Genomic DNA, 234,543 nt, shown 5'->3' with positions numbered 1-234,543 from the left:
ATACCGGATCGGGACATCTACCTCGAAGACATGTGAGTTCGTCTTCCACCCCCGGTATTATACTGGCGCCCAACGTGGGGCGAACGAAGTCAATGCGACTTCGGGAACCACGGCCCTGAGAAACCCAAGTGTGTGACGTCAAACCCATAGTTTTGTGAATTTTAAAAATAAAAATAAATTCTCTGGCGCCCTATTAAAAAAAAAACCCTAAACAAAAATATATTTCGCCCACGCTACCGTTAAAACAAAGTGAAAATTACGAGACAAACCCAGTAAGAACGAATTCGCGCGTAAACCTAACACGATAAAAATCAAAACCAGGGGTGTTCAACTTCATACGCAGTGTTTAAAAAAAAAATAAACGCAAGCCTTCAAAAGTTAAAACGATGTTAACGACCATGAAAAGAAATCGAGTGCAACGAAACCCGAAAATGCCATGAACGTGGGTTCTCACAGAACGGACGTTCCTACGATGCTGCAGCCACCCCCCGTCTACTAGCATCTGCCGGGGACCACCGACGCTGGAGGTCCTGGAAAAGTCCAGGGTACAACTTCCCAGTTTAGGCCGCCCCCCCCCCTCTGCTCTACGACCCCTAGCACGAGAACTCAGCTCTGTCTTCGCATCCCTGCGTCAATCTTGCGACGGAGTCGCCACACCCCAGCACACGTCCAAATTGCACCTCCCGCCGAACGACACCTGATCTCCGCAACCCTCCGCCTACCCCTGAATAGGCAACCCAACCCTGACTGCTGCAGCAGCCGAAAGAAGCCTATGACGTGACGACACCCTACCAGATCCGGCTACCCTCCAGAATCGTTGGCACTTGCCGAGAAAAATCTCGCAAGACGAAATGGCGTCTCCGACGGCACGAGACTCATGATCCGTTGAGCATCCCGCTCGCGGATCGAACAAACGACTTAATGAAAACCTATCAATGTATTACCAACGCAAACCCGCCTAACTCGCGCGCTGTATTAGAAAAATTTTCTTTGCCCTATAACCACATTCCATTCGCTTTACATGATCGCTGATATAAAATTTGAAACAAATTGGAGTAGGGAGGCTTGTTACCAGACAAAAAAGAAAATAACCCAGCACGACAGTTTCAAATTCCAAATCCGCAATTTAATCAAAGTCAGGAGGACCCCGACCGAAAGTTTGGTTCTTCTGCCGTGCGGGATAGTGTCCCGGCTCGACCGATAACTTCTAAGAAAAGCCTCTCCGGCCGATGCGCGCCCAAAAATTTACAGTAAGCTGTGACAAACAACCCGCCCGCACCCCTGGGATATCGAGTACCCCTCGCCGTTAATTTTTTTTCGATATTTTTTGAAAGTCAGGGTCAGTTCCAATCTGGCAGTGAAGCTGGCAAAAAACATTCCCCCGCCGTCCTCGGAGGGGCGGATACCTTTAACACGTGTTTCAGTTAGGATCCTCGCGTTAAAAATAATCGATCAAAAGTTATCATATCTTAGAAAAATCGACACCCCTTATCGTTGTCGTGTGAATAATAATCCATATAGTTGCCATCAAAGCAAACCAGTGTTCGTGTGCGGGATGACAATAATAAATCGATCCCAAATGTAACGCTAGTGTTGTGTTAATGTAAGACCCTCGTTTTAGCCTATATTGTAAAATTATCGATGTTTGCCCATGTTTTAACTTAAATAAATTGTTGTCCTGCGCAGGATTTTAAATCTAGAATCGGTGTTATAATTTATCCTGTTTGTCCCGACGTCACACTTACTCTGCAGCCCGAATTGATACCGGATCGGGACATCTACCTCGAAGACATGTGAGTTCGTCTTCCACCCCCGGTATTAATAGATATTCACTAAAGTTAAATAAGTAAAAAAATATAAACACATAAAAAGCAAACATTTTGTCCGCGTTAAAGCAGCGGGGGGCAAACTGCGGCCCGCGGGCCGCATGTGGCTCGCCGGGTATTTTTTTGCGGCCCGCCCTCATTAATTGTACTTCTGATTACGAATAACTTTTTTTATATATTTTTTAAAAAATATTGACTGAATAGATTAAAATTTGAAGAATTTCTTGTTTCGTAAATGTATTATTTCAGTACGTCTTCCTTGCGTCTCGTCTCACACTATGTAACCACTATTTTCTACGTTGAACATCCATTTTGAATAGATATTGATAGTGTGCCGACAGAGCTACAACTTGAGATTATTGATCTGCAGTGTGACACTGATTTAAGAGAATTGCATCGTCGTGAAGAAATCTCCAAATTTTACAATGCCCTTAATTCAGACAATTTCGACCAACTTAAAGATTATGAAAGAAAAATGTTCGTTATTTTTGGATCAACCTATATATGTGAACAAACATTTTCGATCATGAACCTCAATAAAAATTCTTTACGATCAAATATCTCCGATGCCCATTTAGAAGCAGCTTTGAGAATATCAACTACAAAATTAACACCTGAATTTAAAAAAATGTTAAAAAATGTACATCAGTTTCATTCTTCACATTAATTTTTTTGTAATGTTTATTTTTCGTGATAATAAATAGTGTATATCTAAAAATGGTATTTTACTTGCGGCCCGCCGCTCATTTTTATTTCTTGAATTTGGCCCTCCATCCAAAAAGTTTGCCCCCCCCTGCGTTAAAGTATGGTTGACAGCCCACACAAACGTAGCATTATCTGCTAATGTCGATGGACAAAGGTTTGTTGACTGAATCTAACGTAGTTTATGAAGTTATACTTCTTCTTTTGGCGCGTTTGGGAAAACAGATCAGAGTGTATTTTTAGCGTGTGACGAAGTTGCGCGCGCCGATGCAACACATAATTTATTATTATGATTATATTCATTTGGGTCTCAAGGGTACATGCGAATGCGCATAGTATCATTTAGTTAGTCGTTCAATATAACCAAGTAAAGAGCACGTGTTGTAAACATGGCCATTATTATGTCATAATAAATATATACTTATGTTTATAAAAAAATTCTGGAGACTAACATTCTATTCTGTTAATTTATATTCATAAAACTTTATTTATATTGGAGTGTATATTTTTTAGTAAAATCAGCTATTTAACAAATTAGTAAATATTACTTACTTATGTGTTTATGTACCAATCTACCTAAATGGTTAATACATAATTGAACAGCCATGTGCTTATAGAATATAGAACAATAAATCATACTGCGATTGCCCAAACCTGTGATAATTTATTATTGGCATAAGTAGGTACTTATAAGTTCTATGATTTCTGAATATGCCTAGGTATAGCATGCAACATTAAGTATATATATCTACCTATTATGTAATTGCGCATAATGTGACACTCTCTCAAAGTAGCACCGATCAATACCTATAAATTGTTACTTATTTATAGGTAAGTTTCTATGTAATTTATAAATTTACCAGTTTGATAGTATAATAATATGAAATTTATAATTTACTTTTCTGTTGAATACCTACAAGTCTTAATCAGTTAATATCTTGGTATGTACCTATGTAGGTATATAACCAGTAAGTACCTATGGCAATTCAAATCCTATAAAATAGTGTAAAACTATCAGTGGCCAAGTTGAGTAAATCGACATCAAAGGACCTACGTAACTTCTTGTAAACTTTGCATAACTAGGTACTTGTTTTTAACATTAGGTAGGTGTATCTATGTATAATGAGGTCTCATTTTAAAATGATACTTTATTACCAATAAAGATGAAGAACGATAACCTTACGGCTAAATCTCGGATGACTGAATGTCTGTGTTGATTTCTTCTACTGAGTGTTTTTATAGTGATTCGATACAATACAAAATGCTGCTATCAACTAGGTACTTGAATATTTTTGGTAATCATGCTTATGAATTTTATTATGCAATGCATGATTGTTTCGTAAATTACAAACAATTGGTTTTAATTTGAACAACTATGCAGTTTTTAATAATTGGGCAAGATTGATTTTCATATAAACAACTTTTGTGTATATCACATAGCATTATTTCTTAATTTGCAATATTATTGATTAATTGAATTACTACATTATTTTGCTAAATTAGCTCTCTGTTGGAATTTGATTTATTCACATAAATCGCTTGTTTTGCAATATTAACAATATTATGTTGCAAGACACATTGTAATTATAAATTAATGGTTTCCTGCACAAGTCATGCTGGATTGTAGGGTATTAACCCTACAACTATATGAAAATATTGGTAGGTAGGTAAGTAGGTTTTATTGAAGATAAGATTTTGTGATATTATTTTGTTTAATTGTGTAAAATAATTTAACTGCGTACAAATAAATTAAAATTCATTTTAATTTGATTATGCATTTAATCAAAACTTTATTAATTGTATTAAATAGCTTTCTTCAATCATTTTATCGTATTTTCTACTTCCGTAAATTATTGGCACGCGGGATATATTTTTTTTGTTTTCTTATTTTTGTTTTGTTACGCCAAAGAAGTATAACTTCTAATGCGCGTACATAAGTACACAGACCGATTTTTTTCGCTGTGATTGTTATGAATGATAAAATAAACGATTAAATTCATATTGTTTGTTTCAGGAAGCAATAATCTATGCAACGGCGACGGTGGAAATGGACTTGCCATAAGTAATATGAAAAACGGCACGACTGTATGGTATCTGAGAGGTGTAGCCACTTTGCTTCCGGTAACAGATGAAGGGTTGTGTGATATAAAGTCTTTTGCAGTGTTTACTAGACCATCGCATCATAAATATTTCATTGAGAGTGTGTTAAACGCAACTGTATCTGATTAGATATTAGATAGTTCATGATACATACTGATATACTTGGTCTCTTTTTATATAAAACTAGCTGACCCGGCAAACGTTGTTCTGCCATCTAAATTATTTCTAGTAAATATTTTGGTTGTTAAATAAAAATAACGAATGTATTGTAAGTGTGTTGGGATGAGATCTATGACAGAAAGAGGAATGGAGCATTGTAGACGATGACCGCCGATAACATATTCATTGTTTGATCTCTTAAAAGTTAAATGTAAAGTGAAAAAAAATTATAATTTTTTTATCCTAAAGTAGGAAAATGAAATAAAGAAAATCAATATTAATTTTGAAGAGCAATTGAGTGTACAATATTTTTTATCAGTCCGTCTTTAGCCAACACGAATAAGCTCGATGGTTTGCCCACGCGAGAACATGCCACGTACAATTGTCCGTGTGAAAAACATGGTGTGCCCAGATCTAAGCCGCAAACAGACATCGTTTGGCCTTGCGACTTATTGATTGTCGTTGTGAATGCCAATCTAATAGGAAATTGAACGCGTTTGAATTCAATTGGCATGTCTGTAAGAATCATTGGAATTCGTGGCAGCAAAACATTTTCGGCTCGGAATTTGCTATTCAAAATGGTGGCTTCGATAATGTTTTTCATCAATTTTTTAATGACCAATCGCGTGCCATTGCATAGCCGTGGTGGGTTCAAATTCCGAAGTAAAATAACCGGAGATCCAACTTTCAGTCGTAGAAAATCCAAAAGTCGTGGTAAATCCAGTGAGTTCAAAAACTCTGTTGGATAATTTACAGCTTCGTTGACATCGCAAACTGTATCGATCGATTTGTATGATACCAAATCGCCTGGCAACGACTGCTGTATCTTGAAGTTTAAATCGTCAACGTCCACATTTTTTGCTGCCAACATAGGTCTTTCTGCTAGCCACGCATGATTTATGTATTGTGTGCGTACATCGGGAAATATGCGGTCAATGAGAGCATTTTGCGAATCAACGATTCTGCAGAAATTAGTGGGCAATTTTATGCATCCAGTATTTTCATAGACAGCAACTTTTCCATCGCCGATATCTAACAATTGGTTCGAGAATGTGTCAGCAGATGAATCTTGTAGCATTTGCACGCGCATGTTTATTTTTAGCTGGACTTTTTCAAAATTACGCCACAGTGGCGATGATTTCAAAGCGTTGATCTCATCAGCGTACGTTGAACGTGGAATGATGGGAAGTGTTTATCTGAAATCACCTGAAAGGAGTAACAGAGTGCCGCCTAATAGTTTGTCGTTGTTTCTTATATCTTTGAGTGTTCTGTTCAACGCCTCAAGAGAATGTTTGTGTGCCATAGTGCATTCATCCCAGATGATAATTTTGCATTGTTTCAGCACTGTGGCCATAGACGATTGTTTTTTTATGTTGCACATTGCGTCTGGGTTATTATGAATATTCAGTGGCAGCTTAAATGCTGAATGAGCTGTTCTGCCTCCATCCAATAAAGTTGCTGCAATGCCAGATGATGCAACAGCCAATGCAATACCATTATTTGATCGTATTTTGGCGAGAATTAGCGAAATGAGAAATGTTTTGCCAGTTCCACCTGGTGCATCAAAAAAAAAGAATCCACCTTGTCCTGCCAAAACTGCCAGCATAATGCGGTCGTAAATGATTTTTTGTTCATGAGTCAGTAGTGGGACATTGCGAGTAACAATCGCTGCCATTTCTGCAGTATCGTACTGCAGTTCACGATTAATTTCGGTGTCCATTAAATCAGAAGTACTTCGATTTGGCGAACTCATACCGAAATGACTGAGTGGTAAATTGGCAATGACAACGCAAAGATCCTCGATAGTAATCAATGCTTCATTGTACATAGCGTCACTGAATGGAATCGTTAGATCGTTGCACCGTGTACGAATTCGATGCAATATATCGTCAGTCATTGAATCTTTGTGCTTATTCCACAACGTGTCTGCTCGTCCCGGGAAACATGTAGTCAACACTATAGCGAATAGTAGACGAATTTGTGTTGCTGTACAGCCCAATGCTGCTTCAGCAAGCATATCGTCCCAGTGATTGTCGTCTTCGAGCAAGCTGAGTGCAAGGCATGCATCTTTATATGTTGGATACTGTTGCCCATTCACTTTGCGTATATCTTGAAATGATAATGAGCCGGTGACATTAACCAACAACAGTCGCAGATAGAAACACTCAATCTGCCTTGGATTGACTGTATATACTTGGCCCAAAGTGTTTGATTTGAATAGGCCGGGGCACGCAACAATTGGTGTGCCTTGCTTGCGGGGCATCCATTTTTTGTTTGATTCCATGTGAAATAGCGAGGTACTTCGGAATAGAGTAATGTTCGTGCAAAGGCACCGAAAGTATCCGCACGATTACACAATTCGAAAAATTCGGTGAGTAGTTTTTGGTGGATTTATGGCACGCTCAAATGCTGTCTCGTTGGTGAAAAATACGCGCTGGCCGTTTTCAAGATGGACGGCTAAATGTATAACTGCTGGGTCCCGTTCATGAATTGGGAAACCAAAGATACGCCAGACAGCTTCATTGGAGCTGATGTACCGGCCAATTTGGTAGCGCATTATTTCGTCGTTGTCATTCAATCGAGGAGCATTCACATCGGTATTTTGAATTTGAAATACAGCCATATCGCTGCCTTTATTCACATACTTGCAAATGTATTTGATGCTCTTCACCGAACTGCAGAACTCAACATTGATATGAGCATTGAATGTTTTGCTCAGCAGAGGCGAATATGGTACCACCCAACGATTGTCAATGTCAATGTCTGCGTTGTTGATATTTAGCGTAAATGATTGTCCGCCATTATCAGTATTTCTTCGACGATATATTGGATATCCGTCGACATTTGTGATCGTGTCGTTGGTGAAATGTTTAGGAAAACGCTTTGTACATGAAATGTCAAAATAACGCGACGCTTCTCGTGAATTCTTCTCAAACATAGCGCCATCTGTCATTCAACAACATAAATAATTTCGTTCTGTTTGAAATACGAACGATTCACTTGTTCATACAAAAATACTAAAATCGCGATTAAAAAATGGGAGGGTGGAAGTAGGAGAGTGAAAATTTTGGGTTATAGGTATTTTTTGATGCCAAATAAAAAAAAAATACAAAAAAAAAATTGTCAAAAAAATAAAAGAAATTTTTTTCTGGATAGAGATACCCAAATCACCTAGCGGTATGAAATATACTTGTTGACCTATTTTTATACCTAACAAATATACATAAAAAAAATCATAAAAATCGGTCGAGCTTTAAAGATTTTTTTTTCTGGATAGAGATACCCGAATCACCTAGCGGTATGAAATATACTTGTTGACCTATTCTCATACCTAACAATTATACATAAAAAAAATCATAAAAATTGGTCTAGCGGTTTCGGAGGAGTTCGACCACAAACATCGTGACACGAGATTTTTATATATATAGAGATAATATTTACATCATATTAAAACAAAATACTTAACTCAAAATAAAATTTATTTATTTAGAAAAAGAGTATTACGGCATTACGGCGATTGGCCAATGCGACATATTACATAATAAATACAAATATATAAAAATATCTTAATTACAAATAACAACTAATATAACAAGAAAGTAGAAAAGACAGCATGTGTAAATATTAAAGAAACATGATAATATATACAATTATAAATTTAATACGTCCACAAATATTATATAGTTTATAAAAAACAAATCAACTTTATGGTGCCATCAAATAAGCTAATTGCACGTTACACACAAAATAATGCAATTTTATTTTATTTGCCTTATTCTTATTATTTTACTATGTTTTATCAATTGCTACCAATTTTTTTCAAATTTATTTGTTAATCCAAAATATCTGTGCATTAATTAGAAAGTAAAAAAGAAATATTTTGACATTTCACAACCCTACACCATCTCTACAGTTCTTCAAAACATCATGAATTTGAGGCAAAGAATTTGAACTCTATAAAAGGAGTCTCATACGCATTTATTGGAATATATTATGGTTTCGCTTTTTGTAGTGGACTGTAATTTAGTGTAGGAATGATTGTGATGGTGGAGTTGATGCTGGGGGGGGGGAGGGGGGTTACGCTAGGATGCCAGTCACTGACCTTTTTGCTGGTGAGGTTGACTCCGTGGTCTGGTTGCTTGGTATAGTTACCCAGCGCGGCACTTGACAGTACACTCTTGATGAATGTAGGGTATTCAGAAGTATCGCTTGGACAATGGTCACACTATGTCAAGCTGACCCAGCCGTGGTCTACGAATAACTTCTGAATCAATCTGTATAATCGAATTAATCATAATGCGACGGTTTAGCTTTAACAAACCTACACGCGCCCGTTGTCTTGAAGTAACTTGAGCTAACTCTCCTTATTTAATCACAGTCGACTGATAACCCGTAACTGCTGGTCACCCTGACTTGCGACAATAACTGGGGATTTGAGTTAGGTGGGGAAAAGCGACGATAATTGGCCCAACCATATTATATAGGTTCCTAGTCATTTTGAAGGCAGTTCAATTGTACGTGTGGTTATATACGTCGTATATTTCATTGTTGTCTTCTTCTATTGGCACTATTAGCAGCTCCGAATACAAAATGTGCGGCTCGCGTTCTTGCTTGAATTATATTGCTTTGATTACATAACCTACGTATGCAATTATCAGTATTTTACGTGATAATTCATGTTAAAAATAATGGGCAATGTATTTCTTTTAGCTGCCTACATAAATTGACATGGAAGTATCTTTCCACATGTGTTTATAGCTATTTTTATATTTAAACGATTGATACCGCAATATGATATGGGTGAATAATATTAAATTGAAGTAGAATTTAATTATTCTATAAATTCAAGCATTTAAAGCTTATCTGCACATATAATCGTGTAATTGGTTAAATCCTGGATATAATCTAGCGTCTAGCAAGTACACATTGTCACCAAATAAAACCGACATCGATTGAGTTTTCTTATACTTACCTATTTATATTTTTGAGGCTGGTCTAAAATACGTATGATTAATAAAGAATCTTGACTTATTAATTCTTGTGTGAATGTGTGTGTTGAATTGATAGTAGCATGCTCAGCGCGCTAACAAAGGAGGGGGGGGGGGATTTGGGTTGTTGTAGATGCTAAAATTATAGCCATTGCCAAGTCAAAAGATCGTTATTAACTATTTTTTTCAATTAGGTATCAAAATAAATCAACAAACTATAGAGATATCTTAACGGAAGATGAAAAATATTTATTCATGTACATAGTAGGACACGAATACTGCTACAAAAAATATACTTAATATATCTCCATTGTTTTAAGCTTACAAACCCCAGAATAATTTAACAAATAGCGTTAATTGTTAAGAATTTTTAGGTATGGTCCCAATATTTAACTTCGATTTGATACAAATAAAAAGGATTTCAAGTTATACACATTTATATTTATTATAAAAATCGATGTTTTTTTAAAATAAATATAAAAAAATATTAAAACAATGTAGAATTAGTTAAAAATCCTAATCTCTAAATTGTAATAATAAATAAAACCAAAAAAATAATGTAATAATAACGTAACCTATGCCACAAATATGTAACGAATTCACATTTTTTTTACAATTGTAAGTTTATCTTTGACTTAAAAAAAATCTTTTCAATGTTTTCAGATACATATTTATTAATTAATACAGTTGAAATTGTAAATTATCATCAAAAAAATCTCAAACTGCAAGCTTCCTATTCTCCGCTAGGTTCTATGTTGGCATAAGGATCCCCCTTAATTAGTCCCTGAATAAAAGGGCATCCGTTGAGGTACCAATTATTATAAAATTACGGTGGAGTCAGTGCCCCGCGGATTGACACACACCATTGCCCACTGAAGAAGGAAGCCGATACATTACACGACTGGTCCTACTTTTCGCCCCTCCCGTTGTCTATAGAGTGCTCATACTGACGCATCTGTCGTGTTCACTTGTCGGAGTATTCTTAGTCTCAGATTTCTTTCAGATTATTTTAACGTATCTTGGATACCTTGGAGTTCATCTGATTTAGTGGTTATGTGTTATTAATAATTGGAAGTGACGATCAAAGTAAGTAAACTTCTTCTATGTATAATAATATCATAATGCACTAGGACGTTTGTCAATGTGACAGTCGATTCTAAACGACAATAACTAATAACTTATTTATGCTCTTCAATTATTATAGAATACCAAACTCTGCTTGCAAGTACGTTATCAATAAATAGTATGGCAGTGACAACTCGTTGCTTGTGCAAAAAGTTATGTTCAGGCTTTATTAATCTAAAGATGGCGATGCACACACACATTTTTCTGTCGCTGAGGTAGAAGATCTGGCTACCACGTCATGTGTATTCTTGCGGGATTTTTACACAACATGTGCAACAGAGACGCATAGACAGAGACGCATAGACGCATAGACGCAAGAAAAATACCTGGCGATGAGACGCCTGATATTCATTTCGGTATGCAAAATTCTAAACGTAGAAACATTTTAGAGAAATTATTTACCTTTATTCATTTTTATACGTTTCTGTACTAATTATTAGAGACCGGATTATATTATGCAACATAAAAAGCTTAAAATATGCATGAAAAGTGTCGATAAGCGTCAGTCATTAATATTTAATAATATAAATAAATTAATAACAATTAGTAAGTATCGACGATAATTATTAATTAACAATTATTTAACATTTTGTTACTCTTCCAAACGTTAACAATCAGGTACTGTTCCAAATGTTCGGTAGTAAGAAGTGTCTTCGATCACTCAAAATATTGGAAAGACTGTTCCACATCCTCTGAGGTAACTGGGCAGTATTTGAATTTGGGTGCTATGTTAGCACTTATTGTTTCTGGCAAAAGTTCACCCGTCCCATTAATAAAACTATAAATTTGATACAAAGGTTCAAAGTCTGTTCAAATTTAAAACTTTCCTCTAAGCTTACGCTGAAATACCTCTGGCAATGCGGAGTTCATTTGGCGGATTTTATTCAGCAACTGAATAGATTCAGTTAACGCCAAACCTTTAGTTTCAAGCTTTTTAATACACGCAGATACGTATACTATTGTCATCATCATCATCGCCACGTGATACGCCCGATTAAGACCGGGTGTGGTGCGTGGTGGGTTTTGGTTTGGAGGGATTAACTTTAATGTCATCATCATCATCACTAGAGTTTAGGTAAAATATGCAATAACCGGTGAGAATGAGCTAAATATTTTTTTTTTTTCCGACCATATCCGATCCTAATAGGATCATATGGGCCTCCACAGAGTAGAGGTTTGTATTAACAGATTTTGTTTTTTACGAGAAATGGATGTCAGCCACTTGCTCAACCTATTAGGTAAATACCCTGACTCACACACAAATTGAAAAACAATATGTGTACTTGCCAGGCCCAGGATTCGAACCTGAGACCCACGGCGTGATAGTCCGACGTTTAAGCCGCCCGGCCACCGTGGGTGTCAGGATGTTGTATGGAAGTAGATAATTCTTACTGCGACATTTTATTTTACAGCCAACTTTCCATGAATATAATATTATCTGGGCCATAAAGCGAGATATTATAATTATATTCAATTCAAAGATTTTACTAAAACTTGTCATCATTTGTGACTTGATGTACAAAAGCACAATATGTCCAATTTGAAGTAACTCTTACAATTTATAAATATGAGAAATTTTCAAGGAATACTGAGGATTATTCACTAATGAGATACTACTGTCTTAATATACAATACAATTTAATCATTAATAAGTCCCGTATAAACCTGTCTTAAAATGCATGTTGTCCTGGCGAAACAAAATAAATCTATGTACACAATTCGTATTAGGTACGAAAAAGTAAGTGTATTTGCCAAGAGGCTGACCTAATTAATGGTGTTTGAAGTTATGGCTATTCGAGAGTCATGGTTCGAATAGCACGCTCTCATACTTATTCACACAAATGACTTGTTTGATTGAAAATATGCAACTACCGGTGACAAAGACTATCTAAGGTAAATTATTCATAGTCGAAAAAAAACAGTTTGTCAAGTTATATTCACGAAACCTAAGTATATAACTGTCTACAAATAAAATTATTTTATAATACATACGTCAAAGTGGACGTTTTATTGTTTAATTAAATCTTCGCCACTGGCAACCACATAATATCGTATTGCATCGATTATAAGACATCCATTTGGTAATGCGTATTTTGTGAAAGTACGTCACATCGACGTATTCGACATGTTGCAAACGAGACGAGTTTAGATGTGCGAGCCGACTAAGACGCATCCCAAATTTAAAGACTTATAGGCCATATGCGGTTTCGAACCGTGTGCTTATGCTGGGCTAATCTTTTCTGGTAATGGAAATATTTTTCCACAAAGTATATTATAAGCATCTGATCGTATCCGTTTATACCATATTATACTTACAAATTTAGTGAAAATATATGTTCATGAACAAAAATCATAAGTTTAGTATGGCACACGGATCTAAATCGCATACGGTTTCAGTCCATGGATGGCCTCTTATAATAGGAGCTAAATATGCAATGGCATTAATCCGGTCTCTACTAATTATATTACATATTCCAACACCTACTAGTGGTCCATAGCCCTTTTGGCTGACTTTATTTCTTCCGCCGCACACTCTGACAGATCCGTTCATGTAAGCCGCGGGACTTTGATCATTACAATTAACCAATCAAGAGATTGAAGCGCGCGGTTCGATGGCCCAGTTGACTATGAGAGGGTACATTGTTTGGTCGCCTAATGCTGTATGGTGAGCGTCAGCAGAGGTTGATACTCTGAGAGGTAACACGATATTATAATATCTAATATTACACACTTTTGGAAATAATTATTGAGCGTTCCTGTTTGTAATTTTGGTTTGGTTTGGTTAGGTTAACCTAACAAATAATCCAGTTTATCGGCTATTTTCAAAATGCGTTTTCCGCTGTATTCCGTATAACCGAACAGTACCGTGAAATTCTAAAAAATACCGTTCCGGCTCGTGAATTTATTTAAAATTGCGTTCCGTTTCGTTACATTTATGCATGAATATTTCTTAAAAAGTTTTTGTCAAAATTAAATATTAACGAAGTTACGTTGTGCTTTGCGCACATGGGTTAAAAATAAAATTGATGATATCCCTAAATTTCTTTCAATCTTCTTATTTTTTGTCGATATGTCTATACCTAAATGCATTGTCTAAATAATAAGAAACAACCAGCTGCAAGCGTAAATTACTTTCTTAAACGATAAAAAAACTTAAACTTAAAACTTAAAAGTTGGATGAAATTATCAGCAGGCGATATGAATACCTTTATATCGTCGGTGTTTTGTAAAAAGGGGCGAATTAACCAAAATGCTATTTTACGTGAGGAGGATTTTTGACTTTTGACATTTATTTATTAATTACCTGTGGATGATTATAAATGTCTAACAAGTTTATAATAAAGCTTAGCAAGAATACTGTCCTTATAATAGGCTTTATAATATAATATTATTTTAAAATTATTATGTTAAATTCGCTTTTTATTCGTAACACTAAGTGGATATTCACCCTTACAATTATCGTTAAAACAGAACACGACAAAACAGAAGAAGACAAAACAGAACACGACAAAACAGAACATGACAAAACAGAACAGTGACAAAACAGAACAACGATAAATATAACTATGACCTTTCAGGAAAAATATAAATTTAATATTGAAATTGTCCTATCTCTATTATTTTGATGGATTTTTAGTAGCAGAGATTTTCAATACGCCATAATAAATCAAATTATATACCTAATTTCTGCATTACTAATCGCTAGAAAGCTTCAAATAAACTTAACTCGGTGTTGCCGGCAAGCTTAGGATGGGTTTGGGTCGAAATCCCGAAGGCCGAAATCCCGAAAAATAATTAAAGAGAGATAAAAAATGCATTTTTTTTGTCTCCTGCAAAAAATTGCGCAATTCAAAATAAGTGTTCAAGTTGCGCAATTTTTCACAGAAGAGACAAAACCCATTTTTTCGACAAAAATGTTTTTTGTTTCCCTTGTAAAATTTGCGCAATTCAAAATAAGTGTTAGATTGCGCAATTTTTTTTGCAGGAGAGACAAAAAACCATTTTTTTCGTGATTGAAGTGCATTTTTGATACTAATTATTTAATATTGAAGGCATTTCTGGAAAATTTTAGTGTTGAATGAAATCAGTAGGTTTCCAGTACAGACAAATATTATTTGATGGTTGGCGCATTAAAATTGAAAGATTTCGGTTTGTTCCTTTTACCTGGGGCGATTGATCTTGTTGCTTCAGTCGCTTTCTTGATAGTGTCGCTCTATCTGGAAGGCACACATCCTGCGACCACATACCTTCGACGCCATCAGATATTACCCAGCTCTCCATGCTGCTCGAATCTCTTCTTACCACATAACCGAAGAATTGAAGAACGTATATCTGGCAGTTAGCCGAGAGATGTTCTTTGATGCTATACTATTCCAGTACAGATACATGAATGCGAAGTATCCTCTGCCGGCACCACATATCGAACAGGTCCATTCTCTTCCTATCGGATTATCTGAAGGTTGAAGGTCAAGGTTTCAAAATGTATAGGAAGATTGAAAATATTAGCGTTTTAAAACCCTTTGACTGCTACGATGTTTTTCAAAATCCGGGCGAGAATTGCTACCAATTATTGTCGATAAATGAAAATATTAAATTGATTTTAGACATGTTACCACTCTAATTAATTCTTTGAAATCAGAATATTATGAAAACAAGTTTCGTAATTAATTTATCGTTTTGAATATATAATGAGGCAATTAGATATCCCGCGCTGCATGCACCGTTAAAATTAATTGAACTTCTCTTTATCGCTCTATCATACTGACGATCACGTGTGCGAGCGAAACGTATTATCAAGTTTTGATTTTTAACAGCTATTGGAAACAATCGATTACTTCAAAATGTTATTTTAATTTTAATTTAATATTTTTAATTGTGAAAAAGGTCTTCATGGTGTTTGTTTATCGGAACATTTAAAATATTGCAAATGATTTTTATTTCATTATTTTTTTTATAAATGAAATTGTTTTTATATAGTACAAATTCATCTCTAAGGTCTTGCAGGGAGTCACGATCCGTGTATCTGGGAAACACTGCTCTAAAATACTTTTCCCACTGTTTCAAATATATAAAATAAAATAAAACAATGTCCTTCCACCAAAAATTTTACTGTAAATAAATCAAAAATGAAATACGTTTATATTGTAAACTGAAATTTGTATTTGGAACTTAATGTTTTTATTTAAAAGATGCAGATGCGATGAAAAAAAAATACAATAGTTGTCATTTTTAAACCTAGTCACAAAACATAATATATTATCAATCAGGGTATATTACACAACAATAAAAATAAATAGATAGAATGTTTAGTACCACTGAGACAGTAGTATGTTTCCAAATTAACTTACCATTTCAGGCATCAAAACCATGATATTTTAAGGAACTGTAGAGATAGTATATTATTATGAAATGTCAAAATATTTATTCCTTACTTTCTAAACAGGCTTGTAAACGAGCAACTTTTTACGGCAAATATGTTGCCGTTAATAGTTCCCCAAAACACGAAAATAGTAGTATACGTTGCCGGAACTTTCCATCCATTGCCCATGCTAGCAGCATGGTTGGTCGATATATCGAATATCGAACGCAATCGAAAATACGGCAATATTATTCACAGATAAATCGATTTTCTTCTCGTTCTACTCCATATGCTTTACTAAATAGCCGATTCGACATTGATAAAATTTTTGGCCGTGTCGTTATTAATATTATTATGGTGTTATTACTAACCGTCAATTCAAACTACTTACAATGAATAAATGAACAAACGACATTTTTTGAGCTTATTAAAGAGGTTTATTTACGTCCATAGCTATGGAACGTGGAAGACTAGAAAAGTTTGTAATAATTATTATAATATAGTATAAAATGTAACAAAACAGAACAAGACAAAACAGAACACGACAAAACAGAACAACGATAAATATAACTATGACATTTCAGGAAAAATATAAATTTAATATAGAAATTTTCCTATCTCTTTTATGTTGATAGATTTTTAATAGTAGAGATTTTCAATACGCCATAATAAATCAAATTATATACCTAATTTCTGCATTACTAATCGCTAGAAAGCCTCAAATAAACTTAACTCGGTGTTGCCGGCAAGCTTAGGATGGCTTTGGGTCGAAATCCCGAATGCTGAAATCCCGATTGGCAGGAATCCCGAACGCCGAAATCCCGAAAAATAATTAAGAAAGATAAAAAAATGCTTTTTTGTCTCTTCTGAAAAAAATTGCGCAATCGTAACTCTTATGTTGAATTGCGCAATTTTTACAAAATGTATGATTTTTTGACTCTCTTGTAAAATATGCGCAACTCAAAATAAGTGTTTAGGTTGCGCAATTTTTCACAGGAGAGACAAAAACCAATTTTTTCTACAAAAAAATGTTTTTTTTGTTTCCCTTGTAAAATTTGCGCAATTCAAAATAAGTGTTACGATTGCGCAATTTTTTACAGGAGAGACAAAAAACCATTTTTTTCGTGATTTTTGATTTCGTCCGGCACCCCGATTATTATTAAGTTATAAAGAAAAAGTATGAGACACTAATTAGTAATCGAGTGGCAATAGTCGTGCATGATTATCAAAATCAAATAGATAAATTGAAGTATTTACGCCAAATGGCCAACATGCAGTGATTACATTATACAATTTTATATACTCTATATATAAAAAATGCATTATTTTCAAAATAACAGTATTGTAAAAAAAATGAAAGTATATATTATACCTTTATGATTTCACTTAAAAATAGTTTTATTTTTTAAAAATTAAATATTTATATATAAGTATATGTATTTCGTTTAAAATTTAATTAATAAATAGATTCCACAAAAATTAATGTTTCATTTTTCTCCAGGCTGTTCTGTCTTGTCGTGTTCTGTTTTGCCATGTTCTGTTTTGTCCGGTCACAGCACAAAATACATCGGCCTCACTTGCCCGACATTGATGTTGGGCATAGTACATTGGGAAACTGAGCAATAGTTTCACCATTTTTTTAGCAATAAATTGTATCGGCAATTTTCAATTGTTGATGCTCGTTTACGGTCCCCTTGATGAATGCATTTTGGAATCGCCACGCATCGGTTCATAGAATAAATTGGAAAAAAATAATTCGAAAAAATCGTGGAAATGATAAGTAAAACAAGGTTCTAATAATATTAAATTATTTTGCGAGTGGTTTTAAAATTACATACTTCCTTATATATTATTTTATATAAAAAGGGACTATATCAGTAGGTATTATGAACTATCTAATCAGATACAGTTGCATTTAACACACTCTCAATGAAATATGTATAATACAATGGTCTCGTGAACACTGTATATCTTATTAAATACTGTGGATCACAACTCGGAACCAAAATGGCTACACCTCTTAGATACCACACAGTCGTGCCGTTTTCCATATTACTTATGGCAAGTCCACTTCCACTGTCGCCTATGCATAAATTAGCACTTCCTAAAACAAACAATATGGATTAAATAATTTATTTTATCATTCATCACAATCACAGTAAAAAAAAACGAGTCAAATTAAAAAAAACCTTTGTCTTGTGACCGGCCGGATATAAGGTTTGATTTTTACATGTGTTTTTATTTTTAATTTTAGTGAGTATCTACTGTACACATGGTTACATAATACTTCACTATTTTATACCCGGAACTCCTCGATGGAAGGCCAGTGCCTTAGATTAAAGCGCCTTATGTAGGCTCAAAGACGATTCGGCGTCGGGACATCAGGGCGCCACGCAATCGAATGAAATTCGAAAATAAATATTCGTGAATTATAGGTACTTTTAAAATTTATGAATATTATTATTTATATTTAAATTATTATTTAATACTTGGTTAGAATTTAAATATGTACACTTAAAAATAATGATTTAATTATTGTGCATATGTTTGAGTTTCAATGAGAAGAGAGTTATTTTATTTTTAAATAAAGCCTCAGGCATGATAATTCTCAATCCGCAATAAAAAACATTACGTTAAGAGAAAAATAAATTAAAACTACTGAGTAGTAGATATAAACTGATCCTCGTCTACTTTCTGTGTAAAATCTTGACGGACGTCTATTTATTGCATTCGACAGTTTGGTGCCCAATTGTCCTTCCGCCCAGTTGTCCCATTTCCCGTTTCGCACTGCACTACGAGAGCCGCCTACCAACGACATTTGATAGCTCGTGGTTAATGTAGTTAACGTGGTCATGAGTGGCCGTGGTAAACAACATCATGGCTGACTATTAATTTCCCGGGATAATTAACTGCCGGAATCACGTCATGTAGCACTTTTTTAATTGATTTTGGAGTAATGTTATATGTTAGAATAGTCAAACTGAAGTTATTACGACTTAGGCCCGTTTCAGACGGGACGCCGGTGTCGCACTCGATATAATATAGGAGGTCTTTGTATTCGAATAAAGGGGCCTTTGTATTATGTTTATAAACGCCCCAGAGCTAATGAGTCAACGCATAATTTTGCGTTATAAATAAGAACATAAAACTGGCTACGGTAATAAAAACAAATGTATCAGCGGCTTGAGAATGTAGCGGCCGACGGAAAAGTGTACCGGACACGCGTCGACTCATTAACTGTGATAAACATAATACAAAGGCCCCTTTATTCGAATAATAATAAAGGCCTCCTTATTGTTCCGTCTGAAACGGGCCTTAAAGTCGAAGTCCAGTTGAAGTTATTATGACACTTATACGTACTCAGAAATTCGTGAGCCGATAATAAATAAAGGTCAAAAAATATCGTGATATAAATAATCATACCATCTATCGCACCCGCACAAATCCTGTCAGTGGTCAGGTCTTTCATAAAATTTTCATTTGCAATTTTTCTACACTTTGACAGATCAATTATTGGCAACGTCAGTGCTTTCAGCCGTGGTGAAATCGGACCTTCTTCAGTTTCGTAGCCAAATCCAGCCACCTGCGGAAGAAAATCAGTATTACGATATAAGGGACAATAAAAATTTTAAAAATTTAGTGGGTGAAATGTGCTGAAAGCCACTGGACTCAGGAGTGCGATCACACTCGGGAGATGGGACCTGCCACATGCGCAAACTGCGCGGGTCCTCATCCAGCCAACTATCGGGGCTGCCCGAAATTCCCGCGTCCAGGACAGACTAATGCAAACCACACACGAACTTGGCCGTCTCCCTCATGGCAGCGACACACCCAGCCTACCCAGAATGAGACTCGCCAAGCTCCAACCTACACACGACCCCAACAAACGGACCACCGCAGCGAAAGGACAACGCACACAAATAACAGGTTAGTCGCTTTTCCTACACAATATCCGATTGCCAACAACAAGCCCTCCTCCAACTCCAATTCAGACCTCAAAAGTCTGGAAATTGCAATTATCCATTTACAAAAGACTATGGAGCAAGCTACCGCCATGGTAGCTCAAGCCACGAAACTTGTCCAGCAAAATGGCTACTAAGACCAATCCGTCCTCTCTACAGACGGCCATCTGGAACGCTCGCGGTACTTTAATTATTGATAAGGGGGAAATCATCAATTTCCTATCCAAGCACGACATCGACATACTCCTTGTTAGCGAGACCCACCTTAAACCTACCTCCCGCATCCGTTTTCCAAACTACACCACTTACAGAACAGACAGACTAACGAACAGAGGCGGCGGAACCGCTATCTTTATTAAGTCTCATATAGACCATTGTGAGGCACCTCCGACCTCACAAAGCCGGGCACTAGAATCATGTTCAATCATAGTTAATACTCGCTCCTCCGGCAGCGTTAAATTCACTTCAGTCTACATTCCTCCTTATAAAAAGGACGACTCTATTAACACGTCAGATCTAGATAGCCTACTGGACGCTAACGTTACCTCAGTAGTCATTGCGGGCGATTTTAATGCCAAGCACTTAGCCTGGGGTAATCGCTCTAGGGATTTCAGAGGTAAAAAGATTTACGAATTCATTGAAGATAATAACATAACCTTAGCAGCTCCATCAGAGCCCACGCGCTATCCTTTAAATCACATAGGTCAACCATAGATTTTGCTTTACTCGCGGAAACTGATTTCATTCACAAAATCAGCGTAGTTAACGAACTATCCTCAGACCACAAGCCGGTACTTTTACACTTAGGAGACCCATCAAATGTGGCCCTAGCAATTAACAGACGCATCAGAACCCAAACTTCTTGGGAAGACTTCAAATCAGCATTAGAGGAAAAGCTCACGCAACCAACCCTTCTTTACACTGAGGAGAGCATAGACTCCGCAGTCGCGACATTCACGGGTGAAATACTAGATGCCGTAAACTCAGCCACCGTAGTTAGACCATCAAATCATACACTCCGCCCAGACATACCACAGCGCCTTAAAGATAAAATCAGAGAGAAAAATAAAGCACGTATGGAATGGCAGGAGCAAAAACTCCGCGCATCCAAAACCCTATACAACAGGTTGATACCAGAGATCAGGAAAGAACTAGCAGAACTTGATGACGCCAGTTGGTGCCAAAAAGTCAATAACTTAGTCAAGGGTAGCCCACCATACTGGTTCCTTACAAAACTCTTAAGACAGACCAATTACAGACCTAATGGCCCGGTATATTCTTCTATAGATAAAGTTGAAGCATTTGCAATCAGCATAGCAAAACAATTCTCTCCAAACACAATAGACAGGAACAATTCGGAAATAGTTAATCATGTCAGACAAATCACCAGGAAAGCCAGGGATATTTACAATAAGAGGTCAGATCCTCCACCAAATCCTCTAACGCCGGCCACGGTCACGGAAATTGGTTGCCTCATTAAGTGGCTTAATAACCGAAAATCCCCTGGTAATGACGGTCTAACAAACAGAGCCGTCAAAAACCTCCCAGACAGAGGTATAGAAATACTTACGCAGATAATTAACGCCAGCTTAGAGCTCCAATATTTTCCAGCAGCCTGGAAAGTAGCGGACATAGTCCTTATTCCAAAACCCGGCAAGGACCTGACTTGTCCAGAAAATCATAGACCTATTAGCCTCTTACCGACCTTAAGTAAAATCTTTGAACGAGTCATAAAACGCAGACTTCAAATCATGATCGATGAAGCAGACCTCATCCCAGAAATCCAACACGGATTTAGAGCAGGACATTCGACCAACCATCAACTACTTAGGGTTATCGAATACATATCCAAAGCATTTAACTATAAAGTCAATACAACAGGACTTTTTCTAGACATAGCAAAAGCCTTTGATAAGGTCTGGATCAAAGGTCTTATAGTCAAGCTTTCAGAATCAGGACTCGACATAGCCATGATCAATATCATAAGCTCCTTTCTCCGAAATAGGAGCTTCAATGTAAAACTTAATGGAATTAGATCCACAACAAAAATACCCACAGCCGGAGTCCCACAAGGATCCGTGTTAGGTCCCACCCTGTACAACTTGTACACAAAGGACATACCGATTCCCACCGACAGTTACGGTAGCTCGACCATCGTTGCCCAATACGCAAATGACACAGCTATCCTAAGCAAATAGCTCAATCTCAACATAGCAATCAAGCAAATCTAGACAGCGGCAAACCAAATTTCCAATTGGTGCGATAAATGGAGTATTCAGATTAATCCAGCTAAGAGCGCTGCCATTCACTTTGCCAGGCATACGAATAGGCACCGCCTTAAAACGATAAATCTCAAAATGCACAACCACATAATCCCCTGGGATAAGTCGGTTAAATACTTAGGTCTTACGATAGACAACAAACTCACATTCAATAAACACATTCAAGAGAAAAAACGCCAAGCCGAAATAGTTAATTCAAGACTTCGACCCATGATGGGTCCCAGGAGTAAACTGTCTACTCGAGCAAAACTTTTGCTCTATACAGCAATCACCAGACCAACAATCACCTACGCAAGCCCCATATGGGCATACTCAAACCCTAGACACATTAAACTCTTTCAGACCATTCAAAATAAGACATTGAGACGAATCACGGGAGCACCGTGGTTTGTACGCAATACTACACTTTACAGGGACCTTAAAATTGAAACCATCCACGAACATATCATGAAGTTGTCGAAGAAATTCTACTAATCCATGATAAACCATCCCAACGCGACTATTAAAAATTTACTAATCGAAAATGGAAGCGACACAGACTACGTCTATAGGAGGCCGAAGGCAATCTTGCTGGACAAGCAACCACCATAGTTCCTTCACATCCTCACCACAGACTCCCTATCACCCAAGTGACTAACCTGTTATTTTCAGCGCAACAAGAAAAGACATTGATACCCGACCTCCCCCCGAGGATAATAAAATATGAAGGACACCCCGCCGCCTGACGTAAGTGCAGGCGGTGGGAACCTTCCTCCCCAGTATTAAAAAAATTAAATACATAACATACATTCATCATGACCACAGGGATCTAAGTATAAAAGATTAAATACTGCTCGGCGGGGTGGGACGATCGGACTATCAATGTCAATGCAGAGATCTTCACCGGAACCCACCTGACCAGTGATATGACCTGAAGCTGGGTCATATCACTGTTTTATTATTTACTAGCTGAAGTACCCGGCTTCGCACAGGGTCGCTTCGTGGTTATATTTATCTTAGATATTTGAAAAATAATAAGAGGTAATTATTTTTTTAATATTAAAATATCTGTGTAATACAATATGGCAATATAAAAATAATTCTAATAGGAGTAAAGGTCAAACATAAGAACACTAAATTAAAATCGAATCCAAAATATGAAAACGTTATTAATGTTATTAATATGTAGTAAAAAAAAAAACAAAATTGGATGGAAAAAACAAACAACAAACTTTGTATTTTATATAATAATAATTTAGAAACCTTCGCAGGTGTGCGCACAACAACTGACAAAAGTTTCATCGCAATCGGATGAATGGTATAGGAGCGCATACGAATAGTAGAAGAAGATGATTTTCTAAATCAGAAATCTTTGTGGGCATGCGCATGACAACTCACCAAAGTTTCATTGCAATCGGATTAATGGTATAGGAACGCATACAAATAGAAGAAGAAGAAGATGGTTGTACTAATTCAAAAACCTTCGCGGGCGTGCGCACAACAACTGGTCAAAATTTCATCACAATCGGATGAATGGCATAAGAACGCATACAAATAGAAGAAGAAAAAGATGATTGTACTAATTGAGAAACCTTTGCGGGCAAGGGCACAACACTTGATCAAAATGTCATTGCAATCGGATGAATGGTATAGGAACGCATAAGAATAGAAGTAGAAGATGATTTTCTAATTCAGAAATCTTTGTGGGCATGCGCACGGCAACTCACCAAAGTTTCATTGCAATCGGATGAATGGTGTAGGTACGAATTCGAATAGAAGAAGAAGATGATGGTTTTACTAATTCAGGAACCTTTGCAGGCGTGCGCACGACAACTCACCAAAGTTTCATTGCAAACGGATGAATGGTATAGGAACGCATTGGAATAGAAGAAGATGGTTGTACTAATTCAGAAACCTTCGCGGGCTTGCGCACAACAACTGGTCAAATTTTCATCACAATTGGATGAATGGTATAAGAACGCATACGAATAGAAGAAGATAGAATGAAGAAGAAGAAGAAGATGATGGTTTTACTAATTCAGAAACCTTTGCAGGCGTGCGCACGACAACTCACTAAAGTTTCATTGCAATCGGATGAATGGTATAGGAACGCATACGAATAGAAGAAGATGGTTGTACTAATTCAGAAACCTTCGCGGGCTTGCGCACAACAACTGGTCAAATTTTCATCGCAATTGGATGAATGGTATAAGAACGCATACGAATAGAAGAAGATAGAATGAAGAAGAAGAAGAAGATGATGATTTTTCTAATTTAGAAACCTTCATGGATGTGCATACAACCATTTACCAAATTTTCATTGCAATCGGATGAATGGTATAGGAACCAAAGAAGAAGAAGAAGATACTTGTACTAATTCAAAAACCATTGCGGGTGTTACCACAATAACTGACGAAGGTTTCATCGCAATCGGATGAATGGTATAGGGACCATACGAATAAAAGAAAATAGAATGAAGAAGAAGAAGAAGAAGATGGTTGTACTAATTCAGAAACCTTCGCGGGTGTTGGCACAATTATTGACAAAAATTTTATTGCAATCGGATGAATGGAATAGGAACGCATACGAATAGAATAATATAGAATAGATGAAAAAGAAGAAGAAGAAGATGGTTGTACTAATTCAAAAACCATTGCGGGTGTTACCACAACAACTGACTAAGGTTTTATTGCAATCGGATGAATGGTATAGGGACCATACGAATAAAAGAAGATAAAATGAAGAAGAAGAAGATGGTTGTACTATTTTAGAAACCTTTGCGGGTGTTAACACAATAACTGACGAAGGTTTCATCGCAATCGGATGAACGGTATAGGAACCATACGAATAAAAGAAGATAGAATGAAGAAAAAGAAGAAAATGATGATTTTTCTAATTCAGAAACCTTCATGAATGTGCATACAACCACTTACCAAAATTTCATTGCAATCGGATGAATGGTATAGGAACCATACAAATAAAAGAAAATATAATGAAGAAGAAGAAGAAGATGATGATTTTTCTAATTCAGAAACCTTCATGGGTGTGCATACAACCACTTTCCAAAATTTCATTGCAATCGGATGAATGGTATAGGAACGCATACGGGACAGACATACAGACAGACAGACATTCATTTTTATATATTAGTATAGCCTATACTCTTCCCGCAAGTGCAAGCAATAAGTTTACAAAGTTTTATCGCAATCGGATGAACGGTATGGCTGCGCATTAAATACGAACAAACAAACACACAAATATTAATTTTTATATATTAGATTATCACTGTCATAATAATAAAATGTTTGTATGTGAGTATGTAAACCTGTGCGTGCCCTTGTATGTCATTACAAGGGCACGCATCCTGCCAAAGCCTATCAAAAAGCCAACATATACAGATGAAGGAGATAGGGGGCCTAGCCCCGGGACTCCATATATAGGTATAAAGGCAATACACTAATAAAATCAATTAAAAAATTAATAGATTTATGTTTTGTACTATTCCATTTATGTCGTTTTTGCGACCCGGGTTTCGCCTTTCGGCATCTTCAGGCGCCGTGTACACTCACCAAAGGTAAACACACACTGACAACGAACACTCTCAACTATAGCTGATATAATTATATAATTAAGTATGAGAATGTATGGATGAGGATTTAGGTAGGTATAGGTGTGTATATACCTACATATTATATTATATCAGGTGAGTATAGTTTTAATAATAATGTTATAAAAAACTACGTACCACGTAAGAGTATTATTAAAGACTAATTTTCTCATTAGTTAACTCCATTAATTATTTTCCAATATATGACCATTTTTACACCTCTTGAGTGTTGTATTTTTATTGTTTATAAAGAATAATGATCTATCATTAGGCTTTTACGATTTATTATAATAAGCTATCTTGTGTATGTTTATTAATAAGATAGGGTTTTTACTAATTAGATTTTTACTGACACTTCAACTATTCATAATTTGTTTGTTCTATATTTTGTGACCTTTGACTTGATATGTAAGTAATGGAGTTTTTACCTACTTTATTGTATTGTTTTATTATATAAGCTAGATTTAAGAGTGTTCGTTGTCAGTGTGTGTTTACCTTTGCTGAGTGTACACGGCGCATGAAGATGCCGAAAGGCGAAACCTGAGTCGTAAAAAATGACTTGAATGGAATAGTACAAAACTTAAATCCATTAGAATTTAAATTCAAATTCCATCAAGTACCTTCAGTCGATAGTATTAATATAATAACAATATTATTTAAAATTCTAGATTTTTTTCCGCAATGTTTTTGTTGTCTTTATGATTTCTGCATTATTCAATGATTAAACTCATTCAATTAGCATATTTTATTTTATTTTATTTTTATTTTATTTGGGAAACCTCACAGTCGACATTGAAAGTACATATTACAACTTTTTACATAATATACAAGGACCAATAATGGGTTTCCACATTTATTATTACATTTATATTAAACTAAAACAAAGTGAGATAGAAGAAACAACTTTAAAATAAGTATATAATATAAGGTATGTGTTTACGTGCGTGTGTATATATGGGTGAGAGTGCGTGGGAGTAGGCTTTGGTATTTATTGCGGTAGTGTGAAGTTAGTTTTGTATGTTTTTTCGCAAATTGTTTTTGTGAATGTGTCAAATGTTAGGTGTAAAATGTCTGTATCGCTGAAAAAATTATTGTACGTAGTCATTATTCCAGTGACGTCCCGTGGGGGTAGGCAGATTGAGCATCGCTTGGGGGCAGCAGTCACTCGAAGGGCGGCAAATCGTGGAGAATCATTTGGTTTAATATATAGAAATAGGCACCTAAACTTAGCAATAACGAAAATATCTTTCCACTAAAAAAATCAGCTCAGTGGTTGGCAACAAAATGTATTAATTTAAATAGAAGGTTTAACAGGTGTATCTTTTAAGGACCTCAGACTCTGGTGATTTGTGTAAGTGTCTAAGTTAGTAGTTATATTATATTTATGCGATTTTTATATCTACATTTAATTTTGTATGTTTTAGTGGTATTATTTTGTTAGTAATGTATACATACAACACATCTTTTAGATATTGGAGTCGTGAAATTATGGTAAAAATACTGCATAAAAAATGGGGCGGAATTTCGGCGCTGCCTAGGGGCGGCATTTTATCTAGGGACGTCACTGCATTATTCTAACGAATACAGCATTACTAGCGTAGTTAGTGTTGTGTTTAGGTATATGGAATAATTTTTGAGAGCGCGTGCGTTTCTGGGGTACATTTAAACATATGCTGGACTGCACTATTTCGATCGAGTCAATGACGTTATGTATGATTTGGTGTAGGAATTTAATGTCGTGGACAGTGCGTCGTGATTCCAGGGAGTTGATGTTGTAATTATGTGTGCTGGTGGAATTATGTTGTGTTACTTGGGTTGGAGGTGATGATTTGTGATATCTTAGGTGCTTGATGAATCGTGATTGTGTCATTATTATTTTTCTTCAATACTAAAATACATAATTTCAGTACCTACTAACGTATAGTTTGGCGGCGTAGCTTGGGAAAAGGAAACAAATAATTTACTGAATATATATAATTTGAAAACATCTTAGGTATGCATAATTACACTCGAATAAATTGTTTTTGTAGAAAAAAATACGATACCTGACGGGACTTGAAACTGTATCTGCTGGATTCGCGCCAACATGTTTTACCAATTGAACTACGGGCGCCTTTGATAATTACGACGATTTTAACTAGTAGTTATTACATGAAATGCTTATCGAATTGCGTCATAAGGTTGGCGATTTTGGTGTTTTAAATTAAGGTAGGTATGAATTAATTCCTTAATTACTAACCGACGTCGCGGACTACTCCATTATTTAATTTTTATTATATTATATTATATACCGTCTCTGTTCTGGCAGAACACACTAACTGGAGAATACTGGTTTTGAGTAATATGACTTTGAAGTTGTTAAAATGTTTGAAATGGTCTATAATGTGAGTTTATTAAGTAATGGTAAAAAGGATGACTTTAAAATAAAGACTGTTTATTTATTAAGAAAGTTTCCAGACGGTAAAGATTGAAATAAGGAACATTTTGGTATAACTAACTCAATATGTCATTTTTTCGAATTAATGTCTTCTGCCAGAACAGTGACGATACGTACTTAGGGCGTAATGCTCAATTCGTACTTACCATAAACTTACAGTAAAATTGGTAAGTAGCCGAAATCCATCTGTTAACTATAAATTATAGAAATAAGGAATCTTTAACCATAGACTACTTTTGTTATGAACTCGCCCCCTTCTGTATTACCATTTACCACTGACAGCTGCTGTCAAAATAAATTTACGTGTCTATAATACAGCTCATACACTCAAATTCATTTAAAAATTGATCTCAATATGGGTATTGAACAACTATTAAATATCAGTGACATTTAATACGACATATTTTCCTTTACTTTCGTTGATTCTGTACATGTCTTAATTTAGTAAAACCGATTATCGAATTGAAATGTCAGTGTCAATGAATTATGAATTAACTTTTCTTATTAGGATTTAGATATTTATGTAATATTAAACCAATAGATAGGTAGTTGAAATATATAAGTACTTAGTTACCTACACACCAACATGGTAATATTAGTTTTAATCACTCTATATAATTATTCACATCATGGCATATTTGTTATAATAATTGTAAGTGACAAAATCTGACATTTCAACGGCAAGTGTTACCGTATCGGGAAAAACATGGGTCAAAAAAAAAATCTTATATTATTCACTAATTGCGGAGACATTTAATCATTTTAATTAAATATTAATTGTGTATTTATAGTTATTGAATTTATTTTGTATATTTTTCATATTTTTGTCATCGTTTAAAAATTACAAAATAATTTACCTAAATTATGAAAAAGAGAATTTTTAAATATGGTATTATTTTCAATAGAAAAACAAAACGAAGCTATTGCAGATCTGGTGGACCATAGACAACTCGATCATAACTATGAAAGGCTTTCTGGATAGTGTTTTGTTGTAAATAAATTTTAGTTATGACAGACGATTGAGCATCGCGCTCTTAGACTTGATAATTATTTTAATAAACTATTTTTTTAATCAACGAATAAGACACTAGATTTCAGAATGTAACATACTATATACTGAAGTTCAAGTCCCGTCAGGTGTCGTATTTTTTTCTACAAAAACGATTTTTTCTAGTGTGTATATTTAGTGTGTAAATTATGTATATTCAGTATTATAGTATGTTACATTCTGCAATATTTTGTCTTATTCGATGAATAAAAAAAATAGTTTATTAAAATAATTTACTATACTTTCCGTCTGATTCCATTAAGTTTCAAGATATGCAATTTATGGTGCTGAATACTAAATGAATGTTAAACTAAACTTGATATATTGCAATTTGAAAGAGATATGAGAGCTATGAGAGCCGAAGATAGCTGTCTAAATATCATTTTATAGTGCAATTATTTTCTTATTTGATTTATTATTCTATTTACTTTTACGGTTTTGTTATTTTTCTCACCGGCCTTACGGATTTATTTATATTCAGATCCCTGCGTATTATGCCCAACGTATGAATGTAAATCATACAATAATACGCTAGAAAAAAATAATGACGATAGATTGAACCTATTGTTAGATAAATGACTAATATACTATTTCATTTAAGATCTTAATATTAAGTAGGTACCTATTCAAGTTTTATTTTAATAAATATTTTTGGAAAGCATTAGAACACACATATCAGAAGAATTCTAAAAAAATCCATGAATCCGACTAGGAGTCGGTTCAAAAATATCTAGAATATTTCAAATATATAGGTGTTTCGTTCTACATCGACACTAAAAAACGATTTGCAGTTGTGTTGGTGTTATTTGGTAGTATTGACACAGGGTGTGCATGAAGAATATACGGTAAATAAGCATATTTTTATGACTTATTGTTTTAATAAAATATGGAATAAAAATGCGTGCATTAGAACATAAGTACCTATATATTATTTACTTATACGGATAGTTACAATTCAATGAAAACATCGTGTATTATTATTTATTTAGTCGGGATTGGGAATATACAATGTTTTGGAATTTATGAATTAGCCTTAACGATATCATTATCGTTATTTAAGAGATTAGTTATAAATTTATAGAGAACTACACAATTAAAGACAATTATAATACCGGCAATATATAATTTCGTTGGCAATGTCATTTAATTATACATAAAATCATTAGGACTTCGGAGAACAATTACAAATGGCATACACAATATGATACGCTGTTAAAGTAATATAAATAGTAGGAAGAACATAATTACAGATTTATCAAAGTCATCACTATTAATTTTTTTATTTTTAACTACCCTTTTTATAGGACTCTAAAAAGTCCCTGTTTTTTGTTTTTTTCTTAAAACACGCCAAACCGTTCTTAAACCAACTCCTGATTTATCTGAAACTTCTATCACATTACTACTTTCACTACACATTTCGTTTTTATTTTTTACGTATGTATATATATTATATACAACTTCCTTCCTTTGGGCATTAATATTATGATTAATTAAACGGGACATTATAATTCAGTATGCAAAATCGTTTCGATAACAATCACTATATGAACACATGGTAGACGATAGCAAAGAATGAGTTTATGGCATGTTTATTACCAGTGACTCTCAATAGCAATAGAAACTCCGCCCTTTCTTCTCCTGCACTGCACGCCTAACCGATGGGTGAGAATGTAATGATTGCAGGCGGTTCCAAATAAAGTTTTATTACAGGCCTTAATGCATACACACAAATAATACCAAAACAGATGCGAAGCAATTTTAGCGTACAACAGTGACTCTGTAGAGTGTTTTACCTATACATATGTTTTAAATATGTTACTAAACCTTTTGAACAACGTACTTACCAACTACTCAACTACTAAGTTTATAATATGTTAAATAGGTTTCCATATTTAAAAACATTCTTTTAATTATTTTAAATTGTGTACATACCCTTGATAGAGTTCCATCTTTTGATTGTTGCTTATCCTTTTCTGAATCTTGGAGATCTAAACATATCGGCATTACATATTCAGAAAAGATTATTGGCGTTTCTAATACAAGAATCCCTAAATCGCTCGTATATTCGTCAGCCAAAGCTCCAAAAACATTTGGAAGTTCAAATTTTTTAACCTGAAATCACAAAATCAAATCGTGGTTTATCATCTTCTCTACTAAAATATTCAATACAACTGCGTCAGTGTACCGCATTACTCGGCCTTAATTCCTTTCCACATTATGTTTCTTATAGCACAGACTTGATTAATAATAAATTGATAGAAATATTCATTTATAAATAACGGCATTAGAATAAATTTATTTCAATTAATAATACCAACTGGAATTTGGCTTATTGATCAATTACAACCGCATAGTATTACTATAATATCTAAAGGCCACACAATTCAAAATATAAGGCGCTTGGAAATCTGTCATAATACCTATACAAACAATAATAATATACGAAACAGATAAATAGTGATACCGCTCATCCCTTGGCACTCGTAAAGAGGATGGGAGAGGGCAGATTGGCAGTAGGTCACTGTCAATGTAGTTGGTTACCATTTTGAGAATACCGGTTATTATATAAAATACGGAAGTATATGAATTATAAAGTTTTGAAAATTATAACAAATTATCATTCTAAACAGTCTACGACAGAATATTTTCTTGGGCCGCATGGTGAACTGGGTTGAACATGGATTGTCGTATAGAGAAAGTATTTTTAAATATTGCAGTGATGAACTCCGCTCCGCATAACTTGAGAGATACTGACACATCGTTCGGATTAGGGATTGCAATACCGGTATTTCAAAACTGGTATTCAATTATTTACCGATACCGAAATACCGGTTTCAAAAATCTAAAATACCGGCATTCTTGGTATTAAGAGAGCATACACTTTTATGTTTTTCGAAAATGAATTACATCTTATTTTGTTCACTACTTACTACTATAGTGCATTATAAATTTAGTGTATAAGATTAATGCTGAATAAATGCAAATATATCGATTAAAACCAACAAAGTTAAATAATAATAAAACAAAATCCTTCAAAGATACTTATAGAATTGTCGCGAGGAAATAACATATTTCGAAAAAGAAAACATCCATGGCAAATACGAGTATTTCCAATTATTCTATAACTATTGATCCATCGTTGATATAAGACCCAACAAAGAATGAATTTGAGAGAAATTTTGATGTACCTGAACTTATATTATTTGTAAAAAGTCTAGCAGTTCTAAAAAATATTATGATCTATATATATTTAAAAAGGTCAACATAATAAATGTAAGTATGTACTTTAGGTTGCTATAAACTAGTGTTTCAAATAGATTTCAACAGCTATAATTATTGATAGGTACTTCTTTTTGTATATAATATGTTTTGATGAATACCGGTATTCAATAAGAAATACCGGTATTGAAATATTCATTTGGTATTGCAATCCCTATACCAGGCCGAGCCAGAGAGACGCCCGAACTCGCGCGAGGCTCGCCCGCGCCTCGGTACCGAAATGTCGACGGACATTTCTTTTGCTTTCTCTCTTTCGTGTTTTCTATATTGTGTTGTCTCTTTCCTTTCTGGCACCAGAATCACGCTGACATGTGGTTACCAGTAAATCTTTGGCAGTCAATTAAATAGTAGGTTTTTCGAAATATATGGTGCATTTTTGATTTATCGTACTTATCTTAGACAAAATGGAATTATTGAATAATATGAAAGCGTGTTTTTTTCCCGATATCCTTGAGATGGAAAACTGAAATTTCGGAAAACAATACGTAAAACTGTTTGTAAAATTTCCTTAAAAAAATAACGATTGCAAGTAGTATCTAGATACTTGTCGATCAAATGCCCACTACATAGAAACCAAAAATATTTCGTTTGAATGTTTAAGCCGTATATATCTATATATTATGAACCACCGCTATCCATCATAATAGTTACGTGTAGCTATTTATATCTCACCTGAATTTTTTGAATGTACGCATCCTCTATTTCTTCTGTGTGGTTAAGCTCGCTGAACAGTTTCCCTACTGCTACCAGTAGTTCCCTTGGTTTAACTGGTAAGCCTAAAGGACTGACACAATGTCCAGCTAGAAATGTTCATAATAATAAATTATTATAATATAGTATAAATCGATATATATATATATAATCTATATTATATATTATAATGGGATGCTATGGAGATCGAGGCATCGAAGCACCATCTATTGGCGTAAAGCAAGAGTTGTAAGTGGCCGACAGCAAAGAAAAATAACCTGTTGAATGTCGCGGGTTGCGTTTTGTTCAACGTTGAATCGGGTAATATAATATAGCATTATAAGAAATATCTCACCGTTTTGTAAATGATTCAAGGAATAACTAGAATAGGGAACTATTTGGCGACGCCATTTGGATGCTAGGGTCAACTTCATAGAAGTCGTATATTATAATAGAGTTATCTACTTTAACAAATGATAATATAAATTATATTGAACATCATTATCAAGACTAAAATAACACTATTGACAATGATGCTGCAACCGAAATAGCTATCGACTTAAAAACATGCTGTAGAATTTAATATAATATATAATATAAAGTAAATGCCGACTCAATAAATATCTACTTTAATTATATAATATTAGGTACGTGTTATAATATGTTTTTGTGCTTTATATAATATATTATAAATATATATGTCGTTACTTAATATTATTAATTGTTAAACTTGCGTCGGCTACTTACCGTTTCAAATTGTTTCATACATGTAGTAATTTACGCATTTATTTAATATTTATCGGCTAAGAGCTCAGACATACGACACCGCATGCATGCGTCGACGTAGATCTTACTTGATTCCAAATGCATTCAGGTTTTTTTTTTATTAAATTGGAGATTCTAATCAGATGCATTTGGAATTAGGTAAAATCTGCGTCGACGCATTCCCACTGCAGTGTCGTGTGTCTGCGCACTAAAATAGGCAATTGTCGAGTTATCGTGGTATCCAATGAAACGTGAATGAATGCCACATCAAATTGGTTGTGGGTAATTTACGACTTTGTAATAATCATAATAACTTTGAAATAACTGTTGATTTTATGACTTGTGGGCCGTTTGAAAGTTTCTGACTTTTGAAAAATAGCATATCGATATTATCACGAAGCAGCGGTAAGGAAAATAATTATTTCTGCTCGCAAAACTATCGTGGGATTATTAATTTTTATCGGCATTGACGTCGGTGGATCTGGGTCACGTGCTTTTAGCCAAAATTTAAGCATGTTATACCTAGGTGACAGAATCGTAATTTTAAGTCCCTTCTCTCTCTCTCTCTTTCTTTTTAATTTTTAATATAATAAAACTATATAATATTATACTCACTGGTAATAATATGTAGTCTGCTTATGATATTCCCACCACAATGGTATCTAAGCATATCATTGGGGCGCTTATAATATATTGCTGCGTGCCAAGGAAATTCACCTTTCTTCGCATATTTATCATTATCTTCTGATATGATAAGTGAATCTGATGCCAATTTTCCGCATACTAAAACACACAATTTTATGTAAGTATTTGCATTTTTTTTTTTAAATTTATTTAGGTCAACCAACAGGATGAATCGCAGAGAATAAGTATGATGGGAATATAATATAATAAAAATAAAAGAATATGCGATGGTCCCAATAACAGGCGGACATAAAAAGCATAATAAATCAAATTAAATCAGATAAAATATTGGAGAGTTATTGAAAACGGTTAAAAAACTGAAACACATACCTACCCTTAAATGTATACCTCTACCACGTTAACTACAAATTTTGGTGTCGGATTTTTGAGTAAAACAGAAATCGATTTTACCATAAATTTTATATCCAGTGGAATCGTTATTTTAATTTTGCCGATAGATTTCATTGTAAGTTGTGGTTGTTAGATATAAATTTGTAATCAAGCGACCTGACCCGATATTATTATATGGGCCGGATATTGGCAGTTATTTTAAACGGCTATATTTAAAGTTCAGTTTTCACCGATTGATTGATTGTATGATAATGTAATTGTTAAAAATAATTTCAACATAACAAAATGTAATACAGTATTTGAGTATATATTTATTTTTGAAAAGTAGAAAATCATCAAGCAATCATAAGAAAAAATACACATTGCCCAAACCAAATTAATAAGATGGAAATACGCAAGCCAGTTGCACATAGACCAAGACAATAACGGTAGGTTTGGCTTATGACTTAATGGGAGCAAGCCATTTTACGCAAGAAATAAAGAGCGCCCTGAATGTTAGTGGCGACTAGGGATTCCAATCCCGGGATCCCGAGCTATTTTCGATTCCTATGAATCCCGGGATTGATAAACATAATCCCGGGATTTCGGGATTGATTTTTTTTTCAATTTTTATGGAAAATAAAATAAAAGCGAAAATATAACAGAAAAAATACTTTTAATAAAAAATAACTATATTAGAAATAAACTGAGTTTGAATGAAGTTTGATTTATACCCATGTGTAGGTTGCCGATTCATTTTATTTTGTTCACATAAATTATTAAAAATGGTAAGATTGGAAAAAAACAATGCTTCGCACTTTTAACAAAGTAATTCCACCATGATATCATACGTTTTACGGCAGTTTCATATTTGGCTGACTAATTAGATTTATGAAACGGAAGGGCCATAAGTACGCCGTGATTATTTGCTTTACTATTTTATGTCTCGCTAATCCATTCATTAAGTCTTTACTATCAGAAACAGAAATCTCCTATTAAATTCACATTATTATTTATATTACAATATTAATTACTCCATACTTGTGTATTTCCAAGATTGAACGTATGCAATATTAACAATAAATATCTTAAATAATATAAATTATACTAGATTTATTTTTGACCGATTTTATCAATGTTATTTGTAAATATAAATTTTTTATATTAACAATGGAAAAAATGCCAATCCCGGGACCAGTCCCGGGTACCTGGGATTGTCAAATTGTAATCCCGAAATCCCGGGATCAGAATTTTGGCTCGGGATTGGATTCCCTAGTGGCGACTGATCACATTAAAATAATATTTAAGATTGTTGCATATTTTATTAATTACATGACTGGTTTGAACTGTTGCGAAGTCCCTTGTAAAATTTCCTGACTTTTACATTGCATCATCTGCGTCAAATGAATGAAATGTTTTTAATGAATGCATTATTTTTGTGTTCGTTGGTATGCTATTTTACTATTGGGTAGGTATTTTTGTTACTATTAGCATGTCAAATACTGAAATGTACTGTATTTTGTATCTCATGTTATTTTCCACTCTCGAACATAATTGCTCACTAGATAAAAATGAGCAGTGAAACTTTTCTATTTTTATCGAGAAAAAAAAATCACATTATCAAAATACATGATACATATATTTGCAAATGTATACTGAAGACACAGAACTAAAATACAATTGAGATCAGTGTGTCTTACTTGCAGTGCACTTTGGAATACTTTGGTCCCAAGATCCATCTTTGCAAAGCAAGGTTGGTAATCGTTCTTTGGAGTAGTGTCCCACTTCGCACGTCACCGTGGCTAATGATCCAGAGGGAACGGGTACGTCGCATCCAATTACGAGATCCTTTTCTTTGGATAATGGGTTAGAACAATTAAACTTGACGGTTAGACTATCAAGAGAGTCGCACATTTCTGAAACACAAAAAATAAGAACATAAATAAAATTAATACTTACCAGCAGATATAAGCAATCTGTACCTACATTTAATAAGGTATTAAAATTTTACAGACTATTTCTGTTAGCGATGGTGCCCACAGAACGCGTCGGGCGCCGCACTCACGCAAAATTTCTACAAGTGGCGCATAAATCATTGAAAATACAACGTAATCAAATACGCCAGCGCCCACTGGATATGGCGACGCATTGTACGCGCGCGCCGCATGAATCATCGTTTTTTCGCGAATCACCGCTTCTCGGCGATACGAATGAAAGAAAATACAATAGAGTCCATTCATTGACCACAGCGAGCAAAAACACGCTGCGCGAGGCATTGTCGATCGACGGGCGGAAAGCAATTATTTAATTACAGAGAAGTCATTGTTTTATTTTATTGCGTGTTCAGTTTATCGCTGGTTGAATAATGTCGTCGTAAATTTTAATTACAAGCCCCGAAATAATATAATATTTTTATTGCTTTGTTATGAGAGGTGCTGTAATAATATTTATTTTGTGCTGCTTGGGCCGCTTACTAGATAGGTGAAGGGTAATGCGCGGCGAGAGACGTGTGATTATGGTTATGAATAAACACTGCATACGCGGACTTCGCGCGCCCGACGCGTTCTGTGGGCACCATCGCTTAGAGTTGACTTAGCGACAGGGCTACGTTGTATTTTAGAACATAATTTAATATTACCATTGTGATATGCCGATACATTATTACGATCAAACCAAATAATTTATTGACCTAAACAGACAGATATAGTTAAAAATTCCCGCCCTTTTGGGACGAAATAAAAAAATAAATCGATAAAGGCGTTGCTAGCTGCTTGCCGCAAAACTCAAAAATCAACCCATAACGTAAGAATAATATTATTTGCAACCGGATCGCGATGCCCTCTTTGTCCAATCGCCCATTGCACGTAATATGTTACTGTGTCTACGTACTTGTTTCACATAATAAAAAAATCCACTTGGTGAATGCAGTTTAAATACATCTAATCCACTAAAAAAATCGCTCGATCGTCTACTGTGTTTTAATAAATAATTGACCTAAGGTCCATAGTTTTTAATTTCTTTTTTCTTTTCTTTCGACCATTTCCGATCCTAATATGATCATGTGGGCCTCCACAGAGTAGAGGTTTGTATTGACAGATTTTGTTTTTTACGAGAAATGGATGTCAGCCACTTGCTCAACCTATTAGGTCCATACCCTGACACCCACAAATTGAATAACAATATGTGTACTTGCCAGACCCAGGATTCGAACCTGGGACCCACGGCGTGGCTCCATGACAAAACAGAACAGTGACAAAACAGAACATGACAAAACAGAATATGACAAAACAGAAAACGACAAAACAGAACAGTGACAAACAGAATAACGATAAATATAACCTTTCAGGAAAAATATAAATTTAATGTTTAAATTGTCCTGATTTGCACAGATTTTCAATACGCCATAATAAATCAAATTATATACCTAATTTTTGCATTCCGAATCGCTAGAAAGCCTCAAATAAACGGGACTTAACTCGGTGTAGCCAGTAAGCTTAGGATATCTCATCTTAATGAAAATGATATGTTCAAAATGGTTGGGTGACTAGGTACAACGAAATAATGACCTAACCTAATCTAACCTAACCTAACCTAACTTAACCTAAATAGATTCTACAAAAATTAATGTTTCCTTTTTCCCCTGGCTGTTCTGTTTTGTCATTTTCTGTTTTGTCATGTTCTGTTTTGTCCGGTTTGGTTATTCTTAATCCGCAATAAAAAAAAACATTATGTTAAGAGTAAAATGAATTAAAACTACCAAGTAGCAGATAGAAACTGATTAAAATTCATAGTCTACGTTCTGTTTACGACAGTGCGGCGTCCAATTGTCCTGGCGTCCAGCTGTTCCATTCCTGTGATTATTTGGTAGGTGCATTCATTCTAGTCAAATTGTAGTAATTATTAACGGCCCAAGTGCTCGTCGTAGGTCAAAATTGAGTTTTTATTGTATTTTCAAACCATGATCCTGGACACTCCTTAAGCGTTGTAGATAATCTATTTATATAATTTTGAAGCCTTATTATCCTTCATAGTTATTTTAAACATTTGATGACTGCATAAAGTATTTCTGTTACATAAAATAGTATTCTTTTAAACCTCTCGCTCTAATGTTTTAGAATATAATCATATTTCGGTACATAACTGTGCAGTGGTGTTAAGATTTTTTACGTTTATTAATTTTTAAACGCATTTACGAAACCATTAGTATAATATATTACGAGATAATTTTTGTAAAATATTCACGATAAAGAATTATATTGATAATCTTTGTGATCCCAAATTTGACAAGAATTAGGCATTTTATTATTCAAAAAATCGGCAAGATTAACACATTTGAAGATGATTCTAAAGATACTTATTATAAGCTATGTCTTTGACTATTCAAGTGTAGTAAACATCTTATGAATAATGATTGCTTTGTAATAATTATTGACCTAAGAATAAGGTAGTGTTTTTTCGAAATACGCCATTTCTTTTGTCAGTCCCCAGTAGTTAAGCTACAATATACAGCCGTAGCCATAAATTGACAAACTATAATTGAAGTAGGGAGTAAAATGATATTGACGCGCGTGTTTGAACATGTACCGTTTAAAAAGAAATTTAAAAAAATTCGGTTAGGTACATGTTCAAACACGCGCGTTAACATAATTTTACTCCCTATTTTAATTATAGTTTGTCAATTTATGGCTACGGCCGTATGTTGTAGCTTAACTACTAGGGAATGACAAAAGAAATGGCGTATTTCAAAAAAACACTACCTTATTCTTAGGTAAATAATTATTATAAAGCAATCATTATTCATAAGATGTTTATCACACTTGAATGGTCAAAGACATGGTTTATAATAAGTATCTTTAGAATCATCTTCAAATATGTTAATTTTGCCGATTTTTTTAATAATAAAATGCCTAATTCTTGTCAAATTTGGGATCACAGAGATTACCAATATAATTTTTTATCGTGAATATTTTACAAAAATTATCTCGTAATAAATTATACCAATGGTTTCATAAACGCGTTTAAAAATTAATAAACGTAAAAAATCTTAACACCACTGCACAGTTATGTACCGAAATATGACTATATTCTAAAACATTAGAGCGAGAGGTTTAAAAGAATACTATTTTATGTAACAAAAATACTTTATGCAGTCATCAAATGTTTAAAATAACTATAAAGGATAATAAGGCTTCAAAATTATATAAATAGATTATCTACAACGTTTAAGGAGTGTCCAGGATCATGGTTTGAAAATACAATAAAAACTCAATTTTGACCTTCGACGAGCATGTCCCCCCTTAATGAAATTGCATATTGAAATAATGTCGAGAAATGTAATATTATGTACATAATTACTATCACAATGAAAGGCCTATTATTCGATAAAATATTGTTTTGATACAAATAATTAAAATAAATAGAATAATACCCAATACTGATGAATATTTTTAATAATACTTTGGCGTGTTTACTTCTAGAGTCCTTTAATACACAAAGCATTAAAACTCATTTATAAAAAAAAGTTAGCAGATATCTGTTTTTAGCTACGTATTTTTGCCAACTAAATTCAGGCGAGGTCGTCAAGATGGAAACGGGGGTCCAAGGCTTCCCTATATTTGAGTTAATCTGTTGTTTTAGGGTTTGCAGGTGTTCATCCCATAGCACCCGAGTTTACTGGTGGGGCGGCCCGTGAACATGCCCTGGTTTTCTGTAGGGTAAATGGATCGAGGGAAGTGTGTGCGAACTTGTGCTTGCCCTATGCCCCAACGCTGGGTCGTGACAGGGTGAAAGAAGAAGAATTTTTCTACGCCTACAATGGCCGAGTGAGACAGTGTCTTAAGCGTCTGTCTATAACGTCGTGGGTTTCAGGTTCGAATGCCCATAATATGAATTTATTAGGATCGGACATGGTCAAAAATAAATACGTATGTGCTGTTAATCAAGCGTATCTTTTCTAGTGTTGATTTGCGTCTCCCTAATTATCAATACCCTTATTTTAATGTATGACAGTAATTGATAAATTGGCAATCAAAGAAAGTAAAGTGAGCTTTTCTTCATATGGGGCTGTAAATTATCAGCCAAACACAATTATGTTAATCTAGTAACTTTAATATGATAAAGTAACCTTTTCCTGCAAATTTTTGCCTACTTATACGTGCTATAAATCAAACTTATTCTCGCTAGAGTTGATTTACGTAACCCTGATAATAAACTATTCTTACTTTAATCTATAACTACTGATAAATAGGCTTTTCATCATGCGAGTTTTAAATTATTAGCCAATCATTATTATGTTAATCTAGTAACATTATGATAAATAAACTCACTCAAACAGGTTCCCAGGTCCGACTTCCAATTGTTGGTGTTATCATCACAGATATTTATTTCAGGATTAGAACTATATCCAGATGAACATTTCAAGGATATTGTTGAATGTGGTGGTACAATGTCTCCTGGTTTCTTGTCGTCCAAATTTAATGCAGTATATCTGCCATTTAGTGGATGATTCGGTATCACACAGCCATCACTGAAAATTATTTTGATTGCAAATAACAGTTTTCCAGATATAAAAAAATTGATTCTTGACAGAGAATAAACAGATTTTGGTACTGATAACTGAAACGTTAGTGATTTCAAACGTAGAAGTTAATACCTACAAGAAACTGACGTGTGTAGATTCTCTTCAGGTCCTGGTATTTTGGGTTTGGTTTTCGACCATGTCCGATCCTAATAGGATCATATGGGCCTCCACAGAGTGAAGGTTTGTATTAACAGGTTTTTTACGAGAAATGGATGTCAGCAACTTGCTCAACCTATTAGGTCCATACTCTGGCTCATACACAAATTGAAAAACAATATGTGTACTTGCCAGACCCAGGATTCGAACCTGGGACCCACGACGCCAACGCTTAAGCCGCGTGGCCATCGTGGGCAGCAATATTTAGATTAGTAATACTTATCATAGTTGTAGTTTGTTCTAGTTATGAAATTTTATGTAATATTAATCCATCTTTCCAAGCCGCGCTCGTCGCCCAGTATTGTCCAAATTTCATTTACTCATGTTCCTTGTTAAATCCAAATTGATATAATATTATATTCATTGTTACAGTTACATTAGTCTTTTATATATTTAGTGCTCATACTTGTTTACTGTAACTTTATTGCCTCCTATTTGATTAGTTGGCTGGCGCCCCTCTGAACTGGTAAGAATTATTTCGATAATGTCATTTACAGGTAGCAATGCCGGTCGCTATTCGCACGACCCGACTTTTACGTGTCACATTTATGCGTCCCTGGTGATACCGTGGACAAATAGGAAGCCTGAAATTTCTCTAATCTTGTAATTGTGTTATTTAAGAACACAACTACAGGCGGGAAGGATCGCGACCAGAAATAGCTAGGGAGCCTATGTACTGGAGTTTAAAGTTAGTGTTGCGTTGTGTTAGTTGTGTGAGGCTCTACTATTTTTATATTGGTAACTTACGTTCTGTTTGATGTTTGTGTGCCCGGAACGGTAGTCTGCGTCACAGGTGAAACTGAAAAGAGACAAGAATGAGAAGACCAACTAATGTGGAATTTTTTATTTAGGTTAAACTATTTACAAGTCTAAACGATTTTCATTTATAAAATTTCGTAGAATCAATATTGTGTTAAGTTGAGAAAAACAAAAGTAATAAAAGGGTTAAAAATGAAAAAAAAAAAACAGAACAAAATATAAACACACAAAACCAGTGAAAATACAAATATACACACACCTATATATATATATATATATATATATATAAATTCAAATAAGTACACCAAGTTTGTTACGGAGACCCTATTTTAAGAATTAATAAATTAGCGTCTACCTAAACTCACTCTCACACAAGTGGAATATATCAACACCCGAAACAACTTGTTTAAACATAGTTATCGTCCTCCCAAGGCGGCCTTCCACCCGAGAGTTCCTGGGTTCGATTCCGGTCAGGACACACAATATTTATGTGTTTTTCTCAAAGCCTGGGTGTTTGTGATTGTTCAACATTACTAACAACCACCTAGTACGAAAAAGCAAGGACATGGTTATTAATAATACAAAAAAAAATAGTTCTGCACCTTGGGAGAATAAACAACTGATGCTCTCTATTTCTAAGAACACACAGGTCATACAGGTCAACACTGCCCAGAATGGCAGAGTTCTCATTTATACCTCGTATAAGTCGAAAAAAATACGTAGCTAAATAAATATCTTTCTAAATTGCAGACTGCAGTATGTAAGCACACCTAAGAGAAAGTCAGTTCGATAAAGCCACGGATAGTATACATACAGCCTCAAGTAAAGGAGAATCAAGAATTTCTTCAAAATCCTCTCTACCATAAAGCCATACTTCAACTGATGCGGTGCCCAAACAATAGACCCACTCTCAAGCCTGCTTTGAACTAAAGAATTAAACAAAAGTTTTAATACCGTGACATCCGAAAAGACCCGAGAAGTACGCATGACGAAGCCCAACATCACCTTGTTACAAATGGTAACTACCAAAGCCTACTCCCACGCACTCTCACCCATATATACACACGCACGTAAACACATACGCAATATTATATACTTATTTTAAAGTTGTTTCTTCTATCTCACTTTGTTTTAGTTTAATATAAATGTAATAATAAATGTGGAAACCCATTATTGGTCCTTGTATATTATGTAAAAAGTTGTAATATGTACTTTCAATGTCGACTGTGAGGTTTCCTCAATAAAATAAAATAAAATAAATAAAATAAAATATGACTATTAAATATCAGTTTACTCCCAAACGTAATGCCAAGGTCTCTTGCAGATGATATTCGTGACAGAACTCTGCCATGCATCGAGTGTTGGGAAAAACAACACTTTTGAGGCTCTGGTAAACGACAAAAGATTGCATTTATCAATATTGAATTCTACGCCTGCCCTAATCTAATAATATATTATCTATATCAAGTTGGAGCTGACGACAATCGTGCAAGGTGACAACTTCCAAAAAAATTTTCAAGTCATCAGCGAACAACAAAAAAATAGCATTTTTGATTACCAATGCTATGTCATTTATGAAAATCGTGAACAGCAACGGCCCCAAGTTTGAGCCCTGAGGGACACCAGTCACCAAAAAAGTATTTATAATATAATAGCAATTCATGTATGCCGTATTCGTAAATAGGCTATGATTAATAAATTTGACCACATTGATTATAAATTTAATTTTGGCTGTGGAACAAAGGGAAAAAGTGGGGGTAGGCTGTGGAGATTTGAAAAATATTGTGTATACTTTGTCAGTCATACCTCACTTATTTGTTTTCATTGAACTAATAATACAAATTGTATATGGTATTGGTTAGTTTTTTTTAAATTCAACTAAATCCTGGCTTAGCCAAACCATAATAGATAAATACCTAAAATTATGGTTGTACCTATTTTATAGATATAAGATTATTTTTTTCCAATATTATAGTTTGCTTTACGCAGGGTTTAATTTAGTTTTTAAAATTAACCAACGCAGTCAATAAAAACGAATAAGCGTACACAACAAAATGTAGACTACATATTTTGATCGGTTCTCCAAAGTCTACCTCCACCCTTTGCCACTGCTGTATGCAACAGGGAAACTTGATTTCTGATGTCAAATGAAAACTCAAAATTGACCAGATCACATCTGAAGAAAGACCTCCGATGTTGCCAACACTGTGCCACATAGTCATAACAACGTGGAGCACTGGAACGCGACGCCGTGATTATCAACAGCGTCGCGAAAGGTAATGTATAAAAAAAATAATTATTGTATGACGTCTTGATGAGGTAGTCAATTTGGATTACCGTAAAACGGGTGAATAGGAATGACGTGGTGAATAGGAACAGTTCCCGGTAAAAAAAATCAGATTGGTGCAATTGCCAAAGTGTTATCGTTTGCATTCCAATATGTATGTTATTTGGCAGATAATTTATTTTTCTGCCTTTTGGAAACTCCGATAGGGCAGGAAACTTGACCGTTTGTTATTCATCAGACGTGAAAAAGTTTGTTGCGATTCGCATGTTTGGCATGTCTGAAAAACTTTCTTGAACATGTTTATATCCATGAATGAACTCAACACAATTAAATAGGTAAGTACCTAATTTTGTTCCAGTTAATTCGTTGATTAAATGAATTATACAGTTTCTGTTTTCCAAACGAATATTTCTCTAATTAAACATGTGTTTTAATAAAATTTGCGGTTTTTCCCTCTCCGTTCCTATTGACCCCGTTTTGCTGGTGAATATAACAGACCATAATTTTCGGAAAATATCGATGGCGAGTGAATATTGAGTGTTTCCATTCATCAAACCATACTGATGAATTGCAAACACAGCTTTTGGCAAGCAAATTTAGCATTTCAGTCATACAGCATAGGTTTTAAATTAAATATGAAATCTGAAAACGTTCCTATTCACCCCGTTTCGCGGTACTGAAAACATATGTTTGGCGACGTTGCTGATGATATCGCCGTAGCATTTCAGTAAGATAATAATATGGCCCTTTAATTATTCATGATAAGTAATCAAGCCAATGTGTCAAATGCACGTACAAACACAATCTGTCGGCATGTCGTTCACTCTTGGTTCACCTGCCTTACAGCTAGGCATACTGTATCCCCAGCGACCGTTCGTGCAGAATATGTTTTTGTTGGTGGTGAGTGAATGATGGCCACTGCGACATTTCGGAGTAGCGGTTGTTCCAGAAGGCAGATTTGTATCACAACTCCCTGTGATGAACTGTCCATTTTTAGAAGGGATCGTACATGTAAATTCAACTGTTTTTGATTTCGGGGGCTTGCACGTTTCTGGGAATGAAAGTCAATATCAAAGATATGTCAAAATGTTCAATACATTTTTCAGACTTCTATATTTTGGTTCACTCCACTTTCGGTCATTCTGATAACTTACTCTGGCATGTTGCTAACTCTTCTTCAAACCAGTCGTTCTTCGTATCATCACAAAAGTTGACTCCACTATTAGAAGGTAAATAGCCTGATGGACAAGTCAATAGGAGAATAGAGTTGTATGGCGCCAACTGCTCTTCTTTGACCACGTTTGAGCCACGTAAGCTGTATGTACCATTTGTCATGCTCTGCGGCATAACACATCCACTTCTGTAAAATATTATTAATATTATTATCGAGTTTATTATTAGAAATATTAGGTTTGTCCCCCCCCGCTCATAAATCTTAACCGAACCGAACCAGTTTGGAATTTTTTCGTGTGCATTGCCCAATTCAAATCAGCTTGGAAGAGGTAATATTAGCTTGAATATGAATGACGTTTTTCTTAGCTCGTATTATTGTTTGTCCGGTGGTTGTTTATCCAGTAAAAATCTTGCAATCGATTTTTAACTAACTTAGCGACTAGCTAGACATTTGAAACTTTTAGAATATATCAGAACACGATGCCAATGCATTCTTTTAATACTTTTAGCCATCTTTAAGTAGAATTGAATTCATTTTCAGTTAATTCTGTTTTGTATGAAAAGTTATTTCGGAAGAAATCCGTAATCCAATCCACTATTATTGGTTGCTAAGGGGGTGGTCCTAGCAACTAAATTATTAATATATAAGTACGTGTGTTACTATAGAAATCAAAATGACATTTCAGTATTCTATATTTGTTTGTTTGTTGCAAAATAGCAAACAAATGATTTGTTGACACTTGCCTTATTTGTCCTAAATTATTAATACATAGAATTGTCAAGTTTATATGATTTAACAGAAAATTTAAAAACGTGGTATGTAAAAAGTTCTTTTTATCTTGTAATTATATCAGATTTGTTTACGTTTAAGGTTAGAACTGGAATCGTCATATATTTTTTTTTATAAGATTTTTTTTACCTGTTTGTTGTATCCGGTATTAAAATTTCAGATATGTTTGCAGTGAATGACTTCGATATCAACCCTAAAAAAATAATATTATGTTTTAATGTAGAATTGAAAGGGGGGTTAATAGGTACAGCATGTACCCTAACCCAGGGGTCGGCAAACCGCGGCTCTTTGGGTATTGGCGTGCGGCTCTTTGCCAAATTCCCAATTCCCAATTTTTACAAAAACTTTTGCAAAATTCACAATTTTTATTATTGTCATTGATTTGTACACTTATTATATTATAAAATGACATTATCGCGAGCCTAATTTTTCTACGTGATGGTTGATGCAAAGAGATTGTTGTTTTAAATCCGCCCATTGCAAACGTCGACAAATTAAATTTTTCTCCACTTGATATTGACACGCGCGCTTTTGAAATACAATTTTATTGGTGGATTTAACAATCAAAGAGATATGGAGTACCAAATTTGTAGGTCTTGCCACCAAGATTGAGGATTTTGAGAGTGAAAAATGTAATTTTATTTCACAACACAAGTGGAGCGCTCTAAAAGATCTACATAAGGTAGATACTACGATTTTTAATACATGAAATAGCTTTCCGAACTCATATTTGAATCTACATAATATGTATGTGAACAATCATTTTAAAACATGAACAATAGAAATAGCAGTTAGAGAAGCCAAATAACCGATGAGAATTTGGAGTCACGCCTGAAATTAAAAACTACAAGTTACAAAAAGAAACACACAGAAACTCTCATTGTTTACATTAGTTTTAAGTGATGCGTGAACATTGTATGTTATTCAAATTCTGTAAAAATTATGTTTATAATTTCAACAATAAAAACATATATTTACATTAGTTTTATTCGGGAAATCTTCTTCACTTAATAAACAAATAATTATAAAATGTAATTAATTTATTTAAATAAATCATATTTATAAAAATAGGTATACGTATGGCTCTCGATTCTTTTTTAACCGTTGTGTCACTCATATTTAGCTTCTTTGGTCCAAGCGTTTACCGACCCCTGCCCTAGCCTATAAGTCATCTTTAAGCATGTGCGAGTGTTGATTTAAGGTATGTTCGCGACGTGGACAATAAAGTATGGTTATGAAAGTATTTTATGAACTGCGACAGAATCGATTTATTATAATAACTCAGTGATATCTCTCTGTTTCGGCAGGGTTGATCATAATCTCTACACTCTGGCGTCTGATGAGTGAATTAATTAGTTTAGATTGTTCTTTTTATAAAATGTATAAATTAATACTTTACCGATAAAAATTGTTGTTGATATCAACAGTGTCCAGCCTCGATGTGGTGACTCCATCATTGCGAAATTAAATAAATGTATTTGAAATATCATCTGAAACATAAAAAAAGGTTGTATGATACTGGAACGACTGTTTATTATTGTATACATTTGGATTTAAGGCTGTATTTGTGAATTTTTTCTCCATCTTTACTCGACGACGTTTCAGGCACGTTATTAAAAATGGTTTCTGCAACGATTCCGAAATACTCAGGTAATAAAGTGGAAAACACACGGATATAGTCCAGAAACCTGATACGATCAGTAATGATGACAATCCCTGATGATATTTTATTGCTTACATAGAAATATGATTTTAAGAAACAAAATTACAAATTGGACAGGTACTCTCGGAATTATACATTCTTCCAACATGACTTAGCATAAAACCACTACTTATTAACTATAATTTAAGTATATCACAACACCTTATTGTTTAAAATTGAAAAAGAACACTAAAGGTGAAACAAGCAATTTATGTAGGTCAATTAAATTTCAAAAGAAGCTGATTTAGAAAGTAATACTTATTAATATTTATTTGCAATTTATGAAACAAAACAAACCTGACTCAACTAAGAATCAAACATGCTTTTCATTGTCATTTCAAAATAGTAACACGACGCAGTTTTTCAATCAATAGATAAGCCATGCAAACATGCACTTTTAGACACTTTCTCAGTAGCATTTGCATCAACCGCATCGCGTCACATCTGTTACGTCACTCATCGTCATTTCATAGTAAAAATAGAATCTCCTATATATTATTATCCTAAGAGATTTTGGAAAACGCACCATTTTTTAAATTTAGAAATACCATTTTGTTGATTATTAAAGGAATTCACTTCAATTTTTGGAGTCCCGAATCTACTTCCATTTGAATCCGGCACAATGTGATAAAACTTGACACAATCACAGATAATATCATTTTTAAATCGCGTTTTATATCCGTCACCATACATTTTCGCTACTTTACTGTCTATCTACCGCAAATTAATTATAATGTCACTTAAAACTTTCTATATAATCGATATTTCACATCTCCTATATATTATTATCCTAAGAGATTTTGGAAAATGCACTAACAGCCCATTTAAGCGACATTTTATTGTTATTTTTACATCTTCACTTCAAAATGTGCGCAACCGATTCATCTACCGATTGAATTGAACACATTTCAGAAATTTTCCATGATTTTACAGGTACGTGACGTTTATATCCGATATTTTCTTACACACCGTATACAATCGCCATATTTACTGTTTACGCCTCACAGAATGACGTCTTCGTCGCTTAAGACCTTCTAATCCTTTAATTGACAAACGGATTCGATTATTTTTATTCAAATATCGTAATGTAGGCATTGGCGCACTTTTTTCCGGTGAAAAAACCATAATTTTGGTACAATTCACTACGTATAATATCTTCTGACAGCGGGGTGCGCCACTGTCCGCCATTTCATAAATAACGTGATATTCCAAATTTGATTTTTTTAAAATACTTCTTTGTGGCTGTTCACTCAATCATTTTTTATTGAATAATTACCTAGGCTACTAATTTCCATAGATCAGAATATAGTCATATTAAACTAATAAAGTTGCCATTGCAAACAATGAAAGAAATTAATACGAATTGTTATAGTCATCAAAATGTGTCATATTGTATAATATCTACCTATTTTTATTGTCCCTGTCATCATCAATCTTGACCTATCCACTGCTGGATGAAGGCCTCCTTAGCCTTATTCGACTCCTTACTAACACATGAATTGTTATATTTATCAAAATCAGTGATATTATATTATTATCTACCTATATATATATAATGCCATTATTATCACAAGCCTCAATAAATCCACTGCTGGATGAAGGCCTCTCTACGTTAATTGTATTTTTGACAGTATTGAATGTCTAATGTTATTTATCTACATATTCATATCGTCATCATAATCATCATCATCATCATCAACCAGGATAAATCCACTGCTGGATGAAGAGTTCCGCAACCTGATTCTACTACTATTGGTTTACGAATTTGTGATATTATTCATATCGTCATCATCATCATCGACCTGAACCAATCCACTGCTGGATAAAGGCCTCCCTACCCTGATTCTACTCCTTTCTGTCGTTTGAATTGCTGTATTTATCAAAATCGGTGATATTATATTTATCTACATATTCATAGCGTTATCATCATCATCATCAACTAGGATCAATCCACTGCTGGATGAAGGATTCCGCAACCTGATTCTACTACTAGCGGTTAAACGAATTTGTGATATTATACCTATTTCTATCATCCTTATCAACATCGACCTGAACCAATCCACTGCTGGATAAAGGCCTCCCTAGCCTGATTCTATTCCTTTCTGTCATTTGAATTGCTGTATTTATCAAAATCAGTGATATTATATTTTTCCACATAATCATATCGTTATCATCATCATCATCAACTAGGATCAATCCACTGCTGGATAAAGGCCTTCCTAGCCTGATTCTATTCCTTTCTGTCATTTGAATTGCTGTATTTATCAAAATCGGTGATACTTTATTTATCTACATATTCATATCGTTATCATCATCATCATTAACCAGTATCAATCCACTGCTGAATGAAGGGTTCCCTAGCCTGATTCTATTCCTTTCTGTCATTTGAATTGCTGTATTTATCAAAATCGGTGATATTATATTTATCTACATATTCATAGCGTTATCATCATCATCATCAACTAGGATCAATCCACTGCTGGATGAAGGATTCCGCAACCTGATTCTACTACTAGTGGTTAAACGAATTTGTGATATTATACCTATTTCTATCATCCTTATCAACACCGACCTGAACCAATCCACTGCTGAATAAAGGCCTCCCTAGCCTGATTCTATTCCTTTCTGTCATTTGAATTGCTATATTTATCGGTGACATTATTATCAACCTATCTATATATAATGCCATTAATATCACGAGCCTCAATAAATCCACTGCTGGATGAAGGCCTCTCTACGTTGATTGTATTCTTGACAGTGTTGAATTTCTATATTTATTAAAAATGCTAATGTTATTTATTTACATATTCATATCGTCATCATAATCATCATTATCATCAACCAGGATCAATCCACTGCTGGATGAAGGGTTCCGCAACCTGATTCTACTACTAGCGGTTAAACGATTGCTATATTTATCAAAAATATTGCAATTATATTTACCCATTCGTAATATCGTCATTATCATCATCAACCAAGATCAATCCACTGCTGGATGAAGTTTATCCCAACCTAATTCTACTCTACTTGGTCATATAAATTGCTATATTTTTTAAATTTGTGATTTTATATACCTACCCATTTACATCGTCATCAACCTGTATCAATCCACTGGTGGATGAAGGCCTCTTTAAGCTGATTCCACATCTTTAGGTCTTATAAATTCCTATTCTTATCAGAATTGTTCTATTCCTTTCAGATATTATAATGATATGTATTGCTTCATTATTTATCAACATTTGTCTCGGTATGAATGTCCCGCACCGGGAAACTTTAATGTTTAAGGTTAATTTTTAATTCAAATTTTTACAATATTATTCTATGGCTGCAAGCATTTATTTTTTATAGACGATGAAACAAAATAATGTTTAAATTTATTTTTTACACTGCTAACTTTCTTCTATTATATCAATGGGACCCGAAGGAGATTAATACCACGTTATATTGGATCGCTATTTATGATAATCACATAATATATTGCTTTATATTCGAATGATTGAGATGTATAATTATTTATCATATTTAACTGCACACATATTGTATTAAAATTAAAATGTCAGTGGTAGCAATCGGCGATTGCCAGCTGTTCTGCAGCCTAAGGTGGTTTACGACGATATTGTGAAGGCCAGACTCCTGAATTTACTACGAATATGAGCCCAAATTTATATTGGCAGTGACGATTTGCAAATCGTAAAACTGACAAATCAGCAAAATGTCAAACTGCCTGACGTGAATAAAGAACCCATCCCGAAGGAAAACCTATGGCGCCATCTATGCATACTTCACAATTATATTAAAATCCAACACCGCCAAGCCGTTTCCAAGACCTAGCGAGACAGACTGGCGACCGCCAGCTGGCTCAGCTAGTATCTAAATTAATATTCCACAAATTATTCAAATCTGTAATGGCTACATTGGCGTACTTTTGAGTTTTTACAAGAAATAAATGCATATACCCTCACTAATTGCTATGAAAATATAATCTAAAACCACATCACTGCTTTTTATCTGTCAAACTAACAGACTAATGATTGTCATTTGTTTTCTTTCGCTTATTTAGTTGATGTGTCAGAATATTTTCAAATTTAGAATTTGTGAAAATCCTAGTAAACATCGAACAGTAATGTGACATTTCAAATAGCATAGACATTTCTTGCAATATTATATGTGTTTTCATTGCCAATAATAATGGAGAATTTTAATACTACTATCAACGAATAATTTCAGATAACTTAAGGTTCAAATAGACTATATGACGATCGGGCACATATATTATAAGAGCGTTTTAGTGTCTATGATCAAATCTATGCTATTCCGACATTTATACATACATATTGTATGACAACTATGACATCGTATTTACACTCTGTGACACCCTGTGACACAGAACGCCAACATAAGAAACGGGTTTTTCGACATATATATGACCGATCGTCATAGAGTGTATTTGAAGCATAATGATAGGATATTATAATAATATGTATTACATACTACCATCATATAAAATATATGGTTATATCCTGATATATTATGTAATAGTATTATTTTTACATTTGGGTAGGTAGGTAAATAAAATTCATATGACGTGACCATCGACTGCTGGATGAAGGGTTCTGCAACGTGATTCTACTACTATCGGTTTAACGAATTTGTGATATTATAACTATTTCTATCATCCTTATCATCATCGACCTGAACCAATCCACTGCTGGATAAAGGCCTCCTTAGCCTGATTCTACTTCTTTCTGTCATTTGAATTGCTGTATTTATCAAAATCGGTGATATTATAATTGTCTACATATTCATATCGTCATCACCATTAACCAGAATCAATCCACTGATGAAGGTTTCCGCAACCTGATTCTACTACTATTGGTTTAACGAATTTGTGATATTATACCTATTTCTATCGTTCTTATCATCATCGACCTGAACCAATCCACTGCTGGATAAAGGCCTCCCTAGCCTGATTCTACTTATTTCTGTCATTTGAATTGCCGTATTTATCAAAATCGGTGATATTATAATATATATATTTATATTGCTATTATCATCATGAGCCTGAATCAATCTACTGGTGGATGAAGGCCTCTCTAAATTGTTTGTATTTCTGTCGGTAATATGAATTGCTATATTTATCCTAGCTGTTCCTCTAGCCAGCTGTTCTGCTAGGCCTATCAGCCTGAGGTGGTGTCAGACGATATTGTGAAGGCCAGACTCCAGAATAGACTACGCATATGACCCCAAATTTATATTGGCAGTGTCGACTTGAAAATCGTAAAACTGACAAATCAGCGAAATGTCAAACTGTCTGAGGTGAATGAAAATCCATCACGAAGGGAAAACTATGGCGCCGCCTATGCATACTTTACAATTATATTAATATCCAATACCGCCAAGCCGTCTGCAAGACCTAGCGAGACAGACTGGCGACCGCCAGCTGGCTCAGCTAGTCTGCTTGTTATCATAATTCTGTTATTTTTTGTAATTTTTCGACAATTTCATTTATGTAATAATATTTTTATTTATATAAACCGGGTATTTTTCTCAATCTCACGCAACGTATCTGAATATTTTCCTTTCATTGAATGAATATGTCCTTATTACTATCCCCATAGTGGTAACCCCGACGTTCGAAATAATGTTCTAACCAAAAATGTTGAAAACCACTTTTAATATAGAAATTTAAGTAAAAACAGAATCATTTGTCTACTGATTATGTTAGATATAGGTAACATTGTATTGCAGGTTCATTCGCAGAGAACTTCCCACTACTGCTATTAGTGACGTCATGTGAGCATAGACATGCTATGCGTTGCTTAGGGGCGGCAAAATAAAATGGGCGGAAAATGAAGGAAAGAATACGATCATTGCAACTTTTGAAAGCAGTGGCAGTTTCCCATTAAGCAGACGATGCGGTCGCATCGTTAGAACGTATCGACATATTTGTTTAAAAAAAACTTGAGGGCCTTCCAAGCATGCCAGTGTACAGACATTCCAGCAAAAGAAATGGCGTAGGTATTTCAAAAAAATACTACCTACCTTATTCTTAGGTCAATAATTATTATAAAACAATCATTATTCGTAGGATATTTTATCACATTTGAATGGTCAAACACTTAGCTTATAAATTTTAGAATTATCTTCAAATGTGTTAATCGTGCCCATTTTTTGAGTAGTAAAATGCCTAATAAATTTGGAATCACAGAGATTATATATATATTTTTTTATCGTAAATAGTTTACTATATAATGTTAACAACAATTTTTCTAATAGTTTTATAAATGCGTTTAAAAATTAATAAAACAAAAAAATCTTAACATCACTGCACATGGATGTACTGAAATATGACTTTATTCTAAAACATTAGATCGAGATGTTTAAAAGAATACTATTTTATATAATAAAAATACTTTATGCAGTCAACAAATGTTTCAAATAAATATTAAGGATAATAAGGCTTCAAAATTAAATATATAAATAAAATATCATAAAATCTCCATTTTGACCTACGTGGTGCATGTGGGCCCTTAAAAGTTACCTATAGTTGTAATAAAGTACTGTACTTAGTAATACTTTTTACTGAATAGTTCAATGTTCTAGATAGAATATCGTCTTAACTCTAAACGCCATATGTTTTATTTTAATATTATAATGAGAAAAAGTTCAACTCAATAACACAAAATAATAATACGTAGATAATTGCTTCTTTTATAAGTAAAACTACAACAAATAATAGTCCACAAAATGACCTAATCAGAAATATACTAATATAATTAAAAAAAAAATAAGAATGTTTTTGTAAAATTTTCGACTATTTTTTCAATTATCCTCCTTTGATCTGTATCGTCCTTCTGAGTTTCCTAATATACCAATTTAATATATTTCAAAATAAGATATAGTTAATGTAGTTTCAATAGTATTTTGCCGCTCAAGTGGCCCTCAGAACCCCCGCTTGGCGCGAGCCTGACTATAGATAGGTAGTGGATAAGGTTTGTAACAGGGTTCAGCCATCGGCGTACCTTGACCAAGAGACTGGAGTCAGCAAGGTTCTTGCGGAGAGTGGTATTTATTGAAAAAAATACCATAAACGTGTTATATAGCTTATAGTTGAAATGAAAGCTTGATTCTATATTAATAAAAAGAATTTCAAGTTAGGTATATACGTTTCAACTTTCTAAAAAGACGCATACAAATATAAATAACGAAGAAACGTCTTAAAACTTTCAAGAGCACTTATGTAATTATATCATACTGGTAAAAATAAAAAATTAAATATTTGTGATGATAAGGCATATAAGATAATACATTTGGCGAACGTACACATTGTAAATTTATGTTTGAATAAAAAATAATCTTTTTGTTGTTTTAGTTGTGTATTGATTATTTAAAATGTATTCGCCATACGCATTACTCTACCATTAAAAATAATATAAGTACAAACACTCACTCAAAGTTTCTTACACAAAACACAACACTTAAGGTCTACTGACCTTGCAATAATAAAAATCGTCTTGGTACTCGCCGGTTGACCTTACGCTGAAGATGCTACAAAAGAGGTTCTCAACAATTGGTTTACGAATACATTGACTTAGTATTTGAGACGTTAGCTTTCATTGCCTACATAGAATTCAATATTAATAGTAAGTCCTAAGTTATTTAAATGAATTTATTTACATATAGGTATTAAGCATATTTTTTGGAATATATTATAAACCATTTTAAACATAACGCAGGCAACGATATATTTTTTTAGTATTTTTGGGATCGTTTTATATATGGCAATAGGTTTCATATTCGTATATTTATTCCAATTAAAATTATCACAGATATATAACACATTAGACATTAGCTGATGCTCGTACAATGATAAAAAGTAGATTTGTACCATTGAGTTTGTAGCTTGGGCAATAAACTGATCGTTTATAATTTAAAAACACCTCACATACATAATATTATATACCTGCCAGAGAACATGTTTGAAAAAATATCGACCCTGAGTACGACACGAAGCCGTATTCAAACCGATTGAGCCACTTGCGTCCTACCTAATTACGACGAAATTAACCAGTGTAACTCCGATGAAGATTCTCTGGTGTATGAATTCTCTTCAGGTCCTGGTATTTTGTTGTGTATGCGAGATAGGCATTGTGGGGATTTGTGCTACACATTATACTATAGGTAAAATTATAAAATTAATAACACAGAACTTTTAATTTGTTACCGCCGCGGAGAGTTGGTTTTATTGTAGATGTAAGAACATAATCCTAATTATTACTTATGATTTTAAGGGGGTTTTAGATTTCGCACGGCACTGTGACATTTATGGGTTGGTTAACTTTACATTACTCGGTATTACGGGATTCATTTTTATTAAGTTTCACTATATCACTGACGGATCACTTTTAAGGATGGTTAGATAAATAATTATTATTAACACAATAATGATAAGGGATGCACTGACATATTATAATATTGAAACAAATGAGGTCTACATTGTAACGTAGGCCACGCCGAATGCCGAGCGAGGTGTTTTAGGTATCAGGGCTTGAGGGCTTGGCCTGAGCGGTCAGGCGTTCTGCGTTCCGCGTTCAGAGTTCAGCGTTCTTTGTACTGTATGGACTTCATCATGACTGTGCACACAGCAGGCAGTCAGACCACACGGTCAATGAGAACGCTTGCGTTCTAGAGTTCTATTACCGGAATTACAAAGAACTTCGTACCCCTCAACCGTTGCAATATCTGGATCAGAAAAAATAATCGATAGAGAGAAGATTGATACTCGATTTAAGTGACGAAAATTATATAAATCGTTTTTAATACAAACATATTGTTTTTAAATCAACACTTGATTGATTTACGTGCATAAATACTTGATAATTTGGCGAGATTTATAGTTTTCATAGTTCAATAATATAATAAATTTGACATGTGAGGTTATGGGTAAAATTGCAAGGTTAGAATCGAAATGTCAAATATTATAGATAGAGGTAGGTACACAAACAAATAAGTTTAAATGTCACTTCGTTTAAAATCATCGATATTAAGTTTTTAAATATCCGGTTTGATAAAATGCATTGATTACAGCAGTAATTTTAGTACCTAGATTAAATTTAGTTTACAAGTCAATGTCAAATGTAATCAAATTATATAATTCATCGAAGCTTTGTATTGACATGCGAAAGTAAATAAAAAATCGTTTTTCATCTTTAATGAATTGCTGAAAAAGAACATTAAATTCTCCTTTTTCTCGCTTCATATTTATCGGATGCATCCTCCAGTGCTTTCGTTTTGTTTGAGACATAAAAGCAATGGTTTGTCTTCGGAATTTGAGCTAATTGATCTCTACAAATCTTAGTCTGAACGTAATTGGCTAATTAATAAAATATTAATTGTTGAAAAAAACCCAAAACCAATGTTTTTTGTTTTATTGAATTTACATGTCTTATAATTATTACGTTGCGAGATGAATCTAACGCCAATTATTTTACACCTTAATAATATGATTTTTTTAATTGTAGGTATCAACATAATTATTCTGATGATATAAATAAAAAAAAACTGTCGGATTACAAAACTACCCTTACTAGATTTTTTATTTTTGATTTGAAAAGCTAATGGAAGGTATAATTAATTCGTTTTTTGACATAACGTCGCTATAAGATTGGTTTGTCGAATATCCGTTGTTGTCAAAATTTACCTTTTAATGCAGAATCATTTTTTGTATCTAAATGGACCAGAACCATCCTTTTCTTTAAATTACTTTGTAATGAATACAGCATGCATACGCTGTAAAAACAAGAATTTAAATGCCTACATGTATTTAAATATAGGATAATGAAATTTGTTTTTCATCTCCTGAACATTTGACATTTGGTCTATTCGACAAACCAATCCTACAGCGACGATAACATTTCTTCACCAACAAAAATTCATGCAGTTGAATAACTCGGTACGTTTTATGAATTTAATATTATTGTAAACGAATGTTCTCTTCCTCTATTAAAAGTGAATATCACCAAAAACCGGTAACCACAAGAGTTAAAAAACATAAACAAATGGCAAGGTATAAAATGTGCGAATGCGTATTTTAAAAACATCTCTATTATTTTATATCTATCTACCTACTATATAAATTTCTTTAAAAAATACGACGCCGGACGGGCTTCGAACGCGCATCCATTGAATTCGCACTAATGTGCTTTACCAGTTTGGCCACCAGCGTGCTACATAATTAAAATGAAATTAGCTAGTATTCATACACCTGGAGTGCTTCGAAAATTGCGCTAATTTAGGCAATCGGATTTTGTGGTTTGATCGAGGTACCGACAGTAGGTACTTACTTTGAATCCTAATCTAAAAAAATAATTTGATAAACGATAACAATAGAAAAATCAACACCGAATATTCAAATATATTCTTCACAAATTAGTTATTCATAGTAACTATTGTAATTTTTATTAATTAATGTACTACTTATTATTGTTATTAATATTTTATTTTATTTCAAGTTCTAAATCCGTAACGCATGAGAGAAAACATATGAAAATGTGTAATAGAAAGCGGGATAGGGAGAAAACATTATTAAAATTAGGTATATATACGTATAAACGTTCTTAATTTGAAAAATCGGAGGAATGGTTTATTTTAATCAAGGGTGAAAGAAAACAAACAATACTCTCATAATAGTTTGACAAATTCTTACAGTGCGGTAATAGCATATCGAGAAAATTGTATGTTATCCAAGTTTAAGAGTGATTATTATTAGGATAGGGTGCTGTAACCTACTGTAACCTTAGGCAACATTACACAATTAATAAAAAAAATAGAAACAGTGCGGATGTGGAAGAACTGGACGAAATGAACGATTTCAGCGATGGCATGCTCGATAAAGTCAAGCGACTCTACAAAGACTCGGCCAGGGTGATGCAGCAGCTCATAGACTAACAATTGAGTCTAAAACATCAGAACTAAGACAGTAAGACAGATCATACACTAAACGTATGGAAGAGAAAGAGATAGTGAAAAGACGTATAAGAAATATGAGAATGTTGATTGGTGGTACTGCCACCTAGTAATATTGAATAGTTTACGCTAACAATTATAACACTGAACCAGCACACATATCAATTTCGGTACCTATCTATATTTGAGAAAACTCACAATATGAATGAGACATGTATTGAACAAAGAATTGATAATTGATAATGATTGACAAGTGATAAATATTCATTTTAGAAATTATCTGAATAATTGTTTAAATTTAAATGCAATGTTAATTTATGTCATGTAGAAAATCATGCGTCAAGGCCGACAAGACTGCGAGTTACGATGGTAGTGCTAGTGCTTAACTCCGAATGCAATGCGGAAACCTGTTTGCAGTAAATAAAGTTTTCCGTATAGCTTTCGAAGTATATATAATATAGGCAACAATTTCAATTTGTGCCACGGCCTGACTATAGTGGGCCTTGATCATTATAATATTATTATACTCAAACAACACATACTAATAAGATTAGATTATAATATTATCCATTGTGTATGCAACGTGCGTATATGATCATATATAGTGAAAACTTTAAAATTTCATTAGAACTTCATTAATTATTTTTCCGGAAACAACTCTCCAGAAACAAGAATCATGATATTTAAAGAATTCTTGATCACAACCTCTTATCGCCTCCAGACCTTGCAGGGACCCAATGGTAAACGAACACAGTCTGCACTTAGATACTTGTCAAAAACATTTTAAATATTTTCAATTCGTTCCGATTTATTGATTTTTGAAAAGAAAAGTTTCTTACAAAAAAGTATTATATTGATTACGCAATAAACAGCACTCAAACATCTAAAAAAAACACGTCAACGCACCAACAGTTCGACACTAGGTTTATATAGGAGGAAAATGATATTATATATTAAGACGTAGGTAATACCGATAATCAAACAGTTTTTTTTTTTTTAATTATTAATAACATAATAATCATATCCTTGTTTTTTCGTACAAGGTGATTGGTGGTCAAACTGAATGGTATAAGTAGTTGTCAGAATTGAATTTGGTTATCCCCAATCGCCACTGGAACGGAAAAAACAAAATGTGAAACCATATTTATATTACGTCATGTATGTCGACTATTTGCGATCTCAATTCTAAGATACGTGTTTTTATTCACGTTTTTTATTAATATTTCTCCGCATTAAGGTGGCAGTCGTCCTGTTTCCAGGCGACCATATGGCGGCTTTAATTAATCATCTCATATCCATTTTTAAATTATGAAAATTACACGTGAAATTTTCAAATTGTTATAGAAGATTTTCTTGGATTTTTTAGCATAGGCATTTGGACGCCAAAAATTCTAGAAATTCTGCGGATCACCGGTTGAGAAACTCTGTATTTAGGGTTTCCCAAACATTTTCTGCAATGGAACACTTCGTGAATCCTGAAATTTTAACCCTCTTTTTTCAAATCATTTTTAAAATTGTAATCCTTCTTTATTTTGTAGGGTAGTGACTTTACATGCACTCGTGACTAGCTCAGGCTTTGAGGCAGGGGTCATTGTATAAGGTCTCGAAGGTATGTAGGGGGGGGCTCTATATGTTGACACAATCACAATCTCTATATATATAAAAATCTCGTGTCACGATGTTTGTGGTCGAACTCCTCCGAAATGGCTCGACCGATTTTTATGATTTTTTTATGTATATTTTTTAGGTATGAGAATAGGTCAACAAGTATATTTCATACCGCTAGGTGATTAGGGTATCTCTATCCAGAAAAAATTTCTTTTATTTTTTTGACAATTTTTTTTTGTATTTTTTTTATTATTTGGCATAAAAAAATACCTATAACCTCAAATTTTTACTTTCCTACCCCCATCCTCCCATTTTTTAATCGCGATTTTATTATTTTTGTATGAACAAATTTAACCGTCGTTCGTATTTCAAACGGAACGAAATTATTTATGTTGTTGAATGACAGATGGCACTACGTCCGAGAAGAATTCAAGAGAAGCTTCGCGTCATTTTGACATTTCATTCGGCAAATCACAACGCAGTGCTTGCAAAATTTTGTACGATTTATTTTTATTTATCTATTTTTATGTGCGTGTATTACAGTGCACAATGCCAGCAAGACGCAAGGGGGGCCATTTAGGCCGTCGAACGAATAAAGCAACAAACATGCGAAATAGTAGAGTAGAAAGAACAGACGAACAAATCCAACAAGAAAACAAAAACGTGCGTGTAAGCATGTCGCAATTGCGTGCATCTCAATCACAAGAGGCACGAGCTGAACAAAATCAACAACGACAATTGGAACGGAGCCAAGCGCGCCGGTTCGTAGTTAACACACGCAGAGCAAATGACCGACAACGCCAACAAGTACATCGAACATTTACATCCGCTTCGTTCCTTCGTCTCGCATTCGAGTACGAGCCAGATATTGAATATTCCGCTCATCCGAAAGTGCTGATTGGTGCTATGGACAAAGAATGTCCCCATTGTCATGCGCTCAAATTCAAACATGAGTCAGCCGGGATGTGTTGCGCATCAGGAAAAGTGCAACTACCAGAAATTGAGATACCACCAGAACCATTGAACAGCTTGCTCATTGGCACGGTTCCAGATTCAAACCTGTTCCTGAAGTCCATTCGCACATTCAATTCATGCTTCCAAATGACTTCGTCCGGAGCAACAGAAATAGTTCACAATACTGCGGCAAATGGTCAACAATTCCATTCTACGTTCAAAATCAAAGGTCAAGTATACCACAAAGTAGGCTCATTGCTGCTAATGCCAAACGAACCACATACATTTTTACAAATCTACTTCATGGGCGCGGCGGTGAGGACATCAATCATGTGGATGCACGTTGCGGCTACAATAGCCTCAATTCCCCTAATGCCAGGCGCATCGTCGGCGAACTGGACGCCCTGTTGAATGAGCACAATTAATTATTTATTAATTAAATCGTGATTCGAAGAAGAAACAATAATCTGGAGTTCATCGCTGACACACACCGTTCATACGACGCTCTCCAATATCCGCTAATTTTCTGGAAGGGACAAGACGGATATTGCATAAACATTAAACAACGAGATCCTGTCACAGGTAATTCATTCATTATGAACATCATTACTCATTTTGAATTGAGAAAATGAATGGTTGATGTTTTTTTGTTTTTATCGGCGGTCATCGTCTACAGTGCTCTATTCCTCTTTCTGTCATAGATCCCATCCCCACACACTTACGATACATTCGTTACTTTTTATTTAACAACCAAAATATTCACTAGAAATAATTTATATGGCAGAACAACGTTTGCCTGGTCAGCTAGTAACTTTATAATAATTGAACTCAGATGGTAGGGCTACAGATCAAACCAGAATGGCGCGCTATTTCCTTCCTGTCAACCTAAACCACTTCCGATTGTGTAAATCCGAATAATCAGATCTTTCTTCCCACTTCCCACTTCAACAAATATTTCCCAAACTTAAATGAATACCAAAAGTACAATAATTATTGTATAAGAACACCATTATTGCTAAATCCTTAAAATATGATCATTACGTGGGCAGCTCAAGACGAATTGGTTAATATTAGATCAGATAATTCCCTTGAAGTCGAATTTAATGAAATAAGTCTTGCAGAATTTTGGATAAGGCGACAGCAAGAATATCCATCAATCGCAAAAGCAGCATTATTAACCATTACTCCTTTTGCAACAACATACCTATCCGAAACAGCATTTTCATTATTACTGGTAATAAAAAATAAACACAGGTCGTGTCTTTCAACTGAGACTTTGGAGCAAATCCGGCGAATTAACATTTCAAACATTGTACCGGATATTGATTTATTATATAAAAATATGCAATCACCCCCCTATCATTAAAACGTTTTTGTAGGCTGTAGCTGTAATAAATTTGAAATTATTTTATTAGTAAACGAAATGTTCTATTATTTTTAATAAAAATGTAGGTAACTAAATAATAAATGGTCACTAAACACTAAAATTTTTGGGGAGGGAAGCCTTGGAATTTTTTTCTGATTTCGTGGACCGTGGTATAAAACAGGTTGAGAAGCACTGCCCTATATAGCCGGACGTTGTCTTATTGTGGTTTTTCATATTTTAAATTATTTTTTATCAATAATAATATTTTGTGATAAATTAAAACTGAATCATAATGATTATTTTTACTGCTATTGCGCGCATTATACAATTGTTAGTTAGTGAGTGTCTTTCGTGTTTATTATATTGAGAGCGCAGCGAAATTAAAATCAATTGGTATATTTTTATAGTACCAATGAAGAGGTGCGTAATCGATTGTCAATTTATTGTATTGATTTTAACTTCTTCTGCAATGGAACACCTCGTAAACCGGGAAATTTTAACGGAATACTTAGCTTATTTTTAGGTTGGGAAATTCCTACTAGTAAAATTAAAATAAAAAATAAAACGGTGTGTATACTTATGTACGCGCGCTAGAAGTTATACTTCTTTGGCGTAACAAAACAAAAAACTCATCTTTGCCATACAGCGGTTATAATCGATTCAGAATTTCCCATGATGAATTAATAAAAAATCTAATTTTATTGGCGTGTTATTATGATTATATTCATTTCGGTCTCAAGGGTATTATATCGACATAGGTACCGTCAGCAATAATATTTTGTATGCGAAAAAATAATATTATTTCAGAATGTACCTACTTTGTAAGAAAAAAATCTCAAAACCTGTGTTTGAAAAATTTAGCAAACCGCTATTTCGCCCATCTTTGCTTAAGGGGGTGAGGTACGCCAGCAGAGAACCTAGCGGAAAAATTCGAAGCTTGCAATTTGAGATTTTTTTTGATAATTTACAATTTCAACTGTATTAATTAATTAATATGTATCTGAAAACATTAAAAAGATTTTTTATTTATTTTTTAATTTAAAGATAAACTTACAATTGTAAAAAAATGTAATAAAATTTGAATTCGTTGCAGGGTCACATCTTATTATTACATTATATTTTATGGTCATATTTATTTTTTTAATTTAGTCTATTAAGTTTTCAATTTTTCGTCGTTTAGATTTTTGACTAATTCATTGTTTTAATATTTTTTATATTCATTTTAAAAAACATCGATTTTTATAAAAAATATAAATGTGTATAACTTGAAATCCTTTTTATTGTTGAGTCTAGATTACGTGAAATGCACATAATCTAGACTCTAGATTCTATAACATTTACACAAAATCTACGTACAAACAACGTTGTTTTAGGTAGACCACCCTCCACGCAACCTTGCAATTTGGAATAGATTTTTTTTAATTATTTGATTAAATCAGCCAACCAGGCGCCTGGAATTTTCTAATTCACTAATACGCAGTGGGTATTTCACATAAATCTTGTCATTGTGTATAATTGCAAAGTTACGTGGAGTATAAGTGGAGGTTTGAGGAGCTGACTGGTGTAGAGGCCCCCTTGTGAAAAAATTGCCCTTGTAATAAACCGTCATTGGCTGTAAAAAACAAATATAGCATAATCATAAGATTTTAACGTATTTTTAATTACTTGTATCATAACATTTTATATCTCTTATTTTTTTGATAACCTCTATAACCTACTTATTTTTTGAACCAAAATTATTCTTCATATAATCAGTGTGTTTATGTTTCAGATAATATTTCAAATAAAATTGTATAAATTCGCGACGATGACGTCAGCACTTAGATGTTGGGGACTCCTGATGTCGACGACTATTATTATTGGTAATGACTGATTATTAATACATTTAAAAAATATTATTGTTAATAATCATGGCTTATAATATTATTTTCACATGTCATGTTATCTGTACATCAGCGTATGTTAATTATACATATTCACCAAAGACAATTTGACAAAAAAAAATCATCTGTTTCAAGATATTTTGTTCCACATATTCACCTAAAGCGGTCAAGTAAGCTTGAGGAGATTGTCATGTAGACGTTTCCTGTAGGTCAGGTCCCACTACAGTTAAAGTGATGACATGTCTATAGGATATATTAATTTATAATTTGAATGTACACACACACACACACACACACATATTATAATAAATGTATTATATACACCGGTGGCGTGCTGTCATAGACGCTGTGGATGCGACGTATACCTATTATCATTAAAACTTAAATTTGTAAAAGTCATGGAATTAAGCCAATATTATTATAACATATTATAGAAATAAATATATTATGTACCTACCTGACAAATATTACCCGTATGTTATTGCGATCCCTGCATTGCTAACATAGATACATGTTACATGTACCATGTCAGTCGTAGCGATTCTAATTATGCACAAAATTCTTTTATTCGACGCTCTTGTTTAAATGACAATATTATGTATTTCTCCACCGTAGATCCTTCCAATAATTCACCTGTTTCTTTTAAACGCGCTATCTCCACAATTTTGTATAATGGACATTGATTGATTGATGGATGATTCCTTTCTTATTATTCTCTTTTTCTGTTCTATCTTAGATCACCCGTATTATGTATAAATTTCAATAATTCTTAACACACAATATAATATAGATAGGTATATATATTTACTTAAAACGTTACTTTTTGTCTATAATTATTATTAATTATTCTGTCTCATTTTTCTTATATAATTTCTTTATATTTATCTTATTTTCTATATTCTTAGGCTTAACTATATTATAATTTATATATGGAAACTTTGCTGGTTGCAATAACTTTAAATATTCTATTTTTAAATATATTTTTGTAATAAAAATGTAACTGTTTCCTAATAAATAAAAGAAAATGTAAAATGTACCTACTTATATAACTTTTTTAATATCTACTTTCCATATAAATCTCGCATTAGTTACATAATTATGTATGTACAAGTACTTATTACATTTTTGACAACTAATTTTGAAGAGCATTCCTCATAAAAGTCACCGCACGCTACCTACTGATAGATACATACATATAAAATAAATGCATATATGTTCCTTGCTCCTGTAAAACTTCCTATAGAAAATTTGAATACGATACTATTGTATTTTTACTTTTATAGTTTATAGTAATTTGGTAATAATGGTAAAATTTGCCAATAATGGTAAAATAATATGCGCAGTTGTAAGACAAAAACATTATCTTCTTCTCACGTCACGTGTTCATGTCACGTCCCAACATTGGGGCATAGGGCAAGCACAAGTTGGCGCCACTTCCCTCGGTCCATCGCCAACTCCTGTGCCTCCCACCATGTCAGACCTGCAGCACGTAGGTCGCTTTTGTAGCATCGCTGCAGGGTGAGGGAGGGCCGGCCACGGCGACGGAACCCTTGAGGCTGTGCCACAAGGGTACGAAGTGCCGCACTCTTTGACGGCATCCGGAATACATGTCCCAGCTACGTGAATCGTCTCTTCGTGATAACTTCATCACCGAAGGCTGTTGTGTCTGCTCACGAACTCGGATGTTTGTAACGCGGTCGTACCAATGTACCCCTAAGATTCTGCGGAGACATCGATTCTCAAAGCTCAAAAGCCGAGACTCTTGAAGCTTAGTAAGGTGCCATGTCTCACAGCCATACAGGAGCACAGGTAGCACGCACGCGTTAAACAAACGACATTTGGTCCTCACAGAATACAGCCTTGACCTCCATGCGACTCCAAGTTGGTTGAACACAGAGCCCGCCACACCCATGCGGATTCCAAGCTCACTAGAAATACCACCATCATCGGCAACCGTGGCACCCAAGTACTTGAATCTGGACACCAGCTCGACGGGCAGACCAGAAACCCGCAGAGGAGTGTCGGCGTCGATGCAAGCAGCACTGCACATGGATTTGGTCTTAGCGGCATTCAGATGAAAACCCACACGCATCGAGTTCGCGGCTAGCCTGTTCACGGTCACCTCCAACCTTTCGATCGTCGAGTCAAACACGACTGCGTCGTCTGCATACTCCAAGTCGCACAGTCTTTCTTCGCATAGATCGCTTGTGTCATCATGATGTAGGCGTATCCCACTGTCGGGGCAAACCGTCTTACGCATTATGAAATCCATCATGATGATAAAAAGAAAGGGCGCAAGTACACATCCTTGCTTGACTCCTGACGTGATTTCAAAGAGGTCAGAGGATGTTCCGGCTGCTCTCACGCGACACTCTGTATTGGTGTAGAGAGCACTTATCACGGCGACCAGTTTCCGTGGGACACCATATCCTAGCAGAATTTCCACAGAGATTTACGATGAGGACTGTCAAATGCCTTTTCATAGTCCACGAAGCAGCAGGCGACAGGTATATTCATCTCTTGGTACTGTTGCAGAAGGCATCGGAGAGTTGAAATATGCTCTGAGCAGGACTTCCCTGGGACAAATCCACTCTGCTGCGCACGCAAAACGTCCAGCATGGGACTTCTAATCCTGTGCAGGAGAATCTGCGCCAACACCTTCCCGGGAACGCTGAGGAGAGTGATTCCTCTGTAATTATTACAGTCTTGTGGGTTACCCTTTTTGTGCAGAGTAACAACGGTACCATCCCTCCAGGCTTTGGGGCACTGCTCCCTTTCCCACACCTCGTGCAGAAGGTCACACAAGGACGGCAATACAGCGGTCAGTCCGCAGAGCGGAAATTCTGCATGGATGCCATCATCTCCAGGAGCTTTCATGCGCTTCAGTCTTTTGACAGCCTCTTTAACTTCAGCAGTTGTCAGAGGATCTTCGCAGAATCCCGATGCAGTAGTGATTCCGAGGGTGGTGATCTCCGACGGAATATCGAAGGGATGCAATGGAGGTGGGCGATTCAGGACATCACTGAAATGTTGGCGCCATAGCTCCTGGACCTTTGCAGGTTCAGTGACTGTCACTCCGTCAGAGTTGCGTAATGCAGTGACCACTGGACGTTTCTTACCGCAAATTGCTCTGGTGATGCGGAAGAGAGCACTTAGATTATTCTTGCAGGCAGCAGATTCCGCATCCCGAATGAGGTCATCCAGGCGTCGGCGCTTATCGCGGCGGGCAGAACGCTTTACCACGCGGTCCATTGTCTGGTATTCCGCGCTGCGCTGTGGGTCGTATGTACCATTGTCTCGCAATTCTTTCAGGAGCTTCCTCTTCTCAATCATCTCCCATGTATGAGGTGACATCCAGTCCGGCCTGTGCGTATGCCGCTCTCCTAAGGCAGTAGTTGCGGAGCTCATTATAGCATCCCGAAATAATATCCATTTTCCTTCCAAGAGATCCGAGTCGATGGAAGACGTGAGAGTTCTAGCATCATATAAGCGCTTCTGCAGCTCCAGCTCATAGGTTGCACGCACACGGGTATTTTTCAGTTTTTCCACATCGAGTCTGACCGTTCTTTTGGGTTTTGGGACTCGTTTGAGGTCTATACGGGATTTCCCGACCAAGAGTTCGTGGTCACTGTGGATGTCTGCACCTCTATATGTCCACACGTCTAGCAGTTCATGCCGGTATTTCGCTTTGACCAAAATGTGGTCGATCTGGTTTCTTGTATTACCGTCTGGCGATGTCCATGTATATTTGTGGATGGTCTTATGAGGGAAAAGACTACCACCAATCACAAGACCATTCATTGAGGAAAAATCTACCAGACGGGAACCATTATCGTTCATTTGGCCAAGGCCATGTTTTCCCAGCACAAAGGGTCCACGCGAGGGGTCAGATCCTACTTTGGCATTTAGATCACCAAGGATAACTGCATGATCACAGCTGGGGATATTTCCAGCGGCTTCCGCCAAACTTTCGTAGAATGTATCCTTATCTTCATCGCTAGCAGCCTCTGTGGGAGCATAGCACTGCAGAAAAGTGATGGAGCCCGACTTGGTCTTGAAAGTAGCACGGAGTAGACGTTCGGAGATAGGTTCTCAGCTGGTGAGGCACTTGCAAGCTTCCTTGGACATCAGCAATCCGACTCCACTACGTCGCAATGTGGCGTGTCCGGAGTACAATAGACGAAACAAATGTTTCGTCTAAAACATAATACTAATGTGATTTAAATTTGTATTTTATTTCATTCAAATGATACTGCAGATTGTGTTTAATTAAGAGTATTACTTTTAAATTTTGGAAAATAATGCAACAAGCGCATCTATTCTATACACAAGACTGCTATTGGCCACTGTCGGCGGGTATCGAGGGTAGTTTTTCATATTTTTGTTTTGAAGTATTATAATTTTTACAAGAAGTTAGTTGTAATTGTTACAATAAGTGCTATTTTCAGCATCTCTGTTGGCTTCCTAACTTTTAGAGAGAAATTGAAAGTTATGACTTTTTAGACGGTTAACTCATTCCAATACTTTATAGAGATAGGATTTGAATATCCTTGAAATCTATTGGACTGACATGGTGACACTTAATGACGTCATCAAACATATTTGATGTATAATTTAGATTCGAGAAGTTTTGGGCAGTATCAAAACCAAAAAACTTAAGTACCTACAAACCACAGTCACAATATTATGACAGGACTAAAGTACAGCATTATTAGTACAGGTTATCGGAGGAGTTACAGGCGGAGGCTGCCAAGACCCACATTGGGTTTTAGTGATGATGATGTTGATGGTTTTACTAGACTATTTCAACATATTATTAAGTACCTACCCGGTAATGCCACTACTCATTCAGTGCCCTGTGCATTTGCCCAGGTTACCTACCATATTACTACGGATCTGGTAATCACTTTTTTATTAAGGGGGGACATGCTCGTCGAAGGTCAAAATTGAGTTTTTATTGTATTTTCAAACCATGATCCTGGACACTCCTTAAACGTTGTAGATAATCTATTTATATAATTTTGAAGCCTTATTATCCTATATTGTTATTTTAAACATTTGATAACTGCATAAAGTATTTTTGTTACATAAAAAAGTATTCTTTTAAACCTCTCGCTCTAATGTTTTAGAATATAGTCATATTTCGGTACATAACTGTGCAGTGGTGTTAAGATTTTTTACATTTATTAATTTTTAAACGCATTTATAAAACCATTAGCATAATTTATTACGAGATAATTTTTGTAAAATATTCACGATAAAAAATTATATTGATAATCTCTGTGATCCCAAATTTGACAAGAATTAGGCATTTTATTATTCAAAAAATCGGCAAGATTAACACATTTGAAGATGATTCTAAAGATATATAGTATAAGCTATGTCTTTGACCATTTAAGTGTGATAAACATCTTATAAATAATGATTGCTTTATAATAATTATTGACCTAAGAATAAGGTAGTGTTTTTTTGAAATACGCCATTTCTTTTGTCATTCCCCAGTGGTTAAGCTAGAACATACGGCCGTAGCCATAAATTGACAAACTATAATTGAAGTAGGGAGTAAAATGATATTAACGCGCGTGTTTGAACATGTACCGTTTAAAAAAAAATAAAAAAAAATTCGGTTAGGTACATGTTCAAACACGCGCGTTAACATAATTTTACTCCCTACTTTAATTATAGTTTGTCAATTTATGGCTACGGCCGTATGTTGTAGCTTAACCACTAGGGAATGACAAAAGAAATGGCGTATTTTAAAAAAACACTACCTTATTCTTAGGTCAATAATTATTATAAAGCAATCATTATTCATAAAATGTTTATCACACTTGAATGGTCAAAGACATAGCTTATAATGAGTATCTTTAGAATCATCTTCAAATGTATTAATATTGCCGATTTTTTGAATAATAAAATGCCTAATTCTTGTCAAATTTGGGATCACAGAGATTATCAATATAATTTTTTATCGTGAATACTTTACAAAAATTATCTCGTAATAAATTATGCTAATGGTTTTATAAATGCGTTTAAAAATTAATAAATGTAAAAAATCTTAACACCACTGCACAGTTATGTACCGAAATATGACTATATTCTAAAACATTAGAGCGAGAGGTTTAAAAGAATACTATTTTACGTAACAAAAATACTTTATGCAGTCATCAAATGTTTAAAATAACAATATAGGATAATAAGGCTTCAAAATTATATAAATAGATTATCTACAACGTTTAAGGAGTGTCCAGTATCATGGTTTGAAAATACAATAAAAACTCAATTTTGACCTTCGACGAGCATGTCCCCCCTTAAGGAAAACAATCAATCACATTGATTATAAATAAATGTATAAAAATAGTTATAACCAGCAAAGTTTTCATATTTAAATCATTATAATATAGTAAAGCCTAGCAAGATAGCGTTGATTTATAAAATATAAAGAAATTGAAAAGGAATATTGAATAATAAACGAAAGGGTAACATTCTTATAATACAACTTTGGAAACTACTCGAGTGGGCAATGTAACTGAACAAAACTCGGCGTTTTGCGCCTCGCAGGGGGAGGGGGTCTGCCCACCTGGGTCCCTTAGATGGTGGTTACTTAAACCCTGACAGCTGAAATTATTAAACATGGAACATGCTTTGCCTACTGATTCTCTGAATGCTGGTTGTCCAAATTCGAAAGAAATTTTATTTGTCACAGTAACCGAATCTTTACGTTTCTGAAAATTATGTAATTACATTAATAAAACTAAAGAAGTAATAATAACAGACGAAAAATACGTCGCACAGAAAGTAGACTACTGAGTACTGAACGTAAAATGAAAATAATCGGCGCGCATAAGTAATCGGGGCGGTGCGTGGGGAGCGGGCCGCGGACGGGCTGCGCGTCTATAATTATTCTACGTCTATTTTTCGTAACGCTTTTGCGTCGGAGATCATGAGTAAAACATGTATCGGTGATAGGTATTATTGAACTTTATACATGTAGCGTAAAAGAATACAAATGAGAGAAAAGAAGAATAATAATATAAGTACTATTACTGAATACTCATAATGACCAATTTATCTACTAATTTGGCTGACAATTTAATTATTGGAGTACCTGCTATCACTTCCCTCCATTTTGGTAAGGGAAATTCTCAACTGTCACTTTGTGTTTTGTTTTCTTTTTTTATCGTCTGTATTTGGGATGAAGGTGGATAATTAAGGCACCGGAATTGTGATGGAAGCGGCGAGTTTATTTAAGTTTATTATACTATATGGTTACATTTTTTAATAATTTAATTCTACGGAGGGCGAAATGTACGCGTTCGCGATTTTGCTGCTTGTCGCGATCTCCGCGCCATCTTGAAAAACTCATTCCCAACGGTTTTTTTTCTTGGGCGACGTTGCATATCTCCAACGGTCAAAGACAATGTTGACGGCCGACTTTTAACATTATTTATTTTCGTAATCAGCGCTTTATTATTTGTTGGCTTTGATACCGATTCGGGCGTCTCCAGATACACAAAGACATCCCCAAATGGGGACCATACGGGGGTGTCACACTGCCTACTTAGTAGGTACAGTATTGTGGTTTCTATAATTTGCGTTGTGTTTATGTTAATTATTGTATTAATAATCTAACCACAGTAAATTAAATTTTCGTAGGAACGTTACCGCATGCAATGTCTACGGAAGTATTTGAAGACTCAGTCGACAGTTCAGTATCCGCTCCAATATACAGGTAATAAATTAAAATTATAAATAATTTTGTGACCGATTACATACTGTGAAATGAAATTAACAATACCTAATAAAACGTATATGGTACCTGGTTGTCAGTCCATACAAACTTAGCATGACCACGATCCAGTGGCGAAGGGTGGAGGAAGGCTGTTAAGATTCGCAATAAATAGTGCACACTAAACTTTATCAGTCATACGTATTTATTTTTATTGAAATAAGACAACAATAATTTACAGATGATGTTGCTTAGTTTTTTTTTAGATCCAATTAATCCCTGCAAAAACCAAGCCATAATAGATAATAGAAAAAAAGTGGTCTATCTAAAAAATATTTAAAATTATGCAATTAATTTATACATAATTTTAGATATTTTATGGACTGAATAATATTATTATATATGGTAACTGTTTGGTTTAGGCAATGCTATTATGAATTAAAAATAAAGAAACCAACAATACTTATAATAATGTGTACATATTCTTAATCCAATGAAAAGTATGAATGAAGAAATGTGCAAAACTTTGTCGTATCGTCCAACATATACCAAAACTATTATGGTTGGTTTAGGTAGGGTTTAATTGATGTTTAAAAACAAACAGAAACCATCTGTCAATTGTAGTCTTAATTCAATAAAAACAAATACGTATGACTAATAAAGTTTAATAATAGCAAGAGTAGTAATAACAGCCTACCTCCACCCTTTGCTACTGCCACGATCAGGGTCAGGCCAATATTGACTGTCGCCCGGGTGTTAGATTAATATAACCCCCCCCCCCAAATGGAGTTTTTAGTTGAATAAAGATGAGAAATAATTATTTTGTCGTCATCAAAATATTCATAATTATTATTATAACATGTTTTACCTTTTAAATATTATAACATTTTAAATTAAGATTGAGTCAGCTTGAATCGATCGAAATATCTCCATATAGTACGGAGGCACAATTCATAAAATATATAAATAAGAAGAAAATCTTTAACTGCCTGGGAAAAAAATTCATAAAAAAAAATGTTTTTTTTCTTAAAACGCTGTAGCTTTTTATACCTTGGTTCATTTTCTGTCGCGCCCTTTGCTTTACAAAGAATTATATTTTTGCAGAGACGATTTATTTATTATACTATGACACCGGCCCATCCAATTATTATAGCAGGCATTTGAAACAATGCTTCGATATTTTGTATACAACTGTGATGTATGTACAAGTAATAGATAGGAAATGTAAATATCATAATTCATAAATAAGATTATACCTAATAGGTATTATCAGTGTTGCCAACTGCGGTTGATAAAAACTTGCCAGAAAACAAGCTATTATTTGGCATGAAAAAATGCTAGATTTTTTGAAAATACAATTGCAAGTAAATTTACTTATTCTACCAAGAACGAAGTTTAATACATTTGTTTTCACGCATCGAAAAAGTGCAAAAAATTAAAAAAATGTCGATACGTGTAAAAACTACATATTTCAATATGCTTCAAAATTAACAACAAACAATTAGGTACCTATATTGTGTCAATGGCATTCAAGTTTCGTTTCATGTTTGAAGACGAGAGCTTTTTTTTGTAAGACAGACATAGAGAATTAAAGAATATACCATTTAGATGAATAATTGTTAAATTATTATTTTATAGACAAGGAAATTTGAAGTAATATTCAAAAACATAAAATAATGCATGAAATTGTTTCATTGTGTTTTATTTCCCACTAAAATATGTAGCGACCTACCTGCATTAAGTATCGGATAGTGAGAAATTTGATGCGCATGAAAATAAGTAAACTAAACATCTAGCGTTTTTTAACATATTAAAAGCTATTGGAGGGATCAAAAAACGCTAGTAAAAACGCCACAAGCAAAATGCATTTTTACAAGCTAGATGCTAAATTGGCAACGGTGGGTATTATTTAGGAATGTAGGTAATAGTTTACAATTCACTCTTACTCACCGATTTTCCACTCTTCGACAGTAGGCAACGTGCGTAAGTACTTCATAAATTTCTTTGTAAAATTGAGTTTACGTAATTTTAAAACACATATTTATTAATAAAATCATTTTGAAAATTGGATTTTTTTCCGGCTCGTCAATCATGCCACAATGTTTTACACCCCTAACACCACCGCTTGGTGCATCCCTGGCGATGAAATTTCGGTAACCGGACAAAACAGAACATGACAAAATAGAACAGCCAGGGGGAAAATGAAACATTAATTTTTGTGGAATCTATTTAGGTTAGGTTAGGTTAGGTCAGGTCATTATTTCGTTGTACCTAGCCACCCAATCATTTTAAACATATTATATTGATTAAGATGAGATATCCTAAGCTTGCCGGGAATACCGAGTTAAGTCCCGTTTATTTGAGGCTTTCTAGCGATTAGGAATGCAGAAATTATGTATATAATTTGATTAATTATGGCGTATTGAAAATCTGTGCTATTAAAAATTTATCAACATAATAGAGATAGGACAATTTTAATATTAAAATTATGTTTTTTCTGAAAGGTCATAGTTATATTTATCGTTGTTCTGTTTTGTTACTGTCTTGTCATGAAACCGAAATTTCGAGAGTGAACATGTCCTCTTCCTTGAAAACAAAAATGGATCGGTTGTAAAATTGAGTAATATTATACTGGTCTTAATAACGTAGTTTTTTGTCATGTATATGATATTTGAGTAATCTGTGTTGACAGCTGTTTCGGGGTATGAACCAATCTTCAGAACGAATCTAAAATAACTAATTATCAAAACTTAAAACCAAACACTCACAGTTTTCAAAGCAGAACAGAGGTGGAGAAGTTATTTATGCTGTGAAGGGTGAGGACTTAAGAGGTAGTTTATTTTTCGTGTCTTAAATGGTTTGATCATTCGGAATGAGTCATAAAACTTAATTAGTGCGAATTATACTACTGAATATATCAATGCCATATAGCCAGTGGCATACCTGCAGTTTCCCAGCCGGCAGAATAAATCATTACCTACGTCCTACAAGATGGGTGCCAAAAAAAGTTTTTTTAGTATATTGAGATTATTTACCAAAATTATACATTTGTTAGTGATCTTTTAACGTTGAACACTCAAAACTATTTATATGAAATACATTGTGGTTTCTTTATCAATTATTTAGTATTGAAGATCCAGATCATGCAACTTCCCTGCAAAGTGATTATTCTAAGGGCGTATTGCGAGTTCGGAGACAAATTTCCGGGTGAGTTTATACAAAAATCTTGCTAGTTTTTAAGTTTTTCCCCTATTTTTTAAAAATGTATATTGTACGAGGGTGGTCGAATTTTAACCCAACAGCCTACAATGATAGGTAATTAAATATATAGTTCCACTGCAAAATGCCTAATATAATTATTCGTAATAAATACGGAATGTTAATCGTTGGTAGGGATTGGAATACAGGTATTTGAAAACCGGTATTCCAGTATTTATCAATACCGAAATGCCGGTTTTAAAAATCCAAAATACCGGAATTTTCGGTATTAAGAAATCACGCTCGTTAACGTTTTTGAAAATGAATTATGAGTTATGTGCTGCTAAAATGCAAATATAGTGAGTGAATCCAACAGAGGTGAAAAAATAATAAAACAAATTTCATCAAATATATTTATATAAGTAATTGTCGCGATGAATTATCATAATATTATATCGAAATGAAAACATCCATGACAAAAATATGCAATTATTCTATAATTATTGATGACTGTACATGCGTTGAATTTAAGAAGCTTTTCCTGTAGCCGGACTTATTGTCACTTGATGAACTTTTGTTAAAATTATCAATATATTCAAAATTATGTGTAAAAAATCACTAGATCACATCACATGATCAATACATATTTTTAAATGTCAACATAATAAATGTAGGTATATAGGTTTTTGATATAAAATAATATTTTAATAGCAATATTGTTATTGATAAGCACCTACTTCTGTTTTTTAATGTTTAAGAAAAACCGGTATTCAATAAGAAATACCGAAAACCCGGTATTGACATTTTCATTCGGTAATGCAATCCCTAGTCGTTGGGTTAAGGGTGGTCAAAATAAAATATTTTTCCCTTCATTTAACTGTAAATTATTAAAGTGTCAGTGATTGCTGCCATGCACAAAGTTATCTTCAGGGAGAATTCGCAACTAAAAAAATATGGTTTTATTTAATTATTTTTATACGCAAGATCCGATACGGCTCGTTTATATAGGACCTTTGGACATTGAGGAATGACCTCATTTTTTTACACAATATGGGTGCTTTACAATAAAATAGTCATAGGAAAACTTTATGATGTATGGCTACATTAGGATTATAACATGAACGGTGGGCCGCAGATAAAATGCTGTTTTTAGACATACATTATTTACTATCGCGAAAAAGGAATTTCATCATAAAAAAATAAATGATTCTCTAATAGCCAACAATTTAATGAGAATAATGAAACTGTTTTACATTTTTTAAATTTCATGTATTAATTTTATATTCTAATGCATTTAAGTTTTGTACAATTCCATTTAGGTCGTTTTTTGCGACCCGGCTTTCGCCTTTAGGCATCTTCAGGCGCCGTGTACACTCACCGAAGGTAAAAATATACTGATAGCAAACACCCTTTAACCCTAGCTTATATAATAAATCAATACAATAAAGTAGGTAAAAACTCCATTCCACCTACCTATCAAGTCAAAGGTCACAAAAAATACAACAAACAAATTATGAATAGTTGAAGTGTCAGTAAAATACCTAATTAGTAAAAACCATATCTTATAATAAGAAAACACTCGATAGCATATTATAATAAATCGTCAAAGCCTAATAATAAATCATTATTCTATATATGACCTTTGACTTTACCTACTTTATTGTATTGATTTATTATATAAGCTAGAGTGAAAGAGTGTTCCTTGTCAGTATGTGTTTACCATTGGTGAGTGTACACGGCGCCTGAAGATGCCGAAAGGCGAAACCTGAGTCGCAAAAATGACCTAAATGGAATAGTACAAAACTTAAATCCATTAGAATTTAAATTCAAATTCCAGCAAGTAGCTTCGGTCAATAGTAATTATATTAATTTTATAAGTGAGATTTATAAAACTGCTTGTAAATGTTCATAGATGATGCTCGATCGTAAAGAGTTTTTGTTGATATTCATAATTGAAAATGTTTATTCACGTTATTATGTAGGCTGATCCAAAAATAACCAACATTTTTCGAGTAGAATCTATAAGTTGCTTGAATTGGTCCAAACTAAGAGTTTCGTAAAATTTGCAGATTTCTTCTCGACAGTGCTATTAATGTATATTATTCAAAATTAAAATTATTAAAATGTAGAAAAAGTAAACATTTTTTATAGAAAGGGCCCCACATAAATAATTGGCGGGCTATAATTTCCCCAGACCTGCAGTAAAACAACATAGGTAATTTGCATTTGCTTAACAATATGTGTGTGTGAAAGGGGGGAGTCTTGTCACTGATCTTGCACAAGGACAAACCTAAAATAATAAAAAGAGTGATAATTTATAAATTACTATTTTTCAGGGAAGGATGTGTTATGCCACAGAGCATGGAAAATGGCACGTATAGCTTACGCGGCTCAGTGGTGGTTATAGGTGGACAGTTGGCGCCATATCACTCTATTCTCAAATTGACTTGTCCACCAGGTAATGCGCCGTCTAATAATGGAGTCAATTTTTGTGATGATACTAAGAATGACTGGTTTCAAGAGTTGGCAAGATGTCAGAGTAAGTTAAGACTAAAACATTCGGTCATGTAAAAACATGTTCCTGAGTATTATATTAATAATTGGTTGAAGTAAATTATTAAAATCTTCTTCTTTAGTATTGATTTATTGACGTATACACACTTTACTCAATTTTCATATTGCCTATTATTTTCAGAAATGTGTAAGCCCCCGAAATCATCAACAGTTGAATTTAGTTGCACAATTCCGTCTAAAAACGGGCAGTTCAGCAGGGGGAGATGTGGTACAATGCTGCCGTCTGGGACGACTGCTACTCCAAAGTGTCGCGGTGGCCATCATTCCATTACAAGCAACAGAAACATTTTTTGCATCGACGGTCGTTGGGGATACAGTATGCCAACCTGTAGGGCAGGTAATATCTAAATTGTAAAGACTAATAGTGGATCCAGAAAATAGTCATGGCAGATTTTTATTATGGAAACCGATCCAAATCTGATGTGCCATTCCATATGTGCTTATTTGATGCATAGATATGTGGGGCTGTGGTGAGAGTGGTTGGTTATATCATACCACGGAACACATCGTAGAGTTATACAGCTTGTATACCTCCCCCAGCGGAGTTTTAGCCAGACACCAAGGCGAACCCTTTCTTCTTCTTCTTTGTATAGCATTAGACATAAATTTGGAGCTCCAGGGCTCTGCCCTCTATCTCCTTCGTCTCAGTTGTAATTTTGGCTTTTGTAGGCTTTCGCTAGGTACAAGTTTATATAATTACACACATAAACAATACGGTTTTCTTCATCCTGGCCGTGATGTAACTCAGATTCAGGTCACATCACTGGTCAGGTTGTTTCCGGTGAAATCTCTGCTGTGACATTGATAGCCCGATTGTCTCCCCCGAGCAGTATTTAATCTTTTAAACTTATGTCCCTTGTTTTTGAGATGAAATGAAATACGAGTATTTATATTTTTTAATACAAGGGAGGAAGGTTCCCTCCGCCCGTACTTGCGTCAGGCGGCGGGGAGCCCATCATCTTGTGTTATCCTCGGGAGAGGGTCGGGTATCAATATCTCTCCTTGTTGCGCTGAAAAATAACAGTTTAGTCGCTCAGATGATAGGAAGTCTGTGGTATGGATGTGAAGGAACTCTATGGTGGTTGCTTGTCCAGCAGGATTGCCGTTGGGATGGTCATCATGGACTTGTAGAATTTCTTCGACAGTTTCATGATATGTTCATGGATGGTGTCTATTTTAAGGTCACGCCAAGTTTGTTGCATCCATTTAAACCTTGCCTTGTGCCTTTTTACTCGTATATGACTAGTTCTGTGATTTTGTTTATATGCTTTTGTTTTCTTATGCATCTTTTTTGTCTTGCTGTCACTATATGATTATATTATATAAGTATAGACTATGGTGTGAAAACATATTTTCCAAAAAACACACATAAAAGGTGATTTTAAATGATGTGAGTCACATAATACTTATACAGTGATATTCAAATTTTTGTTGCTAAGCAGTAACAGTATTGGTTCTGAAAAATCTGGCGCCAGCTATATAGATATTTTATAATATCAACTACTGTAGAAAGTAGAAGGGTTCAAAAAGTACATTAGAAACCTCTCTGTTAGCAATTTGGTGACTTCCGAAATGGGTACAAGAAAAAGCATAAAGAAACCTACATCAAGAATATATTTTCCTTAGAATCTTGCCAACACAAATGAAAATAAATTATACAACACTAATTTGTTTAATAATATGTAAGTCTATTTAACCTTATCTATTGTCATCTCTCGTCAAGTCGAGAGCGAAAGATGTATTCCTCTTCTCACTCAGTATGCTGGTTGCTGGTCATCGTCTGTCATTAGGACTTGGGAGTAAACAAATAACTCCTCGGAATTGTGGAAAACGGCGATTTTTTTTATTTATTTAGTTACTACTATTAGGTAAAATTTTATATAATTTTAATAACTTTTGCGGAGGACGAATTAACGTATCTGTTTAAAATGTCGATTTCTAGATGCATTTCTCGCCAAAATCATGTTTTCGCTTTCGACCGCTTTCAGTGAAAAAGCGCTATTGGATATCGCTGTAAGCGAAAAAGCACTTTAGCGCTGCAAGCGATCTCTCACCACAAAAGCGGTGTACAATTGCCGCATTGCCTTTTTTGACATCTTTGGCCTTTCTAGACCCCCAGAGGACATATACAGTAACTACAGTACTTATGTAAATATTAAAAAAAATGCAGAACTTTATTTCGTCTATTACTATAATTATTATTCTTCTTCGTCGTTCCCTCCTGTAAGAGAATTGTGACCATGTTAGGTTAAGTCATTTTCTGAACAACCATGGGTCTTTCTCTATCTTGGACCTCTATGGGGTAGAAAAAGGCTACCTCCGGTAAGCTCTTTCACTTGATGACTCCAGTGCGCCCTCTGATTTCCCAAAACCACCAGTCTCTCTAGTTTATCCTGTCCGCGCCGAAGAATATATCCAAAAAACTGCAGAATACCTCTCAGACATATTGTCAAACGCCGTCCTTTCGTCTGAAGTCTCTGGATGATTGAGTGGTTCGTCCTCTGTTCTCTCCAAGAAATACGAAGCATTTAGCGCCAATATTACATTTCGAAGGGATCAGTTGCCTTTTACTTCCTTGTCCTCAGAGTCCATGACTCAACACCGTACACAAATATGGAGAGTTAGTTTGTGCTTTGTGTTTGAGGCTAGTTTTTGCACAAGCAGAATAATTGAACGTGGCAATTGATCTTCAGCGAAATATTGTTTCTGATGTCAATTTATAAACTGTGGGTAATTTACGGACACGTCATGAGAAAGGAGGGTAATAATTGACAATTGGATGCCGCACTGTCGTAGACACGTATACAGAACGTAGACGAGGGTTTAAACCAGTTTCTATCTACTACTTAGTTTTAATTTATTTTACTCTTAACATAATGTTTTTTTTTTATTGCGAATTGAGAATAACCATGTCTAAGTCTTTATATAAAAATAAAGGTAACCGGACAACAGAACATGACAAAACAAAAAATGACAAAACAGAACAGTGACAAAACAGAACAGCCAGGGGAAAAATGAAACATTATTTTTTGTGGAATCTATTTAGGTTAAGTTAGGTTAGGTTAGGTTTGTATAGTAAGTTAGGTTAGTAAATAAAAAACTCTTTTTTCGTTGGAAATTAAACATGTGCATGATTAAATCATTATTTACGTGTGCATATTTAAATTCTCAGCAACTGTTAAATCATAATATAATAATTTAAATATAAATAATAATAGAAAATATTTTTTTTAAACGTACCTATATGTACCTAACGTCTATTTAATTTCGAATTGCGTGGTGTCCAGTTGTCCCGGCGCCAAATTGTCCTAGACCTAGACCCTAATAATCATAATTAAAATATAGCATTTTACTATACAGAATGTGGGAAAACAACGCCACACGGTACAGCGAATGTCATTAATGGAACTAACGCCGCCAAAGGGGAATTCCCATGGCACGTCGCAGTATATTCTACATATGGGCAGACCGAAGCGAATACCGTCCCAAGATACTGGTGTGGAGGAAGCGTCATCAGTAGGTCGCTCGTCATAAGCGGTAGTGTATCTAATACTTTTTAAGATCTTTTAGATAACATACTAATTTCCTATTTAGGCCCAGTTAAATAATATCACAAATCATAATAATTATAATTCTACAAACCTATTTAAATGTGAAATCGGCACACTGGTGTACGAATGAGTTTTAACAGGAAATAAATGGATATTTCCTCACGAATTAATACGAGACGACACTGGCACTCATCTGTGAAATTAATAGAAGAATGATTTGTTTTTTTTTCGCAACCTGCTTATAAACGATTACAATTCACAAACTTATCTGTAGAGTGAACAAAAACGGAATTACAATGACGCCTTATTAAATACGTCATTCGGATTCTCTTTAGTTGCGAGTAGGGATTCCAATCCCGGAATCCCGAACCATTTCTTTACATTTAAATTCCGGGATTGGTAAACATAATCCCGAAATTTTCGGGATTGATTTTTTCATCAATTTTTATGGACAATGAAATAAAAACAAAAATATTACAGAAAAAATACTTTTAATAACATATAAATGTATTAGAAATAAACTGAGTTAGAATGAAAATTGATTTAGTACCCATGTGTTGCACATTCATTTTATTTTTTCACGTAAATTAATAAAAATGAGAAAGATTGGGGAAAAAAATCGTTCGCACTCTTAACAAAGTGATTCCACCATGATCCCATACGTTTCACGATAGTTTCATATTTGGCTGGCTAATTAGTTTTATGAAGCGGAAAGGCCATAAACCTTGATTAACTTAACTATTTTACATCTCGGTAGCCCATTCATTACGTCTTTACTATCAGAAACAGTAATCTCATATAATATGTACCTAAACACTAAACACAATATAGATTTTACGAAATTTTATAAATGAAAATCGTTGAGATTTGTGAATAGTTTTACAAAAATAATTAAAAATTCCACATAATATACGTACGATCCGTGAAGTTAATTTTAGAAATAGAATAAATAAATCAAGAAACATTTAGTTATACGTTTCAGCCATTTACACCTAAGCTGTCATCTTTTTATGTACAGTAAACCATTGCGCACTACCAGAAAATGCTATTCTGGAGCCCCACTGGTCACAGGGGGATCATCGGATAATAAATAACCATTTTTCTGCCTTACGCAATCGTAACAGAAAAATAATAAATTCGTTTATTTAAATGAATTTGGAGAAAAAAGTAGAGCTAGTAAGAGAGTAGAGAGTGAAAAATAGAGGCTGGAGTAAATTAGTTATACTAGATTTATTTTTGATGTTTTTGTCAATGTTATTTATATACTTATATAAAAATAATATATTAACTATCGATAAAAATGCCAATCCCGGGATCAAAATTTTACTCGATTGGATTCCCTAATTGCGAGTCTTGATTAGGTAGTTTTCTACTGTGCCTTCTCATCAATTCTACAAATAAATTTGTGGCACTACTTTATTTGAAGTGTCGTATATTTTCAAATCTACAATTTGCAGAAATGAATTCGGAGAAAACATAAAAAAAAATCTGAAATTTATATTAGCATAATTAATTATTTATAATATCATTATTAGCAATGATAGATAATTTTTATACTACTACCAATAAAATAAGCTAGAGTTAAGAGTGTTCGTTGTCAGTGTGTGTTTACCTTTGATGAGTGTACACGGCGCCTGAAGATGCCGAAAGGCGAAACCCGGGTAACAAAAAAAGACTTAAATGGAATAGTACAAAACTTAAATCCATTAGAATTGAAATTCAAATTCCATCAAGTACCTTTGGTCGATAGTATTAATATTAAAATAGTTTCACGCTTAATATAGGAAATTTAATTTATATCATTTACCTTATATTGTATGTATGTTTTGGTAGATTATTTGTTTTAAAAACTGCGATGGGCATCCTTCATTTTTGCAATGATACAGTCATTTGGAGAACTAGATAACCAAAAATTCTTTTTTTGTTAATTTTTTCTTGATATTCATTAGAAAGTGAAAGTAAAAGAAGAATGAGATTGGAGAGACAGACAGCACTTTTACGTGTAAACAGTTATTATCGCGATAGTTTAAAATACATACAATTGGTGCAAGTAAATTCATGCACGTGTACAGTCGCTATTAGTATCGAAAAAACGATATTAAAAATATTTACGTGTTTCAGACAATTTTGAAATATTTAAGCTCTATTTGTTAGCACCTATTTTTAAATATTTTTGGATAATTACATATTTTTACATATTCTAGGTTTAAGCACAAATCAATGTTCCTGGACCAATTAAATAGTGTTTTAAATAAAAATACTGGACTTCAAACGCTGCAGAATATTAAAGCAGTGTCAGATGTTTCATTTTTTTCTACTTCAGCAATAATTTCATTTACATACGCAATAATAACATCTGTTAAAGTAGAAAGAAGTTTTTCCGTGTATAAAATCAAATAGGGATATATAATATACTCGTAGATCAAATCATGAAAGAATCACTTTCGAAAATTTGAAGCATTATTTTATTATTTATTGTTATAAAGCGTTTTCTGTTTGTGAGTAAATAATAAATTAAACTACTGTTGAAATATATATGATTTATTGTAATAGGTACTTATTTAATTTTTTAGCACCTATTTTTATTTTTAGCACATATTTATGAAATTTTAATAACATATTTTCGAATATTATATCTACATATTTTAGGTACCTATTATTCATTTTTAGCACCTAAAAATCCTAAGTCTATTCATGACCCTCGTATACTAAATTTATAGTGCTCTCGCTTTCCAACACTACTTGCAGACAGCCTTTGTGAAGATGAATTATATTTTGTTGGTAATCTGATAGAGTTTTTCAGCTGCTCACTGCTTTTATGACCCGCTGGCCAGACGACCATTTGGCAGGGATTTATTTATGTTGGCTGTTGGGAAATTGTATAGTGATTTCGTCCATCGTGAGGAAGCCATGGATCCATTCATACAAAAAACTGGGGTAATAATGTTTTTAATTATTTTATATTCTTACGATTCGCTAATGTTTAATTAATTTTTGGTTTTCTCATCATGTCACTTTTATTAGTTAGGTTAGGTTAGGTACGATTTACGATAAAATCAAGTTTCAATATTGGGACCATACCTAAAATAAAATTTGATAAAAAAGGATTTCTAGTTATACACATTTATATTTTTATAAAAATCGATGTTTTTTAAAATAAATAAAAAATAGTTACAAGATAAAAGAACTTTTTATATACTTACCACGTTTTTAAATTTTCTGTTGAATCATATAAACTTCTTGACAATTCTTTGTATTATTAATTTAGGACAAATAAGGCAATTGTGAACAAATAATTTTTTTGCCATTTTGCAACAAACAAACAAATATAGAATACTGAAATGTCATTATGATTTCCATAGTAACGCACGTATATATTAATAATTTAGTTGCTAGAACCACCCCCTTAGTAACAAATAATAGTCTTTTACTTTTTACGGATTTTTCTGAAATAACTTTCCATACAAAACAGAATTAACTGAAAATGAATTCAATTCTACTTAAAGATGGCTAGAAGTATTAAAAGAATGCATTGGCATCATGTTCTGATATATTTTAAAAGTTTCAAATGTCTAGCTAATTGGGAAGTTAGTTAAAAATCGATTGCAAGATTTGTACTGGATAAACAACTACCGGACAAACAAGAATACGAGCTAAGAAAAACGTGGTAAAAAAATATTAAATCGATTAGTCAAAAATCTAAACGTTAAAAAATTAAAAACTTAATAAACTAAATTTTAATAATAAATATGACCATAAAATATAATGTAATAATAAGATGGGACCCTGTAACAAATTCACATGTTATTACATTTTTTACTATTGTTAGTTTAACTTTGACTTAAAAAAAATCTTTTTTATGTTATCAGATACATATTTATTAATTAATACAGTTGAAATTGTAAATTATCGAAAAAATGTCTCAAATTGCAAGCTTCGTATTTTTCCGCTAGGTGTCTCTGTTGGTATAAGGATCCCCCTTAAGACTTGCCGAATCGTTTGAAATATGTCAAACCAGTACAAAATTATCTGTGCAAAAGTTTTAAAGATTAAATAATTATTTTCCTTAATTATGAATGGATAATTTAAAAATAACATGTGAGATTATAAATGTCTTTATTGTGTGCCTGACAGCCATACAATATATATATAACGGCCGGGGTGCCGAATAGCGCCTTACGATGGTAATACCGTATATTTTGCGGTACTTTTTGTAGTTTACATCGAATGAAACTCGGTATACGACAAACTGCATAATTTTCCGTTAGTAAAGATTTTCGATAATTATTATTTTCGTTTTTATTAAAGTAATCTAAAGTATTTTTTTCATAAAGAAATTCTTCTCACAGACAATTTAATTTAGTAAGTAGTGTTACCAGACAAAAAAAGAAAAGACCCCGGCGCGACAGTTTCAAATCCCAGATCAGCAATTTAACATCAATATCGAAACACCTCCCCAACTAAAAGGTTGCACAGCCTTACCTTGCGAACGTTATCTTTCAAAACGACGATGTAAATCTTGGGTATCCACGGTCACAAAGGGAAGTACCTGCCTACAACCAAGGGCATTGACGGTCGCACACTCCGCAGTGAAAAATACCGTAATTCGTTCGAGTTTTGTTAAGCAACTTCATCCCTTACCCCGCGAGGGGGAAACGTCCCTTGAAAAAATAGTTTTGCGGACAGTTCGAATCTACCCACGACCGAGGTGTCACTAAGATACCGAAGCGGCGTGTCCCCGCGTATCCCCGGTGGCGGGAAAGTGACGCGTGGACTCGCCCGCCTGCCGATTATTACGTCTCGAATCACGCGCGGTTATCGATATGTATCAAAGTGCCCGCGAAACTAAATTAAATAATGTGCAAACGCGTCCATGTGAAAAAGAATGCAAAGTGAAGTGTTGTCTATTCGAATGCCGCGTGCCCGCTGGCCGCCGACATGCTTCGCCCAGTCCCTGTCATTTAAATGTTACTTTATCTCAGTCATGCTGAATCTTTGTATTCCTAACCTGTATAATTTAGTGTAAATAAATCTAGTCTGCGCAGGCTGTTAAATCGAAAATATGTGTTATCTATAATTATAATCATATCCCGTAATGACGTCACACATCCCTCAATCGGAGTGATACTCTTGAAGAACCTGCCAGCATACATGTGAGTTCCTCTACGGGGAAGTATCAGTAGGTACCTATATAGAAGTTATACTTCTTTGGCATAACAAAAAAAAAACTTGTGATAACCTAGATTCTTGACTAGCTCTTAATTATCTTGTTAAATTACACACTCAAGAAAAAGGGCCGCTTATTAGGCGCCGTTGGTTTATTTCTATATACTTTAACTTATATTACTAAATTATATAATTATTTCTCGTTGTTTTAATTTTTAACGTAACAACTGTCACGTCACTGACGTTAATCGTTTGTTTACGTAAGGAATAACAACTGGCTGACAATAATAAATTCGTAGTAACGGAACAATTTTATTCTACTATGAAACTTGCGTTTGTATACAGCTGACTGATTCGCAGGTAACTTCATACTGTCGCGAACTTTCGTAACGGTGTGCGCACGTAGCTCCCAATTTCAATCTCTACCAAACGCCCCAAAATAAGTATAACTTCAATAAAAAAATACTTTCTTATATCAACTTTATTTATGACGAAAAATATATCGGGTTGCATTCGAAGTTAACAAAGAAAATTCGTTAGAAATATACGGCACTACCACAGAAAAGCGCGATTCAGCACCCCGGCCGGTATAAAGCATAATTGTAATGTACATTTATTGTTATTATTATTATCGTCAGTAGGGTGCACTATTTTTTGAACCCGCGTTGCCTACACCCTCCCAAAAGTTATTCATCGCCACTGGTATATATTATGTTAAATTACAATTTATTATTATAATTTTTAACAGTCGAACCACGAAATTATGTCGGTAGTACAGTCAATAATTCACAGTTTATATTTTACTATTTCAGGTCAAACGAATTGAGTTACCTGGTGATTATGATGGGGAACTTTCTAGCTATAGCCATGATTTGGCGATATTAGTTTTGGAAATTCCTCTAAGCTTTTCCAATCTCATAATGCCCGTTTGTCTGAACTTAGTTGACAAAGATTTTGATGAAGAGCAGTGTTCACCTGGATTGGAAGGAACGGTTTGTATTATTGTAATTAATGACTTACCCCAGAGCAAATACCTGGGCACCTGGCATGTTAAAGCTGCCAGATCAGTCGGACGGCTCGACGACTTCCTAGGTGGTGGGGTTTAGTATACATCTACCTACTTTCTCATATTATACATTGTGTACCAAGCTATTTATAATAATGTGATTTTATGAACGAGAAAATGAGTAATTTTTCAGAATAAATAATATGATTATCTGAGTCATTACTTAATCACACCTAAAATCGTGCTTAAAAATATTAACTTAATTAATAACAATGATTATTATAGACTTACCGTCATCAGTTTTGAAGAACGAAATATAGTGATCGTTTTTACTCACCTAGGGGTCATTTGATTCTCTCCCCAGTATGCGTTATTTATACTAACGCTAATGCATTCACATCCTTTGTAGAACGAGATTTGTACCGCGGCGATGGGATAAAACTGAGTGACTCCGATCAGCAAAAAATAGACGCCATAGCTTTCTTAATTTGTCCGTAGGTATAACCGTGAAATAGGGCGTATTTAATTTAGTTTATTATTTTAACACCGCGTAGTCATGCTATTACATAATTTACAATCATTGCTTTATTTATTTGTATAATAATAGTAAATATCTCTATAAAATACGACGGGTTTAGATGGATAAAATATATTAAATAGTTTATTGAATCATGTAATTAAGTAGGTAGGTATATTATGATAACGATACAAATATCGGACGTGTATTTTTGACACGATAATGATGTGGGGGATGGTCCCTGTGAACCCTTAAGGTAGAGCCGCCCCTGTGCCAGATTATATAAAGAAATACATTTATATATTTTCCACTCTTGGCAACAAATGCACTCTGTAGACATAAGCTAATATCATTACCAAGGCAGTATGAATAAGACTGTCAAATCTCTATAAGATGGTGCCATTGAGCCTTAATACCACCATGTTGTATGCCCATGTATCATGGCTGACTTATGATGTAATTGTGCACATCATGAATAGGGATTGCAATACCGGTATTCCATTATTTATCGAAATGAAAATACCGGTTTCACAAATCCAAAATACCGGTATTTTCGGTATTAGAAAGCATACACGTATATGTTTTAAATAATGAATTTAATGTTATTTTTCATTACTACATTTTATTGTATATTAAATTTAGTACTTGCAACAATAAAAGTTAAATATAATATTAAAAGTCCCTAAAATAGGTGATGAATTAACATATTTCGAAAATGAAAATATTCGTAGCAAACATTTCTAATTATTCTGTAACTATTGGTCGAACATTGGTAGTCAATTCTACATCCAACAAACGTTGAATTTAAGAGAGATTTTCCTGTACCTGGACTTTATAGTATTTAGCAGTTTCAAAATATTATGATCTATACATTTTATAAAGGCCAACATAATAAATGTAGGTTGGTACTTAAGGTTGCTATAAAATAGTATTTTAAATAAAATATTATACTAGTTATATTAATTATTGATAGGTACTTATTTTTTTCAATTCTCAATATGTTTTGACTAATAACGGTATTAATACCGGTATTCATTAAGAAATACCGAAATACCGTTATTGTTATATTCATTCGGTATTGCAGTCCCTAATCATGAACAATCTGAAAATACAAGCGAATGAACCAACAGTATAGAATGATAGAACATTGACTCGCAAGTTGAAAAGATTGGGTAAATTTCGTTTACAGTTATTTTATTCAGTTTATAGTCAATGGCGAGAAATGGTTGTAAGGTGAACGACGAGAAGACATTTTATTCTTTGTGATTCAAATGACACAATCAATCAAAACGATGCGATTGTAAGTAGAGTTGGGTTTCGGGAATTTCCCGACGGGAATTCTCGAGAAATTTTCGAGGTTTTCCATTCCGAATCTCGAGAATTGAAATTTTTAACATTTCGGGAAATCCCGGAGCTCGAGAATCTTTTCTCGGGATTCGGGATTTCTTTATTATCAAATAATGATTGTAAAAACGATTTTCTATATGAAAAAGGTGGACAGAAAACACAAAACGTTCAAAGACTGATCGGGTCATTTAGCACAATTTAACTCAAAGTGAGCAAAATTTTTACAACATCAGGGTATTTTGTGTCTCAAAAGCGTACGCGATTGTCAGACGCAGTGATTGACAGTCTGTGTTTTTTGAAATTCTATTTTAATAAGTAATGTTTTGAATTATTTTTGTTTTCCTACTTCCATTTTGTTTGTCTTCTTACATAAATAATAAAATCATATTTTTTGGAATTTGTCTGTTTTTACACTGATTTTAGGATTTTTACAGGCCTTTTTTTTAAATTTCCCGATATCTCGAATTCTCGAGAATTTTTTTCTGGAAATCCCGAATCTCGAGAATTCAAAATTTCATCATATCGGGAAATCCCGAATCTCAAGATTAAGATTTTCTCCCAACTCTAATTGTAAGGTTCATATTTTAAATGACCCATTTAGCATGACTACCTTACTACAAGGTTGAGAGTTTTTGAGGCTATTCAAATTGTTTGTAACAGCTCTTATAAGATCGCATGTTTACTTTAGATAGGACGAAAGATTGAATATTCTGATCTTTCATATCTTCGTTTCTAAAAAAATCATACTAACCAGTATCTGTAGCACAGCATAATTTCCCCTAAGTCTTCGTAAGGTTTCAGGAATTCTCATTTAAAATATTATGTAGGTCGTAGAGTATCCAGGAGTGGGAAGAAGGTATTATGTTGTGTGACTTTTCCAGGTTGTAGGGTTTGGGCTTGTCGAAATAAACGGAAATGTGTCAGATATCTTAAAGACAGCTACGATGCCCATCATTTCGAAAAATCAATGCAAGTCAGAGTCGCCGCAGGAGTTCTCAAAATACGTTATTTGGGATAAAATCTGCGCAGGATACAATACTGGTATAATATTAAATATATATGATAATATTTCAAACAAAATTATTCACAATTATTTTCTTGAAAAACTTTTTTTATAAATCCGAATTTACCTTAATTTAATTACACATTTCCCAAAGTGTCCAATTATGGCAAACTCAGCAGATATCTGATTGCAATGATTGTTTCTGCAGTGGGATATGATCACTGTGGGAGCCATGGATGGTGGATGATGAAGTTGTTAGAAAGAGAGATGAGAAGTCGAGATTTGGTAGTTGCTCCGATGGATGGAGGAGCGAGTTTTATTTACAGCGTAAACAGTCGGTACAAGAGTATGTTACAGTAGTTGTGTTACAATATTTATGATACGGGTCCGAGTTTCGAATCCCGATAGAATGATATGTTGTGCGGAGCGATACATAGACCGAGATTCTAACAGACCGGGAACTTATATTCGAGTGACATGTCGAATGAATTATGATCCGCTATTTATTGACGTACTCACAATCAAAATAATAACTTGAAAAGGATAATTAGGAAATCACTATATGGAGTTTGCGTCATCGGATATAGCTGACGGTGTGGAAAAATGAATATTGCGGAAACAATCATTGCAATCAGCTATATACTGAGTTTACCATAATTGGACACTACGGGAAATGGGTATTTAATATCGCCGTTCAATATGCTGAGACGGATTGAGTTGTTTACCGCCATTCTTGTTATTCAAACAAAATAATATTTGTGTTCCTGTGCGTTCTTGGAAAATCCATGCTCTATTTTTTATATATTTTGTAATACTTAACGTTTTCTTGATAGGCATTGGAGTATGCAAAGGTGACAGTGGAGGTGGACTTGTGGTTAGTAGCATTGAAAGAAACACTCCGACGTGGTATTTGAGAGGAGTTGTGAGTACATCTCCTGCCAGCGAAAATAATGACAAATGCAGTACAAATACATATTCAGCATTCACCAGACCCTTTATGCATAAAGAGTTTATAGAAGATGTGATATACAAGACGTATGTACTTAAGTGTATTTTAATTATTTAATCAAACCGCGATCCCATTATCTTAATTAACATTTTTTTTAACGTCAGCCACAATCAGGATGATATTTGCTTAATCGTCTTCTACCCGGTACAAATTGCGTAACATTTATACAAATATATATATAGAGGATTTTCCTTGCTTCAATTTATATTTAATAAGATAATTATTGAAATAGTAAATGAAATAAAAATCGGTACTTATGTACGCGCGTTAGAAGTTATTTTTCTTTGGCGTAACAAAACAAAACTTGTGAACCTAGATTCTTCGACCAGCTCTTAATTATCTTGTTAAGCTACACACTCAAGAAAAAGGGCTGCTTATTGGAGCGCCGTTGGTTTATTTCTATTCACTTTAACTTATATTACTAAATTATATAACTACTTCTCGTTGTTTTTATTTTTAAAGTAACAACTATCACTCTGACGTTTAATCGTTTGTTTACGTAAGAAATTGCAATTTGCCGAAAATAATAAATTCGTTACCTAGGCAACGGAACAATTCTACTATCAAACTTGCGTTTGTATACAGCTGACTGATTCGCAGCTAACTTCATACTGTCGCGCACTTTTGTAACGGTGTGCGCGCACAGCTCTCAATTCCACTCTCTACCAAACGCCCCAAAAGAAGTATAGCTTCAAAAATTCAATATTGAAGTGTGAGATTATTATTGTAGGGTGACCAGTGAAACACGTGTGAAAACTTTTGATATCCATTTATTTGGGATGATTATAATATAGATGATAATATTATTATATTGTACTTATGTTTGTGACTGTGTAATATAGTATGTCTTGCACAGTGGACTATCTGTAGCCGGGACGCTTCAAACGTGTTCCATAAACATAGCAATCTATGCAAGTGATTTATACGGGAACGCAAAGTCAAACTTAAGAGTGTCCTGAATGTAAATAAACAGTTCGCAGATTTGAACAATTAGGTTGCAAAGCCGGTGAAAACTGGATGTTTTTGATTAAAGATTAAATTATTAAAACAATTGTTTTATTTTTAGGGAAGGATGTACTATGCCAAATAATCCTCCGAACGGAAAATTCGTGCTAATCGGATACCGGAATGCAGCCCCCGGAGAAGGGGTGGGTCACAAATCACAAATCAATCTACAATGTGACAGAGGATTTATTTCTTCGGACTCGGAGAACAATATCTGCGACGAGTTTATCGACGATTGGGTTAGACAATTTCCGATATGCGAAGGTAATAGTCTCAAAACAATAACTACTATAGGTAATACATAAATTCAATGTAATAAAACGGTCGTATGTTTACGTTTCATTATTAGTGATGTTTTTACAATATGAGAGGACGAATTGCCAATCTTGAGAAAAACATTATCTAAGCATTCTGAGCAGTCTAAAAATGAACTATTACCAGTGACGTCCCGTGGGGGTAGGTAGATTTAGCGTCGCATGGGGTCGGCAGTTACTCGAAGGGCGGCAAATCGAGGATAATCATTTGGTATATATAGAAATAGCTACCTACTTAAACTTAGTCATAACGAAAATATCTTTCCATTAAAAATTCAGCTCACTGGTTGTAAACAAAATGTATAATTTAACAAAAAAGGTTTAACAGGACTGTATTTTTTGTCGGGTTCGCGATGTCTAATTTACTTCCGTTGCCCTTCGACGTCCTTGGTGACCAGAAACGACACGTTTGCGGATGATGAAAAATATTGTATAAAAAAATGTGTCGGCATTTTGGCGCTGTCCAGGGGCGGCATTTTGTCTAGGGACGTCACTGACTATTACCTATTAATCTAGGAGTTACCAAAGTATGTGCTGCAGCACCCTTAAATACATTGGAATGCACGATCTTTTCACTGAAAAAATGGGACGTCTTTGGATTAAGATTACAAAAATATGTTCGATGGAAAAAAACGAGTCATCGTTATAGGATGGGATAATATAGATTGGTTTTTATCGAAAATATATTTAAAAAAATACACTTTTTCGATTTTGGTTTGAAAATAAAATTTCATCTTGAATCGGGTCTTTTTACGCCTTAAATATAAAAGAAAGTGTTATTGAACGATCTGGGAACACTGCAGTTATGATTGGTGAGAAAATTAAAATCTACAAGAGGTGGAATCGTCGGAACGGAAGGGCGCGTGTCAATGTTAAACTTTTCCTTACCCTTGTTATCGTTTTCGCAGATTTAGAAAAACAATATTTAAAAATGGAGGAAGGGGAGGGTTGCTTGAAGATTACGGCTCGTTTTAGGTAGCCGCGTTCGGCGGCGCGTTGAGTGGTGCGCGCAACTCAAACGTATAACCGTATAAACGTATAACTAAAAAAAGACTTTGTCTACGAGCATTTTCACACACGGTTATAAATACATTTGAGTTGCGCGCGCCGCTCAACGCTCCGCCGACGAGTAAACCGTCTCGCATATCAGAACTCGTTTCGCCTAAAAACGTGTCGAATACGTCGATGTGACGTAATCGTTATTTAACGAAACAACAAATCACATGTTGCATCCTTCTCGGGCTCCGAGGCATGAGCCGAAAACATATTCGGGAAAGTTTCGATGTAAGCAATAATTTACTTAAAGTTTAGTCTAGATTAAACTAAATTTCTGAAGAATACAAATGTATTTAGGATTTTTGGTTGACTTTTGCTCCGAGATCTGCCTGAGCTGTCATTGAAAGATATGGAGCTGTACTGCTCCATTTTCGAGTTTTTTAATTGATTTATATTGCCTTTTCAGTGATTCCTGCGACGCAAACTCCTACTTTGTACAAGAAACCAGCCAGAATGTATGTATTAAATACTGTAAAAATATTAGCAAGTTCTATAAGTTTTTTACCTAGTTTATATACTATGTTATGTCAGATACTTTGGTCAGAATTCGATGGATGCGAGTTCGATTCTCGTCCGGCACCTGTTTTTTTTAAAGTTTTAGTAAAGGGTGTTGTCATGAGGTATTTTTGAATCATTTATGTTTTATGTACCTACAATAAGATTTAAAGTTATTTATAATATAAGTAGATAGGTACAAATTTTTGTATTGTTTATATATTTCGCATGTTTCGTTGTTGAGGGACAAGACCGCTGTATTTAGGGATGCCCAGGAGGTGTAGATGGAGAGTCGTCAGGAGGAGAGATGAAAAGTCGAGATTTGGTAGTGGTTGCTCCTATGGATGCAGGAGCGAGTTTTATTTGCAGCGTAAACAGTCGGTACAAGCGTTTGTTGCAAGAACGTTATGTTACAATACTTATGATATTATCCAGAGGTCCGAACTCAGTGGAATAGGAGCGACTTACTGATCGGGCCGAGATTATGATTGAGACTTACAGGTATTCAGACTGAGCAACTCATCAACTGCTACTGCTAATTATATGCATGAATATTCGGTAAATTGTAAGTCATTGTTGATGAAGTTTGCAATTGAGAAATCTGCTGGCCTCTACATTATTGCACTTCGATATCATGCATGTAGAATACGCTGACTGTAGATGCGACTATTGTGCGATAGTTTAAGTGATTTGCTAATTCTTACACTGTAGAAATAATGCTGAGAAGGCCTGAAGTCCTTGACCACTACATATATCATTATATATAATTTATTTAATTGTTATGTGCATGTCTGTGCTATTTTAAAAATCTTTTCTTGGGTAGCGAAGCCGAACCCTGATATGCGTCACGTTTCAAAAAGATTAAAGAACTCCATACATTGTACATAAATAAATTAAAACAATTGATTCGATATTTTTTTATAATAATATTAATATTAATATTAACATAATATTATGATCTTGTCATGATCGAATGGAATGAGAAACACCATTTTTAATTTCCAGTGAGGGCTGCGTGGTACCAAATAATCCACCAAACGGTAGATTTAGTGTGTTCGGTGTGGACAGCATTAAACCAGGAGACATTGTGCCGCCGTTTTCAAACATCGCTTTGAATTGTTTTACTGGGTACAGCACTACTTCTAAACTCAACTCTTGCGATGGTGATACCAACAATTGGAAGTATGACCTCGGGACTTGTTTGAGTGAGTAACTTTGCCATATTAATATGAATGGTTTAATTAACTATTTCTTTTATTCAACGAATAATCCACAAGACTTAAGAATGTACCATTCTAATTATTGAACATACATAATTTTGAAAAACACGTCTGAAAAAACATATTATAAACAATAGAAAAAATCTTTTTGAAAAAAGTAAGACACCCGGCAGGAATCGAACCTGCATCTCTTGGGTTTACTCGCGGGCTCACGACGGGGGCTTTACTAGCATCAATAAACTTTTTAATCAAATTTAACTACCTGCCAGAAATAGTAAATGAAATAAATACTGGATTTTTTACAAAATTCCTTAATGTAATCATCATCAGCAGCCTTAATTTATCCACTGCTGGATGAACGCCTCTTCAAGTTGCTTCCACTTCTCTCAGTCCTGTGCGTTGCGTTGCCACGTACTTCCGCAGAATCTTAATGTACCTACTTACATACAATAAAGTGAAAAAAGTACTTACATAATTTTAAATTTGACGTTTTATCTGGGAATGTTTGGGTCCAATAAAGCAATGTTAAGTTAAGTTAAGTAGATATAGATTTTGTCGCCAGAGTATCACATCTTTTAGAGCCAATTGACCATTTTATTATTATTCAAAACAGAAACCTAAAATCACTAAAAGTTCAGATTGGGATTCAAAATCTTAAGAATTTTAGTTACCCTTTTTTTAGAATTATTAATAACCACGTCATTGCTTTTTCGTACAAGATGATTGTTAGTAATTTTGAACAATCACAAACACCCAGGTTTTGACCCAGGCAAAAACATAATATTAATATTGTGTCCTGACCGGGAATTGAACCCAGAACTCCCGGGTGGAAGGCAAGCGCCTTACGCACTGCACCAGGAGAGCCGCCTAGTTACCTGTTTACTGATTATGGTAGTTAGTGATCGACCACAGTTTTATATTATTGTTTTTGTTTCAGAAATGTGTGACTCTCTTGTGAGTTTATCCGTCAAGTTTAATTGTTCCGACCCATCCTCTGCTGAAATGGATCAAGTGCTCAACTGCGACGTACCCGTTCCTTCTGGGTCATTAGCCACGCCAACTTGCGAAGTGGGACACTACTCCAATGAACGATTACCAACATTAGTTTGCAAAGATGGATCTTGGGACAGAAGGATTCCAAAGTGCACTGAAAGTACGTTAAACGTAAAAATTTTACATATTTTCATATAATATGAACAATGCTAATTAGTAATAATAATAATCAAGACGTGATTGGTGCTGAATTTAGCTTGTTTATAGTTGTTTCTTTTCTATACATTATAATCATCTTTCAAATATTTTTTTAATTTATACCTACTTAATATGTAACATGTAAGATGCAATGATCTAATCGAGGCAGCTTCACAATTAACCAATGACATTAATATGGACGAAGCATCTGGAAAAAAATGACACTCAGTTTTTTGTCGGGTCTGCCGAATGGCATAATCTGTTCTAACGCCATTACAATAAAGGTGATATTGCTATAAATTTCCGATGCCTTTTGTCGGGTTTGCCGAATGGCATAATTCATATTTTAATATCAATATCGTTCGCTCAAAAAATGAACATTTACACTAGAAACACTGTTCTAAAGACATTACAATAAAGGTGATATTGCTATAAATTCCCGATGCGTTATATCGCATAATCGAAATCGCGAAATTTTTTCACGTCGGCCTATAGCACACGTGGGTCCCAGGTTCGAATCCTGTGTCTGGCAAGTACAAAAATTGTTTTCAATTTGTGTGCGTCAGGGTATGGACCTAATAGGTTGAGCAAGTGGCTGACATCCATTTCTCGTAAAAAACAAAATCTGTCAATACAAACCTCCATTTTTTTAGTTTGAAACATTTTGTTTCAAGTAGATTTTGAAAGTCAATCAGATGGATTTAGTGCAAATGTAGTAAAAGTAGTATCATGCAGACATTGACATTTCCGTCTATGGTGTTAATTAGATTTTAAAAAAAACGGCCATTTTTGTTTCTGATGCAATTGCTTGCATGCACATTGTGATTTTTTTTTCTATTTTAGACGAGTAAGTTTTTAAACTAAATCGATTTTTCTCAGTATTTAAAGCAGCTAAAAAAATGAATGAATATTGAAAGGATGAATAGTCTGGCAACGAAATTCAAAAAAAGAACGTTATCTAGATTTTGAAAATAATGTTCTCAATAATTATTACACCCGTATTAATCAGATAGGTTTTTAAGGTACGAAATGCGACGATTTCCTCCGTTAAGTATAAGTACCGTTGATCTTTCCTTAGAATCTTAGATAATGAGTTAGGTAGGGTATGCTATCTTTTTGTTCTGTCAGAATGTGGCCGGGGTAGTTTTCCAGTAGCGAAGGGTGGAGGTAGGCTATTAAAATCTGCTATAAATAGTGCACATTAAACTTTGTTAGTCATACGTATTTGTTTTTTATTGAACTAAGACTACAATTTACAGAGTATTGGGTAGTTTTTAAAAATCAATTAAACTCTGCCTAAGCCAAACCATAATAGTTATGGTATATTTTTGCCGATAAATCAAAACTGTTCACACTTTTTCATTCATACTTATTTGTTTTCGTTGGATTAAGAATACATTTATTAGACATATTGTTGTTTCATATTTTTTAATGCATAAAGCCCTGCCTAACCAAACTTATAATAGATAAAAATATTATTCTTTCTATAAAATATCAAAGTTATGTAAGTATGATTTAATTTCATATTTTAGATATTTGATAATATGATATACGAGCATTTTTTGACTATTGTCTATTATGGCTTGATTTCGCAGGGTTTAATTGAATTTTACAAATTTTATAACACCATCTGTAAATTGTCTTATTTCAATGAAAACAAATACGTATGACTGACAAAGTTTAATGTACATTATTTATGGCAGATCTTAACAGCCTACCTCCACGCTTCGCCACTGTAATTTTCTAATTTTAATGTAACGCAGAAATTCTCAGCAATTAATTCTCCATTTTGATTGTAATAATCACCCTTAGAGTTATATAGCTACAGTGAATTTGTTCACCCCATTCGTCGGTTTTAAATTGATTTGTATACGGAAAAATGTATTAGTAGAGCCAGATTGAGATGCTATGCCATTTCGTATGTTAATGCAACATTTAAAACAACTTTGTTCCTCACCATTGGTAGTATAATATTTTAGCTTGAGAGAATAACAGCCAACTGCATCACCCGTTTCATTTGCAGTCTGAGGCTGGTGTAATTTTTTTTAATGATGTTTCTTTGATACTTTTTGCATTTATTTATAAATTGTCTGATTTAGTTTAAACGAAGAATACAGCACGGACAGTAACGGCTCGACGACTTTCTAGGTGCTGGGGTTTAGCCATCAATAATTAATTATACGTCTACCTACTTTCTCATATTATACATTATGTACCAAGCTACTTATAATAATATGATTTTATTAATGAGGAAATGAGTAATCTTTCAGAATAAATAATATGATTATCTGAGTCATTACTTAATCACACCTAAAATCGTGCTTAAAAATATTAACTTAATTAATAATAATGATTATTATAGACTTACCATCATCAGTTTTGAACAACGAAATACAGCGATCGTTTTTACTCACCTAGGGGTCATTTGATTCTCTCCCCAGTATGCGTATACTGACGCTTATGCATTCACATCCTTTGTAAAACGAGATTTGTACCGCAGCGATGGGATGAGACTTAGTGACCCCGATTAGCGAAAAATAGACGCCATAGCTTTCTTAATTTTTCTGTTGGTATAACCGTGAAATAGGGTGTATTTAATTTAATTTATTATTTTATTACCGCGTAATCATGCTATTACATAATTTACAATTAATTATTGCTTTATTTATTTGTATAATAATAGTAATTATCTCTATAAAATACGTCAGTTTTAGATGGATAAAATATATTAAATGGTTCATTCAATCATGTAATTAAGTAGGTAAGTATATTATGACAGTGATAAAAATATCGGACGTGTATTTTTGACATGATAACGATGTGGGGATAGTCCCTATAAATCCTTAAGGCAGAGCCGCTCCTGAGCACGAATTGAAAATATGCAGTGCTTTTTGGATAAATTAATAAAATTATGTGTTTATAGTATGCGGAAGAACAGTATCCCACTCTCCTATTATGTCGAAGAATAAATATGCAAAGAAAGGGGAATTCCCTTGGCATACTGCAATATTTCGACGCAGCAGAGAGAAGAGATTAGATTACAGGTGTGGTGGAAATATTATAAGCAAACGCCACATCATTAGCAGTGAGTATATTATTATTTATATTGATATAATATTATTTTTTATCGATTCATGGTGGAAAGACATTATATTAATTAAAATAAACCATTATTATTATTATTATTATGTAGGTAATAAGCATTCCACATAAATTAATAAAGAACATTAAGCGGGAACCACATTGAGGTGCATGTCGCGGACTATCACGTGAACTCACGGCGATAAAAATGTCTATGGTTTCGTCATTTTGCAGAATATTTTGAACGTGCACCATCTTGTAAATTCACTGAAGAATGACACTGGTGATGAGTGCCTACTATAATGTATTAGTAATTTGAATTATAATTATTCATGCTAATTTCAATAAATTTGAATGGTTTCTACGTGTGCGTACGTTAAAATACATGCGGCATGACATTCATAGATAATATGATAACAACCTGTAGACCATAGAAAATGGACAATATTCTCATAGAAAATACATAGTGCCAACTGCTAAAAACAAAAAAGTCAGTTTCACGGTTTGACGTGACAGACGAAAAGTGTTGGCATATAGAATAATATGATAAAAACATTCAATTGTCGTTCATTGAATCATGCAGGTGCCGATGCAGTGAAGTTCAACGTGAAGTGCCCTCATTGTTGTTTTAGTGATTACGGCAGATTTTTCTAACTGACAATGTTCGTTTAAAGGTTCAAAATGTGCTACGGGATGGGAGCATCAGTCTGATAACATTATAAACACCAAGAAAAACGATATTACATACTTTTTTCCCGTAGCGCCACCTTACTGTGACGTCACGTGACAGTACGCGACATGCACTTCAATTTGATAAGAACTTTAATATCTTCACGCGGGCTTCCTTATTGTTAATATGAAAAGGAGTTCCATGTAACCTGTCCAATGAAATTAAAATAGGAAACGATAATGCTTGCCCTCCAATATCTCAATGAAATCATATTTTTTTGTTTGACTCAATTCCTATGAAACTATGGTGTGATCGACCAAAATCCATTTCGCGATCGACCCGTTGAACGTGCCTGACATAGTATATGACTTGTACGGCGGAGCTACGCAATGCTTGCAAGATCTTAGAAGATGCGAAAAGACTGGCAAGCGTCAAGGAGTCTTGGAGGCAGTTGGTGGTGTCAGCCAGTGAGAAGCGGACTCGAATTTCGCATTTCAATTTTGATTTTTAATGAAATCGCGAATATGGACTAATATTATTTATAGTCCATACGGTATAATACAGTCATATTAAACTGTTTTTCGGTTAAATTTGGTCAATATCCAATAGTGACGCGGTCGAAATTTCTATTTTTTACAACGTTTTTATTAGCTCGGATTCTTGTGTGTCCGGTGGTTGTTTGTCCAGTACAAATCTTGCAATCGATTTTTAACTAACTAGACATTTGAAACTTTTAGAATATATCAGAACACGATGCTAATGCATTATTTTAATACTTTAAGTTATCTTTAAGCAGAATTGAATTCATTTTCAGTTAATTCTCTATTGTATGGAAAGTTATTTCAGAACAATCCGTAAAAAGTAAATGACTATTATTGGTTGCTAAGGAGGTGGTCCTAGCAACTAAATTATTAATATATACGTTCGTTACTATGGAAATCAAAATGAAATGTCAAAATGACATTTCAGTATTCTATATTTGTTTGTTTGTTTTTTATTTACTTCATATCAAGTACAAATTTGAGCATATTGAGCATAATAATTTAACAAAAAATTTAAAAACGTTGTACATAAAAAAATTTTCTATCTTGTAATTATTTTAAATCTAAAACAAAAAACGCGTCCCACAAGTTTTTCATCAATAATCAAATGTGAGGAATCTATATTATAAACATAGATTTTAACATACCTAAATTTAATGCTCGGAGTAGACAATTTTATAAACAGGAGCGCACGCTAAAGACGCAAAACAAATAGTATCTAAAATTACATAAAAAAATGTTGCAGCAAAATAACACAAAAACTCATTATTTCTTATAGAAAGAGGCTCTACGAAATGTCATAAATATTATTTTTATCATAAAAAATTACATGTGATTTTGGTAGACCTGGGACCAAACCCAAAACTCACGACTTCATAGGCGGACACTTTTCAGCACTCGTCCATACTGAAATGAATGACACTAATTTGTATACGATGGAAAATAATATTGTAATCTTGTCATTAATTAATGAATTACCACTTGGTATATTGATACGTTGTAGGTGTAGAAGACTCAAATGTAACGAATTTATATTAATTTCATATAGATATATTATGTTAATTTGTTATAATAAATGTTTCTAGCTGGACGCTGTTGCACTTCAGTATATATCGATTATCTTAAAGCGAGCGAACTACTAGTGGTTGTTGGGAAAATGTTCAGCAAATTGTCTCACAAAGAAGAATCCCAGAAGACGTACATTCAAAAAATTCAGGTAACATGTACCTACAAGTACATGAAACTCTTCATGGAAGTTGTCACCTTGGACGATTGTCGTCAACTCCAACTTGATATAGACAATATATTAGATTGGGGCAGGCGTAACAAACTGGACTTCAATATTGAAAAATGCAATATTTTATCATTTACCAGAGCCTCGCGAGTATTATTTTTCCAATATTCGATGAATGGCAGAGTTCTTTCGCGAATACCATCTGTAAGGGATCTTGGCATTACGTTTGACAGTAAGCTGTCATTTAGTGGTCATATAGCTATCATTTGTAAAAAGGCGCTACAAATGTTGGGCTTCGTCTTGCGTACTTCCCGGGTCTTTTCGGATGTTACTGTATTAAAAATTCTTTATAATTCCTTAGTGAGAAGCCGGCTTGAGAGTGGGTCGATTGTTTGGGCCCCGCATCAGTTGAAATATGACCTTATGGTGGAGCGAGTTCAAAAGAAATTTTTGAGACTCCTTTATTTGAGGTTATATGGATACTATCCGTGGCTTTATCCAACTGACTCTCTCTTAGGTATGCTAACATACTGTAGTTTAAGTGCTAGAAGATATCAATATTTGGCCACGTATTTTTTTCGACTAATACGTGGTGTGAATGAGAACTCTGCCATTCTTGGTAATATTGACTTGTGTGTCCCTGATAACTATCTTAGAAATCGGGAGCATCAGTTGTTTGTTCTCCCGAGGAGCAGAACTAACCTGCCATTGGTGATGCCAATTGGTAGAGCAATAACTCTGTTCAACAAAATTGCTTCGGATGTTGATATATTCCATCTACGTGAGAATGAGTATAGGTGAACGTTATTTTATAAATTCTTAAAATAGGGTCTGCTTAACTCATCCGGTGTACTTCCTTGTACCTATATACTTCATATTTTTTGTATTTACACATTTATACTACAGAATAACTTAATATTGCATAATTACAATATTACATAATACTTTTTTAATAATATTTATTTGTTTCTAAATGTCATGTTGTGAACGTCTTAAACTTATAATTTGTAATGTCCACAATATGTAAAATAAATTAAAATTGAAAATTGAAAAAATTGAAATTGAAATTAAAATTAAAAGTAAGCCGGCTCTCACATCTAAAGTCGCCTCGTCTGCCGCACAGCCATGAATCAAACCTTCCAATGTGTTCCTGTGTTGCATATGAAAACCGTGCAGACCTACCTAGCGACAGTCGCACGTAACTTACAAACATATAGATATTTAGATGCGGCGATCGACGAGCCGGTATATGAATGACCAATTCGTACGTGTTTGTATGCGTCCTGGCGTTTCCGACTCGTAACCCTAAAAGCGTGCAACTTGTCGATTACAACAGCTGACGTTTTTTTCTAACTAAGGAGTCGCAATCGACCAATCTGCAGAGCTCCATTTGGCAACGTGTGTTATGTGAATAACGATAACGTCACATCGACGTATTCGACACGTTGCAGGCGAGAAAGCGGCTTAATCATTTGACTATAACGCCGTGGGTCCCAGGTTCGAATCCTGGGTCTGGCTAGTACACATATTGTTTTTCAATTTGTGTGTGAGTCCAGGGTATAGACCTAATAGGTTGAGCAACTGGCTGACATCCATTTCTCGTAAAAAACAAAATCTCTTAATATAAACCTCTACTCTGTGGAAGCCCTTAATGGTCCGGTCCTATTAAGATCAGACATGGTCGAAAAAAACCCGCTCGCCGATCGCCGCATTCAAATATCTCCATACGTTTCAAAGACTACGCGCGTCTGTCGCTAGGTATATCTGCGCGGTCTTCACAAGCAACAGTGGATCGCCGTTCTCGGAAGGTTTGATTTATGGCTATGCGGCACAGGAAGTGAGTTCAGATGTAATTAAATGACAAAATAACGCGGTCCAATAACGTGGCAGTATTGACTATTATTCGATTTTACGATTTCAGGTTAAAAAAAATTGAAATTCCTGTCATATTTGGAGGGTTGATGCAAGCACTTCAGAACGATTTAGCGATCCTTGTTTTAGAAACGCCAATAATCTTTTCTGAATACGTAATGCCAATATGTTTAGATCTACATAATTCAGATATTCAGAGTAGGCACGAACAAGACGAATCACTAGCAAGGGTAAGTATACAGTGGTCAACAATACATTAAAAGTTAGTTTGAATAAAATATACTCACATAAAAACAAAGCTTTCAGTGTACTTAAATAGTCAAGGCCGACTATATACAGACCGGAGCACTTAATTGAAAATTACGATGGTAGTGCTAGTTATTGATTATTTTGTAATGCCTTGATGTAACCTGTTCGCAGTAAAAGAAGATTTTCAATTGTATGTTTCGCTCAAACCAATTAACGTATTGCCATATTGTATTCCAATATGAATCGTTCATAATTTTATAAAGCAGTAGCAGTAACTAGCGTTACGACCGAAAGTTACAGTTTTGAGTGTCGTTATTTATTATTTATCTCATATTTTTTAGAGTTTTACAGTAACAGTTTACCATAGTGCACTATAAGTATGAGTAGTAACTAGCACTATGATCGACATTTACAGTTTCATGTCACGTTCAGACTACAATTGGCCTTGTTACATACTACCTGCATCCACAAGAGAGCGTCTGGGTTCTGAGCTTTTTTCCGGTTCAGAATGAAAACTCTCCAGACCCTCCAAAGCATTTTTATGTGTGCGAGGCTGGACCTTTCTAAAAAATCGAGTTTACATGCTATTATTAAATAGCACTTAATTTTATTATCGCGTGATCAGTTGACTTGGCAATGACTGAGTTGGCAATAAATGCTGAAATTCTTCCGCAGGTAGCTGGATTTGGCTACGAGACTCCAGAAGGCCCGATGTCACCGCGACTGAAAGCATTGACGTTGTCAACAATAGTTCTTCCAAGATGTAGAGAAATTTCCGAAACAAATTTCTTGAAATTTATAACACCTGATAAAGTGTGTGCGGTAGCATTAAATGGTATGTATGTTTTATGGATAAACACATCAAAGATAACTAACGTCTAGTATTAGAGATAAATATTTAAATATTACCTTTTATTACATTACTTCGAGATCAGGCGTGCATATAAAGTCGAAAGGGGTGGGGATTCGGGTAATTGTAATATGCAAAATGACATTTTATAAAATATAACAACCGCAGTATGCAATTCGGTCGTTCAGTGGTAGAATGCTCGCCTGCCAAGCTGGCGGCCCGGGTTCGATTCCCGGCCGATTCAATTTTTGTATTTTATTTTATATTTTATTTAACAGGTACATGTTTTACCGCTTGCCACAATATTAAAATTGTGTGCAGAAATTCAACTGTAACGCAGAAAATGTTTTATTATAGAACTTGGTTGCGGGCTGCTTCTAAAAATTAGCTGGTATAAAATAGATCTACAATTGTTTGTAAATCATCAGGTATTCGAATTTTGAATTCCGCTTAGCACAGTATACAAGTAACTGAATGATATTATATCAAATCGACTGTGGAAAGGCAAAAGGAGTTAATCCACACTAATCAAATTTTACAGGAGGCACAAAAAACGTTTTGATAAAGATTTTGGGCCAAAGTCTAAATATAAAATAGACACAAACTTGAAGTGCATGATGATAATAATTTGGTGTTATTTTTTCCCAATCTATAATTAAATAATGAAGTTATTGAAGAAAAACTAATAAAAATGAGGGTTAAGTCATTTTACCTGACAAAAAATTAGGTAGGTATTAACATATTTGGAGTTAGACACATACATTTTACTTGCGATTTATGATATTACTAAAATATATTAACATAAAACAGTGCATAATAATGATATTAGCCTATTACAATGATATTTATCGTAAATTAAAGCGAATTGAAAACAATTTCAATTGAGAAGTATTTTCGACACATCACATAACCTATAAATCGCATGGCAGTATTTTAAGTGAATTAGCAAATATTGTATTACTTTTCTCAGATATAATGAAATCATCAAATCGATTAATCGATAATCGACAATTAAAACACAATATAAGTTGTCACAGGCCGTTTCATACCGATATAGATAGAATTTACAATAGCTCTTCTCGTGTGTGATATAAAAACTTCAAGATGTAATTGTAAACACTAACAATTTTTGTCGGGATTATTTGTTGCGTCCATATTAACACCACACTTTTCAAGAATCATTTTGCTTAGTTCTGTTGCCATTTTCACTCAATGTTTAAACTTTAAATGATTTTTTATGAAAAGACTGTCGAAATCCGTGTTAACTGTCAAACGACCGACCGAGAAATGTACGTGGCTTACCTAAGTCTTTTTTCTGGTTCATAACTTACCCGGTCGGTCGGCAGAGTTTAGTAAATCTACCATTATTTTCATACATTTGCAACGTAAGATGCATAACGCTTTTTTCCTTTCCGTAAAAGATTACTTGAACGACTAATAATGTCATTGATGTGGAATAAATCCTTTTACCTGGACGCAAATTTCAAACGCCCTTCTTTTTTAAAAAATAAAAGCTCAAATTTGATAATAATTTGGCATTTTGCAGCTTACATCCTTTAGGCAGAACGTGTATTTAGTTGTGTGCAATGCTATTATTCAATAAAACCTATTTTGCAAAAAGTGAGGGTTAAATTCTTTTCCCTTTCCACAGTCGAAATATAAGCATGCAATGCCATCTTTTAGCGGAGAAATTATATTCTAGATAGTTGATGTATTTCAAGAGCCACCCAGCTTTAAGAGAAACAATTGCTTCTGACATATACATGTTCCAATGTTCTTCCGTGTAGCGGAGGTTCTCAGCATCGGGCTACTGATGCATTTATACTTTAATCTTTTTTTTTTCAGGAAGTGCTAATTTATGCGATGGTGATAATGGAAGCGGACTTGTCATGAGTAATATTGAAAATGGAACAACTGTGTGGTATCTAAGAGGTGTAGCTACTGTGCTGCAGCAGTTAATCCCTAATCAGAAATGTAATATGACATCATTTGTACTGTTCACGAGACCATTGTATCATAAATATTTCATTGAGAGTGTATTGAACGCACCTGACTCAGATTAGTTAGTATTAGTACCAAGGTATGTATTGACACCCTCCTCTTTTATATGAAACAAAGTGTTCGTAATTTAAAAACTATTCGCAAAATAATACAACATAGTAAAAACCCGATTTGTTTTTGTTTTATTTCTTTCCAATATTTTTTGTACCTATAAAATATTATTTTTTTTACTTATTTACTTTGGCACGTCGTTGCATTGCATGTTCGATGCAAAATTTCTAAAAAAATCATTAGGTAGGTACACAACTACTAACAGCAAATAAATCTTGAATATATACGTAAAGACTGAATAAATACAGCAATCACCCACCGTTATGTGAAAAGCAGATAATATTGGAGTCCAAAGATTTAGAAAAAAACTTGTCTAAATTGTAAAAAAAAGTTCGGTCAGACGTGTTCTTCACTCAATTGATTTCGACAGCTCTGAATATATTCTGGCGTCTATGGTGGGCAGCCAGTGTTACCAATATTGAAAGATTTTTTTACACAACTACGAGTTCTTGGTGGGTGAACAATTCTCCCAGGGGATCATGTTTCCCTTCCTTCCCCTATGTCCTTAGTGAATTAAAGTATTTTATCAAAAAATATGACTGTCTTGAAATAGCGTAACTGTTACCTGAAGTCATCAATATTATAATTTATGAATTAATCTTTGGATAAAGAGTTTCCGTGAGAAACACGAAAAAAATATACATAAATAGATTTTATTTTTTTATATAAAAAAATAATAGATTGTATCAGGAGTAATTAGAATCCTATTATTATAAGCAATATGTAGTTGTAAACATTAGATGCTATAAATGATTTATGATTAAAAGAGGAATCGATTGTCTTCGCTAACTTTTAATTATTCATCGTTTATGGAACCACGAGAGGATATTTTCAATCACAATCACCCTCAAATTTCATTCTATCTATATTTTCATATATTATATTTGCCCCACATCAATGTATCCAAACTGGGCCATCCAACAATCACATTGACAACTCTGACAGCGAACTAATTTAGTGTAGTGTTAAAATCAAAGCCGTTAATACGACAGATACTAGTGTATTAATTATAAGCCATCAACGCGAAAAGTACGCACTTCAATCGGGAACATAAATAAAAAGAGTAATAATTCTAAGCTCGAGGGTGTCTTAAATTTAGACTAGATTGCGAGAAGATGATCGGGAAACAATAAGCTTTCACGAAAGTTAAAACATCTAAGCTTATTCAACGGAAATGCAAGTACATAGACTTTATAATAATAGACGAAGGGCGCGTGGTGCGTGTCCCTTTATATTTATTTTGGTTATGTAATATTAATTAGTTTATTGACGTCTTGTGTGTGATATCCGGCGTCCGATATCCACTTGTGTTTATCAAGTTATAATAATTCTGTAGGTATTGCATCATAGTACATGGCTATTGTTTATTAACTTGCAAAGTTTGGTAGGTATAACATACTCTGAAATTTGGGAGGCCATATAAAAGTACGTCAAAAGCAAAAAAAACTCATCTGTACCAGCAGAAATGTTTTATCATAATGAATTTGAATCTGCATTACTTTTGACAAATACCATAGATCAGTCTATAAACGACACGAGTCTCAGTATTGTAAGACGCAACAACAGTTCTTCTTCCAATTATCTGGGACTGTATATAGTATTTTAGCAGAGCTTAAATTTAAGGTTCCGACGGTATTCACCCTACTTTTATAAAAAAAAAACTGCGTTAAACCTCTTGTCCTCCCATTATCCATAATTTATAATGCATCACTTCGATCTGGAATATTTCCTATAATTTGGGAAAAGGCCTTCATCACACTCATTTTTTTTAAAAAAAAGGTTCTCTTTCAGACGTGACTTACTATAACTATACCAGACCTACATCGATACTTTCATCTTTGGCAAAAATATTATTCGAAAAGCTTATTCACAAAATTATAATACATTACATGTCAAACAATCATTAAATAACTTTCAGTATAGATTTTTACCTCGTCCAGCAACTTCATCAAACTTCATGGTTTATGTAAACTACCTGGAAGAATCTCTCTAAACTCTGGTAAACAAGTTAATTCAATTTATACTAACTTCAGCCAAGCTTTCGATACAGTCAATCACAAACTGGAGAGCACCTCAGTCACCTGCACTTTGCAGATGATATTGTTATACTCTCACAAGACCCGAAAAACCTCCAAGGTAGAATGCAAGAACTCGCGGATGTCAGTCAAACGATCGGTCTAAAGATAAATGTCTCAAAGACAAAAGTGATGAGGAACTGTTTTTCGGACCCTGCGATTATCTGTGTTTCTGGCACCCAACTCGAGCAAGTCAGCAGCTACGTCTATCTCGGACAGCAGGTGTTCATAGACGGAAGCATGCACGATGAAATTGCTCGAAGAACAAAGCTGGGATGGAGTGCTTTCGGACGTCTGAATATTATCTTCAAGAGTGACCTACCATTATGTCTTAAGCGTAGGGTGTTCAACCAATGTGTGCTACCTAGATAATGATCATAAGTGGTGCATGAAAAATCACATGATTCTCAACCCTCGTCGCCGTTTTTCATACCAAGAAAAATACAATATAAATGACAAGATGCTCACTGAGGTGTCGATTCGAAGGATTTCAAAAAAACTTCTACTAAAACTATTTTGTATAATTCTGTAGTTTAATATGGAACCCTGACTACACTATTTATATCAATAAGTTGGAACAAAGTGCAAAAACGTTTTATAAATCATCTATTTTTCAGCAATTATTCTTCGTTTCCGGAAATTTGTACGTAAACAGTTCACCGCAGGACACTTATTCGTGCGCCGCAGTACGTGAAACATGAGTTCGTGTAACATTTTAATCAAATGACGAGTTCTTCGTTGAACATTTCACCGTGGAGTATATTTGTACGTATGCTAGGTACAACATGTGGCGAATTTTATGAGATGTTTTTACCAGGTTAGGTTAGGTTAGGTAAGGGTTAATCTAATTGGAACAGTACTATTTGCAAAATATCTGATTATTAAAAGAATGCATTGGCATCGTGTTCTGATATATTCTAAAAGTTTCAAATGTCTAGCCAATTGGGAAGTTAGTTAAAAATCGATTGTAAGATTTGTACCGGATAAAGAACCACCGGACAAATAAGAATACGAGCTAAGAAAAACGTTGTAAAATATACATCACTCATTGACATAGTATATCAGTCTTAATAATATAGTAAAGCAGTCAACTTCTTAGAATATTTTCAAAATACTTTAGTGAAGTAACTAACTGAAGTAACTTAACAATGCATTTCACAATTTTGTTTGAGTTACTACGTGAAAGCAATAAATAAAGCAAAAATTTCTGATTAAAATTACTGCATAATTAACTAGAAAATGATAATTTTTGACTTAATACACTAAAGTACTCATGGTGTGACTTATTCTCTGTGATTGATCTTGTTGGTTGACCTAAATAAAAAAAAAATTGATTTAAAAAAAACCTTTCGACTTTGTGAGATTTTTTAGAAAACATTTTATTTTAGTGTTCTATTAAAATTATCGTTTGAGGTAAATAAACGTTAGTCACATTATTTCAGCGTTTAATATAGTTATAAAAAATATTCAGAAAGAATATTAAACAAAAAATACATCAAAAATGTCATTTAAGTTTTCTCATTAAAATAACAGCTGTTTAATGATAATGATAATGAAAATGATACTCAAATGATGGGAGGATGTCAGTATGTACATACCGACTATTCCTAAGGTGCATTTAAGACACCCTCAATGAAATACTTATGATGTAATGGTTTCGTGAACACTGCAAATGATTTTATATCACACAGAAGTTCTAACGACGAAACAGAAGTGGCTACGCCTCTCAGATACCACACGGTCACACCGTTTTCTATATTGCTCATGGCAAGTCCACTTCCACTGTCACCGTCGCATAGATTATTGCTTCCTAAAACAAACAATTATTTAAATTTAATCAACTTTAATTTATTTTTACACAAAATTGCCACTATAAAATTTATTACATACTTATATAATTTTCAAATAACTATTTCTTTTATTCAACGAATAATTCACAAGATTTAAGAATGTACCATTCTAATTGAGCGTAGTTATGCACAAAGCAGCCGAAACACACAAACCTCAAACAGAGATAGAAGCACTTTTATGTAAATTGTGTTTCTTTATCAGCAAAGCCTTTGTATACTGCGTATATTTTTTGAATGATAGATATTATATATATATATGCTTTTGTATAACTTTTGAAGAGATAAAAGCATATAATCTATGAAATTTTGGTATTTTAGGAGTCCAGGTGTTTTGAGTAAAATGATTTTTTTAGAATGTGCATTCTGCAGAATGCAGCCATCTCTTATTTTTGTAAGAAAAGTCTTTATTTTTGATTATTTTCTTTAAAAATAGCCTTCTAAGTTACTAAATTTTTATGGGAATTTCAAAATTCTGAAAATAATTCGAAAAACTTGTAAATTATACATCAATATTTAGATGCCTGGCACTATTTTTTTATGAAAAATCTGTATATTATATTATGTATAATATGTATATTAAAATGAAAAACATATAATGTAATTGAGAAAATAATGTTTACTAGCTGAGCCAGCTGGCTCTCGCCAGTCTGTCTCGCTAGGTCTTACAGACAGCTTTTCGTCATAGTGACTTGGTGTTGGATTTTAATATAAAAATTGTAAAGCGTGTATAGACGGCGCCATAGTTTTCCCTTCGGGATGGATTTTCATTCACGTCAGACAATTGAAAATTTAGCTGATTTGTCAGTTTTACGATCTGCATGTCGTCACTGCCAATACAAATTTGGAGTCATGCGCGTAGTCTATTCTGGAGTCTGGCCTTCTCAATATCGTCTGACACCATTTCAGGCTGCTAGGCTTAGCAGAACAGCTGGCAATCGCCGATTGATACCACTGTCATTTTAATTTTAATACAATATATGTGTAGGTATGTGCATTTAAATATGATAAATAATTATACATCTCAATCGTGATTATCATAAATAGCGATCCAATATAACGCGAATATTAATCTCTTTCGGGTCCCATTTACATAATAGAAAAAGGTTAGCAGCATAAAAAATAAATTTAAACATTATTTTGTTTCATTGTCTATAAAAAAAATGCTCGGAGCCATAGAATAATATTTTAAAAATCATATTTGTATTTAAAAATTAACCTTAAACAATATAGTTTCCCGGTGCGGGACATCCATATCGAGACAAATGTTGATAAATAATGAAGCAATACATATTATATCTGATAAAAATAGGAATTTATAAGACCTAAAGATGTGGAATCAGCTTAAAGAGGCCTTCACACAGCAGTGGATTGATACAGGTTGATGACGATAATGACGATATAAATGGGTAGATATATAAAATCACAGATTTAAAAAAATATTGCAGTTTATATGACCAAGAAGAGTAGAATTAGGTTGGGATAACCTTCATCCAGCAGTGGATTAATCTTGGTTGATGATGATAATGACGATATTATGAATGGGTAAATATAATATCAGCAATTTTGATAAATATAGCAATTCATATGACCGTCAGAAATTCAAACAACTTAGAGAGGCCTTCATCTATCGGTGGATTGATTCAGGCTCATAATGATAATAAAAATATAAATAGAAATAATATATTATCACCGATTTTGATAAATACAGCAATTCAAATGACAGAAAGGAGTAGAATCAGGCTTGGGAGGCCATTATCCAGCAGTATATGGGTTCAGGTCAATGATGATAAGGACGATAGAAATAGGTATAATATAGTAGTAGAATCAGGTTGCGGAACCCTTCATCCAGCAGTGGATTGATCCTGGTTGATGATGATGACGATATGAATATGTAGATAAATGTAATATCACCGATTTTGATAAATACAGAAATTCATATCACAGAAAGGAGTAGAATCAGGATAAGGAGGTCTTTATTAAGCAGTGGATTGGTTCAGGTCAATGATGATGATGATGATAATGATGATGATGACGATATAAATATGTAGATAAATATAGTATCACCGATTTTGATAAATACAGCAATTCATATGACAGAAAGGAGTAGATTCGGGCTAGGGAGGCCATTATCCAGCAGTGGATTGGTTCAAGTCGATGATGATAAGATGGATAGAAATATGTATAATATCACAAATTCGTTAAACCAATAGTAGTAGAATCACGTTGCGGAACCCTTCGTCCAGCAGTGGATTGATGATGATGATGAAATTCAAGACTATCAAGAATACAATCAACGTAGAGAGGCCGTCATCCAGCAGTGGATTTATTAAGGCTTGTGATAAAAATGGCATTATAAATATAGATAGTATAATATCACTGATTTTCATGTGTAACTAAGGAGTAGAATAAGGCTGAGGAGGCTTTCATCCAGCAGTGGATAGGTCCAGATTGATGATGATAAGGATGGTAAAAATAGGTAGATATTATACAATATCACAAATTTTGTCAACTATAACAACTCGTATTAATTTATTTCATTGTTTGCAATGGCAACTTAATATGACTATATCTATGGAAATTAGTAGCCTAGGTAATTATTCAATAAAAAAATAGTGCGTAAACAGCCACAAAGAAGTAGTTAAAAAAAACAAATTTGTTATTAATTAATAGAAAACTCATCTTACAATAAAAATGTCTTGATTTAAATTGATTATTTATGGCTGCTAATAGAAATGCCACATTTTTTCGATTAATTCTGCAAATTCTAAATTCGAATTCTGAACTTGTTATAGGCGAAAACAATTGAAAATCAATCATATATTTCAGTTTGACAGATAAGTGGCAGTGAAGTAGTTTTAGATTATATTTTCGTAATAATTAGTGAAGAAATATGTATTTATTTTGTGTTAAAACTCAAGATTGTGCCCGATTCAAATGGAAGTAGATTCGGGACTTCAAAAATTGAAGTGAATTCCTTTAATAATCAACAAAGTGGTATTTAAATAAAAAAGTTGACGTATTTTCCAAAATCTCTTAGGATAATAATAATATATAGGAGATTAATTGAATGTAGAAAAACAAACCTTTAAGTCACGATTTTAAAAAATTACGTAAGTACTTAATATTATCATTTGGCTGTTTTTTGCAGAACGAATATTGCATATTTTTAGAACGCATTTATATGACATTTTTGTATGACAGCAGCTTGGTTGCTTTATGCAAATCGAAAATGCAAATCGAGATGTTTGTATGACAGCAGCTTGGCTGATTTGTGCAGAACGTAAAACGAACGTGTGAGATTATGGAAATCATAATAACTCATTTTTTTTTAAATTGTGGCTTGGCTGTTTTGTGCATAACTACGCTCAATGATTATTGAACATACATAATTCTGAAAACACTCATCAGAAAATATAACCAATAGAAAAAATCTTTTTCGAAAAAAGTAAGACACCCGGCAGGAATCAAACCTACGTTTCTTGGATTTCGCGCCCTGTGCATTACCACTATGCTACGACTGCCATGCTTAATTGCGACAAATTTTAACTATTGGCCTTATTAATACTTGCTCATAAGCGCGCTCTAAGCTCAGTTACGGTAGGCAATCGATTTTTGTATTCTAAATAAAAGCATTTATTACTTTAATTACTAACCGATGTCACGGACCTGCGCGGTTGCAAATAGATTGCAAAAAATGCGATGACACGTCTTACCACTATTATACGGAAGGATCGGAGAATTTAGATTGCCACAAAAATGATGCTTGTGCAAACATTAGTGTTTTAGATATTTTATACGGAGTCGAGTCGTGGACTCTGAAGGCAAGGGAACGGAAGGCAGTTGATGCCTTTGAGATGTGGTGTTGGCGGCGAATGCTTCATATTTCTTGGACGGAGCACAGGATGAACCAATCAATCATCCAGAGACTGCAGATAAAGGAACGGCTCTCGACAATATGTCTAAGACGAATTCTGCAGTTTTTAGGACATATTGTCAGGCGCGGACCAGACAACCTGAAGAGACTGGTTGTTTTGGGTGGGTGAATCAGAGGAAAAGCGTCTGCGCGCTGGAGCAACCAAGTGAAAGAGCTGACTGGGGCACCATCCATGTTGACTGAGAGAAACGGAAGATGAAGGATGGAAAGTCTTGGTGGCTTAAAAGATGACAAAATTCAAATGTGATCACGATCCTCAGCCATGAGTGTACGACCAAGAAGAAGAATATAATTTTACATTATTCAAAAATTTAAGCTTGAAATGCGTACAACTCTACTGTGCAGTGCTCGAATTATGAAATTTCTTCATTGAGATTTATACCTAATTTACTTTTTTTTAATATTTTATATATTTATTAATACAAAGTTATTTTTGAAGTTATACTTCTTTTGGGGCGTTTGGTAGAAAGTGAAATTGAGAGTTACGAAAGTGCATGACAGTATGAAGTTAGCTGCGGATCAGTTAGCTGTATACAAACGCAAGTTTGATAGTATAATTTTTTCGTTGCCCGAATTTATTATTGTCGGCCATTTTCAATTCATTACGTAAACAAACAATTAAGCGTCAGAGTGACAGTTGTTATTTTAAAAATAAAAAACAACGAGAAATAATTATATAATTTAGTAATATAAGTTAAAGTATATATAAATAAACCAACGGCGCTCCAATAAGCGGCCCATTTTCTTGAGTGTGTAATTTAACAAGATAATTAAGAGCTAGTCGAAGAATCTAGGTTATCACAAGTTTTGTTTTGTTACGCCAAAGAAGTATAGCTTCTAACGCACGTACATAAGTATACACGCCGATTTTTTTTAAATGTAACCCGTTTGAGATTTTTTTTGTACAAATTATAAAGGAAATAAATTGTGATGTATAAATACTTACCACTTAATCCACCGGCACAAATTTTATCAACCTCTAGGGCCTCGTAAGAATTTTCTTCGATAATTTTTTTGCATCTTGGCACAACTATTATTGGCATCGTTAATGCTTTCAGTTGGATTGCTGGTGGTCCACCTTTAGTTTCAGAGCCAAATCCAGCCATCTGCGGAACAAAGTCAATATTTAGATTATTGAGGTGCAAAAAAATGTACCGTATAAATGATTAATCGTAGACGATGTACCAGTGGCGAATACTCCATACTAGGCATACCTTCTAAGAAAAATAGATATTCAAGTAGTATTTCATTGAATAAAAAACGATATGCGAGAACCATCTATCGTCAGAATATCTAACTAATATATTAATAATCTATCGTCAAAATTTAGAATGAATAAAAAATAAGTGACAAGCGCGATCTGTTCTCTATTTAATAAAATTATCGATTCATCCTAAAGGATTTCAGTTACATGTAAGTTGTACATATGCAGTTCATCGTGAGACACTTATTCGTGCGCCGCAGTACGTGAAACATGAGTTTGTATAACATTTTATCAAATGACGATTTCTTCGTTGAACATTTCACCGTGCAATACATTTATACGTATCTTACAAAATGCGGTGAAGGCGATAGTTTGCAAATAGTACTGTTCCAATTAGATTAACTCTAACCTTACCTAACATAACCTAGTAAAGATATATCATAAAATTCGCCACATGTTGTAGCATACGTACAAATATACTCCACGGTGAAATGTTCAACGAAGAACTCATCATTTGATTAAATGTTACACGAACTCATGTTTCACGTACTGCTACGCACGAATACGTGTCTGCGGTGAACTGTTTACGTACAAATTTCCGGATACGAAGAATTTCGGCATAAACACGTATTATCATGCAAGTTGCAAGATTGCATGAACGGATCAAAAAAGTTTCACGCAACAATTATTAGTACTTGCATGTGCAGTAGTGCATGTAAGTGGCGAACCTACCGGAAGAAATACGAACTACACTGCATAGAATATTTTGACGTTTACCGATTATCTACGAACCTGTCCAATAGCACCATACAATAACAACATCACGTCTCGCTTACGCTTGAAGAATGAGATTTGAGAGACAGCCATCACTTCTACATGTAAACATTTATTATGGCGATTGTTTAAAATACACACGATTGGTGCATGTAAATCAATGCACGTGTACAGGTGCTATTAGATATAAAATTGTCAAGTAACATCTAGTTATTATTAATCACAAAGCCTTCAACAGCAAGTAAAGCCAGCATCAAAGCCTATGAAAATTCTACATGATTAACTATATACCTACTCCCAACAGTATTTAACTAACCCACGGCAAGTAAAAAAATCAAATAATTAATCTCATTATTTAATTAACCCATAAAAACACCATTAAAATTATCACTGATAAACTTCAGCCAGTTTTTTAAATTTCATATAATATTGTATTAAACTCTTAAGTTACACAATATTATTAAGAGATTAATTATAAGTTCATAGCTGTTTATTAGAACAATCTTTTTATAAGGTATTTAATACATACATACCCTTGCTAGAGTACCATCTATGGAGTTTCGTCTATCAATTTCCAAATTTTGAAGATCTAAACATATCGGCATTACATATTCAGAAAATATTATTGGCGTTTCTAAAACTATTATTGCTAAATCTGAGTATTCTTCCACCCCTCCATAAATAACTGGAACTTCGATTTTTTTAATCTGCAATCATAAAACGTTAGATATATATATAACTAGCTGACCCGGCGAACTTCGTACCGCCTCAGAATCAATAATCTTGTGTTAACCTATTAGCTGAATTAAATTCAGTTTTTTATTAAGTTAAAATGAATACTCAAAATGAATATGTTCAATAAATGTGCAAAAATCAAATCAAAATGAAAAGTATTTTAATTACATTGAACTGTACACACTGTACACCTACGATGACCGCGTGGATTAAGTGCCGGTCTATAGTGTCGAGGGTCCCAGGTTCGAATCCTGGGTTTGGCAAGTTCACATATTGTTTTTCAATTTGTGCATGAGTCAGAGTATGGTCCTAATAGGTTGAGCAAGTGGCTGACATCCATTTCTAGTCAAAATAAAATCTGTTAATACAAACCTCCACTCTGTGGAGGCCCATATGATCCTATTAGGATCGGACATGGTCAAAAGAAAAGAAAAATAATGTAATTCACGTGGCAGCAAGGCATTTGCTTTATTGAAGCGAATCGAAATGATTCGCGTAGCATTGTTGCACTACTTTCTGTTAAACTATTTGCTGGATGGGTTTGCACTCGGGTTGTTTCCCTTTGGAATTGGAAATTCAATTCGTTTAAACACTTATGGCATATTGGTTGGGATCATCGAAATTCTCGGAATGAGAACTTCCTCATTTTTGAACATTCCTTTGATTATCATCGCGTGAATCACATTGCCCATGAGTTTTCTCACCACCAAACGCGTTCCGTTACATAGTTTTGGTTGGTTCAGATTTCAAAGCATGATGACTACGAGCCAACCTTCAGTTGTAAATTGTGCGGTGGCAAGCCAAGCAGATCCAATGAGTTTAAAAATTCAGTTGGATAGTTGGTTGCTTCGTCTTCGTTTGTTACAAAGTCGATAGATTTGAAGGAATGCAGTGGACCAACGATTTGATTTTGAATTGTGAAGTTTAAGTGATCCACATCTTTGTTTTTTGCCGCAAGAATGCTCGTTCACTCAACCAGTTGTGATTTTTGTGGTTAGCAATGATGTTTGGGAACACTTTGTTGATGAGTTCGTCCTAAGTTGAGACGAAATTGCAAAAATTCAGCGGAAACGAAATCAATCCGTTCGATTCATCGACTGAAACACGGCCATTACCGATAGTCAGCAATTGCTTGGAGAAATCTTCGGCAGATGAATCGTTTAGCAATGCAACTCGCATGTTTGTCGTCAACTGAAGTTTCTTCACATAGCGCCACAGAGTCGATGATTTGAGGCAAGCCATTATTTCATCGGCAGCGGTCGATCTTGGAATGACTGGTAGTGTTTGGCGGAAATCGCCAGATAGTAGAATCATTGCACCTCCAAAACTTCTTGAGTCATTGCGCAGATTTTTCATAGTTCGATTGAGTGCTTTCAATGCACGTTTGTGCGCTACTGTGAATTCATCCCATGTGATGGTTTAACTTGCCACCAAAACTTTGTCCATTGCTGAGTGTTTCGCAATGTTGCATGTCGGTTTTTCAGTCGTTTGAAGGTTTAAGGGCAATTTCAACGTTGAATGAGACGTTCGGCATCCTTCTAGCAACGTGGCCGCTATCCCAGAAGAAGCAACTGCTACAGCATTTTCGGATCTCGCACGAACAGTAGCCAAAATCAATGACATGAGGAATGTCTTCCAAGTTCCACCGGGCGCGTCGAGAAAAAATAATCCACCATTTCCATTATCAATTGCCTTCATTAACGTATCATACACTTCTTTCTGTTGGGGGTTCAACAGTGGTACATTCGTTCGAACTGATTGGCTCAATGCATCTCGATCATATTAACGTTCACGTTCCAATTCTCGATTGAAAGCGTCGTTCATTCAACGATGTGGCGTTGGCATCCCTAACTTGACTAACAAACTGCCGCACATGAGGTAGCATATGTATTCGATCGAAAGCAAAGCCTGGTTATGTATCTCCTCATTCACCTTGAGATCGGGATTCCATGAACTGACACGAATTTGATGTAAAATGTTTTCTGACATGTCATCCTTGTACTTGTTCCACAGTCCAGGTGGATTCGATGAGAAGCATGTCGAAATAATGATATCAAATAATGTGCGTATCTGACTTGGAGATGCAGAAACAATTGCTTCAGCGATTGTCATATCCCAATGAGTATCGTTTTCAAGCAAACTGAGCTGTTGACATGAAGCACGAAATGTTGGGCACACTACACCATTGACAGTTCGGTTATCATTATTTCTTTTGTTTGTTTGTTTCTTCTTTATTGTTTCTGTCATGTATCAGAGATGGCGTTGTATACGGATTTAAATTTTTTTTGATTTTCTTTTATTTTCGAATGCGCGAGGTTTTCATCGTTCAAATTCATCGATGTCAGTCAAAAGCCTTTCCATACAAAATGTATGAGAAAATTAATTTTCTTCATAATTTTATTTTTTCCGTGATTTATCCAATGTTTTAAATGTTATTCTGCTATTCGGGGCGGAGACAAATCCAACAAATCAAAGATCATAAAAATCGGTCCAGCCGTTCTTGAGTTATAAATGGTGTAACTAACCCGACTTTGTTTTATATATATAGATATATATATATATATATATATATATATATATATTATATAATATATTATAATCAAACGTTGAATTCAAGACTTAACGGCCCACATGCTCAGCGTAGGTCAAAATGGAGCTATTATGGTATTTTCAGAGCATAACCCTGGACATTCCTTAAACGTTGTAGATAATCTATTTATATAATTTTGAAGCCTTATTATCCTTTATATTTATTTTAAACATTTGATGACTGCATAAAGTATTTTTATTACATAAAATAATATTCTTTTAAACCTCTCGCTCTAATGTTTTAGAATATAGTCATATTTCAGTACATCCATGTGCAGTGGTGTTAAGATTTTTTAGGTTTAATAATTTTTAAACGCATTTACTAACCATCAGTAAAATTAATATTAAAATTATAAATATAGTGACATATTTACGATAAAAATTTATATTTTATAATCTTTGTGATCCCATATTTGACAAGAATTAGGCATTTTATTATTCAAAAAATGAGCACGATTAACACATTTGAAGATAATTCTAAAGATAATGATTATAAACCATGTCTTTGGCAACGTACGAATAATGATTGTTTTATAATAATTATTGAGGTAAGAATAAGGTAGTATTTTTTAAAATACGCCATTTCTATTGGCAATTCTCAGTGGCTAGGCTAGGCAAGCTACAACATACGGCCGTAGCCATAAATTGACAAACGATAAATGAAGTAGGGAGTAAGATCATGTTAACGCGCGTGTTTGAACATGTACATAACCGATTTTTTTTTAAAACGGTAGGTAGGTACATGTTCAAAATTTTTAAATAAATATAAAGGAAAATAAGGCTTCAAAATTATATAAATAGATTATCTACAACGTTTAAGGAATGTCCAGGATTATGCTCTGAAAATACATGCATATGAGCATGCGGGCCCTTAAAAAGAAAACAAAATTTCAAAAACTAAATTATAAAACTAAACAAATGAAAGTCGCTGTGGACCCGATATAATGGCTAAGTCGTTTTAGGCCTTTAGGGAAGGGATATATTATGTACATATTGCAAGACATGCAGTAAGGACTCTTCCAAGGGTTTTTTTGTGAAGCATATATTATGCACACCTAGAATGTCCACACTGAATTCGGTTAAAAATTTGCTATATTTGCATGGAAGCTTTAAGCCAAGAACCGGTGGATCCGTATGTATTTGATAGAAATTCAGCCCTACCGATAAAATGGACCCAAATAGTGTTATTATAATATAACGTCATTAATGAAATAGCATTGTACTACAGTACACTCTCAGTAATCCGCCGCTCGATTATTCGATAACTACTATAATCCGACGTTATTTTTACTAGTTGAAAGCAAAAAATCAAGCTCTATAATTTGCCGGTATTCCATTGTCAAATTCAGTAGTCGTTAGTTCAACGCAGATGAGACGGGTTTATTTTGGAAACTTCTCCTTCGTAAAACGTACGTTCATCGCGAAGAAAGTAATGTACCAAGGAGGAAAGTGCCCAAGGACCGCATTGTGATACGGTCAATTTTTATACCGTGCTCCAATGCAACCGGTATACACAACATGAAGCTTTTGATCATAGGGAAAGCCAGGAATCATAAGCCATTCAAGAATATCTGCCTCACTGAACAACTGGTTGTGTCAAATGATTTACTGTTTAATATTTAGTTAATAAACTTAGTTTATAAATATGTATAATTTAGTAAATGGGTACTTGATTTTGATTATAAATAAAACCATAATTTGCTAGTAAAAATTTCTCAAAAAAATTATTTTTACGAAATACTTGTTTTAATTTTTACCATATTTTTTTATGTATGCACTATAATCCGCTGCTTTCACTAATTGGATACTTGTCTGGTTTTTTGGGGTGGCGGATTACTGAGAGAGTATTGCATATATGTCTGGCACTAAACATAATTAGGTATCATAATATGGTATACTTCTAGAACTGTCACCTGAATTTTTTGAATGTAGGTATCCTGCATTTCTTCTCTGTGATTAAATTCACCGAACATCTTCCCTACTGCTACCCGCAGTTCATTTGGATTGATTTGGGTGTCGTTAAACGCGAAGTAACAGTGTGCAGCTAGAAATTAAATTTAATGCAACACAATATATGTCATCAGCAAGCTTGCAGATGTGATTCAATCTCAAATTAGATCCAGTTGCCGTCGTTCCTTCCTCCCAGCATCACCTTCCTATATCCACCCTGTGGAAAGAACCAACCCTACACAGTTCATTAATTTTTACAGCCAACGCTATCCAAAAGATACGCTGATTGCAATGATATTGTCTCAATTCTTGCATTCGATCCGTGTGTCTATGCAACTATACGGCAGTGTCTTCATTGTAATTCGTGATGATAAAACGACTGTCGATTTTAAGGGGGGACATGCTCGTCGAAGGTCAAAATTGAGTTTTTATTGTATTTTCAAACCATGATCCTGGACACTCCTTAAACGTTGTAGATAATCTATTTATATAATTTTGAAGCCTTATTATCCTTTATAGTTATTTTAAACATTTGATGACTGCATGAAGTATTTTTGTTACATAAAATAGTATTCTTTTAAACCTCTCGCTCTAATGTTTTAGAATATAGTCATATTTCGGTACATAACTGTGCAGTGGTGTTAAGATTTTTTACATTTATTAATTTTTAAACGCATTTATAAAACCATTAGCATAATTTATTACCAGATAATTTTTGTAAAATATTCACGATAAAAAATTATATTGATAATCTCTGTGATCCCAAATTTGACAAGAATTAGGCATTTTATTATTCAAAAAATCGGCAAGATTAACACATTTGAAGATGATTCTAAAGATATTTATTATAAACTATGTCTTTGACCATTCAAGTGTGATAAAAATCTTATGAATAATGATTGCTTTATAATAATTATTGACCTAAGAATAAGGTAGTGTTTTTTTGAAATACGCCATTTCTTTTGTCATTCCCCAGTAGTTAAGCTACAACATACGGCCGTAGCCATAAAATGACAAACTATAATTAAAGTAGGAAGTAAAATTATGTTAACGCGCGTGTTTGAACATGTAGCTAACCGAATTTTTTTTTATTTTTTTTTAAACGGTACATGTTCAAACACGCGCGTCAATATCATTTTACTCTTTACTTCAATTATAGTTTGTCAATTTATGGCTACGGCCATATGTTGTAGCTTAACCACTGGGGAATGACAAAAGAAATGGCGTATTTCAAAAAAACACTACCTTATTCTTAGGTCAATAATTATTATAAAGCAATCATTATTCATAAAATGTTTATCACACTTGAATGGTCAAAGACATAGCTTATAATAAATATCTTTAGAATCATCTTCAAATGTGTTAATCTTGCCGATTTTTTGAATAATAAAATGCCTAATTCTTGTCAAATTTGGGATCACAGAGATTATCAATATAATTTTTTATCGTGAATATTTTACAAAAATTATCTCGTAATAAATTATGCTAATGGTTTTATAAATGCGTTTAAAAATTAATAAATGTAAAAAATCTTAACACCACTGCACAGTTATGTACCGAAATATGACTATATTCTAAAACATTAGAGCGAGAGGTTTAAAAGAATACTATTTTATGTAACAAAAATACTTCATGCAGTCATCAAATGTTTAAAATAACTATAAAGGATAATAAGGCTTCAAAAGTATATAAATAGATCATCTACAACGTTTAAGGAGTGTCCAGGATCATGGTTTGAATATACAATAAAAACTCAATTTTGACCTTCGACGAGCATGTCCCCCCTTAAGGTAGTTAGTGTGAACTCTGTCCGGCTGGATGCTGCGTGGTGATACTCTGACGTCCTTCATTTACGGGTTTGAGTAGAGGAGGAGGCACAGATGAATTAAACATTACATCATGCAACAGCATATTATATTAAACACAGTGGTTACGGTGAAAAACCTTCCGCGCACACTTGTTTATTCATTTAGACTAAGAAAGAAGACATGAAAGATAAACTCTAATATTATTATGGTTAATTTTGGTTAAGGTAGTGAAAAGCTATTATTACGTAAAAGGGGTAACATCATAGCCCCGGGGAACGCTTGGTTGTCGGTAGGCACACAAAGTCTTGGGGAAGTTGATTAACTTTAGATCTATTAGTAAGTATGCACTGTTCAGTATTTTATTATTTATTATCGCGTCGCAGGGGTTGTTTTTATTATTTTATTATGTGTCATGTATTAATAAGAATTATAGTAGAGGCACGCCGGAGACATTTTTTACCGCTAATTTCCTGGTCCGGGTTACGTACTGATAACATATTTTTTAAAACATCATAATAATATGTACTATATTATTTTACTGTCGCATCTTTTTAGCTGTCGCGGGTAGGGAATCCGATCTTGAGCCAAACTTTTGTTCCCGGGAGTTCGGGATTACAATTTGACGATCCCGGGATCCCCGGACTGGTCCCGGGATTGGCGTTTTATTCGATAGTTAATATTTTTTTTATTTACTCTAGTTTTTATTTAGTCTAGTATAATTTATACTATTTAAGACATTTAATGTTAATATTGTGTACGTTCAATCTTGGAAATACATGGGTTTAATGGAGTAAATAATAATAAAGTTGTAATATAGATAATAATGTGAAAGTAAAAAAGTTTTTTTTATTTATGTAAGAAAAGATAATGTTCATAAAATTCGGCGTAGAAACAAGTGCCTGCCTGCACTCCATGGCACTGGCGGTTAGACGCCGTTCGCGTGCCAGAAGGTCAGTGACGTCTAGCTGGTTAAATTAACGAATTTATTATTTTTCTGATGTTTTCTGATTGCGTATGACAACAACAAATGGTTATTTATTATCCGTGAACATCCGAAGATTCTTCCTATGACATGTGCATACACTTCACTAACATAATTTTATACACATACTAATTGATTGTGATTGATAAAAAATCAATCCTGGATATTTCGGGATTATGTTTGCTAATCCCGGGATTCATAGGTATCGAAAATTGACCGGGATCCCGGGATTGGATTCCCTAGTCGCTGGACCTGGAATCGTCTCCATCTCGGCAGAGATTACTGTTGCCTATTGTCAATTCTCGGCGCCAACATCCATTGAAGGAGTCGAAATAATTTATTATTTTGTATTATAGATATTTTGACTTCGGTTATGCTATTAAAAATTTTTGATGGGGAATTCAGGCACTTTTGTATGGAATTTTAATAGGGCATGTGGTTTTGGTTTTAGTAAGTGATTCATTTTCAAGTTACTATTAATAAAAATAATATATAGATATATAGTATACGTACCACTAATAATATGTCGTCTGCTAATTATAGTTCCTCCACATCTATAAATAAATTCGCCTTCCCCGTCCTCCATATATATTACTGCGTTCCAAGGGAATTCCCCTTTCTTTGCATATTTATCAATATTATTTGACATAAGATTAGAACTGGATACTTGTCTTCCACATACTGTAAACATATAACTGTTTTTATAAACATACCATTTGGTATTATTGACACAGTCAAATTTGTCCCAAGGAGAGCCACGAGATCAACTCATCTCGTAATCTCATCAATCATCTCGCAAAACTCTACCCATGATGGCCGCGCGGCTTAAGCGTCGGTCTATCGCGTCGTGCGTCCCAAATTCGAATCCTGGGTCTGGCAAGTACACATATTGTTTTTCAATTTGTGTATGTGTCATAGGATGGATCTAATAGGTTGAGCATGTGGCTGACATACATTTCTCGTATAAACAAATTCTGTTAATACAAACCCCCACAATGTGAAGGCCCATAATGATCTTATTAGGATAGGACATGGTCGAAAAAACAGTTTTGAAATTTAGATGATCCGAATACATTGATTGTGGAACAATTTGAATAAAACAAGGTAAAAATTGACGGGTATAATTATGCAAAAATCATTCGTAGTCTTTAAAACGGTAAAAAAATGAGTTACACATCGCGAAACGGGGTTTTACAACCGGATAATTTTGAAGATTCATCTGCAGCCATTCCTGAAGAAACCTGAACTCATGCAGCTTATCGCCACACAATCTCAGTGATTTTATATTATAAATATTGCTGGTAGAACTCCAACGACAGAACTGAGACTAGAACGACAAAGAAAAATCTTGTGACATTTATAAAATTTTAGACGAAGAGAATGAGCGAGGTGGATGAATCAAATCAAGAGTGCCACGGATATTCCTCCGACATCGGCTCTGGGTGCCGCAGAATTTCGATTCAGGTAGAATCAAGTCGTAGTGAAGGATGCTGCCTGATGATCAATTAATCATCCTGGGCATGATCTTCAGTTCCTATAAGGTCAGATGTGAATTCGAATCCCACTGTACCTTATTTTAATTTTAGGAGGTTTTTAAAAATGATGTACTTTAATATATTTTTTCTTCCAGTAAAATATTGATTCAAATTGTCACTTTCCCAAAGACTGGAATTACGTTGTCACCAGGGTGCGCACATGCTAATAGAAAGATTTAAAGGTGGATCTATCTTGATGTTTTATTGTTTTATTTCATTTGTCGGTTTTTGATCATGGATCAGCGGTATTTAATAAACCGGGAGCTTGTATAAAAAATCACTTAAAATAGATGATGGGTACATAGCAGTGGCGAAGGGTGGATGTAGACTGTTAAGATCCGACATAAATAGTGCACATTAAAATTTGTCAGTCATTCGTATTAATTTTTATTGAACTTAGACTACAATTTACAGATGGTGTTGGTTAGTTTTTAAAAATCAATTAAAGCTTGCCTAAGCAAAACCATAATAATTTTGGGATGTTATGGGCCATTCGACAGAATAGTGCACATTTTTTCATTCATACTTATTTGTTTTCGTTGAATTAAGAATACATATTACACCATATTAAAATAAAAAAATTAAGCCCTATCTATACCGAACTATAGCAGATAAATATATTACTACATCTATAAAATATTGAAAATTATGTTAGGTTTAATGGCATAATTTTTGATATTTTATAGATAGACGACTATTTTTTTATTATTGTCTATTATGGCTTGGTTTTGCAGTGTTTAAATGAATTTAAAAAAAAACTAACCAACACCATCTGTAAATTGTAGACTTAGTTCAATGATAACAGATACTTATGACTGACGAAGTTTATTGTGAACTATTTATGTCCGATCTTTACAGCCTACCCCCACCCTTCGCAACTGGTACATAGTGCGTTCATGTTTAAAAAATCTAAAATGATTTCAAAATGTAGGACCTTCTGAAAATCATACCAATGATTAAAATACACTGTACAGACCATAGACAAAATAAAGTTCTCTTACTTGCAGAACATTTCGGAATACTTTGGTCCCAATATCCATCTTTACAAACCAAAGTTGGTAATCGCTCATCAGAATAGTGTCCCACTTCGCAAGTTGGCGTGGCTAATGAACCAGAAGGAACGGGTACGTCGCAGCCGAGTAATTGATTTTCGTCTTTGGAGAATGGGTTAAAACAACTAAACTTGACACTTAGACTCTCAAGAGAGTCGCACATTTCTGAAAAAGAAACAAGAACATGAAATTATATTATTAAATCAACTATCAAATTAAATGAACAGAGCGGGCGTTCTATAAAAACCAGATTTCAGTACATAACGCAAGGGAGTTTTTAAAATGGAAAAAAACTATTTCTCAGTTTTCCAAACACCTGATCAAAAATTCACTTAATTAACCTATTACCTGAGTGGCAACATTTTCGTAATCATAGGCTTAATTTGAATTTACTTCTACAGCTTTAAATTAATAAAAAATTATCCAAAAATAATATTAAGATAATTTATAAAAATCTCATAATCCACACGTATAATCTTGAAAATCTGTAGAAATTAATGTAATTTATATTATCATTTTGTTAAAATTTACTTAACAAGCAAGTTTGCAAATGATTGCATTTTACAGTAAATACAAATGAAAAATGTAGAATTTCGAGTAAAGTTACGACTTGTCCGAACACTATAATGGTCTTCGACACGTTGATGCCCTAACCCAGTGGTCGGCAAACTCATTAGTCAACAGAGCCAAATATCAACAGTACAACGATTGAGATTTCTTTTGAGAGCCAAATTTCTTAAACTATATAGGTATATAGGTAGGCACACTGCTGACGTGATATCATTCTTAATACTGATCTTATTTATTTATAAAAATTAAATTGTAAGTAAGGTAACCATAAAATTATTATTATTATCATGACAATGACTGACAAACACTTAATGTGAACAATGGCCTTGCATCTCCCTGAAAAGTTTGGATAAGTCAGGTTTGTATGCTGTTGTTTTTAATTTTAGGCACGATTCCAGGTTCTCATCAATAAGACGACTTCTCAATTTACTCTTGATAAGGTTTATTCTTAAAAAAGATTGTTCGCATGAATATGTGGAACTGGAAAGGGAAAGAACAGCAAACGCTAGTTTTTTCAACTGAACACATGAGTCAGGAATACTATTCCAGGTATTAAAAATCATCATGTCTTCCTTCTCCAGCTCTTTCAAAGCAAACTACTAAACTTGTGCTGTGAAACATGTTCACATTTGTTTTTCTCCAATATGTCCATATAATCACAGAGATGTTCAAATTTAGAGCTCCATAATTCTTTATCGATAAGCTTTATCTATAATAGAGTTGGTAATCTTAATCACCAATTCCATAACTTTGAAAATGTCTGCGCACAAAGCTCTTCTTGACGAATGATGCAATGGTAAGCAAGTATCTCGTGATTTTTTTTTCTTATGCCGGTCATACTTAAAGCCCCGCCCCGTCTGTTGAAATTGACACAATTTTATCGACTAGAATATGATGTTTTTCAATACACTCAATTACAACATTTGCAATATCTTCTCTACGTGTTTAACATTTGAGTGGCAATAATCCTACAAGTTTTTCTTTAGGACCTATAGGTAGATGAAATAAATCGTACAAAACGTGAAACTTGTGCTGTATCATTTATGTCACAAGACTCGTTGATAAAGCTGAAACCAATTTAAGATCTTCGACTTCCTGGTTGGTTATATTCGAAGACATTTTGACTCCTCTATCTTTCAATGTTTAGCCTATACGTGGTCATTTGTGGCCGAGCCACACCCAAGGGGCCAAAGAGCCACATTTGCTTGCGAGCCGCGGTTTGCCGACCACTGCCCTAGCATGTATATTGTTTAACACCGCCCTGGAGAAGGCTGTACGGGCTTAAAAAGTAGTGACAAATGGAAATATATTTTGTAAACTAGTGACCATATATATTATTGCTAGATCCAGATAATAATATATTCTAGTATAAACTAGTTTCACTCAAAGCATCCGCAAAAAAACATGGCCTTGAAGATCAATGAGACATAAATGAAGTATATGCACATTCTGATCATCTGATAAGGACATAACGAATACCTTTCCAAGTGTGTCGATAGTTATGTGTACTGAACCTCAGTCTTGGGCATCTGCTCCTGAGACATTCCCAGGCGTAAATAGAATACCGTTGAGAAGAAAGGTGCAAAGTACCAAAAACACAAAAAACCATATTTTACGTGGAATAGGTGCCAAGTGTGCGTTAAATTGCAAAACGGCTATGGCTCCAGAAATATAGAAAACATTTTATGATCGATCAGAGCAGTGCCATCAAATTGCTTTTTTAAGTATAGTAACTAGAGATTGCAATACCGGTATTTCAGTATTTATCAATACCGAAATTTTCGGTATTAAGAAAGCACACTCGTTTACGTTTTTGAAAATGAATTATAAGTTATGTGCTGCTAAAATGTAAATATATTGAGTGAATCAAACAGAGGTGAAAAAATAATAAACAAATTTCATCAAATATATTATAATCAATCAAATATAATATAAATTGTCGCGATGAATTATCATAATATTATTTCGAAATAGAAAACATCTGTGACAAAAATGTTCAATTATTCTATAATTATTGATGACTGTACAAGCGTTGAATTTAAGAAGCTTTTTCTGCAGCCGGACTTTTTGCACTTAATGAACTTTTGAGGTCTTTTGTTAAAATTATCAATTCATATGTTAAAATTATTTGTAAAAAATCACTAGTTCTACAATTATGATTAATATAATATATTTTTAAATGTCAACATAATAAATGTATTAACGTAGGTAGGTTTTCGCTATAAAATATATTTTTTAAAAGATTTTATTACCTATATTCTGTTTTTTTAATGTTTAAGAAATACCGGTATTCAATGAGAAATACCGAAAAACCGGTATTGACATTTTAATTCGGTATTGCAATTCCTAATTGTAACCTATGAATATCGGACTTGCATTGAAATTTTACTAAAAAAATAAATAACTGTTCTTAACAAACAAAATGTTTTTCTTAATTTCCCACACATTTGATTTATGGCACATAGTACCTTTCTTCTCAACGGTATCCCTGTTCGTTGATGCTTCACATAAAAATGTCGGTTCTCGTGATACGCGCAAATGCGATCGCACCAGAGTAAAACACAGAGGTTTTGTAATTTTTTTAAATCCAAACAATCTCAAAAGAATCACCAAGATTGAAGTGGTTTTGGAAATTACCGAATCCGAGTTAATAATTATGACTAATTGACTCACTCAAACAGGTTCCGATGTCTGTCTTCCAATTGTTTGTATTGGCATCGCAAACGTTTTCTTCAGAAGAAGAACTGTACCGAGGCGAACATTTTAAGGAGATTATTGAATGTGGTGGCACAACGTCTCCAGGATTCTTATTCTCCATAGTCAATGCAGCAAATCTACCGTTTGCCGGATGATTCGGTATGACGCAGCCTACACTGAAATGAATAAATGTTAGTACCAAGCATTTACGTGAAGTTTATCACCAATGTTAGCCTGGGTGAAGGATTCGTGGTCTTAGATCAGTTATTCTCAAACTTTCTCATACCCCCCCGAAATCAGAAAGTAAAAATTCAAGGCTCCTCTCTCCAAAAATTTTAGTCTTTAGTAAACAACAGTAATTTATTTACCATTAATTATTATTATAAGTACATTTTTATTAAAAATATAGAACAATTCATTAAATTGCTTGTAAGGCAAAAAATTAAAAAAACTTAAAACACAATTTAATGAGAAGGGAATGTTTGCATATTACAACGTTTTTATTAGGTCGCTTTCTTATTTGTCCGGTACAAATCTTGCAATCGATTTTTAATTAACTTCACCGACTAGTTAGACATTTGAAACTTTTAGAATAAATCAGAACACGATGCAAATGCGTTTGTTTAATACTTTTAGCCATCTTTAAGTAGAATTAAATTCATTTTCAGTTAATTCTGTTTCCTATGAAAAGTTATTTCGGAAGAAATCCGCAATCCAATCCACTATTATTGGTTGCTAGGAAATTATTAATATATACATGCGTTACTATGGAAATCAATATGAGTGTCAAAATGACATTTCAGTATTATTTCTATCAAATACATTTTTTTTGATCTTTTAAGCTAGTCAAGTCAAGTCAAGTTTATATGATTCAACAGAAAATTTAAAAACGTTGTATATAAAAAGTTATTTTTATCTTGTAATTATTTTTACATAATAAATCAATATCTGGTACAATGTTTGAAATGATACTCGTAATTCGCAGGGTTTGCTCCAAAGTCACCGTTGAAAGATACGCCCTATGTTTATATTTTATTACCAGTTATGATGAAAATACTGTTTCACATAAGTATGTTGTCGCAATTAGGTTAATATAAAGTTTGTATAATATTTTGTTTAACTAAAAAATCAATATCTAATCTAATATATAAAAATTAATATTTGTGTGTTTGTGTGTTTGTTTGTTCGTATTTAATGCGCAGCCATACCCTTCATCCGATTGCGATAAAACTTTGTAAACTTATTGCTTGCACTTGCGGGAAGAGTATAGGCTATACTAATATATAAAAATGAATGTCTGTATGTCTGTCTGTCTGTGTGTCTGTCCCGTATGCGTTCCTATACCATTCATCCGATTGCAATGAAATTTTGGTAAGTGGTTGTATGCATACCCATAAAGGTTTCTGAATTAGAAAAATCATCATCTTCTTCTTCTTCTTCATTATATTTTCTTTTATTCGTATGGTTCCTATACCATTCATCCGATTGCAATGAAATTTTGGTAAGTCGTTGTATGTACGCCCATGAAGGTTTCTGAATTAGAAAAATCATCATCTTCTTCTTCTTTATTCTATCTTCTTTTATTCGTATGGTTCCTATACCGTTCATCCGATTGCGATGAAACCTTTGTCAGTTGTTGTGTTAACACGCGCAAAGGTTTCTGAAACAGTATAACCATCTTCTTCTTCTTCTTCATTTTATCTTCTTTTATTCGTATGGTCCCTATACCATTCATCCGATTGCAATAAAACCTTCGTCAGTTGTTGTGGTAACACCCGCAATGGTTTTTGAATTAGTACAATATCTAATATATAAAAATTAATATTTGTGTGTTTGTGTGTTTGTGTGTTTGTGTGTTTGTGTGTTTGTGTGTTTGTGTGTTTGTTTGTTCGTATTTAATGCGCAGCCATACCGTTCATCCGATTGCGATAAAACTTTGTAAACTTATTGCTTGCACTTGCGAAAAGAGTATAGGCTATACTAATATATAAAAATGAATGTCTGTCTGTCTGTATGTCTGTCTGTCTGTGTGTCTGTCCCGTATGCGTTCCTATACCATTCATCCGATTGCAATGAAATTTTGGTAAGTGGTTGTATGCATACCCATAAAGGTTTCTGAATTAGAAAAATCATCATCTTCTTCTTCTTCTTCATTATATTTTCTTTTATTCGTATGGTTCCTATACCATTCATCCGATTGCAATGAAATTTTAGTAAGTGGTTGTATGCATACCCATAAAAGTTTCTGAATTAGAAAAATCATCATCTTCTTCTTCTTCTTTATTATATTTTCTTTTATTCGTATGGTTCCTATACCATTCATCTGATTGCAATGAAATTTTGGCAAATGGTTATATGCACACCCATGAAGGTTTCTAAATTAGAAAAATCATCATCTTCTTCTTCTTCTTCATTCTATCTTCTTTTATTCGTATGGTCCCTATACCATTCATCCGATTGCGATGAAACCTTCATCAGTTGTTGTGGTAACACCCGCAATGATTTTTGAATTAGTACAACCATCTTCTTCTTCTTCTTCTTCTATTCTATATTCTTCTATTCGTATGCGTTCCTATTCCATTCATCCGATTGCAATAAAATTTTCGTCAGTAATTGTGCCAACACCCGCAAAGGTTTCTGAATTATTACAACTATCTTCTTCTTCTTCTTCTTCTTCATTCTATCTTCTTTTATTCGTATGGTCCCTATACCATTCATCCGATTGCAATGAAACCTTCATCAGTTGTTGTGGTAACACCCGCAATGGTTTTTTAATTAGTACAACCATCTTCTTCTTCTTCTATTCTATATTCTTCTATTCGTATGCGTTCCTATTCCATTCATCCAATTGCAATAAAATTTTCGTTAGTAATTGTGCCTACACCCGCGAAGGTTTCTGAATTAGTACAACCATCTTCTTCTTCTTCTTCATTCTATCTTCTTTTATTCGTATGGTCCCTATACCATTTATCCGATTGCGATGAAACCTTCGTCAGTTGTTGTGGTAACACCCGCAATGGTTTTTGAATTTGTACAACTATCTTCTTCTTCTTCTTCTTCTTCTTCTTCTATTCTATATTCTTCTATTCGTATGCGTTTCTTTTCCATTCATCCGACTGCAACAAATTTTTCGTCAGTAATTGTGCCAACACCCGCGAAGGTTTCTGAATTGGTACAACCATCTTCTTCTTCTATTCTATCTTCTATTCGTATGCGTTCCTATACCATTCATCCGATTGCAATGAAATTTTGATCAACTGTTGTGCTCACGCCGCAAAGGTCTCTGAATTGTTACAACTATTTTCTTTTTCTTCTATTCTATCTTCTTCTATTTGTATGCGTTCTTATACCATTCATCCGATTGCGATGAAATTTTGACCAGTTGTTGTGAGCACGCCCGCGAAGAGTTCTGAATTAGTACAACCATCTTCTTCTTCTTCTATTCGTATGCGTTCCTATACCATTCATCCGATTGCAATGAAACTTTGGTGAGTTGTTGTGCCCTTGCCCGCAAAGGTTTCTGAATTACTACAATCATCTTTTTCTTCTTCTATTTGTATGCGTTCTTATGCCATTCATCCGATTGTGATGAAATTTTGACCAGTTGTTGTGCGCAAGCCCGCAAAGGTTTTTGAATTAGTACAACCATCTTCTTCTTCTTCTATTCGTATGCGTTCCTATACCATTAATCCGATTGCAATGAAACTTTGGTGAGTTTTCATGCGCATGCCCACGAAGGTTTCTGAATTAGAAAATCATCTTCTTCTACTATTCGTATGCGTTCCTATACCATTCATCCGATTGCGATGAAACTTTTGTCAGTTGTGTGCGGTTTCTAAATTATTATTATATAACATACAAAGTTTGTTGTTTGTTTTTTCCATCCAATTTTGATTTTTTTTTTTACTACATATTTATAACATTAATAACGTTTTCATATTTTGGATTCGATTTTAATTTAGTGTTCTTATGTTTGACCTTTACTCATATTATAATTATTTTTATATTGCCATATTGTATTACACAGATATTTTAATATTAAAGAAATAATTACCTCCTATTATTTTTCAAATATCTAAGATAAATATAACCACGAAGCGACCCCGTGCGAAGCCGGGTACTTCAGCTAGTAATTTATAAATATGAGTAGATTATTTATCCATATCGGAAAAAGTATTGTGATCGCGTGAAAATTCGACCTCGCACTGAAATATTTCGCGGCTCCCTGGCAGCAGCTCCAGGGCCCCCTAGGGAGGCGCGCCACCAAATTTGTCACTTGTCAACAAGTCTGTCTTAGATCATTATTTTAGTAGGTATTTTAAGGGCACCGCGTGCTGTAAGTGCGTCAGTAAGTGGTTATTGCTTCATAGTGTTATTTTAATTTTGTTTTTTTGTTTACTATAATTAGAATTTTGTTTGTAGTGTCTATTAATTATTATGCCTAATGAAAAATTACTAATATTCAATGCATTCATTTTAATTACTAAATGTGAGTAGGTGCATAATTTTGTTGTATAGGCTACTTTAATGTCTCTTTTTTTTAATACGGTTATTTTAAATGTCTGTTATATTTTATATCAGTTGAAAATATCCCTTTGAGGTGCACGAAACTGGTACAATTATTTAATATAATAATTACAAGATAAAAAGAACTTTTTATATACAACGTTTTTAAATTTTCTGTTGAATTATTATGCTCAATATGCTCAAACTTGTACTTGATATGAAGTAAATAAAAAACAAACAAACAAATATAGAAATGTCATTTTGACATTTCATTTTGATTTCCATAGTGACGCACGTATATATTAATAATTTAGTTGCTAGGACTACCCTCTTAGCAACCAATAATAGTCTTTTACTTTTTATGGATTTTTCTGAAATAACTTTCCATACAAAACAGAATTAACTGAAAATGAATTCAATTCTGCTTAAAGATGGCTAAAAGTATTTAAAGAATGCATTGGCGTCGTGTTATGATATATTCTAAGAGTTTCAAATGTTTAGCTAGTCGAAAGGTTAGTTAAAAATTGATTGCAAGATTTGTACTGGACAAACAACCACCAGACAAACAAGATTACGAGCTAATAAAAACGTTGTAAAAAGTGGATTCAGTACAAAACACTCACATTCTGGTTGATGGCTGCATCTCCAAAACGGTAACATGCACCACATTAATTTCTGAAAATACAAAATATTCAAAAATCAACGGCCGTAACAAGTCGAGAAGCAAGTACAACCCCACAAGAGATATTTTTTCAATTAGATTAGATGTCCTCGACATTTTAGATAAATAATATGTATTCTTCACTAATTTAGGATGATGAATATAAGAAAACTTTTTGCTTTGTAACCTTATCCAGAAGATACCTTTTACCACATTTAGTGATGTAGAGGCCCGAGTAATGACTGATTTTGAGGGCCCTACGATAAAAAATGAATAAGAATTCTATTTTTCGCTTAGCGTGCGCGACAGTATGAAGATAGCTGCGAATCAGTCAGCTGTAGATATACAAACGCAAATTGTATAGTATAATTGTTCCGTTGCTTAGGCAACGAATTTATTATTGTCAGCCATTGATATTCCTTACGTAAACAAACGATTAAACGTGACAGTGACAGTTGTTACTTTAAAAATAAAAACAACGAGAAATAATTATAAAAGTTAAAGTGTATAGAAATAAACCAACGGCGCTCCAATAAGCGGCGCTTTTTCTTGAGTGTGTGATTTAACAAAATAATTAAGAGCTAGTCGAAGAATCAAGGTTATCACAAGTTTTTTTTTGTTACGCCAAAGAAGTATAACTTCTAACGCGCGTACATAAGTACACACACTGATTTTTTTTAGATAGGTATAGTTTTAATAATGAAAATACTAATATTCTATAATACGGTCTCTTACGGATTTGGCAAACTGGAAATTCTTTGATCCAATCGTCGATAAATTCATCGCAAATGTTGTTATCTGCGTTTGATTGTATGTAGCCTTTGTCACATCTTAAACTGATCTGCGATTTGTGACCAACCCCTTCTCCGGGAGCAACGTTTCGTAGTCCAATGAGTACATATATTCCATTTGGAGGATTATGCGGCATAGTACAGCCTTCTCTAAAAATATGAAAATGGTTTAATTATTTGGTGAAAAACCTTAGAAATTAATGTGGATATATCTAAAACTTATATTATTCACTAGCACAGAAATTTAATCAAACTGTTTGAACTCATAACATTAATTAACTATTTTTTTTATTCAGCGAATAATTCACAAGATTTAAGAATGTAACATTAGTTTTATTGGATATACGTAATTTTGAAAACACTTCTGAAAAAATACAAATAAACAAATAGAAAAAACCTTTTTTGAAAAAAATACGACAACCAGCAGGAATCGAACCGGCGCCTCTCGGGTTTTGCGCCCACGCACATTGACCACAATGCTATATTATATCCTATCTAATTGCGACAAATTTTAAGTAATGGCCCTTACAATACTCTCTGCGCAACTATACTATACATAATACTGCTATGTTTTAACAGCACCTCTCTTGGCAGTGCTAACTTTTAGAGCGAGATAGACCGTTTTGACTGTTTAGACGGGTAATAAACTACCCTCGATAGCTGCCGATAGCGGCTGATAGCAGTCTTGTGTATAGAATAGATGCGCTGAAGTGCTTTCCAAGTTAAGTTACTAAAGCCAATCGCCAATAGTAACTCAATTTGGAAAGCGATTCAGAGAGAATTGTAAGGGCCATTAGTTTAAATTTGTCGCAATTAGATAGGATACCTAAAGCATTGTGGTTAAACGTACGTAGGCGCAAAACCCGAGAGACGCAGGTAAGATTCTGCTGGGTGTTTTTTTTCTATTTGTTATATATTTTTTCAGAAGTGTTTTTAAAATGATGTATGTTTATAACATTAAAATTGTAATTAAGCTCTAAAAAAACAAACTGAATATATTGGTATTTAAGGGGGATGCTTCTACCTCCTAGAGGCACCTAGCGTAAAAATACGTAGCTTGCAATTTGAGACATATTATTTTTGATTATTTTCAATTTGAACTGTAATAATTAATAAATATGTATCTGAAATTTTTATTTTAAGTCAAAGATAAGCTTACAATAAAATTGTAAAAAAAATGTGAATTTGTAACATATTTACATACATAGTTACGTTATTATTATATTTTTATTGTCATAATTATTATTAAAATTTAGTTGATTAAGTTTTCAATTAAAATTTCAAACTAAATTTTAATAATAAATATGACGATGAAATAAAATGTGTACGTAAAAATGTAACAAATTCACATTTTTTTACAATAATTGTAAATTTATCTCAGATACATATTTATTAATTAATACAGTTGAAAATTGTAAATTATCAAAAAAATGTCTCAAATTGCAAGCTTCGTATTTTCCGCTAGTTTGGGCTTTCAATGAGAATTGGTTAATGGGTTTTATCACGACAAACCAACCATTTTCAGATTTCTGTCAGTAAATATAGCAAAAAAATATTTTGTACGTACCTGTTAATCACTTCTTCTATAAAATCTTTATGCATAAAAGGCCTCGTGAATGTTGAATATGTATTTATACTGCATTTATCGTTATCTTCGCTTGCAGGTGACGTGCTTACAATTCCTCTCAAATACCATGTTGGAGTATTTTTTTCAATGCTGCTAACCACAAGACCACCTCCACTATCTCCTTTACATACTCCGATCCCTGTAAAGATTAAAGAAATATTATTATATTATGTCCCAATAGGGCGCGGAATTTCAAAAAGCGTACAAACAACAAAAAATATTAATTGTACTTATTTATATAAAACACATAATACAGTCGAACTTGGTTATTACGAGGAAGATGGGACCTACTGAATTGTCTCGTTATTAGTATTACTCGTTATATCGTTAGATAATATTTTTCGCGCCACGTTCGATTTAAGCATAGCACATAAAAAATCTGAAAACCACCGTAAAAATCCCCGAAACAAGCATGGCATTCATAAACAACAAAAGAAGTTGTTTATTGTTGAGCCACCGGCTTTGGTAGGTCCTGCTAACTTCACAAAGCTTTGATTTTTACATGCGATTTCAACCATATGCGAGGATACTTTTTCAATGTTGGCGGTGAAAATTCCAATTAGGTACATATACACTTAAGGGGGGACATGCTCAGCGTAGGTCAAAATGGAGCTTTAATTCTATTTTCAAAGCATGATGATCAATAAGGCTTAAAAATTATATAAATAGATTATCTACAACGTTTAAGGAATGTCCAGGATCATGCTTTGAAAATATAATAAAAGCTCCATCTTGACCCACGCTGAGCACGTCCGCCCTTAACTAGTGTCATAAACGTAATCCGATTCCGGCGAAATCAGTCTAGTTAACTGTCCGGTCGGATTTTATTGCATAGGGTCGAAAATGTTTTCTTTTAAACGATCGACATATTAACAGTTTTGCTCGGTATACCCGAGAGATAGCTCGTAATAAAAGTGAATAAATATATGGAGAAAAACATAAACTAAAATTTTAACGAATGTTTCCTCATTACATCCGTGATCTCGCTATTTCCGTGATCGTAATAAAATAACCAAGTTCGACTGTACATAAATAATTTCATTAATATAATTATATCTTTCAAGCATTTTACCAGTAGTGTATCCTGCACAAAGTTTATCCCAAATAATGTATTTTGTGAATTCAGGTGGCGACTCTGACTTGCATCGATTTTTAGGAATGATGGGCATTACAGCAGTTTTTAAGACGTCAGAGGCTTCTCCATTCACCTGATCGAGTCCAAATCCTACAACCTGTAAAAATCAAGCATGTATTTTCTACAGTACCGACCCCATTCATCCCTTGGTCGAACTTCATGAAAAAGGTTGCACTGGCAAATTCTGATATTTTCATACTAACACTCATATACTGTACCCGGAAATTTGTACGTAAACAGTTCACCGCAGGACACTTATTCGTGCGCCGCAGTACGTGAAACATGAGTTCGTGTAATATTTAATCAAATGACGAGTTCTTCGTTGAACATTTCACCGTGGAGTATATTTGTACGTATGCTACAAAATGTGGAGATGTCTTTACTAGGTTAGGTTAGGTTAGGGTTAATCTAATTGGAACAGTATTATTTGCAAACTATCGCCGCATTTTGTATGATACGTACAAATGTATTCCACGGTGAAATGTTCAACGAAGAACTCGACATTTGATAAAATGTACTACAAACTCATGTTTCACGTACTGCGGCCAACGAAAAAGTGTCCCACGATGAATTGCATACGTGCAACTTACATGTAACCTTCATATACAATAAAAAGCATTAATTCGCACAATCCACAAATACATGCAGGTGTGTTATAAACCAAGGTACCTAATCTGAAACCGATTATAAAGTTTAGACATTTTATGAAGATAATATATGTAGGGGGTGCAACATCTATATAACATAATATGATGTTAAACATACATAATTTTCTTCATAAACACTTCTGAGAAATATGTATAACCAATAGAAAAAATCTTTTTTGAAAAAAAAATACGACACCCAGCAGAAATCGAACTTGCGTCTCTCGAGATTCGCGCCCACGCACATTGACCACAATGCTATAAGTTTAATTGGAACGAATTTCAGCTAATGGCTCTTACAATACTCTCTGAAGCGCTTTCTAAATTGAGTTACTGTTGTCAATCGGTTTTTGTATTTTAAATCAAAGTAGGTAGGTATTAATTACCTAAATTATTAGCCGACGTCATGGATCATTCCAAGATTTATTGTTGTAACTTAGTTGAACTTGTTAATATTTTAATTAGGTAAGTATTTTTTTTATTTTACGAATAATTCACAAGATTTATGAATGTAACAATCTTTTTATTGAACGTACATAATTTGAAAACACTTCTGGGAAATATATACGTATAACCAATAGAAAAAAAATGTGCGCGCCTGCAGTAGTAAACTTAATTTTTGCAAGATCGTAGTTCTTACTACTAACCTTTGCGTCCAATCCAGCTGAAGACTGCTCCTCGTCAAAATCTTTATCATCTAAGTTGAGACAAACTGGCATTATGAGATTGGAGAAAGTTAGAGGAGTTTGCAAAAATAATATCGCCAAATCATGGCTGTAACTTGAAAGCTCTCCACCATAATCTGGAGGAATCTCAATTCGTTTTACCTAAAACAGTAATTATACATTAAGATATATGTAGACGAAATATTTAAGAAAAAATGAATCCTTGTCATAGAAAAATATGTGCGAAAAAAAACTTCATTTTTAAGTAAAGAATATTATTTTTGATATAGATTACAGGTATAACAATCAATTGTATAAAATTCTATCTAAGATAAACTATGAAAAAATTAAATATTAAAATTTCAGAGCAAGGATGATGACACATCAATTTTGGCGAACCATTTATTAGACGAAAATTACACAATTGACATTATAAAGGTGCCAAAACGTGATTATAAAAATGTTTTAATAATAAATATTACAAATGAATATGGTACCTATTCTTAATGACTAGCTGACCTTTCCTAACAGCCGATTACTTTTTCCAATCTGAGATTTTACTTACGAAATTATAATGTTATATACCAGACGTGGGCAAATGCGGCTCTTCGTTGGGTAAAGTGCGGCTCCCAATATCACTTGATAAAAATATTGGTATTTTCTTTCCCCATTATACTTATTATTATTTTCGCGGGTTTTCCTTCATTCATTAGAGTCATTGGAATTGAAAGAAGATCAGGCATTACTAATGCAGCACAAGTCAAATACCATAATTGAACTTTGGAAACTTGTGACAGAATTCAAATAACCTAATTTAAAGAAAGCTGCTGCCATTTACGTTCAACATATAAGTACCTAGTTGTGAATCATTATGAGGTTTTTAAAATCATCGTTCATAGCTAGCAAACGAGCATTTAACAGATTTGTTTCGAACGGCTGTAACAAATTTTACACCAATTTTTAGAGATTTAGCTAAAAATGATAAATAAACTCTTTATTAAGTATATTTTATTTTTATTAAATAAATTTTGAACTAATTATTTTGTCTTTTCTTTGTTTCTTTATATATAGCAATTCAGATTTGTGTAGAAATGTAATTAAATTTGTATTTAATTTGATACTACGTGAGAACGTGACTTCGGCGTGGCTCTTTATATGTATGAAAATCTAGAATGTGGCTCTCGTTGACCTCATGTATGCCCATCCCTATTATATTCTTATATGATACCTAATGCTTCAAATACACTCTATGACGATCGGTCATATATATGTCGAAAAACCCGTTTCTTATGTTGGCGTCCTGTGTCACAGGGTATCACAGAGTGTAAATACGATGTCATAGCTGTCATACAATATGTATGTATAAATGTCGGAATGGCATAGATTTGATCATAGACACTAAAACCCTCTTAGCATATATGTGCCCGATCGTCATATAGTCTATTTGAACTTTTAGGGTGTTATCTATAAAAATTACAATGTGTATTTACCTTTGGTGAGTGCATATATTGCCAGTAGAAGAATTTATAATATTATAATACGAGGGTGGGTCAATAATTCCTTAGAAAAAAGCATTAAAACAGTTTTTATTTTTGTATTTTTTTTTTATTTCTCAACATAATCTCCTTGGAGCTCAATACACTTGGTTAGACGTTTCTCAATTTTTTTTAAACCGTCAGAAAAATAAGTTTTCGGAAGGTCCTCAAAATAAGCATTTGTCCGATCGATGACTTCTTCATTTGAAAAAAAACGTTGTCCACTTAGCCATTTTTTTAAGTTTGGGAAAAGGAAAAAGTCACTGGGGGCTAAATCTGGCGAATACGGTGGGTGGTCGACCAATTCGAACTTCAATTCTTCAATTTTAGCCATTGATCGTAAACATGTATGAACACGGGCATTGTCCTGATGAAAGAGGATTTTTTTCCTGTTTAAATGAGGCCGTTTTTCTTCAATTTTGTTTTTTAGCTGGTCCAATAAAGATGCATAATAATCCCTTGTTATTGTTTTTCCTTTTTCCAAATAGTCAACGAAAATAATTTCACGTGCATCCCAAAATACAGTAGCCATAACCTTACCAGCTGATTTTACGGTTTTCGCCTTCTTTGGACATGGTTTGCCTTCGCAATCCACTGCTTTGACTGTTCTTTCGTCTCGGGAGTATAGTGGTGTATCCATGTTTCATCTACAGTCACAAACCGACGAAAAAATTTATCCGGATTGCGTTGCATGAGCGACAACAGGGCTATAGAGGCCACCACCCTATTGCGTTTATTGTCGACTGTGAGCAAACGCGGCACCCATCTTGCAAAAATATTTTTCATGCCCAATTTGTCATGTAAAATAGAAATGACGCTACCTTTTGAGATCCCTGTAACCTCAATTATCTCACCCAACTTTAATCTTTGGTCACTTAAAACCATATCGTGGATTTTATTGATTATTTCTGGTGTAGTCACCTCTACAGGACGTCCTGAGCGTGGTTCATCCTTTGTTGATGTACGACCACGTTTAAATTCATTTAACCAGTTATAAATAGTTGCAAGTGAAGGAGCAGATGTGCCGTGAACTAAATCCAACTCATTTTTTATTTACTTTGCTGTTAACCCTTTTATATTAAAATGTTTAATAACAGCTCTAAGCTCAATTTTCTCCATTTTCCATTTTTCCATTTTCCACAAGCAAATTTTTTTTTTAAATGTACGAGAAACACACAACAACCCGACCAATCTGATTGAAACTTCGCAGCATACTGAATCGGTAGTGCCGCTGCATGAAAACAAACCGCTTACAGTACTAGTCGCGCCACCTGTCGACTTTTCTAAGGGCTTATTGACCCACCCTCGTAATATGTGTACCCTCTTAATTTTATACTACATTCAATGCATTTGTTTTATCTACTTTGGAGTATGGATTATATATCAATAATACTTATAACACTAACAACATGATATTACATTTTATGACAAATGTATCATTAACTAATTTTGTGAAGTTTCCAACACGTTACCTAGTTCAGTTTTTTATGAATTATACCCCGTTTACACGTGCTTAGATGTACTGCTGTCAGTACGTATTATCGTGCAAGTTGCAAGATTGTATTCATGGATCAAAAAAGTTCGGAAGGTTTTGAATTTTCACGCAATAGTTGGTACTTGCATCATGGGTTGCGCGTGCGTAGTAGAACGATAGTGGCGAACCTGCCGGAAGAAATACGAACTACACCGCACAGAACACTTTTATGTTTGCCGATTATATACGTACCTGTTTGAACCTGTCAAATAGCACCATACAATAACAACATCGCGTCTCGCATACGCTTGAAGATGAGATTGGAGAGATAGTCGTTTACGTATACATAATAGTTATTATCGCGATAGTAATACACACTATTGGTATCAGTAAATCCATGCACGTGTATATGCGCCACTACGAAATTTAAAAAAAAATGTTGCTAAATATATTAACAGTGTACTACGTTGTTACGAAATACTCAAATTTTCAACACTAAATTTCATACTTGCATCTTTACTTCATAATATTATTTTAACGTACTTTATTACTTTGATATTATAGAAATGAGAATTTACTGTATTATGTGTCAGTATGCATGTGTCATTGGCAGGGCTCGAAATGGAACGGAACGCACCGGAGCGCCGTTCCGGCTCGTGAAATTTGTAAAATTATCACTCCGTCTCGTGGAAAAAATATGTTGACCGTCTGAGCTAGATAGGCCATAGAATAAAAAATCTGACACACTTATTTTTATAAAATACACATAAGATTTGATGACTATGTAAATATCTTCAGAAAATTTGTCGAGCGCTCCGGTTCGTAAACTTTTCCATTTCGAGCGCTGGTCATTGGTGAATACGCATTGTACATGGATCGCAAAAAAACATTTAAATAGAATAGAAGAAAACCGGAATAAATTAGAATAATATATTGGGAATGGGACAACTGGACTCCGGACAATTTGACGCCGCACTGTCGTAGACACGTATACAGAACGTAGACGAGGTATTTTAATCAGTTTTATCTACTAAGTAGTACTACTACATAGTAGTTTTAATTCATTTTACTCTTAACATAATGTATTCTTTATTGCGGATTGAGAATTACCATGCCTAAGGCTTTATATAAAATAAAAAACTCTTTTTTCGTTGGAACTTAAACATATGCACGACTAAATCATTATTTACGTCTGCATATTTACATTCTCACCAACTATTAAATCATAATATAATTATTTACATATAAATAATAATATTAAATATTTTTTAAAGTACTTACTAACCTAACCTAACGTCTATTTATTTTCGAATTCCGTAGCGTCCAGTTGTTCCGGCACCAAATCGTCCTAGACCTAATATATTATATTCAAATACCCTCAGTCAAAAGTACATTTTTTTTAAACGGATAAGATAAAATAAACCATTAAATTAAATAATTAGGTAGGTAATAAAAGTATGTTATAATGAAAAATATTATTACTCCAGATTTTTGTATGAAGGGATCCATGGTTTCCTCTGGATGGACGAAATTACTGTACACTTTTCCAACAGCCACCGTAAATAAATCCGCATCATATGCTTGTCTAGCTAGCGGGTCGTAAAAACAATGAGCAGCTGAAAAACACGATTAAATTATCAATTCAAATAACCAACTTCGTCGCCCATCTCCTGAATGGATCCTAATACTGGTGATACTTGGATCCCATTTTTTAAAATAACCTATAGGATCTATATAGGAAAATAGTGGACTGCTTTGAGAGAAAGATCCTGAGGCGGATATACGCACCCATGAATGATGGTGGGGAGTGGAAAATTAGGTACAACACGGAACTATACCGCTTATACCAAGATTCAAAACTCTCCACCTTCATAAAACTCCAGAGGCTAAACTGGGCAGGCCATTTCCAGCGCATGCTTGAGTCACGGATACCGAAGAAGATCCTCTAAGGAAACCCAGGGGAGGTAAGGCCAGTGGGAAAGCCACGCACTCGATGGGGTGATAACATTACAAAAGATGCCAACCAGCTGCTAAAAATCAGTAACTGGAAAAGACGTGCGGAGGACCATTCCGGCTGGAGGACGGCGGTGGAGGAGGCCAGGGCTCGACTTAAGCTGTAGCGCCATTGAAGAAGAAGAATACTAAACTTACCTATTATAAAAAATAACTTTATCTTTACTTCAGTTTTGTATGAGAGATTTTACGTCTGCTTAAATTTATGCAACTCGGTCTAAAGCACCGGAGGTTTTTGACTTTGACTGCTTCGCCGCCAGAGGCGCCAGTTTGTTGTCAACCCGGCCATCTTTCTTTTTTTACACGTTGCCTAAAATGTCAAGCCGCAGATCCAGCATCGCAACGCCCCGTGATTAAGCCGCGTTGACATGGTCCAAGTACGATCCAAGTACACTTGGACCAAGTGCCATCCAAGCGCACTCGTATGAGACATCTTCATACTAATTATTCCTATCCAAGCTAACTTGGATGAGTAGGACGCGGTCCGAGTAGCTTGGATAGGAATAATTAGTATGAAGCTGTCACTTGGGGGTTTTTCTCTTTTAAATTTTATCGTTGTAAGTTTAACTTTGCATGCACATTCTTATTTAAGTATTTATTATTATTTGTATGTAATATAGGTACATATATACATATTTTATTCATATAAAGTTTGTAAAATACATCAACAGTTCTGTTTACAGTCTCATTTTTATCATTTTAATATTATTATGTATATAATTAAGTCAAGTGACTTAATTATCAACATTAATTTTACTAATGGTTTTGTAAATGCATTTAAAAAATAATAAATCTAAAAAATCATAACACCACTGCACATGGACGTACTAAAATATGACTATATTCTAAAACATTAGAGCGAGAGGCTTAAAAGAATACTGTTGTAGGTAATAAAAATACTTTATGCAGTCATCAAATGTTTAAATAATAAACATACAGGATAATAAGGCTTCACAATTATATAAATAGATTATCTACAACGTTTAAGGAATGTCCAGGGTTATGCTCTGAAAATACAATAAAAGCTCCATTTTGACCCACGCTGAGCATGTGGGCCCTTAAGTTGGGGTTAAATAATAATACACCAAACTAATCCACATAGTACTATAGTCCTTATGTAATAGATATGGACGGTGGTTGATTACCCACCTTTCCACCTCAGAGCCTTACTGATAGTAATTAACTATTTCTTTTATTCAACGAATAGTTCACAAGATTTTAAGAATGTACCATTCTAATTATTGAACATACATCATTTTGAAAATACTTCTGAGAAAGTATATTATACCCAATAGAAAAAATCTTTTTGAAAAAGTAAGACACCCGGCAGGATCGAACCTGCGTCTCTTGGGTTTCACGCGCCTGTGTATTACCACTATGCTACGACTTCCATGCTTAATTTCGACACATTTTAACTATTATTGCCTTTTTAATACTTGTTCACAAGCGCTCTTCAAATTAAGTTACGGTATGCGATCGCTTTTTGTGTTCTAAATTACTAACCGACGTCACGGACCACTCCAATATTTTCTATTGTTACTTACTTGAACTTGCTGATAATTTTAATTGGTACCTATTTCTATTATTCAACGACTAATAATTCACAAGATTTTAAGAATGTACCAAGAATGTTAAGGTTTAAATAGACTATATGACGATCGGGCACATATATGCTAAGAGCGTTTTAGTGTCTATGATCAAATCTATGCCATTCCGACATTTATACATACATATTGTATAACAGCCATGACATCGTATTTACACTCTGTGACCACCCTGTGACACAGGACGCCAACATAAGAAACGGGTTTTTCGACATATATATTACCGATCGTCATAGAGTGTATTTGAAGCATTAGGAATGTACCCAATTAAGCATGGCAGTCGTAGCATAGTGGTAATGCACAGGGCGCGAAACCCAATAGAAGCAGGTTCGATTCCTGCCGATTGTCTTACTTTTTGAAAAAGATTTTTTCTATTGGTTATAATATATTTTCTAAGTATTTTCAAAATTATGTATGTTCTTACTGATAGTGTTAAAGTAAGTTGAACATTTCACGTACCGCTTATGATGATAGACCTGCTTATTATACTGCCTCCACACCAGTATGTTGGGACTGAGTTCATTTCTGTATGTCCATACTTAGTATATATAGCGACATGCCAAGGGAATTCCCCTTTATTGGCATTGGTCCCATTGATTACGTTAGCTGTGCCGAGCGGCGTCGGTTTCCCGCATTCTGTGAAATAAAATATTTGAATAACTTTACTGTTATGGAGGTTACATAATTTTTGATAACACCTCAGAGGGTGGGACTCGAATCTGTATCGTTTGGAGTATGGTCAATGCGGTTTATGAATTGCGTCACCTGCGTCTTACTCAATTACCTATGTCAAAATTAACTGGTAGTATATAACTGAAGTGCTTTAATCACAATTTTACCAAATATCCCTTTTCTATTATAGAACATAGCTTCATTTCTACCCTCCCCCCCCCATACAGTTCAGGGGCGAAGGCTGAAGGTAGGCTGTCAAGATCCACCATAAATGGTGCGCACTAAACTTTGCCAGTTATACGATACGTATTTATTTTTATTGAAATAATACTACAATTTACAGATGGTGTTGGTTAGTTTTTAAAATTCAATAATTAAACCCTGCAAAAACCAAACCATTTTAGATAATAATAAAAAAATACTCTTCTTTCTATATAATATAACTTTGAATATTTTATAGATAGAATAATATTTTTTATCTATTATAGTTTGGTTTAAGAAAGGCTTAATGAATTTAAAAAAAATGATCCAACAATATGCGTAATAATATTATGTTTTATTAATTATTCAACGAAAACATGTAAGTATAAATGAAAAAATGTGCACAATTTTGTCGTGTCGCCCAAAATATACCAAAACTATTATGGTTTGGTTAGGCAGGGTTTAATTGATTTTTAAAACTAACCAATACCATCTGTAAATTTGTAGTCTTAGTTCAATAAAAACAAGTACCTACATATGACTAAAAAAGTGAAATGTGCACTATGTGTGGTGGATCTTAACAGCCTACCTCCACCCTTCGCTATTACCGGCACACACAGATATCAATAATAATAAATTAATATTTATTTACTAACGTGAATAACAATGTAAACTCTCTTATTCGTACTTGATAAAACTCCTTTTGTGGTGAAACATGTATAATATTAATTATGTTCTATCGGGTAGCTACTCCGTCATATGTAAATGCGTCATCGTCAGTTAATTAATATTGCAAGTCGTTAGGCAGGATCTTATTGTGTTATGAATTGAAGCGCCTAGTTTCAAAAGCCCCTAAAACGATTTTAGGTAGTTCTGAGAAAAATGAGAAAAACGATTTTAGATAGTTTTGAGAAAAATGAGAAAAAGTCATATCTATTAAATCTGTGAACTGTATGTATTTATTTTTTAATTCGTTACATTCTAAAGAGTATTTTGGCTTTATATTTTAGCGGTATTTGAAAATCACACCCAACCATTTTAGCGAGTTTTGAAATTTACCCTAATTTTTGATTGATACGTATTGGCGAATTTTGGCGTTTTTTAAAGTCCAATCTTTAGCCAACATATAGATCACAAAAATATCCATCTAACTACATATTTAAGTCAAAAATTTTCAAAAACCGTTTTAGGGGCTTTTGAAACTAGGCGCTTCAATTCTGTGATTGGTAAATACCTGCCCTGCAGCTAGGCATACTGTATCCCCAACGACCGTTTATGCAGAATATGTTGCTGTTTCTGGTGAGTGAATGATGGCCACTGCGACATTTCGGAGTAGCAGTCGCCCCAGAAGGCAGCATTTTATCACAACTCCCTCGGATGAACTGTCCATTTTTAGAAGGCGTCGTGCAAGTAAATTCAACTGTTAATGATACCGGAGGTTTGCAGGATTCTGAAATTAAAAGTAAATCTCAAAGATAGGAAGGACAAAATAATATATACCTAGATGGAGTGTGACTACTATATATTGGTCGATATATCATCACAGTCATTTTGGGCTCCAAAAATTGCCTCTTTGTACACATACCTCTTTCACATTGCATACCTTAGAAAATGTCAACATACGTCTCTCTGACGTATCGGTTAAAATAGAGATATTATCTTTTCAATGATTCAATAAGTACCATACATACATCACCATATTTTTCAATCGTAAGAGAATGGTAAGATGGGCCCTCACAGAGTGTAGGTTGTATTAACATAATTTACTTTAAAAATTAATGTTAGTTACTTTCTCAACCTATTAAGTCGATACAAATTCTGGATTCGCACCCGGGGCTCACGACATTATAAGTCGACACGTTACCGCTCGGCCATCGTGAGCATGGGCATTTAATAGATACTTAGATAATGTTTATTACAGTGGTTTCTAAACTTTATGTTACTACGCCTCCCTTTAAAAAAAATCTAATGTTGGCGCCTCCCCCGTATATCAAAAATTATCATTTAAGTATATTAATAATCATATAGGTAGGTATCACATCAAATTGCAACGCATAACTACATAATTAAAATATTTATTAGTTTCGAAACAAAGCAGCGCCTTTTTTTCTATTAATAAAATAACGTGAAAAGTGCATTAGCAAACTAACCAAGAACTCAGTAAATAGATTTTTGTTTGCTTCAATGTATCTGGCGCACAAATCATTTAAAAGTGGAAACATGGCGAAATAATTTTTTTGTAATTTTGATTTCCAAAGCTCCAATATTTTATGAATGCCTTCACTTCGTCTTTTTAAATCAGTGAATGCATTCATTAGTGGTCCTTTCATTGATTTATTCACTCATTTTTTTTTTTTAATTTAAACCAAATAGACAAGTTTAATAAGAAAATTATCGTTCCTTAACAAATTTCCCTCAAATTTCAACATTATGATTATTTGACCGTTTTATTTCATTTTTTTACGAGATAGCCTGCGCGCTTCACAATATACTATAGAAGTGAGGTATTATAAAATTAGTCTTTATATTTTCGTACAGGTTTGCAGACAACCTTTTATAGGTCTGTTTTATGTAGTTTGTACCTAGCAGCCGTTTTATAAAATAAGCATTTGCAAACTGCAAACCTGTGACTACATTAATTGTGTGAAACTTTTCGCGCCTCCCTTCGCAACACTCCGCGCCTCCCAGTTTGGAAATCGCTGGCTTATTATATATTGGAAAAAATCGGATGATTTGGTGACGCCAACTGGACGATCACCATCGTAATGTCGATAAATATAATTGAAATGCATGATAAAATACGCATACGTTATTTACTACTCAAATAATTGTAATACAGAATACCACTTCTCTGGGTAGTTATAAAATATTATCGAGTCCTCGTAGTTTTACTGCTGTTTGTAGTGCTTTAGAATAATTATGCACGTTTTAATTATATTGTGTTAAAAAATAAGTATTATCCCCATGGTTTTTTAAGATACTTGTAAGAGATAACAATGGCATGATTTGATGGCAACTAATTTAATTTCTATAAAGTAAGATCATTATAGCTAAACAACTTAAGCACGGACCTGCGCAGAAGCTCACTTATTTTTGTGCGCAAAGATTATGTGCGAGAACGGCATGTCTGTGTATGAAAAGTCTGTTTTACACGATACAATATTATATTTACAGTTTTACAATGAATATCCCATGTCGATCGGGGTATTACAAAAGACCTTTACAAAGACAAGCACGAAAAATTATTGTTTTTAATGTGACCGAATATTTAAAAGTGATGAAAAAACAGTACAATTTGAAATGTAATATTGTGAAATCGGCAAACGAAGCAACTGGCGTACCTATTAGCACAAATTAGAGAGTAATGCGGGGGGAAGACAAAAAATCGATAGATATGACGTAACATAAAAATTTTGATCGGTATTTCCTTAATAATTAGGTACACACTAAATAATTGGAAAAAAATGCTGTGAGCACGATATAAAAATCGAAGATTCTTATAGGGTAAGTGATTTTGGAATAGACAGACATATGGATAACTTGATATAAAACATTGGTGCAGAGTCAGGTAACATCGATGATTGATATTTACAGAATAGAACAGTGCATCAGATGAGATGTCATAGTAATGCGCGATTTATATTGGAAGTAATTTTAACGATTTGCTACGTGTAATACGAGCTGCCGTTTTTGTAACTGACCGAAAACTTGCGAACCCCCGAAGTTCAAAAACGTCACGCTTATGTTGTCTAGTTATAATTTATATATAGTTTTTAATAGTTTTTATAACCATAGATTAGTCATTGATAAAAGGTAATGCCATGCTGTTATTTTTTAGAAAATAAATATTTTTTTTAAAAAAGAACTATCATTACACTGTAAAAGATTTTATAAAATATTCTTCATAGAAGATATTTTTCAAAGATCTTTTATAGTGTTTTATGTGAACATATGCATTGTACGGATATATCCACTTAATAACTTACTCTGACAAATTGCTAACTCTTCTTCAAACCAGTCGTTTTTACTATCATCACAAAAATTGACTCCGTTATTAGATGGCAAATAGCCTGATGGACAGGTCAATTGAAGAATCGAATGATACGGCGCCAGTTGTCCACCAGTGACTTCGACTGAACCACGTAAGCTGTACGTGCCGTTTGGCATACTCATCGGCATAACACACCCACCCCTGTAAAATATAAATTAATAATTATTATTTTTGTCGATTTTTTCCTTCTTTGTCTAAAAAGTTTTTCATTTTTTCGTTCGCGTGGCTAAATTTCAGACCAGTTTGCAATACAAATAGCTGGAACATGCAATTTACATGACTAGTCTTTTACTGTAAACATGTGAGAAAAAGATTATTGTTTGACTTTATAGCACTGCCACTGCCGCAGTAAATATTATTCCAGTAATTCCCCAGATGATCCATATTGACAATAAATAATTAAAATGCATAAGTGTCAATAGATACGATCTGTTCATTGGTTATTGATTATTGATTAGTTTTGTTGCATAAACTTTATATTGTGATTTTGCACTTTATATTGTGAATGTACACAAACGTGACTGGTTATTTAGGGAACAAAATTATAATCACTAACTAAAATTGAATGCATGCTCACCCAGGAGTTTGTCTTTGAATCCGCAATTGACCACGAAGAGAAGTTGTGCCATTTAGATCATCGCTAAATAATAAAATTGATATATTAAAAAAACATTGGTTTAAAAAAAAACATAGTTCCCAATAAAATCAAGCTTGTCGTTTTTGCAAAACTATTAACGGCCCACATGCTCAGCGTAGGTCAAAATGGAGCTTTTATGGAATTTTCAGAGCATAACCCTGGACATTCCTTAAACGTTGTAGATAATCTATTTATATAATTTTGAAGCCTTATTATCTTTTATATTTATTTTAAATGTTTGATGACTGCGTAAAGTATTTTTATTATATAAAATATTATTCTTTTAAACCTCTCGCTCTAATGTTGGTGTTAAGATTTTTTAGATTTATTAATTTTTAAACGCATTTAAAAACCCATTAGTAAAATTAATGTTAACATTATATAGTGACATATTTACGATAAAAAAATATATTTTATAATCTTTGTGATTCCAAATTTGACAAGAATTAGGCATTTTATTATTTAAAAAATGGGCACGATTAACACATTTGAAAATAATTCTAAAGATACTGATTATAAGCTACGTCTTTGACCATTCAAATTCAAACCATTCAAACATCCTATGAATAATGTTTACTTTAGTCAATAATTATTATAAAGCAATCATTATTCGTAGGATATTTATCACATTTGAATGGTCAAAGACATAGCCTATAATCATTATCTTTAGAATTATTTTCAAATGTGTAAATTGTGCCCATTTTTTGAATAATAAAATGCCTAATTCTTGTAAAATTTAGGATCACAAAGATTATAAAATATATTTTTTTATCGTATATATGTCACTATATAATGTTAACATTAATTTTACTTATGGTTTTGTAAATACGTTTAAAAATTAATAAATGTAAAAAATCTTAATACCAATATAATACGACTATATTCTAAAACATTAGAGCGAGAGGTTTAAAAGAATACTATTTTATGTAATAAAAATACTTTATGCAGTCATTAAATATTTAAAATAAACATAAAGGATAATAAGGTTACCAAGGTTATGCTCTGAAAATACCATAAAAGCTCCATTTTGACCTACGCTGAGCATGTGGGCCCAAGGGTAGATATTAATTAATGGCTTGTAACCGGTATGGTATATTCAGTCAATTTCATTTAAATTGGTTAACAATTTTATATGCAATGAGTTATATTGTACATGAAAATTGTATTTTCCAAACAAAGTGTTACAATAAAGTTGCTAAATTCATATTAAACTGCATTTAAGTCAATAAGTTAATACTAAACACAAAATACCGAAGCGTTATCTCATTCAATAGTTTGAAAGTTCAGTAATTGTATTTATTGTCATATGTTAGTGTAAACAATGTTGTCTACTTTACTGTCTAATCCACCCCTAGATAATTTTATATTATTATATTATTTCTATACATTATAATATAATTTAGGTGAATAATCGAATAAATAATAAATACTTAAAAATTAGTAATTCACAAAAGAGTCGAGACCCTCACGGGTATAGACAGACACCATAATTTATCTAATAGTCCTTATCTTTTAATCTAATTTCATAGGATGTATTTAGTTATATATTTTATATTGTTGTGCATGATATCGATTTAATCGAAAGCTGGATTATAATTTTATTACTATGCATTTAAATTTATAATGTACTTTGATTTTCTTACCTGTATATTTGAGCTGGTAGTGAACTTTTAGCTAAGCCTTCGAATATTGTCGCAGAGAATGCGTGCGATATCAACCCTGTGAACATGTAATAATAATATTATCGTGGCATATTGTGTGAATAATTTAAAATATTATGATTGCTATTTTACAACGTTTTTATTAGCTCGTATTCTTGTTTGTCCGGTGGTTGTTTTTCCAGCACAAATCTTGCAATCGATTTTTAACTAACTTCTCAACTAGCTAGACATTTGAAGCTTTTAGAATATATCAGAACACGATGCCAATGCATTCTTTTAATACTTTTAGCCATCTTTAAGCAGAATTGAATTCATTTTCAGTTAATTCTGTTTTGTATGAAAAGTTATTTCAGAAAAATCCGTAAAAAGTATAAGACTATTATTGGTTGCTAAGAAGATGGTCCTAGCAACTAAATTATTAATATATAAGTTCGTTACTATGGAAATCAAAATGAAATGTCAAAATGACATTTCAGTACTTATTCTATATTTGTTTGTTTGTTTGTTATTTATTTACTTCATATCAAGTACAAGTTTGAGCATATTGAGCATATTAATTCAACAGAATTTAAAAACGTTGTATATAAAAAGTTCTTTTCATCTTGTAATTATTTATTTTAAATAAATTAAATAATCATTACCAATAAAAATAGTCGTCGACATCAACAGTGCTCGAATTGTAATTAGTGATGTCATTGTTGGGAATTCAATTAAATGTATTTAAAAAATCACCTGAAACACAGTAAAACTGGTACTATATAAAAATAATATATGCTTTAAAAGTTAGAACGCAGAAATAACGTACTATAAAGTGAAAATACTTTAGCCGCCTAGTAACGCTATTGTTGTTATTTAATAAAAATTTACATGTAAATTTCATGACCTGTCTAAAATAATATAAATGAATGTAAAGAATGTAGATTATTATCAATTTATTACAAAAGCCGAGCATAAATAAATTCAATTTCAAATTTATTTATTTTATATACTATAATGAACATAATAAATAATAAATTTAAAGCGTTCACGACATGACAAAATGAGTGTTAACAATTTTTTAAATACAAATACAGAGCAATGTGAGTTAATAATACAATAAGAAATAAAATAAGAAAAGAAATTAAATAACTTAAATAAAAGTTGATGGAAGCACACATAGTGAACTATTGATAGACCTTATCTTAAAAACTTATTAAACAACGTCCACCTAAATTCACCCTCACGTAAGTCCAATATATCAATCTCCGAAGCGATTTCATTAAACATGGTTATTGCCCTCCCAATTGGCATCACTAATGGCAGGTTAGTTCTACACCTTGGGAGAACAAACAGCGGATGCCCTCGATTCCTAAGATAATTAATTATCAGAGACACACAAGCCAACACCACCAAGAATGGCAGTGTTTCCATTTACGCCGCGTATATGTCGGAAAAAATATGTAGCTAAATAAAATTTCTTCTAAATTTTAAACTACAATATGTAAGCATACCTAAGAGAATTTCAGTCGGATAGAGCCACGGATAATATCCATACAGCCGAAAGTAAAGGAGTTTCAAAAATTTCTTCTGGACCCTCTCCACAATAAGGCCGTACTTCAGCTGATGCGATAACAACGCCACTGTATGAACGACAAGGAAAGTAGATAAGACCAGTGGCGGCTCGATGACATTCTAGGTGGTGATATTTAGCCATTAATTATTAAATATACATACCTACCTACTTTCTCACATTATATATTACCATACAGTGCCTAGCAACTTATGATAATCTGATTTTATTAATGAGGAAATGAGTAATTTTTCAGAATAAATAATATAATTATGTGAGTCGTTATTTAATTACACCTAAAAGGCGTATTTAAAAATAGTTATTTAATAATAATAATAATTATTATAGACTTGACAGTATTAGTTTTGAACAACGACATGCAACGAACGTTTTCACTCATCTAGGGGTCATTTTATTCGCTGCCCAGTACGCGTATACGAATGCTAATGCATTCACATCCTTTGTAGAACGAGGTTTATACCACGGCGACGGGATAGGACTGAGTGACCCCGGTCAGTGAAAAATAAACGCCATAGCTTTCTTAATTTCTACATAAGTGTCACCGTAAAATAGAGCCTAGTTAATTTAATTCATTATTTTAATACCGCCTAATCATCATTATGTTATTACATAATAATAATAATAATAAATATCTCTATAAAATTGCCAAGGATTTAAATGGATAAAATAAATTAAATGCGTAGTTTATTTTATTATGTACTAATTAAGTAGGTTTATTATGACAATGATAAAAATATCGGACGTATATTTTTGCGATGATAATGATGTGGGAATGGTCCTTGCGAACCCTTAAGGTAGAGCCGCCCCTGGATAAGACATAATAATAATATACCCTAACGTTCCATCATGACTCTTTAAGGGGGGACATGCTCGTCGTTGGTCAAAATTGAGTTTTTATTGTATTTTCAAACCATGATCCTGGACACTCCTTAAACGTTGTAGATAATCTATTTATATAATTTTGAAGCCTTATTATCCTTTATATTTATTTTAAACATTTGATGACTGCATAAAGTATTTTTGTTACATAAAATAGTATTCTTTTAAACCTCTCGCTCTAATGTTTTGGAATATAGTCATATTTCGGTACATAAATGTGCAGTGGTGTTAAGATTTTTTACATTTATTAATTTTTAAACGCATTTATAAAACCATTAGTATAATTTATGACGAGAGAATTTTAGTAAAAAATTCACGATAAAAAATTATATTGCAGTCATCAAATGTTTAAAATAAATATAAAGAACAATAAGGCTTCAAAATTATATAAATAGATTATCTACAACGTTTAAGGAGTGTCCAGGATCATGATTTGAAAATACAATAAAAACTCAAATTTTACCTACGACGAGCATGTGGGCCGTTAAGCAAGAACGCCTGTTGCTTGAATCTTAAAACTGTTCATGAGTCCATGTTTCACATTGGTTGAACCCTTTGCGATTAAGACACATTGGGAGGTTACTTTTGAATTATGCTATTCAGGCACCCGAATGCACTCACGCTACAAATACACTGCAAGCAATCTCGTCATACATGTTTAGGCGGTTCAAAATAATTCAATACGTTAGAGGATGAACCACGGAAGTCACGTTTGGACTTTTGTTCAGGAGAGTGATTTTAGTGTAGGTTAAAGTTTGAAACTCTATAACTTTTTAAAGAACTATAGTAATTAGGGCCTGTAAACGGTATTATTCATAATTAAATTTATTTTTGACCACAGTATAGATAGAAATACCAAATTATTTGGAATTAATAAATTAATGAACTTCCGTGTTTTATGTTCTAACATATAATGTAGAAGTACCACTAAGCAATACTTCACCTATAGATAATACACGGAAGTCCATATAGGTAGGAATAAATTATTTTTATTTCCTGTGCATCATGTTATTAATAATTATTTTATTATAAATACACAAAATATTTCAGTAAGTCTAAATATGAAAAGGAATTATATATTTTTTAATTTATATAAGTACAAGATTATTTGAAATTTATTATTGCTGTAGAAAAAAATCAACGCAATGAGAATTATTCCTGGTCATTCTCCGGGACATCAGCTGATGAGGAATTATGTGGAATTCTATCATAAAATTCTTGAAATTCTGGAGATATTGTTTCATAGTTTGCAGATCTTAACCGGACACGGTGGTTTTGCCTCGAAGCTCTTGGCCTAATAGAATCTCCGACTTGCTTATGTGCCGAATTGCAGGATGCCGTTCACATCCTCTGGGAGTGTCCCCATATTATGTCGGTTGAAAGGGAAGAGCTTTTCAAGTCGGTTTGACCCTCAGTTGGACCGGTCGGCCATTGCGACTTGGTATCTACGAGGAAAAATTTGTCAGCTTTTAAAAAGTTTGCGGCGTTTTACGGCGATCGAGAAGGTCGGAGGTCCACAGTTTGGAAATCTTCATCGGAGAACTTCGCCTTATAACGTAGATAACCAGCGCCATCTTAAAATATAAATAAAAAAGAAAAAAAAGGTGTGCCATCAATATTCTTTTTTCGAGCCACGAAAGGAGCTGAAGATGATGCATACAAAGAGCAATAATTGTTTAATCATTTAACTCCATGTTAATAACTTTAAAAGGTTTGTTTTTTTACATGTCCCTACAAACTGAACCCAATCCCATGGAGTAACAATCTGCATACCGTTCAGCATCTTTTTTGACGTTCTGTTATAGAGTGGTCAGTGGGTCCATGTGTGTATGGCCTCGTAATAGGAATTTGTGATTTATGATTTTCAGCGTAGGAATGGTTTTCAGAAACCAGGTATATGACAAAACAATCATGATATTCCTATTTTGGCCAGGGCAATTAATGATCATACAAAATCGTCAGCTCTTCAATATTTGCTAAAACATTGCTAGATGCCCATTTCATCAAGCAGCAGCCGATCTTATTGCCACCCCTTCCACTTTTTATTTCATCTACATTAGTGTTGTGTCTCACTCACCACTTGCATTATCGTAAATTGTAAAATTCAGAGTCCACAATTTTCTCAGATGGAAACTATATGGAGTAGGTAAACACTTCTCAAAGTCAACCATTATTACTTTCATACTGGTAATTTTCTTTCTTGCAAGAGTTTTATCAATCTTATTTAATTGCAGCTGCTTCCTGTATGTGATCTTCCAAAAGGTGTCATTGAATTTCTTTTTCTTCAAAAGAAATATTGACATCTTTAAGACTCATCTTAGGGCTATCGCAGGGGTCACAGGTATTATTGCTTGGCAAAACAAACCCGAATTAAATTTTTATTTTATTTAATTGAAAATCCATTTTGAATAGGTATATGGCGATAGAGCTACAATTTTGGGTTCATTCATGTGGTTATATTCTTTGGAGAATAAATCAAACATTTTTGTAATACTTGTTTATGTATAACTAGCTGCATAACCCGGCGCTGCCCGGGAGTTACGTAGAGTGCAAGGAATTGAATTTAAAAAAGTAAAAAAATATAATATTTTAGATTTTTATTTTTTTGTACATTTATTGTATTTAAATATCTAAAAAAGTAGTACAAATTCTGTTTATTATTATAAAACTGTTCCCAGGGTGCAACGGGTTAAAACTAAAATTCGAGACCCCGACCACGCACTCCGGCTCTGATGCGTCCCCGGGGTGCAACGGGTTAAAGCTGAAATTCGGGACTCCGACAACGCACTCCGGCTCTGATGCCACTACATACAACTATTGTCCGTGAGTGAAGCATTCCGATCTACGCGTAACACGTCGCCCGCGGCAAACTGGCGGTTATTAGTTTTTCTAATCTAACTTTGCCATTTGACCTCCGATCAAGCTGAAATAAACGCCAATATTTTTTAAATGTACACATTCTAGCGACATTTTCAATAAAAAATGGGGATTGCAGCATTAACTTCGGCGTTTCAAGACCTTATACGCGGCGACTTTTTTTCCGCAAAAACCGTAAAACTGTCCCCGGGTTGCAACGAGTTAAATCTGAAATTTGAGACCCCGACCACGCACTCCGGCTCGTCATCTTCCGTCTACTGTCCAAATTTTGTCGAAATCCGACTACGCGTGTGGATTTTTACAAAAAAAAAAACGAAAATTATAGTATAGATAATACGTACCTACCTAACGTTTGTTGGACTTCTGTGTTTATGGAATTAGTATAATGGTTTATTAACATTTTTCTTAGAGCATAAACATCGTAAAAAGGACATCCGTTGTTTATGCACTAAAGTGAATTGGACTTCAGTGATTTTTTAATTAGCTATATCGGTTAATTTACTACTTATGGACTTCAGTGTTTCATTCATTTGTGTAATGAAATAAAGAAAATTTTCTGCATATTTAACTCAGAAACAGTAAAAACTGGACTTCCGTGGTTTATCATCTAATGTACAGAATTATAGATCAGGTCCAATTTGTATAAATTCGATTTTTGATGGCTAGATAAAATAGATTTCTATATTGTGTGTTAATATCACAAGCATATCTCTAATATTTTCCGCATAAATGGCAATACTAGTATAGAAACGATATTAAATTGAATGTGAATCATGTCCATTTTGACAGTTCTTTCAGCAGTTTAAAGATGTATTAAGAAAGCTTGAATATACCTTATGTTTCGACTATTTATTTATATTGATCCATGTAGGTACTATCAAAATATGGTAAGTATATACAGTGAAAATATTCCTGAATTTTACAAAAGGAGTTTTAACTTTAGGTCCAAATATCTCAGGATCCATTTTGATGGACTTGATACATAATTATTGTGAACCACCCATTTGTTGTCCAAGATAGACGTAGTTATTGACCCGCTCGATTTGCGTGCCATTAATGAGGATTGCTTTTAGTTCACCAGTACAGTTTATCATTACTTTTAGTACATCTGTATTTATTAAAACCGGTTATTATAAAGAGTATTCAGGAAATTGAATATGCATTTACGCCATAAAGATAAACCAGTAATGATGGAATTAAGTGTTTCTCAACCTTTTTACACCTGCGGACTACTGAAGACAGAAGAAATGTTTTGCGGACCGCTAACACATAAATAAAAAATAATATTTATATAGAATGGGCCTGGATTTTCTGGAGTTGCTCGGGCGGATAAAACGGTAATAAAATGAAAAAATTGGTGTGTGTACTTATGTACGCGCGTTAGAAGTTATACTTCTTTAGAGTAACAAAACTTGTGATAACATAGATTCTTCGACTAGCTCTTAATGATCTTGTTAAATTACATACTCAAGAAAAAGGGCCGCTTATTGGAGCACTGTTGGTTTATTTCTATACACTTATATAATTATTTCTCTTTGTTTTTATTTTTAAAGTAACAACTATCACTCTCGTTTGTTTACGTAAGGAATTGCAAATGGCCGACAATAATAAATTCGTTGCCTAGGCAACGAAGAAATTCTACTATCAAACTTGCGTTTATATACAGCTGACTGATTCGCACTTAACTTCATACTGTCACGTACTTTCGTAATTTTTTAATTAAAGTTAAATAAATAATTGTGGATTTTTTAAATTCAAAACAAAAAAAAATTGTTTAATTTTTAAATTTTATGGTATAAAACAATAATAAAAAAACATTTAAACACACATATTATCAACCATACTCCTATTATTCTTACTTATTTCTTCCTCCTTTTATGATATTCCTCCTCCAGTGACATTCAAAACTGAGCCAATGTTTTTATTTTATATCTGGACATCAGTGGGGCATCATAAGAAGAATAGATTACCTAGGTATTTTTCTCTCGAAGTGTAATGAATGTATGTCTTCCATGAAGGAATAATTAATCCATATATTGCCTTTTCCAGGATCCTTGTTATCGGGGTAATAGTGATTTAAGTCCTTGAATGTTGAACAACTATGCTTAAAATTAATTTCCGGTTTACATCAGCAGCAATTAAAAATTCTTCCAAAAGTGAAGTCTTGTACGTCGTCTTCTTCCTCTTCTTCTTCGTCGTGTGTCGGGTCTTTAATAGCTACAATGTGTCGCTCCAGAAGTTGGCGAAGGCAACACCATTTTCCTCGACTTGCAATTGCAGCTTACTGGGCAAACCTTGCATGAAAAAATGCTCCATGTTTTGTATTTCCCCGCACTCGGAGGTTTGGTCATCGGAGAACCCCCACCATGTTGTCTCGAATGCGCCCTACTATGGTTCTCAGTCTTTTGAGGGCTTTCCATGTACAGTACCCGAGACTGGCTGGCTCCGGGCTTACCCAATCTTCCGGTGGGACGGTCGGTATGGTTGTCCCCATAAAGCATCTCCTAGATTTTAGCATATTTTTACGTAGTATAAAATGACTATATTGAAAAATAACAAATACTAGTGAAACGTCTGATAGCGGTTGATTCCGTCACGTCAAACCTTTAATCTATTTGAACAATAAAAACAAAATGCACAAACACTAGTAAGTGCACCGGTGCAGGTTTTGAAGATTTTATTGAAATTCATAGCATAGGCATTTGGACGCCAAAATTTCTGTGGATTAGCAAAAAAATTCTGCGGACCACCGGTTGAGAACACTGCACATTACCATATTATCAGATATTACCAGGTGGCATTACGACTTGCCAACATTCTCCTATGTTCTTTCTACAGTTTTTGTTCTAATAGACTCAATTATTTGTCTGTGATCTGCTGCATTAACCTAGTGGAGTCACCTGACTTTGAATGTGTATATTTCATAAGGTTTTAGTAGGTCACAACTAGGGATTCAAATCCCGGGATCCCGAGCTATTTTCGATATCTATGAATCCCGGGATTGATAAACATAATGCCAAAACTTTCGGGATTGATTTTTTATCAAATTTTATGGAAAATAAAAACGAAAATAAAACAGAAAAAATACTTTTAATAACAAATAACTACATTAGAAATAAGCTGAGTTTGAATTAAGTTTGATTTATACCCATGTGTAAGTTGCCGATTCATTTTTAGTAAGTAATTTCACAATGATTTCATACGTTTTACGGTAATTTCATATTTGGCTGACTAATTAGATTTATGAAGCGGAAAGGCCATACGTACACCATGATCTGCTTTACTATTTTAAATCTCGCTAACCCATTCATTAAGTCTTTACTATCAGAAACAGTAATCTCATATTAATGTATTTCCAAGATTAAACGTAAACAATATTAACAATAAATGTCTTAAATAGTATAAATTATACTAGATTTTTTGACCGATTTTATCAATGTATTAACAATGGAAAAAATGCCAATCCTGGGATTGTCAAATTGTAATCCCGAAATCCCGGGATTAGAGTTTTGGCTCGGGATTGGATTCCCTAGTCACAACACTATATCCTTATTATAATTATCCTAAAAACTCTTGGATAACAGGCTTATTTCTCATCTAAGCGCCATTTGTTGATTTATCCACACCCAAAATCTATTAGATTTGAATCGAGTATATTCTTATAGACATTGACGTTTTAAGAGATATTTGAAAATTGTGTTACCTATCCGACACCATACGTATTGTACCTTTACGTCAATCTGTCACAAATTAAAAAAATGTCCTTTAATACTTTCTATATTTATACTCGATATGCTAGTACTGCACTAGTAATCATTTGTTTAAATATTAATAAGAGTATCTTATCATTTAATTGTTTCCTTTCACGACCCGATTACAATAAACCTTTCCTTTATTTACGAGTGTGTTATATATTTATTTATAATATTTTGCTTTTACGTGGATGTTTAACAAATGTGTTCTCCCTGTTTCACTCTCTCCTACACATTTCCGTATGTTTTCTCTCATTCAACGGGTACAGCTGACAGATATATAGATAAAACAACACAAATATAATATATTATATAAGGTAATTATTGTTCATTGAGAATGGTTTTTACAACAAGTCCAAACCGTCGAAGAAATACTGAAGAATACACGGTGACAGCCCAACAATCAAAAACAATTAATTCATTCCCAAACCACAAACATTCCCTAGACGAAATAAAAATGACACTTGATGAAAAAGTTATGACGTGTTAAAGCACCAACGTACTTTATTGCATGGAAAGTGTATATAATAACAACACACAACACTTTTAACCACTAAATAACTGACTTTTACCTACAACATATACCTTTATTACACTTTGTTTTTCTTTTTGTTTGTGACAGAACAAATAAAATCGATGATCTTTGAGATTTTTTAAGAACATGTCACATGACTACTTACTTGATACACCTTCAATAAGTTAGGTATAGTATAGTTTTTTTTTTTAATTTGTTTTATTTCCTGGTTTTTATTATATTTGTGTTACTCTCCTTTGTGAAATAAACCAAATGTCTGGTCGGTGTTAATACATTATGCCCTTCAAACGTCTTAACTAAGCGGCTGGTAGAGCAATTCATAAAAGTAGTCGCGCACGACACGGAAATTTTCGTTATTGAAATTTATTTATAAACCGCTATTCCGTTTTAAGCCAATGACATTATTAATGGACAACGCACTCAATACAATAGCTAGCAAGTGAATTCGCGCATAGCGACATTCGCACATGTATAGGTAGACGTCACGTAATTTCCATTATGCGATATCACGAATCGGGAATTTATAGCAATATGACCTTTATTGTAATGGCGTTAGAACAGATTATGCCATTCGGCAGACCCGACAAAAAAATGAGTGTCATTTTTTTACAGACGCTTCGTCCATATTAATGTCATTGGTTTAAGCTTTTTAAAATAAATATCTACCTAAAATATAAATAAAATATTAAGTTACAGCGTAATAAACTAATATGTTACTATGCAAAAAAAAAGTTAATCCTTTGCACGTAGAAACATATTTTTATTCCATCGAAATACTTGAAAAATACAAGATATTTTATCTAATTTATTGATGTATTATTTATATATTTTTAAATCTACTTACCCAATAAAGTAGATATGCGTATTATTAATACACGTAGGAAAAAATCGCTTGTAAATAAATATACAAAAACTATCTTAAAGTTTCTTGTACACAACACCCACCGCACGAAGATTATGATATATAAAATTTAAATAGTTTTATTATGTACTGATCATCACTCGTTGACCTTCAATATAATGATATAACAGTGGTTGTCAATAATTCGCCTTAGGAATACTTTAATTATTTGATGAAAATTGACAAATTTTATTAAAAACAATTCTATGTTTTTTTCATCAATGAAAATGTCTCAGTTTATCGTATGGATTTTTTATAATTGTACGTTTTAAACATCCCTACACCCAGTGGCGGTTCGACGACTTTCTATCTGGTAGGGTTTAGCCATTAATTATTAAATATACCTACCTATCTACCTACTTTCTCATATTATACAATGTGTACCAAGCTACTTATAATATGATATAAAAGTATTTTGTAGTTGTGATCATTCTCGTCACAACTACAAAATAAAAGAGAAGTTTCTAAATGGGACTTAGAATAGAGTAAAGTTAAAGAGAAGAGAGAACATGAGACATAAGCAGAAACAAAAGGAAAGGCCATGGATTACCTGCATCCTTTTCAAGCTGAACAATAATTACTTCCGCAACCTCGCAACTGACAACTGTAAAAATTAAATTAGAATACAAGAAGGCATTACACGGCTGAAGGCACGTGCAATTTATGGTTAAAGATGTAAATAATAATGTCCTGGGCGCCACACGATCTTGAAACCGTGAAAGATAATAATTTTATAACAGTGTGGAATAAAGTGGGACCAATAAATAAAAGATCAATTTATATACTTGACAGAAACTAAATTATCGTCAAAGCAAGAAATTAGAATTACATTAAAAGGTTTTTTTTTTTTTTTTTAGAATTATTAATAACCATGTCCTTGCTTTTTCGTACAAGGTGGTTGTTAGTAATTTTGAACAATCACAAACACCCAGGCTTTGAGAAAAACACATAAATGTTTTTGTCATGACCGGGAATCGAACCCAGGAACTCTCGGGTGGAAGGCGAGCGCCTTACCCACTGCACCACGAGAGCCGCCCTACATTAAAAGGTTATTAAGCGGCTCGATATTGAAATTTGGAATTACTAAAAGAAATACGAGCAGCTTAGTTAGAAAAGAAACATTGAAAGAGTAGTGAATCAAATAATAATAGTTTTAAAATAGCAAAATGGAACGACAAGAGACCTCAAGCACTGCGACTGCAATTGTGCTCCTTTAAGTGACGTCCATTATAAATGTTGGGTAAAACTAAAGTGGAGCACGACTATACTGGATGACAGACAGACTCAAAAAGCCCTGTTGCTGCGTTCGCACCTTGTGACCTCTGTTGCGGCCGGAAATTCCATCGGCGACATCTATTATTAATCGCGTTGCTCCATCGACGCTTCCATAGACCTTCGTCGGGGTTGCCAGAGGTATGAATGTTTGTTATGTTCATTTCGAACATAACAAATACTATGATTTTATTAACGAGGACATGAGTAATTTTTCCGAATAAATAATATAATTATCGAGTCGTTACTTATGCCTAAAAAGCGTGCTTAAAAATAATAACTTAATTAATAATAATAATTATTATTATTATACACTTACCACTATCAGTTTGAACAACGACATACTGCGAGCGTTTTTACTCACTTAGGGGTTATTTGATTCGCTCCCCAGTATGCGTATACTAACGCTAATGCATTCACATCCTTTGCAGAACGAGATTTGTACCACGGCGACGGGTTGGGCCAGAGTGGTCAGCGAAAAAAATCGCCATAGCTTTATTAATTTATACATATGTGTCAACGAGAAATAGGGCATATTTAATTTAATCAATTACTTTAATACCGCATAATCATCATTATTTTAGTACATAATTTACAATCTTTGCTTTATTTATTTGTATGATAATAATAAATATGTCTATACAATCGCGATGGGTTTAGATGGATAAAGTAAATTAAATAGACAATTTTAAACATGTAAGACGTGTATTTTTGACATGATAGTGATGTGGGGATAGTCCCTACGAACCCTTAAGGTAGAGCCGCCCCTGCCTACACCCCATTGAAACGTACGTTAGCCGGAATCAAATGGACTTGGATTAGAGTCTCACTCCGTACCAATATCTTTTTCAATTTCCCGGGATAAGTTACAATTTTCTCACCTTGTAGGACAGGAATTCCCGACCATATTTTTATCAAGAGCACATTTACAGCCAAAAATAGAATGACACGCACATTTTTACATAACATAGACAGAGAATACTGCATAATTATAATATAATAACCAATTCTTATATTCAACGAATAATTCACAAGATTTGAGATAATAATAACAACATTATATATTGTGCCAATATGCTTTAACCAATTAAGCTACGGGTCTCTTACTTAATTACGACCATTTTAACTAGTAGATCCTTCATTAAATACTTATCAAATCGAGTCATTTTTGACTATCGGTTTTTGTGTTTTGGGTTCATTAATTATTGCCTTAATTACTAACCGATGCCCGGGTCTCGCTCTGACTTAGATTTGTATCGGTGATTCACGACATCTATTTTGATGTTATTATATTCACTGTTGAAAATAATGATTCGCATAAATAATTTGAGCCAAAGCATGATTTTACCTTGTGAATGTCTCACATTATTTAAGGGAGAGATATTTTTTCAATCCACCAGGTGCTTGTTTAACCATACATCGACGATAAATTTAATATACCCATTCAACCGACACAAAAATTCAATTGCAATATTTTTTTCATCAATCGAATTAAAATATTAAAACAATCATATTTTGTTTATTTTTGTTAAGATAAATGAGTCCGTAGGCGCACGCAAAATTACTCGCGGGCATAGGGTTGGAAGTCCCTATCGTAGGGTGTAACTTAAGTTTAATTTGAGTGAGTACGCCTTGTATGAAAATAAATTATGCATTTCGCTCAATTTGGAAGATTGTTCATCAACAACCCTTTAGTTAGTCTATTGGAGAGCTTTCCGTATTCAGTATTCAAATATAGCTCCAGAAAGACGCGTTCTGCTCGCTTTACTAATTTTTCGATAATCAGTGGCTTGATTCGCTTCTAATCCAGGCAGTCGGTTCTCGTCGAGGAGGACGGGCATATGCATGGTTGTTTCCATGAAGCTTATCATTTATTTACGCCTCGTTTTAAATAAATATTTTGTACCTATGCATGACGTTTTATGGATTCCTCTCTTATGTAGTTTTCTCATTTACCAAATCAACGTCACTACATAACCACTTCAAACGAAACGACAGATGCCTCGCGAACATTAATGCGTATGTCCACCTCGGATTGGTTGGTCGGTCAGTCCATATACCAATATCGTAGTTTTAACTACCAATTCTGATGGAAATATATTTTATTAATTAAAATAAAATAAAATATGTAGTATATATACCGGATTCGCCCCCTTCAACGAGAATTCGTGTCAACTGGAAGACAATATATACCAGTGGCGAAGACTCCATACTAGGCGATTATTTAAAGCCTACCTTCTTAAGAAAAATAATATTTATTTTCATATTAACGTATTTAAATAATCACAAATAATAATATATTCAATATGCCCAAAGTCACCCATCGTATAATTGTCATAATTTTACGATATTTTCCCATATTTTAATAAGCACCATCTATAGCATCTCTCGAAAGAGAAAAAAAAAATAAAACACCGCCTTCCGCTTCACATATTGTACAGGATTATTTTGACGTGAATCGTCGGGTTTTTCAATATGAAGTTTTTTCTCATAATTTCAAAATATCTGGCGTCCCGCATACAAATCTACAAGTTGTTTCGTTAGCGCTTACATCGCTAGAGCACATTTATTCAAAATAATTGATAAGAAGACTTATAAGATGGAACTGTTAATAATTATTAATTTAAAAAAATAATTTCTATGGGATTCAATCACATAAATATGTATTGATTGTTTTTAAAAATATAAAATAATTTATCTCGTGTTTTATTTATTTATTAGTTCACTCATTAAAAAAATTATATATCTGATATTGTACCTACCTAAGTCTGTGTTTTAAATAATTATAGAAGTATTTTAAAATGTCTAGTTTTACGGGTTAAATTATAAATTGTTATGGAACATAATATATACACAACAACAAAGATGATATGTAATATATTTTGAGCATATGTTACGTTTATAAATGTTTAGGAAAATACATAAGTAATTAAAACCAATTGCTTATTTTTATAAACTAATTATAACAAACCAATTAAGCTTTTGAAATTTCATCGATTTAGCGTACCTATTCATCAGTAATATTGGGTTATCTTCTTATTTCCCGTAAATATATCTGACAAGCATGGTTACTCTCACGGCCTACCTCTTTCAAAAAGTGACCCTTCGCCACTGATATATACAGGCATTTATACTAATTAATTTTAGCGAAAAATTATTTATAGAAGATATGAATAATAATTAAATAAATTATAATAAATTCTACATTAAAAAACAAGTGCATAATTTACCTAGCTTATTAGAATGCAATTAATAGTTATAAATAACAAAAATCTCTAATTGTTAACAAAAACTAAACCTGGACATTAGCTGGCAATGATTCCTAGAAGCTACAAGTGTATAATCTTGCAAAAGATCTTTGGCCTTATTTCGTGAGGATGACATCTGACTATATCACTTCAATATTTGATGAGCATAATGTCGCCAGATTTGTCGCAACGTAATGCCACCTATGAGCCAGCCACATGATATGACGTTTGGATATAAATACCGGTAAACCTCATGACGTTTAGTGGTCCAGCGCATCTATCCTATACACAAGGCTGCTATCGGTCGCTATCGACGGCTATCGTGGGTAGTTCATTATGTTTATGTATTGAGGTATTATAATTTGTTACAATAAGTTAGTTGTAATTGTTACAATAAGTGCTATGTTTTAACAACGTCTCTCTGGGCTATGTTAACTTTTAGAGTGAGGTAGACAGTTTTGACAGCTTAGACGGCTAACTTATTGTAACAATTATAATACCCCACTACATAAATGTGATAAACCACCCTCAATAGGGTAGCAGCCTTATGTATAGAATAGATGGGTAGAAGGAAAACAGAGTGCGGAAGACCACTACTTTGGTGACTTGATGGCCGGTCTGACTGTTATTGGGACCATAATTAATTGGGAATTTAATCCAATATTGTTTGATTTAAATATAATAGTAATCTAATGTTGAAGATATATCTATACTATAATTTGAAGAATATATTTGGATGTTTGTATGTTTGTTTGTACCGTCCTTCGGTTTTTCTTTATACACATCCACACGCGCAGTCGGATTTCGACAAAATTTGTACAGTAGACGAAGACTTACGAGACAGAGCTGGTCTCAAATTTCATATTTAACCCGTTGCACCTCGGGGACAGTTTTACGGTTTTCGCGGAAAAGGGGCGCCACGTAGATGGTCTTGAAACGCGGAAATTACTGCTGCGACCCCCGTGTTTTATTGAAATTGTCACCAGAATGTGTACATTTAAAAAATATTGGCGTTTATTTCAGCTCAATCGGAGGTCAAATGGCAAAGTTAGATACAAATAATTGTGTTATTAGAATCGCTAAGCGCGGCGCGGGCGACAGTGTGCTGCCACATCAGATCGGAATGCTTCACTCACGGACAATTATTGTATGTAGCGGCATCAAGAGTAGGGGGTAGTAAAAATCTATATATTTTGGCTCCAAATGGAAAAGTCACAAATATTGTATATCGAAAAGCCTTGGAATAATGGATTGGATATTTATAAATTATGGATGTATATTTATATTATATAGAAATATACAACATTTTAAGATATTTAAATGAAATAAATGTACTAAAATAAACTATATTAAGTTAAAAATAAAAATCTCTAATATTATATTTTTTAACTTTTTTAAATTCAATCCTTTGCACTCTACGTATTAAATTTAGAATTTTTATTTTCAAATATTAAACCATTCCAATCCCGGGCATCGCTGGGTGATTCTGCTAGTAATTTTAATATACGTCAGATATATACATACTGTACGTTGGTATATACCTAATCACGAATGTTCAACATTCTCAAATCTTGTGAAATATAGTAATAGAAAAATAGTAATCAAATGTTGTTCATCTCTATAAAGAATAAATTTAATAACATCATGAAAACCAGTTCAAAATAAAGTAAAAAAAATATTAATAATTAAAACCGTTTCGATGTTACGATTTATAATAACTGGTGTTATTAAAAAATATGGTATTATTTTTAAACACCCTACTTTTCTTATTGATTGTGGGATATCGGGTTATTACATGTCCTCTCGGCATCAGGCATTATGCTAATTTCTTTATGCTTTATGTGCATGTTCTATGGATAACTTCGATTTTTTTCTAGCATACATATTTATAATTATATAAACACATAAGCCATTGTTAACTATAAATACCTAAATTATCGACTTGCCAACTTTTGGCAGCAACCTATTATTGATAATAATCACCATGGATATCTGCGCCAAAAGGTTTTTTTTAAACAACAAATCAATATAATTTTTATCAAATCATAAGGTTCATTCTCCACACAATTTGGTTATTTTAGGATACAATTTCCTTATCTCTATTTCCGATTTTTACTTGCTAAGCACAATAACTTTCAACGATGAAATTAATGCCTGAATTTCCTACCGGAAACTTAAACATAATCAAAACCAGATTGAAAATGCCTATAAAACTTAATTGCACGCTCATCTAATGGTACTTTTTCTTCGAAACCGTCTAAGACCATTCTAGAAATCTACACCTTTCAACCTGCGGGACCCGAAAGAGTAAAGGAAGCAACTACCGGTACCTACTCAGTAGATATTTCATTTTAAAAGAAAATTACGTCGAATGTTCTCGAAAATATTCGTGATTCGAATTTTCCAGCCAGCGGGGGGCATTTATCACCAAAAAAATGTATGTTAGGTACAAGGTTTAGGGTACCTTACTTACCAGATTATGGAAATTATTAATAATAAGTAAATATTGTACAATAACAAGTGTGATGCTCTGAATTTACAATCATTTACAAAAAAATACTACTTTTCATAAAAGAAAATGCAATAAAAAAAAAATATATATAGTTATATATTTTGACAATTATTATCAATATCGTAGTTTCCATTCTCCACAAAAGAATGGTTTTTTGTCTCTCTTGTAAAATTTGCGCAATTCAAGATAAGTGTTAAGATTGCGCAATTTTTATAGAAGAGACAAAAAGCCATTTACGCTGCTCCACCCGGCTACGCACAGGGTCACTTCGTGGTTATATTTATCTTAGGTATTTAAAAAATAATAAGGGGTAATTATTTTTTTAATATTAAAATATCTGAATCCTTGGAAGCAACCTTGGGTTTGGTCTAGTTTTATTTCTTCGCCTGCATACTTTAGTTTTACTTCCCTATCTTGTAGATAACTGCTGAACAGTTTGTACAAGTTAGGTGGTGTTGACTTGATTGCAAGGGCGTTTTTTTATATATGGCCACCATGCATTATCAAATGCACCTTGAATATCTAAGGAAATTAAATAAGTGATTCTTTCAATTCGAGATGCGTTGAGATTATAATATGTACGGCTTTGTTTAGTGCGTATTCTGTTGATGTCTGAGGGGTAAAGCCAAACTGTTTAGTGCTTTTTACTGCTTGGTTCCCATTCATTCATTTAATTTTTTTTAAAATTGATGAGTCGCCAAAAAAGTAACAATGCCAAAATGCGACGCAAAAATTAAGTTAAAGACGCTTGATTTAGAAGAACGCTGATGAGTGGGTATTAAAAAGGCCTATAGTTAAAATTTGTCGCAATTAGTACGTCACCTTGTAGCATAGAGGTAATGCACGGACGGGACGTAAGCCCAGGAGATGCAGGGTTTGATTCCCTGCCGGGATGGCTTACTTTTTTCAAAAATATTTTTTCTATTGGTTATAATATATTTTCTCAGAAAGTGTTTTCCAAAATGATGTATGTTGAAAGACATTACAGTTACTTAGACATTATATTTTCAGTTGTTTTTTGCTAGCAAAACGATTTAGTAATTTTACGAAAATGTATGTTTTATCGTTGCAGGTCGATTTGTTGTTTTTTGTAAGATGCCAGTGCACTCTCTGAATTGCTAGTTTTTCTAGCACTTTTCCGAAAACCGGGAGGAGTCCGATAGGCCTGTATGATTTTGTGTCCATAGCGGTTACATGTAAGTTGTACGTATGCAGTTAATCGTGGGACACTTATTCGTGCGCCGCAGTACGTGAAACTTGTGTTCGTATAATGAGTTATAGTACGATGAGTTCTTCGTTGAACATTTCACCGTGGAATACATTTGTACGTATCTTACAAAATGCGGCGATAGTTTGCAAATAGTACTGTTCCAATTAGATTAACCTAACCTAACCTAACCCAGTAAAGACATGTTGTTGCATACGTACAAATATACTCCACGGTGAAATGTTCAACGAAGAATTCGTCATTTGATTAAATGTTACACGAACTCATGTTTCACGTACAGCGGCGAATAAGTGTCCTGCGGTGAACTGTGTACGTACAAATTTCCGGATACGGTCCATAGTATCTTTTCCAAGTTTAGGAACGGCCTTAATGATCGCTATTTTCCAAGATTTCGGGAAGTGAACGAGTGTCAGACAGTTACTGTATAGTAATTGAATTTCTTCTGGGAAGTTCTTTGAGAAATTTTGGCAGATATCTAATGTGAGGTTGTCATGTCTGGGTGCTTTTTTGGGCTCATGTTATGTAAACGGATAGTATATCAGTGAGTATAAATTGGATATCATCCTCTCCGCCCGGAATATGGTTGTCCGATGTGTATCTGATGTGTTGTTGTATCGGTGTATCTGTTGTTGGATTATCGTACGGGAAAAAATTTCCCATTAAGGCTTTTCCAGATTCTTTTGCGGTTGAGTGCTTTACTCCCTCTGGGGTAAGTGTCGATTGTATGTAGCTGGTATTTGTTTTTTTTTCGCCACCTTATAGTTACTGCCTTCCCCCAAATAAAAAAAATATATTATATTGAGTGGAAATATGACACAAGTCAATGAAAATTAAAATATATACCTTACAAAAATATCAGGTATTTTAACTATTACATAATATAACATTTTGAATTATAATGCATAAAGTATCTGAATTGTATGCATAAGATATATTTATCAAATAAAGCTCGAAGGAACAATAATTTATAGGTCAAAGAATATTAAAAAAAAACGAAAATAAAAATGCGCCACAGGCAACTTTTTTTATCATAAAGTTCATTTCATATAACCGAATAGGTATTTTTTTTATAAAAATATCATTAATAATGTGTTTTTCTACTTTTCTTCTTTTTCTTCTTTCACCCTGTCACGACCCAGCATTTGGGCATAGAGCAACCACAAGTTCGCGCCACTTCCCTCAGTCCTTCGCCAACTCTCGTGCCTCCCACCATGCCAGACCTGTAGCACGTAGATCGCTTTTGTAGCACCGCTGCAGGGTAAGGGAGGGCCGGCCACGGCGACGGAAGCCTTGAGGCAGTGCCACAAAGGTACGAAGCGTCGCATTTACGTTATTGTGCTTTTACCACCCTTAAATTCTAACCAAACCTAACCTAACACCCTCGCTTGGCGCTTGCATGAATGTGTATAATGTGTGAATCTTATGAGTTTCATTTTTGTTTAATGTGAAATAATTGTCTATCAACATAAATACGCTTGCCTTGAGATTGCTGAGGTAGGGATTGCAATACTGAATGAAAATGTCAATACCGGTTTTTCGGTATTTCTTATTGAATACCGGTATTTTTAAACATTAAAAAAACAGAAGTAGGTGCTTATCAATAAAAATATAGCTATTAAAATCTTTTAAAAATATTATTTTATAGCAAAAACCTATATACTGAGGGGTAGGGGTTTACGTAGGGTGTTGATTTACACTTTTCCACTTATTAAAAACACTGATTCATGGACATTAAGTATTTATTACGTCAGTATACTTCGCTTGACAAGTAGTAACAATTAATTATTAACAACATTTGTAAATGCACGCTTTGGCGCAAAAAAGGTAGCAAATCGTATTTAGAGGCGACGTAAGAGGCTCAAGGATAGGTAGCCGACTGACCGTATCTACTCTCGACCCTTCGTCTGCCCAGAAACAGATAACGGTAACTTTCTTTTTCTTTGTTTCGCTGTGCATCATGCTCTAGCCTTGACTCATTTACAATTACAATTACAATAATATCATTATATTTTTGATGGGGGATTTAGGCATTATGATAATATAATAAATATTATTTGGTATCAATACCTACATTATTATTATGTTGATATTTAAAAATTTGTATTGATCATAATTGTAGAACTAGTGATTTTTTTACAAATAATTTGAATATAATGATAATTGTAACAAAAGCCCTCAAAAGTACATCAAGTGAAAATAAGTCCGGCTGCAAGAAAAGCTTCTTAAATTCAACGCTTGTATAGTCGTACAAACAATTCGTACAAGTCGTACAAACATTTTTGTCACTGATGTTTTCTATTTCTAAATAATATTATGATAATTCATCTCGACAATTACTTATATAAATATATTTGTTTTATTAGTTTTTCACCTCTGTTTGATTCACTCAATATATTTGGATTTTAGTAGCACATAACTTGTAATTCATTTTAAAAAACGTAAACGAGTGTGCTTTCTTAATACCGAAAATTTCGGTATTTTGGATTTTTAAAACCGGTATTTCGGTATTGATAAATACTGGAATACCGGTATTGCAATCCCTATGCTAGGGACACTAGATGGAGGTGGGAGAGGATGAAAGTGACCGAAGGCTAATGAGAAATGTCAATAGTCAGAGATAGATATATTAAAGAAATAAATAGTTTATTATAATTTCAATGCCTTTCTAAGCTTCAATAAACATCATACAAAATAGTGCAGAATACATGACTAAAGCACGTGTTTCCGTAAAGTTTTTTACATTGGGATTAACAGCATAGATTTTCACACCTTTGCCCAGTGATATATGGTCGTCGTCCAAAATTGTGCCTGTTCAAAAAAAAAATATTTTTTATATTTTGAAAATTAAAAAATAATATATCATTCAATTAATGACTTAAGTATCTACTTTTAATGCAATAGTGGTTCTCAAATTTTTTATACAAAATACAGAAACAAATAATATAGCGATACTTTAATAGTAATATTATATTCAAGCATAGCATTAAATAATTAGTTTATTCTTTATTTTTGTGTTTATCACCTAGTTATAATATTTAAAAGTATAATTATTTGTAAATGTAAATGTATAAAAAACGACTCAAATGGAATAGTACAAAACCTAAATCCATTAGAATTTAAATTCAAATTCCATCAAGTACCCTCTGTCGATGGTATTAATAGTATAATTTATAATTTTACTACAAGAAAGGGACCACGAAATGTTTCAGTCACACCATAAAATTATTTTAATTAAATCAAAAAAATTCTCTGCAGTCTTATAAAAAATATGATGATTTTGATTATCAATGTATTGGTCTTATGGAGGAATATAAATACTTATAATAATTAGTCCTGTGACATATTATGTTAACTCGTGAGATTTCGAATGAAGAAATTTAATGACAATCTGAAATACATTCTTTATGTAATTTACAATCATGGCATGCTAGGTGTTTTGGTTTAAATCATGGCTGGTGGCATGTGTGACATCTTAAATCCAAGATGAATGATCTATTCATTGGAGTTGGTAATTGACTCGTAATTTTGGAAAATTTTCAATATGTTATATTCATTTTTCTAATCAGAAGCGACCGCCATCTTCGTATTAATGTGTCACATTGACCACATGCCACGTTTTTACGAGCGTACATAAGTGAAACGGCAAATAATTTTCAACTGTATGTAGAACGAAATTTCAGCCGCGTTGGCATTCGGAGACCGATAGTCGACCTGTTTGCACCTAAATTTGTTTTGTGATGGCGTCGGAGGTATATATTCTGAAATCGTGTAAAGATGACTAAAAAACGTTCCGCATGTACTTGAAAAAGGAAACATGTCAATGAATATACTATTAATATTACGAATATAAATGAACAAAACATAAAAAGGACGCATGTTTAATTTTTATGACAAATTATATTTCGTTCGGCTCGCGTCATTTGCACAATCCGCGCATCGCCTAGTCACTATCTTTTTAGACCATGGCTATAGCCTTAAGAGAAACACCTAGTAAGCCATGTTTTATTGCAATAGAACAACACAAGAAACACTACACAACCTATTTAATTCTGGCCATAAAGAAAATTAAAGATATAAATGGAGGAACCTAATTAGCCACACATCAATGCAACTAACTCCCCAACCACATTGTACGAAAAAGCAAGGGCATGGTTATTTATATAAAAAAGGTGGCACCCTGGCGGCAACTACCCTCGGTGCATCCCTGTACACATTATCCTTAACAGAAGAGGGCGCTAAGAGTATAGCCGGGTATTCTTCCTAACCACCAAACAACGAAATGACTTTGTAATCTAGATGCTAGTGTCATAATCACTCACCCTTTGCAATCGTTGGGCACCTGTTGGTTTTCATTCAAAAATTTCTCATAACAAAACCACGCAAAATATAAAATTAAAAATGATTTTTTTTTTTTGTATAAATTGGTCCTCCCAAAAACAATGATGATAATAATATGTCATTGTATTCGTAACAGTAGGTGCCTATCTATATGCATATGAGAATATCTATGATGTGGTTATCATGCATCATGCTAGCAAAATAGAGTGACAGTGGTTTGAGAAAATCTCACGGTCAGGATTTTTTTTTATATTCAATTACCTACGTGGTCGCAGCCATGATATATTCTGGATGAGAACCTTATCCTCGTGTCAAGCCTATCAGGCACCATTAGCGAGTGGTACAAGATTAGTAAATGCGCTCCCTAAAGACATGGACATTTTCAATGATTGGATTTTGTTTTTTCTATAAAATTGTATGTTTTTTGTTTTCAAATTTTTATTTTTCTGTTTTAAATTGTACTTAAGTAAGTATTTTTTTTGTTATTATTATTTTCTACATTCTCTTCTTCTCTCTTGTGAAGATGATATTTGTTATAATGTAAATCTCATGTTGTGTACGTCTTAAATTTCGATTTGTTATGTCCACAATGTTTTGTATTCTTAAATAAATAAATAAATATTCACAAAGCTGCTCAAAATTACAAAAAGATAATATTATAAATTAGGTAGGAATATCAAATTATAGATAATGTTTTTAAATCGATAGCTATTTCAGTTTAATGCCGCTATCAAGACTGCAAAAAGAAATGACTCGTCTACGCTTACTCATAGAATGTGACAAAAAGATCTGAGACTATTTAAGAATTGAATTGAAAGACTGTTTCTTGAGAAGCACCTATGATTTTACCATGTTTTTATTAGCTCGTATTCTTGTTTGTCCGTACAGATTTTTTATTGTCTTTCCAACATTTTTAACTAGCTTCCCGACTAGCTAGACATTTCAAACTTTTAGTATATATCAGAACACGGCGGGAATGCATTTTTTAATACTTTTGGCCATCTTTAAGCAGAATTGAATTCATTTTCAGTTAATTCTGTTTTGTATGTTTCGGAAAAAATTCGTTAAAAGTAATAATAATACTACTCACTATTATTGGTTGCTAAGTGGGTCCTAGCAACTAAATTATTAATACATACATGCGTTACTATGGAAATCAATATGAAATGTCAAAATGACATTTCAGTATTCTATATTTAATAATACATAGAATTGTCAAGTTTATATGATTCAACAGAAAATTTAATAACGTGGTATATAAAAAGTTCTTTTTATCTTGTAATTATTTATACTTTAAATTATTATTGCTATAAATAATACTAACTGTGATAATTCTAAGCCGAAACAAATAAAAAATATCCACTATAACTGTTTACCTTGCGCGCGTAGCAAGGAAGATTATTAGTTCCAAAATAGTCAAGTATTAATATTTTAAAAACTGGTTTGTGATGTTATTACTCAAATTATTTTTGAAGAGGTAAAAAACATTGCATTGCCATAATAGTTGATTCAGAGAATATCCCGTATATTATTTATAAATCAACCTTTTTATTGAAAACTAAATTTAAAAACACTAATTTTATAAAGTAACTAGAACATCAGAAGCTAGAAAGACGTTAACTGAGAATAACACAAACTAAATTAAAACGTAGGACAAAATTAAAAAAAAAAAAAATCTTACAAAATTAAACTCATCGTAAAAACGCTATTGTCATTCTGTATGGCTTTTCTCTGTGCATTGTCTCTGTGTATTCTGTGACCAGAATAATGATTTAATAATTATTCTTATTTTTTTTAATTCAATATATACTTACTATAGCTACAGAATATTTATGAATTTTAGATTCTTATTATTGAATATACTTAAGAATAAGAATCACATTTGGTCTAATATATATTTAAAGATGTTTCTGATAATATTTCTCTATACTATTTCTATTTTTTTATTGATCTTATATTAGAGATAACACACTAATTTCTTGTTTAAATGCCACATTGTTGATTTATTAATACTTTCACTTCGATTTATCGGTTCCCGAAACATCTTTAATTTGAATCGAATATCTTCTTATATAAAATTATAAATTGATATTTTCAAAATCATGTTTTCTATCCGTCACTATACTTATTTACACCTTTCCGTCAATCTGTCACAAATTAATGCACTGTACATCTGTCAAATTATAATGAGAGTATCCTATCATTTCTTTTTTTTCACAACCTGATTAAAATTATTCTTTATTTGCGTGTAAGTCTATTTTTCAAATTAGGTATATGCTATCTCTAGTCATATTAATACGTATTACCACTGTTTCGTTCTATCTTATACATTTACATAATATGTTTTATATCATGCGTTACAGATTGACAGATAGATAAATCAATTCAAACATAATCCTACCAATTGTTTCAAAAAAAAAATTCGTATTCGAATGCCAATTATTTAATACCGCTTAAAAATATTGCAATATAAGGTCACACTGTCGTTTTTGACACGATTTAATACTAGTCATAATATTTTTTATCAACAGTCAGTGCGATGTTTGTTGTGTGTTAGAATAGTTGAGTAAGTTTTTGGATATTTAAAATTTTCTCGCAAACATTAATATATGAAAAATCTATACATTAATTTATCTGTTGATACATTCACAAATTGAATGAAGGTTTAAATATTTCGAGGGTGACGTGTATTTTGTTTACTCGACTATTTTATTGTAATAAAATATTATTATACTCGACGAAGTTTTAAATGTTTTTCTATGCGTGCTCCAAGATAATTTACTTGAGTATTTTCCTCTTTAGTATCTGGTACCTATCTGAATTTTTTAAAAACATCTTTAAATTCTACGACACTTTTGCATAAGCTGCGCAACTGTTCGGTTTGAAGGAACAATATTTTCAGGTATTTTCTTTGAATTTTGTGCTAGATAATGATTTTTTAATTACCACCTTTAAAATGCACGTTAATTACATCGATCGGCCGCCTGGTCATTACGCGCCAGGTGCGTCTTTGGCGTCCAAAGTATTTAACCTAAATTTTAGGTATGTGTATAAATGCAATCGTATCCTTGGGAAAATGACAGAAAATGTTAAAGGTTTTTTTTGCTGATTGACAATATGAGCTGCACATAAATATAAACATACATCGTGAATAATATATAATATTTATTAGTTATTGAATGTCAGTAAGACCCTAGTAAGGGATTAAAATACTCTCACTCGTTTATTGTTTCTGCATTTTAAATTAGGTAATGTGTTTTCGCTGCCACGTTCTTCATTTAACTTGTGATTATTGTTTTTGTTGTAATTGTTTCAGATGACATTTAAAATACAATAATTGCAAAGATGGCATCATCATTTAGAGGTCGACCATTACTGATATCGTCAACAATTTTTCTTGGTAATGGTTAATTATTTTATTAAAAAAAAATGACAATTGACATAATCTTAAAATTTATAATCATATACGAATGCAGCGTTAATTATATGCATTAAAAATATTATTGCTGATTATAAAAATATGAATCCATTTATTTGGTTGAAAATAATAATTTTAAATTAAAAGTTAGATGATAATATATTGATTTTGAATAAGTTTTTCAACATTTTCATTTTGATTAAGATGACTATTATTTATGAAATGAGATTATGTATGGAAATGTGTAAAATTCCGATACTTACGTATATTATCAAAGCCAAGAAAATAATTTTTTCGTTTTTTTACAACCTGTTTAATAAAAAAAAAACTCACTCACATACTTCACACACTCATGATTCACTGTTACTTATAACAAAAATATTGAAAATTTGGCGATGAGTTTTTTTTCAGTATTCATTTTACTATTGTGGTCATAGCTGCTTGGAAGTACCCACTTAGTAGATAGGTACTGAGCCACTGTAATGTCTATAAATTATGTTCTTCAAATGATAATCTTATTAGTTATAAAGTTAATCATATACTATTACATTTTTGTAGGATTGATATCAAATGCATTCTCTGTTAAACTACCTGAAAACTTACCTGAAAGCTCAATACCAGCTCCAATAAACAGGTAAGAAATAAAAATTACCAAAACCTATATTATAAATATTATCCTCAATTTGATGACAACCGGACGCATATAAATATAACTATGAATTAAAGTTCCCACCACCACCCGTCATCTATGCACAGCCGCTTTCTATGACGCTTTAAACGTGTCTGAAAAAAGTGATTTTAAGTGCTCATTCCGTCCCGAGACGGAGCCGCATGGGACTGATGCTGCAACCATGCACCGTAGTGCTTAAAGAATAAAGTTAAGAAAGATTTGTTTTTGGACTGGCTCTGCCATCCGCTGACGTTAAGCGCTTTGTGTAATCACATACTGAGTGTCACGAATTGAAATGGATGAGTCTACAGAAGAGTCGGGACTATCCCGCTCCCCATACGATGCTGCAAATTTCTCGAATGCCGCAAAGTTGGCCTCGGTTGCTATCAGATCCCCATGACCAATTGGGCCCGTGTGAGGACGGACCCTGGCAAACAGCTCCGCTCGTTCGATGAATTATAAATAATTATTCTAACCCAAAGATATTGAAGTAAACCTTGTCATATAGCTGTGGAGGCTACATGTACGAAATTTATAGCTTAGCAAACGAACATAGTTCTGACAAAAAATGATTAAATTAGCAATTAAGCCAGTCTTGCAAATTTTCCAAGACGGAAAAACTCTGATATAATGTATTTTCTCAACATTTTGCACCTCTGAATGACGCTATATGATAATATTATTTTACTAGTTAATTATTTCCTTAGAAAACTATATTTTTCTCAGTAATGCTGTACTGTGTTAATATCGAAAAATATTCATTTTGAGAAAATAATATCAACATCTTTTTCAAAAGGTGTGTAAAGTGTCTTTCTACAGCAAAGTTGCCATTCTTAGTATTAAGTATTATGATTTTAACAATAGTTTAGTATTTACATTAAAAAAAAAACTGCATAATTAATTATTAAGAAAACATTTCACATTTAATTATTTTATTTTGAGTTTACATTTTAATTAACTATTTCTTTTATTCAAACGAATAATTCACAAGATTTAAGAATATATCATTCTGATTATTGAACATTATATAATTTAGAAAAACTAATTAAAATTAAAAATTATTAGCAAGTACAAGAAGTTGCTTTGTATTTGTATTGGTTGTGATATACTCTCTCAGTTAGTGTTTTTCTAAATTATATAATGTTTTACATTTTAAGTTGTTTTTTAATTTTTATATCCAATACATAGAATGAAATTTAAAAAACAAAAGTACATAATTATGTTAAGGTTGTTATGTCAATATTTAGGTATATTTATGTTGTGTTTTTTTAATTAAGTATATACACTTAGTTTGTAAAGTACGCAACGGATATAATATGACTTTAAATTTTAAATCTAGCGATTGTCGACAGAACAAACAGGTTAAAGTGATTTTATTTACACCGTATTTTTAATGTTATGTTGAACTTAATCAATTTTATTCTTTAAGTATTGACGTTCCAAATGATGCAACTTACCTCCAAAATGATTTACCTACGAGTGCATTACGAATTCGAAGACAAACTCCTGAGTAAGTTTATATTTCATTATAGTTTACAATAATTATTAGTATTGTCCCCCAAATAACAAGCCATTAAAACATGTCGAAATATATCAGACGTTTGGCGCATGCGCCTTACCTATTTCCGTTGTAATTCATCTTTCCGAAAATCTAACATAAACCAAGCCAGACAAAGATGGTATTTAATGATGTGAGACTGGCCGGGAATTTCTTTACAATGACTTATGTCTTGTCCATTGGGGCTTTTTTAAATATCAGAAAATTCATACATGGATGACACATTAAGATCCAGAGAGGTAAATTACAAAATTGGCGCTAAAATTATTAAGCAATAACATACACAAGAATTGCTGCCCTTTACTAATTCTAACCTTGAATTCTATGTAAAATTATTACCTTCTGCATTTTACTATACCTACAATAGATACATGTCGACAAAATTCTGATAAACAAGCCCATGACTAATATTAATACTATCGACCGAAGGTACTTGATGGAATTTGAATTTAAATTATAATGGATTTAAGTTTTGTACTATCCCATTTGAGTCGTTTTTTGCGACCCGGTTTTCGCCTTTCGGCATCTTCAGCTGCCGTGTACATTCACCAAAGGCAAACACATACTGACAACGAACATTCTCAACTCTAGCTTATATTATAATAAATCAATACAATAAAGTAGGTAAAAACTTCATTACCTACATATCAAGTCAAAGGTCACAAAAATACAACAAACAAATTATGAATAGAAAGAAATGAAATGAAAGTATCAGTAAGAAACATATTTAGTAAAAACCCTATCTTAATAATAACAATACACTCGATAGCATATTATAATAAATCATCAAAGCCTAATAATAAATCATTATTCTTTATAAACAATAAAAATACTACACTCAAGAGGTGTACATCGTCAATTCTAGGAGCAATGATCATATAATACGTATTGCAAAATAATTAATGGAGTTAACAGATGAGATATTAGTCTAAGGGATAAAGCCCACCAAAAAAGCGCTCGACGCGCTCACTACTGAGTAGGCCCCATCCCACCCGCGAATTACCCTTCACCTATGTAATAAGGGGCTCAAGCAGCACAATATAATTATTATTATCAGCGTCTCTCATAACAGTCATAACAAAGCAATAAAAATATTATTAAATTTCTCGGGGCTTGTAATTAAAATCGGACACGCAATAAAATAAACAATGAGTTCTCTGTTATTAAATAATGTATTCTCGCCCGTCGATCGACGACGCTTCCTGAGCGTGATTTTGCTCGCCGCGTTCAATGAATGGACTGCATTGTATTTTCGTTCATACGTATTGCCGAGAAGCCAAAAAACGATGACTCATGGGGCGGGCGCGCATAATGCGTCGTCAAATCCAGTGGGCGCTGGCGTATTTGATTACGTTGTATTTTCGTTGATTTACGCGCCACTTGTGAAATTTTGCGCGAGAGCCACACTTGCTGCGTTAAGTGGGTTTTACGCCTTAAAGTCATTAAATCGACGCATTTTACTTATTTATAATAGAAGACTAATCATACATAAATTACACGTTCCAACTTAATATTTTCGAAACTGCGTATGAAACAAATCCCAAACTAAGTCGGACCAGCTAGACATTTTCATACGGGAACAAACAAAAAAATCAATAATAATATTATTAATTCATATTTTACAGAGGTGGATGTATTGTGCCGCAGAGTATGGCAAATGGCACGTACAGCGTACGTGGTTCAATCGTAGTCAAAGGAGGAGAGCTGGCGCCATACGACTCTATTCTCCAATTGACCTGTCCATCAGGATACTTGCCTTCTAAAAGTGGATTCAATTTTTGTGATGAAACTAAGAACGACTGGTTTGAAGACGAGTTAGCAACATGTCAGAGTAAGTTATTACAAGAGACATTAATTAAGCTTCAATAATATTATAATATGTAGTCCAGTCAATTAATATATTGTAAAGGGCATGGCCACAATTTTTCATTTTTAATTTTTTCAGAAAAACCTCTTTGACTGGATTAATGGGAATTGATCCGGTTGATTGAATTAAATAAATTAATAATGAAAATAAATAGTGATGAATAGTGTGATTATATTCCTTTCTACATTCTCATTCATTTCAATTATCTTCTCCCAGTCAGCGGTGCCAAATCGTTTCATTCTTACAATAAATTATACATATTCGGTAGATATTGATTTATTGACAAACTTGCGTCTCATTTTGGCCGTTATACAATATGATTGGACGAAAGCAGGAAAGGGTGGTGGACTGATATATCAACCAAAATATTATAGAAGTCTCACTTTATCTGCATAGATTTATATTGACTTTTATTTTCAGAACCATGCAAACCCCCGAAATCATTAACAGTTGAATTTACCTGTACGATTCCTTCTAAAGATGGACAGTTCACCAGAGGGAGTTGCGATACAAATCTGCCTTCTGGAACAACCGCTACGCCAAAATGTCGTAGTGGCCATCATTCTCTCACCATCAACAGAAACATATTTTGCATGAACGGTCGTTGGGGATACAGTATGCCTAGCTGTAAGGCAGGTAATAATTAATTGTGGATGAAATTATATCTGAAGAATACCAAAATTTATTTTGATGACGCATGTCCATGTGTCAGTATAGTTTTCCGATTGAACACAATACAAAGAGGTACACCACTGAGGATATGCACACAATAATTAATGTTCCCAACTAAAATAATAACTGCCCCTCAGTCAGTGTATCGTATATATGATTTTATAGAAAACGAGTTAGATACAGATTTGATAATCTAGTCTCGTAATATCTTTCAGAGCCATTTCCCTATTTGAATATTTTTAATTAACTATTTCTTTTATTCAACGAATAATTCACAAGATTTAAGAATGTACCGTTCTAATTATTGAACATACATAATTTTGAAAAACACTTTTTTAAAAAATATATTATAATCAATAGAAAAAAATCTTTTTGAAAAAAGTAAGACACCCGGCAGGAATCGAGCCTGCATCTCTTGGGTTCACGCCCTGTGAGCATTGTCCACTATTGTGATTATCTCAACATAGCGGAATATGGAGGTAACCGACTTTGAAACAAAAAGTTTTTTACTTCATTTATTTATTTAGAAAGAAGAGTATTATGGCATTAAAGATATTAGCCAATGCGACATTATACATGATAAATACAAAATTTAAAAATGATTTAATTACAAATAACAATCAAATAACAATAAAGTAGAAGAAGAAAGTATGTTGTAAATAAGTATTAAAGTAAAATAATGAAAATAATTACAAATTTAAGCTATTTAACACATCCACGAATATTATCTAGATCAAAAATCAACCTATATGGTGCCATCAAACAGGTTCATCGCACGATATACAGCATCATGAAATATCACATCCGTTCTGCAATAACGAGTGATTTGAGATTTTCAAGGTTATTTTGTTATCACCGCGTGTTCTTCCTCCTTTTCTTGACGTTTAGTGCTTATTGAAGAGAAAATCTTTTTTACAATAATAATAATAAACAAAACACACAAAATTTACAAACTTGTTTGCGTACTAGAGCCGTAGTGACTGTGTTGACCAAATTATGCGAATGCTTATGGCGCCGTGTCGGATAACTGTTTTATTGACAATGTGTCAATTTGTAGTTGACACATTGTCGTGATTACATAATAATATTATGATGCTCATGTTCTTCTTAAAACACAATATCGTAGATTTTGATTTTCCATTTGAGTGTAGAGTTTCCGTTATACCAAAATGCTTCAAATTAAATATAATTAATGCGGTCAACCACGGTTTATTTCTGAACACGACATGCAAAACAACAACAATAATAGATATTAAAAAATAATACTGTTTTCCACAGAATGCGGGAAACCAACTCCACTTGGATCAGCGAATGTAATCAATGGGACGAATGCCAATAAAGGGGAATTCCCTTGGCATGTTGCCGTTTATACAAAGTATGGACACAAAGAGGCTAACTCCACCCCATCTTACTGGTGTGGAGGCAGTATAATTAGTAGATCCCTTGTCATAACTGGTACGAAAAATGTTTAATATTACAACAGTATTAAGTATAGTGGCCAAATAAATAAGCCGATGATGTTTCTTATCCAGTGACGTCCCTAGACAAAATACCGCCCCTAGGCAGTGCCAAAATGTCGCCCCATTTTTTATACAATATTTTTTATCATCATTTCATGACGCCAATATCTAAGAAATATGTTGTGTAGATACATTACTAACAAACTGTATACCATTAAATCTAAGGGTGGGAATTAATCGCACAATGCAATAATCAAAATTCACAAAAAAAAATAACTTTAACATTTGGAAAGTAGTTTTCACATATATTAAATGATTTCACAAATAAATAGATGAAATCACATAAAATAGTTTGTTTCACAAAACAAAAATTATAAATCACTCATTGTAAATATAAATTCACTCAATTTTGACAACTGCACACATTTGTAAAATTGTTCATCACAAAGAAAAGGTAGAAATTCACAAATGTCAAACTAATAATTGTAGCAGCAATACAATTTATTAGAAGGCAATCGCAAAAATGATGCTTAGGTGTCAATATAATTAATGTTTAACGCAGTAATATAAATATGTGTATATTCGTGCTGCTATCGTTCATATATTATTTGATGTAAATCTACAACCAAATAACACCACCTAGGTATATCTTTTTCGGTTCATCGATATAAATTTTGGTAAATGTGGCGCAGATGCAGTCATGAGATTGTATAAGTATCATTTTTGAACTAAACCTAACCTAACCTATTCTAACGTAATCTAACCTAATATAACTTAACCTAACCTAACCTAACCTAACCTGACCTGACCTATCCTAACCTAACCTAACCTAACCAAACCTAACCTAACCTAACCTAACCTACCCCAACCTAATATTAGGTACCTAATAATATAATCTTAGATTGTGATAATGAAGTATCAAAATCTATGAGCATTTCGAATTTTAAATTAACAATTATTGGATCGAAAAACCTATATGCAGACAGAAAAAGGTATTTATTATAATTGTCTACTGGAATAAACTGTTTTCGTAAAAAAAATCATAAAAGCTCATGACGGCATCTGCGGCACAATTACCTAAGTTTTAATTAACGTCACTTTCTAAATAGGTATTTATCAAAGATATTTGGTATTTATAGTATTATTTGAATATGAAAGTAGGTACCTAATACATACTTATGTTTTGCCAAAATATTGTTTAAAATCGTTAAACCTAATTTTCATAGTGTTTGTATTCTTTTACGATTAATTGGTTACAATAGTATGTTGATACGTGAAGACTACTTTTTCCTTAGTGCAAATCGATCATTTGAGTGTTGTAGTTGATTTGTGAATATCATCCATTTTCGATGTGACGAACATCTTTTTAAATGTTGTCAGCGCTTTGTGAAAACAGTCTATTCAATTGTGCGAATATATATTCCCCTAAATCTAATTAAAATGCAATTTCTACTTCAATAGACAATTTTTCGAGTCCACGGTTTCAGATACATTAAAAAATACACCTGACAACTTTAAAAACTTGCGAGTGAGTGGCAAAAATATTCGGATAAATTAATTAGGTAATGTCATGTTAAAACATGCCCACTAATATGACGTTCGGGTTTCTTGACTGGCAACACCCGAACCGTCTATGGTATAAAGATGGCGGCCGATTCGTCAATCAAAAAACATTCCAACACTTTCTTTCCGCTATGCCGCCATCTTTGTACCATAGACGGTTCGGGTGTTGCTAGTCAAGAAACCCGAACGTCATACTAGTGGGCATGTTTTACCATGACAATGTCCCCTTGGTTGGAGAAAAGAAATCCAGACCAAGGTTCCACCTATAATTCAAATATAATTTGCAAATTTGCATGAGTCATTACTGGTCATCAAGAACATTCCGTCCAAAGACAACGGAAGTAAACTAGACATCGCAAACCCAATAAAAAAATTACAGTCTTGTTAAACCTTTAATGTCAATTAATATATTTTGTTTCCAACCAGTGAGGTGAATTTTTTGATGGAAATATATTTCCGTTATTACTAACTTTAGGTAGGTATCCATTTATATAATTATATACCTAATGATTCATCTCGATTTGCCGCCCTTCGAATAACTGCCGCCCCCAAGCGATGCTCAATCTGCCTACCCCCACGGGACGTCACTGTTCTTATCCAGTTGGTAGTTTAGAGAAGATTTTAATAAATTGAATACCATATTATCGTTTTCAGCTGCCCATTGCTTTTACGACCAATTCACCAAACGATCATTTGATGTGAATTTATTTACCGCGGTTGTCGGAAAAGTTTTCAGTGATTTCGTTCATCCAGAAGAATCTATGGATCCTTTCATACAAAAAACTGAAGTAATAATATTTTTGTCACTATATACTTTTACTAACCAATTAATCAGTAGATAATATGTAATTTTGTACATACTATTTGTGATTTTATTATCGTAGGTATACGTTTGATTTAGATTATTTATAACTTGTTCAGATGACGCATGTTCGCCGCGATACGCCGCGAGTGTATGTGGACAGCTCAATGCCGTCACCTGTACCTCGACCGTGCGCGAGAAGTGACACACGGCGATTACATGTCGATGGCTCAATGAGGTCGCATTTACTTGGAATGCGCGCGAGTCAAATCGCGCCATCTGGACAAGTGTGTAATCTTAATATAAAAAAATTGCAATGTTTTTAGAGCATTTTCTGTGTAGGTATACAAACTGCTACACGTAAGCAGGTATAGTATCCTCCACGTTACTTTGCAATTATTGTACACAGTGACAATATTTGTGTGTATATACACTGCGTATTAGTGCATTAGTAAATATCAGGCGCCTGATTGGCTGATTTCATCAAATAGTTCAAAATAATTCAAAAAAATGTATTCCAAATTGCAAGGTCACGTGGAGGGTGGTCTACAACCACTATTTTTCGTTCTTTCTGTCGAGTGTCTGAAATATTCAAACGTTCTTTTAAAGCCATAGTAAATCAAGTATAAAATACTTAAGTATAAGTAAGTGAATCCTGGGTCTGGCAAGTACACATATTGTTTTTCAATTTGTGTATGAGTCAGAGTATGGGCCTAATAGGTTGAGCAAGTGGCTGACATCCATTTCTCGTAAAAACAAAATCTGTCAATATAAACCTCCATTCTGTGGAGGCCCATATGATTATATTAGGATCGGACATGGCCGAAAGAAAGAAAGAAGTGTAAATAACAAATTTATGAAAGAAGTAGTAGTTGAACCTAATTATGTTTTTATTCCTAATAGAAATGAATTATCTTTGAAAATAATGACAGGACAATAATTCCCCTTGGATAAAATACTCCCCGGACATAAACCCCCAGGATAATAACTTCCGGGAAAATAACCCTTCAGCCATTAATCTCTCACCCGTATTATCTAAATAAAAACTGTTACACCTAATAGAAAGTAGATTATATTATAATTTTTACTGTTTCAGGTAAAGCGAATTGAGATTCCTGCTGATTACAATGGGGAATTATCCAGTTACAGCCATGATTTGGCGATATTACTTTTGCAAACTCCTTTTACTTTTTCCAATCTCATAATGCCAGTGTGTCTCAACTTAGTCGATAAAGAGTTTGACGAAGATCAATCTTCCCTGGATTGAACGCAAAGGTTTTTTTTAATGTATTTTTTGCCTTTGCCATGAAGTAAATAGTTTCACTTAGTCCAGATAACAACGTAAATGGAAGGTTTACACAAATGAACGGAAAATGTAAAATGGCAGGTCCCCAGACCAGGATCTTTGGCAGCCCCCCCCTACCTATCGCTAAAGTTCAAGGCAGTGTAAGACTATATAGTAGTGTTTTCCAAAAAATGGTGTTTGAGGAAAAATTAAGGATATCCAGTATATTTTTAGCAGTTTTTTGTATCGAATACATCCACTTGAATTATTGTCGAAACTATCGAAACATAACAATCGAAAAAAAAAATACTTTTAGAGTAATAAGTAATTTGTGATGTCTGTTCATCTCACTAATCTGATCGACCCACCACGCAGGGCCTCCAGGCTACAGCCCTGTCCCCCCCCCCCCTCCTTGTGAGGGCATTGATTTTCACACACAAAACACTCATTTTACTATTCTTAGTAGCTAATTTTTTTAAAGGAATAATTTTTATCTTGGGTGTACTTAATAGAGCCCACGATGGACGAGCGGCTATCGCATCCGCGTGCATAATTTTATGGAGAAATTGTTGGAAAATATTTTCAGCATTAAAACATTATAATGGGTCACATTGTTTATTATTTCGAGTCTAATTTTTACATAATATACATAATGTCAAATTTTATAAGAAACAATGATTATTATCAATTGATATTCTCTTAAATTCGATTTTATTAATATGGTGATATTAAAACTACAATTATTTCTACAGTAATTTCAAATTTTATTTGATTGATCTGAAATATAATGACGACGATTGTTTTTCTTGGTAAAATATTTTTCGCTTTGTGATTTTCATCCTTTTTCTATGTAACCAGTTATCAAAATTGGGTTCTAACATTGACCCCTCGTGTCTGACATTTAATATTTTTGACAGGGGGAAAACCAAAATGAAATTAAATAAAAACAAAAATACGCTTTGTGCAAAAATAATTTAGTTTATTTTTAAGGTAACTGCAGTTGTTTTTATTCAATTTTATTAGGTACTTACCTAATTTTTTTAAAAACATTTCAATTCCCCTTATCGAAAATATTGAATATTAGATACGAGTTGTCAATGTTAGAGAGTCCATAATATATTACTTTAGTTTGGTATTATTTAGTTACACTATTTTGCCATTTTAACATGGAACATGTTTTACTCATGATCTCTGACGCAAAGGCGTTACGAAAAATACACGAAGAATAACTATAGACGCGCAGCCCGCGCCCCACCCCGATTACTTACGCGCGCCGATTATTTTCATTTTACGTTCAGTAGCCTACATATAGTATATTAGTATATGACCTACATTCTATGTGACGTATTGTTCGTCTGTTATTATCACTTCTTTAGTTTTATTATTGCAATTACATAATTTTCAGAAAAGTAAAATTGTTTGAATCCTTTGGATTCGGTTACTTTGACAAATAAATTTTCATTCGAATTTGCACGACCAGCATTCAGAAAATCAGTAGGCAAAGCATGTTCCATGTTTAATGATTTTAGCCATCAGGGTATATCAAGTAACCACATCTGAGGGGCCAAGGGGGCGAAGCCCCCCCGCGAGGCGCAAATCGCCGAGTTTGAATCGGTGATTGCATTTGTGGTCCATGCATTGATTGCAAATAGCAAAATTTAACAATAAATTCCTAAACTTTTTTGAATATTTTTGGTGGTTAATGAATTTTAACTAACGTAATGTGCGATTAATTCCCACCCGAAACTTTATTATAAATGACAATCAAGAAAGAGAAAGAATGAAGTACTTGAATACTAGCAAAATACGATTTTGCGTGACTTTTACAGGTAGTAGGCTTCGGACTTGACCAAGTAAATGGTGAAGCGTCTGTCGAATTAAAAACAGCTGTACTGCCAATCATTTCCAAAAATCAATGCAAGTCAGATTCGCCACAGGAATTCACTAAATACATTATCTGGGATAAAATTTGTGCAGGATACACAACTGGTAAAAATCATGAAAAACTTTACTAATTATATTTACAATATCTTTTTTTAAATTTTTATAGAAAATAAAATAATCATGTTGTCTTTTTCCAAACCTTTTTTAATTATAATGTGAGAAGGTGCTTTACTTCGTTTGAAAAAAAAATTTTGAAGAAAAAAAGAAGGTTAAAATGGAGCTTTTAAGGTATTTTTAGAGCATAACCCTGGACATTCCTTAAACGTTGTAGATATTCTATTTATATAATTTTGAAGCCTTACTATCCGTTATATTTATTTTAAACATTTGATGACTGCATAAAGTATTTTTATTACATTGTATTTGTATAACATGTACCGTTTAAAAAAAAATCAGTTAGATACATGTTCAAACACGCGCTTTAACATGATCTTACTCCTTACTTCATTTATCGTTTGTAAATTTATGGCTACGGCCGTATGTTGTAGCTTAGCCACTGGGAAATGCCAATAGAAATGGCGTATTTCAAAAAAATACTACCTTATTCTTAGGTCTAAGCAATCATTATTCGTAGGATGTTTATCACATTTGAATGGTCAAAGACATAGCTTATAATCAGTATCTTTAGAATTATCTTCAAATGTGTAATTGTGCCCATTTTTGGATAATAAAATGCCTAATTCTTGTCAAATTTGGAATGACAAAGCTTCTAAAATATAATTTTTATCGTAAATATGTCACTATAAAATGTTACCATTAATTTTACTAATGGTTTTGTAAATGCGTTTAAAAATTAATGAATCTAAAAAATCTTAACACCACTGCACATGGACGTACTGAAATATGACTATATTCTAAAACATTAGAGCGAGAGGTTATTTTATGTAATAAAAATACTTTATGCAGTCATCAAATGTTTAAAATAAATATAACGGATAATAAGGCTTGAAAATTATATAAATAGATTATATACAACGTTTAACGAATGTCCAAGGTTATGCTCTGAAAATACCATAAAAGCTCCATTTTGACCTACGCTGAGCATGTGGGCCTTTAATATAGATATTAGTTTCAGTTTGTGGATTCTTTGTAATCCTGAGCCATATTGGTACATAATATTAAAATAAGTATTTATTTCTAACAGGAATTGGAGTGTGCAAAGGAGATAGTGGAGGTGGACTTGTGGTCAGCAGCATTGAACGAAATACAACAACATGGTATTTGAGAGGGATTGTGAGCACTTCACCTGCAAGTGAAAATAATGATAAATGTAGTACAAACACATATTCAACATTCACGAAACCCTTTGTGCATAAAGAGTTTATAGAGGATATTATGTACAAGTATGTTGAAAACTTTTATTATTCCTATATAATTAACTGAAAATAATATCGCCAGTTAATTGACTTTGAAATAATCGATCCGAGTTAAAATAAACCTTCAAAATTATGCACAAAGAGCTATTTGGCAGATTATTAATAATAATTTATGAAAGTATTGCTAATAACTACACCAATGATGACAATGTGAATTTAAATCCCATTTAGTCTAACTTTGTCTTAGATTTTTTTCTAATATGTATCTATGATTATAATTATATACGTGGCAATGAATTTAACATGATGATTTTGAACTCATTAATGTTTGCATTCCATCAATTATTTTGACTACATATTCGCACAAGAACAAATTTCCATGTTTACATTATACCTCTATGTAAATACCCAGTTCATGTACTTGAACTACGCAACGAAATCTATGCATACTGGATTAATCTTACGAAATATGTTTTTTATATTTTTAGGGAAGGATGTACGATGCCAAGTAATCCTTTGAATGGAAAGTTCGCAATCATTGGATTCCGGAACGCTGCTCCCGGAGAAGGGGTTGGTCATAAGTCACAGATCAGTTTAAGATGTGACAAAGGTTACACTCCTACGGATGCTGAGAACAATATTTGCGATGAGTTTATCGATGATTGGATCAAAGAATTTCCGACATGCGAAGGTAACATTTTTTCTTTCGTTTTTTCTTTCACACGCTGTTAAACCAAAATGCAGGTAGTGTAGTATATTGCCTAGTGAAACCGTCGTATAGTCATTAGCAGCGTAACATTCACAAAATCAGCCAAACTTTGAGAAATCACATAGATGTATTATGATTAGGGATTCCAATCCCGGGATCCAGAGCTATTTTTGATACCTATTGGTAAACATAATCCCGTAACTTTCGGGATTGATTTTTTTATCAATTTTTATGGAAAATAAAATAAAAACGAAAATATAACAGAAAAAATACTTTTGATACGAACGTAACAAATAACTACATTAGAAATAAACTGAGTTTGAATGAAGTTTGATTTATACCCAGGTGTAAGTTGCCGATTCATTTTATGTTTTCACATAAATTAATAAAAATGAGAAAGATTGGAAAAAAACAATGATTCGCACTTTTAACAAAGTAATTCTACCATGATCTCGTACGTTTTACGGCAGTTTCATATTTGGCCGACTAATTAGATTTATGAAGCGGAAAGGCCATACACCATGATTTGTTTTACTATTTTAAATCTTGCTAACCCATTCATTAAGTCTTTACTAGTCTTTACTTTAGCCTTACTCAGAAACAGCAATCTTATATTAAATTCACATTATTATTTATATTACAATATTATTTACTCCATTGAACTTATGTATTTCCAAGATTGAACGTACACAATATTAACAATAAATGTCTTAAATGGTATAAATTAAACTAGATTTATTTTTGACCGATTTAATCAATGTTATTTGTAAATATAAATTTTTTATATTAACAATGGAAATGCCAATCCCGGGACCAGTCCCGGGATCCCGGGATTGTCAAATTGTAATCCCGAAATCCCAGGATCAGAATTTTGGCTCGGGATTAGATTCCCTAATTGTGACCTCACCGGGAATTGACCCGAAAAAACTATTTATTAACTATTTTTTTTTAAATTCATGTGTACGTACGTGTCAATATTATTTTAAGCCTGTACTTGCAGCCGCATTTGCAAAATATACCAACAATTCTGTAAAGATGTGAATGTGGATTTTCAATAACCACCGTTATTGTAATGTTATGTAGAGTTCATTTTTCAACGTCATCCATAATCCATATTAAGTATTTACATGTTTACTGATGAACAAGATTCGTATTAGCAAACCCATATGGTTATAAGCGGGTTCGTTTAGTCGGGGAGTCAGTGACGCAATGCCTCAATACCTGACATATTATGTAGGTACCGTGTAAGGTCTTCTTTCGGCCATGTCCGATCCTAGTAGGATCATATGGGTCTCCACAGAGTGGAGGTTTGTATTAACATATTATGTTGTTTTTACGAGAAATGGATGTCAGCCACTAGCTCAACCTATTAGGTCCATACTCTCACTCATACACAAATTGGAAAACAATATGTGTATTTGCCAGACCCAGGATTTGAACTTGTGACCCACGACGCTATAGGCCAACGCTTAAGCCTCGCGGCCATCGTGGGAGGTAGTAAGGTTGTAGGTGCATAATAGCTACATACAACAGATAGCAGACAAGGGTTTGCGATGTGATAGAGTTCATTAAAAACCTCAAATGGAGATGGGCTGGACACATAGCTTGAAGAAGAGACAATCGTTAGACAAAATTTATCCATCCAGTGGTATCTAAGTACAAAACGTCCACAAGGTAGACCTAGAGCCCGCTGGATCGATGACATGACAAATTTCTGTAGAAGTACGTGGCAACGCAACGCACAGGACTGAGAGAATTGGAAGCAGATGGAAGAGGCCTTCATCCAGCAGTGGATAGATTCAGGCTGATAATGATGATGATATATATCTCTATATATATAAAAATCTCGTGTCACGATGTTTGTGGTCGAACTCCTCCGAAATGGCTTGACCGATTTTTATGAATTTTTTTATGTATATTTATTAAGTATGAGAATAGGTCAACAAGTATATTTCATACCGCTAGGTGATTAGGGTATCTCTATCCAGAAAATTTTATTTTAATTTTTTTGACAATTTTTTTTTTTGTATTTTTTTTATTATTTGGCATAAAAAATACCTATAACCCCAAATTTTCAGCCTCCTACCCCTACCCTCCCATTTTTTAATCGCCATTTTATTATTTTTGTATGAACAAATTTAACCGTCGTTCGTATTTCAAACAGAACGAAATTATTTATGTTGTTGAATGGCAGATGGCGCTACGTCCGAGAAGAATTCAAGAGAAGCGTCGCGTCATTTTGACATTTCATTCGGCATATCACAACGCAGTGCGTGCAAAATTTTGTACGATTTATTTTAATTTATCTATTTTTATGTGCGTGTATTACAGTGCACAATGCCAGAAAGACGCAAGGGGGGCCATTTGGGCCACCGAACGAATAAAGCAACAATCATGAGAAATAGTAGAGCAGAAAGAATAGACAAACAAATCCAACAAGATAACAAAAACGTGCGTGTAAGCATGTCGCAATTGCGTGCATCTCAATCACAAGAGGCACGAGCTGAACGAAATCAACAACGACAATTGGAATGGAGCCAAGCGCGCCGGTTTGTAGTTAACACACGCAGAGAAAATGACCGACAACGCCAACAAGTACATCGAACATTTACATCCGCTTCGTTCCTTCGTTTCGCATTCGAGTACGAGCCAGGTATTGAATATTCCGCTCATCCGAAAGTGCTGATTGGTGCTATGGACAAAGAATGTCCCCATTGTCATGCGCTCAAATTCAAACATGAGTTTGAAGCCGGGATGTGTTGCGCATCAGGAAAAGTGCAACTACCAGAAATTGAGATACCACCAGAACCATTGAACGGCTTGCTCATCGGCACGGTTTCAGATTCAAACCTGTTCCTGAAGTCCATTCGCACATTCAATTCATGCTTCCAAATGACTTCGTCCTGAGCAACAGAAATAGTTCACAATACTGCGGCAAATGGTCAACAATTCCATTCTACATTCAAAATCAAAGGCCAAGTATACCACAAAGTAGGCTCATTGCTGCCAATGCCAAACGAACCACATACATTTTTACAAATCTACTTCATGGGCGCGGGCAAGGACATCAATCATGTGGATGCACGTTGCGGCTACAATAGTCTCAATTCGCCTAATTCCAGGCGCATCGTCGGCGAACTGGACGCCCTGTTGAATGAGCACAATGAATTATTGAAATTCTTCAAAGCACACATGCACGAATTGCAAAGTGACAATCACGCTATTGTCATCAATCCTGATAAAACACCAGCTGGAGAGCACGTACGTCGATTAAATGCGACTGTTGTTGACGACATTGCTGGAATCATGGTTGGCGACCGCACATCGACGCGAGAAATCGTGATTCGAAGAAGAAACAATAATCTGGAGTTCATCGCTGACACACACCATTCATACGACGCTCTCCAATATCCGCTGATTTTCTGGAAGGGACAAGACGGATATTGCATAAACATTAAACAACGAGATCCTGTCACAGGTAATTCATTCATTATGAACATCATTACTCATTTTGAATTGAGAAAATGAATGGTTGATGTTTTTTTGTTTTTATCGGCGGTCAACGCTCCATTCCTCTTTCTGTCATAGATCCCATCCCCACACACTTACGATACATTCGTTATTTTTTATTTAACAACCAAAATATTCACTAGAAACAGCGCTCGAAATGAAAAAATTTACGAACCGGAGCGCTCGACAGTTTTCTGAAGATTTTTACATAGTAAAGTTATCAAAGTTTATGTATTTTTTTCATAAACATAAGTGTTAGATTTTCTATTATATGGCCTATCCAGCTCAGACGGTCAAATTATCTATTCCACGAGACGGAGCGAAAATTTTACCGATTTCACGAATAGGAACGGCGCTCCGGTGCGTTCCGGTTCATTTCGAGCCCTGACTAGAAATAATTTATATGGCAGAATAACGTTTGCCGGGTCAGCTAGTATATATATATATATATATCTTGTAAGGCTATGAATTGTTACAGCTGTTGATTGCTGAATATTATTGTCTTTTCAGTGACTCCTGTGACGCCGCAAGCTACTGTTTCGGATACGCATATTAGTGTTTCGAATGCGCAACCATCAACGAGAACGTAAGTAATCAATAATGTATAAATAATAGGCTCCTCGCACAACTAAACTCAACGATACATTAACTTAAAATTCCCCCTTTTATAATTACTACCCTTATTACCCTTTCACCTCCAGTTTCAAATAAAATAATATGATATGCGTTAATGAAGACGGAGTGGATCATCCAGAAGAAAATATTTTTAAATAATAAATATTATTCTTAACAAAATTTTATTTAACACAAATTATCATTAAATAATTACTTTTTTTTATTCAACAGATAATTCACAAGAATTAAGAAAGCAACATTTTAATTATTGAACACACATAGGTACATAATTTTGAAAACACTTCTGAGAAAATATATTATCACCAATAGAAAAAATCTTTTTGAAAAAAGTAAGACGAAGTAAGAATCGAACCTGAATCTCTCGGGTACCGCGCCCGCGCACATAGAACACTATGCTAAAGCTGCTATACTAATTACGACAAATTTTAACTATTAGCTCTTTTTTAATTGATTTATGCAACTAGATGACAAGCTCACACCACTAACATCTGCCATCTTTGTTCTGCTGATCGTTGTTCTTGGATAAAGCAGTTTTTAAAACCTTATAGCACCATGTAGGAGTGTGAAAAATAAACCTTTTCGGTACATCAAAACGTTCACAGGGATCTACTTCTCATTGCTCTATGTTTAACTCAATATGCGAAATATGGGGGGGTGCCTTCGATTACTTAGGCTGGTACTAAAATACATTAACATTTATTATGCGAGGCAATCCACTTGTAGATTAAGACCTTCATATTTTTAAGTATCGATAAATGCAAGGTTGTATAGAAAGATTGTATAGAACTTGAAGACCCACAAGAAGCAGGTAATATAGCGAACTACTGTCTAACAACATCTTCTTGGCCACGTACTAAAACTGTGAACTAACAAATTCTCCCATTTAGTCGACGACAGCGCCTTTCGGCTTGTGCCTAAATCTTCTAGTTGGACAGTAGACTGGGCGTCCTAATAATAATTGTCATTGTTCGGGGAGTGAAGGTGGGAAAACTGGTCGATTTTGAAGACTGAGTATATTTACTACCAGTATAAAAAAATACTTAGCATCGAAACTTGTTCCAAAATATTTACTAGTATTTGGGATATTATATAGATCGTTTGGCGTGCAGAGCTGTGCAAGTGCCTTTTAGAAGACATTTTTACACAAATTTTTTATATAATCATTATCCATTTTCACAATCACGCATAAAATTTGAATTCAGTTTATAAGTTCCAATTATAACAATAAAAAATCGAGAAACACGACGTGACGAAACCAGATAGACGCGTAAGTAAATACTTATCAGTCTCATACTCAACTGGAACTAACACTAACTCCATATTATTACTATTATAAAACAACTTGTCACCATTTCTGTCCTTCACTATACCAACTTTACAACTGGGGAGAAAGGGAGAGCAATGACGCCAATAACATTTGAGTATATTACGGCTCGACATACGTATATTATGCCATCTCGCTCGCGCGCATTAAATCTTTTCCACGCGGACGGTATACCAGTTGTACACTAATTAATTAGCCATTCGATATAATTAGCATGTTATCTAAATGCGGTAATTAAATAGTAATTAAATGCTTCGCGTCTAACAAGAATTGAATAGTATTGAAAGTCTACCAACAGTACAATCTAGTGAGTTGCGGCGATGATCTCATCGCATGCGCTCAAACTTCGAACAAGTTTATTGGGCCACACGTACTGAGTATGGGTAGTAGCATGTCGAGACTTGAGTACATAAACTGGTGACAGTATTTCTAACTCACCTCTAGTGAATACCCATCATACAGTGGGGATCAAGAAATGTATTCTTCTTCCTCACGTTTAAGATTCGTGAACCTTGTGTTTTGGCTTTTAACCCACGGTATTTACGGTTATAATTTCATCCCCCCAAGTTACGCCGAACAAATTGTTATACATCCATTAAATTAACTGAGTGATTATGTTAGATGATGATGAACATTTATGAACATTTAAAATTTTCAGTGAAGGCTGTGTGATACCGAATCATCCACCAAATGGCAGATATACTGCATTAAATTTGGACGACAAGAAACCAGGAGACATTCTACTACCAGGTTCAATAATTTCCTTGGAATGTACATCTGGGTATAGTTCTACTTCTGAAGCAAATGTTTGCGATGTTAACACCAACAATTGGAAGACAAACCTGGGAACCTGTTCGAGTGAGTTAATAATGTATCATAATGTTAATAAGTTAACATAATTATGATTGGTTGACAATAATTTACAACTCATATGAAGACAATCTCACTTAACTTTCTTTGACTGCCTAGTTATCAATAATTATTATTGTTATACATTAAAATACGAATAATTCTCAGGGTGACGCCGGTCACACTAGAAAGGATAGGTATGATTTACAGTACGTATTTCTTTTTGACCAAGTCCGATCCTAATAAAATCATAATATGGGCCTTCGAACCCGAAACCCACGAGCTTATTGGCCGATGCTTAAGACGCTCGGCCATTGTAGGCGTATATGTCGACAAAAATACGTAGCTAAAAGCAGATTTCTGCTATTTTTTTTTTTGTAAATGAGTTTGAATACTGTGTAAAGGCCCACATGCTCAGCATAGGTAAAAATGGAGCTTTTATGGTATTTTCAGAGCATAACCCTGGAATTTTTTTAAACGTTGTAGATAATCTATTTATCTAATTTTGAAGCCTTATTATCCTTTATATTTATTTTAAATATATTTTATGACTGCATAAAGTATATTTTTTATAACAAAATAGTATTCTTTTAAACATCTCGCTCTAATGTTTTAGAATATAGTCATATTTCAGTACATCCACGTGCAGTGGTGTTAAGATTTTTTAAATTTATTAATTTTTAAACGCATTTACAAAACCATTAGTAAAATTAATGTTAACATTATAATAATAGTGACATATTTACGATAAAAAATTATATTTCATAATCTTTGTGATCCCAAATTTGGCAAGAATTAGGCATTTTATTATTCAAAAAATGGGCACGATTAACACATTTGAAGATAATTCTAAAGACATTTATTATAAGCTATATTTTTCACCATTTAAATTTGATAAACATTCTACGAATAATGATTGCTTTATAATAATTATTGACCTAAGAATGAGGTGGTATTTTTTTGAAATATGCCATTTCTATTGGCATTTCCCAACAGGTTAAGCTACAACATACGGCCGTAGCCATAAATTGACAAACGATAATTGAAGTAGGGAGTAAGATCATGGTAACGCGCGTGTTTGAATATGTACCGTTAAAAAAAATCGGTTAGGTAATAAAATGACTCTGGAAGTACACACGCCAAAGTATTATTAAAATTATTCAGTAGTATTGCGTATTATTCTACTTATTTTAATTATTTGTATCAAAACAATATTTTATCGAATAAAAGTCTTTTCATTATGATAGTAGATACATAATATATTTCTCGACATTATTTCAATATGTGTTATCGTCAACTACTACAATGTGATTAGAATGAATGCACCTAACAAAGAATTACGATATGTTTAATCGGAAATCAATACTTAACTGCAGTTCGAATGAAATCGAAATAATTAAATAAGTAGTATATTGATTTTTCAAAATACCTATAATATAGATTACTTCATCATCAACTTCATCACTCAATCAGCATCACGCAGACGATCGAGCGAAATTTCTTAGTGGGTTTGATGTATTCAGAAATGCATTCACCAAGTGGATTTTTTTATTATTTAAAACAATTATTAGTACGTAGACACATTTACATATTACGTGCAACGGGCGAATGGGTAACGAGGAATTCGCGACCCAGTTGTAAATAATATTATTCGATTACATTAAATTTGTTTAATCACGAGTTTACGTTATGGGTTGATAATCAAAACGGCATCCCCCTAGTTTTGCGCCGGGCACCTAGCAACGCCTCTATCGATATATTATATTTTTATGGGCGGGGATTTTGAACTATGTCTGTCTGTTTAGGTCAATCAAATATTCGGTTTGATCGTAATAATGTATCAGAATTAGGGATTGCAATACCGGTATTCAATTTTTTGTCGATACCGAAATACTGGTTTCAAAATTCCAAAATACCGGTATTTTCGGTATTGAGAAAGCATACCTACACGTTAATGTTTTAAAAAAAATAATTTAGTTTTATTTTCATTACTTAATATTGTACTTATATTAAATTTAGTATCTGCGTCCAACGCAACTGGTTGCCCATCGGGTGGAGATTAGATTTTATTAGCATGTTATTTAAATGTGGTAATTAAATAATAATTAAAACGTCTGCAGATCGCAATTATATTGACTGAAACCAACAAAAGTTAAATAATAATAAAACAAAATCCCTCTAATATACTTATAGAATTGTCGCAAAGAATTTCTAAATAGTTCGCGAAATATTTATAAATAGAAAACATTCATGGCAAATATTTCCAATTATTCTATAACTATTGATCCAACGTTGATAGTCCATCCAACAAACGTTGAATTTAAGAGAGATTTTCCTGTACCTAGGCTTATAGTATTTGTAAAAAAAATTAATAGCTACATTTATTATTTATATGCACTTCTTTTTCTTACTATAATATGTTTTGACGAATACCGGTATTCAATAAGAAATACCGAAATACCGGTATTGATATATTCATTTGGTATTGCAATCCCCAATCAGAATATCACAATGGTAAAATATTATATTATATTCTAAAATACAAGGTAGCCCTGTCGCCGGGCCAACTCTAACAGAAATACTCTGTAAAATCTTGGGAATGGGACGACTGGACGCCAGAACAATTGGACGCCGCACTGTCGTAGACACGAATACAGAACTTAGACGAGGAATTTTAATCAGTTTCTATCTACTACTTAGTAGTTTTAATTCATTTTACTCTTACCATAATGTTTTTTTACTACGGATTAAGAATTACCATACCTAAGGCTTTATATAAAATAAAAAACTCTTTTTTCGTTGGAACTTAAACATGTGCACGATTAAATCATTATTTACATGTGCATATTTAAATTCTCGCCAACTATTAATTCATAATATAATAATTTAAATATAAATAATTATATTAAATATTTTTTAAAGTACCTATAAGTACCTAACGTCTATTTAATTTCGAATTGCGTGGCGTCCAGTTGTCCCGGCGTCAAATCGTCCTAGACCCAAAATCTTAATACCATATTAAATGTAGGTACAGATCGCTTATGCTGGTAAGTATTTATATGCTATAATTTCATTTTCTTGTTTGTGTTTCAGAAATGTGCGACTCTCTTGATAGTGTAACCGTCAAGTTTAGTTGTTCTAACCCATTATCCAAAGATCTAGCGAACGGTTGCGACGTACCCGTTTCTTCTGGATCATTAGCCACTTTGACGTGCGAAGTAGGACACTACTCCAAAGAACGATTACCAACCTTGCTTTGCAAAGATGGATTTTGGGACCAAACTATTCCGAAGTGCACTGCAAGTAAGATAAACTAATGCATATTATATTAATTACTTCTGTGTTTGTATGCATTTGCAAATATGTGTACCATGTATTTTGATAATGTGATTTTTTTTTCGACTAAAATAGGGAAGTTTCACTGCTCATTTTTTATCTAATGAGAAATTATTTTCAAGAGTGGAAAATAACATGAGATACAAAATGTAGTGCATTTTTTCAATATTTTACATGCTAAAAGTAACAAATATAATACCAACCCAATAGTAAAATAGCATACCAACAAACACAAAAATAATAAGTGCGTTCTTTAAAAACCCGCAATTTCCTTTGACGCAGATGACGCAATAGATACGTCAGGAAATTTTAAAAGGGACTTTGCAACAGTTCAAACCATCATGTAATTAATAAAATATATAACAATCTTAAATAGTATTTTAATGTGATCAGCAACATTCAGGGCGCTCTTTATTTCTTGCGTGTAATGGGTTGCCCCCCATTAAGTCATAAGCCAAACCTACCGTCAAAGTCTTGGTCCATGTCCGACTGGCTTTCGCATTCCCATCTTATTAATTTGGTTTGGGCAACGTGTATTTTTTTATATTTTTCTTATGATTGCTTCACGATTTTCTACTTTTTAATAATAAATATAGGTACATATACTCAAATACAACGGATAGGTATATATACGGGAAAAATAATTAAAAAAATATGTAATACTTTTTTTTATTTGTTTATCCAAAAACACTTCAAAAATACCATAAAAATAATATATTCAATATTTTTTGATAATTATATTATCATAAATAATCAATCCACCTTATATAATCCAATAATATTTTTTTCCCGTTCAGAATCTAATATGGTTGTGGCTGAAACTGAACTTTGAATATAACCGTTAACAATAGCTGCCAATATTCGGCCGATACATAATTAAATTTACATCATATCCGGGTCACGTCTCTTGATTACAAATTTATATCTAACAACCACAATTTACAATGACATCTATCGGCAAAATTAAAATAATGATTCCATAGGATATAAAATTTATGGTAAAAACGATTTCTGTTTTGCTCAAAAATCGACACAAAAATTTGTACTTTGCGTGATAGAGGTAGAGTATGCATTGGGTATGTGTTTTAGTTTTTTTAACCATTTTCAATAAATCTCCAATATTTGATGTAATTTAATTTGATTTATTATGCTTTTTATGTCCGCCTATTATTGGGACCATCGCATGTTCTTTTATTATATATTCTCATTATACTTATTCTCTAAGATTCATACTGTTAATTTACCTAAATAAACAAAAAAAAAATGGTTAAAAAAATATGCAAATACATAAAATTGTGTGTTTTAGTATGCGGAAAATCGGCATCCATGTCAGAAGATAATGATAAATATGCGAAGAAAGGGGAATTTCCTTGGAACTCAGTAATATATTATAAGCGCCCCACCTATGATGCATCGTTTCGATACCATTGTGGTGGGATTATTATAAGCAGACAACATGTTATTAGCAGTGAGTATAATAATATCATTTAGTTTTGTTACATTCAAAATTAGAGAGAAAGAGAGAGAAAAGACTGAAAATCATGATTCCGTCACCTAGGTATAATTGCTTCAATTTTGGCTAAAAGCACTTGACCCAGGACACCGCCATCTTTAGATTAATAAAGGCTGCGCATAACTTTTTGCACAAGCAATGAGTGGTCCACTTTTCAGCTGTCAAAATCAGATCCCAGATTGCTTGACATATTGATTCGCCCTTTCTCGTTTCAAATTGAATTATGAAAAATTCTCAAATCAAATATATTATTAGCTATCAGTGTTATTTATAAATAATATACATTTCTGTTATTCATCAACTGTCAAAGTCAGACCAGACCTTCACACAAAAACCGGTGATAATATCGATTTTCAAAAAATATGTAGCATTGATCTATGCATTACATTTGTAGAAAGTGTATTAATGCTAGTGTATTATTTATCATTTAACTCATCTATCCGAATCAAACCATTCCCTGTGTCAAGGCTTACTTTGATCGTCACTTCCAATTATTAATAACACAGAACCACAAAATCAGAATAACTCCAAGGTCTCCAAGATACGTTAAAACAATCTAAAAGAATACTCCAACAAGTGAACATGACAGACGCGTCAGTATGAGCACTCTATAGACAATGACAGGTCATCCATAGACAACGGTAGGGGCGAAAAGTAGGACCAGTCGTGTAATGTATCGGCTTTCTTCTTCAGTGGGCAATGCCCAGGTCCACCGACGTGAATGCCAATACAAATTAATAATCCCACGATAGCGTTGCAAGCAGAAATAATTATTTTCCTTACTGCCGCTTCGTGATAATATCGATAATATGCTATTTCAAAAGGCAGTAACTTTCAAACAAACCACAAGTCATAAAATTAACAGTTATTTCAAAGTTATTATGATTACTGATTAGTCGTGAATTACCTACCAATTTGATGTGGCATTGTTTCACATTCCATCGGACACTCATCTGCAGCCCTATGTTCTAACTAGTGATATCAAGTCACCCGACGACATGACGTAATTGTAACGTCAGCCAATACACGCTCGAGGCAAGCCGCCCAACACACACTGCTCACCATAGATATTATTACGCTGAAACACCTATTTGTGTATGGGGACAATGAATAACGCCAGCATTTTACTAGCGTTATTTTCTCGAATGCTATTATCACTCCAGTAGTACGTCACAATGATATCTATGACAATGATGTCATATGACGTCATGTCGACTGGGCGACTACAACTCGTAAGTTCTAACATAAATGGCCCATGGACACCAAGATAACTCGATAATTACCTACTTTAGTGCGCAGACACACGAGTCGATAGTCGATAAATATTAATCAAATACGTTAAGAAATACATGTATGATACAATTTGAAATAGTAAGTATTCAACACAAGTTTAACAATATAAATTTCGTAAGTAAATATATTATATTATATAAAGCACTAAAAAAATTATGACATGTACTTAATAAAAATATTATATACGAGTACGTAGTTAAAGTAAGTAAGTATATTATATTAATTGATTCAATATTTATTTTGTTGAATTCCATTTTACAAAATATGATAATAAAAATTTAAACTAAATTAAAACACCATTATCAAAACTACAATGGTGTGGTTACCGAAATGGCTATCGACTTCAAAAAATCCTGTAGAATTCAATATAATTTGTTAAGGTGGATACCTTTATTATAATATACGACTGCTATGAAGTTGAGCTAGCACCCAAATGGCGTCGCCAAATTGTTCCCTATTCTAGTTATTCCTTGAATCATCTACAAAACGGTGAGATATTTTTTATAATGCCATATTATATTAACCGATTCAACGTTGAACAAAACGCAACGCGCAACTTTCAACAGGTTATTTTTCTTTCATCTGTTTTCTTTTCTGTCGGCCACTTGCAACTTTTGTTTTACGCCAATCAATGGATCGTCGATGCATCGATCTCCATGGCATCTCATTATATATTTATATATATATCGATTTTATACTATATTATAATAATTTATTGTTATGAAAATTTCTAGCTGGACATTGTGTCAGTCCTTTAGGCATTCCAATTAAACCAAGGGAACTACTGGTAGCAGTAGGGAAACTGTTCAGCGAGCTTAACCACACAGAAGAAATAGAGCATGCGTACATTCAAAAAATTCAGGTGAGATATAAATAGCTACACGTAACTATTATGATGGATAGCGGTGGTTCATAATATGTAGATATGTACGGCTTAAACATTCAAACGAAATATTTTTGGTTTCTATGTAGTGGGCACTTGATCGACAAGTCAGTGGTTAACTTTCAAAACAGGGCATGTCCCATATATGCCGAAAATGAGTTATTATCGAAATATCATTCTATAACCTCATACACACTTTGTTGACTTTCAAAAATATCCACAAAACACCAATTTCATATTGAAAAGAGGTTTCAAAAAGTAGGTTGACATTCAAATAGGGACACGTCCAACGTCGTTGATATTCGAATTGAGACATGTCACTTTCAGCTAATGGCGGGATTGTATTGAGTCACGTGACCATGTATGTTGTCATACAATCTGACAGTTTGGTTTTTGTCGCGTGCGTGTTTTCGCTCTGTGTTTTTATTTGAAAAGCTTATTTATCTCTGAGGAGTGAATAGTGGACATGTCCAGTTTTGAAAAATAACCACTGAAGTATCTGCTACGTACTTGTAATCTTTATTTTTTGTAGGAAACTTTACAGGCAATTTATTTTTTTCTGAAATATCAGTTTTCCATCTCAACGATATCAGGGGAAAACACACTTTCATTTTCAACAATACCATTCTGTCTAACCCATCGTACGATTAATCAAATGCACCACATATTTCCGTAAACCTATAACCTATATATTTCCATTGACCGCCAAAGATTTACCGGTAACCACATGTCAGCGTGATACTGATGGCAGAAAGAAAGAGACAACACAATATAGAAAACACGAAAGAGATAAAGAAAATTAAATGTCCATAGACAATTCGGTGTCGAACGACGCTCTGACTCGGCCTGGTATAGCGTAAACTGGTTCATACAAAATGAACATGACAATTTTTGACCGGATGTTGTCCAGGCCCGGGAAACATGACGTCTTTGCTCGAAAACCTCCCAGCGTAGCGTGAGTAAGACTAAACGCCAATTCGTGCTACACCGGGCCGTTTTTATGAGTACCGGACCTTGACCGGGCAACGACTCAGGCCCGTACTCGGTTAGTTGTACCGTGAAAACCTTCCAAAATGTACGTAACAATATTTGATACAAAATTGAGACAATGCCCTAAATATGAACTTCACAGAGTACAGTTACGAATGGCGGATATTTATGAGAATATCGACGAATTGAAGGGTGTCCTGGCGGTGGGTAAGACGGAAGAGCTAGGCAAAATTGTAAAGTTATTTAACAGAATAGGACCTGATCGACGGATCCCCTTCTAGAAGAGTAAAGGCGATATGACAGCGAGTCGCAGTCAAAGCCTCGGTAAAATCACAAAAAAAATAGATGTACCTAGTGATAAATAAATAAATAGATAATATTATATGTAAAAAAATATTTTTAGAATATATTACATCATTTTCATCCTACAGCCGGAGTGGAAAGTTATAAAGAATATACTCTACAGTCTACGTGCTATTACCAAATAACGACATCATTCAGTGTGCTGCCAATAACACAATTTTTATTTTAGCCAGTTTAAAACATTATGTTGTACCTAATGTGTTTTAACGTGCCAGCAGCAACGTGTCTCCTACTGGTGACGTTTTGTCTCCCTTTATCCGAACGATGTGTCATTCTTTTTCTCTCAAGTTATGAGGAGCGGAGTCAATCACTGCAATGTTTAAAAATACTTTCTCTATTCGACAGTCCATGTTCATCCCAGTTCACCATGCGGTTCAAAGAAATATTCTGTCGTAGACTGTTTGGAATGATAATTTGTTATAATTTTCAATACGTTATAATTTATATACCTCCGTATTTTATATAATAACCAGTATTCCCAAAATGTTTACCTACCACCTTGACAGGAAAGTACCGCAAATCTGCCCTCTCCCATCCTCTTTAAGAGTGCCAAGGGATGATCGGTATCACTATTTATCTGTTTCGTATATTATTTGTTCGTATTTTATTACAGATTTAAGGGCGCCTTATATTTTTAATTATGTGTGGCCCTTAATTTCAATTTCAATTTAAATTTAAATTTATTTATTTTTAGCATATTGTGGATATTACAAATTATAAGTTTAAGACGTTCACAACATGACATGAAACATTATTATAAAGAAGAAGAAAAAGTAATAAAAGCGATAAAAATGAAAATATAAAAAGAGACCATAATATAAACATACAAAAGCAGTGACAATACAATAATTATACATATATAGAATTTCAAAGAAGTACACCGAGTTTGTTGAGGAGGCCCAATTTTAAGAATTTATAAAATAGCGTCTACCTAAACTCACCCTCTCGCAAGTGGAATATATCAACACCTGAAGCAATTTGGTTGAACATAGTATTCGCCCTCCCAATTGGCATTACCAGTGGCAGTTTAGTTCTGCGCCTTGTGAGAATAAACAACTGATGCTCTCTATTTCTATGATAGTTATCAGGGACATACAGGTCAACACTGCCCAGAATGGCAAAGTTCTAATTTATACCTCGTATAAGTCGAAAAAAATAGTAATAATAATAATATGTGGTTTTAATTGAATAATAAGCCAAATTCCAGTTTTTATTATTACTTGGAACAAATTTATTCTAATGCCGTTATTTGTAAATGAATATTTCTATCAATTAATTATACATCAAGCCTGTGCTATAAGAAACATAATGTGGAAAGGAATTAAGGCCGAGTAATGCGGTACACTGACGCAGTTGTATTGACTATTTTAGTAGGGAAGATGATAAACCACGATTTGATTTTATGATTTCAGGTTAAAAAAATTGAACTTCCAATTGTTTTTGGAGCGGTCTCTGACGAATATACGAACGATTTAGCGATTCTTGTATTAGAAACGCCAATAATCTTTTCTGAATATGTAATGCCGATATGTTTAGATCTTCACGATTCAGAAAAGGATAAGCAACAATCAAAAGATGGAACTCTAGCAAGGGTATGTACACAATTTAAAATAATTAAAAGAATGCTTTTAAATATGGAAACCTATTTAAAATAATATTATAAACTTAGTGGTCGAGTAGTTTGTACGTTGTTCAAAAGGTTAAATAACATGTTAAAAACGTGGGTATTTGAAAAAAATTGGATATTTTTGAACTGACTCCCAGTCGGATTCATGGATTTTTTTAGAATCCTCCTGATATGTGTTCTAATGCTTTACAAAAATATGTATTTTAAAAAAACTTGAATATGTAAGTACCTACTTAATATTGAGATCTTGAATGCAATAGTATATTAGTCATTTATCTAACAATACGTTCAATTTATCGTCATTATTTTTTTCTAGCATATTATTGTATGAACACATAAATTTAGCTACAATTCATACGTTGGGTGTAGGGATTTCAATACAGAATGAATATTTCAATACCGGTATTTCATATTAAATACCGGTATAAAAATAAGTATCTATCAATAAATATAGCTATTAAAATCTATTTTGAACAATATTTTGTAGCAACCTAAAGTACATACCCACATTTATTATGTTGACCATTATAAATATGTATAGATCATAAAATTTTAGAACTGCTAGAATTTTTACAAATAATATAAGTTCAGGTATAATAAAATTTCTCTCAATTGTTGGATTTTCTATCAACGTTGGATCAATAATTATAGAATAATTAGAAATATTTGCCACGAATGTTTTCTTTTTCAAAATATGTTAATTCATCGAAACAATTATATAATATCATGTATTTAAGTAGGTATATTTGAGGAATTTTGTATTATTATCACTTAACTTTTGTTTGTTTGAGTCAATATATTTTCGTTCAGGCAGCATATCCTATACAAAATATTTAATATACTATTAGTAAGTAATGAAAAAATAACATTAAATTCATTCTCGAAAAACATAAACGTGTATGCTTTCTTAATACCGAGAATACCGGTATTTTGGATTTTTGAAACCGGTATTTCGGTGTGAATAAAATAAATAATAAAATACCGGTATTGCAATCCCTAGTTGGGCATAATACGCAGGGATCTGAATAAAAATAAATCCATAAGGCCGGTGAGAAAAATAACAAAACCATAAAGTACCTATAATTATAGAATAATCAATGAAATAAAAAAATAATTGAACTATATAATATTTAGACAGCTATCTTAGTATCTCATGGACATTTAAATTGTAATATATCAAGTTTAACTTCCATTTCTAGTATTCAGCACCATAAATTTCATGTCTTAAATGAAACTTTATGGAATCAGATGGAAATTATAGCTTTCCCAAGCTATGCGGCCAAACTATACGTTAGTAGGTACTAAAATTATATATTTTAGTATTGAATAAAAATAATAATGACACAATCAATATGCTAATTGAATGAGTTCAATCAGTGAATAATGCAGCAATCATAAAGTAAACAAAAACATTGCGAAAAAAATCTAGAATTTTAAATAATATTTTATTAGTAGCTATCAACAGCAATTGGAAAATACCGATAAAAAATCGTAAAGTAGCTCAATGTAATTGACGCTTTATATTTTTCTTTACTTATACTTCTAAGTAGGTAGGTACCTGCTACATAATTTATATAGCAAATATGTTTGAATCGTTAATTGAATGTATTATTTTATGAAAACATGTTTTTTTTTATTTCTCCGAACACTATAGGAATGTAATAAATATTAATCGTATTTTTGAGATTGTGTGTTACCTAAATATATTTCGTATTACCAAAATTCACTCTGCTAATATTTATTAATATAGTATAAAAATAAATCGTTTGTAATATCATTCGAAATCTGGCAACACTACGCCAAGCAAATGTTCACGCACACTGTCACGTATTTCCGAAAAACTCTTGAAAGGGGCGTGAAGATCGCATGGTGGGGGCGACCCAAGCGCGAGAAAAAATTCGTCATCTGTTCGGGTACAAACACTCATTATCGCTCTATCTATATTTTTCTATAATCTAAGGTTGATGGTTAATAAATATTTTCCCCTATATTGTAACACTGGCTTTCTTCCGCAGGTGGCTGGATTTGGCTACGAAAATGACAAAGGTCCGATTTCAGAAAGGCTGAAAGCGCTGACGTTGCCAATAATTGATATTCCAATGTGTAAAAAAATTGCAAATGAAAATTTTGTGAAAGACCTGACGCCCGACAGGATTTGTGCGGGTGCGGTAGATGGTATGGTTATTTTTTTACCTTAATTTATTGTTGACTCACAAAGTTGTCACGAAATAAGTGTCAATAAAAGACTTCATCAAGACTATTGTAACATATAACTTTACTCTAAAATCAATTAAAAAAGTGATACATGACGTGATCTGTCATATTCCGGCAGTTAATTATCCCGGGAAATTAACATTGAAGTTAATCCCTCCAACAAAAACCCGCCCCGCACCACACTCGGTCTTAATCGAGCGTATGACGGGACGTGGCGATGTGAAGCATCTATTTCAATTTTGCCTAACTCATGACCACGTTAACCACATTAACCACGAGTTATCCAATGTCGTTGGTAGGTGGCTCTCGTAGTGCAGAGCGAAAGAGGGAATGGGACAACTGGGCGCAAGGACAATTGGACGCCGCAGTGTCGAATGCAATAAATAGACGTTCGTCACGTTAGGCATAAAGCTCACCAAGAAAGCGTTCGGTGCGCTTACTACTGAGTAGGCCCCTCCCACCCGCGCATTACCCTTCACCTATGTAATAAGGGGCCCAAGAAGCACAAAATAATTATTATTATCAGCGTCTCTCATAACAAAGCAATAAAAATATTATATTATTTCTCGGGGCTTGTAATTAATATTCACGATGACATCATTCTACCAGCGAAATATTGGACACGCAGCAAACTAAACAATGGGTTCACTGTTATTAAATAATGGCTTCTCGCCCGTCTATCGACGACGCTTCGAGGAGCGTGATTTTGGTTGCCGTGTTCAATGAATGGACTACGTTGTATTTTTGTTAATTCGTATCACTGAGAAGCCAAAAAATGATGAATCATGGGGCACGCGGGTACAATGCGTCGTCAAATCCAGTGTGCGCTGGCGTATTTGATTACGTTGATTTTCATTTTCGATGATTCACATAGAATATGCGCGAGCGCCCCGCAAGTCCGCTTTAGTGGACTTTATGCCTTATTAGACAGTAGACGAAGTTCAGTTTCTATCTACTACTTGTTTTTTTTTCTTATGTTTTTTATTGCGGATTGAGAATATAAATAATAATATTAAACGTATGTTTTAAAAGTACCTATAATTCACGAACGTATGTTTATTTTAGAATTTCATTCGATTGCGTGGCGCCCAGTTGTCCCGGCGCCGAATCGTCCTAGTCCAAACGTCAGCTGAATGCAGAACTATTCTAACTCACATTTGAAATATTTTGCAAAAGAGTTTTTTGAAACAGCCAACTTCAGTTATTTATTATTTATATGGACAAGTGTATGCACCATTTTTTTCATCAATAATCTTACTAAAATATGATGCATCCATTTATCCATAAAGATAATAAATAATTTCAGTAAGTTGTTTAAAAAAACTCTCTCCTCAAAAATTTCAAATGTAAGTTAGAATAGTTCTGCATTCAGCTGACGCAATGTTTCCCAACCATATTTGTGCCATGCCCCACTTCAACGCTTTAAAAACCTAAAAAGTAAATATTTATGTATAGTATGTTACATGTACAACTCGAAAGAAAATTATTGCGATTCTTATGGTATACCTACTTTCTTTTCAAATAAATTTCAAGACAACCTTTTTTCCCCCTAAAATATTGAAATTGCCCCCCGGTAGGGCGTACGCTTTAGACCCTAGACCCTGGACATAGGATAGACCTAGACGGACCTAGACAGAGTTAGACTCTGCGTAAGACATTGGCCTTCCATCCAGGAGCTCCGGGTGTAAAATCTTAATCGCCGCCCGGTAGCAAATATTATTTGATTACATTTTTTTAAAACATAATTTACGTTATGCAGTTATATAACACGTGAATCCTGAAAAAATGTATATGTCAGTAAAATTTCATGAGATGGTCATTCAAGTAACTGTACTACAAATGGCTTGAATTTTAAAATGAATAAAATTAAACTTGGTCATTTAAGGTCTAACAATTATTTATACCAGCGCTGTTCACCTGGCGGCTCGCAAAAAAATTTTGCGGCCCGCGAACTGTTCAGCAATTTTTTCCATCAGTGAAGTGTGATATAACACAATTTAATTTCATATTTATTCATTTATTCAAACATTGCCTAAATATGAGTGCTACTAATAAAAGAAAGAATGAAGTTGAAAATCGAGAATTTCAAGAACGGTGGGAGATTGATTATCTCTTTATTCTTAACAAAGGTAAACCACAGTGTTTTGAATGTTTACAAACTATAGCTGTGTGCAAAGAATACAACTTAAAGCGCAATTACCAATCTATGCATGAGCAAAAGTGTTATTTTTGATTTTGGCTTTTGAATTGACATAAACTGAATTTTCATTTACCTATCCTCTTTAGCCCCGAAATTGTCGCTAAAGAAAAAATGGCCCACGGCTTAAAAGAAGTTCGACAGTAATAAGGCATTGGATTATCGTTGCGATAACATAGTAAAGACTAGAGTTTAAAATAAAAAAAATTAAGCCATAATATGTCCGGCCGGTCAAGAGACAAAGGTTTTTTGATTTTGACTCAGTTTTTTTCCCACTGTGATTATGATGAATGATAAAATAATTTTATTTACTCGAATATTGTTTGTTTTAGGACGCCGTAATTTATGCAAAGGCGACAGTGGAAGTGGACTTGTCATAAGCAATGTGGAAAACGGCACGACTGTATGGTATCTAAGAGGTGTAGCTATTTTGGTTCCGAGTTGTGATCCACAGTATTTATCACAATATACAGTGTTCACGAGACCATTGTATTACACATATTTCATTGAGAGTGTGTTAAACGCACGTGTATCTGATTAGATAGTTCATGATACCTATTAATTAATATAGTCTCTTTTATAAAATAAAATAATATATAAGTATGTCATTTTAAAACCATTCGCCAAATAATTAAATATTATTAAAAACCTTGTTGTATTTATCATTTCCATAGTTTTTTCAAATTGTTATTTTTTTTCAATTTATGTTATGTATCTGTGGCGAATCCAAAATACATTCATCAAGAGGACGTAAACGAGCACCAACAATTAAAAATTGCCGATACAATTGCTGAAGAAATGGTGAAACTATTGCCCAGTTGCTGGGCAATGTATGTGAGGGCAAGTGAGGCAGATGTATTTTGTGCGTACACGTAACTTGAGATAAAGCAACAACAGCCAACAATAAAGTTTCTACAGCATAATATTATATCGTCCGAAAAAATCCAATAGGATTGTGATCCTGTTCTACTACTAAACACACGTAAAACAATAAGTAGTGATATAAACCAGAAATTAGTTATTGATAATTATTTATTAAAAAACTTTAAACGAATACTTTACAAGACCGATTACTATAATACTACCAATCACTCTTCAAATTTAGGCAACTGGAGACTCATACAGGAGTTAAGTGTATTTATCCAGGGTGTTCAACTATTCAATTACTCACATTGTTCCAGATCCAGACGTTTGTGCAGCTTTGACAGTTGGCCTTTTCATATTTGAATCATTATATAGTTTGGCTTCCACGTTCCATAGCTCTGGACGTAAATAAACCTCGATAATAAGCTCCAATACCCTGTTGTTTATCCATTTTTATCAATGTCGAATCAGCTATGACTACGATGTTTTTATTGTTGCTAGGGAATCGAGGGATGATATAGGACGACGACAGGTCAAACAGAGACATACATATGGAACAGAGCGAGAAGAAAATAGATTTATCTATGAATAATTATTATTCCTGTATTTTCCATTACGTTCGATATTTGATATATCGACCAACCATGCTGCCAGAAAGCATGGGCAATAGATGGAATTTTTCGTGTTATGGGGAACTATTAACGGCAACACATTTGCCGTATCATATTGCCGTATAAAAACTCAAAACATCGTGGATTTGAAGCAAATAATTTGGACTCTATATTGAAGGAGTCTCATACGTATTTATTGGAATAGGTATATTATATAACTAAGCATTTTGTTATTATTTTTCATTATTTTTATTCTTCTATTGGTATCTCTAAAAACAAAATTTGCGGCTCGCGTTCTGCCTTGAAATCTGTTGCTTTGTTCTGCTTTGTAAATGCATTTCTCAGTGTATTACTGATATTATTCGTCATAAAAATAAACCAGGCCCTTTTTTGCTTCAACTTCGAACATTTACATATATTACACATTTGAGTTGAAGTTTTGCCACTGGCTTGCAATACGGAATTCGAAACCGGAAAATCGAGACTCAATAAACATGCAAGAAAATATTGAATCACAAAACACCACTGAGAGCAGATTTGTTTATGAGAATATAATATATCAACCAACTGGGAACCGCTTCAATTAATTTTATGGATTAATTGTCCTGGTAATATTTACCTAATTAATAACCAGAAAATTAGAGTAATACACAATAATTATAAACTGTTTTTTTTATTCAATGAGAAAAATGGAAGAATTCGGAAAACCTCAGACACATACTTGTTTTCTATGGGTGATACTCGAACCCGCATTCATCGGATTCCGGCTTTGTGTCACTAATTTAGCCACCCACATCCTAGCGTTTCTCAAATTTCATTAATATTGGCGACTGGCTTTTGTGATTTAAACCAATAATTAATAGGTTTTTTGTTAAACGTGGATTTTTAAGGACTTCAAACCGAAAGGTTTGTATAATACAAACCTTCACTATGTGATTACTTATGATATTTGTAGGATCGGACGTGGTCAAAAAAAGACCCCCAAAATATAAAATCATCTGTATAAATCAGAACTACCCAAGCATTTTTAGGGTAAATATGGTATTAACTAGGGATCCCGACCTATTTTCGATACCTATGAATCCCGGGATTGGTAAACATAATCCCGAAAATTTCGGGAATGGTTTTTTTATAATTTTTTATGGAAAATAAAATAAAAACGAAAATATAACAGAAAAAATACTTTTAATAACAAATAACTAAATTAGAAGTAAACTGAGTTCGAATGAAGTTTGATTTATACCCATTTGTAAGTTGCCGATTCATTTAATTTTTTCACATAAATTAATAAAAATGAGAAAGATTGGAAAAAAACAATGTTTCCCACTTTTAACAAAGTAATTCCACCATGATCTCATACGTTTTACGGCATTTTCATATTTGGCTGACTAATTAGATTTATGAAGCGGATAGGCCATATACCACGATTTGCTTTACTATTATAAATCTCGCTAACCCATTAATTAAATTTTTACTATTAGAAACAGCAATCTCATATTAAATACACATTATTATTTATATTACAATTTTATTTACTCGATTAAAATTATGTATTTTCAAGATTGAACGTACACAATATTAACAATTAAAATATCTTAAATAGTATAAATTATACTAGATTTACTTTTGACCGATTTTATCAATGTTATTTGTAAATATAAAAAAAAAATATTAACTATGGAAAAAATGCCAATCCCGGGATTGTCAAATTGTAATCCCGAAATCCTGGGATCAGAATATTGGCTCGGGATTGGATTCCCTTTTACCACTGTCATCAGGAGTGTGATTATTATGAATATGGACATAGAACACTACAGTATTAAAACTTTATTATTCCTTATTCTCGAAGCTGTCTTGGGAGTGGGTCATCTTTTGGGCATCATATCAGTTGATATAATGTCATCTAAAGATTTTATGTAGGTATGGGAAGGTATGGGAGGTGGGTAGGAATGTATGGATAGGAAAGGAATTGGAGGAAGGATAGGAATGGGATGTGGATGGGATAGCATGAGACTCGGGGAAATAAGCAGGGTCGTGGATGGTTGACTTTTACCTCTAAGACCTCAGTTACCTGTCCGGTCACTTTACTCATTCTGATGATAGCTATAATAATGAAAGACATAAAAATGAATGGAATTAATAGATATCTCGGATTTGAGCGCCACTCTATGATGATGCATAGAGACAATAGTGATAAGGTAAATTAAATAAAAAAGCGTGTAAAGAAATTTCAACAGATTTATAATTTAATGTATAAGATTAACTTGCGGGCGACAGTATATAAAGTTGTATAATTAATCAAATGAATTACGAGCGCCTAACGCGATATAATATTCAGACAAAGTTAGAATTAAAATCAAAAGCTAGTTCGGTGGACCGTAACATAAAGAGAACAACAATAAATACCAAATACAAAAATAGGCTCTTCAGTTTCCCTCGCTGTCCTCGAATCCTTCCAGGACGGAATCGAGGAGTGCGTCTTCAAACGTGCCGGGTCCATGGGTTACCTTCGATCTTCTGGCATGTTGGGGACGTCCTTCAGTGGGCCTTCATCAACGTCTCCAAAACGTCAGGAAATCAAGGCCATGTGCCCCGGTTCCCTGGACTTGGAACTCGAGAAACACGTCTGCTTCGTTTGAAAGCTAAGAACTGAGAGACTCCTTGTCGCTCGCCTTTTTGTTCTCAAGCCGCTTTTATATTTTTAGCGCTGGAAATAGTTCGACGAACTGCGTACGAACTATCCGGCGTGATCCTGTCCATCTTTTACGTAGTGTTGTCATCATAAAAAATAGTGTGTCATGAAAATAACATGACAATAATTATTACAACCGTATGGTGGAGAGTATACAGAATATTTGAGACTTATTTTGTAGTTTTATGAGTATTATGCAGCGCTCGAAATAGAAGAGTTTATGAACCGGAGCGCGAAGTGTGTGAGTTTTTTTGTAATATACCTGATATACCCGGGGTGTCAATAAGGTCGATCGCGAAATTATTTTTAATAACCATTCATAAATTGGAAATATAATGGGATTTTATTTTCACGTGATTAGTGCTGTAACGATTTTAAAGAAAAATTGAATTAACTTGTATTCAAGCCTGAAAATAAAAACTTAAATAATTTTACGAACATGATGCAACAACTCAATAGTTCGGATTCTAGAAATTATGAAAATACTAAATACATCGAAGAAGTCAATAAATGAACCAAGGAATTTGAGTTGGCATGGTTTTATTTATGAGTTTTCCATTTCATACCAAAAACAAAGCAGAAGAAATTGCAGGAAACCTTGGCATTTGAATATTTTGAAACATTAAGAGAAAATAATTACGCTACAAAATATTTACATTGAAGCAAGAGCTTCGGAAAAATGTATGTATTCAAAATAAAATAACTACAGCTATGTAAATAAAAGTTATCTATGTTCAAAGTTAAATGGTAAGTACTGATTAAATATGAAGTCATTACCAAAATGGATAAAATTTTTATTTAATTTCCATGAAATCGACCATCCGTGTTGTTTACTTTTTAATTCTTCCGTAAAAATTCTATCTTACTCTAACGCATAGAGCGGAGGTATAAGCGTGCCGAATGCTTACTCACTCGCGCTTTTATTCATGCCTCGATACCATTTGAAGCTGTATACGCACAATATTTCCTATAAAACTAAAAAAATTACTTACTTTAATCGAAATAGCCGCTCAACGGGTTTCATAGTGCTTCATTCAAAAATTGGCCTCCAGAAGTAGGTGCACAAAAAAATGATTGTTACGTTGTTTTTAAATTCATTAGAGTACCGCATGATAAAACCAATCCATTTGCTAGCTTTGGAGGAAATAAGATTAATACGTGATTAAAAAGTTAGTTTCTGATCGAAAATGATTCCTATGTCACCAGTTTCGGTAACTAGTTATGCATTATCAACAACATTCTTTTAAAAACGTTTTGATCAGTTGCATTTTTTTGGACTCTCAATATGTTTTATCACTTCTTCCGTAAAGTTAAAACTATCAATTTGTATATATAATCTATTAGAAATGCTAGATCAGAGGATTAATACTATGTAGATGCAAACTCAGTGCTCGAAATAGAAAAAAATACGAAATGAAACACTCAATAATTATTTTACAAAAATGTGCAGGTAATATTAGATATAATATCTTGTCACCTGCCAGAGTGCCAGCTGACGCTGACCATAGAGTATTGGGCGACCAAACTATACACCCCTGATAATAATAAAGTCGGCCAAAAGGGATTTATGAACCACTAGTAGGTATAAATACTAGCTGTTGTAAGATGTTATATAATTAGTATACAAACGTATAAAAATGATTAAAGTTAAATAAATTCTATATGAAATATTATGTAATAGTTAAATTAGGTGATATATTTTGATGACAATGAAATAATTATTTCAAATTTTCTTTGACTTTTGTCATATTATTTCCTATAATTATATTATACTAAATATTTTTTTTATTCGGGGGAGGGCGGTAACTCTTTGGCGGCAGCTATGCTTGGTGAGTCCTTCTATACATTATCTTTATTAACAGAAGAGAGGGCCAAGAGTATGGCTTAGTATTCCTCCTTATCACCAAACAACGAAATGGCTTCGTAAACTACGTGCAGAAAATATTAAGCAACGCTGTCCGCTATCGACTTTTGAAAAAAGTGCTGAATTAATAATTTAACAAGCTGACCCTTTACAATACGAGGAGGATCAATACAACTCTCGCCGGTGTCCCTCTGACACCGCCATCGAGAGTGGAGAGCGTGAGCTACAGAAAGACTGTATCTGAGCTGGTCTACAAGACCGCATTTGCGGCATGGCAGGTGAGATGGATGGCCTCCCCTAAGGGCCGCCAGACTTTTCTATACTTTCCAGATGTCTCGGTGAGATACATGATAAAGAGACTGATGCCAATCCACTAGACCAGTCAATTCATGACTGGCCATGGAAACTTTGCGGCCAAACTGCAAGGGTTCGGCTTGGCAGGACATGGGTCGGGTTTCTCATGTGGACACGACCATCAGGACGCAGAGTACGTCCTGTGGGACTGTCCACTTATGGACTCTGAACGAGCGGAGTTGTTTGCCCGGGTCCGACCCCATTCGGGCCCAATAGGACACGCAGACATAGTGGCAACAGAGGCCAATTTTGCGGCCTTTACTAAATTTGCCAGAGCGTACGGGAGCGCTACACTCCCGACTCCCCTTGCGACTCTTCAAATTAAAGCCACTTTGATAGTTGCCATTATGCATTCGCACTTCGGTGCAAGGTTGCATCACCAGTCCCGTGCGGCTCTGCTCGGGACAAAATGAGGGCTTAAATTCTTTGATCTGGCAATGTAAGGGTTATGTTAGGCGGCTGCGCATCGTCGTGGCTGCATATACATAACGGGTGCGGAGGTGGAAATTTTACACTTCATGACCCTTTACAATCGAGGAGTGCCTGTTGGTTTTAATTCAAACATTTCCCATTACAAAAATAGGCAAAATATAAAATTAAAAAATGACATAGTTTTTCTGTAGAAATTGGTTCTCCCTAAAACAACGATGAAAATAATAGTATGTTATTGTGTTGGTAACAGTATGTATCTATCTAAATCAGTGGTTCCCAACCTGTGGTACGCGAGTGAATAGTTCGATGGTACGCGAAAAATAATTAGTAATGGCGACATGAAAAGTAAAAAAAATCAGTCATAAAAATAACATTTAAACTATTGTATTTTTTCTATAATTCATAATTTTAATTAATAATATACAGTACAGTTGTACAGTTTGTTGAAATAATCTAATTAATTTTTGGTTAAACATCGATAAAGAATATGAAGAACTTTCTGAAAAAGCTCTCAAATTCTTATTACCGTTCACTAGTACAGAATTAGTAGAAAGAGCTTTTTCTTCATATGTTTTTTTTTTTAATAAGTAAGTATCGAAACAAATTGGACGCAGGTGTAGATTTAAGGGTATATCTCACATCTTTTGAACCAAATTTAAAAAAAAATATGTTCTTCGAAACAAGCACAAGGATCTCATTAAATTTATTTTGCTTATATTATTGTGCTTATATTTTCGTAAAATTTGTTTAAAAAATAAACTTATAACTTTACAACAATGTATTATAATCTTAAGCAACACGTTCAACTATTATTTTCGATAATAAATAGAAAATTTCGGTAATAAAAATATTTTAAATACAATTTCATTATTATTATTATTATATTTAAAATAAAAATTTCGCCTGCAACGTTGCTGTAAATTTGTATAAATGAAAGTGTGAATTATCTCGTTTTCAACAGAAGAATTCTTACATTTACCTATAATAAGGCTTCAAAATTATATAGATTATCTACCACGTTTAAGGTATGTCCAGGATCATGCTTTGGAAATAGAAAAAAAGCTCAAATTTGACCCACGCTGAGCACGTCCGCCCTTAATCAATATAATATATTGTATAAAATGATTGAATTACTAGGTACAACGAAATAATCAATTTAATAATTCTGCAGTGGCAAAAAACGGAATTTTAGCTATTTGAATATGTATTGTAATCTATTAGGAAAATTAGAATGTCAGGATTAAAAAGGGGTGGATAATTTAATCCTTATCAGGGTTTCCGTTGAATACGGACAAACAAGTTAATTTTATACAATTATACATAGTTTGCGGATACAAATTATTTCCAAAGCGCCATAAAATAAATGCATTTTATAATCCGTTCCATAACCTGTATTTTCCATGGTTTTACAATAAATGGTGTTAACCTATAGTAAATCTAGCAGCTGCATAATTGCCAAAATGTCAATCGAGATTATTGCAGTGGGCTTTCAGATAAATTGAGGTATTTACACCGAATGGCCAACATGCAGTGATTACATTATACAATTTTATATACTCTATATATAAAAAATGCATTATTTTCAAAATAACGGTATTGTAAAAAAATGAAAGTATATAATATTATACTTTGATGATTCCATTTAAAAATTGTATTTTTTTTAATATTAAATATTTATATACTTATACGTACGTATATGTATTTCGTTTAAAATTTAATTAATAAATAGATTCCACAACTAATGTTTCATTTTCCCCTGGCTGTTCTGTTTTGTCACTGTTTTGTTTTGTCATGTTCTGTTTATTCATGTTCTGTTTTGTCATGTTCTGTTTTGTCTTGTTCTGTTTTGTCTTGTTCTGTTTTGTCATGTTCTGTTTTGTCATGTTCTGTTTAGTCATGTTCTGTTTTGTCATGTTCTGTTTTGTCATGTTCTCTTTAGTCATGTTCTGTTTTGTCATGTTCTGTTTAGTCATGTTCTGTTTTGTCATGTTCTGTTTTGTCATGTTCTGTTTTGTCATGTTCTGTTTTGTCATGTTCTGTTTTGTCATGTTCTGTTTAGTCATGTTCTGTTTTGTCATGTTCTGTTTTGTCATGTTCTGTTTTGTCATGTTCTGTTTTGTCATGTTCTGTTTAGTCATGTTCGGTTTTGTCATGTTCTGTTTAGTCATGTTCTGTTTTGTCATGTTCTGTTTTGTCATGTTCTGTTTAGTCATGTTCTGTTTTGTCATGTTCTGTTTTGTCATGTTCTGTTTTGTCATGTTCTGTTTAGTCATGTTCTGTTTTGTCATGTTCTGTTTAGTCATGTTCTGTTTAGTCATGTTCTGTTTTGTCATGTTCTGTTTAGTCATGTTCTGTTTAGTCATGTTCTGTTTTGTCATGTTCTGTTTTGTCATGTTCTGTTTTGTCATGTTCTGTTTAGTCACGTTCTGTTTTGTCATGTTCTGTTTTGTCATGTTCTGTTTTGTCATGTTCTGTTTAGTCATGTTCTGTTTTGTCATGTTCTGTTTTGTCTTGTTCTGTTTTGTCCGGTCACTATCATAATTATTATATTGAGAGTGTTTTAAAATCACCTGATTCAGATTAACTTGTATACACTAATACCCATCCAGCTGATGAGTACATATCTGTACCTCAGAGGCAGACGGATGCAACTCCATTTTTGGGGAAAAATGAGTTTTTTTAAGAATCGTTATGCTAAAGGCTTTATCTATTAATGGCAGAGAGATGAAATTCCTAGTCTAAGATATGCATAGAATAAAGATTCAAGTGCCATACCTACCTTAGAGGCAGAAGGATGCAAATCCAATAATCCACTAAGATAAAATTCTCTCAAACCGTCTGCAATATGTACTAGACGAGAACCAGCCAGGAGAACGAGCTTTAGAGGAGGATACAGCACTATGAACCATATTATCCAAGTAATCAGAGAAATCAGAGCGGTAACAGGAATACAAGCTGCCGCTATCCAATGGGTTTTATAGACTATGAGAAAGCGTTCGATTCCATAAAGAAATTTTCAATACTCGATGCACTCAGAAATCGAGGAATCCCCGGGCGCTATATAAATATTTTCAATAATATATACAGTAGCAACATCTCCATAAACCATCGCACATTTCCTATCAGCAAAGGAGTCCGACAAGGTGATACAATCTCACCTAAACTATTTACAGCTACATTTGAAGACTTATTTAGACAACTTGACTAGAATGACATGGGTCCCCATAAATGGAGAATACGTGAGTCATCTACGCTTTGCCGATAATAATAAATAGTAGTCTGCAAGACTCAGAAGGCCTCCAAAGCTGAATGCAGTAACTCGCTGGAGTAAGCAACAAAGTAGGCTTGAAAATAAATGTATCAAAGAATAAAGTCATGTTAAACTGCTTTGCGGGCCAAAAAGAGAACCTCATCAATGGCATTCAGCTCGAACAGGTGAAAAACGACATCTATCTGGCACAATAAGTGTCTATAGATGGATGTATATTTGATGAAATTGTTCGCAGAGTAAAGCTAGGCTGGAGTGATTTTGGCCGCCTGAATAATTTCTTCGATAATGCCTAAAGTGCAAAGTGTTCAACCAGTGTGTACTTCCCGTAACCACATGCGTGTGAAACATTGAGCCTAAGTAAAAGAGAGATCCAGAAACTTAGAGTAGCACAACGTGGTATGGAAAGGTGCATGCTGGGCACAATGCAAACGGACAAAAAAAGGAATGAGTGGATAAGAGAACAGACAAGGATCAATGATGTGATAGAGTTTGCTAAAAACCTCAAATAGAAATGGGCTGGAACATGGCTCGAAGAAAGGACAATCTTTGGACAAATTTAGTCATCCAGTGGTATATCCAAGAGGTAAAAAACATCCGCAAGGTAGACCTAGAGGCCGATTGATCGATGAAATGATAAAGTTCTGCGGAAAAACTTGGCAACGCAACGCACAGGAACGAGAGAAGTGGAATCGGCTTGGAGATTAGCGAGGCCTTTATCCAGCAGTGAATAGATTCAGGCTGGTGATGATGATGATGACATAAAAAAATTTAAAAAAAATGTGTTTTGCTTTGTTATATTTATACCTATAATTTTTTTTAACTTATAAATTGTTTTATTTTGGCTAGGTAAATAAGATACAAATCCACATTAACAAAATATCTTTAGAGGCAGAAGGATGCAAATCCACACTACGTTTTTTATTTTATTTTTTTTGGATATAAAATTGAATTATATTTATTACTTTCTTACATATTCCAGAAGCACTTTAATTGAATTAGAATAAAAAAAATAATGATCATTCTATGTATATTTTCTTAGAAGTTATGAGTATTCGTTTAAAATAAAAATTGTTTTTTGGCTCTCCTGAACAATTGGGTATTTGGATTTGCATCCGTCTGCCTCTGGGGTACAGATATTATTATGCATTTTTATGACAGAAAATATAAATTTTCATTTGATATAATTTTTAAATCACTCAAAAAAATATATCACAATTATAACCTGATTTTTCTCTTTTTTCATTATTTCCACCCAAATTAATTTTCAAAACTTAAATATACCGATGAAGTTCATTAATTTATTAACATAAATGAAAAAAATAGACCGTTGAAATGAGTCGTCCGTGTATGTTTGGCATGGCCCCCACAAGGGGGTCTGACGGCTCTAGCCTGGAGGCCCGGGCTCTGGGGGGTCTTGCAGGGCGCATCTACTTTATTAGTGAGATAAACACACATCACAATTTTTCTATAACGGTAAAAAATTGTTGCCTGTGGCCCTATTTTAAATTTCATTTCTATCATTTGGAAAACGCGTATGAAGAGCATCACACTATCTTTAACCTTGCGATAGGTAGGGGGCCCGCCAAAGATCCCAGTCTGGGAACACGCTTCAGGATGTGGGTCCATGATGTTAGGACTTTTATGAACCGGAATCGATCGCCGGAGCTGGGGTTCGATTTTTCATTTGATGGAACCGACTGCCGGTATTAACTCATTCGATTTTTCCGCAAAAATTGAACCCTGAATCAATCATTTAAAAAATGGTAGTTCTAAAAGCTCCGGTTATAAAAAAATAAAGTTATTTAGTTGATAAAAATAAAATATACCTCTGTAAAAAGAGTCGTAGCGAATCAACAACTTCAAAATAATACCTCATGTCTTCTCACAGTCCGTCGCCGTATCCCAGGCTTCTTTGAATATGAGAACTGCAGCACATAGATTGCCTTTGTAGCACTTCTGCATGGTATGGGAGGATCGGTCACGGTAACGGAATCCACGTGATTGTGCAAGAAGTGTCGCAACCTCTGGCGGCATCCGGAACACCATGTTCAAGCCACGTTAAATATAATACGATATCAATTTATTAATATTTAATATGATATGAAGCTCGTTTTCATTTAAGTCTTTGAGCATGGATTAGAGCGTTTGTAGCTTTTGAAATATTTCTTATTTTTGCGTCTTATTTTTTGTCTTTTGTTGATATTTAGCATACTGTGTTCCATACCGCGTTGTCAGTTGATGATTTTGTTCTTTACTATGCTAGAGTATCTCCAGGTCTGACAGGCATAGGTTAAGTATGGTAGGAGACTTGAGTTCATCACTCTAGTTTTTATCTTTGCTGTCATATCGCTTTTAAATATTTCCTTTAAGCTCCAGTATTTATTCCAAGAACTTTGTATTCTTCGTTCTAAATCAAACTAATTGTTTTTCCTGTCAAAACATATTTGTCTCCCCAGGTAGATGTAATTTTCTGTGTAGGTAAGTATATCGTTGTCGACCGATATTCTTGTTTCTGTACTGTTCCTCATTAGCATTGTTTTTGATAGGTTCATTTCTAAGCCATGTAGGTCATGTAGCGCGACTACAAGATAAGAGATGTACTAAAAAAATTACTTCATGGAACGGCCCAGAAGGGAAACGCTACAGAGGAAGACTCCATGCGAGATGGCAAGACGATATCACAAAGACAGCGGGCCCAAATTGGCTACAAATAGCCAAAAATAGAGTCCAGAGGGGTTCTTTGGAGGAGGCCTTCACCCAAAGAAGGGTTCGTAAAAACCAAACAAACTAGTATCTCAGCATTCAAATTATTATTTAAGTTACAAATACATAATACATACTAATATAAACATTACATATCACTGTTTAATTTATAAACATTATCTAATAGTATTATAATATATACAAAATAAAAATCTTAAATATAAAATAATATAATATAGGTAAGTATATAAAAATATTAAAAATTATAATAATTAATATTATATGAACTAAATAATAAGTAAATAATACAATCATAGATAGATATTTATACATAATAATATATATAATCATAGGTTATATATATATACATTAGATATTAGTCAATTCACTGTCATTTACTTTTTTGTTTTTAAGAAATAGTAAGGCTTTTTTATTTATTTTTTTATTATCAAGCTCATGTGCATTCGTTATCGATGAAAAAACCATGTCATAGATATGTATAATATAATATACCATATCATAGATATATGATATATAATTTATAACTGGCCATTAATAATTTTGGCACATTAGAACTGGTTTTTGAAGATGTTTTTAAATTATTTCTTGATAGAGATTGACAACATTAGATTAAGTAGCACAATTTAAAATTCATAAAATTTCTTTTGTTAGTTCCTTTCACCCACTTTTGATGTGAAGATAAATAAACAAAAATATGACTTTACGTCAAATGTTTATTACTGAAGTAACGTCATGTGCGAAAATGAAAGAGTATAATATAAATTTCCATAATAAGTATATACATAATATTATTCTTTTCAGAAACAATCACACAAATTAAAATACGGTTAACTTTATAATCTTATAATCTTACCGAGCTCTTGTCTTCCCCAATGTCAAGTTCCCGTTTGAGTTAAGTGACGTTCTCAAGGCCATCTGCTAATCGCAACTCTATTCTTTATCGTTAAAATTTAGGGCAATTTACCACCGTGTGTGCAATGTCCTCCTGAACACTACATAGCTTCTTCTCATAAATACATAAAATCTTTTTCCATGGTGCGCCCTGATCGTAGTCTCAATATCACCTTAAGTTCATTTCACCTCATAGGTCGTATTGACTTACTCAATTTCCCCTTGTCTACGGATTCCTTGTGGTGAGAATCTATCTACATGATTAGGCACATTATCTTAATGGACTCATTCCAAGTTAAGAGCATACTTCAGTGAAACGCCAAATAATGTTCAACTATAGGTGCGACGAAATTTTTGCTGGCCATCGTAGAGTGAAAGTCGAGCTGTAAACACATCAATTTGTTTCGTGATGGCGACGGGGGTATTTATTCTTATATCGTGTATAGATGACTAAAAACTGTTACCCATTCACTTGAAAAAGAATACATGCCAATGAATATATTATTATTATTGTTACTAATAGAACAATAAACAGAACATTAAATGGACGCATGTTGATTTTTTATGACAAATTATGATTTGTTCTGCACTCGTCGTTTCCACAATCTTCGCCTCGCGTAATCACGGTCATTTTAGACCGTGCCCCAGGTGAAGTATAGCCTTAAGCATTCTGGGGAAATCATAAAGATTAATATGTATAAATTTTTGCCTCTTTCTAAAATGTTAAATGATCAATTGAATTTTGTGTCATCTCCGTTATTGTATCTTATATAATGTTCGGGATTGTCCACAACTTTATGATTGTGCATTAAGTATTTATTAATATATTTCATTTATTTTATTTTTGACTGATTTTTCGTTTATATTAGTATTTATACTTATTCGTTTTTCCATTAAGTGGCAAAATTGTTTATTTTTATTGTAAATTTTATAAATTAATTATTAATTAAATGTATTGTGTTATTAAATATTGATTAATCATAAATATTTGTTTGGTGATATATTGAAATGTGTAATTGTAAGCGCTTATTGCTTCATATTTTCTTTCATATTAATAATTTAGAATATTTGGTTTACTTAAGAGACTTCAGTGAAACGGCAAATAATTTTCAACTATAGGTGCGACGAAATTTTGGACTCGCTGGCCATCGGAGAGCGAGAGTCGAGCTGTGAACACGTCAATTTGTTTCGTGATGGCGACGGGGGTATTAATTCTAAAATTGTATAAAAATGACTAAAAAACGTTACCCATTTACTTGAAAAAGAAAACATGTCAAAGAATATAATTGTTACTAATAGAACAATAAACAGAAAATTAAGTGGACGCATGTTGGATTTATATGATAAATTATATTTCGTTCGTCACGCGTCATTTGCACAATCCGCGCATCGCCTAGCCACGATCTTGTTAGACCATGCCTCAACTGAGGTATAACCTTAAGATGTATTATGAAATATTATTATCCAATTTCATTAATTTACATTTAATTGTCATTGACAAAATATTATTGGACTAATAATCCAATGTATTGATAGATTATTTAAGTCGTTTTTTGAATTTGTTTTGATAAATGCCTGTTTTATAAAGATTATTCGGTTGAAGATGTCCCTCTGAGGCGGAAGAAACCGGTCCAGATTTATTTATTAAAAGTGGAATAAGTAATAAAAAATGCGTTTTATTAAATTAAATTACTTAATAATTCTGGGATCCATTGGTGTTGCGTGGTTTATACTTAAGAATGTCATAAAATATTAAAAAACAAAAAAAAGTATTATTATTATGAAATAATGTATTGCATACCTCATAACAAATTTGTGACCCTTGTCCATGATAGCTTTTTTTAATCTAAAAAAGCGAAAGTAAATATCGTATCAATACCTGGTATCTGTAGCAGTATCGTTATTAATATCGAAAGAAAATTATTCATACCAGTGATTCAAAGTATCGGTCAACAAGTATTTATACTTCATAGTTAGAGTTACGTTATTACAAAGAATACCAGACATCAGGTGAAATGAAAAATTTCCGTGACCAATCGTGCAAGTGAAAAACATAGACATTTATTTTAAGACAAGACAATTCCCATTATATTGGAATTTCTGGAGCTGAGAAGATTTGTGTTACTTTTGCTAATTTTTATATATATCATCATCATCATCAGCCGGGGTCATTCCACTGCAGAATGAAAGCCTCCCCAAGCTTCTTCCAACTCTCTCGATCCTGTGTCGTTCGCTGCCACGTATTTCCGCCGAACTTTACCAGTTCGTCAATCCAGCGGCTTTTAGGGCGACCCTGTGGCCGTTTTGTGCCCCTTGGGTACCACTGGATGACGGCATTTGTCCAGCGGCCATCCTTTTGGTGAGCAATGTGCCCTGCCCATCTCTATTTCAGCTGATTGGCAACGTCTATTACATCGCGTACTCCTGTCTGCTTCCTAACCCATTCGTTTCTCTTACGGTCCTTTCGCGTGATGCCCAACATACACCTATCCATGTCTCGCTGTGCGACTCTTAGCCTTTGAACATCTCTCGTGTTGAGGGTCCACGTCTCGCAGCCATACGTGAGCATGGATAGCACACATTGGTCGAACACCCTACGCTTAAGACACAATGGTAGGTCACTTTTGAAGATACTATTCAGACGTCCGAAAGCACTCCATCCCAGCTTTGTTCTTCGAGCAATTTCATCGTGCATGCTTCCGTCTATGGACACCTGCTGTCCGAGATAGACGTAGCTGCTGACTTGCACGAGTTGGGTGCCATTAATACAGATAAACGCAGGGTCCGAAAAACAGTTCCTCATCAATTTTGTCTTTGAGACGTTTATCTTTAGGCCGACCGTTTGACTGACATCCGCGAGTTCTTGCATTCTACCTTGGAGGTCTTTCGGGTCTTGTGAAAGTATAACTATATCATCTGCAAAGCGCAGGTGACTGAGGTGCTCCCCATTAATTGGAATACCTTTTTCCTGCCAATCAAGTTTACTAAATATTTCCTCAAGAGTAGCGGTGAATAGTTTAGGTGAAATAGTATCACCTTGCCGGACACCTTTGATAATGGGGAATTTACACGACCGTTTGTGGAGTTTCACGCATGCTGTGGCATCACTGTATATACTGTTCAATATGTTTATGTAGGATCTGGAAATTCCTTGGTTGCTAAGGGCGTCTATAATAGAAGATTTTTTTATTGAATCAAATGCCTTCTCATAATCAATAAAACCAAGGTATAGTGGCAGTATGTATTCTTGATAACGTTCTATAACTTCATTGACGACTTGGATGTGGTCCATCGTGCTATAGTCTCTTCTAAACACAGCTTGCTCTCTCGGTTGATTCTCATCTAGAGCAGTTTCTAGGCGGTTGGAGAGTATTTTTTTAAAGACTTTGTACAGAATTGGCAATAAGCTGATTAGCCGATAATTTTTTAGGTCTTCCTGATCTCTCTTTTTATGGAGGATGATGATCGAGGCACTTTTCCACGCCTCTGTGACATTTTCTTTGCACAGGCAGGTTGTGAACAGCCGTGCTAGCACTTCGTTCACGGTCTGTCCGGCTCTCT

The 234,543-nt window shown here is 33.7% G+C and overlaps 5 protein-coding genes across 13 annotated transcripts; 3 read left to right on the top strand and 2 right to left on the bottom strand.

The window, feature by feature from the left end:
* Positions 1-18,003: 18,003 nt before the first annotated feature.
* On the bottom strand, positions 18,004-60,665 carry LOC147077705 (modular serine protease-like). Of its 6 annotated transcripts, none has more exons than XM_085960645.1 (13): positions 60,440-60,665; positions 48,467-48,557; positions 47,197-47,260; positions 46,259-46,464; positions 45,901-46,155; positions 42,806-42,857; positions 41,649-41,848; positions 37,023-37,238; positions 34,924-35,091; positions 33,526-33,653; positions 31,507-31,686; positions 19,683-19,842; positions 18,004-18,363 (listed from the first exon to the last, which is right to left on the bottom strand). In XM_085960645.1, the coding sequence occupies exons 2-13, from the start codon at positions 48,555-48,557 to the stop codon at positions 18,155-18,157; spliced, it is 1,929 nt and encodes a 642-aa protein (XP_085816771.1). In that variant the 5' UTR covers positions 60,440-60,665; the 3' UTR covers positions 18,004-18,154. The 6 variants fall into 6 exon arrangements, with proteins under 6 accessions (XP_085816771.1, XP_085816770.1, XP_085816768.1 ...); XM_085960644.1 differs by having other exon boundaries at positions 60,574-60,655; XM_085960642.1 differs by lacking the exon at positions 60,440-60,665 and adding an exon at positions 56,220-56,321.
* Positions 60,666-63,984: 3,319 nt separating this feature from the next.
* LOC147077701 (ovochymase-1-like) lies at positions 63,985-217,926 on the top strand. Of its 3 annotated transcripts, none has more exons than XR_015072222.1 (20): positions 63,985-64,082; positions 65,434-65,524; positions 73,202-73,277; positions 76,401-76,481; positions 78,809-79,011; positions 79,168-79,383; positions 82,407-82,583; positions 85,401-85,534; positions 88,576-88,755; positions 91,515-91,674; positions 92,470-92,671; positions 93,712-93,914; positions 95,427-95,475; positions 96,521-96,720; positions 97,673-97,888; positions 100,850-101,011; positions 103,305-103,435; positions 105,375-105,555; positions 106,250-106,409; positions 108,270-108,596. XR_015072222.1 is itself a non-coding variant. In XM_085960676.1 (20 exons), the coding sequence occupies exons 2-20, from the start codon at positions 65,470-65,472 to the stop codon at positions 217,818-217,820; spliced, it is 2,994 nt and encodes a 997-aa protein (XP_085816802.1). In that variant the 5' UTR covers positions 63,985-64,082; positions 65,434-65,469; the 3' UTR covers positions 217,821-217,926. The 3 variants fall into 3 exon arrangements, 1 of the variants encoding a protein (XP_085816802.1); XM_085960676.1 differs by lacking the exons at positions 105,375-105,555; positions 106,250-106,409; positions 108,270-108,596 and adding exons at positions 212,654-212,833; positions 214,884-215,043; positions 217,612-217,926; XR_015072223.1 differs by lacking the exon at positions 76,401-76,481.
* LOC147077704 (ovochymase-1-like) lies at positions 112,040-166,747 on the bottom strand. 2 transcript variants are annotated; one of them, XM_085960678.1, is made up of 20 exons: positions 166,622-166,747; positions 156,810-156,916; positions 156,151-156,226; positions 154,448-154,510; positions 153,806-154,011; positions 151,054-151,269; positions 149,406-149,582; positions 146,812-146,945; positions 142,303-142,482; positions 140,949-141,108; positions 139,817-140,015; positions 138,194-138,399; positions 137,421-137,472; positions 132,268-132,467; positions 128,974-129,189; positions 126,951-127,118; positions 123,611-123,741; positions 118,907-119,080; positions 117,342-117,501; positions 112,040-112,421 (listed from the first exon to the last, which is right to left on the bottom strand). In XM_085960678.1, exons 2-20 carry the CDS (start codon positions 156,862-156,864, stop codon positions 112,219-112,221), a joined length of 2,976 nt encoding a protein of 991 aa, XP_085816804.1. In that variant the 5' UTR covers positions 156,865-156,916; positions 166,622-166,747; the 3' UTR covers positions 112,040-112,218. The 2 variants fall into 2 exon arrangements, with proteins under 2 accessions (XP_085816804.1, XP_085816803.1); XM_085960677.1 differs by having other exon boundaries at positions 156,810-156,900; positions 166,626-166,747.
* On the top strand, positions 181,814-194,539 carry LOC147077703 (modular serine protease-like). Its single transcript, XM_085960686.1, has 10 exons — positions 181,814-181,846; positions 182,597-182,680; positions 183,257-183,332; positions 184,798-184,878; positions 186,552-186,757; positions 187,214-187,429; positions 188,744-188,920; positions 191,143-191,276; positions 192,387-192,565; positions 194,405-194,539. The coding sequence occupies exons 2-9, from the start codon at positions 182,626-182,628 to the stop codon at positions 192,555-192,557; spliced, it is 1,116 nt and encodes a 371-aa protein (XP_085816812.1). The 5' UTR covers positions 181,814-181,846; positions 182,597-182,625; the 3' UTR covers positions 192,558-192,565; positions 194,405-194,539.
* Positions 195,731-209,882, top strand: LOC147077702 (uncharacterized). The gene is made up of 7 exons (XM_085960580.1): positions 195,731-195,862; positions 196,324-196,526; positions 200,565-200,640; positions 202,673-202,872; positions 205,957-206,166; positions 207,506-207,667; positions 209,740-209,882. The coding sequence occupies exons 1-7, from the start codon at positions 195,855-195,857 to the stop codon at positions 209,880-209,882; spliced, it is 1,002 nt and encodes a 333-aa protein (XP_085816706.1). The 5' UTR covers positions 195,731-195,854.
* Positions 217,927-234,543: the final 16,617 nt, after the last annotated feature.

The sequence above is a fragment of the Rhyacophila brunnea genome, unplaced genomic scaffold, assembly GCF_057557595.1.
Source record: "Rhyacophila brunnea isolate RB1 unplaced genomic scaffold, BYU_Rbru_1.0 scaffold_12, whole genome shotgun sequence".
Taxonomy (NCBI): domain Eukaryota; kingdom Metazoa; phylum Arthropoda; class Insecta; order Trichoptera; family Rhyacophilidae; genus Rhyacophila; species Rhyacophila brunnea.
The sequence above is the reverse complement of the archived record's forward strand: the minus strand, read 5'-3'. Positions and strand labels throughout refer to the sequence as shown.

What these genes read in the sequence shown, in the direction of transcription:
- LOC147077705 (XM_085960645.1), bottom strand. Translation starts at nt 48,557, where the DNA reads ATGATATTTCAAATACATTTATTTAATTTCGCAATGATGGAGTCACCA. An exon ending in ATACCGGATACAACAAACAG is followed by an intron (nt 46,465 to 47,196) that starts GTAAAAAAAATC and finishes AATATTTTACAG; the next exon opens with AAGTGGATGTGTTATGCCGC. An exon ending in AAGATGGAACTCTATCAAGG is followed by an intron (nt 19,843 to 31,506) that starts GTATGTACACAA and finishes TTTCTTCCGCAG; the next exon opens with GTGGCTGGATTTGGCTACGA.
- LOC147077703 (XM_085960686.1), top strand. Translation starts at nt 182,626, where the DNA reads ATGGCATCATCATTTAGAGGTCGACCATTACTGATATCGTCAACAATT. An exon ending in ATTCGAAGACAAACTCCTGA is followed by an intron (nt 184,879 to 186,551) that starts GTAAGTTTATAT and finishes CATATTTTACAG; the next exon opens with AGGTGGATGTATTGTGCCGC. An exon ending in CTTTCATACAAAAAACTGAA is followed by an intron (nt 191,277 to 192,386) that starts GTAATAATATTT and finishes TTACTGTTTCAG; the next exon opens with GTAAAGCGAATTGAGATTCC.
- LOC147077704 (XM_085960678.1), bottom strand. Translation starts at nt 156,864, where the DNA reads ATGACATCACTAATTACAATTCGAGCACTGTTGATGTCGACGACTATT. An exon ending in ATTCAAAGACAAACTCCTGG is followed by an intron (nt 154,012 to 154,447) that starts GTGAGCATGCAT and finishes TATATTTTACAG; the next exon opens with GGGTGGGTGTGTTATGCCGA. An exon ending in AGAGTTAGCAATTTGTCAGA is followed by an intron (nt 151,270 to 153,805) that starts GTAAGTTATTAA and finishes TTTTAATTTCAG; the next exon opens with AATCCTGCAAACCTCCGGTA.
- LOC147077701 (XM_085960676.1), top strand. Translation starts at nt 65,470, where the DNA reads ATGACGTCAGCACTTAGATGTTGGGGACTCCTGATGTCGACGACTATT. An exon ending in CTGCGCAGGATACAATACTG is followed by an intron (nt 91,675 to 92,469) that starts GTATAATATTAA and finishes TTTTCTTGATAG; the next exon opens with GCATTGGAGTATGCAAAGGT. An exon ending in GAAGATGTGATATACAAGAC is followed by an intron (nt 92,672 to 93,711) that starts GTATGTACTTAA and finishes TTTTATTTTTAG; the next exon opens with GGAAGGATGTACTATGCCAA.
- LOC147077702 (XM_085960580.1), top strand. An exon ending in GCGCAACCATCAACGAGAAC is followed by an intron (nt 200,641 to 202,672) that starts GTAAGTAATCAA and finishes TAAAATTTTCAG; the next exon opens with TGAAGGCTGTGTGATACCGA. An exon ending in TATTCCGAAGTGCACTGCAA is followed by an intron (nt 206,167 to 207,505) that starts GTAAGATAAACT and finishes TGTGTGTTTTAG; the next exon opens with TATGCGGAAAATCGGCATCC.